At 41.2% G+C, this 288,358-nt stretch overlaps 4 protein-coding genes, 1 long non-coding RNA gene and 1 other non-coding gene across 12 annotated transcripts; 3 read left to right on the top strand and 3 right to left on the bottom strand.

The window, feature by feature from the left end:
• The first annotated feature begins 3,057 nt into the window (after positions 1 to 3,057).
• On the top strand, positions 3,058 to 7,048 carry RPL30 (ribosomal protein L30). 2 transcript variants are annotated; one of them, XM_055799579.1, is made up of 5 exons: positions 3,058 to 3,184; positions 3,274 to 3,324; positions 4,228 to 4,373; positions 5,514 to 5,644; positions 6,881 to 7,048. In XM_055799579.1, exons 2-5 carry the CDS (start codon positions 3,304 to 3,306, stop codon positions 6,928 to 6,930), a joined length of 348 nt encoding a protein of 115 aa, XP_055655554.1. In that variant the 5' UTR covers positions 3,058 to 3,184; positions 3,274 to 3,303; the 3' UTR covers positions 6,931 to 7,048. The 2 variants fall into 2 exon arrangements, with proteins under 2 accessions (XP_055655554.1, XP_013161053.2); XM_013305599.3 differs by lacking the exons at positions 3,058 to 3,184; positions 3,274 to 3,324 and having other exon boundaries at positions 4,189 to 4,373.
• Positions 6,530 to 6,664, top strand: LOC114010401 (small nucleolar RNA SNORA72). The gene has a single exon (XR_003551822.1). It is a non-coding gene; the product is annotated as a small nucleolar RNA SNORA72 (small nucleolar RNA).
• A 1,434-nt stretch (positions 7,049 to 8,482) lies between the features above and the next one.
• Positions 8,483 to 84,601, bottom strand: MATN2 (matrilin 2). 6 transcript variants are annotated; one of them, XM_055799574.1, is made up of 26 exons: positions 84,371 to 84,601; positions 74,113 to 74,280; positions 60,605 to 61,174; positions 55,991 to 56,113; positions 51,488 to 51,610; positions 45,058 to 45,180; positions 37,022 to 37,144; positions 33,003 to 33,125; positions 30,740 to 30,862; positions 28,328 to 28,450; positions 28,043 to 28,165; positions 27,573 to 27,695; positions 27,026 to 27,148; positions 23,841 to 23,963; positions 23,624 to 23,746; positions 23,411 to 23,533; positions 23,117 to 23,239; positions 22,789 to 22,911; positions 22,525 to 22,647; positions 22,236 to 22,358; positions 19,814 to 20,227; positions 16,532 to 16,684; positions 12,774 to 12,845; positions 12,091 to 12,201; positions 11,744 to 11,839; positions 8,483 to 8,834 (listed from the first exon to the last, which is right to left on the bottom strand). In XM_055799574.1, exons 2-26 carry the CDS (start codon positions 74,264 to 74,266, stop codon positions 8,782 to 8,784), a joined length of 3,714 nt encoding a protein of 1,237 aa, XP_055655549.1. In that variant the 5' UTR covers positions 74,267 to 74,280; positions 84,371 to 84,601; the 3' UTR covers positions 8,483 to 8,781. The 6 variants fall into 6 exon arrangements, with proteins under 6 accessions (XP_055655549.1, XP_055655548.1, XP_055655550.1 ...); XM_055799573.1 differs by lacking the exon at positions 84,371 to 84,601 and adding an exon at positions 83,635 to 84,280; XM_055799575.1 differs by lacking the exon at positions 84,371 to 84,601 and adding an exon at positions 83,635 to 84,279 and having other exon boundaries at positions 11,744 to 11,840; positions 12,095 to 12,201.
• Positions 11,838 to 16,523, top strand: LOC114010384 (uncharacterized). The gene is made up of 3 exons (XR_003551805.2): positions 11,838 to 12,077; positions 13,455 to 13,790; positions 15,576 to 16,523. It is a non-coding gene; the product is annotated as an uncharacterized LOC114010384 (long non-coding RNA).
• A 13,247-nt stretch (positions 84,602 to 97,848) lies between the features above and the next one.
• Positions 97,849 to 159,771, bottom strand: LAPTM4B (lysosomal protein transmembrane 4 beta). Its single transcript, XM_055800343.1, has 7 exons — positions 159,550 to 159,771; positions 142,680 to 142,791; positions 135,652 to 135,725; positions 134,922 to 135,044; positions 126,168 to 126,266; positions 118,419 to 118,514; positions 97,849 to 99,897 (listed from the first exon to the last, which is right to left on the bottom strand). The coding sequence occupies exons 1-7, from the start codon at positions 159,643 to 159,645 to the stop codon at positions 99,823 to 99,825; spliced, it is 675 nt and encodes a 224-aa protein (XP_055656318.1). The 5' UTR covers positions 159,646 to 159,771; the 3' UTR covers positions 97,849 to 99,822.
• Positions 159,772 to 180,223: 20,452 nt separating this feature from the next.
• MTDH (metadherin) lies at positions 180,224 to 215,299 on the bottom strand. The gene is made up of 13 exons (XM_055799483.1): positions 214,658 to 215,299; positions 208,421 to 208,525; positions 204,004 to 204,085; positions 203,380 to 203,559; positions 201,819 to 201,887; positions 198,972 to 199,223; positions 196,753 to 196,839; positions 194,308 to 194,406; positions 191,868 to 191,992; positions 191,194 to 191,313; positions 188,763 to 188,882; positions 184,695 to 184,851; positions 180,224 to 183,109 (listed from the first exon to the last, which is right to left on the bottom strand). The coding sequence occupies exons 1-13, from the start codon at positions 215,060 to 215,062 to the stop codon at positions 183,039 to 183,041; spliced, it is 1,872 nt and encodes a 623-aa protein (XP_055655458.1). The 5' UTR covers positions 215,063 to 215,299; the 3' UTR covers positions 180,224 to 183,038.
• Positions 215,300 to 288,358: the final 73,059 nt, after the last annotated feature.

Genomic DNA, 288,358 nt, shown 5'->3' on the forward strand with positions numbered 1-288,358 from the left:
TGCAGCAAGCCCAGCGCTTACTCCTTCCAGCCGAACTGCTGCGAGAGACCCCACAGGTGATCCTAGCCAGCCCCAGCTGCCGAGGAAAATGTATGAACGTGCTTGTCCATCCTCAGGTACAAGTATACCCGGCCACCATGGCCTGGACTGTTCTTTGCAGATACGCTGTCATTGGTGCCAGTGCTGCTGCGGGAGGTCCCTGCCTTGTGCTTTCGTCTCATCCTCCAGGGCCACACATTTCCACCCCCAGCAGGACATCCCACTGGCTCTGTCAGTGCTGCCACAGGATGCCAAACAAAGCACTGGCTTGACTTAAGAACAGCTCTGTGGGGAAAAAAAAAGGCTCAGGGTGGGAACTCCTTTGGCTGCCATCTTTACCAAAGTCAATGTATCATGAAGTTATGGCCCCAGCTAAAGGGCGGCCATTAGACTGTTACTCCAGTCACTCACAAATCTGTGATTGCATGTCCAGACTCAAAGAAAATAAGGCTTCTTTATGGTCTTAAGATATTTTCCATCTGCTAGATCACTTAGAATTTCTCAGATACACTGAGTTGGTTTCACTTATCTCTAGGTTCAAAATGATAACGTTGTTCTCCAGGTTTTGGGGATAGGTCAATGCTCCACCAGTGATGTTTCTTGCAGTGCTCTCACTCTCCTAATTCATACCTCTCACTTGTGCTTTCTTACACCACCTTATCAGCATTTTAAGGGGGAAAGGCGGTGAGAGATGTCTTTCAAGACTACTGCTCTCCACATTTGAATGAAATTATCTCCCTCTCTGCTGGAAACCCTGCCCCTGCCCTCTCACTAGGCAAAAGCAGAGTAAGGCCAGGGTGGGAGAAGCAGGAAGGGAGGAGGAGCGCCCTGCTTGCCCTGCGTGCATGCTCATCTTCACTGCCAAACTGAGCACCAGACGCAGAGCCCCTGAGCCAAAGCAATACCGAACTCAGCCCATGAAGGATTTGACCTCCCCGGCTGAATGTGGCCAGTGGGGCAGGCAGGAGGGCTGGATGTGGCCACGGGGCCTGCTGTTAGTGCTGGGAGAAGGCAGTGCTGCTTTTGCTGACGTTGCCAGCTGCTTCCTGGATCTCTTGTTTGTTGGAGATGGAGAAGCTGTCTGATGGGAGGAATAACAGCAATGCACCTGAGTATGGGACGTGGAGAGGACATGGAACAAGAGAAAAAATGAGATGCAGAATGAAGTTTACTTTTTAGTTGCCAAAGAAAATAAAAGTTTGAAGTATACTTCAAAACTGATTTATTTATACCCTGTAAAAGGCTGAAAATTATTTTGTTTCAGTAAGTGACATTGGGCTATAGAGACACATAAAAATGTAACATATATTATTATTTATATACTATATATAATATTTTTATGTGCTTAATCTAGAAATTATTCCCAGAGGACTTTACAAATAGAGATGAAGCAATGCCTGAGTTTCACCTGGCATAGTCAATCTCCACTTAAGTTTGGTGGTATTTTTTTCTAACAATCTTTATCTCAGTGTTAGCAGCTTAGGTCTTAATCTAGGTGCTTAAAATGATCTGTCAAAACCTAAGGTTGCTACTTAGTGTCTACACATAAAAAAATGGTTGGGATGACGATGTGGATTTTGACTAAAGGCTGCATGTCACTGAGAGGGTTATTCTGTCGTAAATATTTTGGTAATGTGTGTGATCATATACCAGAGAAAAGTTAGCATGGAGGTAGCCACACCGGTTGAAATGCATAATAGTATATTGCTATAAATTATTTCCCTTATTTGAAATAAACTTTATTAATATAAGAACACTAGAATAACTGAATACAACATGTTTTGGCTTGGCTTTTGAGTTTGTTGATGCGCATTGTATATCGGCAAAGGCACCAGACTTCCTAAAGCAAACAAGCACAATGCTCTTCCAGGCTTGTGCTAACCCAGGCAAGTCCAGAAAACTTTTACACTAGCTTTGCAATTTCGTAAGAAAATGTATACACTGGGGTGCCTTTCTGGTGTGGTGTGTCCTAAGAGCATGCTGTCATACCAGCAGAAGACTTTCTGTCCTGTGGGTGGATGCCCAGGCCTCCTCCTGGTGGGGTGTCACAGGGGAACCCCCTAAACTCACACCCTGAACACCCACATTGCTTGTCCCCGCAATGCCCAGGCAGGCACCAGCCGAACTTGCACTCGCTGCTCATCCCTGCACCAGCCTGGGGCGTCTGTCCTAGACTGGACACCACCCTGGGATCTATCACAACTGTTCTTTGCCTGAAACGGAGAAGAACCTCACGTCGTAGCCACGTTCATAGCTTAGTGCTCGCGTGTTCAGCAAGCTAATGATGGTTTCCAGAGCCTACGGGGGTGCACGGCGACTCCAGCACAGCGGAGGACAGAGCTGCTCTCAGGGGGCCAAGGCCATCGCACAGCCAGGTGGGTGAAGCACCACAGCCCCTGCCAAACCCAGGAGCTTTACTGAGGGCACCCAAAGCTGAACCCGCTAACGCAGGCAGCCTCAGTTCCCAGAGCTATTCCTAAGGTCAGTGGCACATTTACTGCTTGAAATCCAGGTGCTGGCTCAGTGTGGGGCAGTATCTCATGGGGACAGGTTGTTTATGGCCGCCGGGCAGCAGCAGGGCCTGGCAGACACCCTCGGGCCTGGCGCAAGGAGGGCGCCGCTGCTCCGCAGGGCACCGGGGTGCTCAGCACTCGCAGCAGGGAAGCGCGGAGCCACACCAGCACCGGCGTATACGGGCCCAGCGGCCTGTGGTGCCAGAGGGATTTATTTTCCCCACACCACGGCCCTCCACATCGGCCCTGTGGCAGAAGTGACAGTCCCCACAGGGCGCGGGAGGCTCAGGCGGGCTTCCTTGATCAGGGCCTGAAGTCTCCCGCAGGGCTGCGACAGGTAAAAGAGCGCGGAGGCCGCCGCGTGCCGCCCGGTGTGGGAGGGCCGCGGGGCTGGGGAGGAGGACGCCGGCGCGCGCCGAGGCAGGCGCCGCCCGCGGAGCGCCGCTGAGGCGCTGGCCCCGCCCCCGGCCGGCCCGGCCGCGCGTGGTTTGGCGCAGGCGCACTAGCAGCTGGAGGGAGGGGCCGGGGCGGCCGCGCGCGGCTCTCGCGAGAGCTGCCGCGCGGGGATCCGCGATGCGTTGTGGGAGCTCGGCCCTTTCTGGCTGCCCGGCCATCTTGGCGGCGCGTCTCCGGTGAGTGGGGCTGGGCCGGGGCGGCGCGGGCGGGCGCGGGGGCCCGCCGCCGGGTGTTCACCCCTCCCGCCGTTCCCCCTCTGTTCCAGGAACCGCCCGACCCGGCGCGAGGCAGCAACATGGTGGCCGCCAAGAAGACGGTGAGTGGGAGCGGGCCGCGGCGGGCTCACGTGGCGGCGGCCCGGCCTCGGCCGGCGGCTGGCGCGGAGCGGGGCGGTGAGGCGGAGCGGAGCGGCGGAGCGGGCTGGGGTGGGGGGCGGGGCCGGCGCGGGGCCCTGGCCGCAGCTGGAGGCGCCTGTCGCGGCCCTCAGAGCTCGGGCCGTGCCCTGCGGCCTTCTCCCAGCGGCTGCTCTGCCCTCGGCGCCTTGCTGAGTGCCGTGCCGGGCTGCTGGCAGGGCCCCGGGGCGGGCTGGAGGGAGGGGGGAGCCGGCGCGATGGAGCTCGCTCGGCCTTTGCCTTTCCTGCGATGTGCCTGCCTTCTGCTTAGAGCCACTGCCAAGTATGAGTTTCTTGTTAGGTGGCGTGGTGCATCGTCGGAAATGGAGTTACCTGCTGTCGTGAGCACTGCGCGCTCCTGTCGGGGTGTCAGCTCGTGTTGCATGTGTTCGCTTGTTTCTGCTAACCTGTGTAACAGCCTTGGCGTGCCCCCTAGAAAGAGACATACGCTAAACGTGGCGTAGATTTGCAAGGCAGAAGTAGCATTTACTTGGGACTTGCCTAAGTGAGCCTGTCAAGGCCTGTCAGATACATCTGGATGTTACTGATTAACGTGGGTAGCAGCAACGACGTTTTAAGATGTATTTTCATCTTGTAAGATACGTGGTTAAGAGGTATTTTTATGAAATTGGGAAAACATAGCATCAGCAACCCCCCTAGCCAAAAGTTTTCGCATACAGTAGGCTGGCCTTTATTCTGCGTGGCCAGTTATGGGGAAGTTATTAAAAGATTGCTTGTATTTGGGATGTCTTCATTTTATTATGTTCCCCACTATTTTGCAAAATGTAAAGTAACATAAAATAATGCTTTTCCACATATTTTTTCAGAAAAAGTCCCTAGAGTCCATAAACTCTAGGCTTCAGCTGGTTATGAAAAGTGGTAAATATGTGCTAGGATACAAACAGACTCTGAAAATGATTCGGCAGGGCAAAGCCAAGCTGGTCATCCTAGCCAACAACTGTCCTGCTTTGAGGTAAGCAAATGTATGAAAAAACCAACCATCTTTAAAACTAAGACAGGTTCTTTGTACAAATACACTGTGTACTTCGTGTTATTTGCTGCAGCGAGTTATTAATGCAGAGTACTTTGCTGGCATGTTCCAGAGTGCTATGAAGTAAAAGCATTGGGCTGTTTGGTCTGTAATGATTCCAGGTCTGAATGTGTTGAAATGCTTCCCAGCATTTTTCTAGCTTACTAATTCAAAGAGCTTGCACTAGCAAAGATACTGGAAGCTTTTCATACAGTGATACCATTTGTTGAAAGTATAATGGGGCAGAATTCCTGTGTTTTTCCAAAGTAATATATTGGAAAATAATGTTACATGTAGAAAAACTGGTAGTTGACACTGATTTAAAACATTTGAAGCAGACAAAATTTGCTGTCCAACTAAGTTATAAATTTAGGTTCCTGGCCAGTGAAATTGCTTTTAGGGAACAAAATCTTTACAAATTTCCTGACATTTTTGGGCCCTTTTTGTTATCAAGGGATATTGGCAGATTCAAGAAATGGTAAAAGCATAAAAAATGCATTTAAAAAAAAAAAGAGAAATGGCAGGACTGTTAGAGAAGGTAGAATGTTAGTGGGGATCCCAGAAGTGTTTGAAGAGCAGTATTGACCACTAGAGTCTCCTGGTGGAAGTCAGAAGAGAAAGGAATATAGATTGACCCTTCTTTTTTTTTTTTCTTTTTTTTTTTTTGTTAAAGAAAAATGAAAAATGGTTTCTTTCACGGCTAGTGGCAGCCTGATCTCTCCTCAGCATCTGGCCACCAGGTGTCATGACACATTAATAAAGGTCACCATTTATGCACTTTGATGTAGCTCCTACAACCCTTTGGAAGTCTGGAAGTCCTGAATCCCCTGCTTTGCTGTAGAAATAAGCATGCGTAGGAGCAACCTCAGTGGTTTGCACTCCAGAAGTGCAAACTCGGCATGCTTATGGTTCGGGAACCCTTCTATCCAGAACACAGTAGTGATTTTGTGTAGTAAGGAACAGGTGTGTTTTTCTGGATGGGAGGGAGAACTGTAAGATTTAAGTGTGATTGGAGTTAAAGCTGCTCTTGCTGTATTACAGTCAGTCACGTTAGTACTGTAACACCCTGGTTTTGAATTTCAGAAAATCAGAGATTGAGTACTACGCTATGCTTGCCAAGACTGGTGTCCATCACTATAGCGGCAACAACATTGAGTTGGGCACAGCGTGCGGAAAGTACTACAGAGTGTGCACACTGGCTATTATTGACCCAGGTATGTGTGTCTCACAGTACAGTGACCAAATGGATATGTGTCAGTGGTTCCTCTGTTCAGCTGTGAGTAGCAGCACTGAGCCAGTAACGTGCAGGAGTGATTACACACTTTGTCCTTTTCTGTCAGGTTTAACTTAATTATAGGTGACCAAGATCCTGTTGTTCTTTTGTGAGTTCTGAGTTCTTAGAACCTGGAGTTACTGCTGCATATGTTAGCACTTAGCTCCTTTTACTGCTAAACCCTGTGAGCATGTATTTTTTTCTACCTGTTGGTCTGTAATGAGGTTTCAGTGGCTGGGAAGCAACTTCATGATACGTGTTTCTGTGCCCATCAGCTAGAATATGAGCCTTGTGCAACATGCTGTTTACGTCAACCTTGTCTGACTGTTCTTAATCTTATGTGAGTTATCCTTCCTGGAATGATAATGTACAAATGTTATGCTTCCTCGAATGATAATGTACAAAAATAACCTATATGCGGATACTAATCCAGTGTTAAATTGTATTAAACATTTTCTTCTTAAACTACACCTGTTTATAATTACTAGGGTTTGGTAGCACTCTTCTGTGCCAGAGAGTTGCTCAAGTTCCTCATCTAGACTGCTAATTAGGTGACTTCTCATTCTCTTTCAAGAATCTTTTAAGAATCAGTCTTTTGTTCTGTTGACCAAAATGCATACACATGGATTTAATGATTTCTGTAATAACTTTCACCTAATGTTTCCCCAAGTCACATCAGTTTGAATTTGCTGTTTCTTCAGAAAATATTACTTAGCTTGCTTTTATTCAAATGCTAGCTGTAAACTTATGTTTTGAAAATTTTACTTTTAACTTTGATTTTGGGTGGGGAAGGAACTGCAAGTCAATCTTTTTGTTCTGTAACATAATGCGAATATTCTCGCTGTCCTGATATTTTCGTGATCAGGGGAGGCTAGACATTCGCTATATTAAAACTACGCATTGTGTCCTCCAGGACTAGATTGTTGCTCTAGTACTGGCTTTGTTAATGCTAGTGACAGATATATAATCACTGTACAAATACTTTGTATGGATTAGCAAAATACAGTTGCAAGTATTTTTTTACTGAGCCATCAAAATTACTTGGCTTTTTTCCTCTTTTTGTATTGCTTTCAATTTCTTTTCTATTTATAGAATCAGTGTGTTGGGGTTTGGTTTTTTGAAAACATCTTTCTGTGGGTCTTCTTGCAACAATATGGTTTTTTTGTTTACTTTACAGGTGACTCTGACATCATTAGAAGCATGCCAGAACAAACCAGTGAGAAGTAAATGCTGTAAAGGTGTTATTTCTACAATAAAACTGGTTACAGATTTGTTTTAAGAAAAATTTGTATTATACCTTTGCTGGTTTTAGGGAACAAACTATATAAATGAAGATTCATTACCACTGCTGTGTTTCCTGTTCTGTTAGAAATAACCTTCACAGGACAAAACTTGCCTGTTTCTTTCCCTAGGAGTTGTGGATCTTGAGAGGTAAGTGGAGGAAGACTTGATCATGGCGAGTATGGTGCCAAATCCCAACAGGCTAGGGCTTCCTTAGTGTCTGGCTTTGAGTGCTAATGCAAAAACAAGGTGTAATGGGAGGTACCAAGTTTGGGATGTTGGTGGGGGATCGCAAAGGGTTTACTTCAAAAAAAAATTTGTGCTGTTTTTCCTAACATGTTGTGTTCTTTTCATGAAGACTATCTACTTTGTGATAAGTCAATCACAAAGTACAAAGGCAGATTATCCCCCTTCTCTTTTTTCTTCCAAGAGAATATAGGGTAGCTGATAGACATGATATATAACATGCTTTCAGTAAGATACCAATTAACTTAAAGTTGATTTTAAATTTGTACTTTTTTTTTTCTTTTTAGTTTTTTGTAAATGTTATATTGGAGACAGATGAATTGGTATTCTCAGTTGCTGTTGCTGAGGACATTGGTGTCTTACAGATTTGTGCATGTTTTGTGCGAGACCGTGATGCAGGATGGTTCATTATTACTAGTGATTGTTAATTGTGGTGCCAGTGCTTTGCTGACATGCAGTAAAAGAAACGTCTAATGAAAATTAGTACGTGCTGGAATCTTTAGAGAACTGGCATTCTGTTTGCTAAAGAATGCCAAAGCACAAGGTACCTTTTAAAGCTTGCTGTTACATACCTGCGCAGACTTCTTAGCTTATCTGAGGTCACTTAGTCTAGTTTTGCTGCAACTACTTCAGCTTCTGGTATAGAATGGATGAAGTTGTGTATTTCCATTTGGAGATAGTAACAGAGGCAAAGCAATGTGTGCCAAAGCGAAGTCTGAAGTGCTGGTGTCTCTACCTATTAAACTATAGCTGGAGATCAGTTCTAGAGATGGTGTAGATGGTGCTGTTAAATGTTCCACACTAGCTAAAAGCTAGTTGCTGCCAAGGGGAAGGAGTAAAACTTGAAGGCCCTTCAGCTGGCCAGAATGACTGGAAGCAATTTGGTGGTTTTGTTTGTGTCTTGGTGTTTGACAAACAGGTGTGCAGCTAGTTGTATTGCCCAATGGATGTGTCCATAATTTAAGTACTAGTTGCATTCAGGAAAGTTAGAGAAGCACTGAATGCAGACCAAGTAGGGAGAAGTTACGTGGTCTGGATGTGGTAAGAGAAGTACTTGAAATTTGGATTGCAATACCCTGGTAATCCAAGAGACTTCCCTCTTGTTCTGTTTTTATATATGTATGTATATATAGAAATATGCATATCCACACAGATAGGGTGCTAAAAATACTAGCAGAGTGAGTGGAAAAGGGAAATACAGAAAAGCAAGCCAAGTAAATTCATACCCTAAAAGTACTTCAAAACATGGAAGTTTCACTTCAAAAAATAACAGTATTTTATTATTTTGCATAGCTTATTTTAGTTGTTTAGTTCTGCTTAATTAGAATTTTTGCTAGTTACTAAGTTGTTTATATATATAAAATTTTCAACATTTCTTATCTGCAATCAATGCAAGACAGAAGACATAGTATATAGATGCACGGATCCAAAATATTCTTTTCAACTTCAGACACAAGATTTTGTTACTTTACTTTGAAACAGTTTAAGAAAATAGCTCTGACAAGATTGTATGTATAAATATACAGTGTAGTATACACTTTTAAGTTTTGATCAGTATTTTAGCCTGTTTTCCAAGTCTTCCATTCTCTTCGTCATTTCTTCCAGTAGACAAAAGTTGAGGAAAGAGAGCTACTGATAGGATGCATTACACAAAAGTGTCAGCTGCCTGATCGCTTTGGTCTATAAGCTTGCTCTTGTTTCTCCTTTTTGTTACCCTCTTCGACTCCCAGTAGCTTCTGATACAATACTCCCCTGTGTTTTCTTCTGCTTTGATCAGCTGGGTTGAGAAAGCTGTGTGAAGCCCCATTCATTAACAAGCATACCTGGACACAGAGTTCAGGCTGCAGCTTATTAAAAAGGCAGGTGGTTCTGAAAACTGGCCATTTTCTACTGTTACTGCAGTAAAAATGTCTGCTGCTGATGTTGCATACCTGCCCTATGGTGGTATAGCATTAGGGTAGTGTTACTACAAAACCAGCAGTTTCTGGACAGATGTGGAGTAGAGCACAACAAGCTCTATCTATGGCTGGCTCTGCTGAAAGTGAGAAGGTGTAGCAATGCAAAGCGGTGTGCAACGCTTTCCTGATAAACACCTGCAGCTGACAGGAATGCTCTGTCTGCCGCAGGAGGAGGCTGGCTAAGCTCGCTCTCCCAAGAGCTGTGGCAAGGCTGGAGCTCGGGGAAGCTGAGGAAGAGGGGACCTAGCATCAAGAGAGAACTGCAGGCACTGAGGCCCACCTTAAAAAGGCTTAAGTTGCTGCACTCCACTCGTCTTTTCTAGTAATCCTGGTTTCAACACTTTAAGGTCTTACAAGGGAAAGCGGAGAATTTGGCATCTGAAAGTGGGATCGTTGACAAGGAGCTGTTAGAAATTGGTTAGGGTAGACGGGCAAATTGAATTCAGCTTCTTGGGTTTGGCTGGAACAGCTATGCACCATCGCCCCCCCGCCCCCTTGCACTGACAGGGGGCGCACCTATCCTCTTGCTAGTAAGGAGCAAGAGTGGTAGTGCTGCTGCTTCTGTGGGGACTAGCCTGCCCCTTACATCAGGTTTATGTTGGTAATTCAGCTGTCTGTCATGCAGAAGGGGTTACTGTATACGTGCTAGCATCATTTGAGCCACCTCCTGTGTAACTTCAGAGCCTCTTAAATGTTTACAGAGGCAAAGTTCAAGCAGTAGAAACTGTATTCATCTACAGATTGAGAAAGTTAAATGTAATTGGATACAAATTAACAGTTTGGACTGGTCCCTCTTAAGTTTATGGTCTGTAACGAGCTAGTTTTGTAGCCAGTTCTCCGTCCTCCCCCCATATCCCTGGGATGGGGACTTGCCAGCAGTCTTCTGCAGTTATCAAGAACTAGTATATTATTCAGTATCTGAGTTGCTCTTCAGATGAGGCAGAGAAATGAGGTTTGTAATGGAGAAGAAACTGGATAGTTTCTGTTCAAAGCAGTGGTCGTATAGTGCTCTGAGGGAGTGTTTGGCACTTCCTATTAAAATGTATAGGTCTCTGGCTCAGTGTCGGCAGCTTTTCCATCACCTTGAGTCCTTCTTGGACTCTGAAAATCACAGGGTTGCCTGCTCAAATTGTAAAGCAGAACTTCACTAAGCTGTGTTTTCTTTTAAGTTCAGAGTTCCTCATAGCCCAGCTGCAGAAGGTCACTGTGAAGAGGCTAAGGCTTCTGCTGAAGGTGGAAGGAGTGGTCTCCTTTCTTACCAGCATCTGGGTTGGAACTGCATGTTTGGCTGATGTTCTTTAAGGAGATGGGAAATGACCTAGAGATTTTTCTCTGAACTCATTTGGAGACTTAGGGGAGGTCCCTTCAGAGAGGTAAAAGTTAAGCATTTGAAGGACCTAGCAATAAACTTACGCGATGGCTTTCTCCCTCTTTATAAAGTAATTCTACTTTGCATGGAACAATTTAGTTAATCAGGTGATCAGAATGTAATTCCTTAAACTACCTGCTGAAGGATTCACTTGGGAAGTTGAGAATGAGGCTGGCTGCTGCAGTTACACAAAATAGCTGGAGGTGAAGTCTGAACTGGTAGGCAGTATTTTGCGTCAGGTTAACAGAGCCCTCTGTGGTCTTGCCTGCTGTCGTGACCACTGAGGGCTCTGCTAGCCTGACTGGACAGACCATAAACTCCTCAGGTTCCTCAGTCTGAAGCTGTTGTTATCTAGGAAGCACACAGTTATGAGCTGTTGGTATCGCTGCACTCTTCTCGGCAGAAAATAGGTGCATATTGATCTTGCACACAAAACTTAAATAGAAGATGTGATGTCTTTTTACTGTTCGATTAGGCAGAAGCAGCTTTCGTCAAGCAAACATGGAATATGCTGCATAAGTACTGCATGATGCAAAATAGTGCAGAAAGTTGTATTGCCAATTTGCTGCTGTTTCCTGAGATGTCTGGTTACAGGTAGTGTAAAGGCTGCTATACTAAACTCCTTTGAAAAGACTGGCGGACTTGTATATGGGAGAAAAAGCTATTGATCTGCACTTAGTTAATTTTCCTCTGCATTTTTTTTATGCAAAATTAATCAGACCTCAGTCCTCTGAATTCGTCTTGATTTGGAGTATTGTTTTAGATGACTCACTACATCTGGTGCTTCAGCAAGCAGTTCAGAAGGGAACCATCTCCTGTATTCTGACTCTGTAGGCAGTAGCTGCTATTGCAATACCATCTGAAGAAATAACCCCAAGCAAAGAGTATTACTTGAATTTGGCCAGTCATTTCTTTGCTGTCCTTGGAGGTGTTTGCTGTTAGGGATTATTAAAAGTTAAGATCCTTATTGATACTTTTGTTCCTTCTGTGATCTTTTAAGGCAGATCTCAAGCCTTAAAAGCCTTGCTACTTAAGAGATTAATGTTGTCTATTAAGTAGTTTAGGTTTTGATGACAGTGGATTGATTTGAGCTATGGAGACAGCTTAGACTTGATGCATTCCAATTATAGTTTCTTTTACCCTGCCCCCCTTGTCTTAAATGTTGGAAACAATTCTGAAAGGATATATCGCTGGGTGAGTTTTCGTACTTCATTAGTTGCATAGTTCTGGAATGTCACAAGGTTTTCACATTTGCACTGGTCTTTGTCTTTTGAAGTTTTTGCTGAAAAAGAGAAACATTTAAGTACAGGCTAAATAAATTGAATGCTGAATAAATTGAATGGGATGGGGGAGGAAATGACAAGGACTTATAAATGCAGAGCAGGTTTAATACAGCTTCCTGTTCTCAAAACAGGTCAACATCCAAAGGAATGCTCTGGGGCAGATGTTGTAAATACTGAAAAGTAGCGCACAACACTTGGGTCTGTATATTCAAAGAGCAGTCTGGATTATTCTAAGAGGTAACCCGATTACCTGTTGTTCTTGTTGAGTGAGTGTGACTGTCTTCAAAAAGATACTTGTGGTGTATTGCAAGATTGGGACAGGCAATGACATCTGTGATGGCTATTGTGGTTGATTCAGGTCCTGCAGGAAACCCCCCAAAAGTCTAAAAATCAAACCCACTTCACTTAATTATACAGTATTTTTTTCTACTCACATGCACTGAGTTCTCCTTAATTACCGAGTAATCTCACTGATTGCAGTGAGGATCATTCATGGAGAGGACTAGAGGTACAAAGATACGAAGGAACCAAGCTGTTAGGCTGTATTTACTGTATATATAATTTAAGTTGTGGGTTGCAGAACTGAAAGGGAGTTGTGAAGGTTCCTGTGAGAAACGGAAGTGATTGAAAGCTGAACATGCTTTAAAATATCAAGCACAGTGTTGAAATACAAGTTTCCCCAAGAAGTAATTCATTTGGATGGTATAAGAAGCATGCAGCCATGCATTTGTTACAGTGAATCTCACATGTTTTGTACGAAGCAGATTTGAATTGCAGAAAGGAGGTTGGCTTGGAAGGGGGGGGTAGGGAGGGGAATGGGACGAACAGTTCTCCCATGGGTGAATTGTTAGGGTTCTTTACAGAAGGCAGCATGAAGAGGCAACTTAGTAACGACTGGGAAGACAGCAGGACGCTTGAGTTAAAACAGCCAACCTGAAGGTTGTGGACCCATCTTAGGAAGCCTCCCAGATAACAGATCCTGCTGGTGAGCTGAGTCTTTCAAGGCTGGTAGAAAGAAATTGCCAAAGGAAGTAAGATCACAAAAGGAGCAATAAAAATGTTCACATTTCCTAGAAATGGAGATGTTTCTTACCAGTAACTTGGTTTTTCTCTCTCATAACACATAGAGAATGCCTCATACATGTGCAGTTTAGAAGAGGTCCACTGTTGGTGGAAACTCGAGGACTTGCTCTTTAACTCAGACTATCAGAGGAGCTCTATAAAACCAGAAGTGCTTTACAAATAGAGAAATAGTGAAGCAATCTGAAGTGATGGCAACCTATTTTGTGTCCTTTAATGAAAATTCTTGCACCTTTCATTGTCACCCATCAGTCCTTTGCAGCGAACTGAATAAGAACTTGGAGAAGGAAGAGATTTCTTATGCTCTTTCAGTTTTCCCCTTTATAATGGGAAACATTGATAGGAAGTTGGGAGTGGTTAGGTGGGATGGATGCAGTAAAGTTTGTTTGATGCACTACAGTTATAAGCAAAAATACAAGTTCCTAATTAATGAGGCACAGCCTTTAAACTGCAGGAGTCTATTTCATACTCCACATACACATCTTTTTAGTCAAAGGGTGTCTGGAGAGAAATGGAATTTTTCTTTATATGTAGGTACAACCAGCTCGAGTCATTCTGTGCACTACCCTTTGTTGCCGCAAGAGGGTAATGTAGAGGCAGCTCTGGTTCGAATGGGTTCTTTTCTGGAAAATAAATGCTTCACCTTCAATTAACTGTGGAGCCCTTAATGGCCCCCGTGAGCCGAAGAATATACATTGAACAACGGCTCGACGTGGTCAACTATGCCAGGGGAGTGGGTAGAGCATCTTGGGAATCCCTGCAAGTATACCCGGAGTTCCTTCACTGAAAGTGAATGTGTGAGGGTAAAAGGCGATTGTGTGAACTCTCCTGGTACAGCACGAAGATGGAAGATGCTTCTGGGCCCCACAGGTTTGTTACAGCTATTGGGATCTCTGTTGGTGTAGTGAATTTTGATGGGTGCACAATAGCATGCAGCTTTGCCAGGTTACACTGGGAAGGAAGTGAGACCCTCTGGGTGGAGTCTGGAATGACTGAGCATGAGGAACAGGAGATGAACAGAGATGAGTGGTATGAGGAGCAAGACCAGAGTTCAGTGGACAGAACAAAATTTAAATCAAAAAGTGTGGGAGAACAAGCTGGTGGAAGGAACACAGATTTTGGAGAAGAGTTCAGGGCAGAGAGGTATGGGATGGGATTACAAGGTAAGGAATGAAATAGACTGGGTGAGGAGTCTAGCAGAATGATGAACTGGGAACAAGGATGGTGAGGTTTCCAGTAGGAGTGGAGAAGCAGGTAAGGTGAACCTTGAGTATTTGACCTTGGGTAATGACTTGCTCTAGGAAGTTGTTCGAGGGCTATAGGCTAATGAGGTGGCTGTCTTGGAATTGCAAAGGAACTGACCTGAAAAGTTAGAGCTTTGGATGCTGGGCTGGTATAGACAAGTAATTAGGATTCAGATGTAAGAGACAGGGAAGAAACTGATAGATGTGTGGCAGAAGGTTTCCAGTTTGGGACAGAAATTGGGCATTTCTGAAGCTCCTCTTCAGGCTTTAGGAACTGCTTGGGGCCCAAAGATTTCTGATCTCATCACCTCTAAAGTTGTGAATCAGACAAGGAGCGAGGAGGCTGCTAATCCCGAGTCTCTTGGTAAAGTCAGTGCAGTGAACATTACTCAAATTTGTTGGGGAACAATGCTAAATTTGGGTGTTTGTTTTTAGTATTCTGTTTTGTGACAAAACCAAGTATTTTGTTAGGAAAAGCCTGTGAGAGTGTCTTCCAAAAAGTCTATTTTCAAAAGCAGTGGCTAGTTGCAGCAGCGATAACAATCCACAGTTTGGAAGGAGAACAGAATGTTAACCAGCAGGCTGCTGAGTACTGTCATCTGATGAGGGTCTTGTGACAAAAATAGTATGTGACCGTGTAATTAAAGGCTCCCATAATGCACATGCTCAGAACAGCGGTGAAGAAGTAAACATGAGTGCATATTCTGTATGCCTCAAGTTCTCAGCTAAGGACCAAGGCTGGAGTAAAAAGATTACTGCTGTTGCAAAGCAGGAGAAAAAAATTAGGTTGTAAACTAAACTAAAATAAAAAAACCCAAAAACACCCAACCCTGAACTTCGAGCTGGTGTAACAGGCTTGGAGGCAGAATTTCTGGTGGAGTGAGTTGATGAGTAACAGGTAGTCCTGGAGTGTCCAGAAAAACAAGGCTGGGTTGGGCCTCAGTTCACAGGTGTGAGGCATTACCTGTTGGTGAGAGAGGACAGAATCCGAGAGGCACCAGTTCTGCCCAGTTACTAGAGGTGTAGTCTAGAAACTGCCACAAAGGGGCAGGATTTATTTATTTTCTTATGGTGAGTAATATAGTTTAAAAAAAAAGAATCGTGGTTGCTAAGCTCTGCTGTGGGTACTTGGAGGATGCATTTCCATCACTGAGCTCTGGGGCTTGCTAATGAGCAAGGATTATTATACTGGTTGCCAGATAGTTTTGGCTTTGGCGTCTCCCCAGGCTTTTAAGATGACGTGCTGTCATCAGCAGATTATCTGCCTAATAAGAAGGTTCATTGAACAGACTTGGTTTCATGTGATCATAGTAGTTCATATTTCAGAAAGATGGAACTAGAACTTAGAACTAGGAGAAACACAAAAAAGAATATACAAGCTAGGAAACATTATCAGATTCTTCTTTTTCAGATTCTTCCTTGACATCTGCATGAGGAAGAAATGCACTGCTGCTTGCCAGCCAATTTGACATAGTAATATTAAAGAAAATAAAAGCTGTTTGCATTTAACTCAAAGACAGCCAAAAAAAAGCTAGTGAAAATTAAATAATCTTGCACAATTCTAGTGCTATGACTAGTATTATTCACAGTGATGTTTCTGAATTTTGCTTTGGTACTAATTTTAATTTGCAAAATAATAGAGTGTCCTGGGAATGTGCGAGTGGGAGAGACGCTGTCCTCTAGCTGAACAGCTTTCATCCCAGCTCACATTTCCCCTTCCCCTTCCAAAACTTCAGCTGGGAATGTTTATAGAGAGGCTGTTTGTGCCAGAGTGAGGAAGGGTTCTTCTGGAACAAGCCTTCCACATTTGCGGCGCACAGCTTGGGAGCTTATTTGTAACTGAAATCTACTCTTTGTAGCTGTGAATGTATGCTCAATGAACTATTTTTAGTCTTCTATAAATATGCACAACAGCTCTTGATAATGTTTTGCTGTGGTTTAGGCTTTTGCCACTGGTCATAATGAGAATAAAAAATTGCTCTTAAGACATTACAAATCCCTGATTATTCTCCCACATTCTTAATGAAGTAGATCATGCTTCTTTGGGGTGGGGTTCCGTGCATGGCTGACTTAACTGTAGAAAAAGAAAGGGGAGGAAGCAGTTGACTTTTCTGGGCACAGAAGTGTACGTTTTATGCAACCTTTATGAAAATAAAGACAATTATTATATACCTTTACCTGGTGATAGATTAAGAGCGTGTATTCCTAACATATTAAAGGGTAGAAAAATTACTGTGACTTATGCCTTGCAATGTTGTGCCACCAATAATCTATGAGCTATGCTGTGACTCTAGCTGTCCATTTAGGCCTGCAAAAAACCTGTAAGTGTTCATCCCTCTCGTCTCAATGAAAGGGGAATACTGTTACCTTCACAGATTTGGACTCTCAGCTCTTCACTTATGTCCTCCATAGCTGTGAAATCCTCAGCATAGAAGAGATGTTTATATGATGGCTCAGAAGCAATTTCCAGCAGTTCTTCCTCAATTGCTTTTCCTATTCCAATGGCATAGATGATTATACCTAGACCCAAAAGAAATTGCACATAATTTTTACACATCAGCAGTTCTAAACTCTTGTTCCTCCACGAAAGGAAAATATGAGCATTAGTCATTTTAGAGAAATGGAAAGTACAAGAAATGTATATGCTGTGTAACTTAATTGGTTTAAAACAGGCTTAATATGCTTTAGTTAAAAGAGATGTGTAGAACCTCAACTGCTTTGCTGTAATTCAACAGGTAGTTTTTAAGTTACAGACATGACAATTGCCTGGCTACTACTGATAGTAAATGAACTCAGGAAGAGTACTGCAAAACATCCAAGAGAATCATACAAGTCAGCCTCACAGCTCCACTGAAAGTTCCTGGTTTGTATGTGTCTCTGTGTGGTATGTGGTGTAAAGCTAATGACTGGGCTGACTGGAAGACCTGTTATGTATTAGGGAATGGGGCAAAGTCCTGAAAGAGGGCAGTAACTTTTTTAGAAAAACATACTTAGTGTTTCATCCAGTTACTCAGAGTGCATTGAAACTAGATTCTTGCACCCTAAGGGACACTAGTGGGCTGGGAGGCACTGCGAAGGGTAAGAAGAGAAGGAAAGGGATTTCTGGGACTAGGAGAAAAACAGCCTTACACCAGGGGTGCTCACAACGAGCATTTGCCCCAGCAGAAGCAGTAGGGACAAAGTAAATGAGGATTTATAGTTTTCCTCAAGCTGAAAGCACAGAAGGAGGAAGTGGCTCACAGCATTCTCACCTGACAGATTTTAAACAAGCAATGAATACAAAAGTGATCTTCAATATCCCCTTTTTCAGCAGTTATGGTTTTATTCTTGTGAACATGTCTTAGAATCATAAAATCATTTTGGTTGGAAAAGACCTTTGAGATCAAGTCCAACCATTAACCCAGCACTGCCAAGCCCACCACTAAACCATGTCCCTAACTACCACATCTACGTGTCTTTTAAATACCTCCAGGGATGGTGATTTCACCACCTCCCTGGGGAGCCTGTTCCAATACTTCACCACCCTTTCAGTGAACATTTTTTTCCCAATATCCAATCTAAACCTTCCCTGATAAGATGAGGCTGTTTCCTTTCGTCCTGTCTCTAGTTATTTGGGAGAGGACACCTACCTCCACCTGCCTACAACCTCCTTTCAGGTAGTTGTAGAGAGCAATAAAGGTCCCCCCTGAGTCCTCCAGACTAAACCACCCCAGCTCCCTCAGCCGCTCCTCACAAGACCTGTGCTCCAGACCCTTCACCAGCTCTGTTGCCCTTCTCTGGACACGCTCCAGCACCTCAACGTCCCTCTTGAAATGAGGGGCCCGAAACTGGTATTCGACGTGCAGCCTCACCAGTACAGGGAGGGGTGATCACTTCCCTTGTCCTGCTGGCCACACTGATATGATCTGATATAACATTTCTCTTTACATTAGTTCTGGCTTAGAAAGTGTCCACAACTAGTACTGAATTTGTGATTCAGGATGCAACTATTAGCTTCACAGTATTTCAAGCTCTTTTTTATAAGACTCAAGAGCAGAAGCTGCCTTTTCAGCTGGTTGGTTTCACATTAAAACTTGGGGTGAAGTGGTTTGATATTTCTTTGTTATCACAGGGTAATAACAGCTACACACTCACTGAATTGGAACTTTAACATTTTTGCTGAAGAATCATGGGCTGATAACATCATAAAATACACATTTTACAACTCTAACATTTAATGTAAGCATCTCCTTGCTTTTTGTCTTGAATCTGCCTATCATCGAGCTTTAGCCAGGAAAGTAAAACACCAGAAGCTGATTCAATTTAATGAATGGACCAGTCATGCTGAGGTTTGTTGCTTTTTAAATACTTGGAGATATCTGTGATAAAGCATTCAAGGCCAATTTCATGTTCAGCATTACTACATTGCCTACGCTGCAATTACACAGGGGATGGATTTGGCTTTAGCATTACAAATATCAGTGTAAGCAGTCTGGAGCTGAGGTTTCATTCAGCAAGTAAGCAAGGTTGGCTTGTACTTCTTTCCTTCTTCAGTCCTGTAAATCCTCCACGTACTTTCCCAGATCTCACTAGTTAGCCTGTAAATATTTGTGTTTGTTTTAAATATTTTAAAGTACACTTTGTTTCTATTTCACTGTGATGGCACCCTTGTTAGCACGTGCTCTTATTGGATTCTTGGACATTTTTCCCTTTTCTCCTTAGAGGTATTAGTCCTGACCAATGCTATACTAATCATGTATCAAGTTATGATTGATAACATCAAGTCAATAAAACAAGAACAGAAAAATAGATGTGCAGCATCATCTAAAGTCTGGCTACTTTCTCTGTGTTGTGGGCCATCATCCATGGTTCTTAAAGCAGTTTCTTAGAAATTGTTGTACAAAGAAAAAAAGGATCCTTTATTTTCTTGAAAAGTTTTGCAAATTTTCATTTGACTCTGCTAAACTGCTGGGAAGTTTCTGATTTGTGATTCAGGTGTCCTAGAGGATGGATTTCAGCCCACATGTATTCTAAATTAAAAACCACCAGTTTTCAGTTACATTTCAGCATATCACCTGATAAGGCACATAGCAACAGAAAGATAGACAGCACTATAGCTCTATCCTTTTGTAAGGAGCACACATCTTCTTTCCAGAACACCATCAGCACAACAGAATTGGTTAAACATATAGTATGTAAGCAAATAAAAATATAACTTAACCAATTATTACCATGGTATTTCCCAGGAGGATAGATTTTTGTATTTTGAAGAGGCAGGTAAAAGTTTTTTTGATTTTCATTGTTAGAATTTTTGATGAAGTGCCCAGTGTTCCCAAATCTCTGTATCAATTGTCTACCCTTAGCGGATATGTTCAGGGCACTGCATGGCATGCCAGGTGGGTAGTACCACTACCTGGTGGTGGAACAGAACCCCAGTGGTGAGACAGCCATCATGGGTCTCGCACTAGGGATGGCATACATGCCTTGTAGCAAAGGTTCTTGTGAACACCAAAGATCTGATGTTCTGCCACAGTGGTCACTGTGCTAGCCAGACTGCGATGGCAAAAACTTTCTTGATTACCAGATAAGTGTAGCACATCCCTGCTATCACTACGTCTTATTTCTAACAATATTTGCCTTTTAGAATAAGTCAAAACCATCTCTGCTTACCATTTCGCTTTGCTCTAGTAGCCCACTCTGAGACTTCATCTTGGGCTCGTCCATCCGTAAACACAATGGAGATTCGAGGGACATTCGCTGAAAATGGTCTTGCTCCCTCTGTTTCTGTGAAGCTTCTCTCAAACATTTGTTTCAGAGCCAGTCCTGTCATGGAACCTCGTCCCATGTATTTCATTTGCGATACAGCTTTCTTCATATCTTTGGCTGAGCTGAACTGCTTTAATGTAAACTCAGTGCGAACTTCAGTGGAATACTGAAGCAAACCAACTCGAGCAGCTTTGGGTGAAATCTCAAGTGAATCCAAGACTCCCGAGACAAATTGTTTTACAATTTCAAAATTATCCTCCCCGAGACTTTTTGATCCATCGATCACAAACACCAGGTCAAGTGGGCCTTCACTGCATCCTGTGAAATAAGCAGCAGAGTGTTCAGACCATGAAAATCTCCACAAAGCTGAAAAAGGGATCTAGATACCCAGGGACTGCATAAACTCAGAGATCATCTGAAGTACCTTGTTCCTGGCTTATCCAGCTTTGCCAGCGTGCCCGAAGATGTTGTGTACAGTCTATACCAAAACCTAAGAGTGTGCCTATGACTAAGAATTTAACAAAAATACAATCACAGCAAATACTTAAGAGACATACTGCTTTGCAGTATACTACAACACTTGACAGTAACAATCAGAAAATTTTAAGAATGACTGTTAAGTGGAGTGAAGAACACAGCTAGGATACAGAGACAGAGCTGCCATCATTTTCTTACAGGGATAGGCCAGTATGCCAACTTCAGATTTGTGTAGATGACCAGCACTGAAAGACATGGAAGAGAATTGCTGGAGCTGCATCTGTGTTGCAGACGTAGCAAAAAGGTAAAAGTGGTACAAAGAAATGAGTCAGTGAAGCCACATTTGTATAGAAGGTGAAAAACTAGGAGTCATATTTAGTGGCAGGGAACAGTGAAACAAAAGCCAAGGGCTTGAGGTAGGTTCAAGTCTGGGGGCAAAATTCAGAAAATTCATGGGGTTTTTTGTAGCACAAACAAACCTGTAGTGGCAGAAAAACAGCTAAAAAAACGCAGGTGAAAGAGTTAAATGCTAGAAACGTGGCTAGCTGCTAAACATGGATCAGGATTGTTTAGATAAGGTTTTCGTGCTTGTAACTTAACAGTCTTGTAATTAGGCAGCTTAAATATTGCTGAAATAAACCTTTTCTGATTTACCCATTAAAGCTGGGAGTTTGTCAGGAGACTGACAGATTTGGAGTTCACATACTTTTGGCAAGTGTACACTCAAAAATCAAAGCAGTTTGTAGGCACTATGTACCCATAACAAGGTTAGGAAATTTAGGGAGAATGTCTTTGAAGCTGCAGACTGGTTCTGCCATGTGTTTGTTTTTTGTTGTTGGTTTTTTTTTTTATTATTCTGGAGAGGAATTTCCTCCAGCAGGCATAGACTAGTGTGCTTAGTGCAAGGGGCTGGCTGCAGAGATGCTCAGATCCTATTTGATCAATGTAACTTCCAGGAAGATTTTACCATACTAAGGAATATAAGATTTGCATCAGTCTGGATCAAATTAACTTTGACTTCCGTGCACCTCAAGAATGCTGTAAGCACTATGCAAGAGAGAATTGTGCAGCAGAAATTTCTTTGACTGCAGAAACTACTGAATATACCTGTTACCAATTCAGTGTAAGAATAAGAAACTTGCAGCTTTAGAGCTTGGATCTTTCTTCTTAGATAATAACTCTATTTAAAAACTGCTGTCCAATAATTCCTTTCTGCAGTCATCTGAGGAAAAGATGTGTCAGATGTACTAAGGTCATGGAAATGCAATGAATATGAGTATCAGAACGACCTCAGTGTCATTGCGTAAGTCAAGACAGGGCAGCAGTTCATGATGAATGGTGTTAGGATTGAGATAAGCCATGAACGTGTTACTGTTCTTTTGGTAATGATAGTGTCCCCAACTAAGACACCCATTTTTACAGAATAAATGTTTTTCTGGAGTTCCTGTAGAAGAATTTCTGCTTCAAGTAAGAATTGGTGATGAGATAAACGCTTGTCATACTCTGAGCATGTCATGTTGGAAAATGAGCAAATAGACCTAATAGTACTTTAAAATGGAGTATATAGAGATAAAAGCTCCACAGTGCATGAATGTGATTAAAGTGCACATTCCTTGATAATAAGATTTCACTTTGGCTTTTTTCCTGATGTTTGGAAAGAATTATTATGCACTTGATGCTATACCAAAACAACTGTTGCAATTTGTTAGTTTTTTGCTTACAAGAGCATTAAGTTAATTGTTCAAGACATTTTCCATCACACTCACATATGCTTTGGGCTATCATTTTTGAAGTGAGGTTAAGTAATTTTACAAATCAAAGAAATGATTTCTAAATAAGACGTACTTACCTCTGCATGTTTTCTGATCCTCTTTTAGTACATATCCCTCCTGGCATTTGCAGATGTATGAATCATCATTATTAACACAAATATGTTCACAACCATGGGCAACTGATTTGCAGACATCTTTATCTAGGAAAAATTGAAATATTTATATGTATTATATTTAACATATTTATAAATTCAAAGACTCCAAGCATGATATTTGAGGAATGTATGACAAAGGTGTATAACATCTTTGTTTGTTTCTGTAGCAATGCCAGAGAAGAGTGGCTGACAGACATACTGAGTTACTTACTTCGACATGTTTTCCCATCTTGTCGCAGGACAAAACCCTCATGGCACTGACAGCTGTATGAACTGTTATTATTAATGCACACATGTTCACAGCCATGGTCAATGGATTTACACAGGTCTTTATCTGAGAATTGTTAAGAGAATTTCCGTATTAGACCATTTCTCAAATGCAAAACTGGCACAAACAAGCTTTGAGTAAAATTAAGTCTGTTATTTATTTTATGACTGAAAAACCGTATTCCCCATAAAGGTTCCAGCTACTCACTCCTGCATGTTTTCCTGTCTCGCCTCAATATAAATCCCTTGTGACACTGACACGTGTATGAATCGCCAGTTGGAACACAGACATGTTCACAACCATGGTTGACTGTTTTGCAGATATTTTTACCTTGGAATAATGAAAATTATATTTAGCATGGTTAGCTAGGTAAATGACTTTCACAAAATGTAAAAAAATATGGCAATAAATTTCCATGAAGAAGCTTACTTCCATGAAGTTGATTCTAAATTAAAGACACAAATAACACACTACCATTACATGGTGTGTTCCATTAAGAGATTGGGAAGTACAAAACAAAGATTTAACAACTTACTCCTACAAGTTTTCCCATCTTCCCTCAGTGTGAAGTCCTCATGACACTTGCAAATATAGGAATCACCAGTATTAACACAAGTATGTTCACAGCCATGATCAACTGAGTTGCAAACATCTTTATCTGAGAAGAGTGGATGGAGTTTGTGAGGTGAGGTTCATTAGGGAGAGATCATACCTTCTATTAACCTGTCTAAATAGTTGCAAATCACAAACATACACATGTGCAAATACTCACAGTCACAACACTTAAAAGCTCAAATAAAAACATACTTTTATAGCTCAGGCTACTCACATCTACATGTCTTTCCGTCTTCCTTCAGTATGAATTTTTCATGACACTTGCAGATGTAGGAATCTTTAGTATTCACACAAACTTGTTCACAGCCATGACTGACTGAATTGCAAACATCCTTGTCTGCAAACGGAAGAGTTGGCAGTCAACATTCATCAGCAGAGGCATCAATTATGTGTGTAATTCATCAAATTAAGTTCTCATCCTACTTACTTCTGCAGGTTTTCCCATCTTCTCTCAGTAGGAACCCATCATGGCATTTGCAGATGTACCAATCATCAGTATTAACACAAACATGTTCACAGCCATGGTTGACTGATTTGCAAAGATCTTTATCTGAAAAGAGATGACAGCTTGTGCTGGTTAACGCATTTCTACACGAGCATGAGCTGCAGATAAAAAGTACGCTGATAAATATCAAACTACTTACTTTTGCATGTTTTTCCGTCTTCTCTTAGCAGGAATCCCTCCTGACACTTACAAACAAATGAATCCCCAGCATTAACACAATCATGTTCACAGCCATGGTTGACTGATTTGCAAATATCCTTGCCTGGGAACAGTTAGATAATATTTAATGTGGTTTGCTATTTAAACTTTTTTTTGTCAATACAAAGACTGTGGTGGTAATCCCATGAGCAAAGAAAGATGGAAACCTCCAAACTGAAAGCAAATCTCTGGCTAGTTAAACCATAGACAGCTTAGTTTACATGCAGTAGAGTCCTTTACCATCTGAGCAGAAAGAATTGCATAGTTTGGATGGCTTCCCACTGACAATAAATAATTTTAGGATTAATCTGGCTAGATTAAGGAGAAGGATTTTACATTAGGAGTAGTAAGAGTAAAAACAGGGAATAATTTAGTATGGTCATTTAGCACAAATTCATGTTGGTAAAAAAAAATAGCTAAGCCAAACACCACAGGACATGAAGCAAAATAATTCTTTAACATCCTTACATCAATGCCAAGAGCCTGCATAAACAAACCCTGGAAGGATAGGGATTACTCATTTAAGAGGATAAATAAAATCTAACTAGTATTGCTGAAAATTGATGGGAGGATTTGTGTGTTAAAACCAGTTAGTTAAAACCTCTTCAAGAAGGGTGGATGGGGAGGAGGAGAAAGTACAGAAGGAAGTGGAGCCATCTATCAGCATTCGCCGTTTCTTTTTCACTGCAACACAGAAGAAAACATTCTTGATTGCTAATTGAGAACTACCTTTACCTAAAGGTACAACAGTACTGACAGCCAAGTTCAGACTGACTCTTCAGCAGAATACTTAGGTTTAACATGCAGGGAAGAAAACCTTATATTTTTAAAAGACCTTAAATCTGAGCCAAATTACCTGGAGGTCTCACGATGCCAACACAAAAATTCCAAAAACTACTAGAAAGGAAAATCTTCTAACTCAATAAGCATTACATTTAAGGCATGGCAATCTAAACTAGATCCCATTATAGCAGATAAAGAAGAAATTGCCATGTAAGTAAACTTAGCATCTGCTTATACACAGCTGTGTGCAACTCAAACATTTGTTCTTTATAAGCAGAATCAAATACAAACCAGCAGCAGACATGGCTATAACTTCAAAAGGATGAATTGTACATAGCTGAAAGCAAATATAAGCCAGAATATTTTGGGATGGGGTGGGGGTGGTGTAACAAAAAAAACAGTAAAAGTGAATGACTGCCCTATTTAAGGTTATTTTACTAGATACACCCCAAAAACATAGTCCCATAATCTAAAGAGAATGACAGAGTAGTTAAAAAAAGCAACCTCATTTAGAAATCGACAACAGCTGTATGATTTGAATAATGATTGAAAGAGAAGAACATTCACAGTATTTACTGAACATGAAAATACCGGGAATTTGAAAACACTTAAATAATAAGATAAAGGACAAGGGGGTGCACGGCCAACAAAATAGAGGATAGTATGAGTAAGTTATTTGAAGTCTAAGGAATAAAAAGCATTCTAACAATGTATTATTAATTAATAGATAGAAATGATAGAATTGCCAATCTTAATGCAGAAGCGTTAAAATAGTTAAGTGAGCGAAGAGTTTCATCAGCTGAGAAGCAGGTCACACAGCACCTACTGAATACACACATTTTAAAATCAGTAGATCCAGGTAACTTGCAATGAAGAGTTGTAACTGGCTGAAGAAGACCTTGGATGGTTAGTGTTATTTTTCAGTAACTCCTAGAACTCTGAGGAAGCTCCAACACACTTAGCAGTCTCCCTCCACAGTGTATGCACATACACTGAAAAAATTACTATTGCTCCAGTGTTTGGAAAGGATGGATAGTTCATTGTAAGCCTGTCAGCCTGACATCAATCTGCATTAAAAAAATGGCATGGATTAATGTGGAACTTGCTTCAGAGTAAAATCAAAGAAAGAGAATTAATATCAATCAAGCTCATGTTATGGAAAAATAGATACTGGAAAGCTAACTAAATATTTTTTAAAATTTATTATGAGGCTGGTTCACAAAGCTCATGCTGTTCACACAATGGAGCATTCAATAAGGCAGTAATCTCTATTTATTTTCATTAAGGAAACAGTCTACAGAATCAACATTATATGGATTAACACTGGCTAGAGAGGTCTTCAGGATAAGTCATAAATGGGGAAACATGAAGTGGCTTTCTTTCTAAGAATTTGCCGTGATCCTCTACTATTTAACATTTTTATGAGCAACCCAAAAGAAACTACAAAATAATCGCCAACAAAGTTTGTAGGTTACTCCAGTTTTGAGAGAAAAGCAAATAAAAATAGAGCAGCTGCTGATATAAGGAGACATGAACCTTTTTGCAAGCTGGATAACAGCAGATCATATGTATTTTAAAGTAGCCAGAACTAAGCTTATACATTCAGAAACAAAGAATGAATGCTGTACTTACAGGATGTGGGACACCTGTATGACAGAGTCTTAAACAGCTTGTGATCGTGGTAGATAACAACTGAACACAAGCGCTAGCAGAATATTTTGGTCATAGACTCACATTATGTTTGGTCATAAAGAAAAAGATAGATTAAAAAAAGATAAAAAAAGATAGGTAGATTAAAATAATAATTAGGTGGCTATAGATGCTCTGCTCTGGACCCTGCTGTGTTTCCTATTAGACGACTTTGTACCACTGTGGTGCCCCCATAAGGATGCTGATGAATACCAGAGGTTTTAGGGGAGCAAGAAGAGATTTATGGAAAGATCAGAAAACATATAAGGAGCCTGAAGGAGTTTCATCTGCTTATCATTTACAAAAGAACATGCTAAGAGGTTAAAGGAACAGGTTAAGTCGTGATCTGCATGAATACACACAAAACACCACAGTGGCAATTAAAACTTCAATTCAAAGTAAAATGCAGCAACATCCTATGCTGAAGATTTAAATTCAACATACTCAATCTAGAAATGAAGTTCACATTTTCAAAGCTACTTTCAAATGTTAAAATTGACTGGTTTTTTGAAATGTATCTTCAGTTCAAATAATTAATTTCATATAAGTCTTACGAACTATAGAGAACAATATTCCATTCTGACTACTATGAATCGGTAAATAATCTCCTATAAAAAGAAAAGAAATTAATTCTTTTATTCATAGGCTACTTACTTCGGCATGTTTTCCCATCTTGCCTTAGTACAAATCCATCATGGCACTGGCAAGTGTATGAATAGTCATCATTAACACAAAGATGTTCACAGCCATGAGTGACTGATTTGCAGATGTCCTTATCTAGGGATAACGTAGATTTTATGTACTACAGTTTGACAAATGAGAACATTTCCAAAACTTTAAAGACTAACAGTAATAAGCTCCTAAGAAATAAAGAATTTATCCTCCTTTTTGGCAGGCAAAATCCCCAATAAAAAGACCTGCCTCTAGCACAATATGTTTCTTTAGTAGACCTCTGAGTGCAAAAAATACAGTAACATAAAATAATTTACTTTTACATGTTTTCTTATCTTCCCTCAATACAAAACCCTCATAGCACTGGCAAATGTATGAACTGTCAGTATTCATGCAAACATGCTCACCACCATGATCAACAGAATTGCAAACATCTTTATCTGGGAAAAAAATAAGGTTGCTAGTATTTAAAACATGTCTATGAATGCACAGATCATAAAGGAAATCTATTAAAGATAAGGACACTTACTTCTACATGTTTTTCCATCTTCCCTTAGTGCAAATCCCTCATAACACTGGCAGATGTATGACTCATCAGCGTTAACACAAACATGTTCACAGCCATGGTCAACTGAACTGCAAATGTCTTTATCTGAAAATAGTTGATGAAATTTGGTTAAAGCACATCTACAGTGAATATGTTAATGGAGAAGTAGTAGCTTTTATTAGGTGTACTGATACACTGGAAGAAATGAATAGAAATTTATTCAGCAAACACTTCTAACTCTTGGTACCTGAAAAGTTGTCTTTTTTTATCTCCAGTCATACCAATTTGGCTATTAAATACACTATTTCTGTACACAGAGTCTCTACAAGTTTCTGGCAAGTATAAAAATACTAATCCTATATTATAACAGTAAACTGTTGTATTTATTAGAACACTTCCATAAACCTACATACTGTAGATAAAAGTCTGTGAGTAATTATTGGAGTACTTACTTCTGCATGTTTTCTCATCTGCTCTCAGCAGAAAACCCTCATGACATTTGCAAACATATGAGTCACCTTCGTTAACACAAATATGCTCACAGCCATGGCTGACTGATTTGCAGATGTCCCGTCCTGAGAATGATTGATACAAACATAGGTTTGGAATGAAAACATGTTAAAAAAATGTAGATATCAAAAAGTAGGGTTGTTTTTCTTCCAGTAAGAAGTGAAAAACCCCTTTCTTTCCTTGCTTGATGCGCATGCAAAAACGTTCAATAGATAACAGTCACTCACTTCTGCACCTCTTGCCATCTTCTCTCAATACAAATCCCTCACGACACTTGCACATGTAGGAATTGTCAGCACTAACACAAATATGCTCACAGCCATGGCTCACTGATTTGCAGACATTTTTACCTGAGAAAAATTTAATAGATAAAAAATTGCGTTTAGGGTGAGATGTTCAAAATGTTAACAATCCCCAGCTACTGAATGTTCTTGTCCTTGCTAGTATACTGGACTCAATCCTGCAAATCATTTATAGCACCTGCTGTCTTTTTTTGTTGTCACAGAAAGGTACATCTTTGTCCTGTTCATTTTGCAACCTCAGTATTAAGAAGTGCACTGTTCCAGTTCTAGAGTTTGTAGAATTTCATATCCCTAGCATGCAGATTAGTGACCCACTAGGATTTCCAAAGGCACCTAACTCCCACATCCACATTTCAAGTAAACTTTCCAGTGAGAAACAGATCTATCATCAACTTTTTATCTTCAGTAATGAACCTGCTCAAACCTGAAATAGTTAATGCTTTTTCTTCCTCTGTGCTTAAGTTCAGAAGGTGTTTGTCATTTTTCTGTAAAGTAGGGTTACAAAAATGCAGTGTGTGTAGTATTTAAGGATAGCGAGAAAGACAAATTACATGATCCTGCTGTGGAATTCTGGAAAGTTGCCAGCTATAATTGGGCAAACAGATGTTCATGGGGTTTTCTCATACAGAATGTAGATACAATTCATATTTCAAAATAAAATGAAATGCAATCTATTAATTAACATTATTTAAACTAACATCTTGTATTCCCTTTCTTTCCCACACACTTATTTCCCTGCAAGACTTAGAACAAACAGAACAGAACATTCCATCTGGAAGGGACCTACAACAATCTGCTAGTCCAACTGTCTGATCAGTTTGGGGCTGACCAAAAGTTAAAGCATAGTAAAAGCACTGTCCAAATACCTCTTAAACAACTAACAGGCTTGGGGTATTAACCACTCCTCTAGGAAGCCTGTTCCAGTTTGACCACCCTATCGGTAAAGAAGTGGTTCCTAATGCCCAGGCTAAGCCTCCCCTGGTACAGCTTTGAACCATTCCCACATGTGCTGTCACTGGATCCAGGGAGAAGAGCTCAGCACCTCCCTCTCCACCTCCCCTCCTCAGGAAGCCATAGAGAGCGGTGAGGTCACCCCTCAGCCTCCTTTTCTCCAACCTGGACAAGCCCAAAGCCCTTACCCGCTCCTCATCGGACATGCCTTCCAGCCCTCTCACCAGCTGCGTTGCCCTCCTCTGAAGGCGTTCAGGGACCTTCACATCCTTCTGAAATTGTGGGCCCCAGAACCGCACACAGTGCGCAAGGTGAGGCCGCAGCGACACTGAACGCAGGGACAGGCGCCGCTGGGGCCGCTGGTTGTGCTGTGTCCGATCACCCCAGGGTGACCCAGCACCCGTGGCTGCCAGGGCACGCTGCTGACTCACGCTGAGCCTGCTGTCACCAGCACCCCCAGGTCCCTTTCTGCAGCGCTGCTCCCCAGCCACTCCTCTCCCAATCTTTACTTGTGCCTGGCGTTACTCCATCCCCAGGTGCAGAATCTGGCATCTGGATTTGTTAAATTTCATCCCATTAATCATAGCCCAGTGCCCCAAACTGTCTGGATCCCTCTGGAATTCTGCATGGACAGAACATGTAGCTTGCTTTTAGAGTGTCAGTACTTCTTGAGATAAGCAGAATTTGTCTGTTTGCATGGAATAATCAAGTAGGGTGCTGTTGTGATACACAAACTGAGAATAAGGAGCTTTTAATTTGACATGGTAATATCTGGGTGACTGATTTTTTTTTCTGTAAACGTTATTTAACAGATGTTGATGAGATCTATGGGATTACAGTTACAAAATACTTAATGCCTGTGTTTTTTTCAGACTTATCCATTCTTGTTCTTTGATCACTTAGTGATCAACACTATAAAAATTAAGAAAAATTTGCAATGAATGTTTTCTTGATATCTGCCACTCATCCTGACTGCATAACGTAGTGAAATGTGTAATGCAATTACGATATCCCTTTGCAATCATCCTTATAAGGATGCCCCATATATATATATATATGCCCCATATAAGGACATAAGTCAGAATAAAATAGTTTTGGATCTGCAACAGTTCAATTTCAGGGCTACTTTTAAATGGCACAGACATTTAAGGTGCAATTCAAACGGCTAAAAGTATGCATCCAGGACCAATTTAGATGCGTTAGCATATCCAAGATACTGACATACTACTGGCAGATATGACATAAAAGGGGAAAGTGAACTTTTTGAATCCTCAAGCATTTAAAATGATGCTGGACATTAAAGTTTAGGCACTCAAATTCTACTTTACTGATTTCTTCTATGGGTGTAATAAAAATCTAACTCTGAGTTCCTGAATAATAACTTACGTTTGCATGTTTTCCCATCGTTACGAAGCCTGTATCCTTCAAAACACTGACAAGTGTAAGATTTGTCACCATTTACACACAAATGTTCACAGCCGTGATCGCTCAGAGCACAATAGTCAACTCCTGTAGGAGCAATTTAAGTTATTAAAAAAATTTTACAAATAATGAATTATTTTTCATCTCCAGTACTTCCATGGCATATAAACAAGTAAATATAAATACATTGAACTGCTTAAACAATAATCCAGTTCCTTATCTGATAATATACATATAGCATCAATAAAATGTAAGAGGGCCTTGTGGTAAACTTTGCATTGGTTGCTTTAAGCAGAGTTGGGAAATCATACTTTCCTATACTTACATAACTCAACAGAGTCCATGCCTCAGTACTTACAAATTGAATTTTAAAAACCCAGTACAAAACACTTCAGCAGTGACTTTATGTAAGACAGTGGCAAAGACAAAAAAAAAACCTACCTTATGAACATTATTCTTTAAATACAGTCTCCAAATGGCCAGATGCGAAGGTGGCAGTCCCTAGAACCCACTTGTGCACCTGACCCAGCTGCTGTGGCAGCAAGCAGAAAGCATCTCAGGGACCTCAGTGTGCTTTGGCTTAGACTAGTCAAGCTGTTGCAAAGAATTGCAAGTGACAAGTACTGTCAAATACGGTCCATTTTTCATCTCAAATTTCCAAAGTGTTTCTTCTCTGTAACAGAGAGACACAGGACCCCTGGGACCCCGCAGGCAGCACTTGCTACTGTCTATTGGCTACACGCACGGTGTCACTCATTTTTTTGTAATTAGTTGTCAGAGTAGAAATCTGTTTACCATTCAGATGTTCCCACAACTGTCTTAAGATACTTGTGCCTGTGTATGACACCAGAATTGTAATTTCCAGATGTTTTCCCCTTAGGAGTGGTATATGTTAAATCCCTTCCATTCAACTGCTCATTCAGGAAATCCCAAAGTGCCAAAACTCTTTTCATGATAGCCTAAAAATGTTCATAGGGTTTCAACAACTCATCTGGAGGTCAGAAATAGGACAATTTCTTTCCTAAATATATATGAGGAGAGGGGTATGTTGGCAAGAAGAGAAGCTATTCAAAAGAGCTCAGTTTCATTGCACAGAGGGATTCCAGAAGCCACAGCACTGTTTAAATGCTGCTGATAGGTCTCCAAGTACAGCCTGGAGGAAAGTAACTCAAGAGTGTAAAAAGATACCTCTTTTTACTACAAAGGGAAAGAGATTTTCCATTTACAAGTTGATAAAACTCCATAGTTCAGCTGTTTTAAAATTTCCAGTTGTTCTTTCAGACAAATGTCTAGAGACAAACTGTTTCTAGTACAGCCTATTGTTGTTACATGCACACTAGTTCTGCTGTTGCATTACTGTCTGCCTCTTTCTAGAGAGTTACAGTGGCAGACAGCAGCAAAGTCTGCCAAGGTATTGGATGGGGCTAAAAGGGTTAGTAGGGAGGCAAAGACAAAGTTAAAGACAAATTGCCTTTACTGATTTGCCTCACTTCTGCCTAGATCATTTTTGTGACTGAGCACTTGCAGTATGACTTCTGTTAAAACTGCGTTGCCCAAGTGAAAGAAAAGAAGTGAACCCTGGAGCTGCTCCAACATTCAACAAATTTGAAAAATAACATACCTCCAAACGCTGTAGAGAAAGTGGCCCAAACCCTCTCATCAAAGAGGTCCAGGAAAAGTCAACAGGCCAAATGCATTCACATTCCTCTTTTCCTGACCTGTTCTATGTACTATTTTTCCAGTGAAGAAGGCAATTTGGCTATCTGCAAGACTGCCATGAATCTAAATGATCATTAGATTTACAAAGGGTGGAGAGCTTCCAGGTCAACTGTTGTTCACTTATTAAGGGTTCCCATGCAAAATGTAAAGCTCAGTGTGAGACTCACACTTCTCCTCCTGCCCCAGGTAAGCTGATGCAGTTCACCTGGCGGACACTGCTGTCCACATGACCTGTCAGTCAGACATTTGTTATGTGACTGACAAACTGCCCTCAACACCTGGGGAGCAGATCTTCCAAAACTTTTCTGAATAGCTGAAGATTTACAGTTATCTTGACAAGTACCCTTTCCTAAGTCCTTTTTCTGTTTGCTCCTACTTTCAAATCATTGTTAAAGTATTACTGAAATGCAGACTGTAAAACTAAATTGAAGGTGTGTCCTCTTCCCTGTATGAAACCAGAAACCTTCTCCAGATGAACTGAGATAAAAAAACTTCTGACAAGACTTACTTGTGCAGGTTTTTAGGTCCTCATTGATGATAAATCCTTCCAAGCACTGACAGACATAGGAGCCATCAGTATTTAGGCACAGTTGCTCACAGCCATGATTGTTTTCAGCACAGTGGTCCACTCCTGTTGAATTGCATTAATAATTGAAGAAATCACATTGGAGCCTTAGATACACTACAACACTGTAGTTAGCACACAATGCCTTTGCAGAGCAAGAGAAAAAGATCCGCACAACTCTTTATTTATGCAGTGTCCCCCACATATTTGAGTAACCTGAATTACCAACACCTAAGTGAAATTAATACACTAAGTCCACCTGGGAGATAACAAACTTGATGAAGTGCAGATCCCCCCTGCCAAAAATCACAAAGGGAAACTAAGGTGGAGTGAAGGGAGAACCTTGAAGTCCTGCCTGGTCTCACCCACAGAATCATGCTTGCTTTCTTTAAAAAGCAAGACTCTGTCTTTTGTTCACCATAAAATTTTCTCAGAAAGTATGAATATTAGTAACTCTTGAAATAGAAATTATGGCTTTCAGATTATTTAATAAACAGGACATATTTTTCAGCAGGATGAGAAATCACCCACTTAAAACTGGCCTGCCAACAGGTTCAAGCAGTTAAAGCCTAGTGAGGGACAGATACAAGTTATGAGCATGAGAGTGTCCTAATATGTTGCTTTTCCTTGATTTTCTTATTCCAAGTAAGATAAAGCGGAAATTTTTTTATATGCAAAATTACCTTGTATGCAGCTGGTTGTGTGGAAGATGAAGGGTGGGGGAAAGGAGAGAGAAGTGTGAATTTGGTTTAAAAATCACATTGGCTTGTAGAACGGACAGCAAGGCAGTAGGGTGAGATACAAGGTGCACTTGCTGTAATCTGCTGACTGTAAATATAGGAAAAGCACATTTTAGGAAAAAAAGATTTATGCCAAACTTCCTCATAATATTTTATTGCAACGTGCTAATGGTTATTTTTAGTCATATAGGCCTTAATCAGTTTAGCTTAACTTGATCAAAAGTAGTGGAGTTCCCACAGACACGAACAGTCTCATATGTTTCTATCTGCAAATCATTTACAGATGTGAACAGGCATGTCTGCAGCTATTTGTTGACATTTAAAAGCTTCTGTATTTAATGTAAAATTACATAATTCTAATTATTGCTGTTTATTTAACTAAGCAACGAGTTTGCAGTAATTGGTCCAGATTTACCATTATACATAGATAGAGGTAACGCTGGCTTGTACAACTGAAGCTGAGGTGTCAGTTTTTACTAGTTAAAGAAAGTTCCAGCTGGAACATTCTCCTTTTTCCAACACTTTACATCATCATGGCTTGTGTAACTTCTCAGAGCACACAAAAAATGTGGAACAGAAAAAGAAAATAGCCCCCACCCCCAGTATTCTCTGTGAAAAATTGCATCTGTTTGGCACCATCTTTTACAATACAAACACCCACACTACTGTGAATTTTAACATTTAGATACTCTGGGTTCTCATGCACAGTCTTTTAACACATTCTTTCAAAGAGCAGAGTAATCACAAAGCTGGTAATTGCCAGGTTTTAGAAATTAGTATAACTGTAAATCTAGTCATCCTGTGCTTCATTACATGTGTAAAAAAAATGTAAGAAGGGGAATAGCCAGGATAAGGCTCAGCATTTTAAAAAACAATGTCTGTCTTGGAATGTATTCATTTTTAGATATTCAACTTGTGATAGCCTAAAACGTAACTTTAAGAAGTTCTGAGCTCTTGCAACACATCCAAATTTCCTTAAATGTGGCTTTATCACAAACAGTTTATTTAAAAATAATTACTCCCTGGCCTATTAACTTTTTAAAAATTTCAGTGACTTCCAGTTCCATTGGAAAAATATGTCATAAGCACATCAGGAAAAAATGCTGCCAATATTTTAGATGATGTGCAATATGGTTCCCTGCAATAAAAGTATCTTCTAAAAACTGGGTGACGTCAAGTGGGCGATGTTGTTGGGTTTTTCTATTGTCCTGGGTTTCTGGTGCAACACTGATCTTTTTTGCATAACATTCTTATTAAAAAGAGGATGTTTTACTGAATAGATCACTGAAAGTGTAAAACATATAGAAGGGGGAAGTGTCTACATATCTCCGCATATCAGCATACATCAGTATCAGATGTGCTGCTGTTCACATAGCTCATAGCAATGACACAGAAGTTCAACAGTAAGCACTGCCTCTGTGTTAAGACACCTTGGTTGAAAATATTTTTGCAGTTATTTCGATTGGAGAAGATGATGCTTTAGTTCTCTGTTGGATCAGGGATCTCACTATAGCATTACTTCACTAGACCTGGCTTGTGGTGGACTTTACAGCAACATAGGTTTGCATAACTCAAAAAGATCTCTAAAGGACCCGGGAGCATTTTCTCATTCTGTTCACACCTCGCCCCACTGCAGTAACCAGCTGCTGCAGTTCATGAGACACAGTCATTTCTGCACGTATTGCCATCATACTGTTGGGTGTATCCAGGATGACATTTGCACACAAATGACACTTCCATGGTAACACATCCGTGTTCACAGTCATGCTGACCTAAAGCACAGAATTTTACCTCTGCGGAGAGAAAAACAGTGAAGAATTCAAGCAAGCCATGAGGGTTTCTGAAGCAAAATGGCTTAGAAAAAATCACTTTTCTTAAACAATACTGGATTTTGTGCTTTAGACACCTGTTAAACCTGATAGTGAGCCGAGGATCTGAGAGCGGATTACAAATTCTTGGCTATGCAAGACTTTGACTCCCATAGACCTGCTCCTGTACTCATCAGAAGTCATGCATCATGGTGAAGGAGGAACATCTAGTGCTAGAGTGATGCATTCTCCCTGATTTATAAAGAGGGCATATATGCAAACATTCTGCTTTATTTTACAAACTTATCTAACATGAGCATTGTTATAACAAGATTTGGAATAGGAGCTTAATCCTGGAAATGTCACCAGGTTTACAGCCAAATCCAAAGCCCCCTAATTTTAAGGAAAAACACCCCAAATGGGAATTACAATTTGCCTTTAATTCGCAATTACATCCTTGGCAATAAATATTCTACACAATGCTGTTCTTTTGCTCCTATACTCACCAAGGCACATCCAATCTATAAACCCCTGATTTTATTAAAATACCATATAGATAATAAAGACCAGAATAGCATGGATTGCTGTAAAAACAGCACTGCGTAGACAAAGATGCTTCATGAGAATGCATCTTTAAGACTGAAAGAAAATACAGCTCTAAAACCGGATAAATTTTATGAGTGTCTAGAATATATTGCTCCAGGCAAGCTTCTTATTCATAAAATATCAGCAGTACAAGAACTGCCCCCCTCAAGAACTGAGTCAACAGATCAGGGTAGTTAATTTTGCTGAATATATTCTCCTTCAACTTTAACATTACATTGAAAATCTGCTGTGATTCCAGGCCCCCACTCAGGAAGAGCTCTAACATGGAAGTCTTTTTAACGTAAATAGTATGTGTGATTGGTTTAGAACCCTAACATTGCTGAGACTCTTTTTACAATTTTTTAGGAAACTGGGGTTTCGTGTGTGACTCTAAGTAAGTTGATTTTAATAGCTACGTTATCTATCCAATACTTTCCCAAGCTAATGAAATACATCTGTTCTTGGCTAAACCAACTGGGCAAAGTAAGGTGATTATTTTATTTTTAAAGCTGTTTGTGTTCCTACAAGACAGAGTCAGAAAGTTTCAAATAAGTAATGAACTTACTGGTTTTGAGCCACTCTGGTTCCTATATTACTCCTCAGGTTCCCATAAATGTCTCCAGAAAATGTCTAATACACAATCTAGTTTACAAAACAGCAAACTGTATTTTTCCAGCATGACTGGCTCAGTTAAAATCCAAGTTTTTAAAGAAACATTGGTTTCAACCTTAATCATAGAGAAAACTTTCATCCTTTCAGAAGAAGCTATTCACAGCAGGTTTAAGAAATAAAAGCAGATGAACTTTATTATGTCCAAAAGATTACTCACTTTTGCATGTTTTCTTATCTGGATTAAGTCTAAACCCTTCTTGGCACTGACAAAAATAGGAGTAATCTGTATTAACACACTCTTGTTCACAGCCATGGTCCTGAAGAGCACAATAATCTGGTCCTAAATGGGAAAAAATTGTCAGCAAGGAATATAAATCCTCAAAAATAAACTAGGTAAAAAACCAGTTACTTTGCTTTCTTTTCTTTAGCCTTTTTTTTTCTAGGCACCATTCTGACTTTTTTACCATATTGCTTCAAGCTATGAAAATAACATGTTCTTTTTTTCCAAATATCTGCTACACTTACAAATATCTGGTATGTATATTTCAATGAATTCTCTGAGAACACATGTAGAGAAGTTAGGCTCTTAAATATTTCTTAACATTTCACAGCTAAGTCCTATACATTACTTCATTAAAACTGCCTCTTTTTTTTACGCAGAGCAAGTTAGATATGATCTGTAATAAATACACAAACATGCTTTTAATGCTGTTCATTAGGTGAAAGCAGGACAATCACATCATCAGGAGCACTGGTGTTTCAACAGTTCTGAGTGTTTATTACATAGTTCTTCCAGTTAAAATGCTCATGAAAGGGAAGATGAGCAAAGTCTAGAAACAGCTACCTCATGTATAAAGTACCTTACAAAGGAAAGTAATTATGCAGTAAGTACTGGGATATTTAGTACATAGTCTACTACTACTGATGAAGTCAAAGAACCTGACATTCACTTAGACGCAGTGTCTAGCCTTCAGTTTTGTATCAGTGAAGTTCATTAATTTATACTAGTGAAAGAATGGTCTCAACCTCTCAGCACTGCTAAAAATAGATAAACAAGTCACAAATAAGGTAAATCACATTTTTAAAGACATCCAAGCACTTTTGAACACCTCATTAAACAACATGAAACCTGACATTCAGAGGTTAATTATTACTCCCAGAGGTAATTGGCTTCCTGAGGCAGGAACTGTTCTTTCCTTGTATGTGTGGTGGGCTAATGTAATTGAACTTTTTTGTATGATGAAAGGCCTTAGCAATAGTAAACCACCTATATTTTCAGGGCAAATAAAGTGGAATGTGTCTTTCTAAGAAAACCTGAGAGGCATATTTTATCACTGATGAACTCCACTTCATTTATTTGTAGAACATTTCCTTTACCAAAACTTTTCATGACAGCATATTGCACATACACATATACATAACACAGGGATATCTTACGTTTTTACTAAAAAAAGTAAGTAGAAAATATAGTTTGTTTAAGTGTGCACTGAAGAGACAGAAACCATAAAGTCACCATGTGTGCATCAGAGGAACACAGCTGTATGCCTTCTGGACCTACTCAGTGCTGTGTTGCATTTACCTGCTCAAATCCTTGCTAACTCAAGTGTGCAGGACAGACTTGTCCTGGGTGACTGTTTCTGAAGATGAGCACAAGAGTTGAAGAGTATGTATTATTATCTTTGTTGGAACCTTGAGGCTGTTATGTTTGGAACATCAAAAACACATTTCACAGGGCTTTATTAACACGGTCCAGGTTAAAGATGCTCTCAGATGGCCTCTACCAGCTACAGATCATGTGAACACACACACAACTCAAACAGGGGCAAGAGCAACAGCTGAAGCTCAGCACCCCTAGATACAAGCAGAAGCTACCATCTGACCTTTTGAGGGGAACAGCAGGAGTGGCAGAAGCCCCCTTAACAGTTAACTTAGTAGCTAGGGATGACCTCTGTCTGCCTCGCTGATAATCTGAATTTGCTGCTCTCTTCCAGCCACGCACAGAGTACTCTGCGGGTGTTGGCAGGGTTGCCCTCACATGCAGTGTTCCTTGTATTTCATTCTAAGAAGTCTGGAGTAATTCCCAGACAAAACATTTGTCAGATATGTATGACTGTATTGGTAACATTTACATCTTCAAGCTTTTCTTTCTAGCCATGAGCATGAAAGCTGACTTTCTGTTTTTGAAAGGAAAGCCAGGATTCTGAGGTAATCATGAGATCTCAGGAGCTGGTGCCCCAAACCCAGGCTTGCTTGCTGATGCAGGGATCTGGGCTGGTGTGAGTGGGAGTCTTGGCTAGTTGGTGATCATCCCTGAGATTCAGCATGTAAGCCAAATATATCGAAATTTATGTTAAAGGTTTTAAATTTACAAACATTTAAAATCTCATGATCTGTAGTTTGTTTATGCTGACTCAAAGGCATCATGATTCATAACATATGGGAGCTAGGGGACTCTTCTGCTCTGAAGAACTCTCATGCTGTCTTGACTTTCGCAGCATTAAAAGCCTTTTATTTTATTATTTATTTTTTATTTTATTTTATCTTTATTTTATTAGCAAGGCTCAGAAGATATCAAGTGTAAGGAAAAATGGCTTAGTAAGTTTTATTTATGCTTAGATCCAGGACATGCATCTTGGAAGACAATGATTTGACACAGTATTTGCTCATTCCTCCCTGACTGCTCCTGAATCAACCTCTATGGCTTACCATGTCCAGTCACTTTGATTTTTCCCTAATTGCAACCTGATGGAACTTTCTCCCTTAATTTTAAACTAATTTAAAGCATTTACAACAAAACAGAATGCATTTAATATGACAGAGGTGCACAGAGCTATGAGAAGCTTGTCTGTGGCCTCTGCCCCTTGGCTTGGGAGCTGCATTTAATGTCAGGCTCCCACCCTTGGTTCTTGCCCGAGACACATTATAGGTATGCCTGTGCCTAGCCTTGCATTTTGCTGATCCTGACTGACTGTAGGCTTCTCTTGACACTGTGGACTTGTCTGATGATCACTGGACTGTTGGCTGAGCCTGGTTACTGTCATAGGACCTGTTTTGTCCCTCTTCGGGTACCATGGAACCAAAGGCCTTGCCAAAGAGATTACTGACCCTGCTTGCCTTGTAGCCATCCTTGGCTCCCAGCTTGCACTCCCCTGCAAAGCAGTGAACTTTTGTGTTGTATGTTCCCCATTCCACAGCGATCCAACACGAAACCATAGATGTGCCTACTGAGAGTTTCTGGTCAAAATCATATGGGAAATGACGTTGGGAATATGGTGATGGAGTCTGCTGCCCTACCTGACAAAAAGTGAATAAGGCCTTCTACAAACAGATAGCAGAAGTCTCGAACTCATGGGCTTTTGTTCACATTAGAAATTTCAACAAGCCAAACCCATACCAGAAGGGTAAGACATCATTGTGCAGGCAACTCAGGAGGCTTCTGCACAGACTTGGTGACAACTGCCTAACATGAATTCTTGAGGGGTGATGTTCTTCTTGACCTGCTGCTGTGACCATAAGATGACTGAGTTCACGATCCAGAAGGCTGGGAGGGCAAACAGCAGAATTCAGACTTCTTATTTTACACGCTCAGATTTCAGCTTATTCAGGGAATTGCTAGGAAGAATCCCCTGGGAAAGAGCCAAGAAGGGAAAGGATGCCTACGAGAGCTAGACGATTTTTAAAGAAAACTTGCTAAGAGCTCAGGAACAAATTATTACACTGTACTGGAAAATCTGCTTAGAAGATTTAAGAGCTTCTCAGTGAACTGAAACACAAAGAGGGAAAATAGTAAAGGGGGAGCCAAGGAAAAAGAAGAGTATAAAAGCATTGCTTAGGTACTTTGGGACAAAACCAAAGCCCAGCTGGACCTATTACTACTGAGGTACACTAAGGGTAATAAAGAAGGGAATCTACAAATATGCTGGTAGCAAAAAGGGAATCACAGAAAATGTGGGCCTTTTGATTGGGGGAACAACCTAGTGATGAACAATACAGAATTGGCTGAGAAGAATAATGACCTTTTTATTTCTGGTTCTCACAGACAAATCCTGCTCCCAGATCTTCATGTGTACCAGCACATTCTGGGAAGAAGAGGGGCTAGCAACATCCATTACAGACGACTAAGAGAAACTGGATATACACAGATCCACGGGATGACTGGCATTCACCTGTGGGTGCTGAAAGAGCTACGTGATGTGACACCACTGTCTATCATGTATGAAAATTGACGGGGACAAGGAGAGATCCCTGATAACTGAAAAATGGTAACGTTACACTCATCTTTTAAAAAAGGCAAGAAGAAAGACCCAAGGAACCATAGACCAATCTGCATCATCTCAGTCCCAGTATCATGGAGCACATCTTCTCAGAATCAATTTCCAAATATATGAAGGGCAAGAAGATTATCTGGAATAGTCAATATGGATTTACAAAGGGCAAACCATGCTTGACCAACCCCTTCACCTTCAACGATGAAATGACTGCATCTGTGGACAAGGGAGGATCAGTGGATGCAACACACCTTTGCACTAGTAAAGCTATTGATGCTGCCTCTCAAAGCATTCTCATTTGGAAGCTGAGGAAGTATAGGCTGGAAGAAAGAAGGGTTAGGTGGGGTGAAAATTTGCCCAGGCCACCAGCCTCAAAGGATAGTGATCAATGACTTTGTGTCTGGCTGGTTGCTAATAATGACCAGAGCACCACAGGGAACAACACTGGGCGTCACATTGCTAAACATCTTCATCAGTGACATAGGTGATGACACAAAGCACACCCTCAGCAAATCTGTGGGTGACACTAATTTATGGACAGTGACTGAAAGCAAACAGCAGAACTTAAATACCGACGAAGGTGAACTTGATATTTGGACCAGAAGATGTCTTATGAAGTCCAGAAAGAAGAATCGCGAAGTTCTGCACCTGGATGGCAAATACCCCACAGTTTGCACAGACTGGGAAGTGACCAGCTGATCCCATAGGGAAGTAGAGCCAGGAGCCAAGGGCAACAATACAGCTGAGCTGGGCAGGGGCCTCGTCAGACAGGTACCGCCCTGCAGTACCCAAGCAAGGTGAGCAGGGCAGGCCTGGAAATGGTAGCCAGGTTTAACCAGAAGTCCAGATCATCAGACAAGTACACACTGCTGAGGCAGGTCTGAGGTCAAGCCAGGAAGCCAGCCTGCATGTCAAGATGAGGTAAGGCCACTCCTGGTGAGGGCAGCCAGGGTCCGACAGAGCCAAGTCATCGCTGGGCAGGTTCACAATGCCAGGGCAAGGCCATGGTCAAGCTAGGAAGTCAGTCTGCAGGTCAGGTTCTGGATCAACGAGGGCTATTGCCAGGCTTAGCTGGAGACTGCACTTGACATACTTTGTCCAGTTCTGGAACAATCCCTTCCCTTCTCCCCCCAGTTGGAGAATAAACTGAAGAGGGCTCAGCAGAGACCTACTGCTGGGACATAGTACACCAGACTTGTGCACAGAACTTGAGGAATCTGGTCTTACTGAGTTCAGTGAAAAGGAAGGTCTCTAACTGCATCTTACCATTCGTTCTTGTAGGTCATTACAAAGATGATGGAGCTAAACCCTTCTTGCTAGTGCCAGATGGTGTAACAAGGAACAATGGTCACCACTTGTGGCTTGGGTGATTGGCATTGGACATGAGGAGAATGTTATTCACTAGAGGGAGAGTGCAGCAGTGGAACAGGTTGCCCAGAGAGGCTGTGGACTCTCCACTGGAACTTTTTGAGACTCAAACTGGACAAAACCATAGCTGACTTGATCCACAGTTTGTGGCAGTTCCACTTTGAAGAGGAGGCTTGAGTAGATGACTTCCAGAGATCCTGTCCAACCAGCATTTGGAAGTTTTTGTGTTTCCAGCATAAAGACAGCAGCACATGGTCAGACTGACAGTCTATACAGCCCAATGTGCTGTCTCAAGCAATAGATCCCTAAATCAGAGGATAGAGACAGGACAAGCCTGAAATACTACTTTCCCAGAACACTCTCTCAGCTTCCAGCATGCTGTGGATCGTCAGTTTAAGTAGGTTAAAGTAATTCGTACAGCTAGACCATAAGCTAAAAAACCACTCAGGACATATAAAATGTGTATGCTGTTTTAAGGTCTTTGTTAGGTTCAAACTCAGGGAGAAAACAGTGCTTAAAATCCACATTCTTCAATAGAATAAATTAACAAAAATTTGTGCTTGGACAGTGGAAAGCACTTATGCTATAGTAAGATTTCAATAATATATGGATGTGGAAGTACATATGGAAGTATAAGAGAATTTAGCTAGCCCTTAGCTGACAGATGCTTGACAAATGGGCAAGTTCATACAGTCTACAAGCAAAGTGAACCAGTACAAACTGTACTCTGGCCCCTGGGGAGGCAGGAAATTCACCTCCCCTTACTCTGACCATCTGAAAATTAGGTGTCTGCTCTGGCAAGTCATACAGGCTTCCTGCATAGTCAAGGAAAACAGGCACTTCCATAAATTTGTGTCAGAGCTGTGGAGCAATCGCCTTCTAGAAGCATATGTCTCTCCCTTGATCATAAGACCAGATGTACAGCCTGGATTAGATACTTTCTTTCTAAATGTTAAATTTAAGTGAAATAATTACCAAGTATAATACATAATACAGTTGACAGGTTAACACAGTCTCTCATCATAAAGACGGAAATGCCCTCAAGGCTGTATAAAGCACTGAAATGCTGTGCTATATTGATGCATTATTTGAGAAATAATGTTTGAACACATTGTTCAGTAATATGGGCTAAATTCTCCACCAGCATCAGCAGTGCCATTCACCTAAAACTACTGGAGTTTGTCTGCTTACAGACACAATAGCAACATTTCTTTATCAAGGCTCTGTGCCGGTTTTGGCTGGGGTAGAGTTAGTTTTCTTCATAGTAGCTAGTATGGGACTATGTTTTGGATTTGTGCTGGAAACAGTGTTGATAATAGTGTTGATAATTCAGGGATGTTTTAGTCATTGCTGAGCAGTGCTTAGCCAGAGCCAAGGCTTTTTCTGCTTCTCACCCCAGCCCACCAGCGAGCAGGCTAGGGGTGCACAAGAAGCTGGGAGGGGACACAGCCGGGACAGCTGACACCAGCTGACCAAAGGTGTATCCCATACCACATGACCTCATGGTCAGCATATGAAGCTGCGGGAAGAAAAAAGGAAGAGGGGACATTTGGAGTTATAGAGCTTTGTCTTCCCAAGTAAGCGTTATATGTGTTGAAGCCCTGCTTTCCTGGAGATGGCTGAACACCTGCCTGCCCATGGGAAGGGGTGAATGAATTCCTTGTTTTGCTTTGCTTGTGTGTGTGGCTTTTGATGTATCTATTGAACTGTCTTTATCTCAACCCACAAGCTTCCTCACTTTTACTCTTGCAATTCTCTCCCCTGGCCCACTGGGAGAAGGTGAGAGAGTGGCTGTGTGGTGCTTAGTTGCCAGCTGGGGTTAAACCATATTTATGAAGAAAGGTAACTAAGAATGTACATTAAGGTTTTACCTTCAAATTTCCTGAAAGTGAGTTATGAGATTAAACACTGTGGAGTTTTTAGCTACTTCTCCCAATTACGGGAAGCCTTGGCAAGAGTATTTTCTGGTCTGTCATTACCCTTCTGCTTTATATCCACTCCTAACTCTGGTAATTTTTGAGCTTATTAGCTCAAATTTGACAAACAACGAACAGGAAAAGCCATGAAGTTACTATAACCTGCTGGAAACATGGAAACTTGGTAGAAGATACTGATGTTGCCAGAGCTTTGGCACACTATCAAAGAACTCACTCTTGAGAAAAATCCATGGGAAAATAGGCTGCAATATTTCCTCTGATTGTGGAATTACTCTATTTAATTTTAGCTTGTCTTACAAATGAAGCTGATTATAAATTGTCTTGTACAGACTTGTTTGTTTACCCAGCTAGGGAGATGATATTCTAACTGAAAAATCTGAATAATCAAACAGACTGTGCAAGCAAAGCTTTGGGCTTTTACTGTTGAAATGGAGCCTGTTTTCATGTTAAAAGCTTCCTGTTCATAGAAGGGACCCCTACCATTAGCCTCTCCCCCCAAAAGCCAAACTACCCCCAAAACCAATTTGCATTGCTTTCAAGATCTTTGGTTTCCAAGGTACTCCAACATTTTCTATACCTGATGCGTAATTCAGTGTTCCCAGGACCAACAAGAGTATTGCTGTTAAGAAATGGAAGATGGAAGTACAAAATGTTCATAATTAAAACTTATCACAACTTACTTCTGCAGGTTCTTTGGTCTGGATTTAAAATGAACCCTGGATGGCATCTACAGTAGTAGGAGTCCTCAGTGTTAACACATTCATGTTGGCAACCTTGGTTATCCAAAGTACAGTAGTCTACAACTGAAAAAGAACAAGACCAGCATGTACAATTAGAAAAACAAAATTAAAACTATTATACATAGGTATTATTGTTCTAGTTAAACACAGTAGCTATAAAAAAAGGAAAAGCTTACATAATTTCTGCCCTGAAGAGCCTTTCTGCAAAAAATAGTGCACTTTCAATACCAGTTGGTGAATCAGATTTGATTAGAGCCCTGGATCATTCCTCCTACCCTCTGAACCTTATGAGCTCTCAGATTGTCAGAAGTCTTCTCAACACATTTTCATTTACTGCCTCAGTCATTAACTCTATCCAGATCTTCACAATGTAGACCAGCATGTAGCAAAGTTTGTTTGATTTAGTTCTGTCTTCTGTCTCTCCAGTCCCCATCCTGGAATCCCTCTGCTTTTCCTTAGTTCCCTCCCAGCTTCTCAAGGTTCTCAAGACCTGTTCCTATAGCCTGAGTATAGAGGAGACCCATGGCAATACCTTCTACACCAAGGACTGTCACAGTACATTCATTCCCTCCAGTGTGCTCCAGATTCATCCTGTACAAAGCAGCTGCAGCTATGAAGTCTGAGAGCTTCAGGCTGATATTTACCACTGATATTTTGCTTATACGACACCTTTTGTATGAGAGAAATAAAGTATCATAGCCAGTCCTGTCACTTATTTCATAAGTCCAGTCATTTACAATTAATTATTTAATTATTTATTTCCAGGTTAAGCTACTTCTTCACAAAGTCTTAGAAAAAATTAAAGATAAGTCACAAATCAGGTGTTCTGTCACCAAAGAGCTGTCAGGTCCACATTAGGCAATTTCACCTGATTCTTTCTGCAGAACATCTAGTCAGAAAAGTGGACAAGCCATTTTTTTACTTTGAAAGAGCTTCTTTTAACCCTTCAGAATATTTGTGTTGAATCACGTCAAATTAGACTACTTGCTGGCTACTATGTGAGACCATTTTCCTGGCAAGCACCTTCCTGTTCCAGGCTGAATAGCTTCATATAAAAACTTATTTACTGAATATATATTTCAAGGATATGATGTGTCATATAATTAGTCAGCTTTCCTCTTAATTCCAACCACATGCACATTTTCAAGTGTTTTACAAGACACATTAAGAAATAAGTAGGTCAAAGAATATATAATTTTTTTCTATCTAGCATCATACCTGGGAAACAGCCCATATGGATAGTTCCATAAAGTCAACTCCTCCTCTGCATTTAAACCCTAATGAAATGCATTTCTATCACAATACCTGTAACTGCCCAACTAATGATTACAAAGCTGAGAAGTGAAGCGAAGCGGTTACAGTTGGAAGGGACCTAAAATGACTGTTTAGTCCAACTGCTTGACCAATTCAGCACTGGCCCAAAGTTAAAGCATGTTGTTAAGGGCATTGCCCAAATGCCTCAGACACTGACAGGCTTGGGGTATCAACCAGCTCTCTAGGAAGCCTGTTCCAGTGTTTGACCACCCTCTCAGTAAAGAAATGCTTCCTAATGCCCAGTTCAGTCCTCCCTTGGCACAGCTTTGAACCGTTCCCATACATCCTATCACTAGATAGCAAGGAGAGGAGATCAATACCTCTCTCTCCACCTCCCCTCCTCAGGAGGCTGTGGAGAGCAATGAGGTTGTCCTGCAGCCTCCTTTTCTCCAAACTAGACAAATCCAGAGTCCTTAGACATTCCTCACAGGGCATGCCTTCCAGCCCTTTCACCAGCTGTGTTGCTTGAGAGACAACTAAACAGGTTTTAGAATGATTTGTTATTAAACATCTGAGCAACTATGACCCTAAGCACTTTCAGATGACAAACTCTTCAGGGAGGAACTGTACCTTCTTATGTCTATGCAGCTGCTAATGTACTGTGGAGAGAAAGGAAAAAAAACCTAATGAAATAAATAATTTTTCCAGCTTGCTTTTTTCCATTTACAGCCTTCTGGGGACCTCTTACTCACAGAAGTAGGTCTGCTGGCCTGTAAGAATAATGAGCATATCTATTTAAATAATACCTTTCCACTAAAAAAGTTCAGAAGAGAGAACATTCTCTTGACAGTTGGTTATGGAAGTAAGTATAATTCCCTTTCTTCAATATTTTTTGTATACAAACTGCCATAATTCCAGGCCATCTTAGCCTTGTAGACTGGCACTAGTAATTGACCTATAAATTCATTTCACTTTTAGCCTCATGTTTCATTTTGGTGGTATTTGCTTAGAAGGGAAATTTGTCAACAGCATTCCAGTCAACCAGTAGTAAGTTGTCCATGAAGTTAAATCTTCCTGAAAAGACTGATAAAAATTATACATCTATATTTTTTAAATTGAAATACTGTAATGCTTTGGTTGGTATGCAGAAAATATACACAGTTTGTATAAGATCAAAGCAGAATAATATTTTCCTATTTTTTTAGTGTTATTATTTTCATATTTCTGTAGAGTCATGGATATACACTAGAATGTGAACACTTAGAGATCTCACTGTTTTTAATGTTAGACCATGGCTATCTCAATAAGAAACTTTTCTAAAGGATAAATGAATGACCTTTTTAGTGAGCAAGCAATTGATTCAGCTGTCATCTGCCTATGTTCGTTCCATCCTGTTTTTCTTGCTTGGTATTAGTTGGTAAATGATGAAAACCATCTTTTACTTCTAGTTACCAGTTCTGCACTCTGGGTGTTTACATTGCCTTCTCTGAACTGTGGACAGCATGGGTCACCTTTCTTTTGGATTGCTGTTTTACTCCTATGCTGTTTATAGGGTTATTCAGGCTTAGGAGAACAAAGTAAGTTAAGGAGAAGAGTAGAAGAAAAGGGTAGGAAGAAAAGGTGACAATAAGTAAAGGCATAAGGAAGATGAAACTGAAGATGGGGTAAGAGTAGAGCAGACTCATGGAAGACTCATAAGAACCTAGAAAGCAGCCAAAAAAAAATCTAGTGGTGCCAGGGCTGCAGAGAGGTGCCAGCAGCCAAACCACTGCCAGGAGAAGAGGTCCCAAAGCCCAACAGCTGCAGCAGGATGGAGACAGTCTAGCACCAGCCTAGGAAAGAGGGGACAACATGTCCAGCAACACCAAGAAGGTGGAGAGACTGAGTGTCCAGCAGCATGATGGACAAAGAACAGCTCATTACCACCAAACTTTGACTGGATTTTGTTCATGTGAAAAGAGGGCAGTTAATGTGGAAAGCTGTTTAAAAATGGGAAGTGATAGTGCTCTGCCACCCGTACATATCATTGAGCAGACAGTTTCAAATACTGTTGAGTCTACAAATTTGTTCATAAACGGTGTGTTGCAAACAGAGTGGTTGGCCATTCAGTGATCACTTTGAATGGATACATTGTGAGCTGCTGGTTGTGAGATTTTATTTAATTATTGCCATTCATGTAACTAGCTGACACATGTCAATAAAACAATTAGTATTGCCTTTGATCCTTAACCAGTGACATTAGCCCATCAGAAAGAAGGAAGAGAACTTGATAAACCTGCCTGTGAAATAAGTTTTCTGCACTTTCTCATTTACTTTTTCTGGAGTTAAAATTTTAGAAGTCTTAGATATCTTAGAGGGAAACCACATCTTGGAGGGAAACCTTTGGTTCTTTGAGAGAACCATGATGTATATATCCTACTGAAATTCCCTCTTCATTCTCTGAATTAAGAGGACAGAGTAACCTTAATAAAGTCACTGCTTTTTGCAAAACTGTTGTACTCGGTGTTCTCTGGCACATGTGTACATCAAGATCTTTGTTCTGATCCTGCTCATTTGATAACAAATACTTCACGTAAAGGAATGGTTAATTAGCTTTAAAGTAATGAAAACTGAGAGTTATCACTCCTGATTCAGTACTCCCTTACAAGATTTTCCAGCAAGGACGATTATTCATTGGTGATCACATCTGCAGAAGCTGTACATTCTTGGTAGTAGCATATTCCTCAAAAACCTCAAATTGTTCAAATATGAAAAGTCAAATTCTAGAGACTGAGAGCTAATAGAATTTGCAGACAAATTACCACCAAACCCACAAACTACCCAATCTTTTTCTGTTCAGGAAATGTAGACAGGCTAAGTTCTGCATGGGTAAAACATAATAAATATACACTGAAACATTCACGTGCATCAGTAAGAAATGAAAAAGTTAAATGGTCAAATAAATCAAAAGAAAATTGAAAGATAGAAGTGCTAATAATGTGCTTTAAAATCACAACTGATATAGCTATTGCAGGGGTATGAATAGCATGAGTTCATGTTTTTTTTGCTAAACTAGGTATAAATGAATAGAAACCAAGTGGACAGGAAACACACTATAAAATGCAAGATAACAGTGAACCCTTGCATGAACTGAATTTTGAAAATAACTGAAAAGAATTGAGAACATGAAAGCTTCAAAAATCATCAATAGAGCTTATAATAGGCCTGTATCTCTCCATGCCTAAGAGAGTCAAGAGGTAGAAAAAATATTAAAGATGTATCACACCTCCAAAAAGCACCCTCCAGAATTTGCAAAGAAATTAACAGGCAAAAAACAAGTGCCACTGTAAGATATTTAATAAATGGCATAGAAATATTTTGAAGCTTTTGGTAAGAAAAATAGACTTTGTATTTATTATAGAGGATAATATGAGGTTTGACATAGGAAGAATTTCACCAAGATTTATTTTTATCCCTATGATGCTATGGTAGCTACCTTCCTAGTTAAAATATCTTGGGCTGTAAAGGACCCTTTAACTTAATAGAGAGAAAATACTAACCACAGCTGATGACATTATGCATTAATATTCTGTTTAGAATATATGGTAGAAAAGAACTGGGGATGAAAGAACCTACCAACAGAAGTCACAGATTTTCTGTCTCAGGATATAGTCAAATCAATAGCAAAGAAATATATGCTTTATCCTAACACAGGTAAAGGTCTTGAGGAATAAATGCTAAAGTTATTGGATGAACTTCTGTAGAGTGTGTGATGTAGAAATTTCGGCTGGAACATTTAAGAAGCATTTTTAACTAAATAGTCATTATTTGCTGAATTTTCAAAATAATTCAACTTCAAAAAGAAGTTTCTTAAAATGGTATATTAATAGCCAAATTATGCTGAGGATAAATCGTGTTGAGAAATTTAAACACTCCTATACTGAGATCATGAAGCTAGAAGTAAGGAAAACATTCCTGAAAAGTACCAAGTGAATGTTCCTCAAAACTTCATATGTTATATTAGGTCTAAAAAAATCTCAAAACCTCATTTGTGTGTCCCATGTGAAACTACATGCAGAAAGTTCAGTTCCATAATCCGTCATGCATTTTGCATCTCAAAATAGGATTATCGTAGCTCTGTGAAGGTAATAAGATACAATTATATTATGTCAAGAGCTGTTTAAAATGACTAGAGTAAGCTGTTGGACAAAAGCATTATGGTGGCCTGTAGCAGATTTGGGGCCAGGAATTCACTTGGATTCACTTCCATGGGATTTCAGCATATATTTGAAATTAATCATGCAATTGTTTGCCTGAAGAGAATACCTAACGAATAAGGCAGGTTTTTTTCAAGGACTCACTAGGGGTTTTTTGTAGTGGATACCAGAAGGCAGTATTTTCCCAAAACGTACCATAGGATGAAAAATTTACGAGAAGGCTAATAGGCTAGTGAAAAAGATTATACTGAAAGTATTTACTCTGTATAAACAGGAAAGAAGAATAAGATACTTAGGTGGTAACAGAGAGGGAAGTATGTTTGATGTTAAAAAATCATTATACTGCATTTCCACACTCACTGTTTTGAGTTGTAATTCTTAGAGCTGATGTTTGCTTCTTTACTGCCCTTAGCGAAAATCAAAGGCACATAGTGGATGGGTTTTTAAGGGGGGCTAAACTTCCCTTAAAGCCACCTTCCCCAAAAGAGTTTAAAATCTCCCCTGGCATGACGATAAAACCAAGTGAGAAATGACAAGAAATAGTCCACTTTCAAGTATAACTTCTGTCTGAAGAGGAGCTACTGTGTTTGTCAGGCTTTGTTTATTTTTAATGGCCACATATATCATGCCAGTACACTGCTGGCCACCTACATGGATCTAGAATAAAACATCTGGTCTGTTGTTTCAAAACAGCGATGTTATATTCTGTGTGAAATTAAGTGGAACAATTTTCCCAACTCACCATTCATTATCAGTAAAGGCCTATGAACATGCCAATATGTATTCTTCCTTATCTACCACTCATATAGGAGAAGACAGCTTCCCATCATTGCCTATGACTAAACTGGATATTAATTTATATTGAATTTCCCTTCGGTTTGTGTGAAGAGATAAATATGAATTGCTAAACTCATACTTACCAACACAATTCTTCCCATTTGTGTCAAGCTCATACCCTTCATAACACTGACAGACGTAAGACCCAGGTGTGTTCACACAAATCTGCTCACAGGCGTGTTTCTCCACAGCACAAAGGTCCTGAGCTACAAAACATAATTGCACGAATATTAAATTCTTTGACCTTCTATAATGCACAGGTAGACTATAGATCAAAAGCAAAAAAAAAAAAGGAAGCTATGAACAGCTCTTCAGAGATGAGCTAATTTTAAAACGCATCATGCCAATGTTCTGTCAAACAGTGAAAGTCTTATACCAGCAGGAACAATCACTTAAAGCTGAGGAGCTCATTCCTTCAGCTGAAGGCAATGACTGTTGATTGGCCAATGGTGCCTAGCAGAGTTGCTTGACTGTATGTTTCTATAAAAAGTTTGAAGGGCATTCTTCAGGGTTGGGGTTTTTTTTCGAAAAAAACCCCAACAACTGTTTATTTGTGTCTTTTTTTTCTTCTTTTTTGCATAACTCTCCCAGATAAATGATGACAAGGTTGGAAAGGGAAAGAAAAGGAAAACACAACACCAAAAGAATTGGGGATATTACATTTCCGAGTTTTATAATTTTTCAGTTTTGTGCAAAATACCATAGCAAGTTAGCCCTCCCAAGCAAAAGACCTCATTAGAAAAATTATTATGACAAATGAGGTCAGTTCAGCACCTGGACGAATGAAGCACATTGCGCTTTTTTTTCCAATAGCTAGAGCTTTCTGAGAACCCCAAGTTTCCCAAGTGAAATCTCTGGAAGGCAAAGTACTTTGTGTGCTCAGGATCAAGCCCAAAGACTCCTCAACACATAATGATCATTTAGAGCTACAAAAAAGGCTTTTGGAACATGTTTGAGGAAACTAGCCAAACAAATAAAAATTTTCTTTTATAGCTGTCTGCTTCATATCAAACGGCATGATGAACAGCATAAACAGTTGTTTAACTCTCTTGTTCCAGTATAAACACCCACAGATAGATAATTTTCCAGCTTGTTTCAGCTACATTTCCAGCTTACATATATTAATGTAAGATTTGAACAACTCTAGAGAAGAAAGGAAGAGATCAAGTTAAACAAATGAGTAAATAGCCGTTATCTGACACAACTACTCTCTAGAAAAGTCAGACCAGAGTATGTGAAAGGAGCATCTTTTTCATGCATGCAGAACCATCTTAATGAAATAAATATAAGAATATTTCAAGTTAAATGAAAGAATTCTTTTTTCCCTAGTTTTGTTCTCAAAGATAGCCAAGTTGCTTTTTTATTTTTTTCTTTTCATGTGGAAAGCAACAAATCACAAGTATGGCAGATTTTCTTCCTTCAATGCAAGGAAATCATTTTTTTAGAAATTATATTATAATGAAACATATCAAGGAAAAAACCTATATTCAAAAGAGAAATGCACCCTTTTTCAGCCTGAGGGCACCCTTTTTCAGCCTGAGGCAAAGCTGTCAATTCATTGCTGACTGAAGCCATTTCATTAAGGGCTCACAAGAGCTGAATACTGATATAGTGTACTCTCACAACATTACAAAAAGGGAATAGAAGAATGAAAAAAAAAGTATAACTTTAGGTACAGCAGAATGAAGAGACACTATAATTTTAAATACATACCATTCATCTTTTCTGCATTGTTTAATTTAGAAAGTGTTACAATATATATGTAAGGAAACTATTTGTTCATGGAAGAGCTGACAAATAGATCCAAACCTTAGATAAACACATGTGGTTCATGTTGATCATGTATTGCACTAAACATAAAAATGATGAAGATTTATTTTATTTAGAGATTGAGGAACATGTTGTCTCTGTGCACTTGTGGACAATCAGTGGCCAATGAAGGTAATTAAAGTGGTCACAGACTGCGAGGTTTTCTATTGCCACATTTGCCCTTACCTCCAGAAATAAGCTGTCCAGGCTCGGTCCCCTTTCCTCATGAATTCTGTTACTTCTCTGGGGAGTTTTTAGACAATGGTCTGACCTTATCTAGACTGCTACCATACAATCTCCCTCTTTCACCAATGATTTGCACCATCCCAGCACATTTAAGGCCAGTTTGATGGCTCTCAATATTAGATTCCCAGTGCTAATTGCTAAAATCAGTTTATAGTTTGCTGATGTAGAAAAAAAGTCCATTAGAAGTAGGTTACTAACACTGAATGACTCCCTTTCATATTTAGCAGACTGCAATCTAGTATCATTAGATTGATGATCAAAGCAAATACACAGTCAAGCAAATCTTGAGTAACAGGTAAGTGAGGAAAACCTAATGTAAGACTGAGTCATAGCTAAAAGTAAAGCAGTGCAGCAATGGGCTTCAAAAAACGGTAAAGAGGGAACATGTTGTGGGCAATTGTGCATGGGTCAGCAGTAGGAAAGCTACACACAATTCCAAGACTTTCTTGGAAATTAATCTGTAATTTGTGTATAAAAGCTGAACTACTGGCTGATAAAAATTATGGAAATGTAACACAATAAAAAAGAAGATGACATGATAAAGAAAGATTTATTTTTAATTGACCCAGAATAAAAAAATTCATTTGTCAAAACTGATGTTGGGGTGAGGATGGGGACAATGTTTGAGAGGAAATTAAAAAAAAAAAAAAAAAAGATAAATTTTGAATTTCACATAATTTTCCAGAAACTTGAAAGTAGAAGAATTCTTTCCAAAAAAATCTGTAAGAAAATTAATAGTATGAGGAAGACTTAAAAGAAAAGTTTAAAGGATACAAAAGTTTTAAATGAGAAGCATTTTAAGAGAGACACAATGAAAAGAATAGGTTAGAGAACATTACTGAAATCTGATTACGTATTTGGAGCCATGATTTGGGACTCTGACCAACCTCTTTCTGAAGAGCTATAGCAAACATGTGGAAGCAGAGAATATAGGCTGTGTGCAAAATTGTTCTTGTCACTATTCTTGTCTTAGCTCAGCTGCTAAACCAAATAATAATTAGGAGATATTCCAGATTGGATTGATTTTTTTTCCATCTTCTTGAGGAAACAAAAGCACAAATATAGCGTTTGTTCCATTTAACACAAAACATTCCCTCATAATTCACATACATGCATATGACAAATGTCTACATCTGGTGAAGGATGCTGGTGAGAGGAACTAGAAAACAGAGATTCCTAAAAGTAATTCATCCCATGGCTCAACAGCATAGGAGGTGAAGAGCTCAAAAGCGGTTTCCTGCTGTAGCCCAAAGAGTCTGAAGGCATTTGAACACAGCAGCAAGAGTGCCCATATCACTCTGGTACTGACATTCTTTTGTTCCCATTCCTGTTTACTGAGGCTCTGACTGAAACCATGTGTCCCACTGCACATGTAAGGGCTCTAATCCCCAAGCTGCAGGGTTGCCTCCGATAACTGACATACTCTTGCTGCTTCAGTGGTCATCAAGTTTTTGATATAGAATACAACACTAAGCAAGAGAGAGTAAGAACCCGTTAGTCCCGAGCTACCTGACTGTTCTACGGCACTCTCCTGAGATGTGGAACATGTGAGTTTAGACACAAGGATAGGATTTGAGCCTGCATCCTTCACCTTAATTCTAAATTATCAGCTGTGAAGCGTACATCCTATGCCTTCACCATGACTGTCTCCTCCAGCTTTTTGAAAAGACGTTTCCCAAAATTTTTCTTCCAGCTAAAATCAGTTTGGCAAATTTCACTTGAATCCATGCACTGTCATGGGATAAGAAACTACATTTTTAACAAGTACATTTTCTACAAGCAATTAAAAATAGTATTACATAATATCTTTAAAATAATGCTGGATGCGGGAATAAATTTGGCATACACACCTAATGTAGTCTCCTGTTAATTACTAGGAAGCACGTTAAAATGGATAAAAGAAATACTGCTTAGAAAGATCACAATTAAAATGAAATATGGTTTGTTATTATAAACAATAAAGCCAGTTACTTAAAACCGAAAAGGTCAACCCTTTTAAAGGAGGAAATGAGAGCATAAGCAAGACTTTCAAAACTATTCTTTGAACAATGGCAATCCCTTATACTTCAAGCAGCAGTTAGGGAAAGCTTTTCAGAATGGCAAGTTATTTCACTGATACTGGGTTTATTGCACCTTTTTGTACTATCTAGTACTGGTTGCAGTCTAGACAAGTTACTAAAGTAGTTGGATTCACTTCATGTGAGATGATAAAACAGTTCTTTCTTTGATAGCTGCTTCATTGCTGAACTTATTACACCAGTAAAATTAAAATGTAATTTTATGTAGCTACAGTGTACCTCTGCAGAGCTGTGTACAAAAATGAGCTTGATGTATTTCAGAAAGGTTTGTAAGAACTTCATTTACACAAAACAGGAAAAAGAATTACGACTTCACCTTTTCAGACCCTTTCTGATGATTACCATTAATTATATACTGAGTTTAGTCCTACATTATGAGCCCAACAAAAAGGGTCTGTGATGTTAAGCACTTTTTGGGAGCATGCAAGAGAAAAGTTAAGAAAGATAACATACTGCTGCAAGTCTTCTGGTCAGCATTCAGAATGTATCCTTGTTTACATCGGCATAGGTAGGAGCCAGGGGTGTTTATGCAGAAGTGATCACAGTGGTGCTCAACTGTACTGCACATATGGGGCACTGAAAAAAAGTAAGTAAAATGTTATGAACTGCTGATCTTACTTACTTGTGGTCACAACTATTAAAAAAATGGTGTAGAAAATTAAACTGAAGTCATGTAGATATTTCAAATTAAGGGTTGACAGTTAAGACAAAAATGGAAGCTTAAGCCTAGAAGACTGCAAAACCCCCACACTCTTAACAAACAGTACTAGGTATTTATTCCTTTAAAAAGTAGGAAATTTGATATTTTCTGTCTGGTTTACATTAGTGGAATGGTTTTGGACATGAAATTACATGTAGAATGGAGACATCAACAAAATAAAAATATACAATAGAGTATTCAGAAACACTAATTACTTGGTGGTCCCAAGAAGACAATGAAACAAAACCTACCACATTCAAAACTAGAAAATAAGTGGAATTTAAATACAAACTGTTCTAGAGGACATTCAATTTATTGAATGAAGAACATCCCTACACAGCCCAATAGTAAAGAAGAATGACTAGAAAACAACTTGATGAAGAATCTTGCTTGCTTAGTTATTAATGTTAAGGAACAATAAAACAATACATTGATGAGGTCATGCATCTCCAAGATTCAGTAATCTGGGAGCTCAGCTGAGCTATACTGCAGAGTATGCCTTTCTGAGTCTATTTTTAATCTTTGTATTTTATGTCTCTAATAGTAGTAAAATGTAAGAGACTGAGACAGTAAGAAAGGAAAAAAATAGTGGGCCCATTCTGCTAAATTCATCGCTGAACTACTTTTCTCCAGATCAGTATTTTGGAATTAAGACATATCCTTGATGTCCTCTTTCCACTGGAGCATTGCTTGTATGTTATTTCTGTAATATGTAGGTGAATTATTTCTCAGAGAACGTTGTTTGAAAAAAGATTATTTTGCTCAACAATTAGAGATTGATGTGCTCCTTATTGGGCTAGACAAAGCTCAAAATTTATGGAGTAGATATTAACAATAAACTTCTAGCAGCCACAACAGAAGCCTGACAAATAACTTAACACGTGGTATGTGTGGTACTTGTGGGGGAAAAAAAAATGGCTTTGAGATACATACTATGTATCTGGTCATTGGAATGGTTACCAGAGTTACAGATTTATTACTAATATACAAACCACCACAATTCCAAAATCTCTTAATAAGCTTTTTGGATCTCATAATTTTCTGCCAAAATAAAACTTCTCAAGTACTTTTATTTATGTGACAACAGACCTGCTTGGACTTCTCGTCTTCGCATCTTTCTGCCATTCTGAAAAGGAAGTTTATGACCTTTGATACTTTCTAAACAGAAGTTTCCTCCTGGCTCTATTTCACTAGCTTTCAGCAGCAGGTACAGCTTGTTATGACCAAAGAATCACTTTCAAATATGACAAATGACAAATATATTCATTTCAGAGTTTAAGCATCAGAAAATCTTACCATGTATTAATGCTATAGAATGTGAATCTATACAACATCACTTCAAAAACAGTCAATCCTCCCATATCAAAAGAACATCAGGCTGCAAAACAGAGTACTGAAAAAAAAAAGAGTTCTAAAAAAAGAAGCATTCAATGATAGGCATCCCAATAACTCAGTCCCTTTTGAGAATACGTTGTTACTATCTGTTGCCTATCTTTTGACATACTAGCACATAATCTTTTTTCTAAAATGTCTCTGTTGCACTCATTTCAAAGAATCAGTGGTACTCTGGTCATCAGATTTCTGCGGTAAAGGAGGCTGCTGTCTGTATGATTCCTGCAACCTCGTTTGTTCCAGGAGGTGTTTGGTGGACACAGCCAGGGACTGAAGTAATAGAAAGGGTGATCTCCTAGTTAAGGAATGTGAATGTGAGCATATTGAATTAGATTTTATCTCTGTCTATGTCACAGGGTCCTTATTTGACCTGGGGCAAGCCCATATCAGTATCTTCAAGGAAGCATCAACTCTCACACTGCACGCATTCAGCTAGAGACACCAGGACCCAGATTTGCAAGAATTCAGGGCTCTCTCGGCTGCAAGTGAAGGCTGTAGAGCTGTGACTGGTATGTTATATTGGTCTAAAAATGCTAAATGCCCCATAAAATCAGACCAGGAATTGCCGAGTCAAATATTTAAAGTTTGTGGGTGATCTTGACAGTCTTTACCCTGTTTTCCTTCCTCCAGTGTAAAATGGGGATGACACCACTATCTACTTTACAGGAGAATGATAGAAGACTTCATTTGCTCCTGACCGATCCCAGCTTTTGTCTTTCTCTCTCTTCTTCTATTTAATCTTCACCTCCTTTCCTGGATTCTGTTTCCATTTCTGTTTATCTTTTTCTGAGTTTTCAACTCTTGCCTCATTCTTCACGCCTCTGATTTCCCAGGATATTGTTTGCTTCTCTTTTACCTCGCTGACCAGTAATAAAAAGAGGTGCCTGGGATCCCCTGGCTTCAACTGCTGTTTCTGATACCCTAAATCTTTAACAGCCAGAGGCAGCAACTATAGGGAAAGTCTGATTTAATAGAGGGTGGAGCACATCCAATTTATATGGACTCTTCTGAGAATATAGCTGCTAGGCACCAGGTGATTTCTGTCATCCATGGGGAAACAGTGGTTAATTTGGTTTACTTTATATTTTCCCCACAGAACTTCATTACTTGGCCAGGTTTTTCTCTTATCTTCACAGGAACCATGAAGACACATTCCCACAGACATAAGGGCAATACAGACACAAGGACAGCTTAGGTGCCAAGGTCTTTTCCCATAGCGTGAAACCCAGCAGACTACATGCCAGGAGACTTGACCAGAGGGGTGCCTTCAATTGCTCTAGCAAATAAACAAGGTGTCCAGATGTTCAGCTCTGCTACAATGATACTGCCTCCCGGTCCACACTGGGGAGGACTTAAAAAAACTAAACACATTTCCTGGGAGGAATGTAGGCGCTCTAGGAAGCAGAGGCTATGGATGCTTAGATTGCTGCCTTGAAATTCAGCAAGCTGAACACTGCTTCACAGCCCAGACTCAATAAAACATTAAGGATCCTATCTGCAATTTAGTCCCTTAAGTTGAAATCCGTAAGAATCTAACAGCTTAAATTCTCTGTTGCACCTGGGCCTGGGTTTTTATGTGCATTTTTGGATCTCACCTTCAATTCCTGACATAGCAAATGTTCTGGAGCATTCCCTGAGAAAAGGAGGGGGCAGCAATCCTTGTCACCTCCATACTCCTTCATCTGTGGGGGTGGGTGGGGTGGGGGTGGCTTTATTGAGGATCACATGTATTTGGATTAAAAATGAGCTATAAAACACTAATACATTTACGGGACACTGCCTAGTCAGAAAAAAACAAGTAAGTGGTATTTGTACTGGATTTGTTTCTAAAATGCAATTAAAAAAATCCAGTAAAATGAAGTTTTGAAGCACTTTCTCTTCGTTCCATTTAAACTCTCAATCCATGTTTGGTTATGTATCTTACTACGCCAGCTAATTATATGGCAAGGAAGAAACAGGAAAAAATCTATTATCTGATGAATGTCTGTGATGGTGTTCTGTGCTGATGCAGTTCAGCTGGAGCTCTGTTGCTCTTTGAAACAGTTTTGGAAAAGATCAAGTAAGGAAAATTCTCCAGACTATCCTGACAATAAGCCTCAGTTCTTTTCTGGCAAAAGCATCCCTAGAGATGAGTAAGCATTCAGTCTCACTATGCATTCTTTTTCTGGACTCTGCTGAAAATGCCTCAGCTTAATGCCAAATCTGTATGAAGATCTTTCATATTTGTCTTAGGAAAAACTAACAAAAAAAATTATATTAAGTACATAGATTGGAATAAAATAAATTATGTATGTCATGATATTTGTAAAAGGTAACTTCTTATCAGGGAATTACAGATGGAAGTGATTGTTGCAAATTAATACCTATTAAAACATTATTTACTTTATTGTATGAATGAGTAATATCACTGTAACGGCTTCTCCTAACTTTCTGTACTTAAAATGGATTGAATAAAAATGCTACCATGTCTCTGTGTCTCATTTCCAGTCACAAGGCATGCACGGAGATAATTGTTTGCATAGAATTAATATGTAAACTTTGGAAGAGGGATCCACAAACTCTACAGAATTTTTTGAATAACCAAAACACTGTTTATCAGTTTGAAGTTTCAGTGCTAAGGGAGGTCACATTAAAAATCAATAGATGAAACAACTTATCTAATATTTAAATAGCAGAGGGTTGTAAATTTATTGCTATTATGCAATGAATAGGAAAATCATGGTATGTGTATTTGCCTCACTCCTCATGACCACCAGGAATCAGATCATATTTTATGGCATTTAGCAGTAGAGTACGTTTTTCCCCATATGTATGACTGCTGTTCTGAATGTTGTCTGGCTGGTCTCCCTTTTTTCAATATATATATTCTGACAGATAAGCTTCCATGTTAAAAAAAAATAAATATATAATGCATAGGTTTCCCCCCTGTGTTTTACTTTCATCTGTGCATTCAGATCTATAGATAAAAACCTTACCACAAAGTTTAGTCTGGAAGGCAGATGTCAGTGTTTCAATCTGACTGAAATTAGCAACCAGGAACACATGCTCTTCATGCGGTTCACTCCCAATGGACTTCAGCGTGTTCATATCTACTCTTCCCACTCCAATGGCAAAAATCAGGATTCCTGAGTTACGTGCTTTCGTGGCAATCTCTGCCACTGGATCCTGAGGTCTCCCATCGGTCACTATCATGATAATTCGGGGCACATTCTGCTTCAGAGGTCGAGCTCCTTCTGATTCTGAAAATGCAATGTTCATTGCATACTGAATAGCCAGTCCAGTCATAGTGCCAGTTGCCAGGTGCATCATCCGCTTCACTGCTCTTTCAATATCCTGCTTCCTCCTGAATGTCTTCAGTGAAAACTCATGTTTGACTGTGCTGCCATACTGAATCAGACCTACGCGGGTGGCATCAGTACTGATGTCCAGGAACTGCAAGATGGTTAAAATGAACTCCTTTACTTTTTCAAAGTCATAAGGACGTACACTGCGAGAGCTGTCAATGATGAAGACGAGGTCCAGGCGTTTGTTGTTGCAAGTATTTTCTGGAAGGCAAAATGCAAACAAAAATACTTTACAATAATTTCAAAATGCAAACTGGTTCAGGTTGACCCGATGTCTCAAACATGCTGTCTAAACAAAGACAAACACTGGTAAAATACAGGAAAAATAGGAGATGTCAGAACTAGGGCTACTTGGGCAATATAAATTCAGCCTCAAGTAAGTAAGAAAAGCTGTCTGTTAAATGATCAGTAGATTATTTATTTTTTGGAGGGAAATCAGTGCCCAGCATGACCAATGCCAGTGGAATGGGTAGATACTTGTGCTGTACCCTGTTTTGTCATTGTTGTTGAGATTTTAAGCTCAAACCCCACACAGGCTGGAAGTGCCCTCTGAATTACATAGTTACTATTTGAACAGGCTGCACTGTGCTTCTTTTTGTGGTGGTCCCTGAGAATTTAGAAATTGGACACTCCAGTGAGGCAGGGTGGAATCAGTCCTCCATTACAAAAAGGGAAAACAGAACACAAAGAAATTTGGGTCAAAAGCATCTGTTAATTGCAGTGGCTGATACAAGATGTGAAGGGACTGATTTTTCAGGGAACTTGGCATTAAGCAGCACTTTGCATGTACAAAGTACAGCTCTCAATGACGTCAACTGCAGCTGTGACTGCTCAGCACTTCTGCAAATCAAACCCCATGATTTCAAATGCATAATTAATGGACATCTGGGAAAAGTCTCATCTTGGACTACCTCAGCATCACACAGAAATTCTGTAGCTGCATCAGAGAGAAAATCCTGCTGTCTACAGTGGCACTCAACCTGGCCAAAAGACCACTCATACACTTTCCACCCATCAGCAGTCTTTTTTTTTCCAGTGAAGCAGAAATACCACACAGTGTGTCTATATCTGACAATTGCACAGGCAGGCAGGCCAAGCTATCACAGATAACAGCCGAAGTGAAGGCTGGCTGCCTTCTGGGCATGCTACAAGCCTCCTGGGACCCTGGGTATATCCTCTGGCTTCTGCTTAGCAACCTTTTTTTGAAAGAATATGAGACATATGCATGAGTTGCATGATGAGAATGGACAGGGACTGACCATTCACATGACAGGCTTAAGACAAGCAGGGAGAGGTGAGCTGTGAGCCTTGCTGCAGAAGGCAGCATAAAGCAAAAGATTAAAGGGCTTTAAAGGGCTTAACGGGATGCTGGTGAAGAGAAATCAGCTGAGGTTCAATACTGACATTAAAGATCCCTCCAGATTAGGAAAACCCTGAGCCAAAAAAGCATGGCAGTTGGGGGGATGCCTTAAGGTACTATTGTCTTGTCCTTAAACATTTTCATATGTATCACATTTTGACTGCTGTCAGAGACAGGACACCATGTTAGGTAGACCTGTGGCTTCAGTCAGCATGTCTGCTCCTGTTCTTCCGTTCCCATGGTTATGAACAGACCTGTGAAGTAACTAGTTGCCCATTTGTCTGCCTGGCTTGAAAGATTAAAGGTGGCAAGAATGCTCATTTCACTAAGTTGAGAGACCCCTAATCAGTAATCTCCCTTATTTCCCAACCCAATTCAATTCCCAGTGCGCTCTCATCCGTCTTGTGCACTGAATGAGGCAAATGCTCGGTGGAAACGTAGTATTTGACTGTGTAATTAAAGGTCATGTCATACTGCACAAGTACAAGTGGGCCAATCAAAGACTCAATTGGAAAAACATCTGTCTGTAGGCAAGCCTTTACATGAGTTCACTTGTGACTGCTGATGAATGCTAATCATGTACTTCTGCCAAGGCAAGGGGTGAGAAAGCTGCCTGTTCTCACTTGTTAACTCAGAGGCCTCTTTCATAGATTACCAAGAATATTTGTGGGCATAGAATAAAAATGCTCTTTGATGACAATAAAAATGACTGCCTGGATTTATTCATGCACAGCCTACAATATGGCTTTATTCATAAGCATAGGAATATGCTAGGGTTGCTTAGTCTTTCAAAATCGGAGGATGTTGAATGCAAGCCAAATTGAGCAGAAACAAAATTCCAGTTCTAATGGGATACAGATATCCTGACAACTACTTTCCATCTTATTATCTTAGTGGTATATCTAATTATTAATTATTTTTACTCATATAAGATGAAATATTCCAGCACAGTTCTAATACAAAGATAATGCTAAGATATTATTTGTGGGAGCAGAGCAAGGGGAAAGAAAGATAATTTCAGAAAAAAAACCCTAAGAATATGTCTGTGTATGTGAGGGGAAGGACAGAGAAGGGAGAAGGGTAAAATGACTGCTATTTTATTTTCCTTAAAACAAGTCAAAACTAGAGCCATGGTATTGAGTCCTTTTCATCTGAATATAACGATTTGGATCCCAGTCTGACAAGACTCAGTTATGTATTTTGAAGTCAGGCATGAATCTTGTTGGGAAAAAACCTGGACGGCATTAGTAGACAGTACTACTAGAAACACACCCCATTGTGCTAAATTACTTAAGAAAAAACTGTTGGGCTGAATGTAATACAGTATATTTCAAAACTACTTTCATTAGCAAAACTACATCTATAGAAATACCAAACATTTCCAAATTGAAATGTATACAAAATGACCTTGTAATTATTAAAGTTGATTTAGCTGAGATCCATGAAAAATAAAACGTAACTAATTTACTAAGTAAAACTTCAGCTGGGTGGTATTTTGAGGAGTGGCAATCAGTAATGACTAACAGATCTGAACACTCATCCCCTCAGATAAACTTTCAGTGATACCTTTTTAGCAGTTGCATGTTTTTGCACTTGCCCTGTAAACTATAACCTCTTCCTGTTACCAGCTCTCATTTTGAACAAGGACATTTCTCACAACTTGGCAAACATCCTTGTACCCAAGAGTAATTCCCTTCCACTCTTCTTACGAAAAGTGACATGCTCATTGAAAAGAGCTACTCATCCATAAACCTGCTTCTAAGTCAGCAGAGGTTTTGTATTGCCAACACAAAAGTTAAAAAAACCCTCTCACTGTGAGCTGTATTATCCAAAGGCAAGGCCAGGAGATGCAAGACAAGGACAGACAAGGCAAAGGAAGGAAAGGTCAAGTCAATATGTTCTCCTCCTCCAATCAATATGCAGTTTGTCTGTCAATAACAGTTACAGCGATGCTACCTTTGCAAAGTTAACAACACAAGGACATTTCAGTTCTACTTGGAAGAACCCAGCTGGGAATCAATTACTGAGAGATACATAAAACAAAGCTCAAAAGAATATTTCACATTGAGCATCTTAATTTCCTCTAGATCTGAAAGTTCTATTAAGTTATTTTATCTGATCCCTGCAGGTTTTCTTCTACTCCTTTCTCAAAGCAAATTACGCTCAAGCCTGAACCCCTACTTTGGCTTTGATGAAGTTCATGCTGCTTTGACTTTGCTCACCCACCCAGGGTCTCTATCTGAGAGTGTTTGTACCCTCTCAGCTTATATCTAACTAATGCTACATTGCCTTAATATAACTAAAGCGCTGCCAGGGAGTTTTCCTGAGCATTGGAACTGACTATCTCTAGGCTGTTAAATCATTAGAATAGTTCCTGGTATTGTTCATCTTAGGACAATTAACATTTTCTCAAGCAATCCTCAGGCATGATATGGGAAGTAGCATGAGCCAGGGACTCATCCTAATATGCAATGTGGATTCAACCACTCTTGTAAGCTCAGCGTATTTAGTAGTACAGAAGCAGGCCATTTTATACCACTGGTCTCAGTGCCAGAGAGCAGTCTAAGATACAAGCTAAGCTCAGAGGCCAGCTGGCTTGCATCCACAGTATTAAACTCACCTTCACACTAAAACAGAATGGCTGTATGCAAGCTGCCTATTGGGAATAATCCCAGTCCTCTTGCAGCCTCTGAACCATGCACAGGGACTGCTGGGGGAGTGCTAATCACTGCAGGCCAGAGAACTCCAGCAATTTAACAGCAACAATAATGGTGGAGTCCCAATGCCCAAGAATGTCCCTTAGCACTGTTTAATTTCCTGAAACAATTCCATTTTGGGACATTCAAACTAAACACATGAAAAGGACCAAAGTTTTAGATGGTGATTTTCCAAAAGTTTTTGCAAGCCAGCTCCCTTGATAAGATTAATTGTTTAAAAATGAGTTAGTTATTTTCTGTTGTTGTCCTACATCTTTATGACTCCTTATTCCTTTTTTTTTTTTTTTTAACTTTGATATTACTTATTTGGTTATGTAGGTCTTTATCCTAATATATGAGAATGGATAAATGTTGAAGAATGATATTGCTTTATGCAAAGCAAAAGGAGGTTAGCTCAACTTGGTAAACACTGCAGCAAAGTTAAGACATTGAAAAAGTAATTTATAACAAGTAAATACTAGTTCCATTAAGATGTTTGTTATAGAGTAAGACAATTTAAGCAAAAAAGAAGGATGAGATCAGTTAAGAAAATATGAGATAATAGAAAAATTATTGCCTAAACAGGCAATGCATTAGTGGCAATGTTGAGACTCAATATATTGTTTCTTAGCTAACTCTACAGTAATGTATATACAAAAAATTACACGTGCTGTGACAATGCCAGCAATAACACCAGGTTTATTTTTACATTCTATCTTTTGAGTAACAGAAAAATTAAATAAAAGAGGAGAAAACTGTTCTCCTGGCTAGCACATTATAAAACTCTTTCCTAAATTCCTCTTCTTTCTTTGCCATTTTGTTATTTCATTTTCCCTCTAGTCCTCAACCTTACTGGCCTCTCTTTTCTTTACAACTTCTTTCCTTATAAATCGCAGTATGACTCCTAACAATTTTGTTCCAAAGTGTATGAACTTGCTGGGTGTCAAATATTTGTTCTTAAAGTCCAGAATTCAGGTTTTCCCTAGCTAAATATCCAGCCAAAAAGATTGGATTTGACAGATTCTCAGATATTTCCAAAGGATTTCGTAGTTCATCAAGAAGGTTTAATTTTATTGCCATACAATCATACAAGTAAAGAATACTTAAATTTGCAATTAATTCATAAATATAGCAGGAGCAAAATGCTCAGATGGGAAGAAACACATACTTACATATTACCTATATATACCTTCTAGGAAACCACAGTAGCTTCATTTGCAAAGATCAAGCACGAAGTACATAGCAGTAAATGTAATGTTGCTTTTGAAAAACGCATTTTGTGGTTGTTGCCAAGACTAAATGAAGAATAGCACTAATTCCAAGCGCTTCTTGGCTCTAGTAAGACGTTTTGTGCAAGTTACCTTCCAAGAAGGACAAAGGATAGTACGGTACATTTCAGATATAATCCTACCTAGTTCTGGAAGTAAATGTTAGAAACTGCTCAGTAACCCTTTCCTGGCACATGTATGTGCTGCACTTGGTTCTGCAGGTGACACCAGCTCTTGCCAGCTCTGGGACAGACCCTGGGTCCAAGACCTGCCCCCATACTCCCTGGCCCCATCCTTGCTCTGAACCTTTCCCCAAACTCACAGGCGTCTGGCCCTAACCCAAAGACTCATTATGAGTTTGGCAGCTCACCCGTTCCTCCTTACATACTTCTTCCTCTGGAACAATCTCAAATGCAACACAGCCTTCAGACATTTCTTTATTGCCTCTGAAAAAACCTTTTCTGAACTTCCAAAATTTCTGGGACAACTGTACAGCAGGATGCTCTTGTCCAGAGATTTCCATTTCTTACCACATGCAAATGCTTCATTATCAGTCACTCCAGGAGAGTCCATTACCTTGTTGTCATTTCACCTCACTATTTCTATTCCTTCCCTGTCATCCTTTCCAAAACAAGAAGGTCATTATTAATAAGAAGTCCCTCCAATTCCAGAGTCCCAAAACTGACTCCTACTATGTCTCCATTTCTTTAGACTGGTTCTGTCTCTGGCATGAAGCTGAAGTATGGTGTGGGGATACTCTCAGGTTCCTTAGTTTTTTTCATATATTTCAGCTGTTCTGAGATGGAAACTGTCGGGTCTTCTGACAGGAGTCAAACCTGCTTTAATGGTCAGGAGGACTGAGGAGTGGGTTGCTTTCCCTTGTGGGCAGAAAAAGACCCGGACAGAGGGATTAAGCATCTTGATATCCCCAGTCCAGTCCCAGAAGCATCAACATCTACCAACTGTTTCCTGACAGAAACAAATGTTACGTGCTCTCAGCTAAGCATAGCTCACACCCGTGAGAGACAAGGAATTTTCTGAGCCATGATGGAGAAACCTTGTAGTACACACAGTTAAAACTACTTTGAACCCAGTTCTCACAGACAGCCTGGAGGCATTGACTCTGCCTGTGACTGACTGTCTTTCCCTGCACACATCTGTAAAACAACAAATCACAACCAACACAAAAAAGGGTGATTGCATGGGAGAAGATGATCTTCATATCTTTCTCCTCAAAGATCTGAAACTCTCATTTTGCCTGAGCTACCTGGGGCACTGTTGCAACGGAACAGAAATTATTACAGAAGGAACAGATAGAAAAAGTAAATAATAACAGAAAATAGCAGTAGCAGCGTAGAAAATTAAGTGAAAAAATGTGACCTGAATGAGTTTGCGCTGTTCTGCTTTCAGGACATTAGCTTAATGTTTTAAAAACTCCTATCCATGCTTTTTTTTTGTTTTTCTAAAAGTCATCCATGTCTTTGTTTACAGGCAAGCTATTAGCAACCTCAACATTACTCATTAATCAGCTGATCTGAAACCACATATTTCTATACATTGGTAACAGTTTAAGTATTATACTCTTTTCCAGAGTAGTTTCAGAAACCGCACCATGGGATAGTGCCATACACCATTTCCCCCTGCTCCCCAAAATATATGGGGCATCATTCCCACTGACAAACCATTAGTTCTACCATTTCAGCAGTACTCTAAATAAGTAGATAGTGTCTTCTAGCTTCCACAGCAACTTAAAGGCACGTTGTCTTCATTCACAATAGTGTCTGATTACCCACTTGTGCCTATAAAATGAGATGTTCTTTAAGTTATGTAAATGCTGTTTCCAAGACTTTCAAGTTAATTTTGCACATATGTGCTTTTTTAATTATTAAGCTAAAGTACTCACAATGAAGTCAAAACCATCATACTTTTGAACGTTTGGTGTTCTTTCTTTTGGCCTGAAGTCCTTCAAGACAAAATACACAGAGGAGACTTTGAGATTGTTGAGAACATACAAATAAAAAAGTTTGCAATTTTAATCAGTGAATTATTGTCAAGGCAAACTTTTTCAAACAGAAATGGTATTTCACAGTAATTTGTGGGGGTTGTAACAAACAATTTCAGAAATACAGAGAGCATTTGCAGTTCAGTACATGACACTGTTTTTTCTGTACCAGCAGATGTTCTTTCCTTTTTGTGGAAAATTTAAAAATCTCTTTAAAAAAAAAAAATAAAAGGGGGGGGGGAAATTGGCAGGAAAAGATAATAAGAAAACAAAGACTAGAGAGAAAACAGGAAAGAGGAAAGAGAAGAAAAAGCTTTATTAGAGGAAATACAAATTAAATAAATACAATAACACGTCTTGTGCTGCTAGAAATAGAATTATATCCCATATAACATTAATTACTGAATTTCCCTTTAAGCAGCTTGAAAGTGAATGCTATTTTAATACATGAATTGAAAATTAATAGTGAATACTAAATATGACAGTTGGCAAGCATAATGTTGTCATGCGGCTAAAAATTGCTAACACAAACCAAAATCCAAACTTTCTGATCTCCATGATAATTGGCTGCAGATGAGCGTACTCAGAATAGGACACAAACCCCTGGGGTCTGTTACAGTCCCAGATAGCCCTCATGGCTCGTTAGTTGGGCCTGCTTAAGGAATAACAGCTTTTGCAAGGAACAAATAGCCAGGCAGGGATGCGATTGCCATTCAGATCCCACCTTCTCGGACTCCAGGACCCCTGCTAGGGCTGGGAAGGCACAGCCTCAGCACCACAGAGAGAGGGTCTCCCACTGCGAACTAAACCCTGAAACTGGAAGACTGGGGTGGTCTGAGCAAGTGCCACCTTCCTGCTGCTGTTTTAGACCTCAGCCAGGTAGATGACGGACAACAATTATTGCAGGGGAGAAGCCGATACCTGAGAGATTAAGATGAAAGCGCCAAGTTTCAAGGCTTGGTATAAAGTCCATGGGAGACATCTCAGCCATTGACACAATCACTACTGGGAAGCAAAGCACACAATTGCTAATAACGTGTTGAGGCACAACGATTGTAAGATGTACCTACACAACTCTGAAGGAAGAAACAGGTGATTTCACACACTGTAAAATGCTTTGCACTTTCTCTTTCCAAATGTTACACCTCTGTTTATATGGCAATTTTATGTTTTGATCAGAGAGAGTCCAAATTGATACATTTTATTATCTTATATCCTCATAAAAGTTTGGTTAGGATTTTGCTTATATTTTGGCTAAATACATGATAATTCAAAAGATGTAATTTGCAACCTCTTCCTACCTTTATTGCCTAGGATAGTTTTGATCTCCCCAAATACTATACCAGCATTATACGTCAAACACGTAATGTAGTTGTTATCATGACCAGACTCATTATTGACACATATTTTCCCCTTTTCTTTGCGGCTAAAATGTAACCCAGAATGGTTAACCTGATGATGTTCTTGAGCCTCGAAGTTACAAATACACAAGTTTAAGAGCTGGCTTGGATACAAGAATGTTTGGAATAAGTTTAACTGACTGTAGTGAGTGATTCATAAATTTAGTAAGCACTATGTGTACTTCATATTAGTTCTCTTCATATTAGTGGAATGATATTTATAAAATGAAGAAATAAATTATTATATATTTTGTTGCAAAATACAATTTAACACAGATGGGGACATTTGTGTTTAGCAGCAGTTTCTACTGAACAGGAGCCAAGTACATTTCCTTCTTGGCCTCCATTCCCCATTCAATTTTGTGCAGCACCAGTTAATCTCTTGTAGTTTCTTTCTTCTGGGATCTTGTAGCATCTAAATTAATGCACCCTAAATTAGCTTTTCTCCTCACATAAATAGTTCTTTTTAAAACCAGGTAGGTGCACATTTTATATTCCTAAAGAACAGAAGGAATGTTATTGCTTAGAATATTATTCTACAGCTTATTCAATTATTCCCATGCATGCACTTCAGAGCTTTCCAAAGAAACATGCCCATGTGACATAAAATACATGCTCAGTTTACAAGAACAGAGTTCACCAAGAAAAAGAAAAAAAAAAAATCTTGTGTTTTTTCCACACTGTTGAAATTTTGCTTTGTTTTACAATAAATGATTAAGATGCAGCAGGGCATAAATCCCACATCTGTGCTACCAAAACCACCCACAACATCAAACACCAAAAAAAGCTATATCTTGCAAGGACTGGGCACATGTTGTTTCTGAATATAGAACCTGCTGAAAGGTGCTGTGGATCTCTGACTGTGGCCTTGAAATCACAGTGTGGAAATCACCACTCTGGACAACTGACAGGGCTCTCCATCAGTCTGTTTAGGTGCATAAGTCTATTCCAGTTGTATTTGAAAGAAATGAGCTAATGTAACAGACTTAATTTTATCTTTATAACCATGTAGCACTATATTTCCATTACTGCTTTTCTTTAGTATCCAAAAAGCTATGCTAAACTGGCAAACTGTGCTTTCAGTGATCTGTGTATAATCTAAAAAAGCAGCTGTGCTCAGCAGGAGCAATGATTTTGTCAGAGAGCTAAGTAAAAACTCTTCAGAGCTCTGATAAAGTCTTTAAAAGACAAGATTCTAAACCAAAAGATTAATTTCCTTTAAGGAATCGGGATACTTAGGATCAAACTGACGAGGGGAAAGAGAAGGCAAAATTCAGTTCACAAGTCATATAAGGGGAAAGGCAACTGCCTTCTGCTACAGTAAAGACAAATGTACCATCCTGTTTCTTTCTGTTATTTCACAATATCTTGCAGGACTATGGAAATGATAATTTAAAACATAAATACATATACATTAAAAGCAATATTTTCCAGCAATTAACACAAATTCTGTTATTACAAGAAATACATGTGTATTTTCTACCTCTAAAGCAACTACACGTGTTCTACAACTAATATGCTACAAGAAAGATGTAAGAAGATGTTAACCAACTTAATTAAGTTGGCACAATTGACAAGTTTAAATACTTTGAAGTTTGAGTCAGTGTTTCAAGAAAGAAAAACCTGCAAAACAGTTTGCCTTCCAAGGCCCACACAGAGAGAGTTCTAAAAACTTTATGTCCAATTGAGCCTTGCACAAAACTTTCAGATCTTTAATGGAAATTATTAGCTATAGGAATAATAATTTTAAAAAACAACAAGCAATGCAAGGATTTGCTAAACAAAAACATGCATTCAGGTTTAGCAAAAAAACTAGGGATAAGAAAAACATAGAAAGACATAGCTCATTCCTTCTGAAACCTTCATTAAAACATATAGGCTATTAGCCCTAACAAGACAATTAATAAATCTATGAAGTATTAGTGCATGGCTGCCAAAAAAGTAAATCCTCCTAAAGCTGGATCTCACAGTACTTTTATCACTATGTGGACAATCCCACAGGATTTTTCATTCATCCCATTTTGCCTGTTTACATTGTCAGCTTCCTGGAGCAAGGAGTTTTACTTCTGTACATAGACACTACTAGTATTTTACCAGTAAATAGTTACCACAACAGTACACTTTTGTTTTAAACGTTGGCAAAATGAAAAAAAAAAAAAAAAAAAAGGAATAAAATTATTTTAATGCTACTAATATTTACAAGGCAAAATCCTTCATTTTAGTCCTAAAAACATAAAGACCTCCACCCAAAAAACCCCAAACCCCAACCTAAACTTTTGTTACTTTTCCAGGTATCTGTTGGTTCTTTGCAGCTATATTGCTCACTTTTGCCTGCCAAGTCTTTCCACAACAGCAGCAATTGTCATCACCACTACTATTTATATTATACTTATTATACAGAATGGGACAGCTTTTAATTCCTGTTAAATTGCTGTAGTTCTGGAGTGTTTTTATTAAGTCAATAGACTTCATGTCACTGAGAACACGGTTTGGCCCCATTCTTTTTCATGTCATTTAAGGAACACTACAGCTTTCCAGCAGAGTGGCATGCATTTTACACATTCTGTTCTTTACAGAGAGGCACGTTTTAACCATGCCACTGTTTATATGCACTGCTGAATCTGAAGCAGGTGACCTAATTTATTGTAACAGAATGCAAGGCCCAAGAGTCTGACTCCAAACTGCCACGTACTTTTATGGGCTGGACCAGAGAATGTCCCAAGTTTCTTGCATCATTTAATGTCTTGAAAAGGTTCTTTCAGCCAGAGCTGCCAGAACTGTTTGCATCCTGCGCATGCCAAACTGAACAGGGATCCAGAATTTTCCAAATGCAGGAATTGCTTGGCTTTTGAAAGAAGAAAGAAATAACTTAATCTCTAAATTTTTATTTGTATCGACTGCTAATTCTTTTCATATATTTTCCATTATTTAAAATAGGAAGAAAAGGTTATAAAAGCAATTTTAAAGAACCACAGGGAAAAAAAGGCAAACCGAGAAATGTGAAACCTTTTAGTTTCTCCACATAACACCTTGCTATTGTGTTCATTTTCTAGCGAGACAGGTAATTTATTACTTAAAGTTGAACTTTAGATTAGGGTATTTGATGGAGACCCTAAAATATTCAGGAGGGACTACTATTTAATCACATTTTGGAATTTAGGATTTTAGAAAGTTTGAGAGTCTTGCTAAGTAAGGTGTAAATGTGGGTTTTCTCTTTGCTGTTCCACATCCATGTTTTTTGGTGGACTAGTTCTCCAGAGCTGTGGTTGTCAGCCTTCAGTTGCAGAACCCCAAGAATCTCAAGACCACTTCTATTGGCTTTGAGAAAGATAAAAAAGAAAGAAATCTGTTGTGACCTGGCTTAAATTTGTTCTACAGGAACTGAAAACCAATGTTCTTAAATTAACAAAGGACAGATTGCAAATGGCATTTTATGGAATGTTACATATTTAAAGGATTACATTTTGTTTGGGGAAGATTTTCACTTGGTGGTCCCCTTTCTGTCACCCATTCTTCCATGTTCTGGCTTGCTTTCTTCTTTCTTCCCAATATATCTTCTGCAGGACACTTCACATTCCTCATGTTCATCTAAATTAGGTGACCTTTACAGGGAGGCAGGCCACTTAACATCTCCCAGCAGCTGGAGAGAATTATCTGATTAGATTGATGTGTATCGGGAATCCCTAATGACGGGCCATGTCCAAACCCCATCCATGCTATATTTTCATAATCTGACAATTACCTTAAACAATGAGCAAAAGAAAATTACTGTAAGTCATGAACTGTTAGAAGATGAAAAAGTTCACCAGCAAACTGACTAACGATCAACAAGAGAGATGAACCTTATTTTTTAAAATATGACAGACACAAGATAAAACTGCTAGATCCTGTCCTCAGGTTTTTGGCAAAAGAGGAAAAATGATCTACTCATTATAAATACAATTAACTGGACAAAATGAAGGGATTAGCATCAAGTAATGCAATGACAAGCCTCATTTCAATAGCCACTGATTTCCATTCAATCATCCTTATGCACAGCACATACATACAGACAGCTAAAACTTGCTGGCATGGTAAAAGGCAGCTTTGACAGAACCTTGATGGACCAATATGTATTTTCTCCGAACAGTGAAAATAAGATGTTTTTGCCAAACAGTCCTGTAGCAAACATTTATTTAATATCACTTACACAAAGTAGATCTAGAACCTCAAAAGTAAACACCTTCTTTCAACGGCTACTAACTGGTCAACACACTTTCTCACATTCCTGCTTGCAAATGGCAATCGCCTTTTTATTATAAACTAACTCAGCCAAGGTTTGGCCAGCTGCTCATGCCTTTTATCATTTGTATTTGAGATGCCTTTTGGTGATGCTGTTTGGGTTTTGGTCTCTTGGGCTTTTTTGTAACTTACCTAGTAGAGATTGCGAGCTAACATCCCTTCTTTGGCTGAAACGTCCTCCAGGGAGATCTTTTGCCATGACAGAGACAATGGAAAGCAGACTGTGTCCAAATAGCAGAAAGAAGCATGTAATCATTTTCTTCATCTTCAAGAAACAGAGGGACATTCAAGGATGTGAAACTGCAATAAAGGAAAGAAGGAGATGAGCTCTTTGATTACACAAAAAGATACACTGTAACCATGTCAGCCACCCACCTGCATTGCCTCCCTCCCTTAACATACAAACATGCAGATATATTGGCATGGAATAATACCCACAACTTCAAGAAAGAAGATCTACATAATAAAGTTGAGTTAGCAGACCCTGCGTAGTTTTTATAAGTATTGTTAGTTGAAGTTCATAGTTAACATTTAAAACGTATCAGCTTTTACAATCATTCATAATAATCAAGTATTTTTAAAGCAAGAAAAGGAACTTAATTTCAATCAGCCTGTCAGCATTAACAGGTTCAAGGAGGACACAAACATATTTTCATTATTCTACTCAGCATTCTGTTGCATTTTTTCAGAAGTTTAATGGTTCTTGTAGTCTGAGAGCTACTTGCATCAGAAAAACTTGGAGAATTAAAACAAGAGAAGAGAATATATGCCAGAAACACCAACTATAAATGTGAACTCACAACAGCTCATGCTTCCTTTTCAAAAGACCATCTATAGTTGCTAGCATGAAGATAACAGTGCAGGATGAATCTTGTTTACCCAAGGAGACTTCTGAGGACTGGCAATGGGCTTGCCATAGATCATGAAGAAGTTTTGTCATACTGAAGAACAAATTGACAGAAAAAAATCCTGCACTAAGACATGATTCCTGCCCAGGAGTTTGTTAACGCACCATCAAAAGCCACAGCTGACTGCCCGCAAACAGGGACCTAGGACTGACGTGCTAAACGCTCATCTTTCAGCCATGTCCCCTGTTGCTGGGATTCCTCAGATGGCAATTCCTTTTACCTTCCCCTCAAAATTTATTGTTTCAGGTTGTGAGACAGCATCTCACAGGAGCTAGATTCAGCCTTGGAACTAACCAGCGATATGAAGAAGCTTAGTCAAGAGCTCCCCTAGGCGCAAAGACATGGATAAAACTACCCACTTTCACAACAAAAAACTGTTCTACGTGAAGCTGAGTGGAAACTTAAGAAGCAGTGCAAATTTTAACAATAGTTCTTGGTTCTGTCGAAAACATTTTTAATATGGTCCTAAACCTGGTAAGTAGATAGAGCCACATATCTGTAATAGAAGGCAACTAAATGCTCCAGTTCAGAAAGGAATTCATTTTTACCCCACCATAAGGTACTCACCGAGAGAAAAGAAGATTGTGAGTAAATATTTTCTCTCTAATAAAGAGATTTTATATGTTATTCTTCAGTCTGTCCTACACAATCATTATACCTTGATCTATTTTTCTGTCTATCAATCTATTTTTCTGTTTCAGTAACCTACTCAGCATCCCCAAATATGAACACAATATTCTGGTGTGTATGCCAGAGAGCAAAATGAACTAACTCTTTGCACTCAAAATGCCCAGCCTTGCTTAAATGTTCAGTACTATCCAGTAACAGGCAATACATGATTTAAGGACATTCAAACTAGGAAAGAGAGGTAAATGGTGCTTGTAATAGTGGCTACCAAAAATTAAAGGTTTGGAGCCCTAGCAGCATGGACACTTGGATGGTATTATTGGTAGAATATTTCCAGTGCTTAAAATTTTGCTGGAGGCAACAGTCGTTACTGCTGGAGATTACTGATGAAAGCTTCTCCCAGGTTATCTCCTCACTTCTCAGAATATCATCAACACAGGCTGTGCAAGGGGGCCTCCTTTCTCTCTGGCCTGTTCCTTCAGCACACAAGGCAAATGGACCTCCAGAATACATGTCAGTTCTAGCACCAGTATTTTAGAAACAGAGAAGCCATGCTCAGAGAGCTAAGGAGAGTAGAGAAATATGCTCCTTACAAGGCTATCATCATGAGCACCAGGCATGAACCTCAAAAAGGCTATCTGGCTGCCACCTAGTTGTCAGTGGCCTAACCCATCCCTCCTTCCTGTCCATCCTAAACAGCTGCAAAGATTGGGCTAATCTCTAAGTAAAGCCATTTTACCTGTTCCTGATGGCACATTAATGGAAAACGAACGATCCTGTAGCGCAGCATCTTTATAAAGCATTGCTGATCCATCCATTAACAGCATGGTGCCACAGGAAACTAACTCAGGACAGTCCTACCAGCTCTGCAATGTACACCAAATTAAACCCTCCTACATTCTGGCACTTAACATATTTTATACATTTGTAACAATTTTTGATATTGGGTTACAATTTTAAATTCACTAAACTCACAACTCTCCCCAAGCAACTTCAGAAATGAGAAAAAACCATCTGTGTGTTTGCTGTGATTTTAAGTCTTGAATTGTTAGGAAACTTATTACATAGCATGCAAATATCATGCAATTAGATGACCATATAAACCAAAATTCCTACTTAATCATTCATTAGCTGTCACTGAATTCTGAAACATAATAAAGCAGTAAATTTTCAATTTTGCATGATTTTACCAGTCCCTTTGAAATGTAAGGTTGGGGGTACTAATCATTGAATAACGATGCCTAGTTTTATGGGGATCTTTTTATTCAAACATAACATAATTTCTATTGTTCACTAGTATTTAATTTTCATCCAGAAACCTTGGACCCTTTGATCTCAGTTTCTTTACCAGCTTGATAAGCAGAAAATAAGCCTACTTACAGTTCCACCAAAAAGGATCCAATTCTCAATTAAAAAAAAAAAAAAATCGAATATCAACACACTCCTATTCTCACAAACAGTGTTTTATAATACTATTTCAAAAGAAAGCAATGCTTAACAGAGGAGAGCTTTAGTTACCTCATTCTGATATGTATACATTCTGATATGTAAGATAATAAAAAATAAAAATTTAAGTGAAATTGCAACCATTTTTAATGAGAAAAAACCCAAAACACAAGTTCCCAAAGCCAAAGGCTGTGTATGTGATAACAGATGCCACTAATGCAAGCCTGATACCACCCTTTCATCCACACTGAAAGCTTCTGTGCTGCTTTTCTGAGGTGACGACAGTCCAGACTTGCTTTGCTCTAGTTCCAGGTACATGTTTGTGTCCATGTTTGCATTTTTACATAACCAGTTTGTATTATGGTCGTACAGCTTCTCCTCATACAGTCCTCCCACAGTTCTCTCTTTATTTTCTGGGTCTTCTTCAAGGTTCTCTGTCTTCACTCTACAAGTTGGATGGTGTTTAATGCACCATGGTTGGTATTTAACACCTCATTTTCCCAGCAGGCTGAGCCAGGCTGCTGGCACAGCCCTCATGTTGCTGGCCAACCCTTGCTCTACCAGCGGAGAACACATCCCCAAAGTACCAAACTTACAAACACACATTTTTGTGGCTACCCGGAAAATATGTTTCATGCACTTCAATTCCAGCTGTCATAGCAGGAGTATTCAGCATTATACCACTGGGAGCCACCCCCCTGGGGGCAGACCCAAGACCAAGTAACTGTATGAAAGCAAAAGACCAAGAAGAGGGATGGCAATCCATGGATCTCAGCCAGGTTGAGCACCAGATGCACCACCTTCCACTGCTCCATTCTTCTACCCCTGGAGAGAGGAGTAAGAGGGTCCTATGCAAGGCTTTCACAGCAACCTTGAAGCAGTCAATGTAGCACACTGCTCTGCTAGACATGTGAAGCTCCTAAGAGAGAACAGGCAACTGCTGCTCACAAAGGTACAATATAGTGAGCGTTGTTTGCAGTATCTGCAGCTGTCTTGAAGAAGCTTGGTATAAAGGAGGAGGTTCTTCTAGAAGGTGGCAAGTAAACAGACAGGCTCTCTTGACCTTTTCAAGCTTCCCTTGCTCCCTAACTGGCTGCTAGTCAAGAGCTAAATATTTCCATGGTGCTTTTTTACCAATTTTACCTGTGCTTGCTTAGCCATATAACCATGCAACAGAATAATTTTTCTGACACACTGTTAGGGATTTTCAATTTCATGAACTACAGTGTAAGAATACTGAAAAATGAAATAGGGACTTCACCTTTAAAATACCTATTTCCTTTGTTGGACAGCACTCAAACAACACAAGCCTGTTTGTATCCTTTCAAATATGTTTCCATGGAAATCTCCTCATAAGGGATTGATGGCTTTTTTGGGCAGACACACTAATGAATATTCAGCATCAGTGGTGACAAATCAGTTATCTTCTCCACTGCATGGTGCATGTTACTAAAATTTCTCCTCTTCATTCTGGGAACTCTTAAATAATGTCAAGGGAAAAGACATGCTCTGTGGCTTATGCTGAAGTCAGTGTCCTTCCATCTCTTACTCCACTTCAGGGATATTTCTTTCACACAGAATCGGGAAACCCTGCCGCTGGCCTGGAAGGCCACCTTTTTTTCATTCAGGTACCTTTAAAATGTACCTGCCTTTGCTGGGCAGATCATGCTGAAAAAGAAATTGGAAAACCAGGGTAGCAATATGTTTCAGCTCATGTCTCCTGCTTCTCTGGGTGACTTCCTTCTGCGTCTTGCAGTAGAAGTTCCCTTCCAAGGCTAAATCAGAAACATGAACTACACAAACCCCTACTTCTCCACCTTCACCAACTGCCAAAAAACCTGGCACAATGCGCAGAAGGGAAAATTCTAAGTAGTTACTTGGAACATCAACACCTTTACTAACCGCAGATAATATCCCCTCTCTTGATCCCCATATAATTTCTCATCATAGATGGGAAGGAAAGGGAAGACCAAAAAAAGCACCAGAGGCAGCAGTTATTGCCACTACAGAGGTTGCCTTCAGGCCTTTAGCTTACCTTGTTCGATGATTAAAAGAGACAGCCATTTACTTTCACTAAGCTGCCAGCAGATCCAGCTTCGGTGTTTTTAAGTTATAAAGATCACAAGTGCATAAAAGGGAAAACATTCTGAAGTTCTTTCAGCACTCATTATCTACTTGTTTTTAAGATAACAGGAAACGGCAATCAAATCAAAAGCTTTTGCTGAAGTTAAAGGAACCGCAAACATTCTATATAAGTCAACAAAAAACAAGTCGGCGTCCCCAAGTTAGCAAGCACAGTGAGTTACTTAGAAAACCAATAAGCTCTTATTACATGAAAGCCACAAAATGTCTCATGCACAATCCCATCACCTCAGACCTTAAAAAACAAAATTAAGGACAGCAAGCACCGTAAAGCCCTGTTAACTATCAATTACAACATGTTCCAGGGTACTTCACTATCCACAAGCCAACACATGCATTACTAGTCCATTACTCATTGAAATCACTGTGTGTGGCATGGGTATCAGGACATAAGAGTATTATTAACAATTTCCTCCATCTTTCTAGACCAGTTGCTGACACAGGCCTTTTCCAGTTCTGAAAAATAGCTATAGAGCCCCACAGAGTCCAAAATCATAAGATATCTGTCTCTAGCTATGCAGATACTGCATGGAGCAGGAAGATGATATTTAGCACATTGGCAAGAAGTACCATCTTGCCTTCCTACTTACAAAGGAGCACTCTACTGCCATCCTGCTCCACCAAATCATGCACTGGACTTTCTACAACTCCTTGCTACACAAGGAAGACTTCACTAGGCTCAACAGCACAGAACAGGTACCACTCCCCTAATCATGGTTGTCAACTGCACCTCACCAACATGGTTAAATCATGAAGAAGAAACCAGGTTGCAAGTGTTCTAATTTCGTAAATTCCTCATCTGCTCCTAAACCCTGATGGCAGGCACTATGTGTACATAAACCTACCTACCACTGCACTAAATCCTGCAAAGCAGCAGAGCAGTACTTCCTTGTTAATACATTCTTCAGCTCCTTTTAAGAGGCTAACTTTGGCCATTCATGTTGTCACTAGTGTCAGATGAATCTGGGAAACTCATTATCTAAAAGTCAATTAGCAATTCAGGTGTATTCTGAGAGAGACAACCCAAATGCAAACAGCTTTCACGGTAGCACAGCAAGCCACCACAACAACACAACTGTGGAGTTGGTAGCTCCCATCTTTTATCAATCTAAAATAATGAATGTCCAGACAGTAAGAGTAACCCAAATCTGCAGTGGGTTTAGGACCAGAAGTTGTGTACTCCAGCACAAGAAGACTGGGACAAATTCTTTGCATGGGTCGATTAAGGTCTACTTCCTGACAGGGAGTTTTATGGCCACATATTGTTGTTTTGTGTCTGCAGTAGGGCACAATCAAGCATTTGATGGCAACTTGCCTGTTCCAGACATGTCTGCATAGTAATGGGGACAGGATGACAACGACGGATTCACAAAGTCTTCCAGCTTTTTTTCCTATGTTTTCATATGGTCCTCCTCATCCAGCACATATCCCTACCTCAGCAGCTAAAAGGATATTCCAGAGCTCTCTATATCGAGAGAGCCCCTGCCTTGTAGAGCAATTGGGCTGCAGCTGAAAGAAACTCTATCAGTACCTAATTATTCTGACTGCTGCTACAAATGCCCACAGCTGAATTTTATCCTGGACAATAAAATCAGATGTGACAGGGGACTAAATTAACTTAGGTTTTGAAACAGTAAAGGGAAGACCCAAAATGCATTATAGAGCAGTTCCTAGAAGGGAGGTTAATGACATTTGGTAGTTAGCCAAATATTTGCACAAACCCAACACTGTACATGAGTACCCATATGCAGAGTGCAGCTGGAAGTGCTACAGGAAGGGCAACCACATTCTGGAAGCCATCAGAAGAGTGCTGGGGATGGGGGAAGAACAGCTTGCCTGTCCAAGCACTGAGATCAGATAAGCACACACGTCTTGATGAGTATACACACCAAAACATACAGTGTTTCAGAAAGAGCAAAGATCAGCATTAAATTTTATTGTGAGGTGTAAATATCACGGTAGCACTTTTACACAATGGACTCCATTATCTAAAGGGCTTAGAATATATGCACTACATGTATAATTTAATTTTCTACAACTCTGATGAAATAAAGAACATTAAGGGATCTATTATTTATTTTTAAATCATTCATCTAAATCACATACCTGATACCACTGTTGCAAAACTAATAACTATTAAATTACAGAATTGTAGAATAATCTAGGTCAGAAAGGACCTCTGCAGGTCAGCACCTCCAATCCCTGCTCAGAGCTGAAGCTGGTGACCATTTCAGTAATTTCAGAAACTCACCACATAAAAGTCAATGGTGATGCTGTAGAACAGTGCACCCATAGTATGGTTTACTCTGCATAGTTTCCAGTGGTCAGAGAGCAAGCTTTAGCAGTGGGAATTCTTATTTTATGACACCATCAGTCTCTACATTATGATTTTTCTTCAGTTGCCACTTGGACAATAGACCTTTTCATTATCTTGTTCTTTTCGGGAAGACTCATTTACACTTTCTGGTTCTGAATCTGATCTAGACATCAGAGTTTCCACAAAGGTCCCAGAAGAGTAGCAGGGGAAAACTAAGAAACTTCAATTTTACCATAAAGAGTAGGTATTTATATGAAAACATATATTATACAATGTATAATACATATGTGGGCTGCTTAGTTTTTTCTCTGTGAAGTGCAGTCACAGACCATAACAGACTGTTAATTGTGAACAGAAACAGTAGTTCTGAAACTTATTTGCAAACTCAGACTGCCCCAGTACCAGCACCAGTGAAAAAGAATAATTTGCGGATTAAAACCACTTCATTCTACATACTCCTTGCTCGTAATGAAAACACACTCTAACAATGAATACACTATATAAAAGGAGCTTGTTAATGATGTCCAGATTATAATTAAATAGCAGTGCTTAGTGTTTTACCCTCCCATGGAGATAGTTTGTAAGTCATGGGAGAGTATTTGGATCTGATTAGCCTTTCCCTAGTTTGCCTGGACTGACTACAACATCTTTTAGTATTACAGCTGGGTCCCGAAGGCCCAGATCATAAGCAATAGAGTGTGCGTTTTTCTGAGAAAACCCAGTGAAGTCAATGGAAAGACTCACATAAAGTAATTAAGTGTGAATATTGAGTGCAAGATGAGGATCTAAGCTGCAGCCTTGTGTAATTGAGTGCTACATTTTCTTAAGATATAAAATAAATAAATTTTAATTTTATGAATATAGTTATAATCATAATGATATACAGTACACGAGGAGAAGTTTAAAAAATCTAGTGCTTAAAGCTGACACATCTATATGGAAAGTGTATAACTCAAAAATTATTTTGTAGATTCTGTAGGTTTTTATGGAAAAGCCATGTGTGTATTTTATTAAGCCCTTGAATTAAGGAGATTTTATGATCAGATTCAGCATGATAATTTCATCTGAAGCAGTCAGCTGCCTGACAGCACAGCATGTCACCTTGTCAGATCTCAATCAGAATCATTCACCCCTTGAATGATGGCCCCAAAAGAAAACCCAAGCATTTAGGAAATATTACATAAACCAGTAGGCTGCACCCTTCCCTCTCTGCTGACACTAATCCATGGTTAAGCAGTGACAGCGGTCAGTCTGACACAGAAAGAACTGCCTTCTGAAAGAGGAATATGTGGTCATTAAAGATGCCACAACATTTTTTGTAAGATTAAAGAGCACCATCTAGGTTGGGTTTCCAGGGAATGTATATTACATGCAGCAAACTGTCCCAACTCCTTGTGTCTCCAGCCAACGCGCTGCTCTCGGGAAGCCCGGGCAGCTCCCACGCTGCGTGTCAGAGGTGACCACTCAGGTGACAGTGCAGGGCTCTACCCACCGCTCGGGGACAGCCGTGTCAGAGGTGACTGCTCCAGTGCGGAGCTACCTTGCAGGGCTGTCCCACTGCACGGGGACTGCCAGCCCTGGCCTGGCCTGCTGGAAACCGGTGAAGACACCTGCGGGCTGCTCACTAACAAATGTCTCTAGGTAAAGTTTGGTTCCGATTTTGACTTTCAAATACAGTGGGTTTTTTCCTTACAGCATACGCACCGTTAAATGAGTTACCGAAGCCCCCACAGGGAAGCGGCTGTACAGGGAGCTCGCCCAGACCCACGCACCCAAAGGAAAGGAAACACTTCTGCGGCTGAAACGCGAGCGGCAAAGCGCTGCAGCAGGACCCAGCAAGCGAGCATCCAGCCCAGCCCCAGACCCCGCTGCGGCCCCTTGCCTCGGCCTCCCGCTCCCCGCCAGGCCCCCGCCGCCCGCGCTGCAGCCCCCGCCAACCGCGGGGCTCTCCCCGGCTGCCCCCGCACCCGTAGCGGGCCCCCGGGTCACCGCCGCCGCAGGGCAGGGCCCTCCCTCCGCCCAGCCGGGGCCCCGGGGCGGGGGTGACCCCCGCGGCAGGTTGTGCCGTGCCCCGGAGGTGCCGGCGGTGCCGAGCCCGCCGGGCGGCGCGGGAGGCAGCGGGGTTGCGGGTGGCCGCCGGCGGGACGCCGCGGACGCGCCTGGCGGGCGGCAGAGGCGAGGCGAGGCGGGGCAGGGCGGCAGAGCCGGGCTTACCTGAGGGGCTGACGGGGCCGCTCCGCTGGGCGGTGGGCAGCGGCGGCGGCCGGCGGCGAGCGCGGGAGCGCCTCCTCCCCTCTCGGCGCGGCCCCGGACGGCGCTCCCCCTCCCGCCCCCCCGGGAGCGCCGCGGACTGAGGGGAGCTGCCGCCTGCCGCCAGCCCCGTCCCCGAGCGGCTGCAGCCCGGCTGGGCCGCGCTGAGGGAAGGGCAGCGGGGGGGTCCCGCTAGAGAGACGGGGGCCTCCCTGCCCAGACCTCCAGAGCCGGCTCTTCCCCGCGCGGCCCCGGGAGCAGCCGCGGGTGGCCGGGTCCCTCTGTCCGCAGCCGCCTCCGCCGCCAGGGACGCGGTCCCGCTCCTTCCCGCCTGCCCCGCGAGGGACACAGGCTGCCGGCCCGCTCCCTCCCGCTTGCCCCGTGCGAGGGACGCGGCCCCGCTCCTTCCCGCCTGTCCCGCGTGAGGGACGCGGGCTGGCCTCCCGCTCCCTCCCGCCGGCCGTCAGGGAAGAAACGGGACCGACGGCCCTCACGGGACACGGCCCGTCGGCCCCACGCCGTCCCGCCTGCCCCTCGAGGGACGCGGGACCCGCTCCTTCCCGTCAGCATCGCCAGGGACGCGGGCTGCTGGCCCCGCACCCCCCGCTTCAGGCTCCCAGCCGCGGTGGCCCCGTCTCGGCCCCGCCGCCCCGTGCCCGCCGCGCATGTCGGCCCCGCCGCCGGTTCCTCCCTGTCAGACCTGGCCCTGCGCAGCGGGCGGGCGGCGAAGGGCGCTCCGGCAGCCCCGAGGAGGAGCGCCTGCCCCGGCCGAGGGGGCTCTCCCCGCAGGCGCTGGCCGTAGGGTCCCCGCTAGGGGCAGGCGGGGCGGGTTTGGTGCGGGTTTGGCCCGGCGGCGCCCCTCCGGCCGGCACCGTGCTCCCCGCGCCGGGCCCGATCGCCCTTCCAGGGAAGCGGACCGGGGGAAGCGTCGAGGAATGGAAATCCCATTCCCCGCGCGGAGACCCCGGGCCAAGGAAAACAGTCCCTGGTGAATCATGCGGGTGTCTGCCACCGCGGCGAGCCTGTGGGAGTCTCCGTCGGGAAAAACACTGAGGGAGGCGTGAAATAAATGGGCCGGGTGGAGGGGACTGTCGTCTCTCAGCTGTCACAGCAGTGGTGCAGCCAGTAGTCCAGGTGGAAAAGCTGAGTTTGGGGTTTGTATCGACACTTAGAGGTCTATTATGTATGAAGAAGAAAAAAAATAAAATTCCTGCTTTGTTCCAAAGTGATTGTGATTTCTGTTTCCTGGAAAAACAAACAAACAAACAAACAAAAAAACCACAAAAAAAAACCCCAGCAGTGAAAGCAATTCCAAATGGCAGAGGTGAGCCGGGCTCACTGTCAGGTCCAATGGGGAAGGGATAGAATCACCAAGACATGCTAATTTCCATGCATCAGGTGCCAACAGGGTCTGAGAGGATATTTATGCCCCCCAGAGTTGCTAGGATGGCAAGCAAACTGAAAATCAGCAGAGATGATTTGGGTAAGTTTTGTAAGGCGCAATTATCTGTGATGTGGGTGTACAAAATCTAATCCCTAAAAAGGGAGGTGTAAATGATGAGCAAATCTCAAACTTGAAAGAGGCTGGATTAACCCCATCTCTTATTCTCAGCACTGGCTCCTGAACCTCACCGGTAGCTAGAGGAAAGGGAAAAATTAAAAAGGCAGATGAATGCTGATAGACATTACAGCAAACCCAGCAGAGCCAAGGGCAGAACAGTTCACCCATTCTGTTTCATCCTTTGTAATGCAGCATAGAACAAGGCTCCAGCCACCATCCCAATTAATGCTCCGTCATCTCAAAATGTAGAATCTGTACCCCTGAACATTTCACTGTGCTGTGGCATCAGGCACCAGCTGAGTTGCCAGGGGAAGACAAAAGAAAGGCACGTTCTCTCAAGTGTTGTGGTGAGAAGATGATGTGAGCGCCCAGAGGCTCGCTTGGCGACTTCAGCTCCAACTAAGACATAAGAAATCCCAAAACTAGCTCTTCCCAGAGGCCATGCAGCCTGCTGCTGTTGGCAGGTTGGACACACAGAAGGTATCCCAGCTGGAGATCAGAGGAAGGAGTATGATGGCAGTGAGTCAGCACGATAAGGCATCTATTTGTTTCAGAACAGACAGCTTAGATTAGAAGATGGGGGGATTTTTATTTGACTTTATTAATCAGCTTTGCTATTCATTTAATACCATACCAGAAGTTCTTTGTATTCCTCACATTACGGAGTCTCACTGTGTCTTTGCCACTTGTCCTTTCCCAAATGACGAGCTTCTGTCCTCCACTCCCATGGTCTGACTTCTTTTCAATTTGAGAGAGACATTGATCAATCTGGCAACATTTGGGAGGACAGGCAGAGGAAAGTTGAAAGATGTTAAGTTAGAAAAAGCTGGAGGCTCCTATCAAGCCACGCTTCAATATGCAGGCAATTATTAAGCTTCTTGAAGATTGCTAACAGGATACCAGAGGATTTCTGAGTTCTCCTTTCCTGGCTTCTCTCAGTGCCTGCAAGGATAGTTCTCGATCTGGAAGAAACTCCCAGTGATGTAGGCTGCTTTTGAATGATCACAGGCAACCACATAATGTAAAAAACACATTTCAGAAAGCACGTTCCATCTTAAAAGCAGGTGCTTTAGTAAAACAGCAGTGAATTTGTTTTCATCCTGCTGTCAGAGGACTGTTTCAGACCTTCCTGGTAGTTAGACACTTCCTGCTGATTTCTAGCCTAAATGTACTTACGGCCATTTTATACTTGTTTTCTAGTACCTATGTTGTCTTTCAACTAAACAGTTCCTTCTGTTCTCCAAGGCTTGTTTATCTAGTGTATTTAGTCACAGCAATCATTTTCTCTTTCAGTCTTCACTCTTGTTTCACTCAACAAGCAAGTTCTTGCTGTATATGTGCTGAGTGTGGGTGCGTGTAGCAGAACTGAACATGATATGCCATACGAGCTCTCACCAGAACATTTCTGTTTATTGAAAATACTTTGTCTGATGTGGTCTAGGATTTCATTATAATTTTCAATGGCCACATTACCATTGATGGCTGATAGCCATTTTTGTGTTCAGTTTATATATGCAGCTGCATCGGTTTGCCAGTGGATAAATCCTACCTAATACATGATGTTTCATTTTATACTGTGGCTTCATGTCTCTTCTAGTTCTTTCATTCTTAAGATCATTCAGTTCTTTCCAAACAAGATCTCCTACTCCTTTACATTTATGATGCCTGTTGAGTCTCCTATGTTTTATCAGAAAACTTGCACTTTTGCTTGCCAATTTCATGAATGAAAAAGTTAAATGTTTAGTAAGATTCCCAAACTGATCTTTCAGTAATTGCTGATAACTTTCTTCTAACTTTCCCGACTGAACACTCCCTCATCCCATTTTCCTATTGCTGTAAGCTAGGTCCATACTTAGCTCACAGTCCTTCTCCTAGTTCCTATTTCAATCAGTAATTTCCTCTGTGACAATGCTTTTCTGAAGTGCAGACAGATTAGATCTACTGCATTTCCTTTGCCTCAAAAAAGCAGGTTAGGTGAGCACAACCTAGTGCTGGGAAACTAATCTTGCACTTATCACTTGTTTGTGTTTTGCAACATCTTTAGTTTTTCTTTGCTTCAAAATTTGTTCTGAAGTCTTTAGTACTACTTGGATCAGAATAAAAGCTGAGATGGCATTTGCACAAATCAAGTCGCCCTAAAGTATTAATTGCTTTCCACTGGCACCATCTGACAATCCAAACATCAAGAAAATTAAGTATGATACTTGTGCTGTCTTTAGGGATAGAAATTTTCTGCTCCCATTGATGTGAATGTGTTTCAAGTTTCATGTCTCCTTTGCTTGTAATTGCTGCTGCTCTTGCTTATTATCCTGCCTTTGCCTGTGTTGACTGTAATAAAATATTTATAGACAGGAAAGTTTTTAGCATTGGGTAGACAAGCTGAAGGAAGACAGATTTCTCAAAGGCCCAGGTGAAAGTTTTGTTAGTTTCTATAAAAATTTAGACCTTAATAAAAAAGTTGAAATAAATACATAAAAATGGTTGTTATTACAATAAAAAGTCTATGGCTTTTGCCAGTGGAGGGATTCAGATTTTTATTTAATGACGTGCAAGGTTTGAAATGCTTATAAACAAGATCGTAAGGCTGTTGTACTATTAAGTGTCCTTATTATTTATAGGGAAATAAGATCATATTTTTTAAAATAACTTCAAAAGTTTGTATGTGACAGCCTTATTATTGGAAATGTTGTAGGTGTAATACTAACTCATAGAGCTTTTAAGCCACTGCACTGTAATTAATCAAATAGAGTTTCCAATGCATATGCAGATTGCAGTCTATCAATGGAAGCAGCAGCCATAATAATACAACCAGAGGAGATGCCCTTTCCTAGGTCCAGTGCCCAATGAAATGAAGCTGTCTCCACTGACTCCTGAAGAGCCGGAGCAGCAAGTACTTGTCATTTTAAAAAACACACAATGCAAGTTCCTTTTAGTTACAGCAGGATTTTCAGATTTCTGCAATAACTTGAAAGTAAAACTGTATCAATATTTTCTTTACTACTCTTCCTAAACAGACAAGACGGATTATTTTTTTTTAGCTTAGATATCTGTTGTAGTTAAAACTACTGTCACGTAAAGCAGGTATGTTACAGTTGGTCAGTGGTTGTCTATTTATTGCTTTACAATTCTCCATTATTATCACTTAAAATCATTTAAATGAAAGATAAGGATATAGGGTTCAAGAGTATATCTAATCTATTTTCCCAAAGAAGTAGATAGATAATATACTATTCCCCTAAAAAACATTATCCTTTTGCTGTGTCCACAAGCCCTTTCTACTTCAGGCATGTGCTTAACTTCTTTGCTGCTTTGAGCATCTCTTCCAAAGCTAGCCACCTCCCTGACATTTACATGATTCTAATTTGTACACAGTACATTATATAGCCTATAAAAAGAAATGGAGAGAGATTTTTTGGAAATCCATACCGTTTGTTTTCTTACATGGATCCGTTCCGTTCAGCTGATAGTTTCTATAATTCCAGGAACATGCTGCTGGTTAAAGACAAATTCAGTAAAGACTCAAATACAGATTTAATGACAAAGTGTTTATTTCTCACTTGAGCTAAAAAGGACTCACCTGAGAGTTAGTAATGGAGCGATGATACATGAATTACATGATTCTGTTCACAGTTCACAGTTTGTGAATTTCATTATATGTATATGTGTGTGTGTGTGTGTGTGTGTGTGTGTGTGTATAAAGCCAGGAGAACTGAAACAGTTCAAAGGGTTTGAAGGACTATGAATTTATAAAGAGCACGCCCTTACTCTTCTCCCATATTTCTGTGTTGATTTTGCAGTGGTTTAGTTCTGATGTTTCAGGATTAGGATCTTGGCTGTCTTTGGACTTAATTCTAAGGATCACTTCATATTCTTAAAACATCTGAATAAGTCAAATAACTCACTGGTGTGCATGCCCTCGTAGCCTCCATTCAGTTCTTTTTGCTTTGCTGTCTCTGTACCACTGCAGACTTCCATCCTTCTGGTTGTCATGGATAGCAGATAAATGGGCAAAAGGCAAAAGTTTTGAAGCCCAGATATTGCAATTAACAAAGTTTTTCCTGCTGAAATTCTCTTGGAAACTCCATTTGACTCTCTAAAATATTTTGGAAGAAGAAAATGAGAACTCTTGCAGCTAGTACCTGAAAAGCAAGCATTTGCCTTTATATATAGGTTACATCCTTTCTCAGTTTTCCTCAAAAGAATTATGTGGTAGCTTGTGATTAGTGTCTGGACTGCACAATGTTTACTGGTGAAGAAAAATTAATATATATCATCAGAGGTAAGACTCAATGAAGTTATCTGCTGTTTATGAAATGCATACTGAATTCATCTGCGGATAGCACTTACCTACTTTAACCAGCTGAAAAGTTGTCCCAGGATTGCCAGTCTGCCAAGTATATTCAGAAGCTTTACTTTTGCTGTAACTTTCAACATGTGGCCAGTAAAATTGCATTTTTGGCATTCACCTTGGCAATGTAAGCCATGCCATGTTTGAATTCAACTTTCCTTCAGAATCCAAGACAATGTTTTTTTACTCAGTTCTTGGGGAAAAATTGAGATCACATACACAAGGAGTTGAACTTAGATCTTGCAACATGATCCAGAAAGCATGCATGTTGCTAGCTTTAAATCAGTCCTTGCACAATGAAAAATATTCTAAACCTAGTGATGTGTTTGAATTTTCATCCATGTCTGGATCTTAAGCAAAATAACAAGGTTCTTCATGAGCCTTAGGTAACGTCTGTGTCAAGCTCAGGCACCCAGATTTCATCTGAACTACAACTTTGGCAGAATTTAGGCAGTCTGGCTCTTGCCCTAACAGTGTTCATACAGAACTATGTAGTTCAAAGATAAAAAAAGAAAATTACATCAACATTTAAATCATGGTGATTCAGATGCCAAGCAACCAAATGATAGTCAATCCAGCCAGATTCCTGGGTGCTTCTGTGGTATTATTTGCAGCAGAAATACCTGGCTGCCTGATCTATCATTGCTGTTGTCCTGACTTGAGATTTACCCTGATTTCATCTTCAATGAAATTAGTTGTTGATATTACTACTTGAAAAATGAAGCAGACTGCCTCGTAGCAGATATCAACAAAAACACAGTACTTAAACGCATATGCTGGTCTGTATTTTTTTAAAAAAAGTGAATACAAAAAACATGACTAGTGAAATTTGCCTGCCTCTGAATGACTCAGCTGAAATATGTTCTGTTAAAAGGCTGTTATGCTAATAAACTTTGATTAATACAGAGAACTGTGACTATTATGAACCAGTTTGGTGTTAAGTGTTATGAACCAGTTTGGTGTTAAGTGTTGCATACTGGAAGCATCTTGTCTTTTGGCCCTCTGTTGCCAATCCTGTTCTAGCACACAGAAGACAAGAAGTCTGGTCCTTGCTGCCAGGGCTGTGCAGAAGACCTTGGGAGCCAAGAAAGGGTGGCAGGTCTGCCCAGCTCTCCGTGACTCCTTGTGCTGGTCACCCTGTGCTCGGTTTCAGGCATACATCCAGGGCAGATGCTCCGAGCCTCAGTTCAAACAGTAGGTAGTAACAGCCAAGCCACACCTGCCCTTTGGAATGTCCTGCAAAAGGCACTAGAAGCCCCTTCTGCATTTTGTGAAGAGCAGATTTCTGCCTGCTTGTGCTGGGTATGTTGTAAGAGCACATGGGGAGACTCAGGTGGCTGAATGGCTTCAGGGAGCTTGTGCATGAGCTGGGCACCAGCCTGATCAGCCCTGTCCAAACTGGTGGTGTGTTAAAATGTAATTATCAGGTCTTTCTCCTTACCAGATCACCCTCGGCCAAGGCAGGAGGTGAATGCCAAGCTCCACAGGCTGGAAAAAACCTGGTTCGTAACGCAGAACTGCAGGGAGCAGCCAAACATTAAGTTGAAGCATTTGTGAGGTTGGGCAGCCATTGAACTCGCAGTCTAGTCATCAGTTTTGGAATTAGACATCCAAGTTCTTTTTTGAGACTTCTACATATGAAAAGATATAGAGTTTCCCTGAATTAATTAATTCCTGAATTAATTTATGGATTGCCTTACAAAAACAGTCCTTTATTACTCAAAAAAATACCAGGGAGAAAAAAAATGCTTACAAAACATGATCAAAGGACAAAGATGTAGAAAACCAGCTTGTTTCTAGTCTGATTTTTCTATCTGCAGGTTTCTATCATTAGGTGCTGTTACACTTCTGTTGGCTGCATTGAAGACACCTTTTATTGAAGTTTTGTTCCCTATGTGCTTACTTGTATGATGTCCTTAAGTCACCTCCTAAATCTGAGTTATTAAAGGCATTGCATTTCCTGAGTTTTTCACTTGATGGCATATTTTCCAACTCTCTAATGGTTCTTTCAGCTCTTTGCTAACTCACTGCAAGGTTTTTTAAACATTCTGCTTGGATTATTCACAACTTAAGGTATAGGCAATATAGAATCTTTTTTATTTTCCATTTTATTGATGATTTATGCTTACTTTAAAGTCATGGAAGAAGAATTTTAAGGATCATGGAGTCAAAACCTGATCTTTCAGAATATCTCTTGAAACATATTCACTTACTGAATATTCTTTGCTCACATACAGCTGAGATTTATCAGCTGTTTTGCAATCTGTTTCATATGTGCAATGCTGTTGCTGTATCATTCTAGTTCTCTAGTCAAAATACTGTGTTGAATCAGGTAAAGTGCCTGAGAAATGTCCAAGTGTATAATGTTTACAGTTGCCCCCATATTGATCCATTTCATAGCCCCTTTAAAAAAAGAAAAAAAAGATAGTCTGGCAAAGTCTGTTTCCCCAAGCAGTCCTGTATTCTATAATCAGTTTTCTGAGTAATGCACTGAATGACAGAATTATGGAAAAATTTAGGTAGGAAATGACCTAAAAAACAGTCCCCAAGGTTGGTGTTCAGTCTTTCTAAGTTATAGCCTTGTATGGTCAATCTTCTACCATATCTGAAGTCTAAATTAATTCAGGAACTCTCCAAAACACCCTTTTTGAGTACCACCACTGCTGGCATTGGTGGCATTTGCCAATGTTTTGGCTCTGCACCAGATCACTGTGCTTTTAAAGACTGGAGGAAAAACCTTTGAAATAGAAATTGTGAAAGGACTAAGGATGAAAGGCTTCTTGAAAACATATTAGATATAGTAGTAGATATTACAGATATAGAATACCTTAAATTATTTAATGTATTCCTAGTAATGTTAAAAAATTCCTCAGCCCTCTCTACTGCCACATATCTGGAAAATCCATCTAAATGTAAGATGGTATTTCACAGAAAAAGGCATCAGAGCAAAAGTGCCATAAAAGAAAAAGTATGAGATGCCAAAGATCTGTAGTAACCTCGGTACTGTTTGTAGCTGAGTTAAACCTGGCTAGGTAATAAAAGGATACTGCTAATACTGCTGCTGAATCCAACCCAAAGGGAAAAGTTACGCTTACAGTAAGATGAATAAGCTCTTTTTGCTTCAAAAGCAAAGAAGAATCAATTATGTACTTTATCTATAAAAGTTCTTCTTATCTTACTTAGTATCTTACTTTTTATCTATGTAAGACATTTATCTATATAAATAAGATAAAAAGTAAGATACTTTTCATCTTACTAAGTATCTTACTTAAAGATAAGTAAAATGAAGGAATGCTGGTTAGAAACTAAAAAATGTCCAGACAAGACATCGTATGTTGGGTGTTTGTAGGCATCACAGATATAACCATGGATCACATCTCAAAAGTTTCCCAGCTTGTGACTCTATCTGGTCTCATAACCCCTGAGACAAAGCCATACCCCCTCAAATATTCACCTCTCTCCTTTTCTCAGACTTCCCTTTTCGAAGCTCATCCTCAGGCTGCTCATGTAAAATGAACTCGTCCCAGTTCAACTGAGACTGTGCTGCCCGTGCAGCCTCTCATCCAAGGGCCACAGGTAAGGCAGCTCCAGCGGTTACACGTAGCCCACACCTAAATGTCACTATGCACAGCCACACAGCAGCAATTATGGAAACTTCTGTTATGTTGCTCAGTGCTGACAGGAGTACAACAGCTACAGACGAGTTTTTCTGAGCTTCACTTCTTCACAGGGAGTCTACTTTTCTGGACTCCTGAAGTGTTCACAGTGTTTGTTCAGCATAATGATACTTTGCCTTTATTGTATTTATTTGTTCAAATTACTGTGTCAGAACTTTTTATCCAGGCTGAAAAATTGAACTGCAAAGAGAGGAAAAAGCAACCAAAAGGTAACAATGTATTATGTTGTGCTCTGGGTTGTTTTTATTCCCCCTGCTGAATCACAAGATTTAAAAACACAAATAAAGTATACCTTTGGAACAGAAACCAGCCAGGTCCTAAGTTGAAAATGTGGCCACTGATACCTTTAGTAAATACCTACATTTAAAAGGAAAACATTTGCATTAAAAAAAGGAAGAAAACTTCAATATTTGTGGACACACAGACACACAGACAGACACACAGACACAGACACAGACACAGACACAGACACAGACACACACTCACGCACACACGCACACATGCACACACGCACACGCGCGCGCACACACACACACACACACACACACACACACAAAAAAAGTTAAAAGAAAACCAAACCAAAACTGAACAACGAACTATTGCATCAGCTAGTCTGGCTCATTAAAAGCCTGTTGAACTTCTTTAGTTGCTTTTTCTTTATGAGAAGCAAAGAAGCATGATCACACAATAGCAGGAAATTTAAGCTGGCCTGTGCAACTGATAAAGCTAATTTCATCCTCGGCTGTAATGCAATGAAGGAAATTAAACCCATTCTAGTTTTCTAACGATTTCATGGGAGAAGATTTTATGAACTCACAAAAGACAAATATTTGTAAAATTTTTCAGCTTTCAATTTGCTCTTTTGTTCTTCTTGCCTTTGTTCCTTTACTTTCATTGCCCTTGCTGCCCTCAGGTGGGTGCATCTGATACGGCCAAGAATGACCACATTCATATAAATAGCACCAATGTCCCAGAGTGTTCCACCAATTTATTGTTTATTTAGCAGTCTTAAACTGGTGTACTGGTGATACAGAAAATATAACTATAAAAGTAATTGTCTGTCCAGCCACATTTTCTCCATGAGAGACAGGGCACCTGTTTGTGCTTGCCTCTGGCCCAGAGAGGAGCCTGAAAGATCTGCCACCCGTAAAGTAGAACACATCTGTCTTATTAGGACAGTATCTATATTTTTAAGAAACCTTGCCCATCCTGACACTGAGTGTGCTCAGAGGATTTGATGCTGAAAGTCTACAAGTGATGTTGGATCTCTGCCTCTCATTGCATCCTTGCCTCTGCTGTCATGAAGGGACCTGAAATGGAGCACTTTGGAGGGAGAAAGTTTCAAAATTACAAGTGATCAACACTGGGGAGTCCCTGGTGGTGAAGTAGAAGGAATCTCAAAAAAAATCTCTCAGCCTCTCAAAAAAACAGAAGTATTTGAATACTTGGGCAAAGTTTATATGAAAACAGAAACCTGTTAGATAGTTATTAGCATGATACATTTAGGTACTGTGATGGAGCCCAAGCTCTGGGCTAAAAAGCTGTGTGTGGCTCATCCCTGCTATTGCTCAGAGCAAAGAGAGGTCGTCTGAAATGGCTGCAGAGACTCTGCCGTGCTGCACCTCCCTCTCTCAGAGCAGCTTCACAGCTCTTCTGTCTCTGCTGGCTACCAGGCTTCTCCTGTAAGCCAAGTAGCCAGCCCTGCGGCATGCCTGATTCATCTCCTTGCTGCTTATTCAGCCTTGAAGTGACCCCATGTCCTCCACTCAGACTAATTAGTTAAGCCCCGCCTTGGCTACAAAGGACAAACCTTTCATGACTTTCTGAAAACCCTTCTGCTTGAAAGGTTTGAATAATCTGCAAGAGAAAAAGTAATTTACTGTATTAAATTTCACATAAGTTCTTCATTAAAATAAACTACTGTTGTAGCTCGTTGTCCAGGATATAGTTGTAGAACTGCCTTTTTGCTTTGAAATAACTTTGTACCTGCTGGCTGGGTGACAATGAGGGTTTCGCTCCTGTTGCTTCAGGATCGCGTTCTGGTGGAGGTAGACAGGCTGCAGGCAGAAGGTCACAGATCTGGCTTCCACACCCTGCTGAGCTATTTAGCTGAAAAACTGGCCACGTTGCAGAACCATTTTGGGCCAAATCCATGGGTGTGGAGACATCGTTTACAAATACCAGAGTCCTCTGAAAGAACTCTAATCCGGATTTATCAGAGCCAAGCCTCCCTTTAGAAAGCTATAGCTCCTGTTTTGGGTTTCTCAGAGCCATGAACTGAGATAGTCCTGGAAAATCTCCGTAGCCATAGGCACTGAAATTTCACAAGGAATTATTTTTTTTTGTTGTTTGTTTGTTTGTTTGTTTGTGGTACCTGGCTAGAATTTCTGCAGCTGACACATGTAAATGGGAAGGATACAACTTAGCTCCAAAGAAGCAGACCTTAAGAAGAGGAGCCTTTAAGGAGAGAACCTCTAAGCAGAGCAGCCTCTAAGGATATTAGGGATATGACTTGGCTCCAGAGAAGCAGTTTGGAGACTTCTGTCGAACTGGACAGTTTGGCAGGAATTGAACCAATACTCCTTTAGTTTTCGACAAATAAAGCTGTCCAACAAATAAGACCAAGGTATCATCCACTCCAGTGCTAAAAGTCTGAAACCTCTGGTGTAACAACTCACATAACAGGTTACAGGAGCAATTATATTTCCTCCTGACCATAACACAGGAGAAAAAGAGAACATAAGCCCATCAAGTTTGTAGTGGTGAACCCTGTCAATGCAATGACATCTGTCTCTGTGCTGTTTAAAGGACATCCATGAACATTGCCCTCCCATGCTCTGTCCCTGTTCTCGTTTTTCTCTTTTCTGCCCCGACTGGCAGCCAAATCTTCCATCTTGCCTATTCCATGCATCAATGTGCAGAGTTGTTGATACTGGCAAGAATTTGTTAAAACTGTCCATGGTGTCCCTAGCTGCTATACTTTGGCCCGTGGGGTAGCGGTGAGGAATGCCCTATTTTGAAAGCACAGAATTTATAATTTGTTTCAGACTAGTTATCAGTCCCACTGCTTCCTTGCCAAGCTTTTCTCTGGCCATAAGTCAGTCTGGTATGGCCTTTGGTAACATATCAAGTCTGAATTTTTTTACTAACCAGAAGTCTTTCCAAAGAAGTACAGAAGTACAGTTACAGGCTAACACCTAAAATAATGGTCATTAATAATTGTTTTAGAATATTTAATGTACTTACAAGCACATACACCACACTGGTGGGTCACCACTAAAAATTCGTCTTTGCTTTCTCCAGTACAATACATGGATGAGTATACAACAAAGGGAACTTGTACTATTCCATCAGGAATAAGAGCGTCAGGCACAGAGGAGAGAAATGGGATTTGTGCCTTAGCATGTGTAGGATTTGTGGAGCCTGCAATGCCTATAACAGATATTTAAACAAATTGCAATATTTCAGCAAAAGATCTACTTATATTTCTGGTACTATCAAGGTTTAAATTCTTACTTGCTGGTTTTGTCCCTGTATTTATGATGATCCATGTCAGCATACCCTGAAAATATTTTCTTTCCACTCTTAATTTACTAGAATTATTAATAAACTGCTATATTAGAATATAAGATAACAGGATAGAATTTGAGTAAGCACATGCTGCTAATATCTGGGAGACAGGAAAAAAAAATCAAGAAATAGTGAAAAAAGCATTGTTAGGAGCAAGCAGTTCACAAAGCACAGGAAATTAAGAAGCTGAGTTTTTAGTGGGTTTTTGTGTTCAGTGATGACTGACTATTAAAAAATCATTACAGTAAAGCTGTGGTGTGAAATCCCAGGATGAGACATGGAATTGGAGAATAAATTCAACACCTGAGGATAAAGAACCTTCAGCTGGAGTTCATGTCTCTTCACATAACCCTGAGAATCTTCTTTTCCTTTGGGAGCAGGGGAACTCGTCTCCCATGTAGATCCTCTGATATGTCAGCAGAGTGGAGCTTATATATTATCTGCTCCCTCCTACCAGCTGCCATCTACAGTATGTGCAGGAATGTCATGGGTTTAATACCATAACCTCTCTGCCCTCTTTTAACTCAAACTGGACAAAATCCAAAATGTATTAGGAGTACTGGCAGGACACATGTACTTGCACTTACGCACGTATGGTATGTGTGAAGAAGTCTTGATTCTTTAGTAAGACAAGCTAAAGCCTACATAAATTTCATGTGAATTAGCACAACATTATCCCTATAATGATGTGGAGAAAAAGAAGCCCCAACTTTTGGTGTAGCTCAGCATAGCCCAGTTCTGTATCACACACTTCATCAGATTCAGAAAACTGCCTGCAGTTCTGGACAATGAACTAAAAGCTTGAATTATCTCTTGTTTTTATCATACAGTAAATTATAGAACTTAGTGTTCTATTCTCCATTTATACAGTATGGAGGGAAAGCTGGTGAATGGACTGGTGAGTGGACTGCAAAACTGTCGTTTAGGTAATTTACAAAGAAAATCCTGCCATATCAGATTGGCTGGACAGGAATTCGCGTATGTTTGTACTCGGAAGATCAGCAAAAATGATTTCCATAGTCTTGAGGAAACACCCTTTTATTGTAGAGAAGTTTGTATACACAGATGCAATGTATTTACAACCAGCTTTTCTCAAACAGATGACTATTTAAAATCCTTCACAAATCTGTCAAGAATGAAAGAAAATGAAGCTCAGAAGCCCAGCCAGCCAGCCCAACCCCCAAATTCAGACTGATTCCCGAAGAGAATTGTAATGAGATAATAATACACAGAGTTATTCTGAAGGAAGCAATAGGACTGTGACAGAGATCAATGGATGGACTTCAGGATTGGTTCAGTCAAAAGCATTGCTTTGTTTGATCTCAGAGTAGATGAACCCTGAAGTAAAATTCCAGCAAACAGCTGGGGACCTGTCTTTTCCCAGGGGTGTGGAAGACACAGGCAGAAAGAGTCTGGCCCTTCCTTCCCTGGTCTCTGCAAGGATGGTCACACAGTTGCAACCTCCATGAAAATAAGTTGTTGGTCCTGCGTTCCCCTGGAAAGCTTTTTTCCAGAAAAAGGCAGGAAAAGCTCCACTCTTCTTCAGCGTGTGGAATGGAGTCAATGCACTAGTACAGGTGTCCTCCTTAAGAAGGGTATGGACTCACATGCCAGCCCAGCCACAGGAGAGACAGCACCTTGATTTCTTCTGGTGCCCATCCAAACTGTGGCTCAGCTCTGCACTGCCCTTTACCTGGGGTGGTTGCAAGGGCATCAATCTGGCTTCAGGCTGTTCAATCACCCCAAATGTAGAGGAGACAACACAGGGAGAAATGATGAGAGGTAGAGACATGCATTATATTCCCTTTTCCTGTTCCTTTTCAATTAAAAGTGGAACCTTAATCAACAACAAAAAGTTACATGTGCAGGAGGCACTTCTTTGGGAAGAAATAAATACCTCACACAAGCATTCATGGATGGATGAGTCCCATAAGAAAGATTCTCGGCACAACCTATTCAGTCATAAAAGGAATCTAAAACTCCCATGTTGATGTATATGAGAAACACGCAGAACGTATCTGCTAATGCTCAAGGAAGTTCCATGCATAAGTTTCCCATAGGTTGGGAACATATATCTTATAATCTGCATAATTTAGCTCACACTCAGCAGAACGTTGCAATATTTACAGGCACATTCCAATGGGAAAATATTTGCATATTGAGTGAGAAAGACGCAGCTTTGTTACCTAACCATGGGACTTTAAAAGCAGGGATTTTGTGACCTCAAAATACTATATATGAAGTTGCTGGGGAAAAAAAAAAGTGAGTAGGCCAGAAAAGAAAATTACCACACGTTGGTAGGAACTCTTTTGGTTTTTTGAGCGTTAGAATGGTTGCAGGCTAGGACAAAGTGAATCCGTGTAGACCATAGGTTCTGGCTTGCTACACATCACAGAGTGCTCTGTCTACTCTCATTTCCCATACTTATTCTTCCCAATTAAATTTTTTTCCCATTAGCCAGGTTGATGAGAATAGTGCATAAGACTCATTCTTCTCCTTGCAATCATCACCCTTCACAGCATAATAACTTAATAAATTCTTGCAGAACAGGAATGAAGTGGAATGTCACTTTTTCGGACGTGGTCTGTATTCTGAAGGTGAAAGTGGGCATCTGAGAAACACATTTGTAATGCTTTGGAAGTTTTACAAATGAAAAAAAGAAAGTTACACTCTGAACCTGATTGAGAATGCAATTCTATGTTCTCTAGCACTGCATGTCAGACATGGTGGAAAAAGCTATTCAGTGACTACTATAACCTTAGTGCTACCCAGAATTGTTCTGAAACTAGTTCACTAGTTTCTGAAACACTACTGTAGATGCAGCAAATTATTAAAACTATCTACAGGATTTTAATCATACATTTAGGTTTCAATATGTCAGCAAAACAGCAATGTATTAACCCATAGAGGTTATATCCTGGAAGTGAAATTATCAAACTATTGCTCCAATGTCTGAAAAAAAAGCTATCCTGCCTCGGTACACAGCACACTCGCACTTATGCTGACACATAAGGTGGTGGTGGATCTTTAGCAGCCCCGTTCACAGGATCATCATATGGTGGCAACAGGACCTGCAGGAAAGGAAAGAAAGGTTATAGCTTTTTAAAAAGAAGCCAGCTGATAAAATTTACAGAAAAGAAAACCCTTAAGGCCTTGTCCTAAAAATTAACAAGAGTAAATTAGTAAGCAGGAGCAGAATAGTTAGAAAATGTAACAGTATTAGTTTGAAGTTCCTTCTGTTCCACTTGTGTGCCTGTTTTTACAAAGGAAAACATGATTTCTTCTCATTTCTTACTGACACCAGTGACAGCTTGATTTCAGCCAAAGGTCATTCATTGCTGGTACCTGAATTTGTTTGATCTGGCTATGACAGTAGTTGCTTATTCTGCAGCCCTCCTCTGTCAAGAGTGCTTAAACCACATCTCATGGAGGAGTGCTCAAACTGCTAAGCCAGAGTGAGAAAAGTCCTGAAAATCTCTCTGAGGTGTCCCCAGAATAGCCAATAGTTTTTTTTTGGGGTGGGGAGAAAGAAAGCAAATGGTAAACAAATTATCCAATGGCTAAATACATCTCCAGTTTTGTGCTTCTGGGGCACTCAGCCATGAGAAGGAAGATTTACATTCCCATAAGCCCTTCAGCGAATACTTAAACATCTGATAGAAATTTGGACAGCTTTAATCATATATCATCCCTATTCATATAAGTCCAGGCAGCTTCCTAGGACATGGGAGGTGCAAGTTCGGGCCACACAGGGCAGAGGAGGGATTTGAACCTAGATTTCTACTTCTTTAGGCAAGCATGCTAGTTACCATGCAATTTTTAGTGGCACCAGTACTGATGTTAATTAGCTTGCACATTAAAAGGCAAAGAAACACTTGGTCTGTGAATCCCAGCAGGGACTGAGGGTAAAATAGATGTCTGAATGAAGAATGAGTCTACATTCCCTAAAATATCTCAATATTGTGTAAGAATATCAGTTGTAGTGCACTGGCAGGGATACTTTATGCAGCTGAAGATCAATTATTCATTATGGAAAACCCAGATTTATCAGCATCGCTTCTTGGTCATTAAAGAGCATATAAAGCTGATTGTCTAAACATACATAGGGAAAATCCTGATCTCAATAAAGTTAATGGAAGTTTTGTCATGAGAGGATTTCACCAGTTCTTAAAGAAGCTGATAATCTGCCTTCTGCAAAGAAACATCTGTACTCATCCCTTTTGGACCTCTTCCACAACATAACAAAATCAGTGGGAATCTTTCTATAGATTTAAACAGACTTTGGATAAGGCTTTTGTGGGAGAGTTCCAAGGGTGATTCACACTATACTTATGTGAGTTTACAGACATGCGTTGATGACCATGTGTTCAAGTACATCTGTGCATGTTAGATTACAGAATGGCTATCTTGGCATCTTCAGTCCTTAAAAAATGCTGCATTATTTAGAAAAGGAAATTGTCAGAACCATCACTCTTTTATTAATACCATATGTTTGAGCTTGTATATGCAATATACTATGCACATATCCACTACATAATCTAAAAAGCTTTGTATTGAAAAGCACTTAATAAATCACATCAACTTTTAAGGGTGCAAACAGCTTATGGCAAACTACTTATCTAGTGAAATTAGGACAACATATAGAACTTCAATTAAATATTATGATAAAAACTGTAAATATATTTCGCAATGTAACCTCTATAAATCACACTGCTCGAGCATGTAAACTGTGAAAAACACTACAGTTGAGATCATCCCCCTAGTGCTGATCATTAGTTTAATAACAGGGTTTCTAGCAAAATCCTTGTGTTACTGAAAAAGGCACTAGTTTCTCAAATGTACTGAAACATGTTCATTAGTTGATTACGAAGCAACATAATTAGTAATTAAATCTGATCCACAGATGACTGAAAATGAATCAGATTCACTTTGTGAAGATTTAGTCATCTTATTGGACTCTTGTAATGCTAAGCCCCAGACTGTGGTCCATTCCTTTCAGGTTCAGAGTCCATTTCATCAAGCGTGACAAAAAATGACAGCAGACACAAGCCATAAAGCTGTCCCTCTTCCAGGTCTAGGAGCTGATTAATAAAGGACAAAACTGCCTCCTGTGCTCTGATCCTCTTTTAGATCAATTTGTCCTAAGTCTACTGTAGTTACATCAATATTATTACTTCAGCATTGAGGTTACTGCCATTTGCAGTAGGTCTCCTGGATGATTTACTGTTATGAGTGAGCTTCTTCATTCCTTTCACTCCCGTGTGAAACAAAATCTGCCTGGTAGGAGAACAGCCTCCTGGGGAGGCTTTTATTTCTTGGGAGGCGAGCCCTCTGCTTTGCTCTATGGATCCAAAACTCATACGTGGGTCAATGGCCCCAGGGACCCTCAGAAAACACTTTCTCGCCTATCAACAGTTCAACAAGAAGTCAGGGAAGATAGGAATACCTGTTGGAGCCTTTTTGGAGAAGCAACTGGCTAAATCCTAAGACATATAAATTTCTACAGGAGTATTCAAGGTATGTGGGGTATGAACTGGGAAGGCCACTAAATAGGTTGAGAAGTTTCATCCTGAAGTTTAGGGTCACTTTATTGCTGGCAAATGTTATTTGTCTGAACAGTTCTATCAGTAAGAACTTTACAGGCTTACTCCCCACACAGTTTTGTGTTTAAATATTTAAATATCCTGAACTTGTATTTCCTGACATGAACGGAATAGTGATAAAAAATAGTAAGTGTAGAATGAGCAGAATTCAAAATTACTACCTTTGCCTAGCAGTGTTTGAGTCAGACAAAGAAAATATGGACAGGATATTGAACAAAGGTTACGACGAACTAACGTGATGGACAACACGTAGATGAAAGAACTTGGAGTTTGTGGAATACATGCTGCCAGCTGGGACCCCAAGTATCTCACGTCATTAAAGTCCTTTAAACTAATTTAACTGTTTTACTTTCAGTCAATGTGGTTTTGTGACTGTTACTTAATCATCTGTCAACTCTAAGTCTAAACAGTCATCCTTCAGCATCCATGACAGTTTGAATAACTCTTCAACTGCTCTATAATTACAAATCTTGCAACTCTGCCTCTGTAAAACTACCTTTTAATTATTTTTGACAAGAACAGAATTTCAGGCCATTACTTTCCCTTAATAATTTTTTCATCTTTTCTCAAATAAGTCTGTTTTGGTGAAAGGGAGAAATATGAACAAAACCTGAATTGTCTCAGCTTTTAACCATTTACTGTTGGAAATATTTACTGAAGGACCAAGTAAGCACCAAGTAAGGACCAAGTTTACTGTTGAAAAAACAGTTTACAAAAATCTCAAGAAAAGGAGAATTCCATTAGAATTCTAATCACTGAATTTATACCAAAGCAGCTGAGATAAGAATCTGGATCAGAGTAGTCTTCCCTTCTCCTGTGTTAATTTTAAATCTCAACATGGTTTAATGGAAGCAGATAAGTGCCTTGGACATAAAACAGCATAGTTATTCAGGCAGTACATTATGTTCTCCGGAGACATAAAATGGAAGCCAGTCACCGAGCCAAAGGGTGAATTCAGAAACTGGAAAATTAGACAGAAACTCACTTATCTAAGAACCTAATGAGAATGGATGCAGTCTAAAATAATTAATGAAGGAAAAAAATACATGCATATTTTAGGTTCACGGTATCCCCACGGCAGAATATCCACTAGGACAACTGATGTGTTTTGCTTCCTAGGCACTACGTCTGAGCATTTCTTTACCTGTTTGTTGTGAAATGAGAAAACTCCATGTTAGTTCCCTTGGATGCACTGCAACTAATGTTTACAGTGTGTTTGAGATCGTCACTCACAAATTAGTATAAAAAGTAAGTACAAAGGCCCCCCATTTTTTGGAACTCAGTAATCCCTGTGAAAAGAAGTTCTGTCTATTTATCAATAGATCAGCAAGCAAGTTTGGACGATCAGAAGGTTGTCAGGTTCAGTCCTATAGGATGCCTAAAATCCAAAGGACAGAAGCTCCTAACCTCTTTCACAACACTTCTACCTGCAGTTACAAACCATGTAGCATTTTAACATCTTCCTTTAATATGCAGCCAGAGGAGGAGGTGACATTACTCACTGTTTGTATATTGTCTGGTGATAAAAGCATTGCACAGAGACTCATGAGATCAGAGCTCTAGGGGATCCGAACCCAAGAGGGTTCAAACCCACAGCTCCTATCTACTATATGAATGCTTCAGACACAAGGTTTTCAGTTAGGTGGGAGGGACCATATTCCACCCTCCTGTTGTCACTGTGAAGCCAAGTATGCAATAATCTATGGGAAAAGAGAGAAAATAGGAGGAAGTGTTGCTATATGGTCCCATGGTTAGGGTACTTAAGTGGGACAGGGAGTGCTGGGTGCTGGGCTTTGCTCCAAATACCATTTAAGCATTTTGTGACAAGCAGTCTTGTTGTAGAGATAATACAGAACTAACTGCATTCTACAGAATGCAGAAATAATTCAGAACTGACCCATAAGAAATCCTGGTCCTGACTTAGCTGGTGTCATCCAAGTGGTTTGGATAATCATATTACATAAGCATCCCTCTATTATAAAGCACATGATACAGGATGACCTTCTCTGGAAGAAATAATTACCATACAAGTTTGCCAATGGCTATAACATATTCAGTTAATACAAGCATATGTCATTTCTTATTTTTTTCATCCTGGTTCATCTGGCTTTGGAGAATAAGTTTTTAAAGACATTACTTAGAAATATGCCTAAGCAAATATTTGTATATTCAAACAGTTTGGAATTACCCTTGGCTCAAAGGTGGGTTTTGTTGGTTGGGGTTTTGTTCGCTTTTTTGTGTTTTGTTGGTTTTTTTGTTTGTTTGGGGTTTTTTTTGGGGGGGAAGGATTGCATAATTTCAATAATCACTTCGTATTTTTGCAGCTGATTTCACATTTACCTCAAATTTTCTCATATTGCTGCAGTTAGCTCTGTTTGAACTCAAGCTCTTACATCTGTTTGTCTAGTACATTCCTAGAGGAGAAAATATGCTTAGTCCTGTATGAGTAAATTAAAATATTTGATTAATTGATTACTTCTGCATTCTTAAGGGTCTCACCCAAAACTCACTGAACTCAATAGAAATCTTTCTGTGTCTCCAGAGAGCTTTGGGCTGCTCTTTCCCACAGCTGCTTGTATTCTCCACTGGGTGGAATGGTACGATTGTCACATAACAGCTTTGAGTTTGAACAGCGTTTTGGCTGGCAGCTATATGAAACTTTTGTGAGTTCCTATGGCAAAATACCTTGCTGATGTCTTGTTAGAAACAAACATTGCTAAAGACAGCTCTAACATACTTTTCTCTAACACCTAGAACAGAAATGCACTTGATAATGCCAAAAAAAGCTATAGATTAAAATTTTCTATGGTAAGTGCTGAAGTTTGTAGTGAGCATTCAGGATGTTTTCTCAAACTTCAGCTTTTCAATAAAAACTCCCGTCTTTCATGCTTAAGGACTTCACACTGCATCAATACACAGTATATAGCCAGGGACAGGTGACAATGAATAGTTGAGTGGAATTAGGGTCATCACTACTGCAATTTAATCCTGGTCCTGTTGCTGACCTTTTGTGTTTTGACAAATCGTTTGACTTTGCCTTAGGAAGGTCTCCCATTTGTAAAACAGGCATATTGCTTGAAACAACTTAAAAGGTGTTGGAAACCTTGAGACAGATTTAAAACCCTCTTGGATGAAACTTGCATATGACTGCATGAGACAGGGACCACACTGTGGAAATATTTACAAACTAAATATATATTTGCAGAAATTTCAGCCTATGTCTGGAAACGTTTACTCCAATCTCTTCACCACAGATATGTATGCATTACGTACCATTCTTCTGCAGAAGTGACCTTTACATTTCAGACACCCAAATGGTTACCAAGAATTCTTATGGGAGGCCTGTGCAAATACACAGGGAAGACAGGGAGAGGGGGCAAAAGGAGCCTTTTCTTTCCGACAGTTCACATACAAAGTGTCAGTGGGTTCAGGTCTTACCCTCTCTTTACTTAAAAAGGGAGACAGAGTAACCACAAAGCAAACAGTGGCAGGCAGTTGGCAAGAGGATTGCCAGAGTGCTGGACCAGGTGAAAGCGCTGAACCACAGGTATTTCCTCACCCAGGAGCCTCGGTCCAACGTGCAGTGCCTGGCCTGGTGATGGGATGAACACTGCCACTGCATGCTTTCCTTCCCTAATTCAGGATAAAGTTTCTCCTCAGCATAGCACAGGGCTGATGTGTCAGATTCAGGGACAACTGAATTGAAAGATGAGGTTTTAAGCAGCACACGCTCGGTTGCACCGGTCCTCTGCTCTGGGTTCACTCCATCTCAGTGATCCCAGCCTGAGACCAACCACAAGCTTGTACCAATCTGATGCCATTGTGCGGTCTGGAGAGGTTTTAACAGTATGTGATCACATTTACTAATTTCATGTTTACTACCCTGCTCTCCCGTCATTCACCCAGCCAAGAGGAGTAGAATTTCCTCCCACAGCCGCAGTGCTTTGAGGAGCCATTAGCTGCAACCCAAACCACACTCAGCTGCAGTGAAGCAAGCAGAAAGCCTACAGACAGCTCTACAGGGAAGGCTGCTGATGTGACCACCTGTCCAGTTCAAGATAGTCTCAACAGCTCTTGTGTACTGCTGAGTTCTTGACCATGCAAATATTATGAAGATCACCCAGGGAAAACAGAAGACTTCTGCGTGCCTAAACAGCTATAGTTGGCTGATTGCTTCACTTTTTATGCAGGAAAGGCTGAGAATAATTCTCCCTTTGCAATGTTTTCTTGTCACATTTGACAATGTGGTTTTCTTTGGAGAAGTCTGAGATTATAGAGGAAAATGTCACAGCACTAGCAAAACTAGCAGGCTGCAACAAGGCTTTTACCATCCCATACCAGGTTAACTTCAATAAGTAGTTCCCATGCCTTGCCCTGGCACAGCCACCAGTCCCCACAAGGTTTCAAAATTCATCTACTATCCATGCTGTTTCTTCATCCTCTTCAGGCCAGTCCACCCTGCATCTTGCCTCTGCTGCATCCAACTCCAGGCCCCCTACTTCTCCCTGGGCCTCTACATGTAGTGAGGCACTCTCTCTCCTCCCTCTGTTTCTTCCTGGTCTCTCTTCACCCAGGGCTCCTCTTCGTACGGTCCTTGGAGCTATTTAACTAATTAGTAGGAACCAGCCACAGCTGTACATTATCCACATCAGCCAACCCACCGCTGCTGAAGCCAGCCCATAGCTGTATATTATCAAAGTTAATTAACCTGCCTTCATTCCTCTATAATTCCTCTACAGAAAATGTAGAATTAAGATGTATCTTTTGCTTAAAATTTTCAGAAATCCAGATCTTCTTAGCAGAGCTCAGTTTTGGAGACTCAAGGCACCAGTTGAATCCCTATGTATGATAATGAGCACTGGACTAGATCTAAATATCACTGATTTCATTATTAATTTTGTATTTTATTTGAAAGGAAATGAGCCTATTAATGTAGCACGTGTTTTATTCCCTGTGCAACATTTACTGGAAGTTACTAGATATACTGATTTTACTGAGGCAGACTCTTCAAAAGTTTCTAACATTCCTGTACATAGGATGGGAAGAAGTAGCGTTTATCAAGAGTTTCTAAAGAAATGTGGGTTTTTCTACAATGAGTGCCCATGAGTTTTTAAGCCCCAGGCTTTTCAGATGTCTCAGAAATGAGTCACCCAAGGTCTTCTGCTACTTTTAAAAATTCAGTTCATAAACTCCAGGTGTAAACTGCACCTTTGGGTCATCTGATCTGGTCATCTCTGAGGTAACTTCAGAAAAGTAGGTAATATTTGGCCCTGGAGAAGAGTCGATCATGCACACTGAGATTATCAAGGGAGAGAGACTGACTGAAACAGGATGTATTAAAACTAAATCCATCAATTAAAACTAAATTGAGAATTCAGAGTTTTCTCTTTAACCCCTTAACATGAAGATACACTTTATGCTGACTGTATGAAAAGACTTACAGCCTTCAGGAGAAGAGACAGCTTCTTCCTAGCAGTGAAGAAACAGGAATAATAATAATTCTGCGGTGAGAAACAGTCAAGTGTTGCATATAAGATGAGCACTGGAGAAAGAAGTAGGGATTAGCTTTCATCCTGCTGCAGCTAAGCATGTGCATGTAGGGACAGCACTGCTGGATCAGATGAAAGGTCCATCCAGATCATAGCAATTAGTGACAGATGATGAAGACAGACAAGTGCAAGACAACGCAGAAGAAATGAAGAAAGAGCAGTGCAAGCATATATAGTCATGACTTGCCCAGAATATTCTCCAAACTGTTGGAAAGTTGAATGTCAAGGAATTGCTGAATTACTGGTCATATCTTTTAGGAATTTTTCTAGCTTGCATTTGAACCCATGCTGACTTTTGGCACCCACAATGTCCTGTGGTAAGCAGTCCCACAAATACCTCCTTTGGTTTGCTATGAAACCTGCCGCTAGTTATTTCATTGAATGTCCTCCAGTTCTTTTGCTAAGGCAGTGAGCAGTTGCTCCTCCTTTACCTCCTCTGCCACTCATAATTTTTAAGACGTCTATCATTCTCTCTTGTTCTGTCCCTCTGTTATCCCACTAAGCATCCTTGCTTCCCTGCAGTGCAGTCTGCAGTTAATGTCTTCACACTAATAAACCGACTTGACAGTTCTGAGTCCAGGCTGAAGAAAGAGCTCCAAGACCAGGCATGTGGAGAACCATTAGAGTCAGGAGGGAGCTGGGGAGGGTGCTGACCTCCATCTGGATGAAGCTTCCTTCGTGCTCAGGAGAGCAGCAGGCATTTTTACCCACCTGACCTATGTTAGATGTTCTTCCAGATGAGATAAACTGCCCTTTAGAAGTAATTTTTACAAATAACTGCTCATAAATATCTGCTTCAGAGGTGGATGTTTACAATGTAAATGGCTGCTTTGGTCAAATGAGTCCAGTCAAAAGAACTGTTTCTGAGGAAGTCACAGAGCAATGTTTACAAGAAACCTTTCCTATCTTTCTCTTTCTTCTTCCCACAAAAAAACCCCAAACTTTCCCATCTTTCTTTTTCTTCTTCCTCTGTCCCCAGATAAAAAAATCCCTGAGTAAGGGCCAAAACTTTATATGACGTCCAAATCATATTTAATGATATGAAATGAGAAATGTTTTACTTTGGTTTATGCACAGATGCTTTTCTTGAAAAGTTTGTCCAAGTTGTGCTGGTTAATTACTATTTAAGGATTTCATGATATGTTGTCTGTCAAACAAATCCCAAGAAACCTTCCCCTCAACATGGACAGGAAGTATTTTCATGTTTATATGGATGCATTTCCTTTAGAAACCACACTGGAATGATTACAGATGGAGTAACTGGAAGCAGAATAGCTCAGAGATAATTTAGAACCCCATTCAGCGAAGAAGTAGGCCTCAGTGCTGCAAAATCATCTGTGCAAAGTTCAAGTTGGTATGTTTTGTTCTCCTTTGACAAAACTGCTTGTTTATTTCAAGCCACCAGCTTTTTGAGACACTGTGTAAGAAACTTTACACGAGTTTATGGATTTCTGTAATGAAGCAGCACAATGCTTTCAGCAGTCCAGATAGAGGAGTAAATGTATATATTACTAGGACACTGCAATATTTAGGGACAGATTGTGATTACCCTTGCGTGGGAAGAAAATTGGATTCAGGAAGCTATTGTCCTTTTCCATCATGTGCAACCTCATAAACGTCATCCAGAATAATGCTGTGATTACCCTCTCCATTCAAAGGCATGGAGGGATAGTCCACCTCAGGCCATAGAAGCCTTTTCTATGCCTTGGCCAGCCCTCTGCTGCTGCATATCATCATTTTGTATGGTGAGAACATAATTTATTTTTTTCAATTTTTCCTTCATTTTTTTTCAAAATGTGCATTTGCTGGATGAGCACATGTTTCTCAGGGGGTGCCTCCCTGCATGCCATCAGTACTGAAGACTTGCAGTATACTTTGGCTGTGTGTAACAAACAGTTGATGTGTTGTCCTGAGTGCAGAGACTGCAACAGAGCACCAGTCTTTGAATGGAGTTTTTGATTACTAACCCGCATGTCTTTCTAACCTTATCTCCTCTTACAATTACATTGTGTATCCCACTCAAGAGTTAACAAGACAAGAAACTAGGAGTAGCTCACATGGGGCAGCCAAATTGTTTAACAGGACTGGTCATCTCCCAAGAGCGTGGTTATCACAGCCATGCCTGCATTACACATATTGCTGGAAAGGCTTCTGTCTTATCTTCATCTCACCAGATGGACCGTTTTTCTCTATCTAGATGGCTAGGGACATCGGGTGACTAAATGTCAGTCTTTGGGCACCACAACAGAGAGATGGGCCAGTTGTAAAGTCTGGAGGTAGATTTTGAAGTCTCATTATAACATTTAGGAGCAGTGGGATCTGGGGTTTTGAGATGACCAATCTCTAGTTCTGTCTTCCATATGTTTTTTTCACTAATTTTCATTTTTATAGAAACACATTCTTTTGGTATCACTATTAAAAAGTAAGGCATAATATTGCCATATAAAATGCAACTTTTCTTGCACAGTGTATTTAGGCATTTCCTAGTGAATGCTGAAGGGAAGCCTTTGTTTATAACCAAATTACTATAAAACTGTGTTAAAACTACGAAGGACTAGTGTCATGAAAGGCGATGAACTGACAGGGAGGGAAAAGTCTTACGTTTATATGAAAACCCCTTACTGTTAGTAAATCACATCTGTAAAGCACCTGTCAACCAGAAACTCCCACGAACTTTTGCAGTTCTTCTAAATTTGGTACGTGAATGCCCGCTCAGCCTTGTTCTTTCTGAAGCTAAGTGTTTGTCACAGAGTTCATTTAAAGCAGACCTCGCTCTCCTCACTGCTTGTAAGACAGAGGACTAAAACCACAAGTGCTGCACAGTTTGGGACAGACCACAGTGGGCAGTAAAGAGTCCTGAGGGACCCTTGGGAAGAGCGCAGTTGCTCTACGGGAGCTGTTAAAGGGAATTGAAGTCAGACTGAACGTGGTCCAGAAGCTGTTAAGTAACCACAGGGAGCCAGACCTCTCGATTATTGTCACACCCTCAGCAAAAAATCTGCAGCTGGGTGCTCCTCTCTGGTAGGGAGCGGTTTGCTTTCATGCAGTCTCTAAGAGAACAATGCCACCTACTGAACCACCAGCTGCAGCAGCTCCCTCCCACCTATCTGATGCTCTTTCTCCATCTACATAGTTTGTGGTGTTGAGGAAGCTTTGGCAGAGAGGCTGGGGGCTGGAGGGACTGGGATGCGCAAAGAGTTCCTCCTCCACTTGGCAGAGTGCTTGCACTGTGCAAGGGGATGTGATGCACAGACACAGTGCTGGTGCTGAGGGCAGGACGGCTCCTGGGAAGAGCACTCTGCAGAAGGGCAGGCTTCTAGAGTGGGCCGATTGCATGGCTATAACACCACAGCATGGCTAACTGCTGCCAGGACTGCCCCTTGCAGCCTGCTGCATTTCCCCGTTTGAACAATACCTGCCTGAGTCAATCCAGGCCTCCCCCACCCTTCGTTACTCAGTGTAACTATGACTTGAGTCTGACCTGGAAAATTCACACATGGCTCAGTTTAACACCCATATATCCTTGGCAACAGGGATTTAAGTTGTCATCAGCTTTTGCCGCACTGATACGTATCCTTGGAATTATACTGAAGACTTTGACTCATTTTCTGAAGCCCGCAAAACAGCAGCTGTCAAATGGCAATGAATCGACCCTGTTAGAAAAAAAGGGTCTGTAAAGAAACACTGCAAATTTATAAACACTCTGGGTATTCCTACATTGCAACACTCCCAATTAGTGAATCCAAAAAGATATGGAAGATTTAAATTACACATCCCATTTCATGTCTTCTTTTTAATCTAATTATGAATGTTGAGAAAAGTTTTGTCTATTTCTATTACAAAACTCCTATGAATTGTCATGTATTAGAATAATTCCAGTATTTAAGCTGCAAACATAAATACAGGTTTTGTGTTTAAAATAAAAATCTACTGGGGAAAACAGATAAACATGTGTATTTTGATCTTGTACTTTGACTTTTAAGTAAATTCAATGCCTGTAATGACAGTCCCCAAATCGATACCATTAATAGCCTGTTCCAAACAGCACAGCTGGCTTCTGACAGCAGCCACCTAGTAATAGGTGAGACCTATAACAGGAAGTGTGATTAGCAACCAGCACTTAAACAACAGAGCAAACAGGCAGCATGAAGCTCTCCAGACCACAGAGAACACTGGATTTTAGGACAAAATCCTTCCATAAACAAGGAAGCAATGGAAGAAAGAGCTGAGTATAGATGATAAGATGGGAGACTTTAAAAAAAAAAAAAGAATAAAAATATCTTCGCTGAGATTAGAGGACAACTGACAAGAGATGGGACTTCACTGCAGTTAGCATATGAAATGCTGCAGCAGCTGAATAGCTGCTTGCTGGCAGATGCGGACTGTCATGATACTTGTCTTCAACTTGAAGTCAAACGGAAGAGGAGGAAGTGCACATGTTGCACAGGCACAGTAGCAAGACATGAATGTTGGCATCCACATGGAGCCTGAGCCCTTTCAAGAGTCTTTGATTAAAGACATTGCTTTGGGAATGTTTATAAGCACAATTCTGCAGAAAAACAGATCCAGCATTTAAAGCATATTCCCAGGTCTCACGTAGACTATTGCCTGTGGTTACTAACTAATCACCCCCTTTACTTCAAGCAATGGGTAGTTCTGCTTATACTCTTTTTTTTTCCCTTGCCCCTGCTTCTTCTTCTTCTCTGCCTACTGTTTTACCTGCTTTCCCTCTTGCAGGTTTTATCAGTTTCCACTAGGGAAGGCCAGAGCTTCTCTGTCTGGACTGAGCTGGAGGCTCTGAGAAGGGCTCAGAGAGTGAGTCATGCCAGAGGTACTCATTTGTGGTCTTTGCTCACTTTAAAGTATGTTCATGGTTACTACTCACTGGAAAAAGACGTCTCTGATCTAGTGGCCCAGTAATAACATTATGCACACAAACTCCACACAAGCCCAGCTACCTGACAAACGTTGCCAAGTCTGTAGGATTTTTATGCCACACTATGGAAAATACCTTTAAAGCAGGATTTTTCTCCAAGTTGTCTTCTACTCTGACATGTACCATCCCCAGACTGGCGCAGTAGTAGGAAATCACAGGTCCCAAAGCAGCTATCAGAAAGAAGAGCTATTGCGCACGGTTTGCCTGCCTCTGGGCTCCATCTCACGCTTCAGTCTGTCTAAACGGCATGAGTCTAAGGGTCCTTCGCGCTGTCCTTAGCCAAACTAATCACCTGGCACGCATGAAGAATAACACAATAACACAAAGAATGGCTCTTCTAACCTTACCAAAGAACATTCTTCCTCTGCTCAGAGGAATCACCCAGCAGGACTGAAAGAACTAACTCTGCACTTCTCAAACAGGTGTGCTATTGCTTTGAGAAAGGGAGAGCAAACAAAAGTGTTGACAGATTAGTTACAGGCTTAGTTGCTGTCATGTCCACAGAAGGAATGCATCTGCATTGAAAAAACAAGTAACTTATTAACCACTGTGGATAAATCTATGTCAGATAGCATCTATTGGGGTGATTTGATAAAGTTTGTAAGGATCTAAATCCCACTTTGAAGAGAGATTTACGGCTTTACATTTTATCCCCACTGGCAGCATGACCGGAGATGAAACTTGCATTGATTGGCTTCAGTGAGAGTTAAAAATAAACAGAATGAAATCCCCTGGCTGTCCAAGAGCACAAAGGGGTTGTTCCTGCTCTGCAGAACAAAATGTCTAACTCTGGGTTATCTTCTGCACTCGTACATTGGCAATTTTTCCAAACTGGATGAACAGTTCTATGGTACTGCTGTCACAGCTTAAATTACTGTAGAAAATGAATCTTCATCCATGGTGTGCTTGAGCAGTTGGCAGGAAAAAGCAGCCCCAGATTGGAAAAGTGGAAAAAATAATCTTCAGGTTATTATGGTTCACTATGGGGGAGCCACCTTACTGCCATGTCAAAACGTCCTACAGACACCTCCAGAAACCGAGGGGAAGAAGTACTGGGAAAAAACTTAGAGGAGGGAGATGATACCATATCCCCAAGAGACACTGCTGTGGCTAAGGTACGGAGCTGGGTCCCCAGATCCTGGCATTATCAGCCCCTGGGGCATGAGGGTCACATCTTCCCACCAGCTGGGGTCCAGGGCATTCCCCTGCCCAGTGCCAGCTGGTACCCCCACCCCTTAATGCAGTCTGTTCATGGAGCCAAACTGGGAATGTTCATGTGGTGTCTCCCTTTGACCAAAGGCCACAGAAGGAGGACCTCTTGTCTAACAGGGGCAGCAGGAATACAGGAATATCCCGTTCACAGCCTGCAGTGGGGAGGATGCCCGTTTGTTCCAGATGGCACACTTGCAAAGAGGATGGCTTAAACCACTTACACTGAGTGACAAAAATCAGATTATCTGGCAGCTGATCAGCTGATAACTGTAGCTATTAGGTTAGTTAGAGTTCATATCTATGAGCATTATTTCTAAGAACCAGTTTGATCAGGGGGAACTAACTGGAAATTTCTGCGCTGGAAATTCCTCCTCCCTGCCCCAGGATCAGTCCACACTTGAGTTGTTTTCACGGCTTTTAGTGGTATGAAAATCAGACAGTTAGTAGGAAGGCAGAGAGACAGCTGAATATTTTTTAAAATGAAGCATTACTGAATTGGGGGCTGGCAGCAGAAAGGGGTCTGTAGAGAGGATCTCATGAGGAGCATGAAAGAAGGTACAACAGACGCAGGAGAGCGCCAGTGACTGGTGCTGGCAGACCAGTTCTGCACAAGGACAGAAAACATGAAAGCTCAACTCTTGCAAGGACATTATCAGTAGATTTCTACCATGCGACCAGCCAAGAAGAGGGATGAATACTGCTGTTGAGACCTGAACACTCTCAACATGAATTTACGGAGTCATGGTGGACTTGCTTTAGATATAAATGGGGGAAACTAGTTGTGAGACCCACCAAGGACTTCTTGAATGCAGAAAGACAAGCGACAAGGAACGCAGAACAAGAAGCAGGCTCACACAGCTGTGCTTAATGAGTTATCCATTCTCCTAATCGAATCTGGATGTGAAGTGTAAGTGTGCTCACATACCTTACCATTAAGAAATGCAGTAAAACAAAAGATAATCTGGTTATTATTTTCAGAACAACTTCCTGGACTGAAGAACCAATTATATACAATCACAGCTCCTTACTCTTTTGAACTAAACCCTAGCACCCTATATTAGAGAAGTTTCCTTCTTTCCTAAGAGAGACACCTGTAATCCAAACCTCTCGGAAGGGTTCACAGCTGCTGCAGCCAGCAGGTAACTGTGGACCCTTCCTATCTCTTATGCCACAGCATCCCCTCTAGTAAGGATTCGATTGTTCTTGAGAAAAGCTCAGTCACTAATGTCTTTCCATTTAAATTCAAACACTTAAGACATATTTGCCAAGGATTCTGAGCAGGTAAAACAGGCAACTCCTAGTTCAAAGGTTAGAAGAAGGAAAATAATGATCTTTATGAAGGTGTAAGTAAACTTCTATTTACTTGGCAATGAAAGATCCAGGAATGTGATTTTGCCAAGATGGTAATAGATCAGAGATATGAATAACTAGTGCAGCTGACATGCCCTCTCTTACAACAGACATAGGTCTCCCTTCAAAAAATGGCACACAACAATCAAGTAACCATAACACAAATGCAATTTTTATGGCTATTTAATTGTCTGTAATTTGAATTATTAGAGGACAGGGGTTTACCCATTCCTTTTATGTTTTCAGTACAAATTCTGCAGGCATACAGAATTTTGAATTCAAGGCTGAATTTGTTGATGATTTGTTATTGAAGGCAGAGATTTCTTTTTTTCCCTGGTGTGAAGGAGCCCTGCTGAAAGAAGTTTCTTGGCATCAATAAAAATGAAAAAAACATCATTTAAGTAGAAAAGTACACTTGAGTGTTGGGGGTGTATTATACAACTCGACAGACAGCAGTGATCTATCACAGGATTTCAAAATTTCATGAGGTTTCTTCAAGAGTCCTAAACTCTCAAAGGCCCTCAGCACTCAGCTTCCAAAGCCCTGTTCTTCCACACTTCATTTTGAATCCATTTTTATCCTGTTGTGTTGAGCTTACTTTTTTACAGTCCCGTGAAGAGGGGTTTTTGCGAATGTCTCTCAAGGTAGACATAGAAAAAAATATCTTTTTGAGCCTGTGATTTGGGGGGAGTGAAGGGAGAGAAGAACAATATTCTGATTCACAGTGGAGATTGATGAGGATTTAACCCTACAAACTGTTGTTCCTTGCTGAAGCTCAGCAATGAGCAGAAGAAAGAAAGAGGCTGCTCAGGAGCACATCAGCTCCTCCATCACACTGCAGAGCGCACTGCACTGGTGAGTGTCCATGGGGCTTGTCAGGGAAGGATGTGCAAGAGATGGAGACAGACCGGGTCACCTAGAGATGAAGGAGCTCCTCCTGACTGGATAGGAGCAGTCAGGCATGGGTTTGAATGAAGCTTGCCTCCACTCCAAATAAACAGTTCAAACCCCAGGCTGTTCGTGACTCTCCTCCTGCCTCTCTGGCTGGGCCTGAGAAACTCTTCCTCAGCAGCATTGCTCCTGAGACTTCCTGTATACTCCTGAACAAGAATTTTTGGGTGAATTTTTTTGATAGCTGACAAATTCCCAAACAGCTCTTTCTATAGAACCTGATCTAGCATCATCTCATTGAACCTACTTAGAAAGAATGAACAAAAATTGCATCATATCTGAAAGCAAGAGATTCTGACCATATTCAGATTAAGAAGGTGCATGTATTAAGGAAAGGAGTCCAGTGGTCCAGGACACTAGTTAGGAATGCATAGCCTTTCTCAAAACCTGCCTCTGCCATAGCTGTTTTGTTAAATCAAGATAAGCAATGTGAAATTAAAACTCTCAGTGCAAGAATATGTCATCTGTGAACAGGATAACAGGGCTTCCTTGCCTTACAGAAACACAAGTGCTTTAACGATGAGGAGCCAGCTCAGAGCACTTTGACAATTACTAAATACAAAAGTACCGAGGGAGTTTTGGTAACCAGACATCTCTGAAAACCAGCCATTTGCTTTGTAAAGGCAGCAGTGAAGCAGGTGGTTTTAATGTTGTTTTTAAAAAGCCTAGCTAAATTTAGTTTCCAGATAACCCAGCTGATGGTCTCCCACCACCAACCCTGCCAGTTCTGTGGGTTGCAGTTAGCAATGTTTGAAGATGAGTTACAACTGCCCACAGGCTGAACAAAAGAGCTATCAAAACTATTTTACATAAAACTCCTGGTTTTACTCAAAGTAGATTCCAGTAAAGAAAGTAGTAACAAACCCATATTTTCATACTTAAACATCCTGGTTGCCAGCTCTGATCATAGTCCATAAAACTTCTTAGGCTTTTCTTAAAGCTCCAGGTATCGAAGACAAATAACTGTGCAAGAGTTACAGCTTTCATGTAATAGTAGTAAGTTTTCTAAGCCTTTGCAGCTGCACGGGAATCACTCATTCCAAATGTTTCAAGTTGGTGGTCTAATACCTCAGCCTGTGGAGACCACCCACTGCTAGGAAAACCTGAGGAAGGCAATCCTGAGCATTCTACCTAGATGATCCAAAGGACCAAGTTCACGCTGCTCCCATTCTGTTATGTAAATGACGTAAAGACCCTCATTGCATAAGGCAGTGGAGTCACCCCAGGGACCACTTTGGCACAGCGCCCTCAGTGTGTGGCCTGGGTGGAACCCAGCAGCTCCACAGGGATGCCGCGGCAAACAGCACTGGCTCTTTCCAGGGACTCTTTCTTCTTGAATTCCTTCAGCGCCTTCTGCAACAAGCAAGACATTGCTTAGCGGTTGTGCCCTGCACATAAACATGTCAGCACTAAACTGCTATAAAGTGAACTGACACCTTCTGTTCTTTTAGGTTAAAACCTGTTTATTCATTTCTTTCATGTTGATCTTTGTTTCATACTGTCTCCTTACTATACAAAACCCATCGTGCGCTGGGAGATGAATCACTGAACTTTTGTTGCCTTTTAGCTCCTCTCTGTGAGTGTGTAAATCACTACACCAGATGTTGAGTGTCCTAAATCAGTTTCTACAACTAAATCCACATTTCACAGTAGGTGTAGACCATAGCAGCCCTGGGTCCTAATCAGTCCCCCACTGTCCAGATCATCACAGAGCTCAAGAGTTCAGAAATGGGGGTCATTCCTGGGGCTACAAGAAAAGCTGTAGTTCATGCTTAACACAGATTATAGGCATAAAATAAAACTGTATTTTAGCAATAGATGTGACTTGCAACCATAGCGCACTAGTCTGTTGAATCTCAAGCCTAAACATAAGCAACAGATGAGGACTCTCAAAGGAATTAGGATAGTTAACTAAGGAGTCAGAAATTGATATAAAATAAAGCTATTAAATATGTAATATTAGACAAGTGCTTGTGATGTATCATCCTTACCGCAGTGTCATTGGTGGTGATGTACACCAACACATCCGAGTTGTTTCTGCTGTTAATGTATCGGTAACAATTCCACACGCAGCTTATCAAGTAACCCTGCAAAGAAAAGGAATTTATTATTCGGTGCAGAAAATAAACCACATACATTTTTCTGTTACAGCATTTCTATTCTTATATAAATAAGAATATGAGCTTGATAGAAGGTAGGGGGGTGAGGTGACTTTACAATCACTTTGCTGGTTGCAGTGACTGCAAGTATGTGTAGGGGATCTGTGAGTCATCAAACACTGTTCCTCATACCGATAGAGCTGGGGTTGAGTCTTGAGAAGAGAAGGCTCTGGGGACACCTCACTGTGGCCTTTCAATATATAAAGGGGGCTTATAAGAAAGGTGGAGAGACTTTTTGCCAAGGCCTGTAGCAATAGGACAAGGGGCAATGGTTTTAAACTGAAAGGGGTCAGAGTTAGATTGGACATAAGGAAGAAACTTTTTATGATGAGGGCGGTGAGCCCCTGGCAGGGGTTGCCCAGAGCAGCTGTGGATGCCCCATCCCTGGAAGTGCTCCAGGCCAGGCTGGATGGGGCTTTGGGCAGCCTGGTCTGGTGGAAGGTGTCCCTGCCTATGGCAGGGGGTTGAACTAGATGGTGTTTGAAGGTCCCTTCCAATCCAGACCTTCTGTGTTTATATGGTTCTGTGATTACGGATACTTGCGTTGCACTACAAGCTGCTCCTTCTTGGCAGAGATACTGTAATTTAGACCAATCGGAATGAAGTTTAATGTTCCAGATATTTAATATTACAGCATACTTAATGTAGACTAACTGTTTTGAAAAGAAACAGTTTCTTTGTGCCTGAGTATAGCTAAAGTAGTATGATTTTGTGTATATAACCTCCATTTTACTTAAATGAGCAGGTCACATATGCTGGCTTACTTTCTTACACCTCTCTAGAAATACAGAGAGATATGAGTTCAGTCAGACACCTCATTACTGTGCATGGGACACTGCATACCAGCAGGGGTGAGTTTTACAACATAAAATGAAAGTACAAGTTAGACTGTGAACAAAAAGAGAAGGTACTGCAGATGCAGAATGTCTCAGAGACAGCAGCAAAAAAATAAACAGAACCAGTTTTGGATTCCTCCATGGTAAAGATGTTTAAATATTGTCAACTAGGGGTTAGCAGTATTAGAAAGTGGAAGCAAACCCCAGTAAAAAGAGCACAAGCATGCTGGGGACTGAAGAATTGTCAAGCAAATTACAGGAAACCCTGGCCAATTACTATGGGATGATCCTATATATCATCTGCATTGTTTCAATACTCTGTTTCACTTAATTTGACATTAAATCAATGTATTCCATATGACAGGAATGGTCTGGGGTCTTCCTGTTCTTGCCTGACTAGAGAAAATAGCCAGTGTAAAAGTTTTTATTATCTGAAATTATTTCTGACCTTTTTACTGTTATTACAAATACTTCTTCTTTTTTTTTTCTTTTTTTTTTTTCCAGTATAAAGCAAAAAATCTGTTATTGCAGCAATAATCCCACCACAGGATTATAAACTTCACTGGTTTTGTTCTTGGAGCTCACTTGGCTCTGGGTAGGGCTGCTGCCTGGCAAACAACCAGTTGTCACCTTTTTTTTGTTTTTTTTTTAAACTGGTTGGGTGAAGTGCTGACATCCATTATCTCCTTCACCAGCAGAAGAGATTCCAGTCTGGCCAGCAGAGATGAGCAAAGAAAGTAACTGAAAGGAAGACAAGAGGCAGTAACATGTGGAGGAGCAGGAGTCAGATCCTCAGCATGCCAGGGACAAGGCTGGCAGGACTAAAGAGTTCCCTTTGGAGCTTTCTCCTTCCCATGTAGTCACACATGACACTGATGTGGAGAACATGTTTTGATAGTGTCTAACTAATATTTTTACTTTGTAGGTTCTACATAGCAGTTTTTTCACAAACCTAGTGCGTGCAATTTAAAGTTCCAGCACTGATTGGATTTGCATGTGTGTCTCACTCTGAGTGAGTCATATTTTTGTGACTCACTTGCACTGATGACCTTCCAAAAGCCTCTTATCCTTTTGAGCTGCCCTGTGCTTCCACCCTCTCCAGAGCTGTCACACATGAGCTGTGTTTTTCAGGCTGCCACATGACTCACTGATGGCTCGCTTGCAGATCAGGAAGAGGTTTTTCCACCAGGGCCAAGCTGGCTGAAATTCAGTAGGTTTGCTTCCTCTTCTTTACAGCATCTTACAGACCCTGGATGACTTGGAGATGTTGCAGACTTTAACAATACTTTTGACCATCAAACAGGGAGAGCAAAAGGCTTCTGAAGTGAGCTGAGTCCCAAGGGAAGGTTAGACTGGCTCTATAGCCCAAGCTGTGGGCTATGTAAACCTGCCCCAGGCTACTGAAACAAGCGGAGTAAAGGCATGTACATGGAGAACTGCAACTTTTCCAGAACTAAAAAAAATGCCATTGTTAATTATAAATCGTAATAAGTAGTTCAATAACTTTCAATGCTCAGATACTATGTGCTGAGAAAGGCAGAAGAGCTAGTACAGAACAGGGAGTGAATACAGCACACTTCTGTGGGGACACAGCCCTTCTTTGTAAGAAACCTTTTACATGAAGCTACCTGTTTGCAAACTAATTTCTATACTACCTCTCCCAGAATCCAAACTGAGGGAAGCCCCACTTCAGATAATACAGTCTTATCTGGGAGAAGCTAGCAAGAGATTTATTTCTGAATGCTTCTATTCCACCACACGTGGTGAATAAAAACACATTAAACCCCACAATGAACCCCTCCAGCTCTTCCAGCTCTGAGCCATAGCTCTGACCAGCCCTGCTCCTGCATGCAGGGGCTGTCTCCCAGTGGGTGAGGTCTGCTCCAGCCCTTGATATAAAGAGGTCATCAGCCAGCACACATCAAGTAATTGGCCCCAAGACACTGACCCACATATGGCTGAGAGCGGTGGCAGCTCCGAGCACGTCCTGCTCCAAGTGCTTTGGACATGTGCTGCTGGCCTGCAAATTGTGAGTCATGGAAACTTGTTTTCCTCAGCCTGTAACTTCTTTAAACTTGTTCCTAATCATTGTTTTCTACTGACGCTGCTACGCTGTTAAACAGGATTGCTGATTCGGTTACCGTGTTTTTTTCCTGAAAAACTTGGCTGAGGCTTCAAATACCGCTTTAAAATGTGGGGCTGGACATACGGTATATAAATATATTGATTTTTCTCTCAGGACATGAACGCTCACATTTGGAATAGGTCCTGCACAAAAGGCATGAGGTGGCTTCAGCCTAGTGCCCCCTCCGCGGCACTCCTGCACAGCGCAGCACAGCCTGCTGGCAGACCCCCTTGGGGGGGCAGCACCAAGCAGCCCCCACGTGAAAGGACGGGTGCGCAAGAAGGGCTGAGTGTGGAAACAGGCACTGTGCCTGCTTCTAGCAGCTTTCAGCCTTCCCCTTTGAATGGTGGGAAATTACTTCAGCCCCTAAGGAACTGAAACCCACAAAACTCTGCAGCCCTGCCTCTCGCTGCTGTTACTGCACGTGCGCTTGTTAAGCGGCATAACGGCAGCAGCGCGCCGCATGACTCCTGCTCATCAGGCACGTGCCCAACCAGCGGTCTGACCAGCATCTTTGTGGAAATTAGAGGCTGTTGTACCCTGTTGTTTCTTGTAACACAGCATGGAAAAGTCTGTGCCGATCTGGGTCACAGCAGCCCTCTGGGCAGCTCCCTCTCTGGCAGCAAGTGCAGGGTGAATGCCGCAGAGCCACCTCGGGTTAGGAGCTGTCTGCACCGAGTCCTGTTTTACTCTCCAGCTGCTTTGAATTTTCTATTTACAGAGCTGGGTTGGTCTTCAGTAACTGTTGAAAATCAGATAAAGATTTCTACACACACTGGAATTTATATGAAGATTTCAGGGGGATGCTAATGGCAGACAAGTTGGCCACATGTATTTCATATGTTGGTGCCACAGATGTGTGGATGAAATCTGCAGTTAAATCAATCTCAGCACACTAGAAAGTGTATCTTTTGAGTATTTTATAGTCAAAGAGGCTGTACAAGAACTATTGCTTATAATTGCAGAGAAATGCTGTGATTGAAAAGAATTAATGATGTCAAACCAAACCACTGGCTGGCATCACTTTAAATGGGGCCAGGACATCATCTGTTGGCTCCCAGGCACACAGACTGGGGTATGCAATTTAAAGCAAATGACCCCTGCTTTAGAGATGCTTGTCCCATAGGTAACCTGCCACCAGAAAGCCCAGTGCTGGAACCTGTCTCAGGCTCTTGTGGAATAGGTGTCAACCTCATGGCTCTGTGTTGGCCTTTCCTGGGACTGAGGATCAGAGCTTGGCTGCTGGGTCTGTGTTCATGGCCCTGACTGTGGCTCCATTGCCCCTGTAGGAAGGCAGCAGACACTGGGGTGATGCACTGCAGATCAGCGTTGCCCCTTGCCAGGAGGCATCCCCCTGGGCTGAGACATGAAATCTCTCGGGGTGAGCACAGAACTTCATTCTGCACCACCCTTCCCACCTGCTGAGGACACCAGAACCTGCAGAATGGTCTCATCTCCAGGCTGGACACCTTGTACACGCAGGTTATAGGCATATTATGGAGGCCAGGGTTAATACCCAATTTGCTGAAGAGCAGCCTGTCTCACTGAACTGAAATACCTTTTGGCTGCCCCCCTGGCAAGTACCTCTTCCTACCTCCTTTCCAGAAAAAGAAAGGCCAAAAAAGAAGAGAAGGAGAAGCTGTTCTCTGCTGCTGCAGAGTGTTTGGAGCAAACTGGGGGAAAGGTTTATTCTGGTTGTGTTTGTGCTCACCTGAGCCTCGCTCACCTGAGCCTGGGGGACTTTGCCCAAGGTGGGGAGGGGGAGGCTGAAGCCTCAGCAGCTGGGGCTGGCCAGAGGAAACTGAGGCCCCACTCCCCAAACCAGCTGCAGAGGACAGTGTGACTCAAAAGACACTGTGTTGGCTACATGCCATTTGAAGTGCTGTGTACAAGTACAGAAATACATTTGTGCTGCTGGATGTCCTTCCTCAGCTAGATAGCAAACACCTATGTTTCATGGTATGTAACTCCGGTTCAGTTTCCAGACAAACACAGTAAATGGAATAACACATTTTGGTCTACTCTGAAAAAAATTCTGAGTGAAACCACCTGAAATATCCATTAGCTGCTTCAGATCCAAGTAAATCCTAAGGACTAAAAAGACAAGTGCTTGTGTGTGGTTAGCTGGCTCGCTTTCTTCCAGCCGTCTCTTGCTCCCCTTCCCTTTTCAAAATCCCGCGACTGCAAAGCACAAAACCACAATATAATACCACTATATCTTGATTTCTGCTCAGTAATGTTTTCCTTTGCATGTAGCTTCACCCAAACCAAAACTGTCATGATGCCAAATGCTTCTGAGGAATTGTGATTCTGTTTCGTATTTCCCACCAGCTGAATGCACCTTTTCCTAATGTAGCTTTTCCTAGGTTACAATGTTTTGTTTTCTCTCCCTATTTCTAGTCAAACTCTAGAGGGAGAGGGAACTCAGGCATATTTTTATGCACAGTACCTTTTCAGTTTCAGTATATAAACGTGGTACCATCTGTTAAGTCTATCAGTGATAAAGTGAGATGCATCTGATAGTGTCCAGCTTTCTTTTCACGGAGCAGATTCCATAAATCTGCATAGCAGCTCTTCTGGAAACACAAGAAATGCGAATGAAAATGCTAACTGGAATTTAGCATGTGTTTCTGTGTGAGTCATTTTTTGTGACTCATTTGCACGTTAATATGTTGCTAGAACGAGCATTATGTGAGCCACATATACTCTTGGAAAAAAAATGTGTTAGCCACTTTGAACCAAAATGGATCTTTTGCATTATTAATTTCATAGGTTTCTTTTTTCTGTAATAAGTATTTTTGTCATTCCACTTTCAGTTGCATTTTTTTCATAAGCTTGAGACTTCCTTGCCATACTCAGTCAATGAAATAACAGACCCATCTGGGGTAAAAATGAGATAATGGTTGCATCTGAGAAATACAGAGAGCGCATCCCTTGTGGTACTTGTCAGACCTATTTATTACGTTCATACATATTTCTTAAAGGTGCAAACAAAATCAACTGTACAGCTGTGAACATATAAAGCCAGAAGGCTAAGCTGTATTTCTAAATCACAGAAGAAAAGTGACTATGACTTCCAACAGCACCTTAAAATACCCTATCTGTTTTTTTTCAATTTTGAAGTAGCTTCAATAGTCTAATCCCCTCTTTTGTCACAATAAGTTTCCCTGTTCATGTTATCAAATGTGTTGCCTGGAAGCAACACCCCTGGTGTCACTGTGGCTTGTTGGGACTTCTCTAATCTAATGTAGAGAAAAAGCAAGAACTATTCTGAAATAAAACCCAACAAAAGAAATACAAGAATGGCAGCACTGCACTGTATGAAACTTGCAGAAGGGTGCAAGAAGGGGGCAAACACACCAGCATACTTTCCAAGAGGTCCAAGGCTCAGGAGACTAGTTGAGCCACAGATGGTTGTTTTTCATTCATTGATTTGTTTGATCTTATCCTGAGCTCCTTTTGGACTTCTGCTCCACACAGCAGTGGGGGCCTGACCTCTCTGGACCACAGACCTGGATGTGGTGGTTCCCACGAGCCTGTCCAGCTGTGCTGGGTGATGCTACATCTCACCTTCCTCTGGTACTGCCAACTCCAGCCCCCTTACCTGCGAGGTTGGTGTAACAGCAAATAAATCATCAGTCCCTGTGCCCTTTTGCTGCCTGCTGTGACAGTCCTTTATGTTGCCCCTCCCAAGAGGGATCGTTGGGATCTATTTACCTGCTCTAAAACATCCTTTTTGAGATAGGGCACCAGAAGTGAATGCTTTTCCAGAGGTAGGAGGCATCAAAAAAGGCAAAGAAATATTTAGATTTCTGGCTTTCCTATTCCTTTCTTAATACTCTTAGCATTTGATTTATTTGTTTGACCAGAACTGAGCAGTAAGATAGTATTTCCACAGGTGTATCTATTACAGCTACAAGATCCTTTTTTCAGGTGGTCATGTTGAGTTCAGAGCCCACTGCCGTGTCTGTGAAACAAGATTGTGCTGCTTCTGTGCCCAGTGCTTGGAATTTATCACCACTGAGTTTCTCTGCCATTTCATCACTCAGTACCATGACATCCTTCTGCAAAGCTTTCTTGGCTGATTGTTTTCCCTATTTTGAAAGATGTTGCAAAACCCCCGTTGTTGTTAGATTTCCTTCCTCTTCCCAGACCTTTTATGAATGTACCAAACAGCATGGGTGTCACTGTTGTAAAGACTGATAAATTGTCCTTACTTTCTATTTCCTAGCTACAGTCTGTGAGATGACCTTTTCTCTTGTCCCCACACATCTCAGGGTGGTTTTTAAAGCCTTTGATGAGAGACTGCCAAACACCTTTTGAGAAACCAAGAAGTCTGTATCAACAGGCTCTCCTTTGCCCACTGGATGACCCACTCCAAAGGATTTATGCCTCATGAGTTCCCCTACAAGCACCATGCTTCCCCATTGTGCCCTACATGTTTGTGTGTTTGTCTGTGAGATTTTGCACTTTTTTTCCATAATGTCTATCACTTTGCTCTGTATAACTGCCAGGCTGCCTGGTCTGTGGTTACCTAGATCTGTTCTAAAACCAGGCCTCCCAGCAAGGGACATTCCACCCATGACCAGGAGTAGACTTTATGCACAGTAATGCTCTTACCTTAAAAGCCAAAATGATACTTATGAAAAGGAGGATAATCACAACCAGACAGGTAGGGTTCACGGACATAATCTCTTCCTTGTAGGGAAAATTCGTGGGCTGCATAAGCAAAAATAAGCAAAACACCATATGTTAATCCCACAAGTCATTTAAGAGCCATTCAATTAGTGCACTCTATAATTAACAGCTTACAAAACTTTCTGTGATCTGCTAAACCAGGAGCTCTCTGCACCAACAACCAGTTTCAGTAAGTGTGGCTGGAAGAGGCACTGTGAAGACTCAGCTGCCAAACATTCCCCGGAGGGCTGAGGGATTTGCTTTTTGCTTTGTATGTAGTATGGGCTGTCTTTTCTTCTGTGCACATTGGGCTTCTACCTCCCACAAACCAGCAAAGGACATCTCTCTGGCATCTTTGCAGCAGGAAACCTGCCATCCTGAGCAATGGCAGGCAAGTCCTTTACTTATTAAGTAATCATTACGCTGGCACTGGTTGCCAAAGACCAGTGGCAGCTCCTTCCAGAAAGTCAAAGCAGGAAAAGCTGGACAGCATGATCCTTTCACCAAAATATTTGATCAAAAAACATTGGGTCTATTCTGCTCCATCTTATTTGGACTACTACTCCAGAAGCACTTGCTAGTGCTGCTGTCTGAGCGCGTGCCCCATGGAGGCATGGGTCCTACAGAGAGGCAATGCCATGATTTCAAACTGAAATGTGCTCCAGGTCCTTCTGTTATCTCAGACATGAAATAGAGGTGACAAAATCAATCTTCCTACTTAGCATAGGCTCCAGTGATTTACAGCTGTGAGGCACTTTAGGATCAGTGACTGAAAAACAACCTCTAAAAATGTTTTACTGTATTTGTTATCGCTTAAAGAAAACACACCCTTTAAAATTAACATTCCAAATCGTTTTGCAGTATTGCAAGGCACAAGTTCCTGTTTCAGTTAGAATAAAACGCTGTTCACAGACAGAGCTGTTCTCCACAAAAGGCAGCTCTTCTGCAACAGCAGCTCATTATAACTGAATGCATTAGCTCCTTCCACACACAACTTCCTTTTCCCTTACAGGTCTAATTACTTAACCAGGCCAGCTCTGCATCCTTGTCAGGACAATTTAGACCAAGCTATAGCTGTATTCTTGGTGATGATGGTGTAAATCCAGAGTAACTCCTTAATACCCTTTATATCAGCACTCGACCCAGTGCATCAGGAAATTAGCTTTTTTTTTGGACAGCTGCTAGTGAGAATAGCTCTTTATTTAGCCCTTCCATGAACTGTTCAGATTGGTTAACATCAACCGCAGTTGTAACCGTTAGCAGATAAATGTTACATAAGCACATTTTCCGCTTCTTCAGAGCAATCTTTCTGTTCCTGTACTGAATTTAATGGTTGAAGTTTTTATCACGTTATCTTCTTTGTCAAGGTACAGCTTTTGTAGGAAACTAGCTTGCTATAATTCAGGAAGTTGCTGCTTTTTTTTTTCCACAGAAGGTTATTGCTGAATATAGTGGATGCGGTCACTCAGAGACCAAGAAAGCAAGAGTATATGCCAAGAAAAGATGCACTGAAAAATAAACACAAACCTTATCTGCAGAAAATTTAAGTATTAGTGCCACAGCCTGCCCTCCTGCCTGCAGGAGGGAGGCCATGCACACGGGTAGAAAGTCCAGTCAGTTAAGAACAATTACAGTAAAACTGGCCCAAAACAATTTTTTTTGGTATTGACCTGCCATTAAAAAACCAGTCAAACTAGTCTGTGAATGTAATAAAAAACTCCTAGTGAGGTTTTCGTCCTCCTCCACTCTGGTTTTGGGTACAAGTCAGTGGTCAAAGACTGGATGACTGCATACTGACTTAACCAGAGGTCAGCTTAACTGGGGCTTGCATGTGGGCAAGAGAAGGGCAGGAAAATGACCAAGATAGTTCCCGCTACCTTGAAGAGCAGGAACATCTGCTGGAGCCATGAGCCCTGGCCAAGTCTGGGAGCTGCACGTGCTGTTGAGCAGTGCCTGGCCCTCCTTTACAGCAGCAGTGTTTCAGGTGAAAGGACAACAATTCAGCACTGAAAGCAGCAAGCCAGGAGAGCATGTGAGGAGCAAATGCTGTGGCTTGTCTCCTTCAGGCTCAGCTTTCCAGATCTCTGTCCTGAAGAGATGTGAGCTGTAAGTGAGCCCCAGAGAGGCAGTGGGTGCTGCACCCATGACGTGGTCACCTGTACCCACAGGTGCCCTGGAGATCTTGGTGTGGGGTGTGAAAATTGAAGCTGGCCCCTCCTGGAGCTTCCCGGCTTGCTGTGTGGGAGACAGAGCTTTCAGGTCTGTGATTAACATCCACGGAGCATCGGGACAGCAGAGAAGAAACTCCCTTTGTTTGCTAACCAGGCTGGTGGCACCTGCCAACCAGAAGAAGTTTAACGCTGGTTTGCCCAGGCTGGCCTACAGACAGCCTGATCTTGACTCACAACTACAAACCCCTTCAGTGCAGTGGGAAAAGCAATTTATAAAACCTGCTGCTTTTGGCAAAGAAGCAGGAAAGATGGTGGGAAGCATCTCAGCTGGCTCCAGGCTCACCTGGTGCAGGCACCATCATGGAGCTGGTGCCACCAGCAGGCCCTTGGGATCCTCCCATGGCAGCAGCTGCTCCCAAAATCTCATTCAATCCCATGGAAATGGGTACCAACAGTGCTTCAGATGAATCAAAGACCCATTGCCCTCCACTGAGTGCAGTGATAAACACCAATGTGGGTGTATGAGGTGGAAGGAGAAATCCTGCTCCTGTGCTGGGAATTTGCTCTCCTGTGGGGACACCCTGCTACTGGGAAGACCCTGGACACCGGGCTCAGTGCTGCAACTTCTGGGAAAAGCTCAGTGTCAAATGTTGTACAAGGTTTGATGAAGCTGAGACTGGAATACGGCTGGAAGGGAAAAATCAAGCCTGTCCCCAGAAATACAGAAGTAATTTTGCCGCAGGACATGATGAAATTTTCTGCAGAAACAAGAGGTAGTTGTAGTGGTGTGATACTGGCATGCTAAAGTCATAATTAAAGCATCATTTATAACCTTGTCATGGACATGGAGAGGGCTGCATGCATAATAAAATACCTGGTAAACTTTTAATTTAAAAAAAATTACTGCTTATACATAGCAAAGTTCTGTTAAAAAGAACCTAAAACTGGGATGGAAAGTATATTTCTACTGTATTGATATTGTACAAAGGCACAGGAAGAATAAGAAGTCCAAGGCTGAATCCCTTTCTCATTCCCTCAGTCTGCTTGCATGACCTTTCACATTTTCCTTCCCCTTGGACCACAAAAAAATCCACTTTAAAAGATGGTCTGGATTCTCGTTCAACAGTTACAATCCTCTGACTAACAGAATCTTACAAAATTGAAAGAAAACAGCAATGTATCTGTAGAATTTTTAAAGCTCTACTATGAAGTTAGTAGTACCTCTTCTTTGGAATTATAAAGTGGCCTTACAGATGTCAGAAAGGATATTCCTTTTTTAAGCTTTAGTTTATAGGAAACATTTTTTCAGGTTTAACCTTTTTTATATTCTCTAGACATTTCCCCTAGGATTTAAAAGCTTGACTGATACCAGCTGAATTGTTAGACAGCAGCATTGCAGGTAGTGCCATAGTAAAGCTATTTAATATATTTTGACATTTTCTTCAGATGAATTGTAATTGTCCTGTACTTTAATAAAAAACAAGTTTGCATAATTCACTTGCAGACTAACCTGTTCTGGACCTCTGCTTCAACTCATTTTATATACTGTTATCAGATGACAGAAGATGAAGTGTTTAATTTGAAGGCTTTAGAAAGCCCATATACCAAAGATTTAGTGGGGTTAAAGAAATGTGCTTTAGGTCAAACTGCTTTAGACCACTACTGCTCCAAGTATCAAAAATATTTTTATTTTACACATGATGGATTTACTGTATGTGAAGGTTTTTGTTTTTCTAGTGACAGTGATAATGACCAAGATGTCCAACAAAACCCTTAGAAAGTTTTATCACATGGTCACCATAAAACATTTCAAATGCTAGATTTGTAACATCCACTTATTTTACACAACCTTTCATGCTGAGATGCTCTTGGAATTTATGGGAATTAAGTGGCATGCCTGTGTGCAACTGGGTATTTAAAGACAACAAAATGTTTCCAAAGATGCTTGTGCCTCTGAAAGAAGCAGCCAATGTAGGCTGACGTTACCAAATAACCTGTGAACACAATGTTCCATATTTTACAGTTACAACATTTTCAACTAGGGCTCTGCCTTCCCTATTTATTATTATTGCTAAAAGTACATGGAGGGTTTCATAGTAGCTTGCAACTCATCGCTGATGGACTGAAATCTGGCAGGTGCACACCACAGTGAATAGGTAACGTAATTCTAGATACTAGTATAGGGAAGTAGAAATGATTAAAAACATGGTGTTTTCAACTTAGAACATGAAAAAAGTGTTCTTCTGAGACTGCCAAATATATTCCAATACCTAATGCATACCTTCTTCCAGATATTCAACAATGGATTTGGAGAACAATTGGGATTTTTCATTTCTGTTATGGAGCTGTGCTCCCTAAAATATCATTCCCCAAATTTAAAGCATTTTTAGAGGAATAAAAACTGTAAGAATGCCAGGAAGAAACGCGACCCTTGCTTTCTGCCTACCTTGGCAAACCTCTGCAAAGGGGGTAAGGGTAAGATGCCTTTTTTGTATGTCTTATTTATGGGCTTATTTATAAATCATCAGGAGGGATCACACCTAACTGGCATGACTAGGTCTCACCTACAGGGACAAGGTTATTTACTGCAGTCAGTCTTGTCCTAAACACAGTGTTTGAGATGGCAAACCTTTCTGCCATGAGTGTGTTAAAAAGTAGGGAAACAAGACCATGGGTACAAGCCTGTTTAACAATATTTGAGCACTGGCACTGCATTGATGGCATTATTACTAAAAAATTTGAAAAGCTTGGGTTTAGTTTCATCTCATTGTGTGTCTGACTATCTTCACATCTCCCTTTTGTTTTTGCCCCCTTGGTGTATTTGCTCCGAATCAAGTGCAACAACCTTTTGACAACCGATGCAGCCCTGCCAGGTAAGAGTAAGAGGGTACAAATGCTGAGCCATTTGTGCTTAGGACCACAGCTAAGACACAGGAGGCACGAACAGCTTCAAAGTAGATGCAGAACAACTTCAAAGTAGATGCAGAACAGCCTCAAAACAGCTTCAAAACTTTGTTGAACAGGTGACATCAGTTGTACAAAATTCATCAGAGCTCTTGGTAGTTTTTGCCAATCACTGATCTCCACTGTGAATGTTAAAACAGAAATGACTCCTTGTTTCTAAATGAACTGAACTCGAACTAGCTTTTAGCTACTCATTATCAGTAGGCCTCACATTAATTTAAACAGCCCTTTAATACCTTTTCTCTGCATATGAAAACTCTAATGGCATCGCCTCTAGGTCTCCTTTCTCAGTAAATGAATCAGGAAAAGCTGATTGTCTCTCATCATTCTACAAGGTACCCATCTTCTATACAGTTTTTGGAGGAGCACTGTTCTTTACAACCAGACACTGTAAACAGGCAGATGAAACCCATGTCACCAACTGAGGCAGGAATTCTCCTTTCCCTTACTAATCATTGCTGTCGTCTTCTGTCCACAAATCCCATGAGTAGTTTTTACAAACAGCAAAAAAGACCCAGGTACTCTTGTTTTGGCACTTAGTTCCCTAGACTGCTTGCAGGGTCACTGCATCCCAAGTGAAATTGTCACACTGTATGCTCATCTGTATTCCTCAAGTATTTACATTTCTTTGCACTTAGTAACGTAGTACACATTAATGACTGAACTCAGGTTCTCAGTCCATCTAGCTCACTCTGATTAATGGCTCTGTCCTTAGTGCTATTTAATTCTTCATTGCTGTCCTGGCTTCAGCTGGGATAGAGTTAATTTTTTTCATAGTAGCTGGTACAGTGCTGTGTTTTGGATTTAGTATAAGAACAATGCTGATAGCACACTGCTGTTTCAGTTGTTGCTAAGTAGTGCTTACTCTGAATCAAAGACTCCTCAAGTTCCCCGTGCTCTGCCAGTGGGGAGGTGCACAAGGAGCCAGGAGGGAGCAGAGCCAGGGCAGCTGACCCAAACTAGCCACAGGGATGTTCCATACCATAGAACTCATGCTCAGTATATAAACTGGAGGGAGTTGGCCAGGGCCTGCTGATCGCTGCTGGGGGACTGGCTGGGCATCTGTCAGCAGGTGGTGGGTGATTGTTATCGGGCAACACTTGTATTTCTTGAGTTTTATTCCTCTCTCTCTTTTTGTTATCTCCCTATGATTAGTTTTACTACTACTACTACATTTTACTTTCTTTCCATGATTAAACTGTTCTTAACTCAACCCATGGGGTTTACCTTTTTCCTGACTCTACTCCCTATCCCACATGGGGAGTGGGGGGAGTGAGTGAGTGGCTATGTCGTACTTAGTTGCTGTCTGAGGTTAAACCACAACAATTAATGTCTGTGTCAGCCACAGGTTTTATTAGAAGTGATTTTGCTGGGAAAAAGTCGGGCAATGCAGGTTAGAGTCTTTCAGAGGATGACACAGAACAGCTAGATTAGGCTCCTGCTCGCAACCTCCTGCTAGAAGGCTCAATCCCTCTAGACAGCGAGCCTGTGGAAGCTCTCCCAAGGCTGGTGTTAACCTTTGTGAAGAGCCTTTTGGGTACTAAGATTATTAATGGAAGTCAGGAAGAGCTTGAAATCTACTGCCGATTCCTGGAGACCTTCTTCTGCCCGAAATAGAAACTCACTGGCAGATGGTTGGCTTGACCACGACCCTTTGCAGTCTGCCAGCTAACCTCTCCTAATCCATTTGATACATCCTTTATCGATCTAGCGCTTTATTGTTGCTCTGAGCTTCACGCTGCGAAGTCAAAAACCTCACGAAAGCCTATTATCTCCCTGCCTGTCTTTATTGACAAAGCCAGTAATCTTGTCAGTGAAAGAAAATGAGTTTGCCTGCAGGACTGATTTTCTGTGAAACCGTGCTGGCAGTCATTAATCATATTCCTCTAGTCTAATCCTTTATCAATTGACTCTCCTCTCAGCCCTTCTGTTATTATTCTGCTTGGTAGCAATGTCAGGCTAATCAGCCTATAATTATCCTGGAAATCCCCCTTGCCCTTTTGAGCACTGACAGTTTAGCACTCCTGAAGTCTCGCAACATTTCATTACCAGTCCAGAAAATGATTTACAACAGCAAGACGAAGATGTATGCAACCAGGGATTTCAATGCTCCAGAGCAGCAATGCAGCTCACAAAGTGCTCTGCTGCACCATCCCCAGCACCTTCCAAGGCTGGCTCCTTGTATTCTATGCTACAGAAGGGCCTATTACTTTTTTACCTGCAGGAACAACAGTGATGTTTTAGCAGACATTTTGAGAGAGTCAGATTCTCTTTGCCTTTCTAGTGAGCTGGCTCCAGATGTGACACCTGGCTTTCAGCAGAAGAGCAGGGGCTTTCTGGGGTGCAGCTCCCAGCCTGCTCCTGTCCCCGTCATGTTCTTGCACAGCAACCAAGACTGAGTAAAAACTGGTTATGACACATGCCCTGGGATAGGTGGGGGTGGGGGTGGGGTGGGGCAGGGGTAGGTCCTGCAGCCACACAGACACTTGTGCTGCTACAAGAGCAGGGCTGGCACTGAAGCAGAAGGGAGGAACTGCAGGTGAAGGCTCCAGCCAGTAGCATTGCCATCTTCTAGCACTCACCCAGCTATGGCTGTAATTCCCTCTTTTCCATTTGTATATCTGAGAACCTTTTGAATTATTTCTCTGCTTCTCTTCCAGTGTACCACCAGCTGCAAATGCAGATGGGTGTTAAACAAGGCAAAGGATAACAGGCCCCTGATGCATCCCAGCTCCCGCTGGCTTGACACATTGCCTCTTCCTGCAGATTTGTGTGGCTACTTATCTCCCTACTGTTCCTCATTACCTGTTATTTATACTGCCCTGTCTAGTTTTCCATCCACATACCAAAGTTCACAGCCAAGCTAATCTGTATTCAGGTTTCTCAAGGCAGATTTTCAGAGGCAGCTGCAGCGCTGGCTTCTCCAGAGCTCTGCAGCTCCACCTGACCCCCTCAGACATGGCATGTGGTCCTGTGATGAGACAGAGGCTGTTAGGCTCTTCTCCTTAGGTGGTTGCAATCATCCCTTGTAAGCTTACACAATAGAGGCTACAGATGTTTGGTTAAAATAGACCATGTGAAGAAGGGAGCCTCTAATTGTCCCTAAGATAGAATCCAAAAATATTTTCTAGCAAAACCAAACCTACATTGAATCAAACTCCTGCCTAATGAAACATGTGTTAAAGCTACCAAATAAATTAAAAGAGGCGGCAAAACATCCTTGAAATAGCACAAAAAATAAGCCACTGGATATGAACACAATGACACTGAATCCAAAAGCAATTACTTATTATCTATGTCTTGCAATATGAGTCTCATTCTAAATTAAGTGCTGCTGAGAGCTTCCACAGCACTGCAAAACTCCAGAGCTCTGCAAAAATATTGTAATAAGTTAGTAAGGTAACCTTGGCCAGACTAGCAAGGACTGAGAGGACTTTTCAAGGATGGCACTGGAAGTCAACAGGAAACCATTGGCCAGAAATACCAAACAAACAGTGCACCTTCCACAGGTGTTTTTTTTCTCCCAAAGCCCCCAGGGACTTGTAAACATCAAGTAATTTACCAGCTGACGGAGGTAGTCCTGAATTGTGCTGGGATAGACAAGTACACTGATGGCAACCAGTGTGTTGAGAGCAAAGTCAAAGATCTGGTAACAGAAGAAAGGGATGATCCAAGCTGCATGTTGCTAAAAAGGAAATAAAATGAAACTCATCAGCCACAAGTTAAAACAGAAGGATGCCTGTCCTTCTGCGCTACAATCTAAGGAATAGTTGACACAGTGCAGTGTTAAATCGGCTTAAAGAAATATGACATTTAGCCGAAAGGGCTGTCCAAGCCAACGTGGCTGCTGAACTGCACTAATGTGTGGTGTCAGTCCCACAACTCACTGTACTAGGACATTTAGAAAGCACATACTTCCTCCCCCCCCCCCCCCCCCCCCCAATTAATAGGATTAATACTGGGACAGACCACAGGCTTGGGAGGTGAATGGGAAAGAATCCCCTTAACTTTTGTAGGTACAAGATGCAGTTCTCTGAACTCACGGTTTGCACAGGGCTTACTCCTGTTTGAAACTGTGGACAGCCAACACGACTGGGCAGTTTTCCTGCCTGCAGCACCCGGCCCTGCGATACCACTGATCTAAGCAATCAGTCCTGCTGGCTCTTTGACTTTTCTTTTCCCCCTCAAGTTCCAGCTAAACCAAAGTTGCTAGAAAGCAATTTTCTTAACGTTGTTTCTACAGAGTTGTATAGTTCACTTGATTCATATCATCACCAAATATAATGAATTACCTTATATGCGCCATATGTAGCCATTGCACAGATCAGAATCATAAGAAGAGAAATCGCTGTGGCAATGCACATATCTGGAAGAGAAACACATCAAAATGATTGCAGATCAATTCAGAGCTTGGTTCAGTTATTTTGCCATCTACCTTGCGCAGAACATCTCGAAGGGCAGGGTGGGATGTGGGTGGGGATGGGATTAGGTACATCATTCAGTCATTGCCAGAGGAAATTTGGCTTTTGTGGGAAACCTCTTAAATATAAGAATTACAGACAGTGATTAACGCTGCACAAGCCTCTGCAGCCTCTATGAGGCTGTGGAGATGCAATGAATTATTTCATTTTTCTGAGGATTTTAAAAAATCAGGAGCAGTCTTTACAAGAAGACTATTTTGCCAGTGATGATGATATCTGTAGTCAGAAAGCGTCTGCTTTTCTGCACTACAGATTGTTTTTGCACTAACAGCTGCTGTATACCATTGCTCACAAATGTCTAGAAACCCTGGAAAAGGAGAAATGAATTTTTAAAAGAAAAAGTCATAGGGAGAGGCATCTTAGAGCAGAAATAACATCTTGGAATTTTTCATTTCAACCAAGAATACTCCAGAAATATACAGTTTATTAATGAAGATGTATAATTGTCAGGGAAGGTGAAGGAGTAAAGGAAGGAAAATACTCTTTAAGGTTTTGATTGGAGTAATTACAGGACTCCTATCTCTTTCTTCCACTGCGGCTCAGCTTTCAATTAACTTTTCATTAGATTTAAAACATTCCTAAGCCACAAACTGGCTGGAAGGAGATCCCGGGGAAAAAAATTACATATATTTGGTCTTTTCATATATACCTCCCTTGATACGATGACAGGCCACAGTCAGGACACAAGAAGTGCATTCTGGAACCTGACCTTGCAGTTTGGGAGTGCAACAGAACATTGCAACTGCTTTTCTGAGGCTAAGCCAGTGCACAAAGAGGAGAGAGGACATGAGGTATACAGGACATGACTTTAGAGATCCCACCTCTGTTGGTATCTGCTGTTTACATTGCTGTCAGCACGTGCATTTAAACTACCTGCCTCAATCAGACATTGGTGGACTTGAGACACAAATACAGGACAGTGTTCAGGCTGTTTACTACCCATCACTGCCTGACTCTGGAGGCATTCAGAGTGTGGAGATGCTTCCATTTGATCACAGAGTTGCCACAACATCTGACACCAGCACATGATGAGGACCATCCCACAGCATAGGACAGCCCCTCCACCTCCCTGGCTGCTTTAAAATGAGGTTCTGGGTAGGTGCTCTGGAGCCTTCATCAAAGTCCCTGAAAGGTAGTTGTGGACAGATCTCACCTATGACCACCAGGCAGCAGTGCATGTTCACCTGGGTCATGGCTAAAAAAGGAAGGACAGACTTGTCTATCTTGCCATTTTTTTCCAGCCTACCAGTACAATCATCCTTGAAGAAGACAAAGGAACCAGTCCTTGATCCTCTTTCACCTGAGGGAACACAAATCCTGCACTAGCACAGAGCTCCTGCCAGCACTAATCCAGAACCAGCAGAGAGGAACCTGAGACTTGTGAAGCTGGTGGGAAAGTGAGCAAGAGGAGGCTGTTGCTGGCTGATAAGGGCATCTCCAGAGGATGCTTATGTACGTTGGGCTACAGGCTTCTTAGGTACCGTGCCTATCAATGGCAGGATTAAGGACTTATGAACCTAGGTCTCCCCTTTCCTGGGACACTGCCTGTGTCCTGGGTTTCAGGACTCTTGCTCGCTCTCTCTCCCCCCAGAATTTTGTCCTTGTGATTGCATAGGGACTCAAATGCAATTGCAGGCTACTTCCTAATTTAATGGATGAGTCCCTTTGGCACTCAGAGAGGCACCTACCACTGTAGGTTGATGAGGGCCTGGAGTCCAGATGTCCTTATTCACGGACAAGAGCAAATGCTTGAATCTTTGTCTTACTGTCAAAATAAGCAGGTCTGACCCAGGAGAGGCACCAGCACTCAGCGCTGAGGTTAGCTGCACCCTGTGCTCACTGCTTCCAACCGGGTGGCTTTATGCCCCTTGGCTTGCGGGTGCTTGGAAATGCCATTGGGAGGCAGCTGGGCTCCTTGCTCATAATTCAGGAGGGGATGACATCTCAGTGCACCCCAAATTGCTCTTCATACCAAATGGTTCTTCAGGCAACTCCTTCTCCTCTTTGTGTAGAGGATCTGGACATCCAGCAAGGGGTCCGAGCTGCATCGCCGTGACCAGTCTCCAGCTTTTTAGGAGCGGTGAGGCTGTGCTGTGCCTGTTAGAGGTGACTGAATTCTGCCCTCAAGAGGAAGCACCCACAAAACAAACCTGTACTAATAAAAGGTACTACAGCCTCTTCAGACACTTTTAACTATGTGGTCATTTGGCTGCCCACATACATCCTGTGAAATCAAAACAATTTTGAATAGACCAGGTATAATTGAGGTAATGAAAGAAAAGGGGAGAACTGGAAATGGCTGCCCATAGCCACTAACCTCAATTGAGGTAATTGCAAAAGAGGCTCTTAGATCAACATTTTTATTTTAACCATCAGCCTGAAGGCACTGATCACTTATTTAGTCTGTCCGTTCTTAATCCCAGTCACCAACTCACTCTATCCAAGGGGAAGCTGCTGTCATTGCCGTTTGCAGCAGATGCAACAGTCACAGGCTTCGCCTTGCTCATGACCACAGCAGTACTGGTTCACAGCCAGAGCCCAGCAAACTGCAATAAACTTGACATTGAAGCTCTGGTCTGACACACTCACGCTCCCTGTCTCTGGTGTCTCTCTAGCTGTGCTCCACTGTGCCAAGTCCTAGTTGGCTCAAGCTGGTTCTTTCTCATTTAAGGCTTCATTGGTTTTTTTGAGCTGTGTCAGCTTCAATTAATCAGAATGAAACTAGATATGTAGCACATTAAATGAGAAGCTAACAGGGGTGTGTGAATTTTTTTCCAGCCATGATGTACTTCCCGTGGCATTCATGGCTAGAAGGGCTGTACTTGGACCACTGCAGTGGTTACACAGCCTAGTGTCCTAGATGGCTTTTCGAGTTTTCTGCTTGGGTTTAAAGAAACCAGTTGGGTTTTTTTCCTCTTATAGCTTGCAGCGAGATCCTATCTTCCCACCATGCTGGGGAGCAGATGCTGCTGGGGCTGGGCAGAGCTCCTGGCATGGGGCAACTGCGTGCACGGCAAGGTCTGCAGCTGGAGCTCTTTCAAACACATCTCACAAGCATTTCCTTGCCTTCCCCTCTCCTCTTCCAGAGGAGGCTGGTGGTGGGTGCTGCAGGGACAGGGAGGAGCAGCCAGCAGGGCCAGTGCCTGAGCCTGGACTTGTGTGGAGTGATGGAGACCTCAAATCCTCCAGCTCATCACCTGCCCCAGCCTTGGAGTTTATTGCTGGCTCACAGCTACAACAGCTGGGGGCCAGAAAGCTGCTGATCAGCAGCCTGCAATCCTCGGGCAGTTTTGCCCACCTTCTTAGCCTTATTTATGCAGCAGCCTGGCCTCCTTACTGACAGCTAAGGATTACTGCCTCGTTCTCTCCTCCAAGCTTCTTGTGCAAGGTCAGTGCCACCACTGCCAGCTGCCATGCAGAACCCATGTGACAGTGGCACTTTCTCTCCAGCGAAGAAAAGAGGCCAATGAGAAGGGAAGAATTTGCTGCACTTTTGAGCCCAGCTGACTTGCTCTAGAGGAGAAAGCCAGAGGGGAAGATAGAGCCCTGAATATGCCACGTTGTGGCAAAGATCTAGTTTTCTCCCCTCCCTGTGGCAGGGGCTCATGCTGCTGGGTGGTGTTGATGGGCTGAGGCAGGAAGAATACCTGCTCTACCATCCCCATTTACCCCACAGCAGAAGTCCAAGCCTGCTGTCTGTAGGTTTCGCTATTATTTTTTTTCTGTTTGAATTAATCTTGTTAAGCCCTGGATACATGCCATGTTCAGCAGAGAGACCATCACGTTATCCTGCCCTGCCCTGAGCCCTCTCCTTGTCTCGCCTGCCCATCCCAGGGCAGGGACACTTTGGCCCAAGTTGCTGACATCAGTGTCAAAGTCCCCCTCAGTTTCTATAGGCCACACATAGGATTTCAGTCCTTCTTGTCATATGGCTTATGAAGTATCACACACATTCATGACACCGGGAAGGCAGTAAATAAAACCAATCAACATGCACTGCTTGTCTGGACTGCTGACATGTCAGGACCATGGTCTGTGTATCTAAAGGAGCTGAGCAGCAGGCTCAGGTGGAAACCCTCTGGGAAGTCAAAATTATTTATAGGGCTTTTCCATCTCCTGCCCAGACATTATTAGTCTTTTAACAGTGGCAGTATTACATTGGGCAGCTCACACTTTTCTAATTTTTCCTAGTCCAGCTTCTAGTTCATGAAGTCCCTCAGGCCCTAAGGAAATAATAAAAAGAAAGATGACACTAAATGGGCTCAGCTGAGTATCCAGCACAGGAGGAAGCCCAGCATGTTCCCCAGCTCCCAGATGTGTTTCGGAAAGCCAGCCAAACCACATGCACTGGTGTCTTCCAGTAACTCCATCTGCCACATGGCGAGTCTTGGCAGACTTTCCCCACCACCACCCCTCATTTCCTTTTCTAGAATAGAAGGGAAAAGCACTAACCTACAGCTTTTTCTAAGTGCTCAGGTAAATCCTTTCTCTGCTTAATCAAACAGGCATTTTGGAGCCTCTGGCAACGCTCCAGGAACCACGCTAAATCCTGAAATTAAGGCTAAGCAGATGTGAGCTGAAGAACTGATGCTGCACTGGCATTTTCAAGCAGTTTGCACTAGACTGACTCTGGCTCTGCATGTGACAAGAGTTTTTCCCACTGCTGGAACTTAAAATGGAAAATTCTCCATAAACCAGGCCTGAGCACAGCCAGAAGTAAATATAAATACAAATACTGGGGGGATCCTGCTTTCTTGGATGTCAAGGCAAATTTGCCATTAACTTCAGGTTAGCCACATTTCCACTACTGTGACTCAGCTGATAAATTTATTTCCAGATTACATTCTCAGATCTTTTATGAAGGAGCCTATCTGAGGAAGGAGGAAAAGGGAGTGACAACTTTACATGCAAACTCTGTGTCTGCTTTTTTTGTTTGTTTGTTTGCTATTGATAGGAGTGTCAAAAGTAATAATGAGTAACGGCTACTAGTATTTCCATCATTATTATTTGTCAATACAATTACATATAGATAACAACTTTGGGACCTTCATTAGCATAAAAATGGATGTATCTTCCTGTATTTCATACACATGGCTTCACATCTAAGGATTTCAGTACTTGCACCTAACCTGGGAAATATTTCTTAAAAAAAGACAAATAAAAGTAGGACAAGAGAAGAGCATGTAGAAGTTTGTCTGACGTTTTATCAGAAAACATTTCCTCATTTTTGAACGAATAGTCATACTTAAAGAAAAAAGAATAAATAAAAAAATCTCTGGCCAGCTATTTCCAGTAACTATAAAAGCCAGTAGCTTGATTCAACTGCCTTTACTCAGTAAAGGCATTAAACCAGAGGGAGTCAAAGAATAAAAGGAAACATTAATTCAAATATTCATTCGTAATTTAACTGCCTGTGAAATGTTCCCTTTACCAAATGGAAATGAGGGCGCTTGCCCCAGAAGCCATCCTTTTACAGTCTTGCAGGGTTCACTTCAGAAGCCTCGATAAAAAAATATAGAAAATACAATTTTCAAGTGTAGATGGAAATCCCCAATGTACTTGATCTGACAGCTATTGCATTACAAAACAGAATTACAATTTAAAAGCCGTGGGCACTGGCAGGCCTCTGATGCTGGCTATATAAAACCACACTGACAGACAGTCATTACCAAGGTTAATCTCTGAGAATTAGGACAAGGCAGTCAGTTTTAATATGTCAGAATCAGCTAGGAGCCCATCTGTATCTACTATGGTCCTTACTTTCTTAAATCCAGTTATATAAAAAGAATTTTAGTTGGAAGTTGTAGGTGGTTTTACAACGAAGACACAATAAAGTAGCAATTGTCCCTTATTATTAATTAATTAAGATCCTCTAGGCATATCTGCACTAAAGACCTTGTGGAAATAAGCATCTCTTAACTGATACCCAGCAGCTCTAACACACCATGGGTACAACTATTTTTCTCCCATGTGGAGTATTCCTTTCCTACTGGTGTTTTTATTGACTTCAGCAGGAATGAGGAAAGGACTTAAGAGCCTTTTGCTGCAGATGGGTGAGATTCTGAGCAGCAAGACACCAAGTGTAACTAGCAGGAGACCTTGTTTCAGATTACTGTAAGAAATGCTGAACTTAACTATCTTGTGAGCAGAAAGGAAAATAAACAGACATTTTTTTCAAAATCACATTGAAGGAAAACCTTTCTAGATACAAATTAAATGGTTAAAGCAAATCAACAAATCAAACATTGCTAAATAAGTCCAAACAGTCATGGAAGAAAGAAACATTTGCAAAGGACAGGAGATATTTCCAGGAGACATAAATGGCCTGGCTCACCTTCCCTGCAACCATCTTGAAGATTTTCTATCATGCTCTTTGGTGAGTGAAGGAAGCAGCCCTGTGTAATCGCTAATATGCCTATAATATAAAGCTAATATTTATATTTGCATCTATTACAAGATTTATTTCAAGACACAAATAGCAGTATGGATTCTTATGCATGTGTGGGCACTGTGGGACATGGTACTGGGAGGTGCAGAGACTCTGTATCTCCCCCTGTCTTGCAAAATCCTCCTGGGGCTTTCAGTATCATTCTCCAGGATAACATCTCCATGTCAAGGGTTGGCCCTGCCCCTGCCAAGGCAGGACACAGCAGAGCAGACTGATTACTAATAGGTAGCAGATAAGGTTACTACTAGGTAACCAGTTTGAACTGTGCCATGAATACACCTTTCATAATAAAAATGCATCTGTAAGATACCAAGCTGGAGCAATAATTAAAGGACAGTAATTACTGAAATTATAGGACAGTTACGTAAATGCTGGAGCAGTTCGTACTTACTGGCATCATCCATAAATTCAAATTCACCCCCTAATTCAGCACTGGTTAGGTGATACTGGTCAGGATCGGTCAGGGCACTCAGCAGAATCAGCAATACCACCGAATTGATAATCTACAGGGAGGAAAAAGGGAAAAGGGTCAAGCTGTGAAAGTAAACTGTGAAAAACCTCTGGGTAGCATATACCCACCACAGTCCGTGCCAACTGTGGCAGAGGCTGTTTTCCAGCCATCCAACTGCAGTATTTAACTAACACTGCAGTTAGTTTCTCTGGGTTTGCGTAAACAGGACCTATTTCTTCCCCAAGTGGCAGCAGGAAAACGGAACAAAACGTGGATTGCCCCTTTCTGTTCTGACTCCCTCCCACACCACCAGAAAAGTTACCGCTGCCCTTTCAGATTACAAAACACATTAGCACATCCACTCCAGTTTGCTCTGTTGTAAAAACTAAAATCAATTAAAACCAATAATTTTGAGATTATTACAGATGCATGATGTCGTCAAGGATTATTAGCATGGCAGAGCTGGAACTGGGGACAGGCCCTAGGAAATTGCTACGTCAACAAAGAAGAGCTGATTTGCTGGAAGAGGCTGTGTTTTAAGAGACCATGAGCGATGAGCTGATCCACGTGAAATGCTAAATCAGGAGGCCTTGGGGGGATGGGAGTGGGTGGCAATGTGAGCCCAGTGTCTGATGCACAGCTTCCTGTGTCGTATGGCACAGAAAGATGCTCACATACACCGAGGCCTTGGCTATGAAATGTGGTAAGTCAATTAAACCCAAGAGTATAGTATAAAGCCATTCAGTAGAAACAGATTGTCAAGTATCAGCTACGAGAGGAACTCAAGAGGTTAGCCAAGAGCTGTATTTTAAAACAAATTTGAACAAAATGCTCATATCACTTTGAAGCAAAGAGGGCTAATTGAAGAAAAGAAGATTGCTCGGCATGAAATAACGCAGCCTGGCTAGAAGATTATTCTACAGAACTAAGAAGATAACTGATGAACAGGAAAACAGAAAAGAAAGCTGATAATATAATATGCTGGAAAAGATGGATTTTTATTGCTTCGATTCTCACTTCAAAGTCATCCTAATCTGATCACAGGTTACTAACAGCAACAAAAAAGGTGTAGGAACACAGGCTACCATAAGACATAACAGGCTAGAGAATTTCGTGGGTAAGATCAATGCTTTTTGATTGGCAAATTCCATCAAATTTAGCTGATAACAGATCTGTTAGCAATGATTTTGAACAACTACTGAGAATAGATTGAGTTCAAAAGACAGGGAAAGAGCAAGCACAGTTTATGCTTTTTCAAAGCAGGAAGGCCACGTAAAGAAAATCTAGCCAGAACATGAGATTTAAGAATAAAATAAACCCAAGGAAAGACAATCAAGCAGTCTCCCCATCAGCACTTCAAATTTGTATGGTCATAACCAACAATCACCATGGGCTTGTCAAGGACAAAGCGTAATTAATTCCTTCTCTGACAGGCTAAGAGGCCTTGTGGACAGTGAAAAAACAGTGGATATCGTCTCTTTGCATCTTAGCAAGCCTTTTAATGTTATGAGATTCTTATAACTGAGCTAGGAAAACCTGGTTTGGTTGAAAGTGCAGGAAGGTGAGTGCACAGCCAGCTGGATAGTTGTAATGAAAGAACAGCTGTCAAGGATTCACAGACAGTGTGGAAGATACATTGATTATGGTTTTCCAGTACCATTGAAAGACAAGAAAGAAATTGGTATTTCAATTCACCTGTGACTGGTATCTTTCTTTAATTTTCAGACAATGCCAAGCTGTAAGCACTGGGATATAAGATTAAAAAGATTTTGACCAACTATGGCAGAAGCCAACTGTATCCTGGGCTGCACCAAAAGAAGTGTGGCCAGCAGGTCAAGGGAGGTGATTCCCCCCTTCTATTCTGCTCTCCTGAGACCTCCCTGCAGTGCTGTGTTCAGCTCTGGGGCCCCAACATAAGAAGGACATGGAGAAGAGAAGTTTCTGGGGAAGACCTTATAGCAGTCTTCCAGTACCTAAAGGGGGCCTAAAGAAAAGCTGGAGAGGAACTTTTTACAATGGCATGCAGTAATACAATAAGGGGTAATGACTGAAAGGGATAGAGATAGATTGGACATAAGGAAGAAACTTTTTGTGATGAGGGTGGTGAGCCCCTGGGACAGGCTGCCCAGAGCAGCTGTGGATGCCCCATCCCTGGAAGTGCTCCAGGCCAGGCTGGATGGGGCTTTGAGCAGCCTGGTCTGCTGGAAGGTGTCCCTGCCTATGGCAGGGGGTTGGAACTAGATAATCTTTAATGTCCCTTCCAACCCAAACCATTCTGTGATACTACGAATTCAGACAATAGAGCACAATTCAGTACCAACAAGCACAGAGCATGACATTTGTGATGAACTGCAGAACAAGAGGAGAAATAACTGACTAGATAACAGTTCCTCAGAAGTTTGGGTATGAGAGTGAATAAACTGAACGTGACTCAGTGCCATCCCACAAGCTCATCTTTGTGGCTACGTGGTGGTGGGCAGTACTGCAGAAACCTGGGTATTAGACGCACAAGTCATCTTCCCACTCGCCCTCCACAGGGCCTCTGCAGAAAGGGTCCAGTTCAAAGTCCTTCTAAAATGTACCAAGAAAAACCCTGGAGAGGATCCTGCAACAGAACAGAAGGTGATCAGACATCTGGAAAGTGTGACTGACAGGGAAAAAAGTGGGGTTGTTTAGCAAGGAGAAGCTGGAGGCAGATGTTCTCAGTCTTTTTTGTGCAGAAAGGCAAGGAAAAGAAGGAGGCCATAGACTTTTCTCCAGGTCCACTGGGAGATGAGTAAAGTAACAGATTTACATTACAGCAAAAGGAAATTTAGGTTAGGAAGCTTGCTGAATGATAAGAACAATCAGACAACAGAAGAGATTGTCTGGAGGGGTTTAGAGAACTTCATTACTGCATTTTTTCATAGAACAGTTAAATAGCTTTGTGTTGGGAATGCTGCAGACATAGATGGTCTTGTCCTGGCTTTGAAGACAGATCAGAGACTGTCAACATTCAAAGTTACATTCCATAAATCCTACTAATTTTTAACATTATGTGTAACTTTATATTGCAATCCAGTTCTTGCTTACTCTTTTGTGGAAAGCTAAAGGACATATACCAGTAATAAATACGTTACTGAAGTACCCAAAATAGCCAAGCAATCAGAAACTATAAATGCGTATAGTGCTGCTATTTTAGAGGCATACAAGTTTAATCTTTCGTACAGGTATAGTCAGGAAGTTTCATAAAATAGTGACCTAGACACTCTACTTTCTCCATACGGATATGTCCAGATTCAGATCTGAAGTCCAGTGAGGTCAGTAGGAATCTATCTAATGCTCTTTAGTGCATCACTTTTCTGTTCTATCAGGTTGTTCTTTTGTGACCCTCATCATGACCTCTAAACACCTTCCAGCTGTGCTGTCAGCAGTGCAAGTGAAATATACCACGTGCTTATTTGCTCGCTCTTTCTCTGAGATGAAATGTGTGCACAGTTGGGTGTGTTGTATTTCTTAGGGTTTTTCTTTTGTTTTGAAAGTGATGCAACTGTTGAATTTTGAAAAATGCTTTCATGCATAAATTTAATGTGCTTAAAAACTTACTGACGTAGCATCTTCCAAGGACACATAATCAAGGACAAGAGCATAAAGTAATTCCCTACTGATATATGCAGTTAGTATGAGAGTTGAAATCTGTGTTCCAGGAAAAGCAGAAGAGATTTTTATGCTTTCTTAATAAGGCCAAGATTTCTCTTACATTCCTTCAGCAACAAATAATGTAACAACTAATTAACAGTGCTTAGAAAACATTTTCATTATGCGAAGTTTCAGTAAGCAACTGGGCCCTTTACCTTCCCAATGAGACATGTTATCCTCCTCTTATGGATGGAGAAACAGAAACATGTTCACGAACATACACCAGGGTGGTTTTCAGCAGCAAGAATAAAATGCAAGATTTTGCACTATCAGGTCAGAATGGTACCCACTGAGTCCTGCTGCTGGTTACGGTCACGCTGCTACCCACAGTTATAGGAGAGGAGCCCCAGGAGTACCAACGTTCTGGCCCTGCCCAGCCCCACTTTGGACCTCCACACATCCCTGACCGTAGCCCAAGACCCCATTTCAGATCAGCCTGGGGGTTATCAGTCCCTGCTCCAGCAGCACCACAGGAATGCAGGTCTCCAGCCACGCTTCCTGGATGGACCCCCTGAATGCGCATTGTAGCTTGTCTGCAGTTGTGTCCCTGGTCTCATCCTCTTTTGCTCCTGGTTCAGCTGCCTGGATGGCCGCTGGCCCTGGTTCATCAACTGCCATGTTGGGGGCTGTTGATAGACCCCATTATCAGCCCCCAGTTCTGCACCTGAGCTCAGCCCTTGCAGGATGGTGCCCAGAGTGGCCTAACAAGGGACTGGAGAAAGATCCCACAGAAAGTCCTAGAAATGCTTGTGTCCTATTATCCCGATAGAGAAATAAAATAATAATTTTAAAAATCCCCAAATCTTGCTTCTCTGGCAACCAGATTCTCACCAATGCAGAGGGGGAAAATAACTGCTTTGTAGAGACCCCAGAACATATAATGAAACGGGGGGGAAAGAAAATATGGAGGAGGTAGCTAGTCTAAATATTGGAGCATTACTTGGATCTCCTGCTCAAAGTTTACCAAGCACAATTTCAGTTTTGAGTAGAATATATTTTAAACATCAGTAACTGCGTGAGAGAAGGTGCGTGCAGGCAGGAGGGAGAAAGGCAGCACACACTGAGACCAGGACCAGCACTGCCAGCCGCTGCTGCTGCTTCCGTCTGTACCATGGTAAGGAACCAGCAGCTTGTGTACAATGTGATGCAGCTCTGCTTGGGGGAATGTGCAGCATTCAGGATGCAAGGAAGCAACCTCATGTTTGCCACAGACAGCATCCAGCATTTAGAAACCATATAACACATTAAAATTTCAAACTTCTGCACCAATGAGTGAGTTGCCTTATTTATTTCCCACACCATTTGTTCCAGAGATCAGCAGTGAGCTGTGGTGACCCATGGAGATAAAATGCAGGGGAAGAAAGGTGTTAGGAACCACTGCAGCAACAGGTAATGAGAAAAGAAGTACCACTGTAATTTCAGACCCTTCACAGAAGTGCAGCTGCATGGTATCTATCCCAGCTTATCTAAAATAAAATTAATTCCAGTAGCTCCTGAGAGCATGCCATTAACAGAGATCTTTTGCTGATTCCTAACTCAAGCAGATAGAGAAATGCTCAAGCCAGCAACTACATAGGTGTCTGTAAATACTAAAAGAATTGTCAGGAATTACAAGGGCTTAATTTTCCCCTGTCTTCCTCCAGCTTACAGTCAAGAGTTGAAATAAAATTGCTCTGATAAAGGAGTTTAGAAGAGGAAATATTAAGCTTAATTTAAGTCGGTGCACTGCATTAAAAATACACCAGTATTTCTATTGAGATCCACAGGGTCCCCTCTAAATATTCTGCTACAGTTCTCCTAAGACTTCCTAATGCAGTAAAGAGAGATCCTTACATTTATAGGAAAAAGTAAGGAAAAAATCCTAGCTTTATTTATATTGAGGGTTCAATTTATAACTGAACCCATGCATGGAACAGTCTGGATGTAGTTTATACAGTGGAAGATGTACATACACTTTTAATTCTGGGTCTCTTTTCAGCCTCACTGAACTCGAGAGATCTGCTTAAGTATACACCTTAAATCTCTGCATTGGTGGAGAGCTAACTCACTGCCTGTGCTCCCTGCCCGGGGCCCTTTTCAGTTCCAGGGAGCTGGTTTAATGACAGTGAACACCCCAGTAACAGGTAGATATAAAACCCCAATACTTTCAGATAAGGAGAGAAAAATAGAAAACTGCAGAGATACACTTCGGTTTTATGATATACAAAATAATAAAAAAATAGATTTAATGAAAACATTCTGGGCTAACCCTCCAACTTTCTGTAATCCACATTAGTGAATTATAATAATGTGATCGATATAGGCAGCTAGTTACCAAAAACATCATTGTAGCTTACTTTATAGTTCCGTACCTGATACAGCTACCAGATGAAAGAGGGGATGATGTTTCTGAACCAAACAAGTTGTGACTGAGCAGCAAATAACAGCAGATTTCTCCGAGGACTTTGAACAGTGAGCCATCTCCAGATGTTGCTGACCAAGGCTCCTAAACCTTGGCCAGGTTTTGAACTGGCACACACAATTCTAGTGTGTTTTTAATACCCCACAAAACTGCCAGGGTTTAGTTTGTTGCCCTCTACAGAGATGCTTATTGAAGCAAATCACCAAGGACATTAGTTTTACTAGTAAGAAATCCTGAATGTTTTTAAGAAAACTGAACAAAGTCTCAAACAAAACCCCCATACCCTCTGTCTCCCTTAAAAAACTCAAGGTAAAGTTGTGACTCCAGGTGCTTGTTCTCTGTAGAAATTACAGAAACAAAACCCCAGTCTTAAACTATTTTTGCTCATTGAAACTAAGAACAGAAGAATATTTTATAGTATTTGGATATTTGAAACCAGTATTACTATTAGAAAAAGTAAGAATGTATGGAAACTGTATAGTTTAGCCAACTCAGCATCCTTAATCCCCTCCATCTACCTTTGTCTTCCCACTTGGCATGTTAATTGCATTGTTCTTGATTTTTTCCTTTAGCATAGAAGATATCAATACAAGCAAAAATGCTTTTGTTCATCAAAAGGACAGAAAAACCCTACAACAGGGAAAAAAACCAAAGTTCAGGGTTTAACTCAATAGCTCAGGGTAAATTAGCACTGTCTGGAACACCTTTCCCAAACTTATCTGTTAGCATTGATGACGAGTTAAGGTTTATGAAATATTGGCCCATATGGGCAGATTTTTCTATCTGTTCTCTCTCCCCCTGATAGGCAAAGTATATTTTGTTTTCTGAATTCTGATTAAACAAGGAGGCACTTTTAGCAATAAAGGTTTTACAGCTGTCTGACTGGTGTGGAAAGCAGGCAAACAAGGTGAGAAGGAACAAGGTGTCCCTCCAGTGGGGCCAAGTATCTTTACAGATCTTACAGCAATATCTCAGTCACCTTCTCCCTCAGGGCACGTAGGACCCAGGACCTGCATCTAAGCACGCCTCAGTCAGTGGCTTGAACGCCCAGAAAAGGAGGAGCAGGAGAACCCTGGCTGTCAGAGTAGATACCTCTCTTTTTTTCTGCTGTGTAAGCCTTCTGCCTCATGCTAATGAAAATGTTTCAGCTTGCCAGCACTGAGGGACAAGCCACAGATGTGTTAGTGATGCACAAATTAATGAATGGTCCGAGGAAGGAAACCCAGCCACACTTAGTTATCTTTTCACCCAATAGAACACAGCAGTCTGAAGGGGAACAGAAAGATGCCACATTGCCACATCAAGTTGGGTTACAAGGGAATCCTTCACCCCTTTCACCAGTGAAACTCATCACCAGACATCATTACTGAAGCCAAAAGGTTGGAGGAATACAGAAAAGGATGACCTGTTTATTCAGGAAATGCAAGTGCTTAGTCATATTACAAAGCATCCTAAAAAAACAAAATACAAGTTTTCCTGCTTCAGGTTGTTGCCCAACCTTAGAATAACAGCAGCATAAAAGAAAATATTGTCCCTGCACAAGTTGCTCTTTCTTACCTCCCCTGCGTGACTTCTCAAAGCCTGTTTGTGCCTGCTACCTGAAACACTGCACTGGGATAGGGAGAGTGTCAGTCAGATCACAAGTAGCAATTAAGTTTTTATGTTCTTTAATCTGGAGAAGGCAAGGTAGAGTCTGCAATTCTTGTTGCTTATTTTTCTGTATTACTCATGAGAAGTCAAAGAATGATCCAGACAGGCTCAGACCAGCACGCTACAGAGTGCGTATTCTAGAGAGCATAAAATAGAAAGCCGCATTAAATATTTTAATCAGACTATATATATAATTTCAACTTTGGTTATTATAATGACACTAAGCACGGAACTTCAAAGGCTATGCTGATTAAATTGATATAGGAAGTCCAGCATAATTTATCAGCACTCTTCTATACAAATGACTCACTCAACTACTGTCTACTGCCAGGCTTTTAACAGCCCTAAAACTCAAACCACAGGAGATCTGTTATTAATGAAACATGGTAATGACAAAATTAAAAAAAAAAATAGATGGACAGACTGTGCAGGATGCACACTAGAGGTTTCTGCCTCCCTAGAGATAGAGTTTAATTTGTTATACTTAATCTTAGTCTTTCCATGGTTTAAGGAAATAGGATATTTGTATGCAAATCTATCAGTGGATTCTTTGTTACTTTTACATTGTATTTAAATACAGTTGAACTCATATCTGAGCAAAGTCCTGAAAATGATTGCTAAGGTCTTCTGCCCGGCCCTAGGGAAATAAAATCATATACCCATGTTCAAGGTAAAACATTGCCAGATCAACTCAGAATTTCCACTAAAGCACACCTTGGTTCAGGATGCTGCGGAGAGCTAGCCAAGAATGGTATGCATTAAAACCTTATTAGAAAAAGGGTTGCTCGATGGGTCAGTTGGGATTTGTTTGGTTTCTGCATTTGTCCTTTACTTCCAAAACCTGATTTTTGAGTCTTGCGGGTGGCTATGAAAGGTTGAGGGCAGACCTGCTAAAGTGTCACTGTTGATGTGAGTCGTGGCAGCTGCCATGAGTCTGAAGCTTGGTGTGGACTTGTGACAGGGGCTGGGCCAGTGAACGTGGCTGTAACTGAGCACCCAGGCTGGACTGCCCAAGGCAGCTGGCCCTGGCCAGCAGCTAGTGTGCCTTACCCACACCAGCCCGTGACTCTGTGCTCAAACTCACCTCTAGCCTCTTTGGACATGTGTTACTGCACTGGTGAGAGGAGTGTACCCCAACTTTTGGCAGCAGACTACATATGCCCACTTAATTAAAAAAAAACCACAAACACAAAAAAGCAAAAAACAACAACCAAAAAAAAAACCAAACAAAGCACACCAAACCTTTGATCAATTATCGTTATGTAGTCACCACAGGCAATATGCATAGAAGTCATACAAAAGGGACCGGACTGGGGCTGTCGGTAGTAAACTGCATCATTGCATCACTCTGCAACCCAAGGCAGGGATTTAGTCATGCAAGGAAGAAATGGGCACACCACAAAGAATGGTACAGTACAGATAATTAGTAAAATAGTAAATAACATGATTACATGTATCTGATCTGTCTGGGTGCAGCTGTTTCACAGTTGGGAAATGCACCTCCGCAAGGTGAAAACCTCCCACAAACCTGTGTTTCTGCCAAAAGCATTTGTCCTGTCTGTTTTAAGTAGCTTAATATATCTCCTGACAGAGCAAAACCTCGCTCAGCACAAGCCAGCAATGAAATGGAAAACAGCCACAGCACTTTAAAAAGCTCTTCTAAGGCAGAGGACGAGGATGACATTAGTCAGAGCTTATTGCAGATATGCGAAAGAGAGCAGACCCACAGGAGGTCGAGGAACAGCGTGCTAGGCTCAAGTCCAGATTATTTCTTCAATGATGCCTTCCTGGCAGATTCTCTACTTCAGATCGACCAGGAGCACTCTCTCGCACCTTCAGCAATGAAGGTGGGTTTTCTCTTCCCGTTCTGCTCTTTGGAGATTTGCGGCTTTAACCCTCCAGCCCAGCTGCAGAAAATCCCGTGTGCATTTTCAAGTCTCACCACTTTAAACTTTCAGAGTTTTACAGTCAAAGCGTGAGCCCCACAATAAAACCTGAGCAAAAGAAAGCAATCAAGGAAATTAATTCCTGGCTATTTTGCAACATCCGTCCCATATGTCCAGGAATATATAAGACTAATTGCATTTTCACTGACGTCAGTCTAATCAACGATCAGTTTACAAAGCTTAATGTGTTCTCCTCTGGCTCACTAGGAGATACATATTAACCTTCAACAGAACTTCTAAATACATTTTACTTGATTACTGTAATACCTCCTCTCCTTTCTATAAATACATTCATGACTTTTTGTATAAAAACCAAATGTAATTACAGCATACTGGACCCTTAATGTGTTTTTTTCCTTTAACAAGCATTTATGCAAACTTTGCTCCTATTACAACCAACCATCTGTTTTCTCACTGAAGGGAGACAACTGTCCCCTGTAATCCCACTGAATTTATTACCCAATTGAAGGCCTTTACTAGAAAAAAAAAGAGTATTTTACAAAGGTTTGCATTTTCTGAATTGGTAACTGCATTGATTAGATGAGATAACTGTGTCATTATCCTGGACAACTGATGCAGATTATGAGCTATCATTGCAATGATTCATATACTCCGTGAAAACACCTAGTGTGGTATTTGGGGATAGAAGAAAAACTGCGTATGTAAGGGGATTAGAGTTTAAAGACATTTTCAGAAATCCTTGTGTTGTGTTACAGACTGATAAACAGTTCAGTAAATGCACGGACTGTCCAAAAGATGCTTGCAAGAAATTTTAACTCTCCAATGACTTAAAAAGTGTTTAAAACAAAAACAGTAATAAACACACTGACATATGACAGACTCCGGGGAGGACAGACAAAACACTGTTTCTGCTCCTCTTTGCAACATGGCAAACACACAAACCTGGCTATTTTCACTCAGAACAGAAAGCCCAGGTAACTTGGGATATGGTATACCGATGAATCCATCCTTTTTTCAGATAATCTTTCTGGCCTGTTCATGGATTGATTCTGTCACCCATAGGTGAGCGATTAGGGTCTTTGCAAGCTGTCTTATTGATTGTGTGATTTAATTTCCTCCCATATGGTACTTCATTCTGTAATCTAACTGAAGAGGGCCTGAAGCATGAACTGGAGAAAGCAGGTGGGATAAGGTCCTCCTGCATTGCAGAAACCAGCCTGGGTTTGTGAGTGGTGGGGAGAGGAGTCCTTTAAGGGGCTCTCTAGAAGCCGTTCTCAAAGCAATTAATAGTTATGTTATTTAATACTGTGTCTCTAGGTAAGTTACAATCAGAATGTAGTTATTGAGAAGGTCCTTCAAACGAGGTATATTTTGTTCATGCTAATGATCACTGCTGGTCTTTATTCTTTGCTCTATCATGTCTAAAATGCATAAATACATTTTGAATTTCTTAAGAAAACACCACGCAGGCCCTGAACAGATACCCATGTGCAGGATCAGTAATTTATTTCCTGCTGGTCTTGAAGAAGATAATGAAATGGATGTGATCCACTCCAAGAGCAAATACCCTGAACTTCCTTCTGATCCCAGTTTCAGTTGGATATTGACATGTACATCAATCATACAGGGGAGCTTTTAAAAGTGGGATGCATATTTTTCTTTATTCATAACAATAATTCCAAGTTTTCTCTCCACTCTCCTCAAGAGCAAGCATGTGCACAGGAAGCCTCTAATGAATTATTTGGGAATGTTACTGGCTTTTTTCAAGAGCTTGGCTTTCATTTTATGAAAAGAAGTACAGGCAATAGAAAAACTAATGATAATTTTACAGACACGGCATTTGGGACGTAAATATTTAGTCACTGCTACCAGTTTCACTACAAGAATTGGGAATCTCAAGTCATTTCAGATTATACCATGACTCTTTCACCTGCCAGCAGGTAAATCTCACTTGCTGCTGACACTACATCTCCTGCCAAGGGATAGGAATTAGGCATGTCATTGGCACCACCCAGCTCTTCCCCCGGAATATACTGCCCAGATCTGGGCCATGGAGGGGCAGCCACCTAGTGAACCCACAGAAAGCCCCATTCTGCACAGCTTCTTTCCCCACTGCCACCAGTACTGAATGGCGAAGGCAGCATTGCCTGCAGGACCACCTGACCCAATGCCCCAGCTGTATCACACTGGCGTGACACAGGAAGCAACATCCCTGGCTGATATGAAGGAACAGAGCCTTCAATGAGCTGGCTGATGGATTATGACCATTCAAACAGACATAAAGTTGGGGCTCCTTTATTCTTAGTCCATTTCATTCCATATAAAAGCAAAGAAACCTAATTTTCTGGGTGAAACACAAGGCATCATGCATGTATTCATGCAAACTGGGATAACAAAGTTTCCAATTCCCTGTAACATCAGGCTTCTAATGGTGCAGTTTGCCCCTTTTCACAACTTCAGTTCTTTTTTCAGTTTTCAGAGTCACTTGATTCTCACAGGTTTGAAAATAATCAGTAACTCCATCTTTTCTTAGAATGTCTTTATTTCCCCTGAAAGGGCCTTTCCACCCTGTTCAAGGGATCACCACTCACACCTCCTTGCTGATGTGAACTGTTTCGGACAGCGTAAAGGTTGCAGGAGTGAGGACAGAGCAGCGTGGAAGGACCCCAGTGTAGGTACATTTTGTTTACGTGAGCAGTCAGTGCTGATCTCTAGTCCCTGCCAAGTAAGCCAAGATTTCAGTAATCTTCTAAACTGGTATTTACACACATTGGCATACATGCTGTTCTGCATGGGGGCTTGGAAAAAAGACATGAAAATAAGCACGGCCCAGCCACAAAATACCTCAGTTCTCATTTTGACATCAGATCAAGTGCACTCCACTGATCTCAGCTGGGTTTTCAACCTGTAAATCAACGAAGACATAGCAAGTGGTGCTTTTTTTTTTTTTTGCTTTTTTTCTTTATGCTATAGAGAGGCCACCCCCAGTACATTTTTTCATCCATTAGGTTTCAATCCTTTCATTAAAAAAAAAAATGGCTGGGATTCAGAGTGAAATTATGCACTCTTTCAACGGTATATTCAGAAAAATCCTGAACTGAAATGTCACGACTAGCAATTCATGCTGAGCTTTCCACAAATAGCAGCTCAAATGTTGAAGCCACGCTGGCTAAAAACTTCAGCTCGCTCTATTTATGTTCTTACTGCATGTCCTTCGGAGGGACCCGCACAACTTGATAACTCACTGTTATAAAAGGTTCTCAGCCTTCCATTAGTTTTTATTTTTAGCCCCTCTCTGCCAGCACCCCAGGGAGCACGGAGGGAGGGCAGTGGCTCCCAGGGACCAGGGGACAGTGGGGAGGAGCAGCCCATGCCCAGGGCACTGCTGCAGCAAGGCAGGTAGCAGGCGGCACGGCACTGGGCACGCAGAGCTCAAAAATGAAAGCTCCTTCTTTTAATGCTTTCTTTCTCCTCAGTTGATGGCTCAAAGTTTCATCTCTCCATCTGAGCAAATAGGAAATAATTCCTGTTGTCCCAGATGCTGCCGGTGGAGCCTCGGAGTGTGCATAAACCCCGCTGCCACGTGTCGAGAGAATGGAAAATCCTTCCGTGACACTGTTACCACATCTGATGTTGTTCCTTTTCTGTGTTTTAGATAAAGAAAGTGGAGTCCGTTTCCTCAGGAAGAAGACACGCTGTGTTTATAAATGCTGTTACCATTGGGATGTTATTCTGACTCACCAGTCCTGACTGGGTCACTTGGAACTGACAAAAACGCCAGCTTTGCCCTGGACTCCGGCACCCAGGGGAGATCGTAACTGAAGCTGGCTCATTTCAGCAGTGTCACTGTCTTGAGCAGCACGCTGCTACAACTGTCTGGGACAAAACTAAGCTGCTGAAAGTGACTTTCTAATTTTCCTGAATTTTTTATTTTCAAAGTATGACATTTGTAAGACTTCTGTGCCCAAAAATGTTCCTGTGTTATCATTTGTGACCTCTAATTTCATATTATAATAGAGAGAAGTAAAAAGTCCGTGCCAGTGGGATAAAACCCAAAGATTAACAACCAGCTGAACCAAACTGGTCCTCAGGTTTTGAAATAAATGCTAGCCCCCAGCCAGCCACATTACTGCCATTTTAACCTTCAGCATAATGTTTGTATTCAACACGGCAGCAGCCCCTTTTAAGCTTTTCTCCCCCAAGGCAGCACACTAGTTCCTGAAGTGCAGGCTATTCTGCAACCTGATTAGATATTCTTTTCAGGAAATTTCCCCCGACTGCTTTACAAGTTACTTTTTATGTTGAAGTACCTCAGTGCTCTGTGATAGTACGTGTATTGTATTATATATATCCTATACTGCAATACCATGCAATGCTGTATTATATTATTCTAGATGCAGTACCTATGGCTCTACCACGAAGAAACTACTGAAACACAATAGCTATAGAAACATCAGCATTCTGAGATCCATTATGTTCTTAAAATAGAGCAAAGTTAAATATTTATTTCCCAGCTATTGATACTTTATGAAACCATTGCTAAGTGCACGTGGCTGCTGGGTCTGTTTTGGAAATTCACAGTGTTCCTTCCCCTTACCAATGCGGGAAAGCGCTCTCATCATGCAGCCCTGATGACTCCACCTGCACTCAGCTCCCCACTCTCCCCACTACTCGTAGGATCCCAAATATCCAATTAAAACATTAAAACTAAAGAGCTAAAACATCATTGCCAAGGAATACAGGACTTTTTGCACATTTACTCAGACATGAAGTTCTGCCTCCTAAAGTGATACTAACACAAAACGGGTTCAACGTGTGAAAATGTTATTTTAAAAGCCTGTCCATATTTTTAAGCTACTATTTTTCCTCCTTCAGAACCCTCTGCTACTGAATCATTGTATTCATATTCATAGAATTAATAAAACTTAAACCTCACAGACAGCAAGATATGAAAAGCAACAAGAAAACTATTCATTCTCTAGGGGGATGTTTTTTCCTCAAGTAATTTCCTGTAAAGCATAATGGCAAACAGTACACAGAACATATGCTGGCATGGTGAAAAATCAAAGGGGTTTTTGTTTGAACTTTATTTGAGGTAATGTTCATAGCTCATGGGGTTTGGAGTAATGCAACCACCCAAAATGCATGCAGAGAAAAAAAATTGCTACTAGGGCTGCATCTATTTTTATGTACTCAGTAGTACATGGTATCAAATCATAATTGTTCTTCTGAGGTAAAACAATGTTTTCGTATATGACTTTGTAAAACAAAGCTGTTTGCTCAAGCTATTTACTCAAGAGGCTACCCCTTCCTCACTTACTGCTTCCTAACTTTGTAAGCTAGCAAAAAGCTTTAGCGTTTATTTTCAACATGCATCTAATTTTCTATTCTTCATAGTTAACCTTAAAAATCTAAATAGTTGCCACAGATGAGAAAGCACAGAAAGAAATGTGCCCCTTGACATGTTATGGGTTATTGTCAGTCTGAAGTCATTCAGAAATCTGCCCTGAGAAATCTATGAAAGCAAAAGAAGCAAGGTAGGGAAAGGTGTAATGAATGAGGAAGTACCTGCTAGTTAGAAAAGAAAATTTATAAGTAGGTTTTGCAGAAAAATATTATGTGAAATGGGGGCACTGGTGTTTAGGTAACAATGTCTAAAGAGCTGTCGGGCTTTTCTTTGTATCTATGGCCAGCTGATGCACTTACTTCCCTCTTCCTCAAATATCTTTAGGTCCACTGAACACCTAAAATATCCGTATCCCTGCCTCAGTGGAGCCAATGTGAAAAGGCTTCATTCAGCTGAAGGCAGGAGGAAATAACCCTGGCAGAAACGTTCAAATGCTTTCAGGTCATATTAAAACTTACTGAAACTTCATTGCAGCCAGGCAAAGTGAGGCATATTTTTCAATACTGTCAGTATTTCAGATACCACAGGCTGTGGATATTGCATTTAACGGTATTTTATAAAACCAGGAGCCAGAAATGGCTCAACTAATGCACCATTTTCTCAGTGGAGAAATATGTATTTTAGGGGACGTAGAGCGTTTTATAAGATTTCTAGGACAGAAACGTCAGCCTAGCCTTTTTATTACGCTGATTGAATTTATTTAATGAGCTGCCCTACAATGGAGGCTAGCCCTGCATTTTTCACTTGCTTCTGAAGGGAATTTCAGCAGTTAGCAAATAAGCCCGGGTCTAATCTGCTTCCGTCTGCAATCATTTGAAAAATGATGCTTGGCAAACAGCTCTGCACGGCCTTGCCATCAGACACAGGCCGATTCCTCGCACCAAGAGGCAGGGCATACTGAGCAGGCTGAGAAGCGCATCTACAGAACCGACAGCGACCAACCAGCAATTTTTATTGCAAACCCTGCGACCGTGGCCAGAGCCGGCTCGGGGAAAGCTGCTTTTCCCGCAGTGCTACCCAAGGGATTGAGGGACAGGAGAGGAACCGGGGGCTTAGCGTGCCTCCCCCTCACCGCCTCCTTCCCCTGGCTGATATAACCGGGTGTCGAACAGCCCCTGGGGGCTGGCAGCAGGGTCAGTCCCTCACTCCCAAGCCACTGCCCTGACGAGGGACTTAAGTCTTTCTGGGACCTGATAGCAGCTGCCTGAAAGGCTTCAGCTCTCGCCAGGCAGCCCGAGATACTACCGACAGTTACCTGCCCAGCGAGGAACAGCAGTGACGAGAACACCCGCCCGCTTCACGACGCGCCGACCAGACGTGCCCAGCCAGGGTTTCCCCCGCGGGGTCGGGGCAGCCCGGCGGGGGCAGCAGCGCCGCCCGGCCTGGGGGGCGCCCCTCGCCGCGGGGGCTTCACTCATCACATCTTCCGTCCCCCGAACGGCTTAGTGCTCGGGACCCTGGTGAGCCTGCCCGTGCTGCCCCCGCCGCCCCCCCCCCCCCCGACCCTAAGCACACACACGCTTCATTTCCCCCGTTTAAGCAGAGCCTGAACACCAGCCTCTGAGCCGGGGGGGCTGGGGCCGTTACGATGCTCACAGTAACGTGTCTCCCTGGGGGTTACCTCCAAAGCCCGCCCGGGCGGCAGGGGCAGCCTCGGCTGCTGCCGTGGGCATCCCCCCTCCGCGGGACAGCTGCCCCTGCAGCCGGTGCCGAGCGACCGGGCGGGGACACCCCCGGGGGGGCCGGGGGCAGCCGGCAGGCGCTTACCAGGTACCAGACGCCGAGAATGATGGTGCCGGTGCGGACATGGCAGCAGAGGCAGCAGCTGTTGGAGTAGAAGCGCGCCCAGGGCGAGCTCAGCATCTCCGCGGCTCCTCCGGGCCCCGCGCCGCTCCGCGCCTCTGGCCGCGCCGCTCCGCGGGGGCGGGGCCGGGCCGGGCCGCCCCTCCCGGCGGGCGGCACCGAGGGCGGAGGGACCCAGCCCGGCGGCGGAGGGGGCGTCCCCGCCGGTGTCCCGGGTGGCCGCTGCGCCGCTGCAGCCCGCCGTGCTCCTGCAGCCCCCGCCGTGCCCCCACCGGCACCAGCGCCCGCTGCCGGCTAGAGCAGCGCCGAGAGCGGAGCATCACCGCAGGGCGCGGAGGGGTTTGAAATACGCAGTGAGGGGATCAGTGAGCGGGCAGCCGGGCGCCCTTGGCGCGGGGAGGCGGCACAGCGCGGTCCCCCGGTGGCGGCGCCTACCCGCACAACCACGCACCGACCCACCCTCCTCGGGCACCGCCGCGCCTGGGGCTGGGGCCATGCGAGCCAAGCCGTGGCCGGGCTTCCTTAGCCAAGCTGCCATGTAGCTGGTCTAGCGGCCCTCGACAGGCGAACCAGCGGGGAAAAAACCTCCATTGCACTGCAAAGAAAGATACTGTCGGGGGACATCACGGCACCCTTTGGAGTTGCCCCAAATTCTGAAGCCGTGAGGATTTAATTTCGTTCACACCGTCCTACCCACCCACGCCCGAAGTCGCTGCTGTCAGGGAGGCTGGAATTACCTTGTGTAACTGATACGCAAGATAACATTAACCTCATTGCCGCTACCTGTAGTTAACGCCCCGGTGGCGGTGGGGGAAGCAGCATTAGGAAGAAGGACCCAATGCTGCGTATTCCAGCACTGATGCAAGTGGAAGCTAAACTTCCCACCAAGCAGCCGACTTTTTCATATTTTATTGTTTGAGACTTGTATCGTTCTCTAGAGGAAATAGCAAAGAAAATTCTACCAGGAGACCTGTATGCCTAGCCTGACACTAACAATACTTCATTTACTGCCATCTGTCTTGGCTTCCTACTAAGTCCCACAATTTATCATCAAAATAAAACACTGAAAAGTACTCAAATGTTTCCCTATATGGTTGCTTTGGGGCTCTTCTTTATTTCATACGTACATCTGCACAGACCAGGAACTCCAAGGTAAAAGGAGGAGCATTTCTAACTATGCCTTATCCCAACTTGTAAAGTCACTATAGTAAACGAAATTAAAAAAACTTTAAGTAGGAACCTCACATAACCTCTGTTCTTAGCTTGTCCTTATAAAACTGTCAGGGATTTTTTTCTTTGGGGGGGGGGGGGGGACGGCGGGGGTGTGGGTGGTATGTGCATAAAGAGAAAAGCCACTTAACATCAAATTTATAATTTTGACTAGATTATATGCATAAACCAAGTACTGTATTTTCAAGGTTCATAGTCAAATATGCCACTAACATTCTAGTAAATTTAAACATTCATACTGACAAAACAAAGAGACCAAAGGACAATCCCAAACAATGTTGTCTGGACTATCCCACTGGTAACCTTGAGATATCTTGTCTTTTAATACCAGAAATAAAGCAAATTAGAGACTAAACCCTTGTAGGTACACCTTATAAGTGTATGTGGAAGGTAAGAACATCTGCTTTATGAAGGTTATCTGACCAAGGACCTCAGCTTTTCAAAGCAAAGGGGATAATAAGTAAAGGAGGATGCAGCAGACAAGGACACACAGATGCAAATCTGGAGGACAAGGGACAAAGACAATGTCAAAGACCAAAAGTCTCTGGTTACTGATTGATGGGCCATTGAAGAGCTCCAGGCCCAGCTTTGGAGAGGGTCACCTGGACTTTGAAACTGATAAGAAAGGGCAAACAAGAGGAACATGAGGATTTAGGATATTTGAGGTGAACTCTGCAAAACTTAGGAAGGAATGCTAGAGGAAGGGTGTCAGGAAGGAGCAAAGGAGGAGACCAGACAGAAAGGGGTATTAAAGTGGTCAGTCATGTAAAGTACACTTGTCTGATGGAGTCCTGCACCTGATCACCCTCTCTTCTTATAAAACCTTTAACTGTCTCTCTGTGTAGTCTCACTCTCCACACAGCCTGCAAGGAGTAAATGCCAGCTGCTGGGAGGATTGGTGTGACTGAGGAGAGCAAGGGGCTCAGCACTGGTGGCTGGAGCGGGACCATGGGTCACAGCCCGTGTGCCTGGGGCTGGCTGCTGGCAGGGTGACAGTCTGTATCTGCCCCAAACCAGATGTGTGTGCTATTTGCTTGCAAATGTCAAGCTGGACCAGCTGGTCTGTACTTAGGGCTTCTTCTACATGTAGGACTGTAGGAGGCACAGCTGAAGGCAGCACCTTGCCTGTGGCCATCTGGGTAGCCATCCTCATCGGTGTCTTGTGCCTGCAAACAGGAAAGCAGCAGCCACATCCATCAGCCTGGGATGGGCACCACCAGGCCCTGGGGCTGCTGGAAGCAGTAGCTGCTTATAACATCCCCCAGCACAGCTCTCATCTCTGTGAGGAGGGATGAACTGCATGTCTTCTTTTGCTTACAGTTTCCCATCAATGGCTTTAACCTGGATATCCTCAGAAGAAAAAGGAAGGAAAAATGAGAAGGTGAACTAATTACTTCAGAGCAGTCTCCTGTAAAATTATTAATTTCCATTCAAAAAGTATGATGGGGAAGATCAGGAAGCATCAGGCTTCATATCACACTCCTGATTTATGACCAGCTGTACTGCGTTTGCATGGCAAGATTTTAGTAGTGGGGGGCTACTGGGGTGGCTTCTGTGAGAAGCCACCAGAAGCTCCCCTGTGTCTGACAGAGCCAAAGCCAGCCGGCTATGAGATGGCCCCACTGCTGGCTGAGGCTGAGCCTATCAGTGATAGTGGTAGCACCTCTGGGACAATGTATTTAAGAAGAGGGGAAAAACCTGCAGCAGGATGGAGAAGGGAAACTATGTGAGAGCAACAGCCCTGCAGACACCCAGGTCAGTGCAGAAGAAGGGGCAGGAGGGGCTCCAGGCACTGGAGAAGTTTCCCTGCAGCCCATGGAGGTCCACGGTGGAGCAGATATCCACCCACAACCCTTGGAGAACCCCACACCAGAGCAGGTAGATGCTCGAAGGAGGCTGTGACCCTGTGGGAAGCCTGTGCTGGAGCAGCTCCTGGCAGGGCCTGTGGCCCCATGGAAAGGAGCCCAGGCTGGGGCAGGTTTGCTGGCTGAGCTGTGACCCTGCAGGGGACCCAGCTGGAGCCGGCTGTGCCTGAAGGATGGCACCCCATGGGGGGACCCAACTGGAGCAGTTTGTGAAGAACTGCAGCCCGTGGGAAAGACTCATGTTGGAGAAGTCCATGGAGGACTGTCTCCCTTAGGAAGGATCTCACAGTGGAGCAGGGGAGGAGTGTGAGGAGCCTCCCCCTGAGGGGGAAGGAGTAGCAGAAAAGTGTGATGAACTGACTGCAACCCCCATTCCTCATCCCCCTGCACAGCTCAGGGGGAGGAGATAAAGAAAATCAGGAATGAAGCTGTGCCTGGGAAGAAGGGACAGGTGGGGGGAAATTGTTTTAAGATTTGGTTTTATTTCTCATTACCCTACTCTGATTTTGATTAGTAATAAACTAAATTAATTTCCCTAAGTCAAGTCTGCTTTGCCCATGATGGTAACTGGTGAATGATCTCCCTGTCCTTCCCCTGACCCATGAGCCTTGCATTACATTTTCCCTCCCCTGTCTAGCTGAAAAGGGGGAGTTGACAGAGCAGCTTTATGGGTACCTGGCATCCAGCTGGGGTCAGGCCACCACATCAACTCTGGAAGTCCAGAGCAGTATAAATCACAGGCAGAGTTTAGAGAAACGACGAAGTCCTATCTGCCTCTTTCTATTTTTATTTCTTTGGCATACTACATACTTTGCAGATGGAAGACCTAGTCCCTGCCTTGCGGCAGTTAATAGTCCGCAGCTCTCAGCGGCAGCTGAGTGCACAGGTACAAGCACTGCTGTGGGCTTGCATGGAGCCCCACCAGCTCTCTAAGAGTCACCCACTGATCCCAGCTCTCTCCCTTTGCTACCAGCTGTGGAGGCACAGACATAGCCGCAAAATGAATTAAACCAAAAGTATGCTAGGGGTAGTAAAAGTGGGGGTGCTCACAACACAGTGACAGCATGAGGTCACTGGGCTCCAAAGCACACCAATCCATTTTTCTTGCAGGTAAATGGATTTTGAGAAGACACTTTGGCTGCTGCAAGTTGAGCGTGCAGCTTTCTCTGCAAAACCTCATCCAGAGGATGATTCGCTTTCCTGCCTTGGCTCTGAGCAACCTCTTTGGAGGGAGGGTTGGCTGGTGAGACGTCGGGCACCCAGCAGCAGTTTCTGTCGGAGGCAGTTGCTGGCACCGTGTTGGTCTCCCCCTTCCAGGCTTGCCCACCAGCACAGGCTGCCCCGGGCTGTGAGCCCCCCTGCTAGCATCCATGACAAATGGCCTTCAGCAGCCACCACTCAGCAGAAGGAAACCCATCTACTGGTACTGTTACACAAATGTAACAGCAATGGCCTTAGAAGTGTGCTGTTGAGTGTGTGTCAAGTGATAAGTTGAACAGAAACGGAGTATTTGCAAATATACAAAACTCAGTGTTTACTAACTTGTTTCAGAGCACGAGTGTTGCCACAGTCACAGACTCACAGCCACAGGCTCTGTAGTTCAAGCCTCCATGCCATTCACCTTCCCCTATGAAAGAAGAAACAGCAAACACTTTTTACAGAGACGGCTGTGAATCCACTGTATCTGATCTTGCACCCAGAATGGTGGAAGATCATTTAAGATACACCAGGGACAGCTTCTGAACTGGGTGACACCTGAGTCCCTAGAGGTACAAGACATACTCCGGATCATCATCTTTATACACTGAAACCTGAACAGGACCGGTATCGCTGCCTTGCTCAGGAGGTGATAGCAACTCAAGTGAATCAACAGCCCACTCACAAGCACTTGTTTTAGTTGTGCTGAAAAAAATAATCTTTCCAGTGGGATTCATGATACAGTAAGAATTTTTTCCAAGGGAACATTTTATTCTGAAATTAAGCACTGCACAGGGTCAAAACCTGACACACCCTTGCTTAGCCACAGGTTGGCGTGTAGGCTGTAGGATGTATCCAGAAGAGAAATGCAGACTCATGGCTCCTGCCTGCCCCTCCTAACCACAGCAGAGCTAAAAATTGCTAAACTCATTTCGTACAGCCACTCGTTCCCTGCAGCACACCCTGAGAGCTACGCCAGCCAGCTGGGGAAGGTCCTAGCCCAACTTCAGTTCATTGCCAGTTCTTCTTTGTGCTGCAAGTTGTTAAAAAAATCCAGTATATTCTCTGTCCTGCTTCTACTCTGTACTCCCCTATGTGTCCCTCATGATCTTCTCACTCCAGGGGACAACTTTTCCCTCCCGCCAGAGGATGCTATGTTCTACTTGGCATTTTCTTGTGCTTTCTAGTGCTCACTAATATTGGTTACTGGTACTCCTCTTCCCAACCTTTTTAATACCTATCTGAACAAGATTGCTTGAAGAGGTCAGGTGGTTTGGAAGCCTATCATTCCCACCTTCTGTGTGTACTCACAGTCCACGGAGATGGTGGAGCATAGTTCAATTGGCCTTGAATAATTCAATCACCCTGTTGCCCAGCATTGCCAACAGCACATACACAAAAGGGCAACTCAAGGGAACCACATCTTCTGTTTGTAGGATTAGCCATGTGCTCCAGAGTGAGCAAAGTTGTTGTTAATTGTTTTGTATTTGGCCAGGTTAAGACAAGATTAAAAAAAAAATTAAACATTGTCCAGAAACGAAGGTCTGGGTATTGTCCTTGGGCACAGGGTGGTGCCAACATTGGGAAATCCACTGTGATTGTAGTAAAGAATCATTTTAAGAGTCCACGTTGTTGTTTGGCTTGCTTCAGAGACTGCGTTACAGGATGGCTGCAAGTGATTCAAGTATTCAGGGCTACAGAAATCTTTAATGCAACAAGGTTTAAAAAACACCCATGCTTTCTTAAAAAAGTAACCTTACGATAAATGTCTGACACTACCTCTCTGTCACTGGCCAACATGCAATAAAATAGGACTGCTGTCACATTTCAAAACGGGTTCAAGAGGTCATTCATCTCCTGGTTTTTGTGAAAAAGATCAGAGTGAGAACAGTACCTTTCTCCAGCATGTTACGACTCCAAGTACATCTTGGAAGCCTGTGAGAGCCATCACAGTGACACAGCTCGGTGTGCACAGCTTGCACAGAGCTAGTCAAATTCTTATGTTCCACAGCAAACAGTGGACAACAAATGACTTCCTTTTTTCTTCCTTTTTCATTTCCCTTTTGACTTTGAAAAATTTGTTGAGGGAAGTACCTGGACCTTTTTTGCCAACTTCTGGGATATTTTCTCATGATGCGCCTTATAGAAGATAGTGATTCTAATCTCTTAGACAACTGATATATTTACACATTTTCTTTCATGATGGTAAACTTCATTTGCAACTCTATCTTCCTTGGGCCACAGCTTCATAATTCTGTTTTAAAAGTGGCTGATTTTAAAAAGCATATCATTAAAATATCTTGATACATTGCCCTCATAAATCAGAAAAGCCAAGAGTTCAAGTGTTCTCCAAGAAAAAGCTCACCTTACTGCCTCCTTCCTTTCCTCTTTTCTGACTTGAAAGCCTCTCAGTTTTGCTGTGAAGATAAAGGACTCACAAGGAGGGTGGCTGGTGAGCTCTGGAGTACATCGAGATCCCGGTCTCTCTTGTTTCTTCTGGCCTTCCCATTCATGCTAGCCTCACAGATTAATTTTAACTTTTTGCATGAGAAGAAACCATCTGTGCTACCTTCACTAGAAACCTCAAAAATAGATTAGGTGATTATCTAATTATTTGCCTGGCTGCAGGCTTGCAATTTGGTAACATGTACTGGAACTCTTTCTTCCATGTCAGACACAATATGCTACCCATGGGCTGCAGCCTCCTCAGAGGCATACCTGCTCCAGTGTGGAGCACCTCCTCCCAAAATATGTGCCCCATCATGTCCCCAGCGACGTCTCCTTCCATGTGTCTCTTGTGTTCTTCCTCAGGTGGCTCTTCAGTGTCCCCTCCCTTTCTCCTCTCCCTTGCCACAGCTGTTTTGTCTTAAGCACGTTTGTGCAGGGTTGACACAGGTTCCCCTCACTTAAGTTTTGGCATGCAGAAGATGTTTATGCTGCAGATAGAGCCACCTGGAAGTGGCTGTGACCAGCACAGGGCATGGTGTCCTCCCACACAGGGCACCCCTGCACCCCCCAGCTACCAAAACCCTGCAATTTATGCCAAAGACCTTCCACCCCTAAAACTAGATGATGGGGACAGCACTGTTACAAATTGAACATACATTTACCACAGAGTCCACCCCTCCTCCCTGCTGACCAAGCCACAGGGGTTAACACCCTAACAGACTGAATGAGCGTGTGTTGCAAATTTCTCTTCTTGTCCCTGCAAAAGACAAGCCCAGGAATATAATGACTATTTAGGTCATTTACTATATTTTAGAAAACAAGCAATGATTCATATGGTATAAGCAACAACAGTTAAAACCACTGCTGAAGGTAGCAACAGGGTCATGAAAGCTATAGCAGTAGGATTTCATCCAGACCCTGAAGAAAGCAGTAAACAATGTTCCCTTGATGCAGTATGGGCATTTCCTTCTTTTTGGAGTAAAATTATGTGACAGATTTGATCTCTTACTCCAATTCCTCCAAAAGCATTAGCTGAGCTTTGTCCCTTTCCTCTGTGCAATTCTTCAGCTCGCGGTGCCAGATCTCTAAAGGACCTTCCACCCTACTCTGCCATGGCCTCTCCCTTGTCTTTCTGGAAGAGCTTTCTGTCCCAGCCTGCAGGCTGAGAGGATGGATAGTTTTCAGCCTTTCTTGACACTTTTTTCAAGGTCAACCACACTATGTGTATTTCTGTATTATTCTTGGCCATGCTGCTAATGGAATTGTTTCCCCGTATGCTCCCCAGTCTATCCCCAGAGTGATATGTATAGATCCCACCATGACGAAGAGGATGCCCCACCAGCTTATCAGGTGATAGCCCAGGGGCATTTGTAACCATGTCTAGCTGTCAGGGCTTTTGGGCCATGGCATTAGTGTTTACCACTATTTCAGGGTCCTTTACACGTAAGGGGACCTCCAGCAGTCAAAGTAACTCCCCTTCACAGAGGCATCTCCTTTGTGGGAACAGCAGAGTTGGCCATAACTCCACGTTTCCCTCCATCAGCAGATCCCAAAGCCCTTCTCCCTTGTGCAGGTCACTATTCAGAAGTGGCATAGGCCCTGGACTCCCCTGAGCTCTCCTCTTTCAAGCCACCACCCATCAGCTGGCTATCAGCCCAACTCCCCCATGTTACCAAGGCATCTTGATCCTTCCAGAGCTACACTGGGAGCACACAGCAAGCTCCAGGCCCCCCATGGCAGCACGGCACACTGATCTCCTGGCTTTTCACAGCAGCACCAGAGATTTGGTGTTGGTATGTAACTACCTTCTTTGGCCGCTCCTTCCTTCTTATGCATGTTCCACAGACCTGCGGGTCACCTGCTCAGCTCACTGGGGAGCTTCTCACAAAGGCACACAGGGGCAGCAGGGAAAGCAATGAACAAGGGTTTCCCCTGAAACAACTATTTAAAACAAAACTGAGAAGCACCACCAGAAACCCTGGCTGTGGCTTGTAATGGGGGTTTGACATTTGACGTTCCTCACGGTTAGACCGGAACTATCCACAAGCCTCAGCTCCCGCCTAGTGACATTGCCAAACCAGAAGGCATGGCCAGTCTGAAAATTTCAAATGTCTCATAGCTCTGTTTGGCTGTTCTGGTGCTCGTCATGGGGAGACACATGTTTGCTCCTTCTTAACCATCCAAACACAGAAGGTATAAACGAAAGAAATTCATGCAGTACAAGTGAACCTTACTGTGGTGGTACACAAGAACTGTTTTGTTACAGAAGCAGGTTGGACTGGTCTAGATACTGATTAGGAGAAGAATAAAGGCACAAGTTTACTAATTTTCAGTATTTGGATTACTCACAGAATAATTTTTGATTAGTAATAATCTGCAAGTTCAGTGGAAATTTTAAGTGTGCTAATGCAAGTTTGAAGATAACTTTTAGTAAAAAACACTTGTGAGATGAATGCATAAAAGTAAAGTATACGAAGTCAAACAGAGTCTGAAAAGTACATCTAAAGATGGAGTATGCCGTGTTAAAAGTGTGTTTATTCTTTGAAATTTTCTACCCTGCAGTGTTTCTATACCACTAACCAATACCTTAGCAATAAATAAAGAACATCAATTCTCTCTCCTCTTGCCTTAGGAAGTCTGTGAATTTCTGTAATAACTTTAGTTCTGCCAGCTAAACAGAGCCAGTGAACCTTGTGCCTCACCTGATGTCCAGGGGATGGAAGAGCTTTGGCTTTTCCCCTCTGCTGGCTCAGCATGCCCGAAGACACTGGGAAGTGGAGACACCACCACTAATCTTGGTAGCTTGGCTCCAAGTGCTATCAACCCAATTGGTAAGTGCACGTGTCTTGTATCTAACTCAAACTCGTTGTCTCTTCCTCCATCAGGCTGAGCCCTTTAACACCTCGTATACTAGGAACCTCCACTCTACAAGGAAGCCTTTTCCAAGTCTTTTTGATAAATTAACCCTCTATTCATCAGACACTGCTTCCAGTCCTTTAAGTACGTTTATTGCTTCCCTCACTAATGTGGGATCTAGACAGTTTTGTAAAAGCCTTTAAAACTGCAGGCATCAGACATAATAGTGTTTATTTATTCAATGGACACGGTATTGGCATTGTATCCGCATTCCTCTTCACTTCTCAGATTCCAACATCCTGGGATTTACACTTGACCTCTTACTACAGCAACCTAGTGGAAGGTCATGCTTGAAGTTTCTTTGGTCTTTTGGCCTGAACGCTTATGCCAGACACAGTATCAAACTGACTGGGAGATTTTATTCATAGTCTGCAGTCAATTATAGAGCATGAAATACAGCATATGAGGATGAGATGGAGCTGCTGGATAAATAGGTGGTTGTGCTACCAGCGGTGTCTCACGGCTTGCCAGATTGCTTGAGCAAAGGAAATCTCAGTGACAGTTTTTAATATTGTGTTGAGTTTGTGGTCAGAGAGGTCACAGGTCTTTGATTGATAGGAGAGGCAAACCTTCTAAGAAAAGCTAATATACATCAAATAGCATTTACTTCCTTTTAGTTCCATTAGTTAGATTAGCTAATGTTTAATTTATGGGTTCTTTTGAGTATGGCTCAACACTGGGAATGTTGCCAGATTTTATTCTCTTTTTCACTATGCAGTTATGGGCTTCCCCTCTTCTTTTAAGAGCTCATTTTTAATTTTTATTTTTAATGTAGAAAAATGTAGATATTCCCCCCATTTTTGCTCATCAAGCAGGTTCGGTTTACATATTTGTTTGGATTTATTTTTTTGTTTTTACTTCTATCTAGTAGAAGTCATGATCATTTTGTCTTTTATTAACAATCTCAGTCTAGTGATAAATCATTTTCTTCCATCCTATCGAGAACCAACACTGACTTTTAAGTACGGTCAAGAGGAATTAAAACAACACAACTTCCATAACGGTAAATTATTACTGCCTGTAACATACAGCAAACACTTCCCAGTTTTGTATTTTTAGATGTTAGCCAGGTTTCAAGCAGCAACTCACCACTTTTCTGGAGGCCTGCTTAGACCCACGGGTGTGTTTATTCTTTAGCACATGAAGCCATATGCACAAAAAACCTGAGCTTTGAGCTATCACCAACTTTAAAACAACTGAACAGTATCACCATCTTTAAGTATCTATGAAGTTATTCCTTTTTTCCTGCTCTCTTCCAATCTTTGGTGGACTCCTGAGCAAACTCCAGGGCATGCCATCCCGTTCTTCTCACCAGCGTTCACCACAGGCAGAGGTTTCCCACAGAGCTTTACAGAAACTTCCAGTCTTGCTCCCATTTTTTTCCATGCTAAGAGAAGCACTCAACTTTCTCATAGTGTCACATCCTCTGCCAACTTGCCCATCTACTGCTTAATATGGAGTCACCAGTGGAGATCACTTCCTTGCCAGCCAGGCCTGGAGAACATGCCATTAGGAGCTGGTGGCTTTATACTGTGAAAATATCAGCTGGGTTTGTCCCCTTCAATGGTCTGTCCTGAAATCCCTTGACAGCTGACGCGCTCAGCATGTGATGGCAATTCAAACACAGTTAGCCAGTACTTGCCTTTTTCTGCAGCCCATGCAGAGGCAAACTGGAAGTACTGTACAGGTGATGTAACACCTTTTATGCACGCAGTATAGAATTACAGCTCTGTGGTATGTCCTTCATGTACTGCAGAGATACAGTACAAATGGATTTGTTACTTCAAGAGCAAGGAATACATTTCTTTAGGGTGCTGATGGTGCAGAAACTTCAACTGAAATTTGTTCCAATTTATAAATGTTTTGTATGTATTAGGAAAAGGAGCTAGGAAATCTAGATTAAAAGCCACATGAGATGGAGCCACCCGTACCAGGTGTATGTGTGTGTGGGGTGAGATTGAAGCTCTCTGGTACTTTATATTGTCTCTTCTAAAGAGAGACAGATCAGGGCTGCTAACTCTCTCTAATTTTAGAACCCAAAGATTCTTTTGGCTTGTCTTCATCACAGGCTCCTCCAATGTCCAAAACATCCTCCTCGGAACCCTCGTATCAGAAGTAACATTGATAGTGTAAATCATATGCCTCATTTTCCATCTCCCTCTTTGTATAGCAAATGGCATCACAAATACCAGTATATTTTTTCTGAAATAGCATTATTTGGCAACTGATCCCCAAGTGCAGTATAAACGTCTCTTCAAAAGCATGTCTCACGATCACACTCTTTCTCTGCTGTGTGTCCCAATATAGGTTACCAATATAAAATGTATTACTGTATTGTGACTGTAAAGCATTTTATAGGCATGCACATCCAAACACATTTGATTATACTCACTTTGGTATTCAGTAATGGACTGGTAAAAGCACAGAGGTTTAATTGCAATAACACAATTCAAATTCATCACCTCTGTTGCAACTCCTTTGGTGTCAAACATTGATGCACAAACTTTTGGAATACAAGTGACTTAGGCACGGCCTACGGAAACCCCATCTCTGCAGACCAGAATGATGCACATCTAGATGTCACCTCAGAGAGCAGTACCTCCTATTTTGTACTATCTCAGCATCTCATTCAGTCAATGTTTCAAGCGATTCTGACAGTGCTCTGAAATTAAGTCAAACATGGTGAGGCACACTGTATGTGGGGAAAGGTATGTAACAGTACAGTACTATTACTATGCATCCTGCAGCTTCCTTATTGCACGTTCTCATAGTGAAGTACCTAACGCTGCTCAGCTTCTCAGCATCTGACTTTCTTTTCAGCTCTAACATGAAAATAACTGATTACCAACATGAAATTCTCCAAACCCGAGCATAGTTTGAAAATGCAAATCTGCATATTTTCCCCCTTCCCCTTTGATGCTTAGTGCATATGAGCCCTTAAACCACTTAGCTACCACATAGGACATCTTCATATTTGCAAGATAGTCAACACCCCTCACGGAGAGTTTTTACCATGCTGATGGAGACGTCCTTAAAAGACTGGTAGAACACCCTGCTGATAGCTCACTTCATTTGGAGCAAGACTGAGCCACTGGTTTGCCATAAATAAAGAACACAGTTTGCAGCTAGGAATTATTTCCCCATTTAACTTGTCAAAATACCTTCTTTAAGGTGGACTCCTCAAGAAATATTTGGAATTATTAAGTCTAGAGAGTTTAAAGCCTCAAACTGTATCATGTCCTCCGCAGAGTACCAACACAAAGCAGAAGTAAAACACTGTGAAAGACGTGCGCTGCTCTCAAGAGATGTTACCATTATGTTAAGTCTTCACATAACGAAATGTGTTCCAGCATGATGTTCTCTGGCAGCACAGAGTGATGAATCCCAGTGGCATACTAGCACAAAGTCAAGATTTTTAGTGATGGAATTATTAATGCAAAGTGAAGCACTTGCAATCCTGCTTCCACATGTTGACCTTGTACTGCATGACAGATGTTCTGCCTGGAAGTGAACAGGCAAAAAGCTCTTTTCTAGTATGACTTCTGACCAAGTTTCCCATAACCTAGCACTCGCATGATGTGACTGCAGAAATCAAAACCACATGGCAACCCTTGGGTATTGCTTTGCCAATAGAGCGGGTCAGTACCAAGGACACAGACACCAAGTTAAAGACATGAGCTTGTCTTTACTTACATTTAAAGCAATAGAATAGTAAGAGAAACAGTACAGCAAGAATAAAAAAGGCCAAGGTAATGCAACTAATCACTACTACATATTACAGACTATAGTGGTTAAGAAAGATACATCACCAATCTCCCTAATACTTTATAATCATCCAGATCCGCAGTCAGTGGGGACCCCCAGCTACAGCAAGGATTTGGAGAACCTTTCCCGGGAACTGGAAGGTCCTGTGCAGCGCATCCACTTGTAGGTGAGGTCTCTAAAGTCACTGTAAGAGCGTCCAGCTTTTATACTGTTGAATAAACAAGCTCACACAATTTCAAATGCAGAAACATCTGGTTTCACTCTCCTCTCAGATCCCACCAAAGGCTGGCCAGGGCTCAGGGAGGAACCAAGGGAGTTTCCTCTGTCTACTTGATTTTAACCACCGGTTTCCAAACAAGGCCATATATCTGGTTTCATGGCCTTGACGACCTGCCTCTAAGCAAGGAAGGATGCACTGTATCTTCGCTAATGATTGTATTTTATCTAAGCTACAACTTTTGTTAATGATCGTACATATTTCACTAACGATCATGCATATTTTGCTAATGATCGGACACAAAATATATATAACATTCCGTTGGCGGGTTCATCTAGAGGTCAGCTTTGGCTCAGGGCTTGTTGCTCAGGCCTCAATGTGTAAAAACTGCCCCCTCAGTCATCTACACACCAGGTTTTGGAACCCTTCTCCTCTATGATGCACCTCTGTTGCAGCCTACAAAGTGTTTTTTTATATGCAAGGCAGTAAAAGCTAAAGTGTTTTAATCATTACAAAAACAATCACCAGATCTGCTGTTCTGCATGCCTGCTAAGAACTCACCGTAAAAGACACACTCCTAAGACATTGTAAAGAAGTTCCACAGTTAACAGCAGGCTGCATGACTTGGATGACTTTGAACTGCATCTCTGTACTATATGAATATAAAATAGCACATTATTGATTTTCCAGCTGACTTCTACCAAGTGCTGAGCATCCTGAGCCCATTCCAGAAAAGCACTTAAATATATTTTACTACTACTACTCTTCAAATATATTCAATCCTCAGATCAAATCTGAGTAAAATTATTTTTGCTTGTTTAAAAAGACAGGTTTTACCACCCCACCCCCCACCCCCACCCCCTGCCTTTTTTTAAAAAAAATTAAATCAGCACATTAGTTCAGAGCAGACAGCTTTTGAACCTCTGTCCTTGGAAACTGCAGAAAATGGAAACTGCATTCCAAAAGAATTCCAGCAAAAAGGAAAAGAATATTTCAAATCTATACTATGATTAAGATTTTTTTAAAATAATCAGCCAGGCATGATGGTGACAGAAAAAACCAAAAAGGTATCTATGACGGGGACACTCCTCCTTGTTAAAGTCAACTATGAAAGTCCTGCACTTGGAGTAATACCAGTATTAACCCTACTCTGCACAGGCCACAGGCTTGACTTGCAGCAGAAATACTGGGGAACCAGCTGGAGTAAGAACACCTCTGAAACACCACCACAGCCTCAGCCTTACTTAACAGCTATGCTTGCACCTTCTGGAGGCGAGTCAAATGGGCAGGGCAGGTGTGGGGGAGCCGGCACTGCTGCTGTCCGGTGTGGGTCGGTTGGTCTGCAGGAGCACAGGGGTCACCATGCAAGCTCACCTTGGGTTCTTCTGGAAGTGCCTACTCAGACCATGCTGGCAAGAGTGGAGTAAGAGCTTCATCTGAAGAAGTTTCAAAGAACTTGAAAGACTCTAGCTATGCAGCCAAGCTAAAGGCCAGTGTAACTAAGACACAAAGCTGGAACAAAGCAGTTCAAGAGTCAAATGAGAAATGATCCTGGCACAGCAGGGTTACTTGGAACAGATCACTTGAAATAGGCACCTAAGTAGCTGCCCCATCCTAAATTGTCCCTGGCAAAACTCAGCTGGGCCAAGACTACAGCCTTTGTTTCACTGAATTTAGAGGGCTTTTTCCCCCTCCACACTATCATAAAAGTAAACACAGATAGATTGGATTCTTCCATAATTCAGAAGCATGTAGACTCTCATGGTGCTTATGAAAAGGACACTGTTTAACGCCGCATTAGTCTGAAACAGTACAGTCTTTGAAGGAGAACATGTGGACATCCCAAAGTCTCAAACCTCTAGAGAAAACCCCCTTGAGAAATCCATGCAGGATTTGACTGACAGAAAATACAACTATTGAGATGTATTTTATGCATACTACAGAAAAAAAACCACAAATGGAAAGCCAGGTGGCCGTCATGTGGCATTTTGTAGTAGTCCATGTTTTCTCTTTATAATTTTGCTGCATTCAAACAATTGTGCATTCTTGAGTTGTATTCTTGAGAAACTGTCCTGCATAAGCATGGCTTTTGGTATTCTTTTTCTGTTGTGTTTTGTTATTTGTTTTTAAAAGGATATCCCGTTTCATTCAAATGTAAACCCATTTTTTATGCTTAGTCTGAAATATCTTCTAGATATTTCACAGTCCCTCAGTTAGGGCACAACACACAGCTCCAAATTCACTGGACAGACTTGGCAAAAGAGGTGTCTGTATGAGGAACACTTACAGTTTTTCAGCTTGTCTGGATGAGAGCTCCACAAAGTCATTTTAAAAGATTCCTTTCCCCCTTCCCTGAGAGTGATCTGGAAGGGAAGCTCTAAGGAAAGCATTCTGGCTGCAAAACCAGTTTTGCCTGTTATGTTTTGATATTGGGATACTTCAAGCTTACGATCAAGAAGACATTACCTTGCCAGACATAGCTTGCCTATCAGTTTTGGATAAGCAAGATGAGGAACTAGAAGATGAACCAAGAATGGAGAAAACAAGAGTTTCAGCATGCGCTAGATCCCTGAAATACCTCAGCTCCTGAGGCATGGATTATTATGGATACATGGAATATCATCTATTTCAAGCAACCCTTCTTTTACCAGGCAAGCACAAAGCAGTAATGGTTGACATTGGTACAATCACACTTGGGGAGCCTTTCAGGACTTCTATGTGTGCAGATCAAATAATTGAAAGGATGAGGGGGCTCAGAGGAAGGGACAGTGACCTAAACAGCCCAAGCTCCTTTCAGCCTTTTGTAAGGCAATTCTTCCAGTTTTCAAAGCAACAAAGAAAAGTTCAAAGAAATACCTAATCACAGTGTACACAAATAGGGAATTTATATAGGAAATAGGTTCATTAGCAAACTAATTAATTTTCCACTTTTAGTTATTTAGTTGGTTTGAGCTACAAATAACATCACTTTAAGTCAGGATGATTTAACTCTTGCAGCCAAGCTAGAAACCAGCCTGTGGCTTTTCATAAATTGTAATGACGGCTTCAGCATTGTCCCTCTCCCCTTCAGAAAGATGTTGCCTCATTTCACAGTAACCAGAGATCATAGACTACCAGGTTGGAAGGGACCTCAAGGATCATCTCTTCCAACCTTTCCTGGCAAAAGCATGGTCTACACAAGATGGCCCGCCACCCTGTCCATCCATATCTTACAAGATCCAATGCTGGGGAATCCACCATTTCCCCGGGGAGATTATTCCAATGGCTGACTGTTCTCGTGGTGAAAAATGGTCCTCTTGTGTCCAACGGGAATCACCCCAGGAGTAACTTTGACCCATTACCCCTGTCTTTTCCATGTGATACCTTGTAAAAAGGCAGTCTCCATCTTCTTTGTAGCCACCCTTAAATACTGGAACACGGCGATAAGGTCTCCCCTAAGCTTTCTTTCCTCAAGGCTGAGCAAACCCAGTTCTCTCAGCCTTTCCTCACATGGCAGGCTTCCCAGTCCTGCGGTCATCTTCACGGCCCTTCTCTGGACCCTCTCCAGCCCGTCCATGTCTTTTTAGCACAGCGGGGACCAAAAGTGAGCACAGTATTCCCAGTGTGACCTGACAAGTGCTGGGTAGGGTGGTAAAATGGCTTCTCTCTGTGTGCTGGTGATGCCCTTGTTGATGCAACGCAGCACCCCGCTACTTGCTCTGCCGCAGCAGCACACTGCTCATCACGCTGAGCTCTTGTCCACCAGGGCCCGGGTCCCTGCCCACAGAGCTGCTCCCCAGCCGGGTAGATCCCAGCTGTGCTGCGCTCCTGGATTGTGTCTTCCCCGGTGCAAGACTTACGTTTGTCTTTGCTGAACTTCTTAAGGCTCTTGTTAGCCCACTCTCCCAGCCTATCCAGTTGTTCCTGCAGGGTGGCTCTCCCTTCCAAAGTGGCCACCTCCCCACTCAGTTTGGAATCACCAGCAAACTCCACCAGGTACGCCTGACCTCATCATCTGGATCACTTACAAAGATATCAAACAGCGTTGGGCCCAGTATCGACCCGGGGGGACCCCACTCGTGACAGGTTGCCAGTGTGAAGAGGAGCCATTGACCACCAGCCTCTGGGCGCGGGCAGCCAGTTCCCCACCCACCGCTGGGCCACTTCTCCCGGCCGCAGCATCAGCTTCTCCTGGGGGAAGCTGTGGGGAACTCAAAAGCCTTGGAGAAATCCAGGTAGACAGTGCCCACCACTCACCCCACATCAGCCGAGCGGGCTGCGTTGTCGTGGAAGGCGATCTGGTCTCTCAAGCACGATTTGCCCCTGGTGAATCCGCGCTGGCTTTTCCCAGCCACGTGCTTCACTTGCCTTGCGGTAGCTCCTGGGGGATCGTTCCACAACTTTCCCAGGGACCGACGTAAGGCTGATGGGCCTGGAACTTCCTGGATCCTCCTTTAAGACCTTCTTGAAGATGGGGGTGACGGGAGGTTCTTCCAGTCTTCTGGCCTCACGACACCAGCCAGCTCTCAGCACCCTTGGGTGGATTTGCAGGACCAAGCTCCTGTAACCGTGCACACACCGGCTCTTCCTTCGCTGACCCTCGTCCGTGGTTGCACCAACTTGGGCTCCTGTTCCCAGGGCTGGGGCCCAGCAGCGCTGGCAAAGACAGGGGTGAGGAACGCGCTGGGAACCTCTGCCTTTGCAGCGCTGCTGGTGACTAACGCACCGCCATGCTGAGCCGCGGGCCAGCGTTTCCCTTCTGTTTCTGCTTGTTGTTTATGTGCCTGAAGAACCCTTCCTTGTAGTCTTTGACATGTCTGGCCAATTTCCGTTTGAGCTGAGCTTTTGCTTTTCTAGCTGCATCTCTGCACACCCTGGCAATGCCCTTGTGGCTCTCAATGGGTATTTGTCTGCCTTTCCATCTCTGGTACGCTACTGTTTTGGTTTTGAGCAGGCTCAGAAGCTTGCAGCAAAGCCAAGGGGGTCTCTTGCTCCACTCACTTCCCTTACGTTAAAGGGGATGATCTGTTTTTGTGCTTCCAGGAAAGCATTCTTGAGAAACTGCCAGCACTCACTAGTTTGTTTATCCTCCATGGAAGGTCCCCATAGAATCCCTCCCTTCTTGAGAAAACTCATTCTGTAGTAATTTCAGACATGGCTGCAGGTATTTTCCACATACAATAGCTGCTTATGTGTATAGGTGAAAATGCAAGGTTACAGATCTTTCTTAACGCCTTCGGAGACTTGAGAGCTGAAACAAAGCTTGTACATCTCCTTGGATACACACCCAGCCGCTCGGCCCCTCGGCAGCAGAAGGACCAGGAGCTGGTAGAGCTCCTGTTCTTCTGACTGGCTAAGCCTCAGAAAGACACTGGTCTCCAGTCCAGTGTGCCTCTTCAAAAGACACATTAAAGCCTGGCCGTCCAAGAATGAGTGACCCCAAATGACAGTATCACATCAGAAGAGTTATCCCCCACCCAGAGCTTCCACTGCAGCTACCGCTCAAGGCATGACTTTGTTCGTTAGCCACATAGGTAAGGATGGGCAAGGAAACAGTCACAACAAGCTGTGGCAGCCTTAGTCAGAAGGGCCTCTGAAAGCAAAGCTCTCAGTAACAAAGTGGTTTATACTTCATCAGATACTTGAAGTAAGGAATCATTTAAATGCAAGTCAGAGCCTATTGAACAACTAAGTGGAAACATGGTGTGTGGAAAGGACTTTCTATCCCTGAGGAAACACGGAACCGTCTCTTAACTAGTTGGTTTTAGGAGTTCATTGTGGTGATCCAGTTCTGAGTGGTCCATGACTTACCCTCTGCCATTGACTGAATTAAAAATACTGAGCCAAGTTAACAGGTCACTTGATGCTACAATTAGGACAGAAAATGTACTTGCTTTGAGCTGCAGATACTCCTAAGTATGTTTGTTTTAAGAGCATTGTATGAGACCCTGAAACCAGGAGTTGAATGTTAATGAGTTTTGAATGCAATTTTCTTTTCCAGAATACACAAAAATTAGAGACATCATAATTTAAGAACTTGATTTTCAGTGAACCAGAAACGTTGCTTGGTATGACTAACCAGATATTTGTAAGAGCAGAGGTTCAATAGTTTCTTAAACTGAAGGAAGCTACTATGAAGACTAGACGATTTTAGCAATTCTACCAAGTTTCAGTAGAAACAGTATATGAACTATTAACATGATATAGAGTACAGAAAAAAATAATCCCCTCCATCTGACAAAGTAAGAGTTCTCCCACTTCACTCCCAACATCCACCCCAACTAACAGCAGTTGTTAGTCCTGCAGGGAATAAAATCTGAGGTGCAGTGATACCGCACTACTTTCAGCTTAAGAACTATTGGTCACGCAGCTCCTCCTGCTCCTTCCCCCCACCCAAATTCACTCAACTGATGCTCTCAGTTCTTAAGTCACAGAAGGGTTTGGGTTGGAAGAGACAGAGGTCATCTAGCTCCCACCCCCCTGCCACAGGCAGAGACACCTTCCACCAGACCAGGCTGCCCAAAGCCCCATCCAGCCTGGCCTGGAGCACTGCCAGGGATGGGGCATCCACAGCTGCTCTGGGCAACCCCTGCCAGGGGCTCACCACCCCCACTGAAGAAATGCACTTGGAATTTTAAAAGTAAAATAATTTTAACAGTATCTTTTAAGAACTAGTTGCATTTTTTAGTTTTTTTCTTCCATTTACAGCAGAACAAAAGAAACCTTTCAATACTGGCATGGAAAATTGACTATCCTTCATTGGTACTCAGCAGTCACCAGAAGGAGACTCAGAAGAAGTGGCTGCAGCAGACTTGAACTTTTTTCAAACTGAAATCTTGACTGACAATCAACTTGAGTCATTTAAAGGCAAAACAACTACGGTAACAGCTGAAAGTCTCCTTAAGCCATGTATTCTGACATCTGCACTTTTCAAAAGCCTTATTCCCATGGCTAGGAGCTATTAATAAAGACAGTTTCCAATGAGATACAATTCAGTTACAACACAACAGTACTAGAAGTATTTCTATAAAGTTTGAAATGTTTTTAATATGTACATTCTTTCTTAGTAAATATTAAAGTAGTGCTTTTCTTGCACTTTTTTTCTTTAGACTTCTAAAAGGGCATCAGAAATACAGTTTTCACCCCCCTCCAAACCAATGCACAGTTGTTACCTTCGTAACAAGCACATATGAATTCTGTACACCTTTCCCTCCCCACAAGAAATAAAAATATGCCATGACTATCCAATTACACATCATCACAACAAGTTTAAATTACGCATACAAATAATTCCAGAGTATTTAGAAAAACCCAACATATTGGATTCATGAAGCCATTCCATGCATTCAACACCAAAAAAAAAAGAAAAAGAAAGAAGAAAAAAGAAAAAAATGATTAAGTTTCTTTAAATGGTGTTTTGTCTTTCTATCCAAGTACCAGAGACCGGATTCAGTGTATCATTAAGACTAACCACTGCTTGAGTCATAGAAACATGACAGTACATAGATAACCAAGTTTCTATTTATAGACAATATGCTATACAGTTACTACCTCTTTAATGAATGTCAAATAAAGCAAGTTTCACTTTCTAAGACGTTGAAACTGCACATTAAGAAAACAGTAAGAGGTGCTGCTAAATAGGTAACAACATTTTGAAAGGAAAGCTATGTATTTATATGATCCTGCTTAGTAGTAGCAGTTAATATAGCAGGGTTCCTATGTTGTTAGCTAGTTTGTTTCTTTTTTCCAAAATGACAAGCTATTAAAGAGCTAGAGCTTACTAACCCAGAAATATCAATTTTATCTTCCAGAGGGGAAAAAAAGAAAAAAGAAAAAAGAAAGAATTTATGCAGTGAAAGCCCTTGGGTAGTACCTCTCATTACATAAAGTCTTCATGTTTTCTACAGAAGTCTCTCGTAGCACAACATACAGATTGGAAACAGACATTTCAGACATAAGTTACAAACCTGAATTCAAAGAGTATTTTTTTTAACCTTTATGAAGTAAAGTTATAACGTTACTTACACGCAAAGGACTCGGCATAACTTTGTAATACACTATTTTAGTGTCTGCCTTAAGGTACTCCTTGAAAAGCTGTACTTCAGTTCTAAATTTATTTGACAGCAATCTTGACAGGTATCAGTCTCAGGCATTACTCCTTCCCGGTAAATAAATCAATATCATCAACATGCTCGATTTATTTTTAACAAATAAATTTTAGAGTGTCATATGTTCCTGATATACAGGGGTTAATACCTGTGCAAGTTAGTATCCATTTATTAGCAAAGCTCTCTGTTAGCAAGGCGTATTTTCAGTACAATTAAAAGCAGCTTGCTGCATTAATTATTCTCGCCTTGAAATACTGTTGAACAGTCAAGTACAGTTAAGAGTACAAGATCGTTGATCAGTACTATGTGTTACAGCTGTTAACAATTCTGTTTGTGCCACAAAACCAGAAGTCAATCATTTAAAAAAAATCTTGGCTCTTTAACTGAATTTACCAGGTGATGTTAATTACCATCCTTATCAAATTTTTGTAAAGACTATTTACAGTGTACATGGCTGAGCATGCACCTTACAGTCACAAACACATCTGCCAGTTTGATACCATGTAATTACACAGTGCCTGAAAATGACAACACATCTTAAACACCATTTTAATTAACAGTTTCAAGCGGGAAATGGTCTTTATTTTACAACTGCTATACTTGCATGAATTTTTTTTTTTAATATAAAAACACTAACTCCTGTCCAGAAGTCTAGACACATTCTACATACTACAGGTTAAGGCAGTAAAAAAATGTGTTCCTGATAACTGGTCTTGACAATGTCAATTAAAGCTGTCTGAAGCCACTCCAGCTCTCCAACAGATCTTTGAAATCCCAAATAATTTTTGAGGGAAACTCCCCTCGACTTTGCTTTCTTCAGAGTTTTAGTAATAGAGAACAGAACAGAACTGGGTATGGTAAGTTAAAAAAATAAGGGAAGGGAATATGTGATTTCAATTCATTCCATGAATTTAAAAGTTGAAAGAATACAGTTTTAGATGAGAGTTGGAATCAACCAAGAACAGTAGGGAATGAAGGAGAAAATCAATTTTATGCACATTACTGCATTCTTAAAAATATACTGTTATCTTCAATAATTCAAGTAAGGTAATAGACATTATCAAAAATAACTTCATGAACCATACTCAAGTTTCAAATCACATTCTCAAACTTTTAACCCAAAGCAGTTTATTGTGTTAACTTCATATAATAAACCATGAAGGTCTGACTGTACAAATGGTTAATGATTTGCACTTGTGATTCCTGTAATAGCCAGCAGACTTGCTAACCAACTTACTGTAAAGATATGGCAGATTATGTATTTAATCAAAGCACTTTAATTTAGGCATGAAACAAATTCAAATGGTTGACATTCTGTGCTTCTAATGCATCACTCTTAAGAGACGCAAGAAACACCCACTATTGTACAGACAATTATTTTTACAGAAAACCCTTCCTTGAAATTAATCTTTTATCCGCAGCTGTAGATGAGTATAATCTGTTGTAAACAGGGCACTGTGTTGTAAAACCAGTTTTTAATTAAGATTTCTCTCCAAAAGTTGGAAAAACAGACTCTTCAGAATGTCTTTCAAATGTAGCATGTTCTGTTTGCTATATCATAAAGTTACTTTCCTCTGATTCCTTTTTAAAGATGTTTGTGTTCACAGCAGTTCTGTTTTTAAAAATTGTTTGAAACTTATATAAAATTCTGTACATGTTCACAAATTATTGCATAAACAGCATAATCTTCATGACAATATTCAGCAACACATGTCCATTTCAGGAAGTTCACGTTTCCCTTCTTGCTTTTTTCTTCTTTTTAACTTGTTTGGGGGATTCCCAGCTTTCTTCAGACTTTGCTAAAAATAAAACACAACTACAGTGTCAGGACTGAGTAAGTTTACACAGTTTAAAAGTTTGACTTTTAAAATCCTGGACAGTACACCCCACATTATTATGATGTAATTCAGAACAATCAACTAGCATAATTTTTGAAGGAGAGTTATATTTACTTGCTTCTCCCAAATAGTCTAATTTGAAGCGCATCTAAAACAACATTTGCTAATTTCAACCTACTTTTTTACACCACAATTACATAGAGTGATACAGAACAAAGGTTGTTCCTTTGCAAATGTATTATTTACAGTAGAGTCATCATTTTTTGGCCATCTGGAAATAATGTACATGTACACAATTGACATTAAACGTTCACTTTTATCAGATTACACTGCTTTTAACCACTAAATGTGACATGTCAAAAGTGTTTTTAAAAACAATGTTATGTAAAGATGTGGTTACAAGGAACCCATAATCAAATAAAAAAGTACTATGCTGTTTTATTAAAAGAGATTACCTTAAAACATGCTAGTTGTCAAAAGTGGTAAATCGGGTAAAGCAGTTTCTATGCTGAATATTAGAGAAGTTCTTTCAATTGCTAAGGCATGAATCAGTCACAAAACCCTTCATATTTTAGAAAAAAAAAGTTGTAAACTGATACACTGACTTGAAAGATTCTGTTTAATATATTCAAAACCAAGAAGCCAACTAGAGTGGTTGAATAAGACTAATATTATGAAACCATTTAGTTTGTTCTACAGTCATTAGGGACAGATATAGTACTTCAGCACTTAGCCAGGAACTTCTTATTTGATGAGATTAATAATGACATTTCAAAGTGTAATTCAAACAACTTTTTTTTTTAAGCAATGCCTTTCACATCATGACTTCCCTTCCAATTTTTCTGTCTTACTGGGCAAGTACCTCACTACAAGCGCTTTTGCCGAGTAATGCAGAGTATATGTTTGACATCTCTGGGCACAACATAATTTTGAAAAGCAATATACCTGCAGTAGTTCAGCCTGACATACGTGCTGTTAGGCTACAACAAAAATAAGTGCATTAGCCATTACCTTTCCACTGTCTTATTAGCACCCGTTTTCCTTCATGACTACTACATTCCATGGAAGTATATCAAAAAAGATGTTAATGACCCAAGTTGAGAAGTCAAAAAGAAAATTTAATTGCTTATATTTTTTTTTTTTTCCCAAACAAACATCCTGTCAACTGCTATGTTAGTACCAATCTATTCCACTGAAGACTCACAAGCAGGCCTTTGAAACAGGGTGGCAGAACTACTTAAGTCACAGCATGGAGCTCCAGTCCTGATGGTGAGGAGTATTTCCAAATGTCTGTTAAGGACTGGACAAAGCCAATAGACATTTTCAGTCATCCAAGCCTACAAAGCCAGTTTTTCCTCACAGTGGAAGCACATTTGTCAAAGTACTTCAACAAAAGCTAAAATACAGCAAGATATAGAAATGAAACAGTACCCGATATGGCACATTAAACCTGAAACTCAGGGCAAAACATTGTAACTATATACTCTCTATGGGAAAAAAGTACACCCTGAATTCAGACAAATGAATTGTAATGAAACATACTTACTCTGTGGAGGAGGCACACTGTTTTGCTTAATATTGGGACTAGAAACATCTGTCTCTTGCAGCATCTGTGGCACTTGGGAAGCCATCTTGTCAGAATCGCTCTGTGATACAATTACAGATGGCTCAGTAGAAACAGCAAGTGAAGGAGCCTCCTCAGGCTATTTGAAAAACAGAAAAAAGTCATACAACAGTAAAACACTCCTATGCGGTGTTATTTTGGTGGTATACTTAGCAGCTGCTGGAAAGATAGCATTGAAAAAATTAAGCCAATATTAAAATCCTTCAACATTTTAAATCAAGGCTGCAAGACTATGACTGCCATCTAGTGCCAAAACTTTTAGTTGCATACAAACAAACCACACGAATTCTTAAAATGTGACATGCCAAGAAAAGGATAACAATCACTAAGATCCTAGAGAGGTCCTATAATACATACATCTTCAGAAGAGATGCAAAATGGTGACACAAAAACATTTTTTTTTTGCAAAGCAAACAGGCAAGCTGTGTAGGTCCAAATACACAACTCAAATGAAAATAAAACAATTTTTTATAATATTTAGGAAGTATTTGCATTCATTCCTGTCAACTGCTCAAAACACTCTGTATGCTTATATTAGAATAACAGCTATTTGTGACAGCAGTCAGGAAGTATTTCAGTGGAAACTACTGCAGGAATAACTGCCTAGTAAGACATTCCTAGTATTCTCCAATTATCCAGTCTATTTCAAAGATACCACTGCAGAGACAAGATCTAACTGTAGCTTCCCATGTAGCACTTACTGGAATTCAAGTACAGTAAAACAGAACTCAAAATGCAAAAAACATTTTGACATTCCAATAGGAAAGCCAGATCATAAAATTATATGACCCCAACAGCAGGCAACCCACTGAGAAACAGCTTCAAAGAAGAGTATTTTAGAAAACAGTGCCTCAGTCAAGTAATAAATCCCAAACTTTAGGATGTCATTAAGTAGTTATGGCTGTAGTTGTGCCACAACAGCCAGGACCGGGAACCGCCACAACAGAACAGTGCAGTCCACATCCAGCTCTTGATGTGGATGTACGCAGATCCGACATTATGGTCACCAGTTTTTACTGTTTTCATTACGAATGTAAGCATCTAAAAAATGTTGTCAGAACATACAAAAGAGCAAAATGATAAGTGTTTTTTACTTTATCATACCGAGCAAGAAGTTAAACAGTTTTAATTGAAAGAACCCAACACAAATTTGGAGAGTAGCAGTTTGCTAACCTTTTATGAATAAAGGAGTTTGTTGTGCCCTTGCACATCAACTGAAACAAGTTTGTTAATAACTACAATTGCAATATTTCTCTTATCTACTGAAAATATGATAATATTGATTTTTATATCAACCATGCTGATGAACTCCCATCTTACAGGATTTCCAAGCTTAGCCAATTCGTATGTTGTCTAATGGTTAGCAATCATCAGCTACATAAATATGAGTTTCAACAAAATGCATGTGGCCTCTAAAACAAGGACAAGTTAAAGCTCCTAGTTCTGCAAGGTAATTGATTCAAATCACTGGTATCATCTTTTCATCAGGACAGATTCACTCTCCACCTGCAGGTAAAGCAACTCAATCAAGATTTAAGTGGCACACAGCTGTCTCTGGCTGACTTACAAACATGTTGCAGCTTGAATGTTAAAGCATGCAGTATTACCACAAATGTAACTAAACAGGTACATACAACATTATATGGCCATTTTTCTAAAAAACATACTTCTGTCTGAATTTTGGATGAGGGGAAGCGGAAAGTGATACCAAACATTAAGGACTAGGTACTACTCTTTGCTAGGATATTCTGTGTTAATAAACCAGTTCAGAAAGGAAGCCTGAAACCATGAACAAAAACTATTTGTATTATCAAATAAGCATGTGCATAGTTTTACAATTTATTAATGAAGCAGTGACTTGTGAGACTGTTACAAATAAAGTGTTTCCAAAGAGATCTCTTAATTCAAAACCTGTGCTTGTTGACAGAACACTGAAGGTTTCCACACAAGCCAGTGTAAAACATGGGAAAAATATCACCACCAGATAAAAACCAGACGCATTCAACATTCAGCTGTTTCTGGTCTTTATGAAGATATTCTGGATAGTAACTTATTTGTGTTCAGTTTATTTTTCCTCATGTTTGGTTCTCATGTTTTGAGGCATTTGCTCAAGACTAGATTACCTACCTTGGAAACTTAAGTCAACAATTTCACAACATCAGTCACAGACTTGTTTATAAAACTTTTTGTAACAGCCAAGTCAAACAATATCAGAAGGCATCTCTGCATGTGTGAAATTACAATGAAGCCAAATCTGATAGCAAGGAGACTTGATAAAGACCACAGGCATTGTCAGATGCAACAATTCATAAATCGTCCTTTCCCAAGTCCAACTAACTTCCAGAGAATGTCATTAGTAATCTTTTTGTCTTCTGCCTGCCCCCCCGCCCCAGCAAGTCTTTGTAATACAGACTATGTCTTGTCTCACAAAATTGCCCCTAACACAGCTATATAGAGGCACATGTATGAGCAGATTGAATTTAAGACCCAAGAAAAACAGGAGCACTCAAGCCCCCCCAAAACAGTGCACAGTGTGGGTCTGCATCAGAGCTGATGCCATCAAATCACCAAGGAAGTTGTATGTGGTTTTAAGCACTAAACAATTGAGCAAAGTCTACTGAAACTAGCTGGTATTTTGGCAGTGCCAACACCTTGTGAGAAAAAACAATAGAGTACCTAACTGCAGACCAACAGAATCATTACATGTAGCTGAAAAGTATTTCTCAAATTAATTTAGATTTCCAAAGAGCAAAACCTAGCCTTTTGGGACACACCATTACACTTCTTTCTAGATGTCAACACCACCCACCTTGATGTCACAATCTAAACTAATTTCCTGTCTACGCTTTTTCAACTATGGCCTCCAACACAAAACAAATAAATAAATAAATCACAAGCAAATACATTATCTTGCATAACACACACACTGCCAGGAATAAAGCCACTTGCACACATAAACAGATTATTTTTTTTTAGATACATCTTGAAAAAACCAAAAACCACAAAACTCAACTTTGCACTAGTCAGATAGACCAGGTAGCTTTTGCTAACCTTGAATTAAGGCTGAACTGAACCTAAATGGAACAAATATAGTAGTATTTTGATGCAGGATATTTAGAATACGCTGAAAGTATGTCTGAATGTGCTTTTCAAGGCACGTGTTCTCAATAAACACTTTCTGTACTTTTTCATCGATTACCTGCAGCCTCTTGTAAAAGATTCCATTCTAAATATTTTCATTTGAATTTTAAGACCTTGTTATCTTTTACAAAACAAGTGTTTAGCAATTAAAACTCAATATTCTGACAGATACTCTTTGGTACCAAACTGTCTCACTGGTATTATTCACCCTTTATGGAATGCAAACCCAACACCACTAGAAATATTAAATACTTTACTTCTTCCTACAATGATGCTTGTAGGGTAACAGTATCTAAAAAAGCTCCTACTTGGAAAAGGATTAAAAAGAACTTGTATTGTCTGGAATCTGTTTCAACTGTGAGCTGAAGCAAACAGTCTGTGAATTAGTTTAAATAAAACCTTTTCTTATTCAGTCATTAACATTAAGCCCAGCACACCCACTGAAAATAAAGTCTAGACTGTATTTAAGTCAGAATACAGTAAGCCAGTAACAGTTTGTTTTGTTGCAGTGAAACAGCAAAAACGCTATTCGTTTTGTGCTCGGACCCATTAGTTCTTCGGTTTCCATATTTCAAAGTTTTAAACTATTGCTTGAATATTCAAACAAGAAAATAACTTGACAGTCATGAAAGTGACCACCGATTTAGAAGATACTGCTTCGCAAAACTTGTAACTAACATATCTAAAATTCAACCTCTCAATCACCTTTACATTCATAAACATATAGCCTGAAACAGTATTCTTACTGTAACTTTACCTACACAAATTAATGTTTCAATGAAGTTTGAGCACTTCCAAATCCAAAATTGTAACATAAACCCAATTTTGTATCCAATTTTGTTTCCCTACCTTAGCTGGTTCACTAGTACTCATGGTCTTCAGAGAAAAAGCTATTTCCTGCTGTGGCTGAACTTTTGAGGTATCCTCCCGAAACTCCTCTCCAGCTTCTCTATCCAGTTCTTCAGTGTCCTACAAAAGGGGCAGAGGGGAAGGGAAAAAAAAACAGAAAGAGCTTGTGTTTGCAGTAAAATTCTGACTCTTCTTCCCTGCATATCAGTTTTTTTGCCATGATCAACTTCAACTAAGAAAATCTATCTTAAAATACCTAAAAAAAAAAAGTAGTAGGCTGACACTAGTCTACACTAACACTCAAGTTTTATAGAATGTAATAGAAAAATACCCATAGAACCCAATAAAGCTCAGAAAGCAGTACTCTTCATGCAATTCACTGTCAAAAAATCCTGCTACGTCTGAATGAATGACACTTCACACTCCTGTGAAATTATGATATGAAACTAAACTGCAGTTACTCTAAAAACTTTGTAAAAGTATAATGAGACTTGACAGCCCTCAACTCTGCTTTGTTACAAGCAAAACACACAGAAACTGAAAATATACCCAAAGTATCCGAGAGTCTCAACCTTTATTCCTTAAACACTCTAATGGTGAAAGTTTTCGTTTTACATGAGGAATTAGGTTACATTTTTTATAGCACCAGAAGAATTCTGTGGTGGTGAACAGTAAATAGAACACAGGTCTCCAGTTTTAAGCTGGAAGTACCTCTTGAAACATTGTTCCTTCACTTACTTCCCCCAGAACCCTGTGAAAAATGCAGCCATAGCTTAGGTCTGTTGATTCTTCACAGCAAAGAAAACATACTGCCTAACAGCTAACTCTGAAGGTAGCTTCCACTGCCCTGACAAACACTGAAGTCAACAAACATGTGTTAACGACTTAAGTACAATCAGTGAGAAAGATGGTGTTTAAGTGAACGTGTTCAATTTTCAGGGGATAAATATATGAATTAACAATGATAACTTATCTGTGATGTATTAACAGTTCTCTTTGCTCCTATCAAGCAGTGCCCCCTAGTTTTCCATAAAAATTTAATAAACATGAAAATTCCTCTGTAAACTGATGATCTCAGACTGATGGACTGAATGAAAAAGTAACAAAATCAGAATGGTTGGAGACCAATGGGTAGAATAAATGGATCTAACTATCCTAATACAAACAGTAAGATTCCATTTGACAAATACAACTTAAAAGGCAGCTCACAGGCAACAGAAAAAACCTCTATTTCAGAACGCACTCACTGACCTCAAGATCCATGCAAAACATCCAGAAACCCCTGTTAACCATAACATATTAATCTTGACTTTAAACACTTAAGAGTCACTGAAGATACAAGAACATGACAGATTTCAATTACAAAAAAATTGCAATACTAGTACCCTCAGTTTTAATTTGCCTCACAAGAAACTGCAAATTGGCACAAATATCTACCTCCACATAGACAACTTTAAAATAATTATATGTAATTTGAATTTAACCTTTTATAATTGTTTTAATAAAATCTCAGACTGAAAACACAATCATGATAAAAAGCAAATCCAAAGCGACACTTTCCCTCTCTCTCCAATTCACCTTGTCAGATTCAACTGAGCATTTAACATTTTGTAAACAATGCAAATTATGAATAGCTGCTACTACAAGCAGAAGCAGGATATATTCTGAGCACCAGCTATTAAAACCTTTTTCCTATTAGGAAAGTACTTGTCTTCACATATTCAAACACTATTCAATTGCCAAACGAAGTGTGATCTGCTTTTTCTATTTTTACAAAACTCTGTTTCCATGTAATTCTTCAAAAGCTATTTAAGTAACAGAAAACTCCAACTATCCTCAGTTTGCAAATACTACCTCATTCAAATCTGACTCCCAATAGCTCCACCTACCGAGTTCGAGGCATTGATACTTGCCATTTCACATAAATCAAGTTACGACAGTACTCCAGAAAGACACTATATTCTCATAGAATTGTACTTTAAGATAGCCTAAGAGAAACCTTCAATTTATCTCATTCTCCTAGCTAGCCATGTCCAAGACAGCTGTCTTCCAAAAGACAGGACGAGAAGACTTCCCATGTAGAGGAAAGCTCCTCCTGGAAGCATCCCTACAGTACAGAATCCTGATGTGATAGAAAATAAATAATTCAGGATAAATACTTTCCACATACTTCATGTTTTCCATAAATCCAGCAACCCTACATTGGATTCACAAGCCAAACACAGAATAATTAGTATTTCTTTTAATTTTAATAAGAGAAGGATTACTTTAACTCTTGAGAAACAACAGTAGACAATTTATAAGTAAACAATATCATCAGGAAAAGAATTTCCCAAAAATAATTTTTGCTTCAGACACTAATACATAAAAATAAGGTTTTGTGAATTCCTCACAACTGCCTTTTCGATTATCCAGATTTTGTTCCATTTACCTGTGCAGGAGAGTTAGCTTCCTCACCCTGCTTCTTCTTTTTCTTCTTCTTTTTCTTGGACTTGCCACTTGTAGAACTCTGAAGTATTGGTTCTGCTTTTTCTCTTTCATTATCTGAAGTCTTCATAAGGGAATACAAGTTCTTTAGCATTGAAAAATTACAGTGAAACACATCTTCTATAGACTAAACAAATTAATAACTATAAGGAATTTAATTGCATATAGAAGTATAAATGAACACAATCTTATCTGTTTAGTTCATTTTAGGAAGACCACATTCTTTAAATGCTACCTGGCAATATAGGTACAGGGTTGGGAATGAAAAAGATAACAGAGCATCATGTACTCCTGGGAAATGCTGTTTTTCATAGAAAGAATTAAATATTGTTAGGAAGTATTTATGAAAACAGATCTAAATCCTCTTAGTCTACAACAATAAGGTAATCCTTATATTATGGTGAGACAGTAAAATTTGACATGGAGCTAAGTGGCTTCCATTTTCTCAGTAACAACATTGAGTATTTTCCTTCTCTACCTATAAATTCAAGAATTGTGCTACTCTTACCAGTGTAAAAGAGATGAGAGATTACCTTTATCATCACCTTTAAGTTACTTTAAGAAATAGCAGTGGTAAAGGCAAAGTCTTGGAGCTAAGGAGAAAATATCACCTTTTACCTTCTGAACATCAGGTATCTCTTCAGGCTGAGGAACAGAAGCAACTTTTTCTTCATCTACCCAGTTTCCCCACTCTTCTGCTGGTGCATTCCAATCAGAGCTGGGATCAGCTGAAGAAAGTCCGTCTACAAAGATTAAAAATATTTTCAGGAACATCTCCATACTTTTCAGGTGCTCTTTGACAGTTTAAAAATAATAATAAAAAATCTATACATAAACCCACTTCTTTATATCAAAATATAAACATTCATTTCATGTATTTCTGGAAAATGTAAAGATATTAATGACAGCTAGAAGACTTTTATAAGTAATGAGCAAGACATTTTACAGAGCAATCAGACTGCAAACTAGTCACAGCAGCAGCAAGCTCGATGCAATTGCTTTGAGGTACTTTTCTACACTATATGAAGAAGAACAAAATTTGAGAGTTGTACTCTATCTTAAACCTTCTTCCTAGTTTGCAAAAAAATTAAGGTGAACTGTAACACTGATCAATCTTACCTCAGTAAGAATCCTTTACGAGTGATATATCTGACAGTAAATCTTATCAAGCCAAAAGTCATCTTGTAACGCTGACATTTTTTAACAACCTTATTTTTTCTAAGACTAAGTCCCTACTCCATTTCGCTATAGTTCATTTATGATGGTACATATTTATGTTGTCACAAAGGAGTAACAGATTTAAAGGGTGAGTTATATAAAAATTAAAAATTTCTGAAAGGAAGATCTAAGCCTTAGACTGTCTGTTTAGTAGAAAGTTACAGCAAGCCAATTTTAAACCAGAACACCCTGGAAAAGATCATCTGCCATTTCACATTTATATTAACATCAAGAATATTTCTCACCCTCAGACTACGCCAAACTGAAGAAGAGGCAAACTTGGTCTGTCAACCACAGTGGGATTCAGTTTAAACATTTGAAAATTAGTCAAAATGAAAAGCAGTAGTAAGCACAATTAAGTTTACTGGCAAACATTATGAAACCAGATACACACTAAGAGAACTCAAGATTACTTATAATAGACTCCCACTTCTTGCTTTCATATAAAAATATTACCTCAATTACATTTACTTTGGACAATTAAAATTTACCGATTTGAAAAAATTACTGCCCAACATAAAATTATAACATACCTACTGCCCTCTCACTACTTGCTTAAAGGAAAAAATCCAATATTTTTGTTAATAATAAAAATAAGTATTATTTGTACATACAGTTAATTTCCTTGTCCTGAACCTGATATAGTAAGCTGTATCTGTGTACCACATGGGAAGTTTTAGGCCAATTTCCCTGCTTCTGTTATCATTCACTTGAGTCAGTTGACAGCTATGGCCAGATTACAGATGCTACAGCCATAAACATCCTATGCTCAAAAATGTGAATAAATCACGTTTTGATAATACATAAACCCGATTACTTTCAAATGACTAACTGAAATGTGCTTCCTTCATCCTTAAACAAGACAACAGAGAAGTTTCAAAACAACCTGGTATCACAGCAGGCATGACAAAACTAGTGGAATCAAGGACTGCATCAATCCATTCCACTTTTGCAGTCATTAAACAGGAAGCTGTTCTTATAGAGAAGATAACATGCAAGGCAGCTTTTCTGGTCAACTTGAGCAACGTTTCAGGCAAATAACCTAATGAGAGGCACAAAACTATTTTTCTTAAAACAATCTCAGAGCTGAGTGAATAAAGCTATCAATTACAAAGGCAGTTCAAATGGTGAATTTAAGGCTGAAGCTTTCTTCACAGGTAGTTTCACTAGGAAATATTTAGGAATGGCTGTACCTTTATTATAATACAGCCCTGTTCAGGGAGACCCTGTGATAAAGAACTACAAGAATATTTTAAAATTGGCAGGGAAGGAAAAGGGGACAGGAAACACCAATTTTAGCACAATTCCCAAGTAATTTCTGTGACTTCTATCCTGCATATGCTTTCTATACACATAAGAACTTCCCTATGTTTTCTAAACAAGAAAGTAAGTTAAACTAAATACAAGTGCCTTATGTCATGTTAAGTTTTCAGTAAGGTACAAACGTGTAAAAGTAAACTCTGTGAATGAAATATAATCTGCTAAATATGTCATTTGCCGACTTGCAGTAGATTTTTCTCACCATTTGCAATAAGACTGTTTTAATTGATTACCAAGATTTTCTAGCAAAAGCCAGAACTACCTTAAAATGCATGAGCTTTCTCCCTTCTGAATTTCAATGTCCAAGTATTTTTCCTAAAAACTAACCATTTTCTATTATCATTCGTCAAAATACTTCTTCCTGCTTTCTTCAAACTGCCAACTAGCTTTACAGAAATGAAATGTTCCAGGTTGCTCTTCAGATGCTCACTATTGGCTAATACAAGTAGGTAAGTAACAGTGACTATAAAGTAACAGTAATTAACAAAATTTTCTTTATGAACATTTTAGAGGAACATACTTAACCCAGACCATTCGTCATCAACAGGGGGTTGAGCATGACTTAAATCCCACTGAAAATCCGAAGCACCAGCCTGAGAGACTGATTCACTGTTGGATCCTGAAAGGCAATGAAGTTATACTCATAGGTTAACAAGCTTCCCCAGTTTTCCCAGGTGAAAAAATTCCAATCAAAGGAAGAAAGGAAGACAGGAGGCTCAAAGAAAAAAAAGTCTGATTCTAAGGACTGCACAGGACAGGAAAACTACAAGGGTCTTGAAAATGACATATATTCAGAAAACAAGGGAACTGAAGAAGGAAGACAAAATTAAGTCAGGAGAAGAATATGAGGGGGGGGGGGAGGGGGAAAAAAAAGAGGCAAGGGTGAATAGCAGTAATCTCCTCAAACTGAAAAATACAATGAAGTTTTATGGGTAGAAAAAAATTATTACCCTGTATCAGTAAGAACCCTTACAAGGAGAAGCTTAAAAGAAAAGAGTACTAGAAAGAAACCTCATCAATTACATTGCAGATCTAGCAATCAAGTTACTTATTACTAAGAATCCAATTCTCATTTCTGGGAAAAAGTTCCAGGAACATATAAAAGCAGCATGACAAACAGTAAGGCCAATACCAATCATGGTAACTGAAAGTGTTAGACATCTAACATAATTATGTTAAGAAAAACAGGGCAACAGCAAACAGATCATTTTATACAACAATAACACCAAAAAAACCTTAATGGTGAGACAAATTTATTACTTTATGATGAGACTTACTTTGGAAAGGATGTTTAAATAGAACCACAGGTACCTGAGTCTATTTTATAAACACCTCTGCAAGAGATACCTCAGATGACATGAACATGTTCTCATTTTTTGCTAGCCAGTCACAAGTGAGAAGTAAATATTTATTCATGTGGTCACTCTGCATCACAACATTGTTAGCCAAGGTGCAAAGAAGATTAATATACTTCACTGTCTTCACACTTCTCTCTCAAAGTTGGAATGGTGGTATTGCAGATGAATCTTAGCCTGTTGTCCCACTTTATTAAACTTTAAGTTTTAGCCTAGAGACAGAACTTAAAATCAAGTGGCTCCATGGGAAATGTTACTTTGTTACAACTCTCTGTACAATTAAGACTTTGGTTTTTCTTTAAGACAAGGTTTCTGTAAGTTTTCATTAAGTGAACTGTCCTTTGGGAAGTCTGATAAATTAGGCCTTGGCATTTATAATTTTTGTTATCCTGGCTCAGATGTGCATAGAGAATGAAGCACTCTGAGCTGTAGGATACTGAGCTCAAGTTCAACAGTTAAAAGACTGTAAACTGCAATACAAGTAAGTATATCCTAAATGCATAAGCACTTGGCCAGCTACTTCCTAGAAGAAAATAGCTATGGCAAGCCCAATAACTTCAGTAAGCAAGAGCAGAAAACCTGACATATGATCCCTTCATTATATGTATTAAAAAAAAATAAATCATCACAGTAGCACTTGTGTCAGCAAATTAACACACAGAATTTGTTATGAAGCCAGGTTTGCACTCCAAAGCATTTTCACCCTTCAAAATCAGAAAACCCCAGAGCTCAGCTTTCCCACGTCATACAGAGAAAAGACTTCAAATCCTGCCTATGAAACTTATTTTGAAAGTAATGCTTCAGTTCCTTGAAGGGGGGAAAAAAAAAAAAAGTCTCCCAGCATATCAGGGTAAATGGACTTTTCAAGAAAGCAATCTTCCCATCTCCAACTTCAGATGCAGCAACACTGAGAAATCTCTTATGCCCATTACTTAGACTCAAAAAACCACACATCGCTGATCTAGCTTTTGATTATCCATTTCAAGGGCAACAAGGCTGGCAAAGAGTCGAGAACAAGTCTTACGAGGAGTGGCTGAGGGACTGGGGTTGTTTAGTTTGGAGGAGACTCAGAGAGGATTTTACTGCTTTCTATAACTACCTGAAAGGAGGCTGTAGGCAGGTGGGGGTAGGTCTCCCAGATAACAAGTGACAGGGCAATAGGAAACGGCCTCAAGTTACGCTAGGGGAGGTTTAGATTGGGTGTTAGGAAAAATTTCTTCACTGAAAAGTGGTGAAGCACTGGAACAGGCTGCCCAGGGAGGTGATGGAATCACCAACCCTGGGGGTGTTTAGAAAAATGTGTAGATGAGGCACTTATTCACAGGGTTTACCGATGGACTTGGTAGTCCCGGGCTAACGATTGGAATTGATGATCTCAAGGGTATTTTCCAACAGAAGTTATTCTATGATTTAAAAATTACTTCAGTGCATAATTTCAGCATCACAAAAAAGTTTTCCAAGCTTTCATAGAAGGTGTCTTCTACCTGTTTCCAGTTACCAGTACTATTTTCAAAGAACAATGAGAAAGATGCATATTAATAATATTTGACAAATTCTATTTCCACCTGGTGGAGAGAAGAGTGGAAACATGTCTGCAAGGGCATACGTACCAGAAACTCCAGGAGTTAATCCAAATGAAGAGAAAGTAGTAGAATTCTGTTCAGAGGTATTAATCCTTGCATCCACATTCCAAGCAGCTGTGGCAAGGAGGTGGTGGTGGTGGTGGCGGCAGGGGGAGGAGTAAAAAAAAACAACAAAAAAACTTCACACTGTTGGCAACACTGAAAAAGTTAACTATTTCATTATGAACAGGGTCAGAAAAACAGTGGACAGTCCAGCTCTGTTAACATTTCACACAACTGAGGGCATTATTTCGCTTACTACATCAGCAAATCAGTACCGAGATGAGACTGTATGAACACTCAGCTTGAATCTATTTTCAAGCTTTCTAAAATCTTCCCTCTACAGCCTTTTGTATATATAAACTTCTCAGAACAGAAAAGTAAATGTTTTGAGCCCCACACTATTATTCTTCTTCCCATTATTGCAATCATCTAAGTTACCAAATGAGTATTTATTAATCTGTAGATGAAACCTATCTTGAAGCATATTGTATATTGGTTAAAGAACAGAATTGAGTTCAGAGTAATTTTTGACAAAACAGGACATATTGCTTAAAAATTAAGATATACTTGACTGTTCAGTGTACGGTAGAAATTAAGCAGAAATAATCAGAGGCACTAATAGTGTCAAGGTTAGAATGTGATTCTTAATAAAACCTACCAGCAGCTTTTATTTAGAATCATATTTAATTGGGTGAGTGGTCACTCAAAACTGGACATAGTATTCCAGATGTGGTCCAAGAAGGGAAAAATCACTATCCCCAATACTGGTTCCTGTTAATACAGCCCAGAATACTCTTTGTGTCCAGCTTGGTGTCCACCAGGACGCCTTATCCACAGAGCTGCTCCCCAGTCAGTTCCCAGCCAGGGGTGCTTCCTACGCAGGTGTAGCACTTCACATTTGCCCTCTTTGAACCTCCTGAGGTTCCTGTTAGCACATTCCTCCAGCTGGTTTAGGTCCCTCTGGATGGCACCCCTGATCTGGAATAAATCAACTGATTCCCCTCTCCCCAGTCAAGTTTGGTGTAATCTGGGAATCTGATGATTAACACTCCCTTGCCTCCTCCAGGTCATTTATAAAGATAATAAACAGGACAACTCTAAAGTACAGGGCCCTGTGATATTCCCCCTTGTTACCAGCCTCCAGGCAGAGTAGGACTCACTAACCACTACCTTCAAGCCTGACCAGTTTTTCAACCACCTACTAACTTAGATACAATAATATTGTGAGACACAGTGTCGAGAGCATTACTGAAGTCATCATAATGGATGTCCATTGCTCTCCCCTCACCCACAAAACTAGTAATTTTACCAGAAGCAAATCAGCCTGGCCAGGCATGAAGTATTCTTGGTAACAAAAACATCAAGCTGGTCCCAGTCACTAAGAACTACCTTATTAGAATATACAGCAGAATACAGCTAACTGGAATATGAAAAAAACTCTTTGACTCTACTTGGCAATAGTATAGCTTCCAATGGTATAGCAGGTCCAGCCTCAGGAACAACATTTCAAGATACGTGAAACAAGTAAAAAAGGTCTAGACTAAAGCAATGCTGCTGACTACAAAGGAATACTGCTCTACAGAAAAGGCAAGGATCACTTACACTGAACAGTCAGAAGGACTGTATTACAGCATCTACTAAGTTAAAGGCTGTTGCCCAGAATTCTCCATTATTATTATGGACAGTATAAGTGATAGAGGCATAAAATTGTACTGAGAAGACTAAACCCGATTTCTAATAAGAAAACCAGTGTAACACTAAACCTCATGAGAGCTGAACACTCTTTATGCCTGCAGCCTAAACAAATATCTGCCAAAAACGAACAGTTGATTTGATAATGTTCGATCAACAGAACAGATTTATGACCTGGGTTTTAAGACATTCATTAAAAAAAAGTAGTTACATTTCAAAATGGCTTAGTATTCACTTTCAGAATTTTAAGAAAGTGACATAAAAAAAATTTGATTCCTTCACAGAAATCAAATTATTTCAGATAAATTCCACAAACTGTTAAAACTGTAAACAAGACACATAGATGTTAAACCACCAGAACTTACAGTAAACAGACTGCTTAGTTCACATTTCCCCAGACCACTTCCAGATTTTTTAATATATAAACATAAAGCTATTTATGAGATTCACTACCAAAAAGTAGCTTATGTAAAAATGCTTAAGTGAAGCAAGTTTTCTTTGGAATAGCTTACCAATAGGCGTGAACAAAGAACGCTCTTTCCAGGGCCTGCCCACCAGGGTTACACCCCAGTCCTTTCCATTTCCATTAGCATCTCCAGCATCCTGGCCCCAAGCCAATGTCTCAGTCTTCCTCTTCCCAGCTGCAGTTGAAGGAACAGATGTCCATTTCTCCTCCCCTACACCAATCTGTGAGGAGATTTTTACAGACTTCTCGTTCCAGCTTCCTCCATTTACTGTATGGCTTTCACTCAATCCTGGAGAAACTTAAATACATGCATAATGAAAACATTATTTAAATTAAGAACTGGATGAAGAATTAAAATATTATTTATGTGTATATACACTTAAAAAAGAAAGTACAAATGAACAGCAGCTTTGCTACACCAGTGTGATACAGAAGAGCTGCTGCTCCGCCTCAGCTGATTTTCCAGTTCAGATGACACGCACCATCTGTCTACCAACTTGGAGAGTGAGGAAAAAACAGCATCAAACTACACTCTCCTTCCTGCATCCCTTTCTTTATAGGACTGATACCTTGGTGAACCAGATCCTTTAGATTAAAAAAAAACCAAACAAAAAAACAAAACAAAAAACCAAGAAACCCCACACCCAAAACAAAAGACGAGGGGAGGAGGGTAGGGGGTGGGTAGTGGCTACTTCCAACACTGCTTACAGAGTATGGTGATGATTTGTGGAAAACCTCACACACTAAATGGAGAACGATTTGTTTTATAAACGCATACAGCAGTTCTCTAAGCAGGAAGTACAAGAAACGACCAAGGATTAGAAAATGCTTCCCAAACACTACACGGAATTTACAAAGGGCATAGCTATCATATTGACCATGGTGTCCATCAAGGTTAGAGGAAAAAAATAATAATGGTAACACTCGAAATAAATTATTTTACATTACACTAAGGTAAAAGATCACAGGACTGCAACAGTTTACCCTGATGAGAAATTACTAGCTATAGCAAGTTTAATGTATACTTTGAGAGCAGTCAGTAGTACACCGAGACATGAAGGTAACAGTAATTTTTTTTTCATTTATGTCCCTATAAAACAAAGTGCTGCACCCAGCCTGACCTCATATATATCACAAACCTTTCTCAAAGGGTTTTGTATATCAAATCCCCTCTTTTTACATATGCAGTGTAAACAACAGGAAAAACTGATTTACAAACAATTAAGAAATACCTGCATATTGCAAGTGTAACACTTAAATAGTCAGCCAAAACCTGATGCACAAGTTGGTCAGTATTATGTGCCAACAAAAACTACAGACCAAATATTTTATTCTTCAAATGAACTCATAGCTCGGGCAGCATGAACATACCACATTCAAGGCAGCTTCACTGGCAAGGAATTGATTAGGTGATGCCTACATTTTCTCAGACAAATCACTTCCAAACACAGACATCTGTCAGGTCACTAAAAACTGTGTGCCTAAACACATCGCCCTTTCTCCACGGCACTAACATTGTTCATGTCAGTCAACATCCTTTAAGGATAATAGGACATCTTAGGGGAAGGCAACAACAAAAATAGCAGAGACAGAAGGCAAACAGTAGCTGCTAAAAACCAACTCTCTTGGAAACCTTGCAAGACGACAGCTGAAGTCCTGAAGCAGGAGCTTGATTACTCCGTTTATCATACTACTCTGTCACAAACATTTACCTTCTATACAACCAGCAAGATTTCACAGAATCACAGAAAACTCAAGATAGGAAGGGATCTCTGGAAGCCACCTAGCTCCACCTTCTGCTCAAAGCACAGCTAACTTCAAAATAAAACCACAGCTAACTTCAAAATAAAACCACATTATTCAAGTTCCAAAAAACATAAAGGTGGATTGCCCAGAGATGCTCTGAACTATCTCGAAGAGCTTTTCACCTTGTGGCCAGTCAGAATTTCCCTTACTGAAGCTTGGCGAGGGCCTCTTGATCTCTCATTATGCGTCTCTGAATATTAGAGTTCCCTCCTTCTGGGCTACAGTCCAGGAAGTTTGCACATGAAGTAAGTAAAGCTCTCAAAAACCAGCAGCGTGATTCACTTTCTGGACCTGGGCGCTTTTAATAACTCATTTGCTGACTCGTTTAATTACACTAACTACTTTTCATTAAAGCAACACCACTGATGTTGGCTACGAGTACAAAACCACCATTTTGATTTCATTATGCTAAACTAATTTACTTCAAGCATTACTATAGCAATGTCTCTTAGTAGAAAACTGCTAAGACTCACTAGTTGATTGCAGCCTAAAAATAGCCAAATATTTCAACAGTTATGTCTATGATAGTATCAGGTATGTAAACATACATTCATATTTAAGTACTTGCGAAATTAATGTATTTAAAATATGCCTCTCAAAGGAGTATGTAAAGAACCCAGTAACTTGTGTATACAATCTGGAACAAGTCCAAATTTTGCCATAATCAGGACTGGTATCTTTGAGATTTTGCAGTTATCTATATTAAGTTTTTCTTTGAACAACTAACCAATTCATTAACACAAAAAAATGAGTAAGTTTGAAAAGCTAGCATAAAGAATTTTTAAGTGAAGCCTGAGAATAAGATGTACTATTCTGGAAATAACAATTTGTACAATAGGTAATCTGTCTGAAAAATCTACATATTGAACCTTTTTTCTACACATACTATTCTCAACCTGTTAAGAAGTAACTGCAACTTAGAAGTATAACATTTACATAACCAAAAAAACCAGCTGCATAAAGTTCAGTGTTATTAATAAAGATAAGATCAGTAACTGCACAAAATCCTGCACCAACATTTTGTATTTTCACTTCTGTAAAAAACTTTTCTAGTTACTTAGGATGCCTAATAATGAAAGCCTTTTACCTTGTGGAATTGATGACTCCCCTTTTGCAGGTTTAGAGCTGCTAACCTGTGCATTCAGAAGTACATCACCTGATAAAGAAGTAAGAGAAAACAGAGCTAGAGTAAGTTTTTAATCAAACAGCAATACCTGTAAAAATCTTAGAAAAGTAGCCATTACTGATATTCTAAGGAAAAAAACCCAAATACCTCAAAGTAAATTACGACATTCCCAGAAAGCTTAAAATTAAAATCCTCTATTTTTTTAAATCTGTGTTTATTTTGCAAACAGAAAGAACTCAAAATTCATTTAGGGCCTACAAACCAAGCAACCACAGATTTCAAAGAACTGTAGCTAGTTTTCCCAACAATGGAGAGCAGAAATCGAAAACAGAGGCTGTCCTTTTCAATCAAGGGGCAGCTCTATTTCAGAAATATATAGCTATTTCTAATTTCCACCTTACCATAAAAACACTAGATTAAGCTGGAAAGAATTCAGCTGTGTCTGGTACAAGGCAACACATAAGAACATCCAATGCATAAAGGACTCTGGCTAGAAAGGTTACAGTAGTTATGGCTAGCTACAGAGCATATACAGACAGTTGGAATTACTATTTCTTGAGGCTGTTTCTGTGTAAATGGACAGAAAAAAAGAAAACACGAAACAACTGATCTCGTCCTCGGGGACAAGAATCATGTACTCTGTCAAGATGCAAACAAGCGTCAATAAAATGACCAGGTAAGGTTTGCAAATTTCACTAAGTTGTTACTAGGTACCAGACAGTTGCTAAGGCTCAGTCTTTTTGTCACCCTGCTAAAACATCAAGTTTCATCCAATCAAAGTACCCAATGTATCAGTATGTTAAAAGTGCATTAGAAAGCTAAACTGTTTGTCTTCGGATTCTTTTAGCTTCTTAAACCATTTCTCAGTTGCAGCCAAGTATGAATTCCTTTGCCTACACACAGTTTAAACCGGCCCATGCAACTTTTTTCTGAAACAGTAGCAGCCACAGAAGTTAAAGCCTACATTTTCTTATTGAATCCTTAGCTGTAATAATTGATTACAAAATCTGAGCCAGATGTGCCCCACCATTATGAACAGCTTATGTACAGGTACTACTATGTTGGAAAAAATGTCTACATGCAGTGAATGATCTGTAAAGATAACTCATGAGCATAACCTTCCCACAAGGAAGCATTCAAAAAGTCAAGGAGTTGGCGCTGCCAGCAGCAGTGCTGAGAGTGTCTTTGAAGTTTCCAGAAATATAAAGGGCACAGTCAGCAGAGCAGAAGTGAAGGAATGGGGACATATGCCTATGCAGCTGTGCAGCTACTGACAGAGCACCAGTGTGGAGGCCAGTGTCTCAGCCACTTACTCCAGAACATTCTCTCCTGAGCTTCTCCAAAAGCGTGGCTGTAAAAAAAAAAGGAGTTTTGCACAATGAAAAGTTTCTTTACGTAGCCTGAACTAATCCTCAAGAGTTACACCTCCAAATATACATATCATACATTCAAAACAGAGTTACTATTTAAGCATTCAAGTAACCTTCCTAGAATACATTCACAGACCTATCAACCACCATACCTTTATTTTTTCTGAGGCCAACTGGAAGCGATGGCGTAGGCATCAGTTGTTCAATGGATACAGAAACTGTATTTTCCACCCCTTGGAGATTTGATTCTCCTGAGCCACTGTCGGTCAGCACCTTGTCTCGCTTACGCTGCTGTCGCTTCTCCCTGTTACTGATTTTCGTTTCCCAGGCTCCTAAAATAGCCCCCAAATAAAACCATAAATAAATCGGAGAGCAAAAAGGAGAGTTTTAAATTGTCTCATGTCAAGCTGAAATTGAGTACAGGTTCAGTCTAAAAGTCACAGACATAGCAGTCAACTTCAACATTAGTTTGAAAACATGGATAGCTGGCCAAAGGTAAGTTTTTCTGGATGCAGCGTGATGATACTTTGCTTCACAGAGCAAAACATGAACAAGACGAGGGCCCTATTATCCATAACTCCTCAGTTTTTCTACGTTTAACTTAAAAACCTCCGTAAGTTAAATACTGTCATTTCAAAGATCAGGTTTCCACATATAATACATGACTATAGAGTTATGACAAAAAGTCTTATGTTTTTTTATGAAGCACAAGTAAGTCTTAACAGCATTTAAGCCAAAATGTCCAATTGCATTTTCTGTCTGTCTTTGTTCAGTACCTTCATCAACTTCCTTTCCATCTTGACGTGACATATCCTGAACCGTTTTAGCATCTCCCTTGGATTTCTTTTTTTTCTTTGACTAGAATAAAAATAAAACATTATCTTAATAATTACTTAGCAATCACCTGTCACAGTGATTTAGAGTCTTCCCCCCCCCCCCCCCCCCCAATAAAGGCGTAAATTTGAAACAGATTTTCCTGACCAAACAACCCTGTGTATGGACTGTCCCTTGAAAAGAGTACTAAACAATACTAATTGCCAAACATAAGACTGCATGAGTCTTTCATATTACTTCCATAGTACACAAATGGCAGGTGGGGGGAATGATAACTTCTGCTGCAGAGCACAAAGGCTGGTGGAAGCAGCATAGCTTCTTCCAGTAACAGTTTGGCAGGAAGATTTCACTCCGGCAAAATTTGTTTTATGCAGAGTATAAAGTTATACAAGGAGAAATAAATAATGCCAGTGGCTCCTTCAAAAATTTAAAGTTGATAAAAATTCCAGTTTGGAAAATTACTTCAAAACTGGAACTGTGGTTACAGTCCATACAATAGATATACAGGTTGGTGGTTGTTGGTTTTGTTGGTTTGGTTTTTTTTTTTTTCAAGGTTTCACCAGTTATGGCTTGCTTCTTGGCTATACAAGCAGAGATAAAGAGAAACAGAGATGACTATTTCTGCAAACTGTTTTAGTGCAACAGGTAGCAATATCAAATGATAAAAAGATACAGAAAAAAGACAAAAAGTGACACAGGATACTGGGAGAGAGTATATTGCAGAAAGCCTTGGAGTTTAATCTTTTGATAAGCTGAAGTGACGACAAATTGACTTGCCTACCTTCTTAGAAAGGAAATACAGTACTGAGAAGCTTTTCAATCCAGTGAAGGTATAAGAACTACCAGATAAACCTGAATGAAAAACCCCAGACTTTTTAAAGAAAGATGGCTATCTACTCAAATGTGTTAAGGCGAACTATTCACTGATTCACTGTCTCTGGAATATTCAAATAAGAATATTCTAAGAATGCTGAATGTTTTTCTGGAATATGTACTTCTGCCAGAGTACAACTAGTAATTGCCAGCTTTATACCCAAGTTCAAACACGATTTTCTTCTAGTCTTAGATGTTCAAGAACAGTATAATAATCTCTCTAGAATTCAGAGTTGGTAACAACTAAATTATCACCACAGCTGCAGCAGATATCCCATGGGTCCACAATGGCCTGCAGTTCACATGCCTTTGAGTTAGCATGACCAAAAAGAATCATGTAGCTTCAATAGAGGTAATGAAAGCAGTACAGCTTGTTAGTGTGGCACCAGAGAGAATAAAAATTTCACTGCTTATATGCAATGCTGTGCCAACACACCTGTAACACTTAGAGAACAGACTTGAATAGTTAACTCATGGTGTACTGCACTAAGGGACCCACAATACAGATACAGCCAAACTGAATTATCTCACTTATTTGCTCAGTAGACTATCGTTACCCATACCAGTTGTCTAACTTCTAAAAAGCCTCCAAAAGAGAAGGGCTGGTTTCAAAAGCAAACAGAAGAATTAGTCCTAAGAATATGAAGAAGCCAAATTATTTGCCAGAGCACCTTCTACGGAAAGAATTAAACAGGGAAGTGAAAAACAGCATGAAACCCACTTATTAATTGCTTCTTGGAACTGAAACGGAGGAAAGGTTAGTAGTTCTTACCTACATCTCCCATTTTCAACTACACTGAGAGTGGAAGTTAAGATCTCAATCTTCCATCCACAAAGCCATTAACTACCCAACTGTCCTCTGGCAGTAAGAGAACACCCAAAAGGACCTCAGCAGTCTCCTAGATGACAGTTTAAGATGGCTGCTCCTCCAAGTTATAACTCCTATTCCTTAAATAACTAGCTCTTAAAGAGCTATTGGCATCAAATTTTACACTTCTCACAAAACCAAAGCTTAATAATTTAGAAAATAAGTTTGTTTTTAAACCCCCTATTTGTTAGTATGACTAAGAATTCAAATCTTGAAAATATATTTACTTTCCTAACCTGACCTGAGAAACCAGAACCGTAATTAGTTATCCAGTTTACTCACCACCTGCCAACTTAGCGCTGTAACATTCACTATCTCAGTAACAAACTGACTGAAACAGCAAGAGATGTTAAAGGTTACTGAGCAAGCTAGTGGGTCATTTTGCAGAAGCCTGTTCATTCAAAGTGTCACCTTCTGCAACACAGAAAGCTGCCAGTGTTGGCTCCGCCACCAGCCAAAGAGCACATGAGGAACTCAGCAAGCCTGCCAAAATTTCGTAAGTCTTTAAGATGCACTATCCCCCATGCAAGAACAATTAAAAAAAAAAAAAAACAACACACAAAACCTTTCTTCCTCATCCCTAATGGTCTATTTATTTTTAGTGTTCAACACAAAGTACTTGTGTGTTTGCAAACCCAAGGGGCAATGAAGTTTTAACATGCTGCAATCTCCTCCAGAGTCACTTCTTAGATACAGTTGCTCACATTAAAAACTAAAAAAATCCCCTGTACTACACAAGTCACTAAAATGGAAAAAAGGGAAGAAAGTATTCAAAGCATCAAGAGAACTATAAACCATATGAACAGCCACAATCCAGACATTACCTAAAGCTTCCTCTCCCCAAGACAACACAAAGTAAATAACTATCCTGAAAAAACATGCATGAAATTCAGAACCCCGAAGCAGCTAAGAGATACAGAAACACAAAGGGAGTACAATTTTCATTGAAAGCATATATTCAAGCACAAAAGAAAAGAAATCATACCCTTCAGGTCAAGTTATATATATATTCATACATCTCGGCACATGCACATACTACTTAAATCCCACCTATTGACTGATAGCATCCATCCCGAGCAATACAAAGACACATACATACACAGGACTTCTTACGATCTCCTCAGCAGGTTTGCAATGTTACAAATGTAACAGATGTCCTGAGAGGCTTAACCAAATAATTAAGATGCCTGCAAAGTTACCCATAGTTTAAAGAAAGTTCTTGGATATGTTTTTAATTGAAAGGTTAGCAATCAACCCCTGAGGTAATCATGCTTTGCCCACAGTTCTCCAAGATGATAGGAAAACATAGCTAGCTGAATCAGCATCCATATCCATATAGTGGTAATGATTTTCTGGAGCTGCAACTTCAACTTAACATTTTAAAATTCAGATCACTTTGCAACGTTAAGGTAAAGCTCAAGTTAACGTGTTACAACACCTTACCTACTTGGAAACCTGCTTGAGATAAAATGAAAGGTGAGAAGAAAAACAGTTATTCCTTCAGGCTCAAATTTTCCTTATATTACTAAAAAAACTGCAAAGTCAAGCCGATATGAGACACATGGAGAAAAGAAAATAAGTGCGTGGCACAAAATTTTAAGGCAAACCCATTTCACAGAAAAGTCTTTCTATTTGCCAATGCTAAAAATGTTGAGAGTCCTACAGCCAACTAGCAGGATACAGTCTTTGAGCCAACATACTAACTGCAAAAGAAGTTATTATAGGATAGTCAAGTTAATTAAAGCTTGAACGAGCTAAACCCATTACAATAATCAGCTACTGGTTTCTGACTGTTAATGCATAATCATTTATTTTTCAAATATTTCTCAGTATAGTTAGAACAAATGCATTTTGTTGAAGAAAATACATCAGAAATCCATGACAGCAGGAAAGTTTCATGCACGTTAGCAAGAAGAACCAAGCCAAAAATTATCACCAGAGGCCTATCGTAAATACATCCACGTTGCCTACAAATGACAGTATTTATGATAAAGCAAGAAAATATGACTCCCCAGTGCAAAAATTAACACTGCCATTAGCACGGTTACCTTTTAGATAAAGCTACAGACCAAGCTTTAAAGAGATGTTTCTGATGTAGCTGTTTAATTTGCATTAAAAAAAGTTCACACCAGACTTCAAAGCCCATATTTGTCATCAGAAATTAAAATCTCTGATCAATAATGGATACATCTGACAAAAGAAATAAGCAGGCACATGGTCTTAATCCTTTGAATAGCAGTCCCCAAATTGTTAAGTGCATTTTCAAGCCACTTAACACCACTATCATTTTATGTTGCATCTCAATAGAAGCCAGCAAAGATGAAACACAAACTTAATTTCTGTAAGTTTAACATCTTCACTGGAAGAGAGATACCGGTGTTTAGTGAGTGGTGGGGAGGGAGGCTTGCTTGCAAACATTCTGTGATAAGGTATGATCTCAGAAGTGAAGAAAATACTGCTTTAGCTCTTTCCAATACCAGATTAGACTAGTACTCTTCATAGTAAGAAATATGCCTCTTCGCTCATGTTAACAGGGTCTCAAATCACAAATAAGAGTTATTAGTATTGAAATAACATACACTAAACTTTGACATTTTCATTTCATACACGTAACTGACCTTTTCATTCTTCTTTTCTGTGTCCACAGGCTGCTTTACATTTTCTTTACGAACAGTTTGTATTACTTCATCCTCAGATACATCAAGGAAAGACCGTCCATTGGGCTGTGTAAACAATAACGGTGAATAATAGAAAATTTGGAGAAAGCAAAGCTCAAATTACACCATTACTAAAATGCAACTATTTATTGACTGAAAAATGCTCACAAGATTATTGAGTAAAGCAGACAGAATCGTGGGTTGGTTCTCCAAATATCTACTGCAATTATGTATTTACTAAACATAGAAATGAGAAAGGAAAGAAACAGGTCTCTTCATCTCATCTCAATCCTACTTAACATATGAATTGCTTATCAAAAGGTGATTTTCTGAATGTCATCAGTTCTCAGAACAGCCACAGTTCTCTGTGCCATAAATTATCTAATTACATGAACACACCACTTTGTAGCAGTTCAGCAACAGGCGGAATTTTGTAAACCCTTTCTACTTTGACCAAATTTCTGCATTTTTTACCTATGCATATCGCTCAAAGTTCATTTCCTTCACAAGTTAAACTTCATAGCAGAACAGAACTTAGAAGTCAAACACGAAGCATGACAACCCATTGTTCTTTTCAGACAGACTTGATTATTAGGCATTAACAGTAGTCTACCATTTTCACCTCATAATAAGGGAATGAAAATTAGCATGTATTATTTAACATGTAGAGTTAAAACTCTGGATAGTCATTAGTCTTTATCAGTCACCTTTGACAGCGAAGGCGTACACCTCCTTAGCCCATATATTCCCCATGCAAAAATGTAAGAACTTTTAAAGTCATGTCTACTGTTAACAAAAAGCTGCAACTGAAGCTACTGTGTTTTAACTGCAGAAGAGGTAAAAATAAGCAAAGCATTTACTACTGTTAGCCATTCATTTAACTGAAAAACAATCGTCAAGAGTAGTAATTGATACTGAGTCCACACAAATCTCATCCTGATGGACTCATAATGATTCAGATATATTAAAGACTGAAAATTAAATAAGACATTAAGCATAAATAACTACCTCATAGTTGCTTTAATTTCTGTTTAAATAAAGCCCAAACTTTATTATCTTTGGTTATTTTTGTTATTAAAAAACCAAAAGCTATTTTAACTGCACCACATGGACCTGACTGCTTTAAAGTAAAACACAGGCCATGTTACAACTTAGTGTGACTATTCCTTGAAGTATCAGATCTGACTCTCAATTTAACTTTTAATGTATTTAAGTCTTGCCATGTTATATTATGCTTACATATCAGCCTTGGCATGATTTCACCACTGCATAACATAGTACAGCTTACTGTAGTTAGCCAGCATGCTGACTTCTTATTTTGTAACTATTAATAGAAATTGAAAGATCAGGTCACCTAACCCCTCTCCTCCTGCAACAACCAGCTTTAAACTAGACTTCATATCTAAGATGCGGTACATTTCCCTTAGCATTCTGAAAATGAAGTATATTTGACAGATCTGTGTCTCACTCTAGAAGTTCCTCTCAACAAAGCTCACAGTACTCAATTCCAGAGGGATACCAAAGACCCGATGTTCAATCTTGAAAATAACCTGTTGCCAAAAACCAGTTCTTGAACCCCTCTATTTTCTCCAGATTCCACACAGTCATGTTATTAGTGGTGTGATGTCTTTCAATCCATGTTAGTACCCGTGGCGTTTAAGAACTTAAGCTGGAGAAAGAATCACTATTTCTAAGTTATTTAGCATTAAAGCTCAATAACAGATTCGCTGCATCTATGATTGGACTTGTGTCAGAAATGTTTACACCCAGCTAATTCTTTACATTCTGTACCTTGCTTTACGTCTTAGCTACTACATATACACTTTAAATTGAAACCCACTTTCTTAATCTGTCTCAAATTCAGTAGATAAGTTTTAACCTATAATTTTTAAAAAAATAAATCAGCTGCTTCTCTGAAGTAATAAACTAATTCATATCCATTAAGAATCCTATGGAAAAATTAATCCACATGACTGTTTAAAATGCTACCTGATCACATAAACAACTGTTAGAAGTATGTTTAAAAACTCATATGTTGATACATTTCTCCCTGAATGTATCCCTGAATTGTAACAGCCTCCTTTTGAGTGGAAGCTTTCCACATTTATTTTCTTCCCACTGATGAATCATAGAATTTTAACCAAAATTCATGTGACCATTTTTGGATGTACCAAAGATAGTAACAGAAGCAGGAAAGAAAAAAGCTTTTCTATAGTATTTGGAAGTGTTGTGGTTTTGTTTTTTTTTTTTTTTAAAAAAAGTGAACTACAGCCAAAATGACTGTTTAAAACTTTAGGGTAATATATTAAGCATCCACTACCAATATTAATTCATTCAAATTGTGCTATTTATTATTTGCCATATTTTCCTCCTCATCCTAAAAGCTACAGAAAAGATGTAACAAGGCAGAAATAGTGCTTTCAGTAATACTACTGGTTTCTGAACGCATTTCTTGCCTGCTGACCTTAAAATCCTGATATTTAAACGAACCTTTTTCACACACATTCATTTGAAGGCATGAAGATAATCCAAAAGAAGAAGAAATGTTTTGCTGAAACTGCTAAAATGAGTAACATGGTTCTTTAAGTATGGTACAGTGCAATGGGTAACTCAGTTTCACACTTCAAACAGCAGTAATAAAATTGCTATCATTTCAGTTTTACAAGGCTTTATTAGCCAAAGCCCTTAGTTACACATTATAAAGACATGCCTACTTAGAATATCTTTGGCCAGTGAAAGAATCTGTTTACTAGTGTTATTTTCTGTAAGCTTCTCTTAAGAAACTAAGCAATATTCTGTTTGAGCCCTGGAGAATCCTACAGCTCTACTTCTACAATCAGTTAACACATACACAAAACCAACACGAGTTATCAGTTGAAAGTATGAAAAAGTCTTACGTAGTCTATTTCTAAGTGCAATAAGCATAAACCAGTCATAGCCTGAGAAGTTCTTTCAAGCAGAAAACTTTGTCAATTAAATGCAAATGCTTTTACTGAAACACATAGCATCTACTGTCCAGGAATACTTCAAACAGGAAGTACACAGTCAATTTGTTATTTTTTGCATCTACAAATAGATGGTACGAATGTCTTTAGAAAGCTGTAGAAGAGTACACAAGACAGTTACTCTCAAGTTTCTGTAGTATTTTTCAAATTGTACAGAACCCATCTAAGAACAGTTTCACCATTTTCTGCTGAAGGTTTAAAAAACAGAAGAGAGGCACAGCAATTACTCGGAAAAGGAATTAAAATTAAAGATGAAGAGACTTTTTGGAGAGAAAAAAAAATAACAGGGGCCAAAGAACTCTGTGACAGAAGACAAGAAGCTCTGCCCCTGCCAGGAGCTGCTAAAAAAAAAAAAAAAAAAAAGTATAAAAAAAGGCTTTGGGTTTACTGCACAGAATCTAAAGTAACGATACCATGATACTACCTTGCTCCAAGCAGCTGAAGAAAGCCAGAACTGGCTCTGTAAACTATAGTGTTAACGAATGCTAAATCATTCCAGATTCATTTTTTTTCCTGTCTGCCCATAGCAAGTAAATAATCAGTCTCAGAGTCGCTACTGTATCCAGTCAATGCAGTTCTATTCAACTAAATTTATTTTACTAAAATTATCAGTTAAGTTGTACCCTACCTATACAGGAACCAAATAAAGCCGTGTGCAAGAAACAAAGCTTTAATACTCATTTTTCCTCAGAAAAGCTACAGCGAAGAGCATTTCTGATCCTGACTGATGAGAGTTACACCTCACCTGCCATATGATGAGCTCAGTAATTCTGTATTAAAGTAACCCTACAGCTTTTAATTAGACATTTGTAGTGTACTCTTTAATGCTACAGACCAGTCGCACTAAGCTTTCTGAAATGCCTGCAATGGAAATCTAGACCTTGGCATAGCAAACCCTGTAGTAAATCTACTGATAATAGGCTTACTCTTTTCCCTTCACAGAACTCAGTATCAGCATCGCAGTGTACAAGAACACATGACAAAAATGACTAGGCAGCAATCAACAAGAATTTTTGCTACATCTTTAAATTTTCTAATGTTATTTTGAGGATTTTTCCATGTGAAAAAAAATATTGTGACATGCTAATACAGGTCTTACAAACTTATCTTGGAAAACAAGCATGAGGCAGGCCTATTAAACTTTGCCACCGGTCTAAACCTATTTGCACTACAGTTAATGATTCAGTTCGTGCATTTTCTTTTTGGAAAAGGTGGGGGTTTTTTCACCTCTGCATGGAGAAAATGAATATGAAATACTATAAAGATAACTTTACAAATCTTAACAATACAGAATGACAGCTCGACAGCTGAAAAACTATTTCACTCTCTTGATTATGAAAAATCTTTGCTCTTGCATAGCCTTAACTTTTATTTTGTGCCTAAGTAAACCAAGCTTGAAACATTACAAGTATTTATATTCACCATAAATGTCTGCTAGTGAAGTTTTATATAAAATTAACACAAACTTCGTTTTTATGAAGCCCTGCACTAATCTACCTCTTCATTCTATCTTCTGTTGAGGCATTCATGAGTCTTCAATGATGACTTGCAAGAGTTTATGTTTTGTTTTTATACTGGAGTTTAAAGAAAATAAACCAAGCAAAATCTAAATTATTTCAATGATTAGTCTTTTTTTTCAAGAAGGCATAACAGATCTACTAAATCCTGAAAGATGTGCTATTCAAAATGGCATAAAAATTGCATCCCCAATGTGCCTTCTCCAAAATGGAGACCTAGCTACACTGGAAAGATTCTGAAACAAAATGCTTCCTCTTCCTGGTGCTCAGCAACTTCCAGAATCAACTTCAGTAGTTCACTGCTCAAACACAGGTTGGTGGTACACGCAGACCATTTTTGTTTTCTTTGAAGATGTTCTAGCCTTCTCATTAAAATAAACCCCAAACTTCTTAATACTGCCACAGACTCAAATGAAAGTACAAACCAATTTCCTCTCCTTTTTCTGGTCATTAGGGGAACAATTCAGATTTTATAGAGCAAGATATAATTAAAAGACACAGTTCTAACAGGCAGGGGACATCTGCTGCACTTTCATTCCTATAATCCATTTGGACATAAATAGGATTACAAACATACTAACAAAATAAAAGCTATAGAAGCAATCCCTTCAAGCCCCAAAACTGTGATAACTGGAAGCTTTAAAAGGCCAACTGATAATTTCTGCATTTGACTGATTTTCTCACGAAATGCCTACATACTGTCAAAGATGGAAGGTTCCCACACCACACACTGAAGATTGAAAAAAAAAAAAATGACAGGAATGATCTGTTTTTAAGGGGCTGCTAAGACACAGATTTCCTTATTAAAGCAGATGATCCTTACTGTAACAACTAAATCGGGCATATTCCTACTGAGGCAAGCTCACCACAAGACTGACGTTAACATGTTCTGTTGACAAGACACAGCAAAAAGGCTTACTCAAGTTTGAATCATCACAGCATTTACGGGGCTCAAAATGCTGCTTCCAGTAGTCTATACCTGCCTGAACTAAAACTCCTGGCTTGAAATCGAGCCATGATACTAAGGTCTCCACTAGTGGTTCTTAACCCTGCAAGCACTCGATGAATACTAATTAAAAAAATACTTTCATGTAATTCTTGTTTCCATTTACAAGCTGCTAAAAACAAACGAGTGTTTGCCTCATCACCCAAGACTATCAGCATGTAATTTCCGTATGTGAGCGCTGCTCCTCCAGGTTTTCAAAGCCACCGAGTGACCCAGACAACACGAGACAGCTCCAGAGCAGACAGTCAGGACACCACCCACCCCTTCTCAAGGCAAATATCACCCAGGTGAATCGCACGGCGGCTCAGGGGGGAGGCTCTGTGGTTTGACACCCTGCGGTCGGTCCTCGCCCTTCTCACCGGTGCCTACCTGACCGGCTGGCGTGTCACCTAACAGGGGGCACCGGGGACAAGGACTGAAGAGAGGCAGCCGCGCTCGGGGCCCCTCGCCAGACGGTCCCGCCCGCCCCCCCCGCCCCCCCCCCGCAGGGACTCGCCGCGCCCGGCCGGGTGCCACCGCAAATACCCGCCGCCGCCGTCCCCATCCCGCCGCTGTCACAGAGCCTTTCATCCCCCTCCCCCGCCGGCGCCCGGGGCCGGCCGCCTTCCCCGCCCCACCGTCTCCTCACCCCTTCCCTCCCGAGCGGCGCGGCCCCGGCAGCCCCTCTCACCCGCGCCGTTTTCTCCGGCAGCTTCTTCTTGTTTCGCTTTTTCTGCTCGTCGCCCTTCAGGTGCAGCTGCCCGGGGCCCGGGCCCGCCGCCTTGCCCTGGCCCCCGCCGGCTGTCAGGCCCGCAACGGCCGCCTCGTCACCCTTCCTCTCCGCCGCGCCCCGAGCTGGCTTCTTACGGAGGCCGCCTCCGCAGGCCACGGCCAGCAGCAGCCCCAGCAGCCCCAGCCCCAGCGCGGCCGGGACCACCAGGGCGAGCCAGGTGGGCAGGCCCTGCGGGTCGAGGCCCAGCTCGAGGCCCAGCTCGGCGCGCAGCAGGCCCAGGCCGCCCGACAGGACGTCCCGCACCCGGGCCGCCGCCTCCTCGGCCTGCTGGGCCGCCGACTCCTGCCAGCTCCCCGCAGCCATCGCGGTCCCCTGCCCCGCAGAGAGCCAAACCGGGCGGGGCGGCGAGGGAGCGCTCAGGCCGAGCGCATCGCGGCCTCGGGAGAGCCGCGCTCGCCTGCCCGCGCCGCAGCGGCCGGGGGCGGGTGGGGAGGGTGGGGGAAGGACAGAACGCGAGCGGAGCCTCGGCGGGACGCGGCTGCCTCAGCCCCGGCGGCACCTGGGTCTCCTCCTCTTCCTCCCCACTGCCCGCCCTCCGCCGAGCGCCCGCCGCTGCCGCAGCGCGCCCGCCGTCACCGCCGCGCGCGGGGCCCACTGTGACGCCTGCAGGGCGGGCACCCCGCCCAGCCCCGCCCAGCCCTACCCAGGGCGGGGGAGGCGGGGGGCGGCGCGGAGACCAGCCTCGACGTGGCAGCCAGCGAGCGGGGCGGCGGCGGCGGCTGCCCCCGGCGGGGGGGCCGCGTCGCGTCGCCCCTGCGGCCGGGGCGGGAGGCCCCGCGACGCTTCACGGGGCGCCTGAGGTGGCCTCTGCGGCTTCTCCGGGGCCGCGCCGCTTCCCCCGGTGGGGCACCCCCGCAGGACCGTGCCAGTGCTGCGGTACGCGGAGCGGGTCGCCCCCGGCCCGCTTGGCGCCGCGCTGAGGCAGCGGGTGAGGGGCGGCCTGGGCGCCCGTGTCCCGGCCCCTTCCCAGACCCGCGCCGCCGTGGGCGCGTTTCCACAGTAACGATCGCTCATCGGCTCTATTGTAGCTTGCGGTCGCCCCGGAGACGCGGCGCGGCCCCGGCGCGGTGGCGGGCGCTCGGGCGCTGGGGCCGGCAGGTGGGTGCTGCTGCCAGGCAGGGGCCGGTGGGGGCCCCTCCGGAGCCACCTCTGCACAGAAGGCATCTGAAAACGTTGCAAAAAAAACCCAACACACCCAAACAAACCCAACCCCCCTTTGTTTTCTTAGTTCTAATTACACTAACCAGGGTAACGTAACAACATGGGCACTTTTTTACCAGCCACATTGTGTGAGATCCTGAGTGCTGCAAACTGGCTTGAATACGTCAAATGAAATAGTTCTATGAAATATACAGCGGTGTGTATCACAGGAGGAGTTGTTTTGTCATTCGTGGAGTTGAAAACTGCGTTTCTCCACGTGCTTTCAAAATGTGTGGGCTACTTGAAATTTAAAATGTAGCAAAATAAATTTTGTAAGTAAAAAAGTGAAATAAAAAATTTGACCCCAAATGCATGTCTTGATTCTTCAGAAAATCCGGACTCGCAGCATCCAGAGTCCCTGCAGAATGGGAGCTGTCAGAACCTGAGCGTGAACCTGGCATAGTCTTACACAGCAACTGTAGCCTTCTGAACTGGTGCGTTGCTGGAAAGTGATGTTGGCTTCCATTCTTTCCACTTGCAATTCTATGTAAAAAAAAGGTTCGTCTCTCACAGCCTGCTAGAAAAATATCTGTGTTTAGTGTGTTGAAATTGTGTGGGATACTTGAAATTTAAAATGTAGTAAAGTAAAATTTGTAAGTAAAAAAGGAAAATAAAATTAAACGGCGCAGCGATAGCTCACGCTGCTTTCACATACTCATAACTTTGCTCTATTTTGTAAAGTCAATGTATCTTTCACGTACAAGTACTGACATGTTTTTACTGCTTTCAAATTTTTTAGTGAAGTCCTCCCAAATTGCTTCTAAGTCCTAATTTCATTTATTTATTTATTTATTTATTGATACCACCAGGCAGTCAACGCCTGCTTTTCTAATCAGCTTCAGCTGGAAGGATATTGCTGGACGTAGTGGCAGCAACAATCTCAGAGCATTTTACTGGTAGACATGTATATATTTTTAGATTTTTTTTTTTATTATTCAAAGTCATAATACTTTTTTTTTATAAGCCTTTTAAGCTTTAGCATGGACCATGCACATTTAGGAGAAAATATTAACTGTCATTGTACTGGTTGTTGCATAATTCAACCACTCTAACATGCCAAATAAATTATTCTATAAGTAGTTTCTTTGTTTAAGATGTTGTCCTATATAGACAGAGGTGATGGAACACTGATCACAGTTTTAATTCTGAATACATTAGCTGAAAAAATAAGTCTAACAAATTTGAAAGCATGATTCAGCTACAGTGGATGTTTGGGTTGGTTTTTTTTTAATCCAAGGCCGTATAACAGTAGATACTGCTCGTTTTAAAGAAAACACTGCAAGAACCTGTTGGGTTGAGTTCCACAATCCAAGCGATTGACTTTCAGACCCGCTGAAGCTTTTGAAATACAGCATCGTGGCGCCACCTAGTGGCAGCATCATGAATAGCCGAACAGTCGTAAGAAGGATTTGGGCGGGGCGTGTGTGGAATAAAGGTAGCACATCCTCGCTTGAAAGCACTTGAAAATAGCCACTTTCCGTTTGGTTCGGGTGGTGAAGCAAGTTGATCTGGAACTAATAAATATCTTTTTAGTCTGAACTGTTAGATACAGTCATAAATAGGCAAACATTTTGTAGCAATTGAAATATTTTCAAGAAAGTTTGACTCATTAAAAACAGTGGGAACAAACATACTATGACAATACTCATGAAATAAAGCAAACCTTCTATTTCATGCTAATTTTGATACTGAAATTAGTCTAGTATTAATCTTAAAATGCCTTAATAGATTTGATCAAAGCTACCTCAAGGGTTTTTTCTGGCAGTGCTGAATATAAAACATCTTTCTCATGTTATTCTCCCAAGGATCATAGCAGAAGGTTGAAAGACACATTGAAAAAGAGGAAATAATGACAAAACCAAAAAGAATGAAGACAAAGCTTAATTTAAATCTTTGTTTTAATGTAATCTTTCTTGTCCCTGCAAACATTGTTTTACCACAACTACTATTAGACATATCCTGTATAATAGTATATATATTATTGTATATATTAATATATTATATATATTGGACCTGCCAAAGGGAAGAGTGGATAGTTAAAAGAATTCTCTCCTGAGATCCTTTCCACATGGGTCATGGCTGAGATACCGTGCTGAGCTTCAGCTGACAGGAGGATATATTTATCTGAGACATGGCTAGAATATTTTAAGTCTCATCCAATACATTGCCTGGAGTATTTGGGGCTAAGTCTCCACCAAGACACAGGTTTGGAGTTGGGAGAGAGGCAAAGCACAGAGCTCCACTAGGAGAGAGACTCGAAGAGGGATGCTGAAGGAAGGTATAGGCGGGAAAAAAATTGTCCCCTGAGAACTGGTTCATGTGAGCTATGACTGGGGGACCTGGGCTAATGCTCAGTGACCTCCTGTTCTCAGAGTAGTGAATAATTTCAGCAAGTCTTTGAGCAATTTCATTAAACTTTGGTATAAATAGTGTTTAGTTATCAATGCTAGATTGTCATTATGAGTGATAGAGTTCATGAATGTCTTGGGAAGTGAAGAACACTTTGGCAGACTGTTCATGTTCAAATTTCTATCAGCCCTAAGCACTGAGAAAAATAAATATGCAAAGACTTGCTACCCAACTAAGAAAAAAAAACCCTTTGAATTAAAAGAAAGCAAGCACCAAATTATAGGCCTATTAGCTCATACCACTGGTTATCCAAATTTTTTTTCTGTATTTTTTCAAGTGTACATTAAATATCTCCTGTAATATGGCTTCTAATGTATAATTTGGAGAGTTTTCACAGCTTTATTTTATAGGCAAGACAGTTTTCCTAATACAGCATTTTAATCAAGAGATGGTTGCTGTTCATACAGATGGCACCAAGTTAACTTGAAACAGTGTGGCTCATTTAGTAGCAATACAATTACAGCATCCGAGTGTGCAGGCTCATTTATGCATTTAGCCCTTCGCACTGCTGTTTACATTGCTGACTGCTGCACTGTCACTACCTGAGCTAGCTAGTGACAGAAGCAACAGGGACATTAAGTATAGATGTATTCAAACTCTTTTAGTTGTTCCTGTATCTTCTGCTCCAAATAATTTTGTTTTAGGCTGGGATTGGTTTCTGTCATTCTGAGCTAGAGGAAGGTGGGTATATTCCAAAATGGCCAAATGTTATCGGAAAACTCCTGTTCAGGGAATTGACAGTCACAGAGGGAAACATCTGTTTCAGTGACCTTTTGATGCAGCACACCTGGGGCTTTCACAGGAAACCTCGTCTGGTCCTGTTTTCCTGATGGCTCATAGAGCAAGGTGCTGTGAAGCCTGAGCATCCTTGGCTGTGAGGGCTACCACAGAGAAGACTTACTCTAGCCAGCTGTAGTCTTAGAAACAGAAAAACCCCAAACCCAAACCCTTGCTTGAACTAGGATATCATGGTTTTTCAGTCCCTTTGTTAGTAGATGGAAAGCTGTGTAGTCCCATGAGAAGAGAAAAAAACACCCCACTGGTCAGTCATGAAACTATGAATAATACATAGAACATATGTGAATTCAGTCTGCACTATCAATGCTAGATACGACATTTCCAAACTTCTGGGTACTTGATTTGGCATTCTTAGTTATTTTTCATGTGAGAATTTATATACCAATTAGATTTTTTAGAAAATCAAATAGGAAGAAAAGTTTTCCTGATTTTAAAATCTACTTCAGATTGAAATTATTCCTAAACAGTGTATAAAACATCAGCCTCAGTTAGAACTCATTGAAACCTGACTCCCTGAAAGATCACATTGTCTATAGTGTGTATGTCTGTACTGTTTAGTGAAATAATCCCAGGGATTATTTCAGTTCCTGGCCCTGGGGTAGCACATGCTGCCTCACACTCACGCTGCTTAAGACTCTCCTATAGCTGATGTCCTGTGTCCATACTGAATAGGGGGTGCCTCTGGGTTTTATTTGAGTACCATGTGATGTTCCCATGACCCTAAAAGATAACTGCTGTTCTTTTTGTAGGGTTTTTTTTTTAGGTCAAACTGTCTGAAACAATGTGAGGGTTGTGTTGCATCTTGCCAGAGTGAGGTTTTTATAGAATGAAATGGAGGGGTGTGTGCTTTGCTGTGTGTTATAAGGATCTGTGAAGATGTTTCAACACATGAAGACTGTGTAGGTCAGACAAAGTCAAACCTTATCAATGGTGCTTACAGTAAACTACCCTGAGCATGCTGCCTGAATTTTGGTTGGAAAATTAGCTGGAGTGGTCCAAAACAAACCCAGGATGCAAACTGATGGTTAAGGACTGTGAATGATCAGAGTAAATGATTCAAATTTACTCTTTCTCAGCTTTTATTCATATAAGTAGATCTATCTAAAATGTCTAACATAGGTACTGAAAAGAAGTGTTCACTTTTGAAAATTTCCTCTTAGACATTAGCCAAGCTCAACCTGAAAGTCTAAAGTAAAACATGAAAGACCACCTAGATTTCTAAGAAGTTTTGCGCATTAGCTGCCAGACCAATGCTTTTTGGTAATCCTGTAATTGTTACTTAATCATTCCATGTGTGGGTTTGATCTAAATCACAGCACTACTATGTAAAACGTTCACTTTTAGAATTACAGAGTAAATTAGGTTGGAGTGACCCATCTATTCCCATTCCCTGCACGGAGCAGGGCTAACTTTGATCAGGGTGCTCAGCCTTGTCCAGTCAGGTTTTGAAAGTCTCCAAAAATGGAGATATTTCAGATTCTCTTGTTTCAAGTTTCAGTGCTCGGTCACAATCTTTAGTTGTGAAAAATACTATTTTTATACCCAGCTGGAATTCCCAGTGATGCAGCTTGCAACCTTTGCCTCTTGTCTTTTTGCTGTGCACATGGAGAAGAGTCTGGCCCTGTTCATTCTATAACTATTCTGAAGACAGCAATTAATTTCCTTTTAGCTTCTCTTTTCCAGGCTAACCAAAACCAACTCTCCTACTATGTCATGTGCTCCAGCTTTCTAAGTATTTAAAAAGTACTGAGAAAATTAATTTTACACTAAGATAATACATTATAGGGCCAAAATCAGTATGTAAATAAAAGGAAAGCTGGGAAGTAAACAGGTATTTTGGGCTGAAAGCTAAACCAGAACAATGGGGAAAATGCCAAAAATTCCTCTCTGAAAAGACAGAAATGATTTTGGCAAATCAAAATGTAAAACATGCCTTTTTTCTTGTTCCATTTAGAGTTATGTCTTTTGCTTGGTCTTTTTCATGCTTTAACTTAGGCTATTTTTAAAATGAGAAAATGTTCTTTTCAAAAATTGTATTTTAAAGCTTTTGGCATTTCTGAACAGAAATATTTTATTGCAAAAAAGCTGAACTGTTTCAACCTATATGGATTTTCCACCCTGTCTTCTAGCTAAAACTGCTAGTCAGCGGTTTGACTCAAATTCATAAACTTTTCCCTTCAGTTCCATTTTACCATATTCACTGTTAATTGGTTCTTCTGTAGGTTGAACTTTAAGAAGTACTTTATAGATTCTAAAAGGTTAACAGGCCTAAGCATTTCATTAAAAAAATGAAGACCTAAAAAGTGTTCCACATATTTTGTAGTTCCACATATTTTTCAAAGCATGTTTGTGATCACGAACCAGTATGATGCAAACACTGCAGACTGCACACATAATTTCTGAGCAGCATCCCAGCTTCCTACCTAGCGCTGTGCTGTCTCTATGCTATCAACATGGCATACTGGCCTATGGCCTTTGACTTCAAGAAAATTCTGCATGTCCCCTTGCCTTCTTTTATTTTATTTTTAAAGTCCCTTTGAAGTAAAAACGAAACCCCAAACTACCAAAACCCAGTCTTCTAACCTAAGGACTAACTTACATGTTACTTAGGTTTATTATGTGTTGTTTATAGAAACTATTCAACAATTGCTGCTCCATTTTTACTGTGTCTAAAATAGACATTCTATTTCCTGTATTAAAATCATACTCTCAAATCAATCAAGTCATAAAGTGTGGGATATTCTTTGGGGAATTATAGTGAACAACAGTAAGAGAATATTCTCAGGATATCAGCAGTCTGTATGCATTAGGGAAGAAATAACAGATGCTTAAAAATCTTTAAAAGAAAATGGACTCTTATTAAAATCTAAGGTGATACATTTATGCAGATGCAAAAGTGCCTCCAACAGTTATATGTAATTCCTAATGCTGATGTCTGGATAATCTTTTAAAGTGTTTCTATTTATGGTGACCATTTTCCCCAAAGTTCACTGAGATAAATCCTTCTGAAATACTGTATTTCTTGCAGTGACATTCAAACAGTAATGAGGAGAGGAGATTTTTCAAAAGGCCAATAGATGGTTCATTTATTTATTCAACAGGGCACAAATGACATACTGTGTGCTCCAGAGTGGACATTAGGTGTTTTTCTCTTCTTGTTGGCCCTATTTCTTTTATTTCTGAATTGTTTTTTGAAATTCAGAAATTGCCATTTCTGAAATGTCATCCGTTTGTCCTCTAACTTACCTTCCTCCTAACCCTTCCTGTCCCAGATCCTGCCATGGTTTTCATTCCAGCATTACGCCCATACTCTTGCTCTTTCCTAATTCCATAGTCCCTGTAACTCATTCTCTCTCTCTCACACACTTGTTTTTTGTTTTTTTTTTTTTTTTAATTAAACATATGTCACTAAGATATATAACATAACTGAACAGGGAATAAGAACTAAATATAATATAGTTGGAAAGTTTGCTAGCCTTTACTCCAGTTACTCCATGTGTATGTTACATCTTGCTTTTATCCTGTCTGTGTTACAGTGCAAACTGTTCAGGAAAGACAATACCTTTTCTGATGCATCATTATAATTTTTTTGTGGGGTCAGGTACACTGGTGTCCCCTTCATGATGTGCCTTGGGGCATCTCTGCAACATTGCTTTTAGTTACTGCTGTAGAAACCCAAACACTTGAATGGGTAAGTCTGGCTGAGAGAAGTATGAAAGAGGCTCCATCTGCTGCATATGTTAAAGGAGAACAACATCCAGAAATAAAGAAAGAGAATTTGACTTAGTGTCAATACAACTCCCTTTTTGGCTCTTCCTTAGAGATCTGTCTTGGCTGCTAGGGAGAACCTGAGACATTTCCAGCCTGGTTAAATTGTCTGTCTAGGCTGATAACTATCCAAGCCTCAAAAAATTACAGCAGAAATCGAATCAGCTTTTGGAACTGTCTACTCCTAAAGACGGGGAGAAGTAGAGTAGTTTAATTCTCAGGGAAGAGGAGAAGATGCTATAGAGCTGGAGAAGGGTAGATCGGGGGAATGAAGGGTAGTCAGAGAATTAGAGTGTCAGGAAATTGTCTGGGATGACTTAAAAAGGAACCTTTCATTTGGTCCCGTGTTCCCTTACTTCATCAGCCATGGTAGCAACTGCTTGCAGTATACTGGGATACAAAGGAAAAGTGAGAGTTGCGTTAATAGTAATAATGACACTAAAAATGGCTTCCTTCCTTCTATTATCAGGATTCTTAATCAGTTACAGGACATTTTAACAGGCAGTGACTGACTAGGAACACTGGATGTTGCTGCAGTAAAGTGTTAGAGAACAGGATTTCCAAACTTGCACCCATTTAATGAATTTTGTCTGCTGTAAGACTGTCAACAGCTTTATCCAGCACTGAAAAATGATGTAGATCACCTAGAAAGCTTTGCTCTGTGGTGTCAAGTAGATAAACCAGGTGAGCAGCATCTGGAGAAAAAAGCCGACCAAAGTATTGGACAAGTGTAGTTCCTCATGTCTTTCTTGCATTAATCCTCTCAGCTAGAAGCCACCAAAAAGAATAGTAGGACTTCACACTACTTTTTGCTTTCTGAGGAGCATGTCAATCACACTTTTGCTTTTACTCAGTATTAACAATTCTGACAGTGTTGAAGACATGTAGCCTTTTCTGTTCAGCTTGTTAGATACAATTCACATTAGACTAGAACATCTTGAATATTAGGTGTTGCTGAACACTCCTTGCAGGTGCAGAAGTAAAAAAAGAGCAAAAGTGGGCTACAGTTTAACTGCTTAAGTGATCCTTGCATTGTCCAAGTTCTTCACCTGCTTATTATTTGTATCGTGCTATGAGTTCTCTTGAGGAACTCACTGAGATGTGCAGCGTACAAACAGAACAAAAAGGCAGTTCCTGTCCCTGAGACCTTACTTTCTTTATGATGAATAGATGGTAGATATCTCCTACCCCCTTCACTTTGTTCAAAAGTATTTATTGAATATATAATCCTTGGTCATGTTATCCTTGGTCACAGGCACAGCACGCAGGAAGCATCAATCCTGTGCACATGCAGTCATCCTCCACACAGCTACTTGTCTTCCAGAAATGTTTGCCATGCCCTTGCCCCTATTGTGCCTCTCTCCCTACTTTAGCATTTCTGCAGCTTTGGAAATTTGGCCTTATGATAACAAGTGGAAGGAGTTTAAAACAAAGGTGAACTACCCAGAGACGAAGGAATTGAAATCCTTCTTAGTGGAGCAGTGTAAAGGCTTGCCAAAACCATGAAATCATGTCAAGAAGAAAAGTGTCACAAATGATCCCACTGAGCTCAATATGGGGCTTTGTATTGGCATGCGCCTGTGAGTTGAAGCTCAAACATCCAGAAACTGGGCTACAGAGAGGCAGCAGCAAGTTCCAAGTGAGTCTCAAAAGATTTTTTTTTAGCTCTGCCTCAATGTTGTCAGCTAGGAGGGGGAGGGAGAAATTTTGTGCATAAGGAATAAAAATATATCACCCACATTTGAAGTGTATTTACATGATTTGGATCATGTCTTCCTGACACCAGTCCAGGACAGTGAAATATTTTTTTGATCCTTAAAAAAAAAAAAGTGTATTTTCAAGATCTCATTTCTTTTCCTTTCTGATTTTGTTCCTCCTGACACTAATTAGCTGCAGCACATAAGACAGAGCTGCTATTGCGCAGCACAGCTTTTTCTGGGCACTAGGCAGCAATACCACAGGACTCTTTGCACTCACATGAACCCGAGACAGGAACAGGCAAGGGTGGACTGAGAAAGATGAAAGAAAATAGCTTAGAATTTAGAGGAGGTTGAAAAAACTCTGGTTTTGACCACTCAGGAAAGGTTTGGTGCCTGGGAACCTTTGCCACCAGAGAGCAATGGAAGCCTTCAAGTACACACATCACCCACTTTAAAAGACTTCCTTGTCTGTCACTGAATAACATGGGTTGTTCTTTCATATTTGTTCTAATTCCAGTCTAAAGAGACTAAAGATCAGTTGTGGAAGCTTTAGTAAGGCTTTCTTAAAATTATACTCCAGATACACAAGAAATATTTCAAATATTTGAATCTGTTTTCCCTTTTATTTTCTGTTTTTGTTTTTGTTTTTCTTGGGTTTTTTTCTTGTTAGCAAAACCTAGATTTTTTTTACAGGATGTTAGAGATTTTATATGCAGTTATTCTGGGAGCAATAAGTCAGTACCTGTTCTAAATCCATTAATCCATAATGTTATATACATGACTAAGTTTCTTCTAGTCTCATTAGGTATTTTTTATTTCTTCTTGCTTTCATGGAAATGGGCATTTTCACTACAGTCTTCAGTAGACAGGGGAAAAACTTCTGTTTATCTCTGCGTTACTTCATCTCCCTGCTCCTCAGTTGCATGAGAAAATGGTATCCTGTTTATTGCTGAAGTCACAAAATAACTTCTAACCATGCTTATGAAAATCCAAAAGTAATGGATTACTAACTGTCTATCAGTAGAGTGCCCCTGAGACCAATGTGGTCTTCAAAAATTATGAGTAAATCGGTGGGGAATTCTTGAGAACAGATTTCTCAAAAGAATTAGTGTATGGCCAGGGACGCAGTGGGATCTTCATATGAGCCAGTGCAAGAAATGCAGCAACTTCCAGTCAACTGTTGGTGCTCACTGCCAGCCGCCCACAGCTCTGCCCACGCATCTTGGTCTCTCCAGCCTGCGGTTCTCAATGTGCTGACTCTCTGAACATGAGCTTATGCTTTTCAGCTCTCTTCATACCAGAAGAAGCATGAAAATACTTGAGGTTCATTTTTAAAGCAGCATGCAAGCTTGAGGGCGGTACTGGTACAGTAGGTTGAGGTGATAGATCACTGTCTTCTCCTTCATATTTCTCTCCCACTTTGTGAAGAAAACGTAAACTAAGAGAAATGCATGCATACATACACATGCACAACCATTTGAGGGAAGTGGTAAACCCTATCTTTGATAGTTGGTATGTTTACTGAAATGGAAGGCTTCAGCCACCTCTGTTTACATCTTGGCCAGCAAACAACACAGTTTCCTTTACTCCAGTAGTGATAAATTCTTCATCAGAGCAGAAATGGGAGGAAAAGATATTGTGTAATTACACCATTTGTGGAAGTTCAGCCTATAACCCGTGCCTTGGACATAGTCCTCTGAGACATACATCCCATATTGCTCAAGGAGTCTTGAAATAAATGATGGCTGGGAATATTCGGTTTGACAGACTTCTCAGGCCAGTACTAATTTCTGATCCAACTAAATCCCAGCTCTGCTCCCACCCGGTCTCATTGACTGGCCACTTTGCATTCCTCAGCTCACATTTCCATGCTTGCCTTACCTGTACTGTTTCTTCTCTCCTAACTCCTCATCTAGTCTTTCTTCCTCAGCTTCTGCATTCACAGTGATTTCCAGTCTCCTCCTTTAGATTTGTCACCTGATCTCAGCTTCATCTCAGCTTCTTGTTCTAGTGTCTTTTCCTAGACATTTCCCACCATAGCTGATCTCTAATTAAACCCATCTCCCTTTCATACCTCTTTCTACCAACCTATTTGTTCACTCAGACTCTTCTAGATCTTCAACTCAATCCTGTCTCACACTAGATCCTAAGCTACCCACACAGCCTTTTCTCTCCTCTTGATTATTCCCATCCTACCGCTCTCAGCACCTTGGCAGCCTATTCCAGCTTTCCTCTGTTACGCTGCAGCTTCCACACCATGGCATGCCACACCACACCACACTCACCACAGCATTCCTGTCCTGACCGGTTCCCCTGGTCTCTCTCCCATACCACTGAGACCCGACATTGTGCCTGTTGAAGGTGCATCCCTGCTCTCAGATCACACTCCCAGACTTCATCCAGCAGCGACAGCAGCTTAGAGCCAGAAACATGGGGAAAGTCATGCAAAGCCTGAGGCTGGAGCTTGCTTGGGTGGATGGGCTCTGGGAGAGTTTAATTCAAAATTGGGGTCTTCTACTGAAAAGTCTGTTATGCACAGGCTCCAAGGTCATGTGGCCAAACTGTGGTAAAATTTCATGAGGACAGCAAGTTCATCTTCGATAAATAGGCCACCCAGCTTGCAAACAGAAAGTCCCTGTACCAAAGGATGAATATACTAAAGCTATTTAAAGAAAAGCCTATCAGAATTTTTTAACGTGGTTGAAACAATGTAATTTTTTTTTCTTAGTTATCAGAAACAGCTGAAAGCTTTTGACTGAAGTTTTCTAGAAAATTGTCTGGAGGCAAACAGCCAGCATGGAAAATTCCAGACTGAGTAATTCACGTGTGGCAAAACTATACGCAGCTGATAACAGGGCTGTGCATTTGGAAGTGATGGATAATTGTCATAATAGCGCTACCAGTCTGACTAAAACACTCTAATGTATTAACCAAATCAGGTAGAGTACTACTGCTCACCAAAGAGTAGTACAGGCAGTGCAATTACTTTTAGCTCAGAGGTGATTATAACGTTTCACTCCATTCATTCACATCATGGAAATATGATTTTGAAGCCTAATGGTATACTTTTAAAGGCATTATGAAGCACAGCCAAATCAAAACGTTGTGTCAAAATCCCAAAGATATTTAATGTGAGAGTCTACATGTATGCAACATATATGTATGTGTGTGTAACAGTAGCCATCTATATCAATTGCAAGTGTTCCATTACAGGAACACTAGGTTTGATTGCCATTTTAAAATGTTTTATCATCAAGGTTAACTTAAATGCTTTACTTCGCATAACATGAGAAGACCAAGACCCTTTTCTGCTCAAACATGCAGTACTGTGTATTCTATGTTTCTGGCAAATAATTGCAGAGTGGATAGGGAAAGATTGTTTTGTCAAAATGCTGTGAATGCAAAAATGTTTTTGGTGGGGTTTATGAGCTAAAACGGGAGCAGTGTGGGATACCATACAGAAAAGTGGATTAGGACTTAGATTGTCTAGTCCTCTTCCATTAAGTCGCTCTGTAAGTCATTTCTCTTCTGTGACTCATTTCTCCACTGGTAAACAGCATGTGAACATCTTTATTATGTTGTAGATTAAGTTTCAATTTCCCAGCTCCTAGAATGCTGTTAGTTCAGTTTTCCTGTGTTTGGGCACCTAACCAAGTAACACCAACCTCATTAGTGCTAGAAAATATCCTTCCAGCAGATGGCAGATCCTGCTTATCCAATGCAGTCCTGTCACTCATCAGTACAGCCGCTGTGGGACCTGGAACATCAATAAAAGCAGGAGCTAATAGCTGAAAAACCAATCCTGAAGATACAAGCGTTTCAAAACCATGTTGGGTTGCATGATTAAAGTCTGCTGCATTTCTCATCTATTTAGTATGGAATTCCTAGATATATCCTTCTTTTTTGCTACACTTTCTTTACTGAAGTATTTTTGGAAAAAAAATAGTTTGTGGAGTTATGATAAGTGATCTGGCTGTTCAAAAATAAGGGAAACTGTTCTCATTTGGCCATGAGGAGTAACATTTGGAGGTGTTGGTGGACAAGAAGCTCAACATGGGCCAACAATGTCTGCTTGCAGCCCAGAAAGCCGACTGAACCCCGGCCTGCATCAAAGGAAGTGTGGCCAGCAGGTCGAGGGAGGTGATTCTGCCCCTCTACTCTGCTCTTGTGAGACCCCCCTGCAGTGCTGTGTTCAGCCCTGGGGCCCCCAGCATAAGGACATGGACCTGTTGGAGCGAGCCCAGAGGAGGGCCATGACGATGGTCAGAGGGCTGGAGCCCCTCTTGTATGAGGACAGGCTGGGAGAGTTGGGCTTGTTTGGCCTGGAGAAGGGTCTGGGGAGACCTTGCAGCTGCCTTCCAGTACCTGAAGGGGCCTAAGGGAAGCTGGGGAGGGGCTTTTTACAAGGGCAGGTAGTGACAGGATGAGGAGTAATGGCTTTGAACTGAAAGAGGGTAGATTTAGATGAGGTATTAGGAAGAAATTCTGAACTGTGAGGGCGGTGAGCCCCTGGCAGGGGTTGCCCAGAGCAGCTGTGGATGCCCCATCCCTGGAAGTGCTCCAGGCCAGGCTGGATGGGGCTTTGGGCAGCCTGGTCTGGTGGAAGGTGTCCCTGCCCATGGCAGGGGATTGGACTAGATGATCTTTAAGGTCCCTTCCAACCCAAACCATTCTATGATTCTATGATTCTATGAATCTATGATTCTATGATTCTATGTGTTTATGGCATTTGAGTACTAATATTTCCTATTACTGAATTGCATGAATTGCCACCGATAATGTGAATTAATGAGTCGGAATTCTTTCAGACTTGAAGTCAATTGGGCATTTTGTAACAGGAACAACTCATACAGGTCTGGACAATGTATAGCAGATTTAGAGCCCTGATACAATTCACAGTAAATCTTGAAATCAGCTCTATTTTTACTGCCATTCGTCCTACTGTACTCATTAGTTTGTTCTATCCTTTATGTAAGTTCACAGAATCAGACAAGTTACAGTAAAGTTCACCTCATGGTGTAAGAAACATAAAATCCACTAACTGATGGAGAGCTCTAATTTCACTGCTATGTGCTTCATTCTATTATTATTTGTCTACTGCTTAAGAAAAATGTTCCAACTGGGGAAAGACAAGGCAAAGGAAATAGTTGGAAATAGCTTGATACTTGCAAACAGTCACAATTCAGTGACCTCTCTTGCAGACCCTGAATTATTTTCCAGATCTGAGCTGCAGTATGAAAGACCATCTTCTGTATGAATTGTATAAAATTTGCTTTCCATGCTAATTTTTCTTGGGCACTTTCTAAATCAAAGCTCCCAAGCTCCCATGTGGGAGACGTTACAGCATCTAGGCTTTTTATTTATTAGCCATTCAGCTGAGAAGACCAAACTATTCTTCCTTGGTATCCTAAAAATGGTAAGTGAAGGAAACTAATGAGGTTTGTAACTTTTTTTGCTCGGGATTTGAGTTTCTTTTTTTCTAGTTGGCTGGGTTATTTGGATTATATGGTACTCTAGGAGGCCATTTCTTTCCAGTATTTTATTTTAAATTTTCTTCAGTCCTGTTTCTGATCTTTTCCTCAGTGAAACACTCTTTAGAGAATGATCAGCTTGCGCCAGAACAGGAATCATTCCCAGGCAGCATCTTCACTCTTAATGAGAAGTGTTACATAGCTTCTTAATATGGTTCTGTGAATATAAAATTAAATGCTCCATGAACACCTAGAAATAAACAGGTCTTTAATTTCTTTATTATGATAGCAATTCTCTTGGCAAAACTAGATAATGCCAGATGATGCTTTATTGGTATTATTACTATTATTAGTATTGAGATTATTACTATGTGGGTAGCCACACATAATGTTGAAGCCATTCCATACAGCAGAAGGTATCACAAAAAGCTTGTAAGACCATTTTTCCATTGGTTATCCAGCATAACCTTGGACGACACACCGGTTCTTTATGTTGAAGGCAGTTAAGTCTGAATAAGAGTTTCAGATTTTGTTCCTGGATTAAAGGAATTTCTTACACAGTGTATGCCAAAGATTAAGTATTGAAACTGTCCACTAGCAAGTTTAGTTGTCTCCTGCTTTGTAACTAACAGGATAAGTATGTCCAGGAGAAAATCTAACACTTTACAAAAAGTCTAGCTTTCATACCAGTGTGAAATATAGCATGAAGTATTTAGTAGCACTTACCTCAGTATGTAACATTGGACTGTTAGACTTCAAACGTGCATAACAAGAATTTAGTATTTAGAATGTAGAATGTAGTATTTCTAAATTGTCTGTTCAGTCAGATGGGGGACATAAGTGTCAGTGAATGTACTGTAGGTCTTCTTGCATGATACAATTTCAATCAAGTATAGGAAGCAAATGGGTCATAAATAGGCATCTCAGGAGCATGCATACTTATTTGCAAAATATTATCATGCATTCTTCTAAACATACTGTGCTGTTGTGTCATTGCCCTGATAAGGATCAGGAGATTTGCCTGGGTTTTAGTCTGGTTTGTTAAGAGCTAACTGTTGTGTGCTCTTTCCCTTTCATGTATTTGGAAGGAGAGAAAGATGAAAATGAGGAAAAAGATAAAGGCTGACTGACTAAACACTTCTGTTTATCTTTCTCTCTGCCCTGTTCACTGCTGTAGGTGCTGGGAGGCTGAAACATAAATGTTTTTATGCATTGAGTGAAACAACAGTCCTCTCCTTAGAATCTTGATCTTAGGAGATGTAATTTTTCTTTCTTCTTGAATCAGAACATGTAAGCCAGATGTGACATAAATAGTTGTGTATCTAGCACATGTATCATTTCACCTCTACACATCTATACAGACCAAAACATGAAGGAATATAGCAGGAAAACAGCAGTAAGAGGAACTATTGAGGTTTAAATCAGATTTAGCGCTGTTGGCAGTTTCATTGTGGCACTATAATCAACACTACTTTACATGAAGTTGTTTATACTACCTGATATATAAAATTAAGTTGGAATTTGGTCATGTCCTGGCCAGGATTTTTTAGGTGTGGGATCTCCAAAGTGAAGTTCCTATACCCTCACATTGCTGGAACTTAATGTACAGTATTTTTCAGGCTGGCTGTACCCAGAAGCAAGGAGGAATGGAGAAAGGACAGTCTGAACCCTCGTATGACTCAACACGTAGTATGAACAATGCAATTTGAATCCAGTTGAGTGCTCACAGGAAGAATGCCACTCTTGTTAGAATACCCGAAGGTGCAAAGAGGCAGGTTCAATTTTCTCAGCCACGCTGCAAAGCTCTTTGATTGTCAGACACCCACATTCCCGTTCATTGCGAGCTCCCATGGGACATAGGCACCTCAAAACTTTAAAGGTCTGTCTATCAGTAACTTGGTTTCTCATGGTACTGAGGATAACAGTATTTTCTTAATTAATAGGTCTGTGAATGTAACTGTGAAGCACAGTTGCTGTGAATTACTGTGAGTTCATAGTACTGAAGGTTATTTAAAGAACAGAGATGGATACTTTCATTCATTATGTTGGTTCTTTTAATAAATCAAAATAGAACAGTTGGAACCAAACTATGCAAATGAATTTGTACTGAAAGAACTGCTTAAAGCAGCCCTAAATATACATGCAGAGCATGAAAACAGGTTTGTGAAAAGTGTTGAGTTTTACTGCATGTAAATTCTCTGTGAAAGCACTTCATTGCTGAGTTTCTTGTAGCACTGCTCTTCCTTTAGCCATCCACTCTGCTGCGGCTGCTTGTTTGCTGCATGCCCCTTTATCTTTTCTGAATTGATTTGCAAGAGCTACTCTTCTGTTTACACTCTCTTTGAAGGAGGATCTCAGATACGAAACCAGTGGGACATCTGGGAACGATACAAATCTGCAGAATCATGGAACTGCATGAAACACTATTTCTCTCCAAGCAACCTTTCTCAGATTGTCCTTACCTTTATAAAGTGTTTCCTCTTAATGTTTATCCTTGTTTGAAACTTTTAAGACTTTAGCTGCTTCTAGTTACCATATAAATATTCGCTTTTGTTATTTAATGTTTTTCCTTTCTCTCTTTCCATTTGGTCTTCTCCCAAGTTGGGTTTTAACTCTTTTAGGGCAGGGGCAGTGTCTAGCTATGTTTCGGCAGGGTTGGCTACAACCAGATTCATAAGTTTCTATAGCTGTGTATACATGACTCAAGACTTCTTCAGTGTCTGAGCCCTGGTGAGCCATTGCTGCTATCACACTTCCTTTCTGCAAAAACTTTTAACAAAGAGTCAGCTCAGCACCCCATGCAGTGAAGAGAGAGATCCTTCAGAAGGATCCTGGGTCACAAGCACAACAGCAGCATTACTCAGCTTATAGTGCAGCTCATCATACTGTGAAAATGCTTCTGTAGTGAAGCCAAATGTCCATTTTTTGCCCTGAAATGTTGTAAAGGTGGTTTTCATCTTCATTTGACCCATCAAAGCTCTATGTTTCTGTCACAGCAGAAAATCCTAACACTTCTGCTGGGAAGTTCTTCCTGACCCTGCCAGATTACCTGGGAGACAACTAGGGCATCTTCCTATTTCCATATCCCTCTGCAGCTTGGAAGCTAAGATATTTCCTTTTACTGCCTGGAAAACACAAATAAAGGAGGGAGAAAGACTAGAGGCAAGAAGTAACAAAACCTGCAGAAGGGCTAGGCAACTGCCCAGTACCCAAAAATCTATGACCCCATAGCATTCTGATGATGGTTTCTGGTGTGGACTGAGTATACTCCAGGGCTTCCAGAGTAGGAGGAGTAGCTGGTGGGAATGAGCTACCCTCACTCACTATACAGTTTTGTATTGCTTTCTCTAGGTTGGAGCTAGTCCTCCTGCCCGTGAGACAGTGCACCCACACTGATCTATGCTGAGAGGCTGGAGAAGCAGGGTCCCAGAGTGCTGCCGGTTTCTGTACAGCCTGGTGGCCCGGCAGAGGCTCAGCAGCACTGCAGTGGGATGGCCCCTGCCTTCTCAGAGGGAATGGGATCAGGAAGCCAACTCAATAGAAAACCAGCACTGGAAAATGCAAATAGTTGGGTGTTGCATTAGCTCCCCAACCTGGTTTGTTATAGTGTTACGGAGACCGTCAGCACAGTGCCAGTGCCAGTGCAAGGGAAGGTACGAAAAACACAGCTCCAGGTATTTGGGAGGTATGAGGAGGGTGTTCATGCCCTGTTTGGCATCAGCTGGCCAGATGTGCTGCACAGATTCAGAGCCTGTAGAGAAGTTACAGCATCTATGTTGCCCTCCGGGGGAAGCCCATTTGTCCTGTACACAGGGATCTGAACTCCCCAGCCTTCCCCTCAAACTGCACAGCGTGAATGCTTCCCCTCAGTGCATACCATATAGAAAGCACACTACTTCTGTCTCAGATGCAACACATCTTGACAAAAATAAAACCAAACTGCATTCCCTTGCATCTGCTGTACGTAGATCTGATTTAAGAAGCCCTTGCTCTTAATGTCTTTGTCATGGGACCAGAGTCAGCTAACACTGGCATTTGTACCCTCCTCTTAGGTGGAAAGGACACGTGAGGAGATGTAGCTCATGGGATGGTGGTGACTAATACTTGAAGTTATGGTTACCTTTTTGTGGCTGAAACACTAGTAATTATGGCTAGATCTGCAATGTTCAAACAATAAACATTATGGAAATGGGCATCCCCAGAAATCCATGATGGGAAGTACAGGTTCCCTGAAGTGAGCTGAGGAGCAATAAAACAGTTTGTGCATGAAGAATTACAACACGAAGAAACCTGAAAAAAAAACAAAATCTGATGAAATCACATTTGCTGCTCCCTGACTTGGACTTTTCCCAATGAATACAGAGCCAGTTGGAGCCCCAGGGTCCTTTCTAGTTCTGTGCCACCAGCATCTGGAAGATCTTTCTAAAGTCCCTGTCTCTGAGCTGGTGCTGGAACTGGTGCCTTCTCATGGTCTCTGACAGCAGCGTGGCCGCACCTCTGGAGCCAGGTGCTGCACTCCTGACACCCATAGCTCTGTTTACATTACTGAGGGAATACACAGAACTGTGTTTGGTATTCAGCATTTCTCTATTAAGTTGCCCAGATGGCCACATATCCATACATCCATACCATTACTGCTTCACCTTCTTAATCTACTGATGCTACTCATTCTCTCATTCGTTTCCAAGATCCTCCCACTGTGATTCCTGTGTTGTTTATCATCTTCTTGTCCCTCTCTGCCTTTCACTTTCTTGATCTCAATACTCCAGCTTCTCCTTATGTAATTGAGAACAAAGTAATAAAATTAAGAAATTTGGTTTTATGTAAACTCTAATCTAAAGATAATATTAATTGCATTGGTGCAAGAAAAACTTTAATACTGTAAACTGTTAAACCTTTTTAAACATTTCAATGCCTAACATTGAATCCACCTTCAATTATATTTGGGATCTATGTAGGGGAGAGGAAGTGTGTTTTGGTACACAGCATTTGTAATGTAAACAAAGTGAAGCCAACACCAGCAGGACTAGCACAAACCACATTACAGTCCAAAGCAAGTCCACTTCATACTCCATTTTGTAATGTCTAACTTTTTTATCTTTCATCTTATTTCTAAATTCACTTATTTGATCTGCAAGCACTTACACTTTTCATAGCTTTCCACATGGAAGACATTCCACAGGTTCCCATGATCTTAAACACAGTAGGATTGCTCTGTGTTTAAGAAGCCCTGGTCCTTTGAGATGTAACACACACATACTTAGCATTGGGTATTGCAAGAGGTCCCCACAATCTGTGAAAAGTGCAAATTTTTACAGGATTATGGCCCTAAAATGTAAGTGTTTCAGAGTAGAGTACATGTGCTCCATTTGTTTTGAAAATGCTATGGTTTTGTGCAGCTAAATAGATGTGATTTGTGACAGTGGTCATAGCATTGCTATTCATGAAGTAATCACGATCATGTTTTCCTTATAAAACTATATTTAACCAATATCCCTCATTAAATTATGCCATAATTTCTGCTTATGTTTTGAAAATCATACCCCGCATGAGAAGTGTTCAGTGCCTCTTGCTCATTCCTTGCAAAGTGGCCGAGAATTTGGGCACAGGCTAAAGGGTAGAACTGATATCTGCAAGTGTCAGAAAGCCCAGTGCTACCTACATAAACATGCTGCTACATGAAGGACCAGGTTGTCTTTGTTCTGCAAGTTATGAGCTCATACATCAACATGGGAAAACAGATGTTTAGATGAAAAAAACTAAAGGCAGAATGAGGAACATGTCCAAATTCCTTTGGCTTTTGTTCAGGTGTTCCGTGGACTGAGCTAATGGGGATCATGTGGAGTGGCTGATTATCATTGGAGTCAGATCGTCTTTTTGTAACTGTGAAAAGGAAAGAAGCAATTTTACTCCGTATACACATGTCTTTCATTTACTGCAGGGCTTAGTTAAAATTGTCTTTCACTGCTTATTATGAAAAGGGTAGAAGTTAATTGACAGAATGCACTTAATCTTCTTCTGTGGAAGAAAAAAATTGTATATGACATCAGTAGATCATCAGATCTCTTCTGTTGCTGTCTGTAACTATCGAGATGAAAGACCTGACTGTCTCGGCCTTTGCTCCTCAGGTAGTCATCTGTGCAAAATGGCAGCACTTTTTGCACGTTTTAGCACAGACATAAGGTTCTGTTCAATGTACAAAACTCTGGAAAAAAAATTCCTATGTTGTCCATTTATTAATCCCTTCCAGGCCCAGTTCTTACTTAGCCTTGACTGAAGTGCTGCCATGCTGTTTTGCTTCAAGAGGTGTGTGCCCCATCTTTTTTTGCTTTCATTTCCTTCATGGTCTGTGATGTGATTTGCCATGTCTCTGGCTAGGAAACCCATGTACTCCTAAGGAATAATTTTTGTATAGGGATGCCATTTTTTTCTTCCTGTGAACTATTTTTCTTTTCTTTTCTACTAGTTGCCTCATGCTGCTGTCTTGCAGGATGACTCACATACTTGCTTTTTCCGACCAGAGTATAAAATGCTCCACCTGTTCCAATTGGTTAGATATCAATATTATTTTTCTTCTCTTGCCCTCAGCTTCAAAGAATACACAGAATATCCTATCACAGGGAATCATTTTTATTATGACTTTGGGACCCCATTTTTTTCAGTTGCCATGGAGTCTTGAATCCTGGTCCTCCTACACCTCTCCCAAGCAACCACTTTCAGATGCTATCTCAAGGCATAATGTTCCATGGAACATTCTGCTAGGAAAGTATATTAAAGCAATCAGTTATATCACAGTCTTTAGACTGGAGAGTTTCATGCAGCAAACCTTGCTGAGTTTTTGAAAGATAGGAATCCGCAGCCTACAAGGGACTGCTGAGCGCCTGTGCTATCTGAAAGTTTACGCTGAGAAATGGCTTAGGTATATTTGTAAAAAGTAGTTATAGAATAATCTGATCTAAGGCCTCTCTTGCTGGACTGGTTGCCAGAAGATGTGTTTATAGTATTACTTTAACATTGTTTCATTTTTATTAATTTCATTATTAAGTCATTTTTGCCCAAGACAATTCATACTGACCTTAAAATGAAATGGAAAGAAATGGTGCCAGAAGTAAAAGTCAACAGGGGAAGGATGATACATGGCTGTCATCTGTTTATCCAGGGAAACAAGATTAAGGACTAGGTTGTCAGCTGTGTGAAGGCAGTGCTTAGCCCAGCTGGGAGGGTGGGGGAACGTGGCTGTTAGCTGCTTTGATTGTTCTTGTTCCTGGGAAAAAGTGGTTCCCAGATTAGCTGGGATTTAACATCTATTAGACCATCCCTGTACCTCCCCACACCTACATGCTGTTTCCTTGTCCTCTGGGGATCATGTTCTCCTGCTCAAATTGATTTGAAGAGAAGGAGGGAACAGCATCTCTGTTTCTTACCTGAAGTTTGCCAGATTTTCCTTCTCTTGCTCCTCTCCCTGTTTGATCAGAGGGATAAGCCACTAGCCTTCTGACATTTCTTATTCAAGGTCCTGGTTTTTATCCCCAGCTCAAAAGCATCCCCGTCCCTTTTGCCACCACCTCCTGACCCCAGCTGGCCCCAGCTCCCTGCAGTTGTTAGTATCAGGATGGGATGTCTCCACGGGACCTGGGGCAGGAGACCAGAAGCCAGCAAAGATGTACTTGGTCTAAAATGAGTGTAATATCTGACTTGTCAACAGCTACACCCAAAATGTCTTTAGACCCATCTCCCATGAGTTCTCTTTATTTCTCTGACTGTCCAAAGCCTCCTAGAGTGGTTGGCTTAGCCAATATACAACTGTTGTAAAACCCTGTACTTGCTTCCTTGAACATTTGGTGCTTGCCGGTCAGCGTTCATGACAGATAGCCCGATGCCACCACCCAGAAAACAGCTGAAGCCACACTTGGAGAGGTAGCAGCATTAGAAACCCAGCCAGTGACTGACAGTCTGGCCAGTCTTGGGATGTGTGCTGGGGGGAGGTTCCATTTTGGTTCAAACCCAGAGTGTGGTTGCTTCAGGGTATCAGGAATGGCAGAACAATTATAGGCCAAAACTGCAAGAAATCTTGGCTTCATCTTCCTATCAGGGAGTAACAACCAGCCAACAGGGTGCTCCAGCCTGCCAGGAGAGAACTTCTTCTTCTCCCACTGCTATAGATAATCCAGCACACAAAACTCTGTATTGAGGATGGGATTAGTTCTTAACTGTTCAGATGTAAAGCGCTGAAAAGCTACTCAAATGCCAGTGTGAGAGGATTTCTATTCCCAGATGGCAGAGAATGAATACATAAAATGCTAGTCATCATCTAAGGATGAAATCCATCTCCTTTCAAGAAGAAAGAGTAAAGAGCTTTGGTGGGGGAGACTTCTAGGATTAAACCTTTCCCCTCCTACCTGAAGAGCAGCTGTGCAGTGATTCACAGCACAGTCAGAGCAAGTGATTGTAGAAAATGACTTAAAGTGTCAGGCTACAGGATTCAAAAGGAAGCTCTGGATTTCTCTGTGCTACCTTACTGTTCTTCAGCTCCTCCCTCTCCAAAGTGGAATTGTACAATTTCTGCTACTCCTGGAGACTTTCTGGCCACAGGATGAATTTGGGTTGTGTTGCAACCTAAATGATCTCATAGTAAACTACTAAAAGCTGGGTTTAATAAAGGAATTAGAGACAATAAGACTGCTGACAGACAACTTGATGAACCTTCTCAAATTCCTTCTAAAACATTGATTTGATTCCAGCTTCTCATTTACAACATTTGCTTGTTGTATACATAAACTATTTCTGCAACGGCTGAAGTCATCCAGTGAGCCACGCACAATCCAAATATAAATTCCAGAGCTCTGTTTTCAACAAGACCGTTGTCTTGGATAGAAACCCCAGTGATGTCAGAGATTTAACATGTCAAAGCAGGAACAGCACACAGACATAAAACTGGAAGAACTTTGGAGAGACTCTGTTTAGTAATACCACCAAAGCAGCCAGCCCTGCACAGGAAAGTGAAGCAGTCATTGATTACCTGTTATTGGCACCAGTTCACTGGCACTAGGATTATACATCACCTACGAGTATAAATATAAAGAACTGGTTAATCCAAAGCCAGGCATCCTGTCCGTGACAGATGGAGAAGTTCTTAAAAGAACATATAAGAAAGGATAAGCACAACATGGGTTTTTTTTTTCCTTGGTAGAAAGGTTATTTTCCTTCCAGCCTTTGTCGATCAAGATGCTATACTGCAGTGTAAGTAGCAAAGGTAGCTGCGGGTCTCATTCTAACAGGTATGGGTATCACTAAAGGAACATGTGGCTGTTCTTTCTAGGGAACATTTAAGTTTGAATATTGAGATTTGGGGGAGAAAAATGGAGAAAATATGAAGTAGTTTCAGCTTTAAAGGGTAATATTTATTTTTAATTAAGAAACAGTATTTCCTAAAGTATCTAGTAATGGAGTTCTGATTGATAGTAAGTTCAGAATAATATTCCATTTTTATATTGATTGGAAAAATGAGAAAGCCATTTGTGCATACACCAGTTTGTAGCTAGAACTAAATCATAGCTGGTCTTTGTGTGATAATCTTACATTATACTTTAGTGCTAAAATAGAATAATATTTGCCAGACATGGGAGTTGAAGATGTATCTTAAGGAGTGTTTCAAATAGGGTAATAGAGAGTTGCAAATGAAATTAGCAATGCTCCTGTGTAATTACATTCAATGATAACTTGGAGATTTCAAGGAAGACACACGTAGGCTGTTTCATTATTTTATAAGTGTTAATTGACCTTTTATTTGCTTAGAAAACTAAATGAAAAACATCGACTTAAGATAAAAGATCAAATTAACTACTCCTCTGAGAAAGATTTTTCCTTAAGAAACTTTATTAAGCCTAGAAATAAAGGCATTTTTTTACAAGTTAATGACAACAAAGACACACAGAGACAGTTCCTGAGGCACGGAAGCATGGAGAGCTGACATGCTAGAGGACCATTGTGGTATTGTATTGGTATCAAAAGTATTTTGATCCGTGGGATTCACCAATATTAAAATTTAATAACAGGACTTCGTTTTGTTTTTGTCCTGCAAAGGTATTATCTCTCCCTTCAAGAGAATACTTCAGTATCTTAATCAAATGATAGAGGTAATTTAAGGGTATTAAGTTTTGGAAACTGAATACTGAGCTATTGACTACTGTGCATTAAGTAGAAGATTTTTCAAAAGAAGTTAAGAGCACCCCATACTGTACAGCCTAAAGAAATTGCAGTATTTATGTTTCTTTAGATGGCAGTAGCAGCAGCTAACTAGCAAACTATCATCATCGCTGAAGTATTTATGCAGAAACAACAGCCGTTCATTTCATGGCTTTTACAACATCCTATGAGCCAACTTCATTTTACATAAATCTGCTGGGGTTCCACCAGGAATGGAGCTTGGCCCTGGGTTTTCCACTTTTTCTGTTGGCTGCAGAGCAGCAGGTAGCAGCCAGTAAACCCTGCAGAACAGACCCTTTTGTAATGCAGAAGTCATGGGGCCAATCCAACAGTCAGTGCACACGCAGCGCTCCCACTCTTGTTGCTAAAAACCTGACCTGAATAAGGAATGGAGGACTGTCTTACTGCACAACTAAACCTCTCCCATCTACATAAGAAGAATTTTAGCTTTAAATCATGTTGGAAAGAAGAAGAAAAAAAAATCCAACCTTAGAAGAGCAGAAAAAGAAAATGAGGAGCAGTTGCTGGAAAAGCAAAAAAAAAAAAAAGTCTGCAAGACACGAAGCAAGCTGTTGTGTCAACATAGTATAACACAAAACCATGAAAAGATACTTTTTCTGGTGCTGAAAGCAGGGGAGACATGTCAGTGTGGTACTACACTTATGTCAGTTTGTTAATGCAACTATTGTCCCTCTGGCTTCAAGCTGGGCCACCGCCATCAGCCCATGGCATCACATGTCATGGACCAGACCAGTCCTGAAGCTGAGAGCCCAGAAATACAGCCAGCAGAACTGTTGGCTAGATTTTCACAACCATAGGTTGATGCTTAGGAAAGAACCCTAAAGCAAACTTCAGGTTCAGTTTCAGTAAGGTTGGGGGCAAATATTTTGCCTTGCCCCAAGAAGTGTTTCAGACACACATTCATAAAGCCTCTGCTGCTCCGTGTAAGAAAAAATACAAAGGAAGAGGGTATCAGTATAGTGAACTGATAATAACAAACCCCAACAAACTGCAGCTTCACATTTCAGGTTTATTTTGAATGCTGCATTTTTTTCACTGGTCTCATACGTCAGTTACATGAGGGTTGGGAGGTTCTTACTGGAACTCCTGAATATCTTGTGTTACAGCTCTGGAAAAGTTCCTTGGCTGTTTGCCACTCTTCCCAGTACAATGTTATGGTGTGACAGATGGATTCAATAACAGTGGCTAGCAATCAAGCTATGTGAACCACAGGGTGTGGGGGAGTTAACTGTCACAATGACTTGTGAGAGACTAAGCTGTCCTACATGCTTTCATGGGGAAGGGAGTGGTCACCTGGCTAAAAAGGTGACCACTGTGTTTTTTTCTGGCCTTGCTGCTCTTGGGACTATCTCATCTTTTCAGTCTTCTTAAGTGCTGGAGCATGGTAATGGGTTCACAGCTGCTCTAGGGTAGCATCTCCTTGTCACCACTAACCTCAGCACGTGGGGAGAAGGATGAAAAGGTGGGATGCAGCTTTCTGCTGCTGGAGGGGCCTCATCCACTCTGCAAGCTGAATTTGGCTAATGCTGTCCTTAACCATCATTGCTGATGTCTGTCATCCTGGGCCTGATCTCCTACATATGCTTCTGGCTGCATTTAGGCTCTTGTCTTCCCTGCCTGGAAGCATGTATCTGTGTGGTGGTCTGTCAGGCCATGAATGCTCTCCTGTTCTTCTGAGTGCCTGCGCAATATACTCAGGCTCCTCTGCTTCAGCCTGAACTGTAAAAGAAGTCAGATTTTCAGGACTGTACCTTAGCGGACCATGACTATCAACCAGCATTTTCATAGCACCATGGGACACACTTGCTTTGTGCAGCTGCAGAAGTAAAACAGCAAGGAGACAAGAGAAGAGTGAAGGGTCTCCAGCTGGCCTCCGTTCCATGCTCCCGAGTCACTGCAGACCCAAACTGAGAGGCTGTTTTTAAGCCATTTGCCCCTAAAATCAAGTTGCTGATTTAATAAACCAGGATCTGTTTACTGAACTCTCATGTCCTTTCTGTGCAGGACATGATCAAGAAATGTATTTTCATCTATCACCTACGTTTTCTTACCACACAGGGCATTTTAATTCTTCAGCTTCATTCAGTGTCACCTGAGCTAGCTGTTACCACCTCCGTAGTGTGCAGTCTCCAGGAGCAGGACTAAAACAACATTTATTTTCTTTAGAAAGAAAGTAACCGCTGAGGCTACTTTAAAGAAAATAGTCTCTGAAGTTGTGGAAGCAAAAGGTCAACATCTAGTTTACAGGGGCTTGTGATGTATAGAGAAGCCTGTTTCTGTTCCAGGGTCTTTTATATTAGGCCAAATTTGATGCAGTTACATCTACTCTGCAAAAACACTCTTGTGATTTGTTGTTGAGATGCTGACTATAGAACAGTTCCTTGTGACTTTGATGTGAACAAGCAAATATTTCAGCTAGCACAGCAAACCCTCTGTTTAAAGCTGATCTGCTCTGTGTTGTGCTGCTGCATGTTATGGGATGTGATTACTATAAAACTGCAGGACCACTGAGAACCCGTTCGCTGTAATCTAGAGTAATAAAAGTGGTCTTAGAGCCTTATAACAAAGGTACAAAGACATTCCAGGGTTTGCTAATCAATTCCCCCTATTCCACTGTAGAGGCAGACTATTTAAGCTAGAGGATAGCATATCTTCAGCAATCAGCTCTCTTTTTTAAGCAAGTTGTCTATATAGTTATCTAAATCTATAGCTATAGATAACACATGCCAGGGGTACCTTGTCGGGCTCCTTGCCATGTGAAGCCATAAGGGGTAGTTAGGATGGCAGCACGTATCTCACATGCTTGCTCTTGTAAGTGCTGGTGAGTATGTTACAGACACTGAAGCCAGCTCAGGCTGAGCAGCCTGGACTCAGTGAGCCGTGCTGGACCTGGCAATGCCCACAGCCACCCAGGTGGCTTTGCTCCAGGCTTCCCTCATTGCAGGTTCCAGGAGGACTTATCATCCCAGAGACAGGGCTGGCCCCTGGCTGGCTCCTCGCATTCTCATGGCATTGCATCCTGCATCCTGGCACGTTCAGGGAAGGAGCCAGGATTGGCAACAACATTTCTCATATTTTCTAGGGGTTTCTGTTATAAGAAGTATCCCAGTCCATCACCATGTCACATCAGTGGGAAGTGGAGCTGTAAGTTTCTCAGATGTTCACCTGACTAGCCCTTTGGTTTCAGGCTGTTTTCATAATCTGTAACCAACCTTCAGCTTCTCAAATGCCGAAGCGGCCTGATCTTGCAAAGTGCTAAGCAGCCTTGCAAGCTGTATGGCTTGGATCGCAATGAGAATCAAGTATGCTGTCATACAAAAGAAACTCTGCTGGAGGGTGTCTCTAGCAGCTCAACCAAGCCATTAAAGACTATCTATCAAGAGCACTATTCTAAGGAATCTAGACACTTGGGGGAGAAGGAGAGGGGGCCTGATGGCACTGCATATGCAAAGCAGAGCAGCTGTCTCCATGCCACACTGACTGTGTGAGGCTTTGATGAGTACACAGAGATCAGAAGCACAGTGTGCCTGTAGATGTGACATTTGCAGCCTAGGAGGTAGTCTTGTGAGTTCCTGCCATAAAACAACAGTATTTACTTTTTTCCTTTTTTTTTTAGCATTTGATCTTCAGAACAGAAATTAATATTTGTCTTTTGCAGGAAAATGAGAAAACAGTGATGATATTCGTATCAACTGTTATATACCCATATTCTTTAGAGGAGTTGAAAGAAAATTTGTATTATTTGGAAGGAGGCTAAACTGGATGTCAGGTCAGGATAGCTGCACAACACATGTTGAAAATCAAGTACTGAAGGAATCCAAAGATGCAAAGGTGTATGTGTCCCTAGAAGGTATATAGAAGATCTATGTGTCTCCAGAAGCAAGTGAATAGATTCTGAAAAAAAGAGGCCAAATCATATAAGAAGGACTCAGGCCTACTTCTCCAGTTTAACCTGGTCAGTTGTGCTTGGACAAGACAGGAAGGGTGAATGACCTATGCTGCTACACCAAGTTGGACTTTCCAAAGAGATTTATCTTCAAGTTAGATTTTTTTGAGCTATATTTACTAGTTGAACACATTGAAGTCACCATTTCCTCAACTTTCCTGCCCATGTCTCTTTCCTGAAAGCAGTGCCACCTTTATTCATGAGTGGGTTCACCAAGGATGGTGCGGCCATAGCACGCGCATTGCTTCTTTCCATTGCCACAGCCTCTTTTCCTGGCAAACTTTTTGCTGTAGAAGCCTGAATTCACCCTGGAAGAAACTGGCAAAAAGCTAGCATGAATTTAAATTTGTCTTCCTTGAATTGCAGTGAAACAGCCCACAACAAATTAAAAGCACTTCCAAATAAGCTGTAACAACATCAGCTGCTAGCATTCCAGAGCTCTTCACTTCTGGAGTCAAAGGTGTCTGCTTAAATTGCTAATTAGCTTTCTCTTGTTACAAATTTTCTGACTTAAATACTCTGCTTGAATGCATTTTTCATACCTGGTCTAGTTGCCATAGCATCCATCACTGCACAGTTCGGCTGCTCTTCTGCCCCTATTTCATTATCGACTATAACTATAATTTCTTGAGAAAAAAAATGTTTTTTAACAAAGCATAGAATGCAAAGTAAGGCAGCCCTATTAAAGGCTCAAATAAATTCCTTATCTGGCAGCACACTGAAAATATCTTGATTCCTGGCACAGCAAATATACTGTGGAGTTCACTCTTCATTAAAAAGCACAGGCAACCACAGTACCAGGATGTGGGTAGTCCAAAGACTAATGTGTACATTTATGCAGATACAGTCTTTTGGGAACCAGCTTGTTTTAATCATAAAAGAACCCTTCAAGTAAATTTAATGAGGAGTTAGTTGAGGAATTTATTCTGAAACTTTAAACTATGTGTAAATTCCTGAGGATCAAATTAAGTTGAAGGTAAATAATGTTCAGAATGGTGTTTCAGTCAAGGCTGCCTAAAAGTTGGAGACACAAAGATCCTGCTTAGAAAACATTTTTTTTTTCCAGCTAGAGACTTCTTCAAGGAGCCCAGACAGATACCATATGTCGATGATAAAACAACATCTTTCACAATGTGACATTTGGAGCCTGCTCAAAAGATCAGTCATTTTTGTCTTTTCTAAGGTTGCCACCTTTAAAATAAATGCCAAACAGTTATGAATGGGAAAAAGAGTATTTGCCAATAGTTATAGGTGTCATCAGTGATGAAACATTCAGAAGCAGATGTTTTGCTTTACATGCAGGGAAGTTCTGGGTAAAAGAAACACTGTGACAAGGACAGCTGTGACAAGGGTGCTTTAAAAAAACAGATTGTCATCATTTGCCCTCTTAAAGATAGGAAAACCTTGCTCTGAGCTTTTCCTGTCTCAGCGAGACGATGCTTGGTCTATGTTCTTCATACACTTGAATAAAATGGTGCACTTGAAGATACCTTATTTAATGATTTACCTTTTGAGTCGTATTATTTATTTGATGTTCTGAAGTCTAGTCAGAGGTACAGTTGTGGACAAACGTACACATGCACACACACACATGCACATGAAAACAACAATCTCTGTTTCCCTCTTACATTTTCATAGAATAGAACTATAAAATGGTTTGGGATGGAAGGAACCTTTAGGGGTCATCTAGTTCAATTGTCCTGTGATGAGCTGGGACATCTTCAACCAGATCAGGTTGCTCAGAGCCTCGTCCAGCCTGACCCTGAATGTTTCCAGGGATGGGACATCTACCACCTCTCTGGGCAACCTGTTCCACTGTTTCACCACCCTTATTGTAAAAGTTTCTTCTATGTATATAGTAATCTATATATTAGTCTGAATCTACCATCTTTTAGCTTAAAACCAGTACCCTTTGTCTTATTGCTACAGGCCTTATTAAGAAGGTTGTCCCCACCTTTCTTATAAGCCACCTTTAAGTACTGACAAGCTGCAATAAGGTCTCCCCAGAGCCTTTTCTTCCTCAGGCTGAGCAACCCCAAACCCTCAGCGTGTCCGCATACGAAATTTTTTCTGCATGTGGTTGATCATCCACTGGATGGTGTTAGCAATATATGTTGCCTGGTGTTTCCCAGCTGGACATTGTCATTTAATGCACAAATCTTAAACAAAGAAGCATTTTCTAATAGTGTCAGATATGCAGATGAAGCAAACAAAGCACCTAAAGGCTAAGCAAGTTGGCTTGATGAGGTGCAGCTTGATCATGTAAGTGCTCACTGTTGTATCCTGCAGATCTGCTATTTCATGTAAAATTTCTCCAGTATTAATGTGGAATAAATAAGATCTTACTTTACCTTCCTTGGCTGTGTTGTAGGGTGGAAAATCTCAGTGAGACAGAGAGAATGAAGAAACAGATGCAATCCAAAGGTATCACTTTATGCATATCCTTAATGTGTTTTCCTCTAGAGCATACAGAGTTTATGCATATTTGGTTTGAAAATTTGTGGAGCTTGTATGGTCTGTGTCCTGGTCTTGTCTCTTCATCAGTATTTACAGTGTTCAGAAATTTCTCAAGCATATGAGAGACAAAAAAGAAAAGGTTCCTCCAAGCTGATGAAAGTGTACCCTCCTGTCTTGCAGATGCACTGGAATAACCCATACAACTAACTCCCCCAGAAGTTATAAGCCAACCTGCACAGGGAGAAAGACCTAACCACACAGTAGGTGTAATGAGATGGTGGCAGATGAGCAAGGAAGAAACACGGAAGGAGAAGGAGTTGCCTTAAGCAGATGGTCATTTTGTAGTTCTGCTGCAAATAATATGAATATTTATTTCTTTTATTTAGGCCAGAAGCTTGTGAACTCTATTTATACAGGTGAGCAACTTAATAAACATGAATGGTCCCATTCAATTAAAGACACAAACGTTTACCAAATTGTAAATACAGACGTGTCTACAAGATTACAGTCTTGAGACTGAGCTTGTTTCTGGTCTATATGTCATTTCACATACTGGTGATTGTTAATAAATATCCATAAAGGAAAAACATGAGGGAAACCACACCATTTGATTTGGGAGGGCAAAGTAACCCAGGAGGCACTGCTCTAACAGGAGGGAGAGCCTTGCAGATGTGTACAGCTGAAAGGGAAAATGAGGCAGCACTGGCTTGCAGAAAGCAGAAAAGTGGGATTCAGAGGGTAACAAGTGTTTGAGCTACATAGAATGTTCTTGTTACGGAAGTTTCTGACATGGATCTCAGCAATGAAATGAGAACGACATGAGCATCACAGTGCTGAGAACTCCTATAGTAAAAAGCAGTCAAAAGGAAGATGATTTAAAGTGCAACAGAAATACTTATGGGACAAAAGGGTTTAAAGAATATACTATATTTCCAGAAAAGGCAGGCATTAGATAATCAGATCTGGTTATAAAATGCAGAGAACTCACTCCACAGAGAGCTTTGAGGTTTTGTGAAAAAATCAAATAGCCTGGATAAAAAGGCTTACAGCTGAATGTTACTGCTTTTCCAACAGAAATAATATGTTTTTTTTAAAAAAGAAAAAGATTCCGTGTTCCATCTCCAGACATTTTAACTTAGTTGAAACACCACTTTCTTGTAGAAAGAACATTTAATCAGCCTCAGGGGTAGCCGAAACCCATGGGAAGTGCAGGTGACAACTATGTCAGAAAAAATAGATCCTAAATGGCTGCAGCATGCTACATGATTACTAGAAGCTTTAATTCACAAAAGAGGACTGCAGAGCTTCATGTGGTGATGATGAGGCTCCTGTCCCCAGTTGGTCTCCTGCTGCAAGCATAGGGAAGGCTGAAACACTGATGGTTAGCTAACAAGAATAACCTCCCAAGAAATGACACTCCTCAATGCACAAGGAGTGCTAAGATGGCAGATGGTAAGTTTCGCTAGTGTTCGTTCCTACCCAATGAGCGATAATGCCAGCTATGAAAGCCTGGCTTACAGAGTTTGCTTTGCCACAAGGGTGACTGCCTTTGGGGTAGCTATGGTGGTGCTGTCCCCACCTACCTGTCCTGCCTCAATCCCTGGATGAATCTCCAGCTCACGCAGTAGTTTCTGGATTGCTACCACTGCTACCCTGAGACATTAAGTACAATAAAAATTGAATATTGGTTTATATAAACACATCATATTGTAAACAACTGGAGTTTCTCTGCTGCTTCACCAAGATCTGACCTTTCCTTGCATCAGAGAAGAGAGTCCCTAAGAGATGGGCTGATAGGAGAGCTCATGGCTGAACCACCACCGCATCTCCAGGCAGAGTATCCCCTTTCAATAATCTGAACTCATAGCCTCAGTTCTCGTTGTGGACAGCTTTTAAACCTTACAGGGTCTCTTTCCATGATCATTTTTCTTTCACAAGGTATTGTCAGAAATAGTTATTTAATAGAAGTTCGATGTTCAGAAAAAGTTATTACTACAATCTTTGTGGTAATTCAGACCTTGTCCATACTGGGATTTTTCAGTGGAATTGTATTTGTCATGGTGGTTTTGTGGCATGGAAGCCTGTTTACTACAGCTTGGATTGGGACCAACAGAAACAGTGAGTACCTGAGCAAAAATGCATTTGGGGAAACTCACTCTTTGAAACAAAGCTTTAGAAGATCGGTAATTTTGCTTTTTTGGATGTAGGTCTTTCTAGAAGAGCTTGTTTACTTGCCTGTTTCCTGGCAGGAGGAGGTCCATCTCGCCACACCATTAGACATACTTGGAATGGCAAGAAGCAGCTGCAGTCCTTCTGTGAGGTCCTTAGTACCAGACTATCCTCTCCTCCTTCTGCCACAGCCTCTGGGGAGAGCCCTGACAGCCCAACACTGGTCCGTTGTTGAGGGACGTTCCAGATCACAGGCTGTGAAGATCATACTCGTTTGTGGACTGCATCCCTGGCATGGGGGTAGAATGCCTCCATAGACCCACATCTTGAGGCTGAGTTTCATCTGTGTGTAGGGAGCCTCCACAAAGGTTATATACTACCTAACTGCCACAGTGAGGTCTTCTTAATGTTCAGAATTTTGCATTGTAAATAACCACTGAATTTGAATGAAGCCAATTAACTCTATAGCTACAATGCAGGGGACTTTCTAATGTTAACTTAAGCTACGTTGGAGGCAGAATGAATATTCTGCAGTAACCCTACAAAACAGGAGATAGAAAACAATTGACTTGCAGCATTTTCTAAATGTTCTGATTCTTCCTAAATGAGCTCCATTAACACTGAGACACAGAGATCAGTTAATTGTGGCTGTTGAGACATTGCAAATGATCCTTCCTGTGGTTGCTTTAATTAAAACACCTGCTTTCTAGTTTGTCATGTCAATATTGCTCCTGTTTATTCTGTGCAAATACAAAGTAAAGGTTGAAAGAAAACTTTTTCTTTCTTTGAACCATTCCAAGTCAGCAAGATTAAATTGCAGAACTCAGTTTCTGAGTCTGCATATCTGTTCATTAACATGTGCGTGCCTAGAATATCCAAATTCTGTTGTACGATGTGGTCCTCTGCAGCTAGATAGGAAAAGATTTCCTACCACTAAGAGTTCTTTGATACCATCAGTTTCTATCAAATCTATGTCTGATTTTAAAAGCAAACAAATGACTGGGGGTTGTTGCTTCTTCAGTTCAAACTTTTCAAACATCAGCTTTACTGTTTGGTCTATAATAATGCTGTTCTCCTGCATAACTTAATACTTGCCTTCTAGATAGAGAAAATTTCTTTCATAGTATGCTTTGGATTATTTTTCTATGATATGAAGAAATTATTTTCCTTGGCTCAGCAGCAGTTTTTTTCAGGTTTTCTCAATATTGCTTTCCAGAAGCACCTCTAAGAGACTTCTCATGACTGCCTTGTAAGTTCTGCAATCAATGATACCACAGGGATTTCCAGTTTTGTTGACTTGGGGTAACTTTCAGGTTTTGTGCTAGTCTGTGATTAGAGATACCCTTGAGTCATGGAATATCCATGAGCATCTCTGCTTTGTATAATGATCACCGGTGTCTTCCTTCCCACAGCTTGGCACTTGGCAGTGCAGTCTGGCGGAAAGCACTCTCAGTTCCACCTCTCTCCTCAGGACTTCTCTGGATATGGGTTAGTGAGGCTGTGTACGCATACTTCTTTGGGTTCACTGCCTCTGGGGAGACAGTGCATTTTTATTGTTCATCTTGATTTTAGCACTAGACAAGCTCAATAGTAAAGTAAATATAAGCTGTTGCAGCTAGACCTAAGATCAGACTTTAGATTGGAAACAAGGGTCACAGGTGCAGAAAACAACATCATTCAATTATACCAAATACTATTTACTCATCATCTCTTACCTAGCACCCTAAGATCTTGCCCTGTTATGACATGTAGGTAGGTGTTCAGTGTTGAAAGCAACACCTGCATACCCTTAGGGTTACCCTTGGTTTGAAACATAAGCCTCAGCTGGTACCCTGTTCACCAGGGTGGGCCATGCCTTCCTAGAAAGCTCTGTCACTTTCTGAATCATGTTTTCTTTGCTGTCCTCACTCCTGATGCTTTTAGGAGTCAGGTTTTAGGATTCAAGTGCAAATGTTCCTCATTATTTCATCCACTTACGGAAACTTTTTTGTTGGCAGGTGAATTTTTTGAGATGCTGTTGGCTCCTCCTTAAGGCAGGCACAGAAACTACTTCATAGTACTACTGCCTGGAAGCTCACAACCCTTTGGCAGTGGTAATATACTCACATTAAATGTATAAATCATTGATTGTATACACATTCTACAAAACTTCTGACATGTTGCAAGTTTAGACAGCATACGAAGACATTATTAAAGTAGTCATCAAGCTTGGAGAGTAGCTACTCTTCATGGATATATGTGAGTGCAAGTCTCTGTATATACTTTTTACTGAATTTGTGTGACTTGAGTTTCTTTAACTTCAGGCTATGGAGATTTTGAGTAATAAATACTTATTTCATTCTCACCTCCTCACTGACTACATGAGATAACAATGATTCAGTAATGCTTACTTGAAGTAGTTGGTGTTTATCAGTTGCTAACAGCGATATTTAGTCAGTCTGTGAGTATACCAGGCTTGGGTGGGAGAGCCACTAGACCACAGATTTATAATGAGTCATAAGAGTAGGGATTTGTTTTCCTAAGCTTTGTTGCATATCCTTAGTCTTTGACTTGCAGTAGTCTTTGGGTTGCAGTTCTTCATAAGAGGTGTCACAGCTCCTTATCCCAGTGAGAAGTGAAGAACAGGTGGAGGTCCCAAAATAACCACGACTCCAATAGCCTTGATAGACCAGCTGTACAATCCCAGCCAGAATTTCCCACTACATCTCATTCAGAAAAGAAAGGAAGGATGATTATACTTAGATACTTATGAAAATCTGGACATGTAATTGCAATCAGCTTGACTGTACAGACACAAGCTGTCAGTCAGAGGGGTTCATTTTACCTCTGAGAAAGTGTCTAACTCACAGCTCCACAAGTATTGCAAACACCTCTCTTTCCAGCTATCATTTTTGGATGCTTTTTAGATTTTTTTTTAGAATTTATTTTGTCACACTGTTCTGAAGCTATTTGAATTGAATTTGCTATACTCACAGTTGTTATATTTGGACTGTCTTAAGCTCATTCAAGTTCATTTCTATAGCAGTGACTAGAAGTCAAGAAGAACTTTTCTACAATCCTAGAGCACAAAAATCCCTTAATTGCAGCAGTGCAACATTCTACTTTTGGTCTGCTAGTTTTGCTTCTATGTCTTTAACAACTTTAATTGCTGCTTGAATTTCAGACTCTATGGACTATCATTTAGAAACACTGTCCTTGATGTCAGCTTCTGTGAAGTGTGTCTTTACCCATTTTATTGTGTATTAGCTGCTCACTCTGAGTCAGTGTCGCTCTTGGAAATTAATGTCTCCTCATGCCTCTTGGGAGAAGAGATTTTAATATAGGAAGAACCTCTTGAGAAGTACTTGTTTCTTTAATATATTGAGATTTTTCTGGTCTACTTGTTTATTTTCCATTTTTTTCCAAGTAAGGGTTGATGAAGACAGTTTTCAAAGAAGAGAACGTGTCCTCTGTTGTACTCAATTTATCTCCACATCCTCAAAACAATAACATTTTATTCCCAATTGAATTGGAATAGATACAAGTGGTTTAGTCAAAGAAAGGTGGTTTTTTTTGTTGTTTTATGTGTTCAAGTAGTCAAATGGAAGAAGCCAAACAGCAATTTTCAAAGACATCCTAAACAACTTTCTTCTTTCTTGGTTCTTCTTTCTTATCATAGAGTCATACAATGTTTTAAGTTGGAAGAAACCTCTAAAGGTTATCTATTTCAACTGCCCTGCAATGACCTGGGACATCTTCAAGTAGATTAGGCTGCTCAAAGCCCTGTCCAGCCTGACCTTGAATGTTTCCAGAGATGGGGCATCTACAGCCTCTCTGGGCAACCTGTGCCAGTGCTTCACCACCCCCATTGTAAAAGTTTATTCTATATATCTAGTCTGAATCTATCCTCTTTTAGTTTAAAACCAGTACCCTTTGTCCTATCGCTACAGGCCCTATTGAGAAGTCTGTCCCTCTGTCCCCATCTTTCTTATAAGCCTCCTTTAAGTATTGAAAGGCTGCAATAAGGTCTCCCCAGAGCCTTCTCTTCTTCATTCTGAACAACCCCAACTCTCTCAGCCTTTTCTCATAGGAGAGATGTTCCACCCCTCTGATCATTTTTGTGGCCCTCCTCTGCTCCAGCAGGTCCATGCCTGTCTTGTACTGCTCACCTTGAGTAGAGTAGAGGGGCAGAATTACTTCCCTCTACCTGCTGCTCACAATTCTTTTTATGCAACCTAGGGTATGGTTGGGTTTTTGGGCTGTGAGTGCACATTGCTGGCTCTTCCTCATGTTATTTTTCCTCAAGACTTACACTTTGTGGTCATCTGCATAAACAGATAGGTCATGGAATTGATAAATAAACTGCTAAAATAGAGATGTAAGGGAGCAATAAATGGCCAGTTCTTGTGACAGAGGGAAGTCACCAGTAGAGGGGTCTGTGATGGAATCTGTGCTGTTGAACTTGTTCATACATGATTTGGAAAAGGACGTTAACAGCAAAGTGACAAAGGTTGCCAATGATGCACAGTTATTTAAGATACTAAGGACAAGCACAGCCTGACGAGCTGCAGAAAGACTTCAACCCAAGGGAACTGGGTAATAAAATGCCAGATGAATTGCAACATACATACATGTAATGTGATTTCTGTGTGGAAGAAAACAATTCTAGCTTCATGCAAGGTCTCTAAACTGACCACTACTTTTCAGGACCAGCTAGATTTTGATGTTATGATTGACAGTCCCATGAAAACAGCATTATGGTAGTTAAGAAAACTCAAATAAAACATTCATGTCAAAAGAAAGGACTTAGGAGAACTGTAAAGGGTGAGAGGAGGACAAGAAATATAACCAAAGGTATGGAAAACTCCCCTAAAAGCAACAATTAACTTTGTTGAAACTTTAATATGAAGAAATGACAACTTACAGTGAAAATATGTTTAAGGTTTACCAAATCACCACAGATAAAAAGTTTTGACTGTTCACTGCCTCTTTACATGCTAGAAATAGGGCTCAAAAATGCAGCTTATGGAAACCAGGTTCAGAGCAAGCAATAGGACCTGACTGTTCACACAACAAGTAGAAGCAGATCTGTAGAACTTCCTCGCTAGGGATGTTGTGGATGCAAGTCTGTATATATGCAAGGGAAGACTTGACAAACATCTGAAAGACAGAGAGACCAGCTGGGTGTTTCTAAATACAGAAATAAAATCAAGTTGGGAACATCTCCTGAGTTGAAATTGTTGCCAATGAGGAGGCTATTAGTGGGAAGGTATTGTATATATTTGCTCTGCTCTTACTCTTACCAAAGCATTTGCTTATGAGCTGTGTCTCTTCTGGTCTTTCCTTTTAAAGATAAATATTAGCTGGTCCCTAACAAAATTTAAGCTTTTCTTCATAGGGGTTAGAGAAAAAGAGAGAAGGGAAACCACCAAATTATTCTAAGAATGAATAATGAATGTAGAAGAAGAGGGGAGCAGAGGATCTAAGGGTCACAAACATAGAAGCTGGGAGAGTAAGCAGAGTCCTAACAATGCCAGCCATTCCCAGAAGGTGCCCAAGAAGCTCTGCCTAGTGATGTGGCAGGATGAGGACCTATTTCCAACTAATTTACCAGGATCTCCCATGAACCCTCAGAGAAAGAGCAGTTTGGCCAGGGCCAAAGAGAGAATAATAAAGATACCATGCAACAAAGTGAGGTCTTGGTGGGATGGGTATGAATAAAAAGGGGAGAGAAAAACTGAAGCCAGAGCTGAGAGATTCTGGAGCAACAACCAAGAGCTGTAGTTTGGTGCACTCCATCCCTGCAAAACTTTCTCTCTTGCTGAAGAAGGAGCATGAGTGAGACCAAGAACATGCCTTTCTCTACTGCTCCATAGAAGATTTTCCAAATGAGGTGACCAGTGAGCCATAAAAATAGCTCAGGGAACAGGAAGACCCAACAGCATTCTTTGTCATCTTTTGGTGGCAAGTGCCAAATTAAGCAAGTGGTTGACCAGATGTGGAGAATATCTGTAAAACCAGTACCAGACTGTTTGGAGAGTGTGCTAGATCATTGGACTTTCAACCTTAATTTCTTCCCTGTCAAAGCAGCGTGGGAGAGGAGGGAAGAGAATTTTATACTTCCCCTTCTCCCAGGACGAATTGTTTAAAGCCACAGTGTTGTCAATTTGGGTACAGGATCATGAGCTAATTTATCCTCTTACATTAGCTTAAGGAAAGAATCAAGCTAAAGTCATTGTACTTGTATCAAGAAAAAGTGATTGCTCTTTGTTGCATGAGGTATTTGGGTGTTTCATCCAACTTTTCAGCTCTGAGGTTTTCTTTGTTAATATTCTTCTGTTATGTGCAGCCAGGTATGTTAACATGGGATGAGACTTCCCAACAGTCAGCAGCCATTCCCTCTGTTGATTTCTGGTTCATAAAATGACAATCTAGATAGTTACACACTTTTTATTTATTGTCACTTAATTAAATACCCTGATATCAGCGGCAAGAGAAAACACTCAAAAACTTTTTGCTTCACCTTGTGTCACGTATAGTCTGCTAAGAATATTGCCCCAGTGATAACTGCTGGCTTCCACATGCTCCACTCTTGCTTTCTCAGTTAGGTCTTAGTGTCAGTGCTCTTTCACTTTTCCTTTTCTTTCTATTAAACATGAACCACCCATTATAATCATAGAATGGTAGAATGGTTTGGGTTAGAAAGGACCTTTAAAGGTCATCTCGCTCCACCCCGCTGCCATAGGCAGGGACACCTTCCACCAGACCAGGCTGCCCAAAGCCCCATCCAGCCTGGCCTGGAGCACTGCCAGGGATGGGGCATCCACAGCTGCTCTGGACAACCCCTGCCAGGGGCTCAACACTCTCATCATGAAACCTTTCTTCCTTATGTCCATTCTAAATCTACCCTCTTTCAGTTTAAAACTGTTGCTCCTTTAACATTAAAGATGTTACTAGTATTTCCATTAAAAATATTAGGATTTTGAACCATGGACACACAAGGAAAATAAAACAAGTACGTAGCATTTTATACTTAAAGACACAGCGTGTAGTTGTGTAATTACTATTACCCATCACAATCACAAAAAAACGCAATCCACCTTAGGATAATTAATTCATAATATAATATCCATTTAATTTCTGCAGTACTCTACTGAATGAATCAGTGCAGTACTGAGCTAACATCAGTGTGGCATTTACAGTAGATTTTCTGTTTACAGGCTGAAAATATTCCCTGAGGAAGAATTGTGATTTGGGTTATGAACGAGTGTTAGCAGTTCTAATGCAGTTTCTTCTTTCCTGGCAGCAGGCAAGCTGCTTAAAGACCCAGGTTTATCTGTATAAATTACCAGGCTCCAAACAAACTTCATACTAACAATTTTAATCTTCTCTCGTAAGTCTGTAAAACACTCTTGTTCTTAAATGTCAGTTGGAGGCATCTTATGTGAGATCTTAATTCACCAAGATGCAGCACCACTCTTCAAAATATGAGAAGATGCCAGCCTACTGGGCCACAGCACAGCTGCAACAAGAAATCTCTCCATGACATTTTACCACTGAGAATGCAGGGAAATTTCATGCCCAGAGGACATGTCTGGGAGATATCCCTCACAACCCCTCTTTAATCAATTCGCCAAATGTCTCCAAGAGACTTTTCAATAACCATCAGTCCATAAAATCACTTTTAATCTAGGCACCAATATGAGTGACGCCAGGCACAGGGAACAAAAAAAGCTAATGCAATCCCAAGTCTCTGAATGTTATTATAACACAAGTTCCCAATGTAAATCATAAACATGAGTAAACTGGGGCATTGCTGTTTTCTGACATAACCTCAGGTACCCACTGCTGGCTGGTTGCTGCTGCACTGCACATCTGGCCCCTCGGAGCTAATGGAAGCGGAAGAGAGAGTGCCTGGCACCCCTCTGCCCCAGCAATATGGTCACTAGCCCCAAGGGCAAAGGAAAATCTGCCAGCTATTAACAGGGCACACAGCATTAACAGGACAGACACGTAATCAAGTGTGCCTGCTTCTATACAAAAAGGGAGAACTCAGTATCTCTAGCTGCCCTAGCAACCGTGTTCATTAAACTATTATTTTCCTCATTTTAAGGGTGAAAGTGAAGAACTCCCATTGATTTCAATGGCAACTAAGTAACTTGGTGCTGTTGAAAGTCTTTAGGTGCCAGAAAGGCTTTAAACATCTGTCTCTAAAGCTCAGGTCTTTAAGTGTATTTAAACACCAAGTTCTTGGGTGATAGATACCAAAATGTATTATAAAACCTGTTCCTGAAAGACTTGCTTGTAGGAAGCCTGGGGAAGAGCTGAGATGAGAGCCATGGGCTGTGATGTGCTCAGAAGCCTTTTGCTCCCAAAGCTGCCCCACGTGCGTTACCGCAGTGGCTGGCAGCTCGCCAGAGTATGATCAGAGTATAATGATCAGAGTAGTCATTACTGGTTATGAGTAACCTTCTCCCCCCTGCTTCTGTAAATAAATATTTCCCATACGATGCTTCTTGACTATACAGTATTTTTTCTCCTGATATTTCTGTGCCTTGTAGAAGCCTCGCAGTTCCTCCTGCTGCACTCCCATTGCACCACGATGGAGATTTACCCCAGGATTCCCACTTCCCACTCCAGGTTCTTTTTTTTTTTTTTTTTTTTTTTTGTACAGCAATCGCTGAGAGAGCAGAAAAGCCACTTGTGCTCCCAAGAGGCCACACTGCAAAATCCATAGGGTGCACTCTGGCCAGATTTCCTGACAGAACGGACAGAGATCAGACACAAAACAGTCATAAGCTTTTCCCCTACAAAGCAATCTGCTGTTGGTCACACGATGATGGACTCAGCACCAAGAATGAGATGAAGGCAGTGTTACAGGAAGAATGTGCACTATCCCATAGGTCTCCATACCACAGCAATAAACCACCAAATGTTCACAGTTGATATAACATCAGGCTTGGCTCCCTATGGGGTTTTTCAATGAGGTAATTGGAGTTTGTTCTTTGCTTAGTGTTAAAGTGAAAAACAGAAATGGATGTGAAGGGCCACTGTGGTCAGGGCTTATTTTAACATCTGCATCACTGTCATACTTGAACTGTCTTAAAAGCAATTATTCTGCTGTCCTGTGACCACTTTACATCAGACGCTTTGGCCTAAAATCATAGAGTAAGGACTGAAAATTGAGTTCCTGAACTCTGTTTCTGCCTGTGCCAACTGTGGCTCTTGGCCAATTTAAAGACTTAGCATGTATCAAGAGCTTTGGGATTTGAAGCTGAAAAATCCTCCAGAATAATGAGTAGCCTGAGTAAAAATAGGTCAATAAATAAATAGAAAAGGGAACACCATAGAATAAAGGAAAATATGCTCAACAGACTTCTTAAGTGCCAGTGAACGAGGGAGGCAGGCACTGAACAGAAGGGCATGAGCTAGAGGGAGACATGGGACAAAGCGAGCCGGGGCTGAGCAGGCAGCACCGAGCAAACAAGCAAAACCAACCCTCTTCGCGAGATTTCGGATCACTGGCTCGGTTAATGTCATTAGTCCCATGTTCAGTTGTTCCTGGAAATTAAGGCATCTTCTGAAGTTACAACTTTCCTGTAAGATTAGAAGAATATTCTTACTTAACATTTTGACATTTACCATATAGCATGGGTAGAAAATGAAGGTTTGCGCTTGAAACTATGAATCTAAGAAGCGGAAAGAAATAGTTACTTTTTTTCTCTACATTGCAAGTTCAAGGCAGGCAGATCAGCCTAAATTGAAAGTAGTAAAAGGTTGTCATCGAGTTTTTTAATGTGAACAAAGAAATAAAAAGTATCCTTTCAGATGAAATGAAATATTTTATTCATTATGATTAAGCATGTTTTCTTTCAATGCTGTCTTTTATAAGCAAAAATAAAACGATTTGACATTCCAGAACAAAAGTTAGTTTCCAAATGAGAGGCTAAAATAACTGTTCTGTCAGGAATTTTTCCATTCTTGGCCTTCCTGTACACTGAAAATTTTGATAGAACCACAATGAATTTGCAAAATGTTTTAAGGTTACAAGTGCTTCTTGTTTGTTCATAAAGCAATGTGGGCAAAGCTTCACCTAGCTTTGGTACTGAGAAGCCCAAACTAATCTACAGATTTATAGCAGGTGGCACTTAACAGAAACATAATTCTTTTCTTTCGGGTCTTAACCTTTTGTTACATGAATAGAAAGGTCCTCAGTGTTGTTACCATCCCTGTGACTGACAACATGTCAGAGAGAAAGTGTGACATTTGCAACACGTTCCTCTTGAATAAGGACAAGAAAAATCTCATGTAATATTAGTGTCTGGAAAACGAGACCTGATGATTCAGCTACTAGAGGAACTGTGCCTTAGAACAGTGTGAATTTTATCTCTGCCTTTCATGTCAATCTTCCTTTGCTGCAACATTGTCAATCAGTCAGATAACTCTCATACTTCATTATGTTTCCATGGTGATCGTTTCCTCTGAATTTAAAAATAATCCCGTTCCAATGGTGAAAGTTGTAGAGAGGACGACCATATGTAATTGCCTACTTACAGTTATCTGCCTCCTATATGTGCAGCTAGGTACCCCAAAAGGATATCCATTCACTTTGTTCTGATTTTTGTAGTTGAGATAGCACAGTAGCAACTGGGCTAATCCCCTTTCCCCAGTTATTATCAGCAAATCAAGTCACTGCATCAGTGAGCTTCTCGACTGTACCACAATTTGGTACATCTCCAAAATTATCCTAATAAACAGTCCCAAAGCAACATGCTAACACTTATACATAGGTATTTAATAGCAATCCCTATGTTTAATATTTTCTTGCTTTTACTCTTACAGCTTTTCAGAGAAAAAGATAGATATTAGCTGATGGATTGACTTCACGGATGCAGGATGATACTTGTGACAATTAGATGTTTACCTGGGCAAGCACACAGAGGAACAGCGTGTTTTGTATTGGTGACCTTTTGGGAAATCAAGGCATCAGGCACGAGAAATCAGTAAAAATGCTCACTTATACACACTCCTAGCTTTCTTTTTTAAATTGCTACTCAGCTTCTAGATCCGATGTGTATAGTTCCCACTTAAATTTGATTATTTCACATAACAGAGGCCCGTAACCATGCTCATTTATCAAGTGCCATATCATGAGAAATTTCAGAAAAATGCAATTTAGCATTTGTTAGGACTCTAAAGTATATTTCTCAAAATGCGGAATAATTTTATGCTAGTTTTATTCTTACAGCTCCTGGAGTTTTATACTGGGTATCCAAAAATGAGGACCACACAATCCATAAACCTGTAAGTAGAATGCTGCAGCAGGGACAGGTACAGAACCCAGTTCTCCAAGGCAGCACACAGCTTTACATACCCTACAGCAGCCACTTCTCCCAGAGCTCCCCCAGGTCATTCACTGCCTGGTGACTCCTGCAAAGAGGAGCGGGGATCTTATAGATAAGAGCCTGCTTCTTTGCACAGCCCTGCTCAGCCCACTGCACCCTGTCCTTCCTGTGCCCTGAATCATGAAAAAGTTGCATTTAAAAAATCATGCAGTCTTCCACTTGCTACTATTTCCTTTCTTCCTGCTTTTCATTCACCTCCCATTCTTCCCCCAGGAAGCTGGTCTGGATGGCAATCTCTCCTCTTCGATACTACCTTGATTACCTCTGTGCTCTGAGGACATAGGAAAGAGTCTCCTTGATCTGACTCACCTCGAGTGCTACTGACAAGTAGTATGGTGAATAAGGTTGTCAAAATTTAGCACGGCTACCATGCCCATGCTAACGGACTTTGTTCCACAAGTTCATCATCTGGTTTATTTAGCCATCTTTTTGTAACAGAACAGCAAAATGGATTCCTAGCAGTAGAGATGCTTTCAGTAAACTTCAAATACCTGTGTTGGAGTGAAACTTTACACCAAGTGGATTGCTGATTTTTTTTTTTTTCATTTTTGATTTTTTAACAAGGAGGAAGAAACGGGAAAAATATAATGCAGAAAGGTAGCCTGGATATTTTAAATTTATTCATGTTGAAGCAACTAAAATCAGTATTTTCAAACAGGATTCATAAAGTAAGCTAAACTATATATGGCACTTTCAACTTTCCCTGGCACAAAATAGCATGCCTGACTAAGAATGGAAGGATACAGCCCTTTGGAAGCCAATGAGGCTCTTCCTGCTCCCATCTTACTCAGATGGAAAAGAAAATGCTCTCTTTCTGTCTGTAGCAGGGTTAGTTTCTTATATGGTGCCCATGTTTGATTCTCTAGATTCACAGAAAGAAAGCACAGCAATCGTTCACTTATCCAGAAGAACATGTAGCAGGCTCTGACATTTACTCATAAAAGTTTAAAAGTATTTCTGAAAGCACCACTGTAGTTCTAATAACTCACAATTAAAAATTGCAGCAAAAGCTTTTTTCTTTTACCCCCAAACTCGCAGTAGACATAGTAGCATTGCTGTAAAAAAAAAAAAAAAAAAAAAAAAAAAAAGAGAGAGAGAGAGAAGAGGCAAGGTTGCACTTTCCTGGCAGGCAACAGAAGACTCTGAAAGAAAATCCATGTCCTTATTGCTGTGTTAACTTCTTTCTGATCCGAGACAATAGCTCTGTGCTCACCAGATTTGCAGGCAAGAAGGCATCTTATGAGGTCCACTTGACAGAGATACACACACACAATAAATGTGCCTGTAGAGGAAACAGTTCAGCTACTGCATGAAGTAACCGGCATGTTGATGGTGCTTGCCTCTTCAGGCTGACACTGGCTAATGGTATTTTACTCTCAAGTGATTTCATTACAGTGAAAGAGAAAAACTTTTCTTTTTCGTGATGGCATATGAGTGGAAGAGACAGAGCAAAATGATTCGAAACAAAACAAGCAAACCAGAAGCCTCAGCTGAACAAAAAAAGGGGCAGAAACATGGTATGTAAGCTTCCACCCACCCGTCACACCTTCAGAGGGAAAAGTCAGGCAGCCGCAGTTGAGCTTGCTCTCTGTTCACTCTGAGTCAAGGGCTGCTTTGTTCAGGCTGGGGAAACACACAATAAGTGCAAGCTACTCTCCTGATGAATTTGCAATCCAAAAGGACAAGGCAACAGGGAAAAATGACAGTTTGAGTTGTCATCACCAGTCCCTGAAGGTGCAAGACTGTAACCTCATCTGCTGTGTAATCAAGTGACTGCTGGGTCCTGCCAGAGCTGCGGTCAGGAGCGGGATCTGAATTGGCACCAAGCATGTCAGCTCGCACTGATGTAGGCTTTAATAGGCTGTATGCTGCTGCCAGTGGAAGGCAAGACATTTATGGTCTTCTTTTCTGTGCAGTGAGAAAAGGATTTATAGACACAAAGGATTTATAGACACAAGTGAATTTCAATAGTAGGTTGAGATGCTCACCTTCATTCTCTCCATTCAGAAGAATGGAGAAGGGTATATTAATAACTTCACAAAATCATTTTAGCTAACTTTTCACTTCTCAACTCCCCAGCTGGCTTTCCCAGCAGAGCTCTTTGTAGGGCTTTTTATAAGCAATAGCTTCTTCTCTTCTCCTTCCTATAAGCAATAGAAGCATAGATGCATCTCCTTCCTTTCACTTCTTGTGACTTTCAGTCTCAGTGCAGTAATAAATCTTTATTGGAAGACATAACATCAGTCACAGTTTCACCGTTCTCATTCCTTATTCTTTTCCAGCATCCAAAAGGTGAACGCATCCAAAACAGAATTGAGATTTCTTTCCCAGTTGGATCTTACAACAGTAATAAATGAGTTACCATCTGCATTTCTAATTAAAAATCCAATTGGTATAATGTAATGAGGTTTGTGGATGTAATTAGCAGCTGCTGGGGGTCTCTTTATAGAACCAGCACTACAATTATGAGGCAAATAGATTCTATCATATGCAGTGAAGAGCTTTTTCAAAGTTTTTCTGTCCTTAGCTGGATGGATTCGCAACAGGGAGTTAGGCACTTTTAGGTACTGTAATCTACTGAAGTGCACAATTCAGGTTAGTACTTGGGTTTCCTGTATAGTTCAGGGCAGAATTAAATATCTAATAGGATCCACTGAGCCTTCAAACTCATGCCTAACTTTCTGGTGTTTTACTGCAGAATCTAAGTCCATATGTTTGTTTGGATCACAAGCACTGCAGTAAGATTAAATAGTGGAGACACTTACTTTCTCTTAGAACTAGAGCTGATAAAAATGGTGAAACTTTCTGGGGAGTTTTCAGGGAAAAAATGTTTTACCTCATTTTTAATGGTCAGTAAAAATTTCAAAGCCACAAATTAGCCATGAAGATATGCATGGATCACTTCTTCTAGGTCAAAATTTCATAACTTTTGTTATAGCAATGGCTTTATAAAGACAAGAGTGAGAATGACAGAGAATATATTCAAAAAAACTCTTTCACCACCTCCCTTATCTCCATGTGCATATATACACATATTCAAAGGCTTGCATGAAAGTCTACTAGAGTATTGTCATGTGTCTGAAGTGTTACCATTTTTCAGACTCAGACTCAGACTCAGACTCAGACTCAGACTTTCTTTTATAAAAGAAAGACACTCAGCAGGCAATGCCACTCAGCCTAGCTAAATCAGCAGTAGCACTGTCTTACTCACCAGCTTCAGTACAGTTACAGAAAACAAAGAGCATCAGTATGAACCAAAGTCCCAGGCTGCCTGGATTTCAAGTTTCTTTGGGGCAAGTTTGAGAGATGCTGTCAGATTCTTTCAGCCCATTTAGTGATGTCTGTCTAAGCATGTGGAGGCACCTCTTGCCCTCTTTCCAGGGCCACCGTGTCATCAGGATCCTGCCAAGCAGGAGAGTACCTGTGTGGGATGGGCCTCCACCCAGACCGGTGAGCTCCTGAGATCAGTGCTTCCTAATTCTTCTAGGACCCTTAGAGGAAAGAGAAACTAAAGGGCACAAATGACTTAAAGAGCTGTTGGTTCCTCACAATGAAATCAAAATTACTCCCTTTCTAATGATACAGTAACAGAAGCAACAGAGCCAACTCTAAAAAAAAAATATGCACTTTTAATGCAGATTTCTCTGTATTCTTTGTCAGAAAAAAATAGAACTTCTGATAAAACTGCTTCTGGCTCTCTAAACATGAAAATAGACAGACATCATTAAAAACAAGTTCTATTTGTTTTATACTTGAGTTTTTCCTAGCTTGAGTCAAGAAACTCTGCTAGCTGTCCCAGAGATTTATTCCATAATCAGATTAGACCACAGATTTATTGCCTTTGCTAGAGATTTTAACAATGGTCAGGGGACCAGGCAGCAAACTGAGGCAGTCTGAACATTCATGTACTGTGCCTCCAGCTGTTAGATAGCACTGGTCCCAATATCAGCCCTTGAAGAACACCACTCATCACTGGTCCCCACTTGGACATCAAACCATTGACCACAACTCTTTGAGTGTGACCATCCAGCCAATTCCTCATCCACCAAGTGATCCATCCATCAAATCCATGTCTCTCCAATTTAGAGACAAGGATGTGCGGGAAAGTGTCAAAAGCTTTGCACAAGTCCAGGTAGGTGACATCAGTTGCTCTTCCCTTATCCACCAATGCTGTAACCCCAATGTAGAAGGCTGCCAGATTTGTCAGGCACAATTTTCCCTTAGTGAAGCCATGCTGGTTGTCACCAATCACTTCCTTATTTTCCATGTGCCTTAGCACAGTTTCCAGGAGAATCTGTTGTACAATCTTGCTGGCCATAGAGGTAAGACTGACTAGCCTGTAGTTCCCTGGGTCTTCCTTTTTTCCCTTTTTTTAAAATGGAGGTTATGTTTCCCCTTTTCCAGTCAGTGGGAACTTCACTGGGCTGGCACGACTTCTCAAATATGATCAATAGTGGCTTAGTCACTTCATCTGCCAATTCCTTCAAGACCTGTGGATGCATCTCATCAGATCCCATGGACTTGTGCACCTTCAGGTTCCTTAGATGGTCTCGAACCTTATTTTCTCCTACAGTGGGCTATTCTTCATTTTCCGAGTCCCTGCCTTTGCCTTCTGTGACGAGAGGGTTGTGGTTGGAGCACTTGCCGGTGAAGACCGAGGCAAAAAAGTCTTTGAATACCTCAGCCTTCTCCATATCCTGGGTAACCAGGTCTCCTGTTTCCTTCCAAAGAGGGCCTACATTTTCCCTAGTCTTCCTTTTATCACTGATGTACATACAGAAGCTTTTCTTGTTGCCCTTGACATCCCTGGCCAGATTTAATTCTACAAGGGCTTTAGCTTTCCTAACCTGATCCCTGGCTGCTTGGGCAATTTCTCTATTCCTCCTGGGCTACCTGACCTTGCTTTCACCCTCTGTAGGCTTCCTTTTTGTGTTTGAGTTTGTCCAGGAGCTTCTAGTTCACCATGCAGGGCCCCTGGTGTTTTTGCCTGATTTCTTTGTGGGGATGCATTGCTCCTGGACTTGGAGGAGGTGATACTTGAATATTAGCCAGCTTACTTGGGCCCTGCTTCCTTCCAGGGCTTTATGCCATGGTACTCTACCTCTCCTGAAGTCCAGGGTGGTGAGCTTGCTGTGTGCCCTCCTTGCTGCCCTAAGGATCTTGAACTCCACCATTTCATGGTCACTGCAGCTAAGGCTGCCCTTGAACTTCACATTCCCCAGCAGCCCCTCCTTGTTGGTGAGAATAAGGTCCGTCATGGCACCTATCCTTGTTGGCATCTGTTCTTCTTCTCTTGGGGAAGGAAGGAATCAATGCATTCCAGGAACCTCCTGGATTGCTTATGCCCTGTTGTGTTGTCCCTCCAACAGATATTGGGGTGGTTCAAGTTACCCCATGAGGACTGGAGCTTGTGAACATCAAGTCAATGACATCAATTAAGCTTACACTAAGCTTACACTTGTAGTTCAAGGAATTTCTCTGGTGAAAAGGTAGGGTGAAAAGAAGGGGCTCCTGGCAGTGTCATTTTTTATCTGCTTTGTGCCAAAAGGGTGGCAATGCACACAGTGGTTTAGTGAGATGGGAATTAGGCTTCCTTTTGAGGACGGGGCTTGTGAGCTGCCCAGCCAGCTTAATGGCAGAGCGAGCCATGCCTGAGCCGACGTGCTCACAGGGCCATGGGCAACGGGGTGCCTCTTCACTGAGGCGGGAGCCACTCCTTGCTTCAGCAATCCAGCTCTTGGAGAGGAGACACTGGGAGGAGGCAGGCCGTATGGATATCCAGGTAGCGTTTTTTGGCCTTATTTTTGCTACTCTGTTTCTAAACATATTTACCTTGACTTTGATAGACTATTGAAGCTTTCTGCCCATCTTCTCTCTCTCTCTGATAATCAGCATAACCTCTGCAGTTGCTGACACATCTGAATCACCCTGGGTGCCACAAATCATACTGCTGGAATACCTCCCAGTCAGCACAACTTGCAGAAGTATCTTGAGCCATGGGCGAACTACTGCAAGGAGGAGTTTGGGAAGTGTGGATAAGTTTCCCGTGGCAGGAATGCCCACTGTTTGGCAGGAGGGGCTGCCGTGGCTGCCACCCATGAAACCAAGACCTGGCCCTAGCTGTGAAGCGCTGAACAATAGTCCTACAAATCCAAGAGGCATGTTGACAGGTAATGGCCAAGGTGTCAAGAGCAGTTGCAGCAAATGTGCCTGGAAAAGCTCCTGCACTGGTTTCCTTCAAGTGTCAGAAGAAAAAAATAGGCAAGATAATAATAATGAGATTATTATCTACTGATTCTTCACTGTCATGATAGGGTGCTTTGCTTTACAGGGCCAGATGTGTCCTTGTGTGATAGTATGGTAATTTTTTGGTTTTGGTTTTGTTTTTAGAAAGAAGCACAGATATACATGTCAAAGACTGCCAAGAAAAAAAAAAAACAACAAAAATCCCAAGAGGGAAAAGAAAATCCAATTTTTCTGACCTTTAGGGCATACATAGCAGTATGGTTTAGTCAGTGAGCAGAGTTCACCATTAATATTTAAAAGATTGCACTGTCTAAGTTTCCATTATTGAAATTCAGATGACTCGGTGCTTTTCTGCCTAATCTTGCACTCTTGATTCTACTTTGATTCAATTCACTGCAGGGAGGGAGGGGGTCGTTTGGGCTCTTGGTCACTAACATGAAGTCAGATACAATATATTGGTTCATTTTTTTTTTTTCTTTTGCCCATTATTCTTGAGTTAAGAACTCTGATAATGTAGAGCTGACATTTGGGGAAAATCTAGAAAATTAATTCCTTTTTATCTCCAGGCTAAGCTGCACCACTGAATAGAGTACTATAATAAAACCTATTTGTATGCCTGTCATACAAAGACAAACCTTTTCCAAAGGAAATGGATTTGAGTATTTGCAAGAAATGATAAACTGTCAGACAAAAAGGTACTGAATTTCACTTTGAGATGCATGGGAGAAGTGGGTTTTAGCTTCCCTTGTCGGGGAGGAGGAACTCATATGAAAGCCATGTCAGCTGAGAGTCTCAGAAATGAGATCTTATCCGCATATTTGTGGTAAGAAGTGACTTGGAAATATCTTGAAGAGAGTGGTTTAAAGTTATGAACAAAATGTCAGCCCACGTTTTTATCAGAAATAAATCGAAAGAGGCTTATCCACTTCTGATAAAAAGCATTACCCGGATTTCAAAGGTGCAAAATCCTTGTGCAAAGCTGTGTTAAAATCTAGCCCTCTCTCTGACGTGTATAACTGAATTACGGTGAGCAGGTGTTTGCACAAGACAGGGTGCTGAAATCAAGCCTCTTTCCAAAGCACTGCCACCCTCCTGAATCTCCCACGGAGCCAAAGGATGTATTTTACCAACAAAACAGCTACAAGCCAGAGCCAGGGCGGGGAGTGGGGTGGGGTGGTGGTGGTGGTGGGGTGGTGGTGGGGGGTGGGGTCCGGCCACCTTGGACAGCCTGGGTGACACACAGCCCTGTGGCCTGGCCATTGTGCCCTCTCTAGCGAGCATGGCAGGCTGCTGCCTGCCGCCTTGCTTCTGGGATGGAGCTCCACCATGAGAAAGGTGGCTGGTGGCACTGGTCTGCTGTGGAAGCTGAAGCATCTCATCGCATCTGAAGGTATTTTTGGAGTGGTTACAGAGGGAGTAGTCTGTCCCGGAGCAGCCTTTTCCACAGGGGGTCACTGAATTTATTGATGTAAGCAATCAAGTGACATCCGAGCCACTTGAAAGGCATGTCCTATGCTAAGGAAAGGCAGGTGGAGGCATGTGGAGGCAGATGTGTGCAGTTACCTGAGGAGTTTGAGCCTATGATATGGAGAGGAGATGAGTGAGTTCAGCAGCTGCATGTTTTTTCATGGTTTTTGTGATATTCAGAGGTCTTCGTAGAGTTTTCAGCCAATCACTGCAATTCTGGCTGTAATTAATATATTTTTGAAAACAAGGTAATTATTGGATAAACATAGTTGAAGGATACTGTCATGTTCAAATCTAGAATGGAGTAGTTAAGGCTCCTACTGCCTGAAAAATATCATGGTGGGTTAATGCATAATGATGGTAATTATACTAAATTAAGAGTGTTCGAGTGCTTACCAAGCTTAATTAAACTTTGCAGCACTCCTAAGACAGAAATATTGTTATGGTAATTTTAACAGGTAGGTAAATTGCTCATCCTGGCACATGAAGGTTAGGTAATTTACTCAAGGTCACACATCGAGCCTGCAGTATAGCAAGGTAGAGCCTATCACCTTGATTCCTAAGCTGACTGCCAGCTGCAGTCTTCAAATAATTCCCTTTCTCCTAAAATTTTAGCTCTTTTTCTGACATTGAAACTGGCTTTCGTTCATAGACGTGATTGTCGATAAATCCTCTGTCCTCAGAGGACATGTATCTCCAGTCTTTCCCCAGTAATTCATGCCAGTGTGGCAATTTGCTAGAAAATGTGAGAGCAAAAAGAGGACACCATGAAGAAAGAAATAAAGGCAAAAGCTAATAAAAGGGAGTGGAATGAAAGAAATTAGATGCAGAAGAAAATCATAGCACACAAATGAAAGACAAAAGAGTCAAGGGGGAACGAAGAGTCAAAAGAAAAGTGAAAGAAACAGGAGAAAATAATGAAATGGGAAAGGACACCATCAGGAATTAGCAGACAGGAAATTGTGAGTGAAATCAAAATGCTCTAAAAATTGAGTGGAAATGTATTAAAAATAAAAGTTAGTCTCCACTACAGTATTCTGTTTACATGCCAGGAAATTCCTTACATCCTCAATCTATTAAGTGGTACTGTACATAGGGACAGAAAAAACTGCTGCCTCTGAGTAAAGATGAAAAAACACAGCAAAACTCCTGCAGAGTAACCCTAAAATGGTAACATGAGCAGGCTGTGGAAGGAATCCCTACTGAGATCTTTTGATTAACCTTGCTACCATGTAAGTGGGGAGCCTAGATTAAACCAGCCATTTCTTCCTTTTTTTTCCTCTCCTTTTATGTTACAGTATTGCAAATAACTAGTCGAAATATTCATCTGATGCTGTTGGGTTTTTTAACTCTTAGTCTTGCTTCCTTAATTTGGCAAGTAACTTATTTTTTCCATTGAAAGCAAGAGGAGTTCAAGATACTGTTAAAAAGGAGTAGATGGGGAAATTCAAAGACAAACCCCCATATCTTAGCTGACAGATGTGGCCTTCCTAATCCAATTAGGAAATCAAAGCCTTGAACGTGTAGGAGTGGGAGCAGCCCAGAAGTTTTTGATCCCAAACCATTTCTCCTAGTATATATGATATGCAACTGACTAGACCCAGGATGGGATACTCTCCTCTTCCCACTGCTGTTAGTCATTCTTACGCATTGTTTAGCTAGTGTGCAAAAAATTTTGAAGTGGTCTGAATGTAAAGCTCTACTTAGTTTAATGCTTTTAATCTACGAGAACAGTCTTATACCCATCTCTGTGGTTCCTTCTATGCAGACAACTCCTTCCCAGAGATGCTGAGAAGCATCTTCTCCTCTCTGTAGTCAAATCTTTCAAGAATCCTACCAGGATTTCTATCAGACATAGCTATTACCAGCAAAAAAGATGATCATTTCTATTCTGTCATCGATAGCATCTTCTGCTGCTTCATTGGTTGCCCTGCTCAGACTCCCCAGCATGGTTTGCCCCTGAAGGTCATGTGCATGGACACGGTGGTGATGCAGCACAGTTAGAATTGGTTTGCTGAGCACTGTTTCCAGACAGACAAAGTCTCTGTAACTTGTCATACAAAACAATTACTGAAGTTTCCATATCATGACATACCATACTTGTCAATTAGTTTTCACCAAAACTTTGGTCAGATAGAATGATACCTTTATAAGGATGACTGCTTGTTGTCTGTGTGATGAAACCTATTTTCAAGTTGAATATTCATGTTAGGTGTCCCTAAAATGCAGTAGCTAAAGCACACATGAGACTGGGAGGAAATGGCAGAAATGCAACCACAGTAAATTTACTTATCTGAGTCAACATTTACACAAGGGGTTTTGTTTTCAACTCACCAAGGCACAACCAGCCCTCACAATTCAGTTCATCAACAATCAATGGACTGAGTTAAAGAGTGGATTTCTTGTCTTAACCTCCTGGCTGCATGTCTTGGCCAATAAAGAATGTACAGATGCAGTCACATGGCACAGGGTCTGATTTAAAAGCTCTCCAAAGAAATTTAATAATGTACTATTCATTGACCCATTTTGTATTTGCTACAATTCCCACTTGGGAAAACGGGAACTCTCTGGAGTGGTAGCTTTGTTTTGTGAACTGTCTGTTCTGGCACAGTCAGGTAATCAGAAATGTCATTGCCAGTGGCTATTTCACCACATTTTCTAACTTTTGATTAAATATATCCCATTGTTTTTACTCAACATTAGCTATTATTTCCGTGACTTTGAAATTAGAATTTCAAGTGCTTTTGTAAAGGGATTGAAAGTCTGTAACTTGAGGAAAGGAGTTCTTGCAGAGTTCTGTTTTGTAGCTTTGTCATGCTGTGGTTACTGAATCTCAACATTTACCGTCTTTTCAACAGCAAGGTCAATGACTGGTGCAGGAAATTCAGGTAGATAATCTAGGTCCAACTCAAGCCAGCCTATTCTTTTAGTGACCAGATAGAAAACAAAGTGAAATGAATTAATCCAGCTCCTGGTCCTCAAGATCAGAGAATCCATTCCTTCAGCATCTCCCTTGATGGTCCACACACCTGAAATGTAGAAGGCAAGCTCTGGATTTGGCATTTGTATGGACCAAACAGTACATCTGATGAGCAACAGTCTAGGGACATGCTGCAGCCCTGAAAAGATGAATGATTTGAATAATCCCTCGGCTCCCATCATTTGGACAAGAAAATCCTTCCAGATATCCTGCCATAGTTCCTCTTTGTTACTCAGAAAAGGGGTCTGGGTTAGAGTGTTACACCTCAGTCTGTAGACAAACATCCTGGCCTCTAAAATTAAGCAAATTTAACACTTGTAGAAAGTCTGTATTCTTCATGGCTCTCAGTTGTCATGGAGGAAGATGGAATCTGTGTGTCACCTGAGGAAAACCTGCTCGCTGCAGTCAGGCTTGTATGTGACGTTCTTCAAAGGGCTGTAAAGCCAGCTGAAGATCTCTCATACCAAAATCTCTGAATCTGCCACGTGATCTCTTCTTTGTATCGTGATGCACCATCATCTCAAAGAGACACAGCAAAATTAGTAGTGGAGCAGAGGCATAACATTAACCATTTTATCTGTGGTCAAAGATAAGAGTGAGGAAATTTGAGGGAAAGAAGAGAGGACGTGTATAGTCTTTTGGAATTGTTTTTTAAAGAAATATTTTGATTCAAACTGAGATACCCACATTTAATAAGAAATTCTGCCAGAAAGAAAAAACTTTACTCCAAATCAGGAAAAAAAGTCCTGAGAAATTTCTAAATTCCCCATGGAACAAGTGATTTCAGATGCACACTCTTCGGAAACATTTGCTCCATGTTTCATTAAGGAAAAGAAGATATCTTCTTCCTAAGGATTCCTAGTCTCCCAGAGCTTTCTGGACTGCTGATTCCTTGCACCAGTATGACTAGATGCCACACACAAAGTGCAAAAGTTTCTGTGGCTCCCTGCTGTATTGGGTAGATCTTTTTGCCACTGCAAGAACTATGGCTTGCAGAGATTTTACCATCTCAGTTTCATACCTTAGAGGCTAGAAAATATGTCTCCATTTTCTGAGTAAGTCAGCGATGCTGACATATCCTGCAGCTACAGCTCCTGAACGATGAAAGATTTCCAGACAGTTGACCTGGTCTGGAAAGGATCACAGCAAGCTGAAAATAGGGTGACCCAGAGGCCAGCTGCCGTAGGGTGCCCCAAGGTCCCATAGAAGTGCAGGGACATGTGCTGAGGCCTCAGATAATGAAAGTCCACCCACCACAGCAGTCTATACCTGCCATTCTTCTGGCAAACTTAACTGAGAATGAGACATTTTCAGAGATAAAATAGCATACTTCTGACCTCACAATATAGCGTAATTTTCTCTGATGTGATTTTAGTGACTCTTATTTGTTAAGTCTTTTTGTTACATTATCTTCAGTCCCATGATCATGCACAGATAAAATCATTGTTAGCAGTTTTATAAAGCACAGAGCAAACAAACAGAACAGAACTTGATTCAAAGTATTTCCTCTGAAAGCCATTTTAGATGAAAATATAAAGGCCTGTAAAAACAAAAGCTGCAATCTGGTTTCAGCATATGTCTATAAATCCAGAATAAGAACACCAAAGGCAATGGAGTTATTTAGATATTTAGATATTTTTTTACCACTAATGATTAGTGTTTTACAGTTTTTTTGTTCTCTCACCAGATCCCTCCCAAATCAAGAGAGACATTTTAAGGCAGCTACTTTAATATTCTGAGGGCAAAAGTTTTTGTATAAATCCACATTCACTTGAATGTTTACAACATTTTTTCTTTTTACGAGCATTCTTGTAAATACAAGTGTTTGTGGAATGCAGCTGGATGGCTTAGTGAATACCAGTAAAGCCAGTCTTTGGCTTTTATTCAAAGGGATAGTCTTCTTATATTCTTGTTAAAATATTCTTGAACATTGGTTTCTGCGTTTAGCAAATTTTAGGGGTGACTGGATTAAAAATAATTAGAACTTGTATATTTTTCAAGAACATTAAAAAATCGCTTTTCAACCAGCTATATGAAAGATCAAAAATTTCAACGTTTCAGATGCTTATTGGCAAAATAGCACCAAAAATGCTGGGGATCTTTCATGAAAATCTGAAGTTGCAGATCAGTTTATGTCCAAATGCTGTAGTTAACACATCCTCTCATATAATCAAAAGGGAAAATCATGCCCTGACCCACGTGGCTGGTTTAAGGTCCCAGATTCCATGTTGCATTGCTGTCATGAGTGACCCCCGTAGGATAAGGGAGCAGGTGCACCACTGGATAGCGCATGCCGGTGCATGAGGACCTGGCACTGCTTGCTGAGGTGGCTGTGGTCTGTGATGTTAAACGTGCTCCGTGTGTAAATGAACCGGGTCAGCAAAAACAACCCCTCGGGAGCGCTTGCATCTGCAGTGTCTCCTAATTAGCAGGCTCTTCTTGTACTGTAATGCCTGTCTGATGTTTGTGAAGGAGGAAGAGCTGTATGGCAAAAAGGCACCTACACCACACATGATACATTTTAAAGGGAGCTTTTGTGGTCTTCGTATTCAGCCACAGGTCTGTGTGAAGGAGCCCTGTCCAGTATCTTCTGTGACAGCAGAATGTCCACAGGCACCTGGGGGCAGCTGGAGTTGTTGCTTTGTCTGCTTAGAAAGGTAAGGAAGAGAAAACCAACTCTGCAGGACAATGCTGAGGGTATATCCTCACGGATCTATCCTGTAAACACTTTGGCTAGAAATACCGGAGAGGCTCTGCCATGCCCCTGAATGGGTCAGGTCTTACTGCAATCAGTGGCTGCTTTGCATGATCCTTTCTAAACAGCACAGCAAAGGTTCTCCACAGACTGCAATAGTATGTGAATGGGAAAGATCTGGTTTAGCCATCTCCACGGGAGTCACCCTCTCCCTGCCCTCTTTCCACACACAGAGATATGTGACCTGTGTCCCAGCCTTTGGTTTGTTCCATCCTGGTGTCATTCATGTTTTGGACCGAGGCTCCTGGGAGTTACACTGAGCACCAAAGTAGCCCCAAAGATGCTGTGAAGATCAATGTACAGATTCAGTGGCAAACAGCCATTCCTGAATCCCTGAGGGAGTTACATCTCCTGCTTACTGGAGCTTGCACAGCCTTTAAGCTGGGGTCACTGGGCTCCCTGAGACAGAATTATTTTACAGAAGAAATAATTTTAAATGAAAACTATGAAACAGCCACACACAAATGCAACATCGACTTCTAAGAATGAGTGTTCACACCAGAAACCAGGCTCTGTGGAACTTTAATCCATCCAGAAAATAAAAATAGCTTTTGTATAAAATTAAAATGAATGAAACCAACTTGACCTTAAAAACTGAGCAGTCACAATAAGCTGCTTGTCCATAGCCTAATGTATTTACTAAAAGCACATTCAAGAGAAACAGGAGCTACTCAGAAGCAATTTGCAAACAGGAAAACAGAGGAAATTGGTTGGGTAATTTATTCTCCAGGAAGTGTTTGCATGGTTGTATAAGCAAGTACCCTGCAGAAAGGCACTGTCATGTTGTACCTGTTCATGACTTAAATACCAGTGTCTTTGAGTATATTTGTTGTGTTAGTGCCAGGTGCTTGCTAATGCACCTTAAAAAATGCAGTTTTAAATGCCAGGTGAAGGTTTAATTTTAGGAGGTTTTTTTTCCTCATGAAAGACAGCTGAAAACCCCTTAAAGCCCAAACAATTACTATTTTGCTTCGTGGTGACTGAAACTTCATACACACACACAAACACCTGCACAGAGCTGAGCTGCTTACAGTAGCATGTGGGATGTCGGGACACTGAGACCAAATACAAAGTTTTCATCTCTGTGTAAGTGTCCAGACCTTTCCCTTCTTTATATTCCTGTTTCTCCCTGTCATTCACTGCCCCCTCACTGAGAACCTGTTAAGCCCAGGGCTGTTTTGCTCTTTGCTCCCTTCTTTTGCCAAGCTCTTATTAACACTATCCCTGGCCATTTAAATGGGAATTAGTCAGAAGGAAACATCTCTTTCTCCCTTCCAGCAGCCACCCACACTCAACTGTGCCTGCAACACTTTACTTGAAGATGTGAAGTGGGAGATAAAGTAGAACTGAAAAATTGTGGGGCAAAGCTAAGACCATCTTCTGGATCTTCCACCTTTCAGGTGTGTTCTTTTTCTGCATCTTTATCACCCGTAACAGGAGTAGAGATTGGACGGCAACTGTGATCTGAGTGGTCGTGTCCTGGTTTAGAGCCAGGTCTCTAGGTTTCCCCCTCTTCAGGACAAACATGGGCACAAAGGAGTTGAACTGCAGTAATATCTAGTGAGCAGAAACCTCAGCTAGGTTTGATCCTTTGGCTTTCTGCTTTTATCAGCAATATATCACCGACACTTTCCCAGCAGCCTGAGAAGTGGAAACTTGCTCCAGCTGAAGGAGCAGGGGCAAGGGAGGGAATGGAAATCACCTCACCCAGTGAAGCACTTCCTGCTCCAGCTACTCAACTACACTCTCATCACAGGTTAGCCTTAAAACGTGACTTAAAAGTAATTGTTCAGCACTGCAGAAGAATGGCTGTGTACTCCACCATTAATAATTAGCTTCATTTTGCATTAATTAGTTGACTTCCTGCAATTACTCCTGCTCTTCCCCACCAGATGACCACGGAATTCTGCTTTCCAAAGGCAGCGAGTCGGCAGCGTGCTGACCCTGAACACCTGTGAGCTATGAGTTACTCATTCCATTTTCTGCACCAGTCACTAGGCTGAGGCATCCAAATTCCAGAGACACAGGATGGTTTATGGTTTACCGTCTGCACCAGGTGCTTAGCAGGAGGGACAAAGCAAAAGGAGTGTTTGGGAGAGAGGAATGTGTTCGCCTTGCCAAGCTGACAGCCACCCATAAAGGAGTCTGTGGTCAGAAAAGCAACCCCATTAAGAAAAACAACGTGGTGTTTTGTATCTATTCCCTTTCCATACTCTTCACTTCCAGAGTACTCCATCTGACCAGGCAAAGCGCTTTGCTAAATGCCTATTCATCCCTGCACCTAGAAAATTAAATAAAGCACTCCTTGCTTTGCGCTCCATTGATAAGAGTGAAACATCTGCAGCTGGAGCTCACCTGGTGCTTTTGTTGATACGTGAGGTAGTGCCGAACACAGTGCGCCATGCTGCAGCCATCCTGCCTCTGCCAGCTTGACTCCTGTTAGTACTTTCTATTTCCATTTAAGCAGAGTGCTGTGACTCAGAAGGCAGGCAGGAAAAATGTGAAAGCAGCAAGGTATCATGTCCATTGCCATGGCTGTATTTTGCTTTTCTGCTCAGTGTGCTGCCACTTTGCCATGGCAAATAGTCGGGACTGACTATTGTAAAGCAAGCATTTTGTGTTCGGACACAGCTGAAGCTTCAGTCTGACATTACAAGATAAGGAACATGAACAATCCAGAATAAAGGTTTAGACTTAGCAAGACCCACTGGTCCCAGCTCTGGCATGGTCAACAGTGCCAGTTCACACCTCAGAGCTGCTAAGAAAGGGACAGAAATACTCAAAGAGCACAGATGAGCTCACTACTTCCACAGAAAATCCTGGGTTAGGAGAATAAACCCAAAGCCAATGCCTAGAAAGAGGATGCTGGACCAGGAAAGGATAGATGACTGCATGAATACTGGCAACCTGCCGAGGGAAGGCTACCAGACCATGATGTGTTGAAGGCAAGTAACCGCACAGGGAGGAGCCATGACGGAAAGCTGGGATCATCTCTAGGGTGCAGAAACGGGCTTTTGACTCTGGACCTGGTCCCAAGGAGGAGGAGGAGGGCGATTGTTCCTGTGTCTGTTTCTTCAAGGGAGGAACTTTCTGTGACATTTTCCTACAGCACATTAACTTCTGTTTGAAATTACACACTGAACGTGGGGTTCCAGATGCTCTTGATTATGCACCTCATCAGACTCAGCAGGTCTTTGATAAACACAGCCTTCTGTCTCCAGCTCTATTTCTGGAGTAAAGTGAAGGCATCCCATACTCCATGTGCCGAAGAATACAGCTGTCATAGATACACTGGGCAAAGGACTTTGGAAACAGAGCAGTGATACTCCTTATGGTCATTGCACTCCTAAGGTGAGCTCCTGAAGAGCCGTGGCAGCTGTCTGCCAGAGCAGGAGCCTCCAAAGAGAAAACATATTTGTAGTGAAGTTGCTTGTGCTGGCCGGGCTTGCTTTATCTTTCACACTGCTGTTGACCTTACCAGTTCTGTAACCTGCTTCTGTACAGAAGTGAACCTTTTGTCCCAGGAGGAGCTGGGGGAGTCCACAGGGGCTGTCAATCCCAGAGAACAGAAAAAAAAGCCATGCTGAAACACATCCTGCCTCCTTCAGGCCACCTCCAGGCAGGCCTCCGTTGGTGCTTGCCTACCTCTAACATCCCAGACACCTGGAGAGGGCTGATCCAGGTGCACCAGATTTCCATTATTTACTGGCCTTCACTGCTGCCATGACTGCACAGTTACCTTTGCAAGCTGAATACAACCGAATGAGATGTTAAAGCTGGATTTTTGACTGTCTGTCTGACAGGCTGAAAGGAAGAAGGCTCAGAAAGATATGTGCAAAGGGAAGATGATGGCATTTACTTCTTTATGGCATATCTACAAGTACAACCTTACAGCACCTCAATGCTGCGCTACCAAACCTTGACCAGACACTAAGCACACCAAACCACGAGACTGTGAAGAAAAGGCCGTTTCAGCTCTCCAAAGCAGTATAGCTGCATATTAAGCATTGAACCTGAAATAATAGACTCCATCCCTCAGCTCTTACACAGTGCTGGGGTCCCAGCAATCTGGAGTATCATGGACCATTGCCTGGCAGACAAGTGCTGAGATCCATAGGCCCAGATTCAGGAACTTCACTTGATGACTGAACTGATCTCAGAGCTGAGCTCCCAGGGGCTGCCTCGGCAGCTGGAGCGGACGGGCAGCTGCACAAGGACATTCAGCCCTGAGGTGTGCGGGACCTCTTGCTGCTCTGCTTTTGGCAGAGACAGCCCAAGGATCTCAGCTCCTAACTCAGATCCAGCAGCAAAACAGGTAGTAGTGAAAGTGCATGTGAATTTTAGGAGTCATTAGAGCTCACAAGTGAAAACGGTTGCTGTGAAGTGAAGGTGCTTAAAAACTTTCTTAATGCAGGTTCTGTTGTATCTCTATGAGTAAGTCACCTTCTGTAGGCACTGGGGAAAAATCCTTGTGCCATTAAAATAAATGGCTACAGAAATAAAAGGGCTATTCATGAAAACTCCATGATAATAGTGAAAATGGCAGCATAAGTAATCATTAAAACCTACTGATTTGGCAAAAAATGCACTCTGCTGGAGGCTGTGCTATTGTTGACCCTGGGGAGACCCATCACTCGTGGTTGCCCCCACGGTACCTGCTGTCCTGGCCCCTTTGGCACAGACACAGGTCAGAGAGGCTGAGGGGAGCCTTGTCCCTACCCCAGCCTCGTGCTGGCATTGCCTGGCCCTGACCCTAGAATTTGCCAGTGTCCAGCCAGCCAGTGACACCCCAAAGCACCCCAAAGAGAAAAGTATGCTGCTCCTCTGCTTCCTGCCTGCTTTCCATCAGCAAATTCTCTCAAGATTTATGGGGTGGCAGCTGAAAAAAATGTTGCTTTGAATAACTGAAGCTCAACATACCTTTGAGTATGCAGTTATTTCCTACATATATTGCTCGATTTTCTATGCACGTATAACTGTGCTATTACGTTTGAATTTTGGTATGTGCATGGAGGAAATGGATTTCAAAGGCCCATCTAAGAATATACAGCAAATATGAAATCTCTCAAAAAAGAATCTTCATGCAGAAATACATACTTATATTAGCAGGAAAGAGGCTTGGTACAATACAATTTGTCTGACTATTTGAAAATTCAAAATATTGAGCATGCTGAGAGAGTAACAGTTCATTTATAGGATTAAAATGTGAGAAAGGCACGTATTGAATGCTTGAAGACATTGAATGAATTTCAGAAAAGGAAATCCTATTAACAGAAATACTATGTTCACTAGAGATTATGAAATTACTGAGCGCTCGTGATTATAATTATTTTAAAAATATATAATACACATAGCAAGTAGAAATCCAGCTTTAATTCAGTTATACTGGATGTATGATTCAGAAAAGATATCAGATCATTACACATGTTACTATAACTATTCTTAAAAATATATGGTAATTATAGAACTATAGGAATATAGAACTTAGCCCATCCTCAACACTGCACAGCTTCACAGCACCGTTTTTCATTTGAGGCCATTCACCTGGTTGTAATCCAGTTCAAAATCTGAGTCTTTTCACTATGAACCACTGTCTATTTCTGACAATCCTGTGAACATCAAATCCTGCTTAAAACAGCCCTTCAGCTAAGCTCCCCTGTGTACCTTCACAGTCATACTTGTGAAAAACTGCACAGGGAAAAAGCCACACCCAAAGTAATGCATTTTAAATATCTACTTACATCTTCCCTTCTTGTTTTTCCTTCGCTGTGGTATCAGAACAAGGGAATGTGACAGGTATAAAGGAGCTTCGGGTTAAAAAACACAGTTACTGTCTGAGGACACAACATGTTTGTAGTGCGGTTAGTCTCATTTAAGACACTAAGCTCCCTAAATTGAAAGAAATATGCAAACACCATTTAGACACATGCATATATGAAATAATATCCATACCTATCTTAATTCCCTGGTTTCTGTGACTTCATACATGCCAATGGCAGTCAAGGCTGCACTACACCATTATGGAGGAAACGATGCAGGTCTTTGCACCCAGCAGCATCTCTGCATCCAGAACTGCCAAGACCGTGTTGCGCTGGGACGATGGCCGGCCACAGCGTTATGCTTGATCTCATCCCCAAGATTGCCACGACTGCTCATGGGCAGCATACCAGTGCTCCACAGCTGGGCCATGCTCACGGGCAGCATACCAGTGCTCTGCAGCTGGGACACCCGCACAAGCCAGGCAGCTCCATCCCTCATAGCACTGTCACCAAAGTACTTGTGGAGAAAGGGTTCCTCTCGATGGGGCTGGCAAGTGCAGGTGGCAGAGGCGTGTGATGGATCAGCCCCGACCGTAGAAATCAGACCACCTTCTCTGCGTATGTATATGGCACCCCTCTGTGCCATATACATTGCCTCAAACCTGACTTCAGCAGAAGTAACGTGAGTATGCTGATGTACTCCGAGGTGTGGAGGAGAGGAGAGATGCAGGATACAGATCAGATCTTAAGCATCTACTTCCCTGGTGTACATCTGGAAGAGAGCAACATGAAGGACCAACTATTTGCTTCAGGATTTACAGGGCAAAATTTAGTCTGAAAAAGAGAAACATGAGGACAGCTTGCAAATAGTCCCTAGATACATAAAAAGTGGATTTGAAGAGTAAGAGAATTAATTTGGACTGGAAAGGGAGCAATGTGACTGAGTTACCACAGAGGTGACTTAGGAATATCTGCTTTGCAGTAAGCCAGTTGTGAAACCTCCGTCCCTGACCTTCCTTACACAGCGTCTAGAGAAGCACTTACTCGAAATAGTATAGATAAAGGTGGTTCTGCTTTGGGAAGAAATCAACTGTATTACCTCCTAGGGTCCTTCCCAGGCCTACGCTCTTCTGCTCATTTAATATTTTATTTACCTGGGAGTTTTGCTCTAACTCTTACTTGCCAAGTAAACCTGAACATTGTGCAACTGAACGCTGGGAGAAGGGGGCTGTTGTAAGTAGCTGGGGCTGGCGAGGTCCTTGGTTCATGGCTGATGTGGAAGTGACTCTTAATAGCTGTTCGTTAAAAAAATTGGCGACAGAAGACTCTTAGTTACCTTTTTCATAACTCACAAGCTTGCTTTTGTTTTACCCTCCAGAACCTGATGTTTCAGCTAAGAAATGTATTTCCAAAGCATGAAGCTATCACTGCTTCTTATCTTCTTTATACCTAGTAGGCACCATTGAGAAAGCAGTGTTCTCCATTCATCCAGTTCTGCAGCTGTTAACAAGCACCAGAAATAATTAAGCTATTTGACCCAGCAGCAAATCATTAAATATTCTTTGAAAAACATGCTTAATTGAAGGGAACATCTTCATTTTCCCCCTATCTATTATGCCAAAGTCTCATTTTCTCTGCTTCATTCTATAACATCCTTGCACTTCTGTAGGTATATTTTGCCAGCTGTCTCAGCTTTGGAAGGCTTGGGTCTTTCAAACAACATCATAAGGAAAAAAAATGAGCTCAGCAGAGAATATGTATAAAATATGTTTTTAATTCTGGTATGCCTGGAATACTAAGAGCATAACATAAGTGGATTAGGTGACTCAAACTGCTTGCAGGGATGTTCTGCCCTGAGGGTTATAGATGAATTCCTGAAAAAAATCTGCAATATATCAGGCTCTTGCTTGACAGCAGCCTGGCTGAGGATCTGGGAGGGTCTCTCGTTTTCACTCCCTGACAGCTGATTGCTCCTCCCTGTTCTCTGTACTTGCTCTGCTATTCTGCTTTTGCTAACAGTGGTCAGAAATTAAGTGAGCCATATAAAATATATATTGCAGTTGCCACTCAAAACAGACATCAGGAAAATGAAGTAAACAGCATGATAATAATTGTTTTCATCTAGTCAAGAGAGAAGGTCGGTATGCCTTAATGGCAATCACTAACCAGGAATGGTCATGGGGGTGGGTTTAGGCTTACAAGTCACTCTTATTTCCTTGTTATTTATTAGGATGGAGAGAGCAACAGGCATGAACGACACCGAACGATGAGCACAAAGCCAGCCTTATGATCGAAGAGCCTCAAGCAAAAATAAAATCTTATCTCTGACTGCAGGAGGAAGAAATGCCACTGCAGCAATAAATCCAAAGGAACAGGACCAGGCTTTTAGTTACATCCTTTGATTCAGCCGCAGGATGGGAGCAAGCAGCCTGTGCAGAGGCAGAAGACCAAAAGATTAATCATCTGGGCCTTTTTGTTTTTGTTTTATACAGGTCCAGTCTCTTCTACAATTACCCTCCTGCCCAGGTGATCCCAGTTCTGTCCTGCAGGGTCTTTGCAGCCTTGTCTGCTTGCAGTGCATGACCTGAAACCACTGCTGCCTTGCTCACAGCATTATCGTTATGATTTGTTCCTCTATGGACCTTGCAATTACAGTTGACTATCCTAAGTTTCCCCAAAACAGTGATGTTTTGTGTTGTTTCTAAAATAATAGTTTCCAGAGACCATTTCCCACCACACAATAAGCATTTGAAAGCAGCGTTGTGTTTGGAGGCAACCTAATTCCCCTGTGGCTCTTTCCAAGCATCGGCACTTCTGTGTTACTGAGGATGCTCTCTCCCTCCTCCCAACATTGAAATGCCAAATATATCCTGACTACAGATGTTGCAGATGATATAATGACATTGGATTGTAATTCAGATGATGATTTTGCTGCCAAGTAAAATCTTAGCAGTGACTATAAACCTAGCAATGTTCTCCAGTGAGAAAACAATATTTACAGTAGGATTTCAGCTCCATGGTGCATTCAAGCATCTGTTTACAAAAAGTTCAAAGAGGCTGAATTGGCTACTGAAGAGGTGACCAGTATACCACCTTATTATGACGTATCTCCATAGGTACTGGCACCAAATATTACCTCCACTTGAATATTAGGACAAATTTTACAGACAGAAAGAGAAATAGCTGCTTATATAGCTTTGAAGTTATGGCACAAGCCTTCATGGTAGAAAGAAACATCATTGGAAATCCCCTGTTGGGCAACCACCTTTGGTGTAATCAGGGTTGTGCCCTGCACTGTGTTGAGCAACCAAGAGCTAAGCCGAGGTGGAGGCTTTAGCACCATCCCAAGGTTTTAACTTCCTGACACATGCTGATTTGTACCACAGCCTTCATGTTTTTTAAACAGAGCAATTCCTGTCTGTTTAATGCAGAAACTGCTATTTTCTGTGGAGTTTCCAAAATTTATATGCCTGCAGGATATTTAAAAGTATTTCCAAATCAGCCTATCAAGGCAAGTTTTTCTCCTGTCAGAAGTGTTTATGTAATAAAAGCAAAGATCTCCACAAATGCCTCCCCTGTAACGTTGCCTGTACACAGAGCGTGAGGTTTGTATAAAGCAGGTGTCAGTTATATGCGTGTTCCCCTGCACTGCTAAACATCTACTCCACTCTGTAAATCACCAGCTCCACATGCAAACATAGCAGGCTTGCAGGAAAACACACTGCAACTGACAACATTCAGATTTAATTTACCAAAACTGAGACTGCAAAACTACAGGGTAATATATCCATTTAAAATTATCCACTTCAGGGCTACTAACCATATTGTAACCACCTTCTCCAGCAGGATAGGTGGACCCTACTAGAAGGAAGAGATGCCTTATGGCAGGATGGGTTTTATGGTGATTTGATTTTGTTTTCTCATGGGACACATGCAATGCAGAAGACCCAAGGAAGAAAACATTTAGAGCTCACCACAGTACAGTGCAATACCGCGTACAGCAGTGGTTTGATGGACGGGGGGTTTGGCAGCAGAAGGGGATGGAGCAGCCACTGATCCCCATCCTCAGTGTCGCTCCCAGGTAGATCCAAACCTATAGCACCCAACTTCACCACTGCACGACACAAGCCAGGAGACAAAGTATGAGCATTTTAACGCAGGGGCACTCCTCACTTTGAGGTAACCCTGTAGTGACCCCTTGGTCAAGGGCTGTGAGTAAATGGCATGCAGCAGCACCACAGAAAAGTGCATCACAGGCCATGTAAGGGTGCAGGTGGCATGACTGGCCCCAGAGCATGGCTTGACCCAGCATGGAGCCAGCACTGCCTGGTGACACCTGTTCCCTGCATGGATGATGAAGGTGATGTTGGGTCTTTTTCGCAGTCGCAGGAGGCATCAAGTGCTCTCATCCTACCCCGCTCCTCCCAAGCTACAGGCTCTCTCCTCCCACACCTCAGGGGTCCTCGACCACTTTTAGGATGTTGCTAGATCTTTAACTTTTTGCTGCCATTCTGTGCTCCCCTTCATGCTTCTTAATGCAATATTCAGCAAACTTACCGATTCCTTCCTGCTAGCATTTTCACCTTTTGTGCCTTCTACAGCTGCTTTCCCTAGCAGATGTTCTCCAACTGCAGCCTGAGATAATCCCCTCCTTGCTGTGGGGGTTTATAAAACCCACGACCACCACTGTGCTGTCCCTACTCTGGAGGTCTTTTCTGCAGCTGCTTGGGTACTCACCCTGCTTTCCTCCAGAGGCAGAACTGAGAGCCCATCACCCCACCACAGTGGCACAAAGGGTCTTGACATGAAAGGGAAGCAGACTCACCTTTTTCATAACTACAAACAGCTTGTCGGCATACATAGAGGAACAGAAGAATGGTAACAATATTATTCAGTAGCTCAGTAGGTACTGGGGATGGACAAAAACACAAGGCAAGGCAAGGCAAAGAAAAGATTATGAGTACGGGCAGCTTTAGAAAAATATGCTTACATGGAATTTTCTTTCTTACTGGGGGAAGTTAGGAAAAAAAACATGCCTCGGAAGAAAGTGTAGTAGTTGCCTTCAGGAAGCTCTATTTTGGGATAGTATAAACTATGTGCTGGTTGGATTAATATTTAACATGGCTGAAAAATAATATCACCCTATTACAAGTTCCTCCCAAAAATGGGTGCAAGCCAAATTCCCCTCTGAAGGAACACCTGTAGAAATAAAAGCACCTCATAGGAGGAAAATACTATAAGTGTTCAGAATATTATGCTTATAATTAAGAAAGCAAAATTAAGAAGTTAATGACAGAAGAAAAATGTACAGATGTCTGGGTCTTGATATTCTGCTGAATCACCTTTATTTTTGTGGTTGATAAATAAATGTTAATTCAGAACTGTAAAAAAGGGGGATTCTTTTCCAGATGTGGAATTTTCTTGGGAAAAGACATGCAATAATTCATGCCAATCTCCGCAGACACACACATGTGTTTTAAAAGTACTTTGTTAGGATAGAATCAAGCTCTTTTTTCACCAGTGTTTTGTATCTTTCTGGGAAGAATTAAGTATTTTTCAACTTTCTTTATTAGAAGTCTCTGTTTTTTCTAGATATCACAAGTCCTCTTTTATTACCTGCGACAGTGAAATACCAGCCCTTTGGAGCCTGGTTCAAAGAGGTCCTACATCTTCCTTTTCTATTAGTTTTGAATGTTTTCTGTGGCTAAGATTCATGACTGTACAGATGGTCTATTCATCATGTTAGGCTCAATTACCTCTCAAAATATATAGGGGAAAAGCATGTTTCCATTGAAGTCAGTGTTAGAATTCCTATTACTGCAATGGAGCGACAATTTCACTCGCGGGGTTGAAATGGCACGCTAAACTTTGAGAGGTCCTCTGGATGGCAATGAAATTCACGCAGAGTGTGTATTGCTATGTTTGATAGCAATGTTTCTAGAATATACTGTTTCTTTAGCATATATTATTGCAAAGAGCAGTCATGCCATTTGCCAAAGTAATTTTTCAAAGCTGAATTTGTTCAACGTTTTTCATAATTAATGGCATTATGGAGGCTCTTAATTTAATTATTCAACAGTGTATTCTCTCTTTTGATGGATGTCATTGGTCATTAATCTTCTTGCTTCTTTTTCAGTTAGCCTAGATAGATTTTTGCCCTTTTGGGTTAACCCTTAACATGAACCCAGCAGAGAGGGTGCAGCCCTAACCTGACACATGGCTTGAGACAAGGATACACGTTACACTCTGTCAGAAGCACTGATGTTCACATGCACAGTTTACAATGACTTACTGACATAGAGATTTCTTTATCAGCTTCTTCATTTTTCTTCTCTAAAAATGGCTTTAAAATTAGATCTAAAATTCTAATATTCTGTCTTCATGTCATTCTATCCTGAATTCCCACCATGTAACAAAACGCCAGTTCTCTTGTTTATTAAATATACTTCTTGCAGAACTTCAAAACAGCGTAGCAGACTCCAGCCCTGTCTCAGTATGCATTCAGGATTTCAAAGCAAACCCTTCTTAAAGCAGAAATACTGAAAGATCACTCTATATGTTTTGCTAAAGAAAATCACTCTTTTAAGCGCTCCGGTGTTTCTCTTGTGTAAAGACTCAAGGACTAGGAGCCTGCGTGGTGAGTAAGTGCACAAAGAATGTCCTGATTTTTAAATTGCACTTATAAAACAAAACTATTAGTAACAGATCAAGGCCTTAAAAGGGTAGAGCAATTTACTGCTTATGTAATAAGAATACATGTGGCAAAAAGGTGTAGAAAGCTTTAGATAGCAAAATTATTTGCAGATGGCAAAGCCATAAGCGAGTATACAAATCATGGCAATGACAACTTTGTCAGGAAAATTAATTTCAGAGGCAAAGTACAGGAAAGAAGTACAAAAGACTATGCGAAAGGACTACTAAAATGTTAGCCTGATTTTTTTTCCCCCCCCAGGAATACTGAAAGTTCCCTAAACACCATCTTACCTGACAGATGTTTCCTTGCACTCACTGTCAAGAAAACACCTGTGAGAGCCACAGCAGAAATCATATTAAAGCACTTTTTGCTGAATCCTTCCTCTCTGAATCTGTATTTTTGGTATCTACCATCCCAAACACATGTCTCAAGGGGATGCACTTTGTGCCCAGTTGTAGAGGAATGAAGGCAGTGGGTTAGCTAGCATTGATCATAGCCAGCTGTGGCCTTGCCTTGAAGGCAGTGGGTTGATTGACATGGATGATGTGCAGCTGTAGCTCGTTCCACTAAGTAGTCAAATAGCACTGAGGAGTATGGGAGAATAGGTTGGGTGGAGGAGGAGCAGTGTGGTCTAACCTAACCTAACCTAACCTAACCTAACCTAACCTAACCTAACCTAACCTAACCTAACCTAACCTAACCTGGCTGCTGGGAGAAGGAGAAATGGTATGGACAGTAGAATCTGACTGATGGTAAAAGCCTTGTTGTAGCCTACTAGTTTTGATAGTGCTGCAACACCTGGTGATGAGGGCTCAGCTGAGATCTAGATGGGGTAATGGTCAACACTTTCTTATGTACTTGGTCATGCCTAAAACCTGAAAAATACTCCCCAAGTCTTCATTTCACTGGTTTACTTTCCCTTCAAGGAGCATTAAGCAGCCTGAGACTGTTCTCTCTGTACCCCCGGGAAATAAACCATGCAGCACAGCTCAAGAAAATGCTGACACAAACTCCTGAAAGCAAATTGTGTCCCCTTTTCAATCAGAGAAGGTATCTATTTGTAGTGTCAGTTGAGCCAGACCTTAAACATCACATAACAGAGGAAAATAATGCTGTAGACTTGGAAGGCAAATGTTGGGAATCTGGCTGCCCTTTGTCTGTCCTTGTGCTGTCCTTCATCCTAGAAGAGGTGACATAAGACCTGCATGTTGAAAGCAAAGCCATGGCAGAGAGATTTCCAGGTGGTGTCTAAAGCTTGGGAGCTTTGAACTGTGCCCTTCTGAATTCCCCCATAGGAGAGAAGAAGCATGACCTGGATGTCCCAAAGCCCCAGAAAGCCTCCACCTGGCATGACCTCTGGGAGCATACAAAACTGACTAGCATTTAGAGAAACCCAGAGGGTTCTCTAAAATGTGCCAAACCTCAGCATTAACTCAAGGAATATGCAGATATTAAGATGATTTAAGGGAAAGATGTTTTCTCCATCCCATCAGATATTCTGGACCTGCAGCTGAAGCTCTTGCCTGCAGAATTCCAAATCAGGGCAGTCAGCCCCATTCAGTGATTTATACCACTAAGGCAGCATACGTGCAATTAATAAAAACACCTTATTTACCTTTCATTGGAGCTACTGAGCTGCTGCAAAGCACCTCTTTTACCAGATGCAGCAATCATCCTAGATTTCTGATCTCTCTCCTCCAGTTTATGGGAAAATGTGGATTGTGGGTGACTTTCCATCTTAGAAAGAATTAGATCCTGAAGAAAAATCTGTATGGTTGCTGTAAGTGTGAACAGAAAAGAAACAGCTTTCTTCCAAACTTTAACCAAGCCTCTCCCCTTTGGAGGCCTAACTTCTTGTTCTGTCTGGAAGCAATGTGAAGGCTACATATTTAGGAGGTCATAAGGAACTTATTTCTAATAGGGCATAGCTTCTGGTACCACCCAGAAAGACATTGTAATCACTGTCTTTAGGAAGTCTAATTAAACGTACTTCTTAACAACTACAGCATGAGAATAAGCACCACAAGAACATATGAAATAGGATAAAAAAAGGACAAGCTTATTTAAGAGCGCTTGATGCTAGAGTATGAAACTACTTTAATAGTCTTGCTAGTATCTCCTCCTTTCTTTTCTGTCTTAAAAACATCTATTTATTTTCCAAGGTCACTG

Source organism: Falco peregrinus, chromosome 3, assembly GCF_023634155.1.
Source record: "Falco peregrinus isolate bFalPer1 chromosome 3, bFalPer1.pri, whole genome shotgun sequence".
Taxonomy (NCBI): Eukaryota; Metazoa; Chordata; class Aves; order Falconiformes; family Falconidae; genus Falco; species Falco peregrinus.

What these genes read in the sequence shown, in the direction of transcription:
- RPL30 (XM_013305599.3), top strand. Translation starts at nt 4,204, where the DNA reads ATGCTTTTCCACATATTTTTTCAGAAAAAGTCCCTAGAGTCCATAAAC. An exon ending in AACAACTGTCCTGCTTTGAG is followed by an intron (nt 4,374 to 5,513) that starts GTAAGCAAATGT and finishes TTTGAATTTCAG; the next exon opens with AAAATCAGAGATTGAGTACT. An exon ending in ACTGGCTATTATTGACCCAG is followed by an intron (nt 5,645 to 6,880) that starts GTATGTGTGTCT and finishes TTTACTTTACAG; the next exon opens with GTGACTCTGACATCATTAGA.
- MATN2 (XM_055799574.1), bottom strand. Translation starts at nt 74,266, where the DNA reads ATGTCCCTCTGTTTCTTGAAGATGAAGAAAATGATTACATGCTTCTTT. An exon ending in AGACAGGAAAACATGCAGGA is followed by an intron (nt 22,648 to 22,788) that starts GTGAGTAGCTGG and finishes AACAATTCTCAG; the next exon opens with ATAAAGACCTGTGTAAATCC. An exon ending in ACGAAAACTCACCCAGCGAT is followed by an intron (nt 8,835 to 11,743) that starts ATATCCTTTCAG and finishes ACTTTTGTCTAC; the next exon opens with TGGAAGAAATGACGAAGAGA.
- LAPTM4B (XM_055800343.1), bottom strand. Translation starts at nt 159,645, where the DNA reads ATGCTGAGCTCGCCCTGGGCGCGCTTCTACTCCAACAGCTGCTGCCTC. An exon ending in CTACATATGGCGCATATAAG is followed by an intron (nt 135,045 to 135,651) that starts GTAATTCATTAT and finishes TTTCCTTTTTAG; the next exon opens with CAACATGCAGCTTGGATCAT. An exon ending in AGGACTACCTCCGTCAGCTG is followed by an intron (nt 126,267 to 134,921) that starts GTAAATTACTTG and finishes TTGCTTATGCAG; the next exon opens with CCCACGAATTTTCCCTACAA.
- MTDH (XM_055799483.1), bottom strand. Translation starts at nt 215,062, where the DNA reads ATGGCTGCGGGGAGCTGGCAGGAGTCGGCGGCCCAGCAGGCCGAGGAG. An exon ending in CAGAAAAGAAGAATGAAAAG is followed by an intron (nt 204,086 to 208,420) that starts GTCAGTTACGTG and finishes TTTTTATTCTAG; the next exon opens with TCAAAGAAAAAAAAGAAATC. An exon ending in GGAGTCATCAATTCCACAAG is followed by an intron (nt 199,224 to 201,818) that starts GTAAAAGGCTTT and finishes CATGTATTTAAG; the next exon opens with TTTCTCCAGGATTGAGTGAA.